At 44.4% G+C, this 248654-nt stretch overlaps 4 protein-coding genes and 1 long non-coding RNA gene across 19 annotated transcripts; 4 read left to right on the forward strand and 1 right to left on the reverse strand.

Annotated features, from left to right (window-relative positions):
* Positions 1–46772: 46772 nt before the first annotated feature.
* On the forward strand, positions 46773–61904 carry LOC134478603 (uncharacterized). Of its 2 annotated transcripts, none has more exons than XR_010051354.1 (5): positions 46773–46866; positions 47082–47179; positions 52724–52795; positions 53573–53675; positions 59004–61904. It is a non-coding gene; the product is annotated as an uncharacterized LOC134478603 (long non-coding RNA). The 2 variants fall into 2 exon arrangements; XR_010051355.1 differs by lacking the exon at positions 59004–61904 and adding an exon at positions 54669–54785.
* Positions 61905–64233: 2329 nt separating this feature from the next.
* On the reverse strand, positions 64234–78371 carry Tigd4 (tigger transposable element derived 4). The gene is made up of 2 exons (XM_013160350.3): positions 70359–78371; positions 64234–70203 (listed from the first exon to the last, which is right to left on the reverse strand). Exon 2 carries the CDS (start codon positions 69711–69713, stop codon positions 68133–68135), a length of 1581 nt encoding a protein of 526 aa, XP_013015804.1. The 5' UTR covers positions 69714–70203; positions 70359–78371; the 3' UTR covers positions 64234–68132.
* A 224-nt stretch (positions 78372–78595) lies between these two features.
* On the forward strand, positions 78596–182160 carry Arfip1 (ADP ribosylation factor interacting protein 1). Of its 11 annotated transcripts, XM_063260853.1 has the most exons (11): positions 78597–78825; positions 98941–99062; positions 99603–99679; positions 123459–123557; positions 141427–141535; positions 145285–145380; positions 147222–147334; positions 151888–152109; positions 157338–157495; positions 164169–164343; positions 180241–182160. In XM_063260853.1, the coding sequence occupies exons 3-11, from the start codon at positions 99605–99607 to the stop codon at positions 180394–180396; spliced, it is 1203 nt and encodes a 400-aa protein (XP_063116923.1). In that variant the 5' UTR covers positions 78597–78825; positions 98941–99062; positions 99603–99604; the 3' UTR covers positions 180397–182160. The 11 variants fall into 11 exon arrangements, with proteins under 11 accessions (XP_013015809.1, XP_063116923.1, XP_063116925.1 ...); XM_063260855.1 differs by lacking the exon at positions 98941–99062 and having other exon boundaries at positions 123456–123557; XM_013160352.3 differs by lacking the exon at positions 98941–99062.
* A 9064-nt stretch (positions 182161–191224) lies between these two features.
* Fhdc1 (FH2 domain containing 1) lies at positions 191225–232674 on the forward strand. 4 transcript variants are annotated; one of them, XM_063260849.1, is made up of 12 exons: positions 191225–193412; positions 199609–200220; positions 207895–207956; positions 208524–208626; positions 215277–215362; positions 215447–215547; positions 217745–217815; positions 217915–218022; positions 219930–220000; positions 222324–222441; positions 226336–226500; positions 228730–232674. In XM_063260849.1, exons 2-12 carry the CDS (start codon positions 199747–199749, stop codon positions 230536–230538), a joined length of 3168 nt encoding a protein of 1055 aa, XP_063116919.1. In that variant the 5' UTR covers positions 191225–193412; positions 199609–199746; the 3' UTR covers positions 230539–232674. The 4 variants fall into 4 exon arrangements, with proteins under 4 accessions (XP_063116919.1, XP_063116920.1, XP_063116921.1 ...); XM_063260850.1 differs by lacking the exon at positions 191225–193412 and adding an exon at positions 193892–194009; XM_063260851.1 differs by lacking the exon at positions 191225–193412 and adding an exon at positions 194150–194285.
* Positions 232675–243041: 10367 nt separating this feature from the next.
* On the forward strand, positions 243042–243936 carry LOC100714429 (ubiquitin-like protein FUBI). The gene is made up of 2 exons (XM_003476944.3): positions 243042–243668; positions 243710–243936. Exons 1-2 carry the CDS (start codon positions 243376–243378, stop codon positions 243837–243839), a joined length of 423 nt encoding a protein of 140 aa, XP_003476992.1. The 5' UTR covers positions 243042–243375; the 3' UTR covers positions 243840–243936.
* Positions 243937–248654: the final 4718 nt, after the last annotated feature.

Raw genomic sequence — 248654 nt, forward strand, 5'->3', positions numbered from 1 at the left:
GTCTGAGCCCCAGGCATGGCCAAACAGCTCCCCAAAGTTTCACCAAGTGGGCTCCACATTGCTTTTGGGCAGCTTGACGGTAAATCAGAGCCACATACTAACTACAGCGAGGGAAGCTGCAAAGAAACCTCGCACAAACATGTTATTTTCTTTCAACCCAGGTGCTTAAAGGTCTTTTCTTAAGAGCCTGATCATGATACACTTTATCTGAAGGGGAAGAAAACGACCATCATTGATGAGAAAATGGTGACAGCACAGAGATCCATCCCCTGCAGCTCAAATCACAGGGAGATGGTGTGGGAGAGAAAGGGCTGTTTACCCCATGGGTTTTAATGTCAGTAACTATTAACTGCAGCAAGTGGCAACCTGGGCTCAAATTAAACCTGATAGGCTCCAGTCAGGGCCCCAGGGCTGATCTTGAGACGCAGGAGCCTCCAAATGAATGGCAAGGCCGTGTATCGCCACCTTGGTGGCTGCAGATGGCTTTCCACGACAGGAAAGGAACTTGGTGCCCAGAAGGGCCCTGTGGCCTCCTCACACTACAGAAGTGACCCTCCAGCAATTCCTTCTCTTGCCCCCACCCCAGTCCATGGGCCATGAAAGAGGAGAGGCCCTGAGAACGCACATTCAGAAGCGAGTTTCTTTTTCTTCTGCATTAATAGGGATTGAACCTAGGGCCTCAGACAGGCTGGGCAAATGCACTACCAGTGACCCACAACCCCAGCCTTTTTCATTTTGAGACAAGGTCTTGTGAAATTGCTCTGGGCAGCGTCAAACCTGCAATTCTCCTGCCTCAGTCTCTCAGGCAGCTGGGTTTAGGGTCTGTACCATGTTACCTGGCACAGAAGTGAGATCTTAGGAGCACAAGCTCCCTTCCCACTGTTCCCTTTTCTGCCCTGACCTTGCCATTGCCACATACACACACGCACTCAGACACACATGCAGATGTACCCTGCCCCTCTCTCCCACGCCTTTGTGCATACCAGGGGAATAAAGGCAGATGGGAACGAGCCGGGTATTAATCCAGAGCAAGGAGTTGCCTCCCTCACATTATTTTTGGCAGAGACCCAAGAGCAGGGGGGGACCCGAAGGATAGCTTTCGGTGCCCGACGGTGACTGTGGGCAGAGAGAACTAGCTGCAAGTTCTGGTTGTTGGTGGCAGTGTGCCCCATATTTGGCCTCTCCCAAACTGGAAGTAGGATGAGGGAAGCCCACAGACAGAGATCTGACTTCCTGCTGGGCTTCCAGGAGAGGCTTTCGAAGCTGGCTGCTGCAGATCGGGGGTTCGAGTCCTGGTTTTTCTGTCTGACCACTCTCCGTGTCCGCATACACAGTCACACACTCACAAACCATGTAGGTGTACTCTACACTCAAACTCCCGCCCTGCCCTTCACAGGAACTTTCTGGGGCTCTTTTCCTGTCTAAGTGGTAGCTGGTGATTGCTGACTGCTCCTCAGTGTTTGATCTATGAGGCCAGGCCCTCAGATGGTGGTGGGCTCCTCGGAAGGGGCGGTCAGCTGTGCTTGGGGAGGCTAGGAAACCACAGGAAGAAGGTGGTGAAGGCCTGGAGAGAGACTGGGCGGGGCAGGGCAGGGCAGGGCAGGATAAGCTGGGGAGAAGGTGGAAGGAACCAGGATGTGCTGGGCGCTGCCACTGGGTGAAGCGCTGGCCACAATGTCACTGCCTGAGGTGGACATCAGAGGCCTGGTGCGGGACCCCAGGTCGCCCACCCCATATCCTGCGACCTCCCTTGGGCGAGGCCTTCTCTTTCTCTCCAGCATCTAGCAGAGGGCTTAGTGCTTTTTGAATGAACAAACAAGCAAGTAAGTGAAAAAAATTCCTACAATATTTTAAAGCTGTTTTGAGGCAGCACCGAGCTCTGGGTTCTTTGGGGAGCACATTAAACTGCAGTCCTGGGGCCACCTGCAAATGCCGAGCCAGAATCTGAGCAGAGGTCCGCAGTGTTGCATATTTTTATTTTTTCATGGTTTTTTACTTTTATTTTTGCCAGCATCAGATTTATTTAAATTTTTAACAAGTTAAATATTGTTAACCCAGAGTAACAGCCAGACCAACAGATCAAAATATAAGCACATAAAACTACAGCAAGGTGGAGTTTTAGATACATTGGCTGTCCTGGATTACAATACTTCTTTTCTCTACTTTTTTTATTGCCTGTTTTTTATTTTGCATTCTTATAATACATTTGGTTTCTCTGTAAAATAACCATGCAATATTTAAGTTAACATTATGATTTCAAGGTGCATCCATTTTCCTACAAATAACTTGATTATTCTTCCTCATGGCAGAGTAGTACTCTATTATGTGTAAATACTACATTTTCTTTATCCAATCATCTGCTGAGGGACGTATAAGCTGCTTTCAAGCAGCTTATAGGAATCGTGCTGCTATGAACATGGATGTGCATAGACCACTGTGATTTATCTTTAACTCTTACAGAAAGATACCTAGAAAGGGAAGCTGAATTAAATGCAATGTCTACTTTTAGTTTTCTGAGGAATCTCCACACTGATTTCCATAGTGGTTTTACCAGTTTACATTCCTGACAGAAATGAAGAAAGTTCCTTCCCCTATCGAACTCACAAACTCACGACCTCCCACTTGCCAAGCAGGCACTTATGCCTTATGCCACTGAGCTAAATCCCCAGCCCCCTTGATCTGATTTCTTGACATGAGCCATTCTTTCTGGAGTAAGATGAAATCTAAGTGTTCCTTTAATTTGCATTTCTCAAATGGCCAAAGGATGTTGGACATTTTTTTCATGTATTTATTGGCCATTCGTACTTCATTTGAGAACTGTCTTTCCCGGAATATTGCATTTTAAATGAAGTTTGAAGAGGTTTTTTTGTTTGTTGTAGTGCCAGGGACAGAGTCTAAGACCTGTACTGAGCTACATCTTCCATGCTTTTTTATTTTGAAAGGGAGACTTGCTGAGTCACCAAGTTGCCCAGGCTGGGCTCCAATTTGCCATCTTCTTGCCCCAGCTCCCCAGATTGCTAGCATTGTAGGAATGCACCACCATGCCTGGCTTTGATGAGATTTTTATACACGATAAAACTTGAGAACCACTGTTTTAGAGTTTTATTTTTTAGTTTCTAGGACAGTCTGTCCTTTTTATCGAACAGTAAAAATGAATGAAGGAATGGCTAGTGTGCTGCATTTTCCTTTTTTGCCTTGACTCCCAGGAAGCTTGGAACTGAAAGGTAAGGCTGGATCGGGGGACATCTGTTTGCTCAGATATCTCCACCACTCTGGGGGACATTTCTTTGCCTGGCCAATGCTAACTCATCTTTCAAGACTAAATCAGGAGAATAGCCAGGCATGGTGGTGGCACTCCTATAATCCCAGCACTCGGGAGGCTAAAGCAGGAGGATCATTGCAAGTTCAAGACCAGCCTGGGCTACAAGGTGAGCAGAAGGCCAGCCTGAACTGCATAGAGAGACCCTGTCTCAAAAAGAAAAAAGAAAGAAAAAACAGTAAGTCAGGCGACCTTATGAGAAGCCTACACAGTCACCTCTGGCCACTCACTCCTGCCCTTCCAGGCTGTGCCCTTCCTCCACCGTTGCCCTGGTAACGCCCATTGAAGCAGATCTGGTTGTAGTTCTCTCTTCCTCCAGCATCTGGGCTCCCTCCTCCGTGGCCACCCACACCTGTTATAAGCACTCCACTTCCTCCCGTTGCTGTTCCGGTTTTGATTAGGCCTTTGCCCTCCTAAGTTTCTGCAAAAATTTTTGCAAGTGAGACACACAGTCCTAGGTCCACACCTTCTCTCTGCACCAGTGTCCACTCTGGAACGGTGGGTGCAGGCCAGTGACCTCACTGGCTCTTCTGCCTCATTACATATCTCTCAGTCATGGCTGATGCTGCCCTGCTCCAACAAACCCTCCACGCTGATGAATTCAGGCCACGTGGAGGAGGAAGGCTGGGGTATGGACAATCATAGAACAAACAGGGAAGATGGTGGTTGGAGCGGCTCCAGGGCCCGGGTACCTGCGTAGCCAGTGCCCTGGCTAAGTGACGTTTGAGAGGATGTTGGGTTGGGTAAGAAAGCACAGGAGAGTAAGGGGAGATTGGGTTTGTTTTTCTGATTGTTTGTTTTAAGTAAAACAGCACTGGGGAGGTAGCTCTCTAGCAGCATCTGCCTAACATTCACGAAGTCTAAGGACTGCAAAACGGAATAAAGTGACCTGTGTATTTTTTTTCTTAGCACAAACACAAGACAGAGTTGTAATGTAAAAATTAAAAGCTCATAAAAGCAAACCTAAATCACCTAATTAGCTGGCAGTGTCACTTCCCCTCTCACATCTGGTGACCCAGTCCTGCCAGCAGACCAGTCACAAACTCCGGCATGGGGTGAGTGGTGATTTTCCCTATTTTCCTATCACAGCATGGGCTTTGGTTTTCGGAGCTTGCTGTACTAGTAAACAGAACACAGTCACTTATGGATAGACTTAGTTTAGTGCCAGCCCACATTTTCAAGACGAATCTCAGCTACTGAGGGTCCTCTCTACACACCTGCCCCCCTTGCCCCTCAGTCGACTTCCTGCAGGCTGCCTCGGGAATGCTAGAACCTGCATTGGAGATGTGGGAGTGTCTCTCAAGGGCACCTCTGGCTCCCCAGCACTTGGAAGATCAAAGCACAGATTTATTCTGTGTCTTAGCTGCGCCCTCCTTCTCCTCGACCAAATGTTCTCCTCTGCTCACAGACGTGGATTTAGGGAGCTGTCTGTGTAAACAGAGTCTAGGTCCCCAAACACATACCATGTTTGCATGGGTTTGCGACTATTCTGCCTCTTGTGCCCTTGATAATTTCAGTGACAACATAGTGCAGGGAGGGAACGGGCCAGAGGAGAGACTGGGCCTCCACTGGGTTGAGTCAGAAACTCTGGGTCTCAGGTTCTTTTATGACAGCTTCTCTCTGTCTTAAACAGTGGGGCCCCCAAGAGACTCTCCTAAGTCCTAGTGCATGCGTGCTACGGTCCATCAGATACTCTTGGCAGTAGGTTCACTGAAGATTTTCAGCAGAGCAAATAGGTGCTAGTAAACATTTTATTAAAAAAGAAAAGAAAGAAAAACAGTCTTTTCAGAACAGAGGTAGACCTCAGTTTCTGGAGACAGAGCTGTGGGTCTCGAGCCCTCCCATGGTCCCCAAGCTGACATTCACAGCAGCACTGCAGCCTGCAGGAAGCCACAGGCACCTGGGACCTGCTGAGTGCGACTGGAACCAGGCTTGAGACTCAGTGGCCGAGAGGGCTTCCCATGCATAAGACCCTGTGTTTGATCCCAAGGGAAGGAGGGAGGGAGGGAAAGAAGGAAGGGAGAAGGGGAGGGAGAGGAGAAGAGAGGCTATATAAACACGGTAGGTTAGTGAAGCAATGCAGTTGGGCAACAGGGCGGGAGGAAGGAAATAAATAGGCAGATATAGCAGAGGAAGTATGAAGCAGTTACTTTTCTGGCCATGAAGCTGCATGCAAGTGCAAAGCTTTTGTGACACCACAAGCAGAAGTCTCATGTCTGCAGCATTGATCACTCAGCTGCTGCCACACAGGGAGGCCGAGCTTTGCCTAAGGTTCAGCACCCCAGGTCCCAGGCAGCTCTGCGGCCAGGTAAGGGGTCACTTGCTCAAACACATCATTGCCATGTTCTGTCTTGAAAAGCACTGAACCTTTGAGGACACGGATCATCATTCCCGGGTCTGCACGCCCTCTGTGAGATACTGGCACCCACCCACGCCCTTGTGACATGGTAGTTCCTTCCGTTAGATTAGGAAGAGTTTATTTCTGTGTGTTATTGATGTAGGGCTAAGCAATGTAAGACTTACTCTGACCAAAGAAATACAGATGGAAGAAACAAGGTGGCCGGTGTGGGCAGAGGGTGTTAAGAGTCTTTCTAAATGATCACCTGCTTTATTGGGTCCCTCTGCTCCTGCATTTCTGTGACCTGCAAATGTGAGCCCTGTAATGTGGAGCAGCAGACTCCAACAAATCAGGAACCTGGATGGCAAACTACGGAAGTTCATAGGGTTATTTGTTACACAGCACTAATGCAGCAAAAGCAGGTCAGCATAACTCAGGAGTCTCCATTCAGGAGTTGCAAAACTGAGTAGAGAAAGTCAGAGGAGAAAACTGAGAACTGTAAGCAGAATAATCTTAAGAAATTCGACAGTCAGGGTTCCCTGCTGCAAAGGGCTGTCTATTCCTTGAAAGGGCCGCTTCTCTCACCTCCTGCAGGGACACTCAGTTTAGGGCTCACAGACAGGTACAGCTGAGTCTGCCTCCCCAATCGTTGGAAATTTATACTAGAACCTGTGCTCTCAGAAGGGCTCAGTAGACAGAAAGGATTTTGAGAGCACCTGGTCTCTGTATGCTCCACTCGGGCCACTGGCACCTTGTATTCTGATACCTAACGAGATGGTCTCTCTCTGCACTAACTGACCATTTGCTTCTAGAAAGTGGGATCCAGAAAGAAAGAGAGCAAGAGGGGATGAGAAAGCAAGCAAGCAAGCAAGATTTGCATCTGAGTTAACTTGGTAGCTTCCTTCTGCTCAAAGCCCCAGCCTACTAGAGAGAGCCCAGGGCCAATTAACATGTGTGGACTGAACAGAAGAATGAAAGAAAGAATCTAAAAATGCCCTTTATTTAATTGAGATTCTTAAAAATCTCTTCTTTGTGCATGGGACCTGTGTTTATAAACAGCCATCAGTCACAAAGTCAGAAACCGAAAATAGTTCCCACCATTTCCCTGCCAAGGATTTTTTTTTTTTTTTTTGTACTGGGGATCAAACTCATGATCTCACGCTTGCCGGCCAGGCAGGTGCTTATACTGCTGAGCTAAATCCCCAGCCCAAGGATTAATTCCTGAACATAAGAGAAAATGTTCAGCTCATTGAGACCCGATACAATCCTGCCTGCATTTAACACTCTTCCCTTGGAGTTCCTTCTTCCCATTGCTTCTTTTTTTTTTGGGGGGGGGGGACCACTCTTAGAATAGAGGCTTGAATGTTTGGGGTTTTGTGGGTGAATACCCAGTAGGGCTTGGCTGGAGGAAGCGCCTCCTTTAGACGCTTGCTGAGCATGAATGGAGCCTTCTTGGGGACCCTTTCAGGATGGACAGTTTTCCTGGCTGGCAGTTGGAATAAGAGAAAAAGCCTTGTGCCTGCACGCACACATTGGCACCAAACTGTGCCTGCCTGTGCATAGAAAATTGGAAGGATGGGGGCCCCCAGGAATGAAAGCGCCCCTCGGGAGGGGGAGACGGGAAGGTAGGGTGGGAAAGAGGCAGGGAGAAGGAGAGGAAATAAAGGACACATTGCCCTTAGTAAACTCAGATACCACTTGAAACAAATGATACCTTCTTTACCTTTCCTTACCGCTCTGCCACTGAGCTGTACCCACAGCCACCACTTGCTAAGTATGAAGAACCAGCAACAACAACAGAAAGACGCATGGAGAGAAACAGGAGCCACAGTCACGGGTGGCCTGCCAGTCCGCGCGTGGGCTGGAGGTGGCAGCTGGAAGAAGAGGAGAAGGAGCTCAGGGAAAACCACTCAGACCAAAAGAAACCACGCATCAGAATCACACACTGTGGGTCAAAAGTAGTGTAGTTTGGTCAGCTGGGGAGGGATGAGTTGAAGAAGAGGGCATATTTTTGATTTCAATATTTTAAAAATGAGCTTTGTTCCAGGAGATTCTGTGGCCAGAATCCAGAGAAGCTTTGGAGTCTGTATAGGGCTAACTGCAAACACTGCTTTATCAAGGGCTGGCGGGGCTGCAGGGTACAACAGGGTGGGATCAAATGAAAGGATAGTGCAGGGGGCCAGGGAACAGATGGAAGGGCGTGCTAGGGACAGCTCAAAACCCATATGCACAAATGAGCCATGTTACCAATGTCTGGAAACAGTTCTGAGCCCCAGAACTTGGCGGTGCTATTGGCACCCAGGGACAGACATCCTGCAACACAGAGGCCTGCCCTGGACTACCAAGAATGACCCAGCCTGAATATCAGTCATGCCAAGGTCGGGACACCTGTGCTGAGTAAGAGAAAGCAAAGATTTCCGAGAGGTGAGCCCTGCAGCCTGTGTGCTCTTTACAGTGTCCACGTGTTTCCACGGCCACTGGCTCCTCATACGCAAACCTTGCAGCTGGCCTAGCAGGTGCCCTGCCCCACCCTCGCCTCCCTCTCCCTTCCTTTCTCTCTTTCCCCAGCCTCTTCCTCCTCCTCCTCCTCTCTTCACCCGCCTTTTTGCTCTTTTCCTTCCTCTCTCTGTCTCTCTCCTCACCACCCCTCCAGGGATGGAACCCAGAGCTCACACATACTAGCTAAGAACCCTACCATTGAGACACCCCAGGCCTCCAGCACCTTTATTTCCCTGAAAGTCCAGGGAAGAAGCCCAGAAACAGCCCAAAGGCATCCAGATCCAGGCCCCAGCCCTGCCTCCGTGTTCCACCACCTCCACTGGATACCCCTGGGGTCCCTGGCTGTCTTTGAGCTACACAGATGGCTGGGTGAGTGTGTGCCGTGCTCTAGACCCTGACTTAGTGACAGCAGAAGTGGAAGCAGCACAGTTTGAAGGCTCAGTGATTGGAAGAAGCTGATAGAGAATTATTCACGCATTAGTAAAGGGGCCACAGTATTTCACCTTTCCTGGGTGGCTTTGGTCACACACACTCAGGAGGAGTTTTGGACACACAGAGGTCTAGAGAGTCCCGCCTTGCAAAGGGAAGGTCAAAGTCAGGTGGTTAGAAAGTGGGGTGCAGAAGATCAGGTGGGAAATGAGGGTGGAGAGGAAGCAGGCTGAGGCCCAGATATGGAGGGGGAGGTGGAACTGAGCCCTGTAGAGATGGGTAGACCCATTTCTAAGGATGGGAGCCACACGGCTTGACCAGCGTTTTGGGAAATCCACTCCACAAAGAACGTTCTCTTTTAAATAACTTGTATTTCATCTACTCATGTAATAAGATAGATTGCTTTAAAAGACTCACGTTTGACATTGGTGGGTTTTCACTGAGGACTAAGCACTTTGCTATAATTTAGAGGTGACAACCTAGTTGGAAACAGGGAGCAGGGAGAAATAGCACCTTGAAAGGCTGTCTTTGGGGGCCCCTCTAAGTTCTAAGAAGTCAGTGAGTGAAGTTATAGCACAAATACTCAGATAAGTAGTTGTCATCTGACATGAATCCAAATAGACTTATTACTATAGTTTCACAATGGAATAGACCACAATAGGCTACAGTGTGTGCGTGGCATATCCAATGTCACCCGATTTGCCAGCGCTGAATGGAGAGCACCACTCTAAAAGAGAAGGCCTGAGAAGGGAGAGCGTCTAATCACTCACACTATTACATGAGTGCCTGTATTATCCTTCAAAATACTCACAATGCATGTGTGTTCCTGCGTGTGCACGTGTGTTACCAAGGGTGGAACCCAGGCCTTGCACATGCCAGACAAGCGCTCCATCAGTGAGCCACATCCCCAGCCCAATTCATATTCCAATACATGTTAGTGTTTTTCAGGTACTGCGTGAACCTAGAGGAAAAATTGTAAAACTCAGGTAAATAAAAGTACCAGCCACCGTCCTACCACGATGTATTTTCCTTTCAGAGTCATTTTCTAAATCACCCTTGTCTTATGCAGGTAAAGATGCCTTGCACTCCCAGCTTCTTACAGTTTCAGGGAAGATGCATTGTGAGGAGAGGATGCTTGGGCCCAATGAGGAGGGACAAAGAGAGTCCCGACGCCAGGCAGAGGCCATGTGTGGATGGACGGATCCCTCCCATGGAGCCCCTCCGCTCAAGGTGGTCACATGCCCTGTTTTTTTTCAGACAGACAAAAGTGTTACATTCTCAGTTTCTTTCTAATATCCCCAGCCCTTAGCAGAAACCTGATGCAAAGCAAATAGTAATCGTTAGAGAACTAATACATTTCTTCTCTCAAACAATGTGATATTCAAGCTCTTGGGAAAACTCCAGATAAAAATGTCATGACTCCTGAGCTCCAGGAACTTATTATAAGATATATACCCAAAACTATTCATCAGCAAATAAAACCATACTTTAAGAAAGCGAGAATGCACGTATCACTCAGCAGGCTCTTGGAGTCAGGTAGCCGTAGACTTAACTTTAAATGTTTAAACAACAGAGAAGCTCACGTAGCAGGAATCTGGAGGGATGGTGGCTCCTACCACCTGTCTGTCCTGCTGTCTCCAGGATGACCCTGGCCCTTGGGCTCAATTCCTCATAGATGCCCAGTGGACAGACAACTTCAGAGGGCCAAAGCCTCACACCATGATATCTGAATTCTGGAAAAGGCCTGCCCCAATCCTGTTATAAGAAAGACTTCCCCCAGATATCCCTGGCATCTCTTTGCGTTTTACAACCATTTTTAAGCCAATCTCTGGTTTAGTTTATTCAAGAATCACCTCCTCTCCCTGCTGGCATAGTGGTTCCCTCATTGTCCCAGCCATGAGGGAGGCTGAGGCAGGAGGATCAGCTGAGCCCAGGAATCTGATCTCAGATGGGGCAACATAAGAGATACCCTTTCTCGAAACAAGGCTGCCCCCGAGACTTGAGGGGCTCGGAGGCATAAGACTACTTAGTACCTCAACAAAAGAGGTTACTAGGAAAGAGGGGGTGCAAAATGATGTTTCATTGTGCAAGTAAGAATGTCTGTCACACAGTTAAATAAATTACTGGTGGGGCACTGAGGAGATGTTGGTAACAGAATAGAAAATTTTAGTCATGAAAGAGAAGAAGAGAGCCTGTTAGACAGGAGCAAGGGGCCTGGGAGGGAGCGGAGGAAAGTGAAGGGGAGTAGGATTAACCTATGTTATCTGCATGCATGAGAATGGCACCATGCAGCCCGATAATCTGCATAATTAATATAAAATTGTTTCAGTTAGGAGAAATTCAAGAGCTGTATTGCATAACACAGTGACTACTATTAATAAAGTGTATTGCATTCTTTACCATCTGTTTTATAAAAAGGAGGAGGAAACAGACAAAATACAGATTAAGAAAAATACTGAATGTTAGTATTGTTTCATGAGAAGAGAACAAAAGCTGAGAAAAGCAGGGATCTACCAGAAACATTAAATCCAGAAAACTGAAACCCTGAGAGAATGAATTCATGGACTGAGCTGAGTCTGGGGATTCTCAGGAAGGGATCTCAGGGGAGCAGCACCAGTGTGACTGGAAACCCAGACACTGATGCAAGGACAGAGCTGCTAACCCAGCAACCTGAGAGCACAGCCCAGGTCTCTGTTTTACAACAAGTTCTCCTGGAGATTCCAATGCAGCTCACAAGAGACACTACTTACGAGAATATAGATATCTGAAATTACTAAAAAGCGTAAAACTAAAAAAGAAAAAAAGTCAGTTGCCAAAAAGGGGAGGACAGTCAGCCCCCAGGCCCATCCCAGAGTTAGCATCATTTCCTGGCCAAACAAGATCCTCCAGCCCCCTTCCTGCAGTCCTGACCCAGCTGCTTGGTTATCCCAAGAAGCCAAAGCAATGCCCTCATTCAGGGGCGCTTTCAGACCACTCCAGGATGGTGTGGACCCCCCAGGCCCCACCTCACACAGGCTCGGCCTACATCCAGTGCTGGGGCATCTGGATTTGTAGCAAGCGTCCAGGGCACATGGTGGAGTCGCCGAGGTGCTTCTTACAGGTGTTCTCCCTTCTTGGACATCCTGATTGAAGTGGCCTAGGGCAGGACTCTACATTTGAAGAGTTTCTTGAGGGACTTGCCTGACCAGCCGTTCACTGTGTAGTAGTTTGCTTTCTCTTAGAGAAATTCGAGCAGTTGGAAAAATGGAAAAGATCATGAAGCACAAAGAAAGGTCGGTCCCCAAGGGAAAGGAACAGGAAAACCCTATCGAGGAGGGAAGTTGGTGTAAAACTGAAAAACTCCTGGGCATTCCCAGGGGCCACAGCTTTGACAGAAGATGGTAGAAAGGGCTTGGGGGAGTGAAGCATTTGTGGGTGCTGGGGCCACCCTCAGTCTCCCCACACCTACTCTCATCTATGCCAGGACCAGAGCTCCATGGATGGGGCTGTGCCCCGGTGCCCAGGGCCTGGATGTCAGAAGAGGCCAACACAAGAGTCTAGAAGGTGCTCAGAAAAGAGAACCAAGTGGGCTAAAGGGAAAGACAATGAGGCCTTCAAGTGGAGGTGAAAGAAAGTAGAATTAATGGCCCATCCTGCGATGAGGGGTAGGGGAATAGCCCTGCTGTCCTGTTTCCCTAGGGACTGAGAAAGGAGGGCAAATAATAAATGTGACTGCTCCTTACTTCCCCAGAAACTTTTATTCCCATCAGTTGGTTCCATCTTCATGCCCTTGACCAATATACTTATGGTGCTTGCATTTTTTTTTTTTTTTTTTTTTTTTTTAAGCTGGATTTGAACTCACTATGTAGCCCAGGCTGGCCTCAAACTCCTGGCAGTTCTCCTGCCTCAGACTCCTGAGTGCCAGGCTTATCATGTGCCACCTTACCTGGGTACAGTGCTTTCTGCTTGTTTGTCCCCTCTCCCCGCAAAGCCTCATGTGCTCAGAGGCAGAGGTTTTCCAAATGGCTGGATCTAAGTGTATGAATATGGTTTAGCATTGTGCTATGTGGAGGCAATGGGAAGCCCCACTCTGAGTGTGGGTGGCACCACGAATAGGCTATAGCCTGGATGCAATATAAAAGCAAAGATGGAAGGCAGGCTGCTGGCTCTTTTCCTGCCTGCCCTGCCCTGGACTGTTTCTCCTCTTTGGTGCCACCCTGCCTTGGAGCCAGTGGACTATGGACTGGAACCTTTGCAAGCTGTGAGCTAAAATAAACCTTTCCTCCTTAAACTTGTTGGTGTCAGGAATTTTGTCCCAGCAATGAGAAATTACTGACAAGTGGCTTTTAGGGAGTTAGAATATTCAGCTTGAAAAGTATAGTTTTTTAGGGGGGCATACCTCAGTATTAGAGTGCTTGCTGAGCAGGTGTCAGGTCCAGCACCACACATACATACACATGATGTTTTTCTTTGACATCATAGATGTAGCTATTTTAAATCTATTACCTGATTTCCATCATATACTAATTTCTGTTAAGCCCTTGGCATATAATCCTATTCACTAGGACTTCTATTTATATAATTTGTTATTTGAGTCTCTTCTGCCTTCTTAAGCTTATTTGGTCTATAAAACAATCATCTGAAGTTGAAGCGAGGAGTTACCTGCCCATTTTCCAGATGAGAAGATGTTTGGATAAAGGCAGTGCCCTGGCCCAGGTCCCCCAGTGAGCAGTGGAGTGGGCATGTTCCAGCACGCTTGGTCACAGGTCATTCTCAGCCTGAGTGGAGACCAGAGTCACCACTCCCAGCGCTTCTGATTCAGCAGATCATGGGCAGGGCCTAAGAGCCTGCATTTCTTTTTTTTATTATTATTTTATTTAAAGAAAGACTAAACAAAACAGAAAATAGATAGAAATAATACATACGTTTAGAGAAAAAAATAAACAATAAGCAATCACTAGTTGATGTTTACATATTGTCGTTTTACAAATAGTCGTTCAAGATATAAAAATGGAACTTGTAAAGTGGGAATTCAAACAGTGAGACCGCAAACAATTCTGTTCAACTGTCCAACAAAAACTTAGTAACATGGTTGTCAATCCTATACACTTAAACACACATGCAGTTATCCATATCTTCATTTATGTTTAGATTAAACAAACTAAAGCAGGTTAAAATCATTCTCAACAAAGAATAATAGTATTGCTGGATGTCACATCATGACACTCTGTGATCAGCACTGGGTACTGTAATGTCTTTTTATTTATTTATTTAATTTAAAGACTAAACAAAACAGAAAACAGGTAGAATACATAATTTCAAAGAAAAAAGTAAACAGTAAGAAATCACTATTTGATGATTACAGATTGTCTTCTTACAAATAGTTATTCGAGATACTAAAGTGGAGCTTATAAATTGGAGAGTCAAACAGTGAGATTGCAACCAGTTCTGCTCAACTATCCAACAAAAACTTAGAAATATGCTTATCAATCCTATACACTTAAACATACATGCAGTTATCCATATCTTCAATTATGTTGAGATTGAATAAGCACAAGCAGGCTAATATCACTCTGAACAAAGCATAATACTATTGCTGGGTTTCACATTATGACACTCCAGGATCAGCACTGGGTATTTTAGTGTCTCTTTTTTTTCAAAGTATCTGTTCATTTCATTTTGTGTCATATGATCAGTTCTTATAAACAGTTTATAGATTCTACACATGCATGAGTATTAACATGTATTTCTATCCTTTCTATGTTAAAGGGAGAAACAAAACAAAGCAAGACAAAACAAAACAAAACATATTCCTGTAAACACATGAAATGAAATAAACACATAAGACCATTGTACAAAGAGTTCTACCATGGTTCCTGTGTTGTCTCTTGTTATCTCCAACAGAACTGGCTATATCATCAGACATAGTATAATTGAATATGTCAGTACATAACAGTATTAATAAAAACACAACTTTATATATAGTATAGAACTTCAAAAACCAGCAGTTATCAAACCAGAACGTGTATCGTAGAGTCTTGTCATCTTCAGTGTAATTGCCTATACTCTCAGACTTGATACTATCAATCATATCAGTTTTGAATAAAATCTTCTCTGCCTCATTTCTGTTATGCACTTTTTTTGCCATCAGTTGTCTGCTTATCTTCTTCATTCGGTTTTCTGCTCCATTCATTGAGGCCTCTCTGCCACTGTTCCTGGAATCCTAGTATTTTTCTCTTTCTCTAGAATGCCCTGCAGTATTTTCTGTAGAGTTGGATTGGTGGTTGCAAATTTCCCAAATTCCTCTTTGTCTTGGAAGCATCTTGTTTCTCCATTAATTTCTAGAGACAGTTTATCAGGGTGTATCAATCTGGGATGGAGGTTATCTTCTTTCAGGGCTTGGAATATTTTGCTCCAGGCTCTTCTTGACTTGATGGTTTGTGTCAAGAAGTCTGCCGTTATTCTGATGGGCCTTCCTCTGTCGGTTCTCTGTTTCTTGTCTCTAAAAGCTTTTAATATTCTGTTCTTATATTGAATTTCTGGGATCTTGATTATTATATGCCTGGGTATAGCTCTGTTTTGGTTGTAGGTGGCTGAAATTCTGTATGCCTCATATATCAGAATATCCTTTTCTTATGTTTGGGGAGTTTTCCTTAATTATTTCTGTGAATAACCTTTGTAGTTCCTTTGTTTGTATCCCAGCTTCTTCATTTACATTCTTTATTCTCAAGTTATAGATCCTTTTGTCATCTTCTAGCCTGTGTATTGTTACTGCTTATTTCCTTGTTATTTTTAAAAGTTTTCCCTTTCATACTCCCACCTTGCAAAATTGTCCTCCAGTTTGGATAATCTATGCTTAGTTTATTTCAAACTGATTTGCCATCTTTCCATAGTTTTTAATTTCCTGGTGATATCTTTGAATCTGCTTCATGTATTCTATATATTTTTTTATATTCTTCACCAAATAGTTCTCTCCTTTGAGTTCCTCCCTTCTTCTGTCTGTGTCTGCTTGAGGAGTGCTTAGTATCTCTTTAATTTTCTTATATCTTGCTTTATTTGGCTAAATATTTCACTTTTGAACTTGTCTGTGAGGTCCCGAATATACCTCTTTATGTCCACTGGTGCTGTGTCTGATATTGCATATTTACTGTTCTCATTCTCCTTTGTCTTTACCTGTCCTGGATCAGTGTTCTCAGGGTTGGGACTTGGGGACTTTTTGTTGTTGCTTCCTCTTCCCATCTTTTTTGCTTCTTCCAGGAGACCCCAGTTTCTTTCTTTGTTGGTTACAATTCTTCTGAAGTGTGCTGGCTAGGTGACCCTTCACACTGCAGTTTGTTAGTGAGTTATAGACAGGGGCAGTGTATGCTGGCCCCTCCCCTCCAGATCAGTCAAGCTGCTGTGGCCTGCACTACTGTATTACTTTGTGCCACCTCCCTCCGGACCAGCCAAACCTCCAAGGCCCCACACCCCGGCAAGGACTTGACCTCAAATAACCTATTGGGTTTCAGCCAGGTCACATGACCGAGGTCTAGCTCACTCCACCAATCCCGTTTGGGTGGGAACAATGGACTGAAGTCACTGCTGCCTCTTGTACTTGCCAGTCCTGCCCGGTCCCAGAATGTCATCTGCCGGAGGCCCCCCAAATGGAATGGCTCCACTCCAATCACTCACCACAGGTTGATGCAGGCTCCCCACCAACTCAGCTCTCTGTTCTGCTTGCTGACTCTCGAACTCAATGTAACTGCACCTCCAGTGAGTTGAAGCAGTAGAACCTTGGAGGGGACCTCAGGGGGCTTGGCAAGTTGTGGCAGGACCCCGGCAAGTCACAGCGTGGGCCTGTTGCAGCGGGGCCTCAGATGGTCAGCAAGTCACCTTAATTTCTTCTTGGGATGAGAGAATTCATCTCCCTCTGTTTGTGGCTCCCCACTCTGTATTATGTTGAATTCTAAGTTGACTATCTCAGGGAGCCTCTGTAGCCAGCTGTTATCTATCCGCCATGTTTGCTCCTCCCCCTGAGGCTGCATTTCTAACAAGCTTCTGGGTCAACCTGGGGAAAGCTTCCTAAGGGCCTTAGACCCTCAGAAATGTCATTTCAGTAGGAAAATCATCCCCGTGAAACTCATTCTCTCCAAATCACCTGACAAACAATGGGTCCCTGTATTACCAGTGCAAAACAGCACAGATCTACTCCCAGAGTGGGGTCCACCTCCCCCTTCTAAATGCTCTTGCTGCCCAGCTCAGCACAAAGTGAAGCAGGGAAACTAAGTCCTGCACCTATTCCATGGCAGGCACATCTCATGTTTGCAGTCATGCATGTGTGGTATGTATGTGTGGTGTGTGTGTGCCTGTGTGTGTGTTACTGGGGATTGAACCAAGGGCCTTGGCACTGAGCTACACTCCAGCCCCCTTTTGTTTTTGTTTTAATTTTGAGACTGCCTTGCTAAGCCACTAAGTTGCCCAGGCTGTGAGGCAACTTGCAACCCTCCTGTTTCAGCCCCTCAGAGTGCTGGGATTAGAGGTGTCCCCCACCATGACTGGCTTATGGTCACCCTTATAGATATTATTCTCCTTTTATAGATAAGAAACTGAGGCTCCAAAAGATTTCACAAATGGCTAAAGAAAAAAATTAGAATGCCCAGGTTCAAAAATTATATTGTTTGTTGACATCACAGAGTCAACTATTCTTGCTCCATTACCAGTACCATTCTTTCCACCTCATTTCTGTGAGGCCCACTGCACGTGAGTCACCACTGCTCCCCATTCTTGGTAGTCACCCCTCCCCCAGCCTGCGGTAGTCTAACACAAGCTACTTCTTTCTCATTCATGCCACTCCTTTCTGAACGCGGGTGCCAGAACCACTCAGGCCTTGTTAGTTATCTGATGAGGTTGACACAAAGACCCAGCCAGAGGAAATGAGGGCAATAAATCAGGCTAGGGCGGTACAGATTCACAGCAAGGAAGTCAGGAGAGCTCTGAATTCCAAAAACGCAAGTTACAAATATTCACACCTTTTTTTGGTTTTAAAACCATGTGTAAACACACACAAATGCACCCACACACAATGCAGCGCATGCGCTGTCAGGCATCCAGGAAGGTCAGGGGGCAATGATCATCTCGGGGCAGCGATTCTGAGCGAGTTCAGTGTTGCATGCCGGCCTTTACACATTCCTGGATTTATCCTCTTAATTAACGAGGGCTACATGCTCTCTATGCAAAAGACCAGGGTTCTTTGGGAACAGGAAGGAAAAACCAGCCCTTTGCTACATCTACTTCAAGAACACAGGCCCTCTACCACGCTCCCCTGGGGCCCACATTTTGTATGCCCAGGGGAGCAGTGGCAAGGACATCTAAGAACCGAATGGAGTTTCTTCAGGATACTTGGGCTCTGCTGAGCACACATAAGAATAGAATACACCAACTCATAAATCCCTATGATTTATAACAACAGCACCCATAGCACAGTAAATACTTAAAGGAATCAATGAACAACACCCCAATGTTACTGCAGTGCCTCAACAACATTCAAAAATTAATGGCTGCAGTTTGAAGCCCTGGGTAGGGCAATAAATCATCCTGCTATTATTCTCCACCCAGTAAGTCTGCAGTGGGGACCTGAGCTGCACCCGATGGGGCAGGAAGGTTCTGCAGCCTCAAGCCAGGGTCCCCCAGGATGAAGCCTCAGGTCCAGGACTTGGCACTGAGCTCTGTCTCCAGGGAGACACAGCCATCGGGTGACGCACCGGGTTGGGGTGAACTCCCTCCATCACACTGGAGGTTCCTTGCCAAACCAGGCACCCAGTTCAAGCAGTGGGTGGTTTTTCCTGTATCTCCAAGAACACAGCCGCCCGTGACCTTGTCACTGGAGCCAAGCAGGGAGGAAACGTCTTCTTTCAGATGAACATCTTGAAAGGAGAAGGAAAAAGGAATCTGTTCACTGAGCAAGAATTGCTTGAAACTAGAATATTTCTAAGTCTGCACACAAAATCCTGTAAGTCTTCAGAATGGGCCCATCGGGATGAAAGAAATCTCTGGCCCAGGGCCCAACCCTTAAGTGCTCACCCAGACAGTCATGGGAGGGAGAGGCCCTTGCCTGGGCCTGCTGTCTCTGCCTGGATTGTTTTCTAAAGAGCTCTCAGCCACAGCAGAAGCAATGAAACCGTTTCTCATTGTTCTCTGCTCACAGCATCAGCCCAACCTCCAGCCTTCGGAGTGCTTCTGCCCCAGTCTGACCTGTCGTGGGCAGAGTGTCCTGTGGGAGGAAGGTGCACACAGAGGGGTCAGAGGTGTGGCCTGTGATGCAGCTGGGCACCTGGTGCCCCAGAGCTGTCTCCCTTGGGCCTTGCTGGAGACGCTTCTCCTGCATTGCATCGGACCTGACTGTCCCAGGCTTGCATCGTCTTCCAGACAGATCTGTTGAGATATGCAAGTGTGTGGAAGGTGTGAGTTCTCTGCCTCAGCCCTCCCTCCCACTGGGAATGAAATCTATATTTAGTCTCAGGCCTTCAGCAGTGGAGCAGGATTTCCACAGCGTACTGTAAATATTTAATATTTTTCCTGTGTGCTATGATGCTTTGACGTCTTAATTTTGTTGACCGAGGAGAAAACACCCCTCCAGGGGGCCAGCTGATTCTTAGACATAGCACAGGATCCCACTGGACATGGCTGGCTCACCAGTCTACAGCCTGCCCCCTTCTCCTGCAGATTGCAAGAGACCATGTCCACTGCTTTTCCGCCCAAGGCCTGGGCAGAGGCACCCAAGAGTCCCTGCCTCTAATTCACAATCCACTCTGACCATTCCAGCCTGACATCCCTAACCTGAGCACCCATCTGCCTTTTCCCAAGTGGCTCTGGCCTAATGCTTGTCTGGGCTCCCACTTTCTGTCTCCTGTCCTCCCAGGTGTCCTTCCCATGTGGCCCATGTGGTGCACCTGGCTCAATGAATAAATCAACTTTTTTGGGTCTGTCTCCTCTCATGGAGGCCCCTTTCTGACCAAGCATGGAAAGGGGCATAAATCATGTGGTTTTTTTCTTCCACCCTTGCACAGAGGAGCCATGGGACCAAGGCCAGGGAAGGAGGACAGGAGAGAGGACAGTGGTGAGGTGCTGCAGGAGGCACCGCACCTACCGAGCCCTCGGCACAGCCTAACATTTCCTACCAACACTACCAAGACTGCAAGAGCAGTCTGAGGTGCCAGATAAGTGTGCAAAGCTGTGGACCACCCCGAATCTGCAGAAAGAAATGAGCCATCGTCTCACGTCACAGAGGGGACAGGGACGCAGAGGTAGGAGGCACTACCTCCTTCAGGCACCTGACAAGATGCTGAGCGCAGGAAGGTGTGACACCATTTGCTGGCCATGGCCTAACATTTTCACAGTTCTGTAGCTTTGGTTGTGACGCCTCGCTGGTTTTTTTGTCACTTTTCCTCTGCTTCTCTTCCAGAAAAGCCCAAGGACATAGCAGGCTCTTCTAGACCAGGAGAATGTGTTTCATCTCCTGCATGGTGAGCGGGGTGCACCTCCTTTCCTCCTGAACCTTCCTCCCCTCTGCCTGCGCTGACGGATCTTGTGGGTTCACCTGGAGAAACAGTCACGTTGCCCTGCTGCATGGCAATTATACCTCCCTCCTCCCTCCTCAGCGGACAGTCTCTGTGGCCTGCCTTCCACCTCCCCTCGGATTTCTGTGCACATTGCTTCACTGCGGGGTCCAGGCAGCTGGTGTTGCAGGTGTCGGAGGAACAGTCCTACTTGGTGGGGAATTGCACCCTCGGCCCCCAAATTCATCATGCAAACAAGCGGATGGAAAGATGTGTACATCGCTTACCACGGAGCAGTGAGAATAAATACAGTGAGGAGATACCTCCACATTCCTATTACAGTGACTTCTTAAAAACTAACCAGCTAACTAGCTAACTACTAACTAGCAATAATTACCAAGTGTTAGTCAGAATGTAAAGCAACTGCAACTCTGTTATCCCACTGATGGACACAAACATGTAACAATCACTTTGGGAAAGAGCTTGACACTTTCTTACACAGTTAAATATGTACTTACCATGCAATTTAATAATCCCATTCCCAATGGGAATAAAAAAACCTAGGTTCATGTAGCAACTTTATAGAAATGTCACTGGTGGCTGGATGTCTCAGTTACCTTTCTCTCCTTGCTGAGACAAAATACCTAGCACCCAAAATTAAAGGGGGAAAGGTTTATTTAGCTCATAGTCAGTAGAGGTTTAGTCCATAATCAGCTGGCTCCAAGGCAGGGCACATGGCAGAGGGGCAACGGTTCAGGGTGGCAGAAAGACAGCAAAAGAAACACGAGAACAAAGCAAACCTCTTTCTGTCCCCATACTGCACCCAGTCTACTGGGATTAGGGTGGTGTCAATCCAATCAGTGGATTGATCCAGCAATCACCCACCCGTGGTCCAGGCCCCCTTAATCCCAGCACTGCACTACAAATCAATCGCAAGCTCTAGACCCAGCCACCTCCGAAAAAAATCCTATGATCTCATCAGGCTTTGGGAGACATCCAGACACCACAAACCATAACACTGGGTCAGTCAGCTTTCTGCCCGTGTAACAAATACCTGAGACAGTCAACGTGTAAAGAGAAAAGGGCTGTCGAGGCTCAGGACTGTCGAGGCTCAGGAGTGTCGAGGAGAGATCTCAGTGCGTGACCAGGTTGCCCACTGCAGCGGGCAAGATACCACATCATGACAGAAGTGCATGGTAGAGCAAAACTGTTTGGGTCTGTACCTAGACCCTCAACCCCCAAATGGGTGCACAGCAAAGGCACGAAGGAATGAGACAAGTGGCATGGTCTTTAGGGCTGCAGAAGGAGTGAAATCCTCAGTAGAGCTCATAACCCTGCTAGCCAGTGGCACACTGACACTGGGCAGCCTGTATTTAATCGGAATAAGCAAGGAGTTTAGAAGAAAATGCAGAAAACCTGAGCAGGATTTTGGGAGGGGTTCAAGGACCCCTCAGAGCAACAGACGATGCTAATTAAGCAAAACTATGCAGAAAGTCTCCAGGTGGCCACAGCCGTGGCCTGTCTTGCCCCCTGAGGTGTCTCCTGGTTCTCAGTTCAGTCATGCCTGGGCCACGCCACAGCCCTGCACGTGTATTCAGCTTCAACAGCTTAACACAAAACTACTCACCTCATAGTGGAAAATGAAAAAAAGAAGAAATCTTCCCTTAACAATGGATAAACTGTGGTGCATCTATACAATCAACTATTACACAGAAATACAAAGAAACTAAGTACTAAACAGGGACAGACCTTGAAAACATTAAGAGAAAGAAGCCAGGTTTAAAAATCTACATACTATTGGTTTACATTCAACTGATATTCTCAACATGAACCTTTTACAGACAGAAAAAAAAAAATCAGTGGCCACCAGGAACCAAGGGTGAGAATATGGGCTGACCACAGAGAAATCCTAAAGTGATATAGATATTCTGAATCTTAATTATGATGGTGGTTACGCTACTGTTCACATAGTTTGCCATCAGGCGGGCGGTGTCAGTTCCTGCGATGCTGCGTCTCTGGCTCCCTGACCCTGGCAGACCTCCTCATCTCTCCCTACTGTCCCTAAACTGCTTTCCCACAGGAGGAAATTGCTACCGCTGCTTAGCTAACAAAGGTGACACTGAAACGAAATGCAGGCTGTGTGATCAAACCAAGCCAGGAAGGGCTGTGCTGGGGCTGCCTGTTAACACACCAGGGTGTATTATCAGCCTCCTGATGGAAAGCGTGGTCACAGGTTTTGAGCGTGGTCTACTTTTCTCATCAATGATAGACCCAAGGGTAAAAGTCATTTGTCTCTGTCTACCATGTGGTTCTGTACCCGACCAGCTTTGGAAGGTCCCCGAACTCAGGTTATCCTGCATTCTTCACTCTATCTGCCCCACACCATGAGGCCACTATCCCTGTGAGCAATGGTCCAATCTTCAACCAAAGCCATCTGACTTTGGCTTGCAGCAGAGCGAGCCAGGCCCAGTCAGAACAGATAGGCCCTGGCTGTGGCCCTGCCCCATCGTGGAGTTTGGGTATTCCTGGGAGCCTGCTGGCTCTGCTGCTGGACTGAGTCCTTGGAGCCAAAGAGGAACTCAGGTCCAGGTGGCTCCCCCACGTGGATTTCTCTCTGCTCAGCTGTACCCAGCATGGGGTCCTACCAAGGCAGCCTACCTTCCCGCAAAACAGGTCAAAGCTGGCTAGAGTGTTTCTCTTACCTTTGATTTCTCCTCACTCGGGCTTCATTATCCCTTTTTTTGGGAGGGGACAGAGTCTCACTATGTAGTTCAGGGTGGTCTTGATTATGAGAGATGAGCCTCCTGCCTCATCCCTCTGAGTGCTGGGATTACGGGTGTGCACCACTGCTCCTGGTTTCCATTATTCTTTTTTTTTTTGAGACAGGGTCTTGTTTTGTAGCCCAGGCTGACCTTGAATGACTATGTAGCCTAGGTTGCCTCAAATTCACAGCATTCCTCCTGCCTCAGCCTCCCGAGCGCTGGGATTATAGGTATGTGCCACCATACCAGACTTCCATTTTTTAAATTGCATTTTTATTGCCTCTTGGTTGTTCTGGCCAGCAATTTTCTCTTCTTCTCTGTACAAATTGATAAATTTTGACTTGCATATACATCAGAAAACCACCACCTCCAGAATCAAGAGAGAGCAGCCCAGCACCTTCCAAAGTCTCCTTGTGCCCCTTGGCAGTCTGACCCTCCTGTCTTTACCTATCTGCTGCCCTGCATTCTTAACACCCTCAATCCTTCACTACAGATTCGATTGTATTTTCTAGAGGTTCATACAGATGGAATCCCACGGTGAGTAATTTCCGTCCATCTGCTTTTACTCGGAAAAGTATGTTTCGCTCTATCTCTGTTGTTGAACATGTCAACAATTCCTTCCTTTTTACTGCTGAGCAGTATTCCATCACAAGTATATTCACATGTTAGTGGACGTTTCAGTCGCTCCAAGCTGGGGGCAGCCTTTCCCTTAAACCAGGCAGGCCGGGGCCTTAGAAAACACCCGCTGCCCCTGCTAGGGTGGCAGGGGTCACACAGGGCCCACCGTCTGCCCACAACTCCTCCACACCGCCTGCTTCCCAGTGGCTTCTCAGGTCACAGCTCCCCCTTGAGCAAAGCCAGGAAGAGAGGGGACCAGACAGGACTGGGAAGGAAAAGTTCAATCGTGATGCCTTCCATTTCCTCGCTGTCTCACACCAGTGCTGTTAGGATGAAGTTTTTATAGCTTGCGCTCGTGGCAATGTATGTTTCAGAAGCCAGCGCAAGATGTTTATGACAGCCGCCTTCACCTTTGATGTGGGTTCACACCATTAGAGGACCCTGCTCTGGTTGGGCGCCCTGGGGAGGCCAGGCCCACGCCCCCTGCTGTGGTCTTTAGACCACGTTCTTGCCAGGGGCCAACCCCAGGTGTTTAATCATTTAATAATTGCTTTCTAACAGGTGTTTAATCACTGCCTATGAAACTCCAGGAAGTGCAGGCTAAAGTAAACCTCCCCCTTTCCCTCGGTCCCTGCAGCTATTCTGGACTAGTGGGCCTCCCACACAGCACCTCAGTGTTTCCCTGAAGCTCCGCTGACACTCGATTTGGTTGGCAGCAGATTTTAGGGTATCAAGAGCACCACCTCCAGCAGGCAAACATAGCCCCTGCTTTTCTTGGATTTTCTTGTTTTTTGCCTTCTACCCTGATCCCTGAGAAACAAGTAAATTGTGGAGCCAATATTCTGCAGAAACAAATCATGGGATTGACCCCGGAGCTCAATAAAAGAAGGGGAAACAAGCGAGCAAGTGCCGCTAAGAAAGGGAGGAGGGGTTCCTAACTGTCGTAATTCCCAACTGTGCTCTTACAGCAACCCAGGGAATTAATAGTGACGTTGAGTCCGTCTACAAGTTTAAAACCTAGACTCTGAGCTGTCTCCCAAGAGGTCCCCCTTGGTCTGCAGTTTCCACTAATGCTCTCCCTTCCTTACTCTGGCCTCCCATTGCTCCTGGGTTTGAGGAACATGCTTTAGGCTGTTCGCTTTGAGCATAACTCTAAAAGAATCCTTTTTTCTTAGGGACCAACTGTCACAGACATATCTGGGGTGGAAAGGAGTTGGTAATGGCCTCTGTGGAAATCACAGGTTTCTGGACACAAAGTATGGATAAAACAATTCAGGCAGACTCTACTATGATTTGCAAGACGCTGTGGATGTAAGTCGCTCCAGGGGAACAAGACAAAGCTGATGCACACACTCCTTCATCCTGGGAGATGCTGACTGTTTTAGGGTTGGGGAAGAGAAGGGTCTCTGGTAGCCATGGTGTATAAGAAGGTAGATGGCTGCAGCTGGTTTTTTGTTTTTGTTTTTGTTTTTTTGTTTTTTGTTTTTTTTTTGGTCTTTTTCCTTTTTATCAGTACCGAGGATCGAACTCACAACTGCCTGCTTGCAAGGCAGGTGCTTATGCTGCTGAGCTAAATCCCCAGCCCCAGCAGCTGGTTCTTAAGACATCTAAATGACAGGAGCTTCTAGGGCAGAAGTTCAGGTGAAGGGCTGACTGGAGCCCAGGCACAAGGTGAGAATGCCCACAGGGTCTTTAGGAAAAGAAGTCAGTGTCCCTTCTGGAGAAGTGAATAGAAAGATGTGAAGGGAGGCCAGAGGGCTGCTTTTACCCCATTACAGGTGAGCTCTATTTGAGGCAAACTGGGGGCATGGAAGTGATGGACCAAGATGGCACTTGAGGTTTTCACCATGTTTTGCTGGAACAATGCAAATGAGCCAGGAGATAAACTCAACTAGGGGGACCCAAGGGAGATTTTCACGGATGAGGTTCTCGGGTTATACAACATACATGTGCAAGATATCAGCAAGAGGAGGCGGCGTGGAGCAGAGCAAGAATGCCAGCACAGCCTGCGTCTTTGTTGTATGATTCTCACACAGGTTGTTGTCTCATATTTGCATTCTTACATACAGGCCTCATTGGCACATGTGTAGTTGTCTACAGCCAAATCAAGGTTACCTAGCTGTATCCCACTGTGCATTTGCACAGGACAGCTGGTTACATCCCCAGGTGTCCTTAGACGCTCCTGAGCTTTGAAGCAGTCTGAGTGGTTCCATGCTAGGCCACTGTGTTTGATCATGGCGGTGCCTCAGCCAGGTCAGGGTTGCAGGTACAGAAAACAGTTTGGATTGAGGGAGTTGGGAAGGGGGCTCCCAGGACTGGGTGGCTTTGCGTCAAGATAATGGGGACAAAGCAGTGCTTGTGCGGCAAGGTGGAGACTTCCTGAGAGAACACAGGTCCCATCTTTGAGTTTGGTTTTAGTTCAACTGAGGCAGTTCTGTGACAGTGTCCTGTGTGCTGTTTGAAACATCGCTCACAGCTCTGAACACAGAGCCTCACGGGATCGGGGTAGAGACTGTCCACAGGGAGTCCTGAGTTTGTTCCACAAGCAAAAAAATGCAAGACTTCCCAAGACTCCACACTGTGCCAGTCCCTAGGTCCCTCAGCTGAGTTCTCCAGGCTCCTCCTGCACCAGCACACCCTGCGGCTGCGCTTGGGGTGGCTGTGGATGGTGTTGCTGGTGTTAAGATTGAAAACCCCTTAGGCCAGTCATCTCAATATCGTTTATTTAGACAAAGAAATAAAAACAACTGGTTCCTTAAGTTGGTAGCTCACAGAACCAGAAAAGTTCTGAGAACTCCAAGCAACAATATGACTGTTTATAGAAAAATGGAAGTGAAGCGTAGAAAATCACTTACCCTACTGCAGTTTAGTCAAGCAAGCAGTAAATTGGGTACAGCTTAGTTAACTGGCTAATGGGGACACTGCAGCCAACCAAGGCTCATTAGTTTGGTTAAACTACATTGATTTGATTTGTTGGGCTCAGAGCAGGTGCTAAGCCCAAATCCATGGCTTCCCCCCAGATTTTATTTAAAGTGGGGTGACCCTCCAGTAGATGACAGGACTGAGCAGGGCAGGGCACTGAGGCATGGACAAGCATTTCCTAAAGGCTCGTGATGTGCCAAGCACCCCAGAGAGCCAGGCACAGTGGAAACCAGTGAGCCCTTATGTGCCGCCCCACTCAGAAATGTCTGCGGTCAGCACCAGGAGGAAGGAGTTAGAGAAGGAAGGGAGAACAAATGCAGGGCACCTGTGCCCGGGAGACTCTCGCTTTCAAAGGCCCTAGTGTAGGTTCCTAACTTTCTGCTGGACATGTTCACAAAACTGGCTCTGTTGAACTTGATTCCAGGAGGTAGGAAATCAAGACATGAGGAGGAGAAGCCCTTGAGGTCACAAAGAACAATGTCAAGTGATAGCCCCAACCACCCGGACCTCATGGTACCACAGAGTCAAGAAGGAAAAGAACTGAGGGGAGACAAGGATTGGGGAACTTAACACGATGGTGGAATCCAGCAGCAAGGCCGGGTGAGAAGCATCAGATACAGTCATATTTCAGGGGATGAAGGGACGGCAGGGTTGTGGGTGGAAGAAGACTGAGCAGAGATGTTTTTGGGGAAATTTTGATAGTAAAGGGAAAATAAGGGCTGGTGATTAAAGGTGAGAGTGATTTAGGATGTGTTTAAAGAGACCGTGAGCTCAAGAAAGGGGTTTCCCTAGCTCTGACCACTAGAATAGCCAGTGAGGGCTCCTCCACATCCTGTCCACTAACCTCAGCTTGGTCAACGCTGATGCTCAGGGTTTGGGATTTGCCTGGGAAATTTTGCTACTTGTTTTTTTCCCCAACGATGGTGCCAGTTGTCTTCATATGGAAAACACCTGTTTAATCCCCCACTGTAAACACACACACACACACACACACACAACTGAACTAAGCTATCCCTTATTACTATGGATCCTCCTGACTCAGGGGCTCCTTTGCCACTATAAACACACATACACACACCCTCTGCTTATTGGTCCCCAGCCTGGTATCTTCTGCAGATGTCTCAGCTTCAGTTTGAGAGCAGCAGTGTGACGAAGAGTGTGGATGGAGGACTTGCACTCCTTCCCCTGGGAAGTGTAGAACAGGGGAAAGAATAGGAAACTCAAGCAAGGTAACCCGAGCTCCTCCTTCTCCAGCCAATCCACCATCCACTCACTTATTCGTCCTCTTAATTATTCACTCAGCCAGTCAAGATTTGTGGAGAACACACAGAGCACCAACTCCAGAATCAAAAGACAGAAACACCAATAAAGCCACAGAAAAGACTGAAACCCGCCTGGCAGTGACTCAGCAGCCTGGACATGCCTAAGTTTCAGTGGAAAACCTGTTTTATTCCCTCTGCTCACTGCTCAGGTTTCTTTCATCTACTAGAATCTTAGGCTTCTGTCTCCTTTTCTACACTAATACAAGCCATCCTTTAGCTATTCTGTGTGATAAAGTGGGCAGAGGATACCAATTCACTTAAAGGCTTTACCTGAATTGCCAAATCTAAAGGTGAAAATGAACCAAACATGCATGATAATTCTTTCTATCCATCATGGCAAGGAGAAAAGGCTGATTGCATAACATTAAAACCTGAAGCCTGTTCTACCAGGCCCTGTTCTACTAGGAGCTCACTGCCAGAAATTTTGCAACCTTCACTGCTTAGCTGTGAGAGCTCAGGTCTCCAGGCCACCACTCCTCCCAGTTCTACCTTGGGGGCGCCCTCCCCAGGGCTAAGTCCTTGCATGGAATTGTCACAGGACCCAGAATCCTGTCACCTTTATCTGCTCCTCGGAAGCTGAGTGAAACCTGGCCTTGGGCCAGGGAAAGCAACAATCAGGACCATAACTACAACAGGAGCAAAATGAAAGATTTTAACAAATGAGCAGGAAAAACCATCCTGCCTCACTGAAACAATGGCAGGCAAGGAAACCTATGACTGGCTTATAACTAAATGATGCCCATCAAAAATATTCATAATTTTAATATTTCTTATTGAAAGCAAAAACGTCATGGAGGAAGACTTGTAAAACATTGAAAAGCATCAAGAAGAAATAATAACCATCCAACAGTCCACCACTGAGATGAACACTTTTAACAATGGATCCATTGCCAGTCTTTTTACGTTGCTTATATTTTTTATGTGTGTATAACATCATTATCAGTATTGTAGATACTCTTTTGTAGTCAACTTTTAATGAAGAAGATTATATAAAATTGTCCTTATCTTTAAAATGACAAAAAAGCATAAAGAAGCACACAGCTATGAAGTTGAGAGTCAGGCTTTGAACCTGGGCAATGTTGGTGTCACCTGTTAACCACGAGCTCACGCTGTGATACAACTGAACTAAGCTATCCCTTATTACTATGGATCCTCCTGACTCAGGGGCTCCTTTGCCACTATAAACAACATCAGACTGAGCATCCTTGAATATACACATCGATGATCATGTTTAGTGATTTCCTACCTTTAAGGCTTTTGATGCATATTGCCAAATTTTGGAAGCATGAGGTGTAGCCCTATAATCCCAGCATCTGGGAGACTGAGGCAGGAGGATTGCAAGTCCAAGCCCAACCTAGGCAACTGACTTAGGCAGAACCTGTCTCAAAAATTTTAAAAATGGTGATCTAGCTCAGTATAAAGGCCCTGGGTTCAATCTCCAGTACTGGAGGAAAACATCAGAACAGTATCATATTCTGTATATATGAAAGTACTGATTTTTAATAAATTCTTACAATTCTGGTTATTGTTTTCTTTGTAATTTATTTGGTGAAAATGATTCCTTGTGACTGTTCTTTATTAGTTTTACATAAAATTTATTTTCATTAGATTGGTTATTTACATTTTTATTTTGTAAATCACAAATGATCTTATTTTCATATTTTCTATTAGGAGTTTAACTTTGTTTGTAAATGTCCTTTGTAAAAGATTATTAATCTCGCATCTGCTGTCTAGATGATGTGATTTAAAAAATATGATGAATGCCACTTTAAGCCATCCTACAGAAAAGTGGGATCCCCAGCGTAAGAAGGAGTGCAGCAAACCTTCCATGGGGTGTGTCAGACAGTACATGGCGAGCTTCAACTTGCATGATACAGTCATCTGGTTGTGAGCTACACTTGAGAGAAGGTGTGTTTTAAAATTGCCAAGTCAGCAGTCTCCAACTATTTGGCACCAGGCACTGGTTTCATGACAGACAATTTTTCCAGACAGGGAGGATGGTTTCAGGATGATTCAAGTGCATCACATTTATTGTGTACTTCATTTCTATTATCATTGCATTACAATATATAATGAAATGATTATACAACTCACCAAAAGGCAGAATCAGTGGGAACCTTGAGCTTGTTTCCAGCAAGTAGATATCTCCCATCACCTGGGGGTGATGGGAGATAATGACACCTGAAGTGTGTTGCTTACATCCGGTCTACCCTGTAGTGTTGCTTTGGCCTGCCACCAGATGCAGTGGATCACTTGCCACTCACTGAGTCTGAAAGCAATTGATTTATCATGGTCCTTCTGCAGTCAAACCTCTCTTCTAATGTTAATCTGCATTTGCAGCTGCTGCCCAGTGCTCATATCACTGCCTCAGCTCCACCTCAGGTTATCAGATATTAGGTTGTTTACATAAGGAAGAGACAACCTAGATCCCTCACAGCTGAATTCCCAATAGAATTTATGCTCCTAAGAGGATAACACGCTGCTGCCGACCTGACAGAATGTGGAGCTCAGGCAGTCATTTGAATGATGGGGAGCAGTCTTCAACACAAAAGAAGCAAACTTGTTCCCATCCATGACTGGAGGCTTGGAAATCCCTGCCATAAATCATGGATTATGAATGCGTTAACCTGAAATTTTGTTTTGAAATGCAAAAAAAAGTGCTTTAGACACATGAAATGTCAAAATCAGTTTAAGGTAATGATACTGTGACTCAGAAAAGGTGTGCAGAGTTTGCAAGTGGTTTAAATGCTTTTTAAGTGGTTGTAAATTGGTTGGAGACAAGTAGAGATGGAGACATCCTTAACATCAAAAACCCAAGAGAATGTCGCAAGAGTAAGGGACATGATTCAGTTAAACAGGTGATTGACTTAGAGAAATTTCTGATGCTCCAAACATCTTTTGTGGTTTCATTCAAAGCATTTTTTGAACATGAGGTGAAAGAGGAAATTCCTTCCATGCATTTTGACTTTTAAACCAAAAGCTATATGTTTATAAATTCCATTGGAGCTGCCATGCTACTTCAGATTTCCGGTTTTTAAGAAATTAAAATTAATTACTGGGATGAAACATGAGTCTCCGTGTATGGTTATGATTTTAAGATCAGCATTCAGTTCGCCATGAAAACCATGCAGCTCACATCCAGCTTGAAAACAGCAAAGTCAATCAAGATCCAACATCCAGGTGATTTTGAGTTTTAACCTTGATGGGACTGTGAGAGTTGAGTTTTCATGGCGTGCTCTAAATCACATAAGGGCTTATTTAGGAGTCTGAGAGCCAATGGAAAACAAGCTGAGAAATGGGCGAGCAATTTCACCCTCCATCAGGACAAAACTTGGGATTACACATCACTTCTGGTATAGAAATTTCTGTCAAACAAAAACATTACAAGGTGTCCTCACCACCTTCTTCACCAGATTTGGCACTGTGAAATTTTGGCTCTTCCCGAAAGTCAAAATGACCATGAAAGGTAAACATTATTAATTTGATTCAGGAGATTGAAGTGGCTTGAGACAGTGTAACTAAAGATACTCATGAGAGAGGACTTCAAAACGGCTCCAGAAAATAGCAAGAAAGGTGGGATAAGCACGTTCAAAGTGAGGGAGGGTTTTGGGGGAGATTAATTTCAATGTGTCTTTTACTATAACTTTTTAAAAAAAAAAACATATTTTGCTCATCCTGTCTAGCTAAGAAACATTATACAAGGTTATCATTTGCCTTTTAGTATTGTTTTTTTGTAGTGGTTTTTAAAACCTACTAGTACTTTTTATTTTGTCAAATTCACTGATCTTTCCCCTTCTGTTTTGTTTTCAATGCCAAACTAGAAAGGCTTTGCCTACTGTAAAAGAAAGTAAATATTCACTCATGTTCTTTGAGTTCTGTCCAAACACTGTCATGTACTGGCTTTCTGACCCAGGGAAGCTGTAGGAAATCAGAACCCCATATATCTGATGTCTTGATTGATTGGCCCACTCAATATCTTACCCTGCTGCCACTAAAAAATGTGCCCCTCGGGGGAGCCAGGACCTGACCCCAGGCTTCTGGTCCTGTCTCAGAGGCTGTTGCTCTAGGCAAGGGATTCCTTTGCTGCAGATGGTGAACGCTGGCTTTACAACCTGTGTGCTCTGAGGCTGCTTTTCTTTTGCCTTCTGCCTCTCCAAAGGATACACTCAGGAGAAACTCACACCTGGAGCTTCCAAGCACACTGAAAACTTGGTTCCCACTTTTTTTTTTTTTTTTTTTTTTTTTTGATAACCACCTTTACATAAGTGTGCTGAACCATGTCCCTGCAGGCGGAACCCACCTCGGGGACCACTGCTAACCATAGGAACCCTAAGGCAGTGAAGCCATTTCCCAAACCCAAACCCACCCAGGATTCTTGCTGAGGGACAGGGAGCCAGGATGTCAGAATGTGCCTTTCAGCAAGGATACAAAGCCGATCACACACTCCCAGCACAGAGGACCTTTCCACGCAAACATCACCAAGAGGCAGCAATGGGACTACTTCATGGACACCTGAGAAGAAGCTGGACTTAAGCACAGGAGCCCCTGCAGCCGTGTTGTAGTCAGCAGGATTTTCAAGGAAAACAACTTAATACAGGACACATAATTTGCAGGATTGTTTTATAATAATCACCAAGAGAGTCAAACACAAAAGAGATCAGGAAATCTGTCTATACACTAAAGACCCTAAAGAATCCAGCTGAGGGCCTGAATCCCACAGCAACGGCCTACATCCTACATCCAACGTTCAACTGAGGACATAGAGCCCACGGCAATGACTTGTGCAAGTCTGCTTCACATATTTGTGCTGGGAAGGTAGAAAGTCTGTGTCAGCAGGCTGAGGGTTCTGCACAGAAACAACAAAGTGATGCTCAAAGTAAGAACCAGGGCTCCCCTGAAAAGTACCACAGGCATCCTCAGCAACAGCAAGGTCCTGAGCTCTTCCAACCATGAGAACAGCCTAGTTCATATCAGGCAGCCAGACTGACAAGCTTCTCCTTGGACGTTAAATAGCACACAATGTTCCTCTCTGAGCCAGGAAGTGGAAAAGACCAGAGCTCCCCCAAAGTGAGCCACAGCCATTCTCACTGACAACAAGGTCCTGAGCTCCTGTGACAATGAGAACAGCTGAGTTCATATCAGGAAAGAAGCTCCACAAGCTCCTCCAGGAGAACCCACAGCAACTGGAGAACCAACAACCGCTCCAGGTCTCCCTTTTATGCCGGCAACGATCCTCAGGTGGGCCGTATACACTCAGCACCATCCTGACTCAGTTCAGCCGTTCTTACACGTTGGCTCCCAGCTGTCAGTCCAGCACAACCAGACAGCCTAGGAATTCACCATACTTGCCATGTTTCTTCCTTTCTCTTTCGTGGAAAGTTAAAAAAAAAAAATGTTTTCTTTACATAATTATTTTCCTTCCTTCACTTCAAAGAATTTCCACGAGGGTGTTTTCTCTTCACATGGACAGAGACGAAAGGACAGAGCTTCCAGTGAGGCAGGGACACAGGCCCAGGTCCAGCAGGATTGCCCAGTAGCTCGGGTTTCCCTGGCCAGCTCCCCCAGTCCCACCATCGGGAGGAAGCAGACTGGCAGCTTCCCCCTGCCTCGGGAGGGAGATGAGAGGACCACCTAACCCTTCCTTCTCCCTAACATGGGGCTTCCAACTTAGCCTGTTTCAGCTTGGTGAATTTCTTCCCCTTTTAGTCTTTTTCACCCAAACATGCCTCAAATACTCTTAAGCTAAAGTAACCAGAATGGCGGGGTCTGCATCTACCATATGGGTTCTGAGTCCAGACAGGTTTTCCCTACAGCACAGCAGCTTCCTCTTCCTCTTCCTCTGGCCACAGTGTTCTACCTCACCTCAAGCCCGCAGCAGAGGAGCCATCCAATCACAGGCTGGGACCATGAGCCAAAACACATCTTTCCTCCTCTAGATTGACCCTCTCAGGCCCTTCATTGCAGCATTGGAAAACTGATTGACACAGAAGGGAAAGAGAGAGGAAAACCCTGTCACCCGGATGCCATGCATCTGTGGAAGGGATGCCTGGTTTGGGTGGCAGAGGACGAAAAAGGGAGCCTTTTCTGTGTCTCAAATCACCTTCATAACAAGGTTTTGGTCCCCACTTTTGGTGCCTCCTACGTGTTTGCATGAAGATTGGGTATATTTGCTCTTTGCTCAGAGCTTCCCTCAAAAATAGGAAATCAAAAATTTAAGGGTTAAAACTCAACTGAGACTTCTCACCGACTCTTCTGGAGGATTGACAGCCTGTCAGAACCCAGCTCCTGATATGCAAGCATAACCCCTGTATTGATTTTATTATTATTATTATTATTTTTTATTATTATTCAACCTGGAAATCGAGACCAGCAGGCCTGATTTACAGGGAGATTTACATGGACCTGCTTAGACTGTTGATTATCTGACAGATCCCAGTGGCATTTGGGGCCTTTAATTTTTCTCATCATTTGCAGCAGACAGGCCTTTCCACTAAAGGAAAAAAAGAAAAGAAAACAACTGGGTGTATGATCAAATGAAACGATCATTCTGGACTTTAAAAATCACAGTTGCATATGTGCCAGAGGGCTCGGCAGTCCTGTCACACAGCTTCAAGCACAGCAGGTTCCTTAAGCGCCTCCCTGCATGGCACTGGCAAACCTGAGCCGGCACCTCCCCGCCTGCTGAAAACGTGTGCCTTTGATTCATCGAGGAACACACCTTGAGACTGTCAAATATTAAACGGTAGAAATACGACTTGTTGTGCCACATAAATGGGATTCGTGCACCAGAAACGACTTGTCTGACAGAGAACAAACATTAGAAGCATCAAAGGAGCTGGACGCCTCAAAATGTAATGACTTTAATAAAAAGTACTCTTCCCTAAAGCCAAGAAAAGAAGTTAAAAATGATGCCAAATTATCCCAATGTGTGTCTCTACTGGCAAGGTTAAAATATTTCTAAGGAATGATCCATCTGTTGAGGCAAAAGAACTTAAGCAATGTGGCCTCAGATAAAAGCTAGACACCCCAAGACCACAGCCCTATCAAGGGTGGAGGTGACCCCCTGCCAGGGCCGAATATCAATCCAGCCATTTGTCAAATGCTGTTGCTAGGGGCAAAAACTGAGACAAACAGCTGCAAACATCTGTAGGGCTGGGGGTACCACTCAGGGGTGAGGATTTGCCAAGCACATGGGAAGCCTTGGGTTCCATCCCAGCACAGCAAAACAAAAACAAACACTAAAACCCCAAAGAAACAAAAAAAGAAACGAAAGCAAGTTTCTGTTGCTTCTCTTGCAATTCAAGAAACAGAGAGTTAGTTACACCCACCCTCCAAGTAAGGACTGGAAAACAGGTGTCAAGTATCAAAACATGGCAGATTTGTGTCATACAAAGGACAGATCCAACCCATCCAAACGCACTTACCGTTAATAAACATCTGTCTCAGAACAGTTATCTCTGTGTCTTCATCATGAGTTTCATGGGCCATTTCTTTTCTTTATTTTTGAGACAGCATCTCACATAGTTCAGATCAGTCTTGAACTCAATATATAGACCAAGCTGATCTCAAACTCTGGGGATCCTACTGCCTCAACCTCCCAAGTGCACCACTTCTGGCTCGTCACAAGTCTTAAAAACAAACTTGAATTTCTTAGTTTGCTAAAAAAAAAAAAAAAAAAAAAAAGGTCTAAAGAGGAGCTTTAAAAATTGTCTTTGAGCCAGGTATGGTGGCACACACCTGTAATCCCAGCATTTTAGGAGGCTGGGATAGGAGGATTGCAAGTTTGAGGTCAGAGTAGGCAACTTATGACTTAGTGAGACTCTGTCTCAAAATAAAAATAAATAGAAAGGGCTGAAGATATAGCTCCGTGTGAAAGTCCTGGGTTTAATTTCCAGGGCTGGGGTATGGGTAAACATTTTTTTTAATTTTTAAAATTTCATTTTAAAGAGTATAATACCTAACAAAACAAGACAGAATAAAGCAAATCAAAACCAAACAGTGAAAGTGCTATAGAACTTCAGCACAGGATAACAGAAAATCAGCAATGACTACCATAATATACCTTGCTGTCTTCGTAACAGTTGCCCATACCATCACACAGCAAAATCAAACAAAACAAAACAGAATAAAACCAGAACATTGAATAAAACAAAACAATCAATTGGAACAAAACAAAACAGTTGCGAACAATACTGCACATTGTTATTTTCAAAATAGTTGCTCAGGCTACCAAACATAGGGATAAAACAAAAAATTAAAATGGAACAAAATATTGGATTTCAAAAACAAGACAGGAGGAAATCCCCCACAGTTGACACAGTGCACACTGCCATCCTCCAGCCCAGGCCTGCAGTGTCAACCAAACAATACAGCATCAAGCTGTTCCCTTCCCCTCAGTTGCTATCATCTCACTTTGAGGCCTCTGAATCAGTGTGGGGAGGCTGGGGATGTTCCTCTGGTTTTTCAGGGGCAGGTTCACAGGGAGGCCTGGCTTCTCTTCTGGTTGATGCTCTTATCCCCATTAGTATAGTGGGGCTTTCTTCAGGGAAAGGCATCGTTTCTCTTCTGGCTGAGGCTCTTACCCATCAGCAGAGCAGAGCCTGCTTCATGGGAAGGCCCAGGTAAACATTTTTGAGTGTGTTGTCTTTGGATGTTTTAAGACCAGGCCTCATTGATGGAGGTGCTCACTCCACACCACTGAGCCACACTCCCAGTCCTTTCTCGTTGGGTTTTTGAGTCTTTTGCTTCCAGGATGCAGCAAGTCCTTGCTTAGTGGAACTCAGCTGTTTTAGGAACTAAACAATGGGTCAGAACAGACATAGGGACATTTGCAAAACACTAAGGTGCCTTCCAAACCTACAATTTAAAGAATAGCATTAAAAAACTCGACATTTGAAACTCTTTGCAGAGGCCTAAATATTACAGTCAGATGAATTCCTAAAATGCCAGGGTTTCATGAATTCACTTGGAAAAAAAAAATTTTGTTGCATGTGTAGGTTGGAACCAGAACAACATGTTTAATTTTTAATTGCCTTTTCTTTATTCATGCATCAAAGTAATTATTACTGTCTTGTTGCTGCTTTATAGGAAAAATGGCCTGTACTAAACTCCTCAGCCAAGAGGGCTGATCCAATATACAGTTTTGGTCATATACTGCCCCCACCAAACACCCTCCATCCTCCATATTCACTGAAACCTAATATATTCAGGGAACGGAGCCAGAAGTCTTGGTGCACACAGAGATAGCTGAGGTGCCTATGGTGACAGCTCCGGTGTGGATCGCTTTGCAAGGAGTCTGGGATAAGCCACATGCAAGGTTACAAATCGGGAGCCTGAGTTCTAGCCCTCACTCTGCCTTTCACTATGTGACTCTTGGGGAATCACTGGACCCTGAAAACCTCACCATCTTCACCAGTAAATCAAGGAAGAAACTAGATCAGTAGTTCACCTGGGTTCAAGGACCCCCCAAATAGTCAAGGATTGTACTAAGAGACTATGAACTTGTATGGGGAAAAATGTATTTTATCTTTACTAAAATCTAACTGAAAATGAACATTTCCTCCAACTGTGGAGTGTTAGATTATGAATCACAGCAGGATGGGCAAATACTTCCTGTACCAGGTTACTAAGAGAAATCACAGGTGCTTTGTATTTGTTATGACTTAGACCTCAAATGTCCACGGAAAGTCTCATGTGGGTGGTAGGTGGCTGGACCATGGGGGTAATGGACTGGAACTGAAGGAAGAGGTGGATGAGACCATCTGTTACTCTGATGGTCTCATGGGTGGTACTCTGATGGTCTCATGGGATGGTACCATGGGTGCTCTGGACCAGGTTCCAAATTGTAAATCTGGTCTCTAGCTCATAACCAGTATGACCTTGGGCAAAACCTTCAACCCTTTGGGGCTTATTTTTTCACCTGCACAATGTGGATAATGCATTTCTGATTGCATCATTCTGAGAATTAAATACAGTGTGTAAAACCTTAGCATAGTGCTTGCCTCGCTAAATGGTTGTTGAATGTTATGTCTTAGTTACTTTTCTTGTTGCTAAAACAAAATACCCGACACCTAGAGTTAAAAGAGGAAAGGTTTATTGTCACAGTTTGTAGAGGTTTTTGATCATAGCTGGCCAGCTCACAGGTAGGGTGGCACTGAGAAATTATTCACAGAAGGCAGAAGGCAGAAAGGAGGCAAACAGAGAAACAGCGGAGAGCAAATGACTACAGCCGCAGGCTTTCTGTTCCTTTTCTTCTAGGCAGGCTGCACACCCTTGGGGCAGGCAGCACTCACGTACAGGCTGGGCCTTCTCATTATCCACCCCCAGAACTATGCCAAGCCAATGGGGGACTGACTCAGCAATCACACACTCTGCCCAGCCAATGGGGGATTGACTCAGTGATCACACACTCTGCCCAGCCAATGGGGAACTGACTCAGCAATCACACACTCTGCCCAGCCAATGGGGGACTGACTCAGCAATCACACACTCTTGAGCCTAGCAGCCCACACTCTCTGAAAAGCCCCACCTACCACTGCATCAGGCTTGGTGGGGACAACTAGACACAAGCAGTAACAATCTGAATAAGAAACACAGAGGAGGAGCCAGTCATGGAGGCCCACACCTGTGACCCCAGAACTCTGGGAGGTTGAGGCAGGAGGATAAAATATTTGAGCCCAGCCTTGGCAACTTAATGACTTAGTAAAGATCCAGTGTCAAAGTTAAAAGTGGGGTGGAGGTGGGGATGTAGTCCAGTGTGAAAGCCCTGGACCACAAAAGAAGAAAAATAAGAAAATTTAAAAAACAGATACAGGAATATTTAGTATTTATACTTTGTGTGTATACAAAGGCAGAGAAATTGAGTTGGGACAGTTAAGCAGGAAGTACTCTTGCTGGTGGCTCAAAGACCAGACACAAGGCAGGGTGCACTGGGTCAAGAAACCAGACAGGAGCCTAAGGCAGCTGGAAACTGCAGCCTAACCCAGGTTGCCATGAGCTGGTCCTACCCTCCGGAGACTCAGGCAGTGGGGACAGCCAGGAGGAAGCGGGTTAAGACACTGGCTGGTGCTCGATTAGTGAGTGTCTATTACAATGGCTTCGTGTTTTAAGGAGTGGAAATAGATTGCATGGGCTTAGGCTTGGTGAGTGAAAGAGCAGAAAGGCCCTTCATGGGCACAGGTGTTTGAGGGTTTAGGCATGGCGACAGGTGTAGCGACAGGTGGTTCCCTGCAGCAGTTTAGGCTGCAGCCAGAGAGCAGGAAACAGGCAGCCTGAGAGACGAAAGAGGTGGCCAAGGGACCTGCCACAAACTCTGAATTTCTTTGACATGCCCTGTTCAGCCATTAAAGTTCTTATGCATTTAAAATTCATGTCTGTATATTTGTTTTGATAAGCAGTATAATTTAGGCTGTATCATACTCTTTAATAGTTTCCCCTCAAATCTTCAAAGAAAATGGATGTTATGGGGCTGAAAATATAGCTCAGTGGTAAGGAGCTTGCCTAGCATGTGCGAGGCCCTGGGTTCTATCCCCAGCACTGTGGAAGAGAGAGAGGAAGGGAAGAAGGAAAAAAGAAACATATAGGGAATTATACTTCTCATGCCTTCACCTAAATTAGGCCACACCCTCTGGGCCAAGGGTGCAAGCCTTTAACGGAGCTCCCACTGTGAGCCAGCTGCTAGGTGGACAGAGGAATAGCTTGCAAGCACCCCTCCCAGCTTGGTGAGAGGTGGTTCCCAGTGGCAGTGGGGAACTTGTCTGGCACACATGCCATAGCACATAATTTGTTTCATGGAAGTCTCTGAAAGGTTCACCATCCTTGGGCCATAGCCCGGTCTAGGGAGCACAGCCATGAGAAAATAGGACTGGAGAAACAGGGTCGACACAGATCACAGAGTCAGCCTGAGAAAAGAGCTGACACCAAGTAGGAGAAGGGGAGGGGAAGAGGAGAATCCCACCTTCACATGGAGACAGGCAGAGCGGTGGCAGCACCACAGAGGCACACTCAGTAAAGGAAGAGGCAGGGGACAGCTCTGAGCCTGCGTGAGGGTGACTGGGGGGTGGGAGGCACTCAGCAGGGCATCTTGGCTGAGGCAGCACTGGGAAAGGGCTTGGGGCGTCGCAGGGAAAGAAAGGAGGAGAGAAGAGGAGAAAAGAGGAGGAGACAGGAGGAGGAGAGTCGGTTTCTGAAGCTGCGTCCGTCTGTCACTCTGGCGCAGGGACTTTCATCTGGAGGCAGTAGGGATGGGAAAGAGTCAGATCTGTTTATATGAAACACAACCTAGGAAGCAGTGGGTAAATCCTAAGGTGGTTGGAAGCCTATTTTTGAGAGTTCTAGATAATCTGGGCAAGAGATACCAAGAGCCCAAATGTGGGCAACCTGCCATCTTGAGAAAGAGAGAGCCAGTGGTATAGAAACAAAAATAACAGTTAAGATTAATCAAAATATTACTATGTGCTAGGCACTGTTACAGGGACACACAATAAATTAGTTTCTGATAAATATGACAGACACTGAACCGGGCAATAGAATATAGCAGTAAATAAAAGCAACCCAAATTCTTGCTCTGACAGCTTACATTCTACTGGGGGAAACAGACAATAAGCAAACTAAACAAGCAAAATCTAGTGGCATGGTAAATATGGCAAAGGCTCAGAAAACATAATTTAGGCAAGGGGAAATGCAGTGTAAAAATAGGCACAAAGGTTCTCTGTAGCAGAACCACACAAAGCCTTGATAAAAGATGCCGTCTGAATAGACCCAAAGGAAACGAGAGGACTGAGCAAAACAACCCGGGCAAAGGCCATTCCAAGCAGACAGACCGCACCGCAAAGGTCCGAAGCATCGCACCTCTGAGAAGTAACAGTGGAAAGGCCAGACTTAACTATAAAGGGGACCTTGGAGATGAGTAAAGAGGTGACCGAGTCACCATCTCAGCGGACTTTGAAGGTCCAGCTCCCACCCCAGGTGAGCAGGAGCCAGTGTAGCCATGAGTAGGAACGTGACACAGTGAGAGGTAAATTTCAGGAGCTCGCTCTAGCTGGCTTTCCAGAATAGACCGTAGGAAGGGCAGGATTGGGAAACTGCTGCCCCAGACACAGAGGATAGTGAGGCGCCACTGTGGTAACGGAATGCCGTGGAAGAGGTGGGGAGTGATCAGCTTCAGGTTAGAATCTGAACATAGAGTTAGAAAACTTCACTGATCGATCAGATGCAGTGCATGAGAGAAGGAGGATGGGGAGAGAGAGGGAGAACAAGGATAGAGGCAAAATCTAAGGGGGGTGGCTGAGCAGCAGGAAAAATGGGATCACCCCGCTTCAGAGGTCGAGGCCGATCTGAGAGATACAAACTCTCACATTGTGAAGGGCTAACACCCACACAGCAACTTCGGCAGGGTGAACTGAGATGTGACGCTGTTGGGGGAGCAAGTTGTCCATTTAGGATGGTGGGGTATCAGGAACTCAATTTAGGGTCACTCAGATTTGAGGTACCCAGTTGCTGGGTAGGTATATTGACCTGGACTTCAAGTGGGCAGCCTGCCTTGGAGATGAAAATATAGGAAGATCTTTAAAGCTCTAAGTGAGATCAGCCAGGAAGTAAATACAGCAAAACAAAGATCTGAGTGAGGGGATGTGTCCCTGTTATTTTAACACTAAGAAGGCTAAGGCAGGAGGATTGTACGTTCAAGGCCAGCCCATGCAGTTTAGTGAGATCATTCCACAACAAACCAAAAAGAAAGAGAAAGGGAGAGGAGAGGAGAGGAGAGGACAGGACAGGACAGAACAGGAGAAGAAGAGAGGGAAAGGGAGGGGACTGAGGGGGATGGGAAGGGGAGGCAAGGGAGCAAGAAACGAGGAGAGAAAGGGAGAGGACAAGGAAGGAAGGAAGGAAAAAAGGAAAGGAAGGAGCTAGGAGACTAAGGCCAACATTTGGACATTGAGGAGTAGAGGGCAACACAATTACAAGGGACAGAAAGGTGGCAGAATATGCAGACGAGTGTGCTGACCTGGAAGCCACGTAAAGAAGGAATTTTGAAAAGGAGAGTTTGATCATGCAACTGTAAAACGCTGCCTTTGGGTCAAGCCAGAAGAGGATCAGCCTGCTAAACTGCTGCCCTGTTAACAGCAGTTTCCCAGTACAGGTTCCTGAAGCAATCTGAGGAGAGAAATGGGCGTCTGTGAGTGTAGATTGTGTGTGTGTGTGCGCGCACACACACACCCACACTCGCCTACCTGAGACTGAACCTTTGTACTCAGTCCCTGGTACTACAGTTACTGAATATCCCCAACTCTTTTATGTTTTACTTTGCCATAGGGACCCACTAAGTCTCTAAGTTGCCTAAGGGGAAATAGTAGAAGCCAGATGGGGAACCGGAGCTGAGAGGATTCTGGTTAAGATGGGAGAATCAGCAGCAGGTCTGTACACTGGGTGCTGTTAGGAACTTAGCTAAGAGCTAGCTAATGTCATCTGCAGAAACGGGAGAACAAAGAGAATACAGCACAGGTAGATGTTTTGAATTTAAATCAGTTAAACATTGAATAGAATTGAAAATTCAGCTTCTCACACATATTAGGCACATTTCAAGTTATATTAATTACTTTTCCATCCCTAGGAGAAAATACTTAGTACCTGCAACTTAAAGGAAGCGAGGTTTATTTTGGCCCCCGGTTTCAGAGGGTTCAGTTGTGGTTTGTTGACTTCAAGGCAGAAACTGCAAGGTGAAAGCTCACTGATGGGGAAAACGTGCTCAGCTCAGGTCAGCAGAAAGCAAAGAGAGAAGGGAGGCCAGAGGCAAGAATTTACACTCCGAGGCCACACCCCCAGCCACCTTGTTTACTGACCAGGCCACCTCCTGACAGCACATTCAGCTATGAATTCACCAGTGGGTTAATCCACTGATGGGGGAAGTTCCCCATGACCCAATCACCTTCCAAAGGCTCAGTCTCTGAACATATAGACTTGGGGGCATTTTAAATCTAAGCCATAACAGAAGCACTCATTATGTTTGTGTGGTGCAGACTACCCTTGGAGACAGAAAGTTCTTTTGAACTGTGCTGGTCCAGAGTATGAAGAACAAGATCATTAGAGATGCCAGGGCATTGTAAAGATCATGAGTCTGACCTTAAATTTGCTGGCTCAAGACAGTTTAGAGCTAAAGATGTAGCTCATTAGTACAGTATTTGCCTAATATATATGAAGCTCCACGTTTGGTGACCACACACACACATGAGTTAATACTAGAAAGAGTAAAGATGACACAGGTTTTTAAAATAATCATAAAGTGACTTTAAAAAGCACAAGAAGCCAGGTATGGTGGTATAGCTCTGCAAACCCAGCACTCGAGAGGCTGAGGCAGTAGGATTGCTGCAAGTCAAGGTCAGCCTAGGCTGCATAGTGAGTTTATGACCAGCCTGAATGGTGCAATGAGACCCTGTCTTAAAAATAAATAAATAACACAAGAGACCAAGTGATGTGATCTAATGAAATAATCAAAGCTGAGTGTTAGGGAAGGCGTGGGTCCGTGGTTTATTTCAGTCCCAATGACTCTATGTAGTGAGTCCGACTGTTGTTTCAATTTTATAGAACAAAATTTATTCGGAAACACATCAGGAAGTAAAATGACAGGAACAAAACCTTTGCAAATGAAGGTCTTTGCAAATGGACTCTTAATCACCAGTAAGAAAGTGAAGAAGGGGGGTCTATTTGGGTGTGAAAGGAGAGGCAAAGAAGGACCTGGGAGGGAGCCGCTCGTTTATCAGATTTGAGGGTGGGGTGGGAGCCTGCCAGGAGCTGGCTTTGAGCATAGCATTAGGCTGGGCATCAGAGCAGAGCTGCTGTCCAAACCAGGGCAGGCTTCTCAGCTCCAGACATCCCAGAGTAGAGGTCTTACCACCTTGGAGAGGGGTGGGATTGTTTTCTAGAACCCAGAAGCAAGAAGAGATTAGAAGTGAATTTCAAGTTAGGAATTTGACAAAATCCTAGCCGTTGCCTTCACACTACCCAGACCACATCTGCACTCGTGTCTGAAGGACTCTTCCATTTTATTGCGGGTTAAGAGCGTCTACCTTTGAAACATTGTTTTAGCAGTGCCCTCTAGCGTCATAAACAGGTCTCTGCTCACGGACGGTGCAATCTGCAAAGAGAAAATCCCTTCACCTGAGTCATGGCAGAGTCATCTTGCCGGAAGGCGCCCTAATGCATTATTCAGGCTGTCTCTCTCTGCCTGCAGGGAGGATCACACTTGGACATTTCCAGGTCACTGCTCTTCAAGGAAGATGTAATGGAGCTGGAGAGAGTTCAGAGAATAGCACCCAGCATAAACAAGATGTGCTTTCCAGTAAGGACTGCTCTCAAAAGAAGAGCAGAGAGAAGAGTTGGAAGAGGAAGGGAGAGAAACTACAGGCTGGAAGCTGATGTACACAAAACACTGAAAAAATAGAGCAAACAAATCTCAAAGTACCAGATCAAAAGGGTGCTTCTTTGAAACCATGCTGAGGTCCCTCTAGCATAATAATATCATTTTTTGAGCCCTTGTTCCATGGCAGGCAAATTTAAAACTACCCATGAGGTTTTAGATTAATTTTGAGCATCTATCCTCAGTCCGACAGCCCTTTAATAAATGGGAATGCTAACTTGGGCATAGAATGCACATGCCATAACTTGGCAAGGGCTAAAAATGTAAATTTGTTTGAGAAGAGTGGCAGTTTGCAGATGTCCTCAGTGTTTTCAGGCAAGTCCAATAACCTGACCCCAGGAGCTCATTCTCACGTCCTTGTTATGTATCAAATCTGTGAGCCGTCACACATGAAACCCCTAACAGGCCTCCTGAGGGGCAAGGTTGTAGTTCAGTGGCAGAGTGCTGGCTTAGTATGTACAAAGTCCTGGCTTCCATTGCTAGCACTGCAAATAAATAAATAAATAAACAGCCCACTAGCATAACATTTCTTCATGTTTAACAAACTCTCTCCCATTGACACCCAATTTCTTTATCCTGTCACCAGTAAAGATGGAAAAAATTACACATAGTCTTCTTTATCTTTTTGTATGTATGAATACTAGCAAGTCTCTCCAGCTTTTTGGTCTACTTATAACACACATACACACACAGAGGGAGAGAGGGGGCAAGGGGAGGGGAGGGAGAAGGGAGAGGAGGAGGGAGGGGAAAGAGGGGAAGGGAGGGGGGATGGGGAAGGGGAGAGTCTTCTATCCTTGGTTTGGTTTGGTGTGGTGACTTTAATGCACTTTATGGAAGTTTTTCAAATCTTAAAGACAAGCTATCCTCCTATAGTTAACAAATTATAACAATGCCTTCTTCTATAATGGTTACACAATGTTTCCAATTTGTAAAGAACTTTCCTATACCTTATCTTCCATGACTCTCTCATGTTTGACCCTGTTTGACATGGAAGAGTGTAAAGCTCAATTAAGTGATTTGCCAAAGCATATAAGGAAGCAGTATGAAAAAGTACGTAGATAGATGATAGAGCAATAAGATCGTCAAGAAAAGAAGGGGCAAGGTATGTGATGACTCAGAAAATTCAGAAGGAACTTGTTAGAGGCCAGGGGAAAGTTGACAGTGAGTCATTACAGTGCTGTAAAGTATGCAGGGCAAAGATTATTCCTAGAAGGCACGGGGAAATTGGATCTCAAGAGGTCAAGGCATTCGTGCTGATCACAGTGAGGCCGAGATGGCAGCGTCCATCAACACAGCTGTACCAACTGTAAAAAGGTTCAATATTTCTATACAAGCTGGTAACAGCTATTGGCCCAACCAACCTCTCCTAGACCCTGCACCACCTTGATGAGCTGTCTGGATCTTCGAATTGCCTGGCAAATCCGGGGTCCCTGCTCCAGCGATGCTTGCAGTCAGCCCTAGCTGGCTCCCTTTGGGAACACCTGTGGCCACCTAGAGTGGGATGAGACAAAGCTGGGCTAGGACTGGGGGAAGAGAGGCCCATGCAGGCTGAAGGCTTTGGGTGGTGTCTGCTACGTCGCTGATTTCACTATTCCCCTCTGAATTATTACCCAAAAGGCAACTGGTTTTGGGAACAGCAGATAATATATTTTCTCCTTTGTTTTCACATTAGCCAGAGAAACTCCAGTTATCTGAGCAAAGAAACAACTCTGTCTGGAGTGCAGCGGTGCCCTGGGGCAACTTAGAGGAGAAAGGACCCACATTTTGGGAGCCAGCTGGCAGATTCAAATGAAGTCTCAGGAATTTCTCTCCTTTCTGTTTGGTGTATATGTGATGATACATCACATGAAACCCATTATTTAAAGGCTTGGGCCCTTACCTGATACTCAATAAGCTATAAATTGAGCTGTTTACCAAAGAGGGCAACTTTTGGTTGAAACTTGTGTTTCTGAAATTTTTTACTGAATATATTTTAAATGCTAGTGATTTACTTCTGTCTTTTACAGAGTACAGAATATTTATGGAAATAAATTTCTGAATATGGATGTGTTTCACTATAAGAAAACCTGTCATTTAAGAGTCAAGATTACAGGGCACACTGTTTAAAATATGATTGTATTATTTTTGCTTTAAAGTAACGAGGTTTTCACTGCAGAGAAGGTGCACCTGGATTTCCTTTACACGCCACTGGCGTGTATATGGCATGATTCTGTTTCATACTACAGTCCAGAATTTCAAGAGTACAGACACTTTTCAATTGAAGTTACATCGCCTCCTATTTTTGCCTGAGGCAGCTGTCACTAGGTGAGATGTTCCCTCTGCTGCCCTCCTTTTTTCCACCAGCAACTTTGAGATCAAGCAGGTGGAAAGACTGCAACAGGGACAATAAATACCTGGACAAATAGAAGCTGCACCAGGCTCAACACAGTCATTCTGCCCAGAATGATTCTTTCTTTTCTCTGGGCCTCTGATCACCATCTGACAAAAGCTGGCAGTAGAGCGGAATTACCAGATGGTTACGACAAACACTTTCAAGTGTTAAGGCCTTGGTCTTCCTTCAGGTGGAAGCTGCCACTCCTCTCATTTAAAGCAATTGAGAGGGCCAGGGGTAGCTCAGTGATAGGGTGCTTGCCTAGCAGCTCAAGGGCCTGGGTTCTGCCCCGGTATAAACACACACAAGGGGGCGCCTACTCTGTCCAAGGTGCTCAAGGAGAATGGCTTCCACTTCAGGTGAAAGTTTGTCTTCATCACTGCCTTGATTTTATTTTTATGCAGTTGCTTCTGGGCTTCCTTCTCTGTATGTTTAGAGAGAAAAGGTGAAAGTTTCAGACACCTTCATGGAGTTGTGTTGTCAGCTGCTTAAGATTAGAAAAGCGCCTAGGTTGTCTTTTCATCTTCCTAAATATTTCAAGGCTTTTTGGCACACTTTTGCTTTGTTTTTTCAGATAAGGTCTCAAAACTTGAAGTCACTAGTCAAGGCCCATGCTGGCCTTGAATTTGAGATAATCCTACTGCCTCAGCCATCTGAATACTGGGATTACAGGTGTGTACCACAATGGTTGGCTTCTATTTGCATTTTAAATGTTGAGGTGTCCTTTTATCTTTGTTTTCTTTTTGTCTTTATGAGACAAGATTTCGCTACGTGGTTCAGGCCAGCCTTGAGCTCATTTTGTAGTCCAGGCTGGCTTTGACCTCACAGAGATCCTCCTGCCTCAACCTCCCAAGTGCTGGGATTACAAATGTGCCCCCCCACACACGCACCTGGCTAAAAGTTACAACCAGAGTTGTTTGAGTTATAACCAGAAGTCTTACTCACCAATATCCAGTATAAAGTCTTTTTTTAAGAGAAATGTACATAATATAGTTGGCTTCTGACTGACTCAAAAAGTTAACTATGTGCTAAACATGTTAAAATATATGTTATACTTATACCTTATATATGTTAACTAAACATACGTTGCACCTCTGGCTAACTACAAATGAAATTTTCATACATTTACATGGAGATACTGTGGTGGTTAGGGTGGAACTTCCATTTAACTGGCCTCAGGCTCTGCCTCAAGAATTGGTAGAATACACTTCTAGGTTTCTCATTTCATCAACCTAGTGTCACTAGTGTCTCTAGGTGTGTCACAAAGACACGGCCTTGTAGTCTGCATCTGGTGCCTCATCCCTTCCTTTCTGGCAGGCACTCCTCCTCTGCTCTGCTTTCCATAAATAAGCAGCTTTGCTCTGCCACCCCCTTCCACCACGAGAGCTTTAGAGCCAGCTGATAATACACTGAAATCATGAGTAAATTAAACCTCTCCTCCTTTAAATTGTAGGTGTCTGATGTTGTGTTTCAGTGACGAGAAAGTTAATACAGAAAATTGGTACTAGAGAAGTGGGGCTGTTGCTATGACTGTACCTGACAATGAGAGCAGAAGGCTTTGGGGTTGGTTAATAGGGGAGTTTGGAAAGCTTTAAAAATGCCAGCTAGAGAAGCTCTAGAATGCTGAAAGTAGAAGCTGTTGAATGATTTTGGTTGGAGCTCAGAAGATCAGAATGCTGATAGAAAAGCAGGTAGTAAACGTTAGGCTCAAGAATTTTCAGATGAGAATGAAAGTTCTTTTGGAAACTGGATGAAAGGCCACATATGTTTCATTCTGGCAAAGAAGATACTTATGTTTTGTCCATGTCTTAAGACTTTGTGTGTGGCTGAATTTAAAGGTGGTAGACTAATCTGGTGGAGGAAATTTCAAGACAGTGTAATTTTGAAGCTGCTGGATGGGTATTGGTGGCTGCTTTTAGCCAAACCTAGAGTGAGAAGCAAGAGGAAAAATGAGTGCTAAATTACTTGAACATTTTTCAGTTTCATAATAAAGAAAATGTCTATAAAATTTGGGCCATGAAAAGCAGGTTGCTCAAAAATTAGCATTGAAAACAAGACAAGTAGTTTATGTCAGAGAAATAAAAAAGATGCCTTGAAGGCATCTCAGGAACTGGTCAGACTCCACCTTTTTCCTTCCCAGGGGTGGAAAAGGATAAACAACTTTGAAAGATGTTATACAGAGTAGAAAGCCTCGGAGAGCCCAGCTCACTTAGGATAGCCTAGGAAAGTGTTGCCCAGAAGCCAGTCATCCAGTCAGAGGTGACTGCAGCCACGATCCAAGAGTGCCTGGCTACTGCTCCCATGGATGGTATCATTCAGGCAATCCTGGTTTTTCAGCCATGCAGAATGCAAATGTCAGAGGTGCTTCTACCCAGACTTCAGAGAAAGGCCTAGGTAGCCTGGCAAGGGCTCCTTGAGAGGGCACTGCATGAAGTGATGGGAATAAAATCAAAGGAGCAGTGAAGGACCCAGGAAGTCAGAAATTTCATGTGAAGTGTTTGATGAAGAAAGCTGTGGGGCATGAACTGAGCCAACCCAAGTGAAAGGCTATGTGGGCTGCAATCAGCAAGGTCATGAGTGGGGTCTCCCCAACCCATCATGTGCTCCATATGCAACTACATACAAGATATGCTTGCCCTCATAGGTTTTGGTCTTGCACTGATTCAAATCTTTTTTTAATCCCCATTCCTGCTCTTTGAAATAGGAATGTTTATGCTTGCAAGTGTATCTCAGGAATATGTAACTTAGTTTTGTTTTTTTATTCTAACCGTTTCACAGCTAAGAGTTTGTCTCAAGTCTCAGAAGGCACTTAGGTTTGGACTTCTGAAATAGGCTGGAGCTGTTGAAACTTTAGGAAAGGATCACTGCATTTCTAGTTGCACTCAAGGGAGCTATATTATGTCAGGCAAAATTATAAGCTTACCATTTTCTTTACCTGGGAGACTAAGTATGGTTTAAAAAGACTTATTTGGGAAGCAAACTGAGAAGTGGTGGGATGTGACAGATTGGGTGGAACTTCAGTTGACTTCTAGATATGTCTGGGAGGGTTGTGGGGCTTTGGTGTCTAGGTCTGGACCTTCAACTCCTCTGTACCATTGCCTCTCCCTTGCTCTGTTTTCCAGCCACCAGGAACTAACACCAGGGTGTTGATCCACCCTGCTTTTCTGCCATAACACCTCTGCTTTGAAGCCAGTTAACCATAGACTTAAACTGAGCGAATTAAACCTCTCGTCTTTTAAGTTGTGGGTGTTGAGTATTGTGTCCTAGCATCAGAAAAGCTGATTTATACAGATGTACAGTTGAACTTGTCATCTAAACTGTGTGGGCCCTCCTCTCAGAGGAGGAGCTGGCATATCAGGGTGGCAGAGTCTGAAAAAGATAAAACCATTTGTCCGTTTCTTTCTTTCTTTCTTTCTTTCTTTCTTTCTTTCTTTGTCTTTCTTGTGCTTCTACATAAGTGATTGTACATAAAATATATTACATCCTTAGAAATAGTCCTTTTTACCTCTTGCCCCTTCCCTTGGGTCAGAATCTGATACATCAGTGTAAGCCAGACACAGGCATCCTTTTGGGCCAAGCGGGCTGCTAAATTAACTTATGCTAAAGAGCTGTCTGCCTGTGGCTGTCAACTCCATCGTCCTCGTCTGGCTCCTTTTCCCTTTCCCAGACATTTCATTTCACTGTGAATGACATTTCTTTTCATTCTTAATGTCATTTCATCTCCTTGCAATGGACGAAATTTTTTAGTGAAGAGGATACTCACTGACCCTTCTGAAAGTGACAAGGATGTCTGTGTGCCCTGAACAATTTCAGTAACGCAACTCTCTGTGGCTTCTCTTCTAGTCTCTTCCGTGCTAGTCCACTTCAAGGAGGCAGAATTCTGAAAAGCAACTGTTGGTCCCATTTGTGCTCAGACCCCGAAACCGAGTTTAAGCCTCGTTGTGGACATACTATCCAGAACAGCCAGTTACATGAAAGTCCTTAAGGGAGAGTGAGCAAAAGTTATTTAGAAATTGGAAACCAACAAATAGTTTCTGAGTATTTGCAGTACAAACTTGGGTGCCACCTTGATCTCACAGTCACCTTGGGAATATGTGTTGGCAATACTAGAGCAGGAGTATCTGGTAACGACAAGAGATAAATATTCTAGAGCATCTTTATGGAAAGCTCTATAAATACACTAGAGTTACAAGTTTATGCATCTTCAGTCCAGATATTCCTCCCAGCTACTTACTGGGGTCCTAGTAAAAGCCAGTTTATCAGTTAAATGCCAGGGTTTCTGGGTCTAACATGTGAACTGCTTCTTTCCTGAGCTCACGGTCTGTCTGAGGAGCTAGGCAATAACACTACTAGTAAAAAAGAACCGGAAGACTGGAGCACTGTGGGGCTCACAGAAGGAATCCTTGTGTGGGTTTGAGAATAGAAGGCCTCCCAGAGGCAAAGATAGCTGAGACCTGCAGTACTGGTATATAGAATTCAACAAGGGAATAACGAGGGGATCACATCAAAATTCTCCTGGGGAAAAAGCATTATATATACAACTACACACACACACACACACTCATTGTAAAGTAACTGTACCGATGTCTACTAATCCATGCTCTTCTGAACTTGAACTCTCTGGCCCAGTCTCTATAGTTCAGATTTGTCCCCAGCAACTACAATCACAGGATGGCAGTTCCTAGGAGGAAAAAGCCTCAATCTTTGGTAGAGCAATGATTATCAAAAGGGTATAATAACTACTACTTATTATTACTTCCAAAGCATTAGCATGTGATTTATTTCATGTGATTGTTGCTATTTGTGAGATTTTATTATCTCATAACAGATAATGGATAAAGAAATGAAGGCTCAGGGAAGTTGTCAGATTAGATCATAATCAGACAACTTATAGAATGGCAAATCAAGACTTAAATTGAGACCTAAGAGAGGAATTTTGAAGTGCTTTAAACAGTGTCTGGCACATAGTAAGTGATATAGGGGTATTGGTTGAGTAAGTAATCAAAATGTCACTAAAAACAAGCTCTTTGATTCCAACAGAGTTTTGCCCTCAACAAAGACTTCCTCTGTGTCCTGGAGCACAGTAGAGTCTTTGGGGGTTCACTAGAGGTCACCCTGGAAACTCTAAAAGAAGCAGAACTCAAGATCCATCTATCGCCTCACCCCAATCCCACCCCAAACAGATCCATATTCCCCTGAGTAATTTGTTAACTGTAAGGATTTGTGCAGGAGGGGAAAGAGGCTCATCAGTGGCACATGAGGTGTGATCAAAATATACATGTATGTTTAAATTTGAATACTTTACTATGGTAAGAGACACACTGTCATTAATCACCTTCAGAGTACTCTCCCTTGCTCCCAATACCCATTCCATCCTTCGTCCCATTTTCTGAAACAGTTTTAGAAGTCCTCTTCTGCAAGGATCTCTACAAGGTGTGACCAACACTGCTGCCAAGTAAAACATGCCAAGAAAACATGACAGTGTGTCCTTACCCACCTGATTCACTGAATCTGGTACTGTACCACTTCTGGCTCTTCCCCAAAGCCAAAATGACCATAAAAGGTAAATTTGTTTGAAGCAAGTCATAAATGTAATCACGACAGTGCAACAAAAGCCACAAATAAGGACTTTCAGAACTGCTTCAGGATCTGAGCAGAATGATAGAATAAGTGGGGAGGGGGATTCTGAGAGAACTAATGACATTTTTTTACTGCAATAAAATTTTAAAATTTAATCATTAACCATATTTTTTTCAATCATACTTCTTTTTTCTATAAATACTGTCTGGAAATGATGGGAATATCACTGAGAAAGTGTAACCCAAATATAAGAAAAAGAAGCAACAGCTTCCTAATTTCCAAAGATACTATGTCCCATTGGGGAGAACGGGTTATATCAGGGGATCATAGGCAGAAGTGTTATTATCTCTTCTGAGGGAAAGACTCAGTAGTTCTAAGTTTGAAAGATTTATATTTAAATCCCAATCCTTCAACTAGCTAGCTGTGTGAACCTCAGTTTTATCCTCTGTAATGACCGAGCTAAGGAACCCCTGTACAGGATTATTGCTTTATTTTAATTCTGTGTCCCCAACGCACATGGTGGGTTCTTCATAAATATTTGTTGAGTGGGTGAATGAGATGACAATTGTAGTACTGTCAAACCCAGCATTTGGCTCACTGAAAGTCTTTCATTTACCCCCCCCCCCCCCCGGTCAGATGGAACAACTAGATGGAGACAGAGAATGTTTTTGGAGAAGAGTGGAAAGAATTCCTAGGAACAGCTAACACGTGAGTATCCCATGTGCCACACAGTCACTCCTTTAATCCTCAAACCCTAGAATCTTCACAAACTTGAGAAGGACTCCTGACCTTTCCCCTGCTGTGAGGATGGGGTCTCGTAAGTAGGGGGAGGTAGGGCAAATGCCTAATTGAGCTTTATTAATACTTAGCAGTGGTCTTTGACCTCTGCAGCCAGACTTGAAGGGCAAAGGCAGCTAGACTTGAGCAATCAGGCTGACAGAGGCAAAGAAACTAGGTCTGGGAAGTCCCAAGCCGCCCAACTAACATAAAAGTCATAAACTTTCCTTTTTTTTAATCTTTAAACCTTAGTGACCTGTCCTTAAGTCTACAATCTTACCCTCCACCACAGGACAGGGAAAAGTCACATGACCAGAAGAAATCCAAGGTTAGGAGGAAAGACAACCCAGGGAGCCAATCAAATTCCAACACACCAAACACACACACACACACAGAGAGAGAGAGAGAGAGAGAGAGAGAGAGAGAGAGACAGAGAGAGAGAGAGAGAGAGAGAGAGAGAGAGAGAGAAGAGAAGAAACCTTATAAGAAGAGCTGGTGGCCAGAACCCCCAGCAAGTCCCTTTCAGATTCTCCCTATTCAGTCTGTGAAGCTGTCTTCTCTTTTTCCTCCATTCCCACCTTCAAATAAATTGTCTTTACTTTTTTTTTCTTGGTACCAGGGATCAAACCCACCATATGGTGCTTGCCAGGCAGGAGCTTGTGCCGCTGAGCTAAATCCCTGCCCTGTGTTCTTTTCCTTTAAATACAGCCTCTCAGATTCTTTCCAGACACTGTGCTTAGGAATGCCGGGACTTGCGTTTTTCAGCAGAGCATTGTCCTGCAGTCCACACCTGGATGTTACCCTAGGAAAGGTATTGAACTTTTCTCTGCCTCAGTTTTCACAATTATGCAATGGTAATAATGATCACGGTACTGACCTCAATGTTTAGGAGAATCAAATCAGCTGATCTGCATATAAAATTTTAAGAATGATTCCTTGTATTATGTTTTAACTCTGGTTAGGCTGTAAAATCCCCATCAACCCATCAGTTACTAATATGATGCTGTTCTGAGTTTCATGTTCTAAAGCCATGCTTAGCTGTCATAAGCATAGAATAAATAAGTAGATGCTTTCAGAGTTCTGAGAGAAATCGGTGGAGGCAGTAGGAGGACTTTTTGGAAAATATAAATGTCTGGGCCTTCGCTGAATACAGATGGCAGAGGAGCAGGAAGGAAAGTTATCCTTTGAATTCTGCCTTGACTCTTCACTCACTTCCTCACCTGTAAAGTCAAGATAATACCTGCCTGGATCATTACACGATATACAGAATTCATGTATTGAACCATCACGTTGTACCCCACAAACACGTACAATCATTACACGAGTTTAGATAGCTTTTAAAAAGACAATACCTGCCCCAGAGGGTTACTGCTACTAGGGTTTTCTTATGTGAAACAATGAGCACAAAATGCTTAGCACAGTGCCAGGAATGTTATAAACACTCAAGATGGGTAGCTAGTCATGCTGCTATAAAGAGAAACAGAAGTTTATGAAATAATGTGAAAGTTAGCCCATTCCATCTGAGAATCAGGCTAGCTTTAAAACAGTAATTTTTTACCCACATTGAACATTAACAATTTAAATGTTTTAAATGAGGCCTCAAGATTCACTTTGGATTTAGGGAGGGGGGCAGGACTGAGTTTTGGGTATACTGCTTAAAGTAACTTTTATAGTTATAGTGAAGCTCATTAATATCAAAGACACTGTGAACTGAATTATTGGAAAGTAAGCCAAATGGCTTTGGGGAGAGGTGTCTTGTACTTTCTTTGAGTTCTCCCATGCAGACAAAGCTCTGCTCCTCTAGGTCAAGCTGCCACTGCTGCTTAGCAAGAAACAAGAAGTAACATGAGCCGCATCCCTTCCCGGCTACTGCTTAAAATGCTTTAGATAAACGTCTAACTCCTAAAATAATTTTCTGAATCTCGGTGCTCTTTTGGCCTGTGGTATTTGCCCCCTAATCCTTTCGTCCAACCCCACCCCAGCTATATTAAAAGAGTATGAACTCAAGCTTCAATTTTCCTTCCATACTTAACAGCAGCCGTTGTGAATCTGATCATTTTTAAAGGTTTCTTCATGAGGATTGCACACACACTTAGGGGAACGTTGCTGCTTCGTACAATCCAGATGAAGTTGTACAGACTTAGTTACAACACACACACAGGCTGCAGGTGAAGCCATAGATGCCTTTTCTACAACCTACATTTGGAAATATAAACCTACACTCTTTCTGCTCTATGTATAGGACAGAAAATAAGAATCAAAAACTTCTAGAAGTTCTTCTGAAGTACCTTGGTTTGTCCTGTCCTCCGGTCTTTGCCCAGTGTTCCTGACGTGGACTTACTACCCTACACCTGCCTGTCCAGACCTAATGCCTTCTACATGAAGCTCTCTAATAGCTCCTATTAAGCTGTTCTCTCCACTCTTGGAATTTTGTGACACTGATCTGAAATGCAGCATGTAGTAGATGGCTTTTGTCACTAAGTAGTCCATCCTGTCTTCCCAGCTAGAACTCCAAAGTGGATGTTGAGGCAGGTCATTCTCTCTTGTCTGCCTGGTCATCACCCAACACAGCCCTCAGGAGAGAAGGCCATCAAGAGACTTCTCTCCTTAGTAGCTATTAATTGAATTGATTGTTTGCTTTGCTTTGTAAACAGAAAATGCAGCATTCCCAGGGAGTTAATTTAGCATCTGGTAATCTGCAAGTTATCAAATGCTGTATTTCTGAGGTTTCACCAAATAGTAGGAAGACGTCCTGCCTGACTCCTGACTAATTCTGGACTCTGTGTTGGGCATGGAGGGAACCCAGGGCCTCTGAGAGTTCTATTAATTGGATTTGGCAAGGAGAGTAAATTCCTTGTAAAAATACACAAGCAAACTATTAAAAATGACTGTCAAAAATAGCCTTCAAAGGAGAAAGTTAAAAGTAACGTGGAAAAGAAAGCCAAATGGCTTAATTTTAAGTTTAAGAGAATAATTCCATTAACATTTTCATCAGTATTTTTTGGTAACATTCACATGCTTAAAAAAGATGTCAGAACCAAGCACACCTGTAATCCTAGTACCCAGGAAGCTGAGGTGGGAGGGTCATGGCCTTTGCTTCTCTATCAAAGCAACTCTATTTGGGGTTTAAATGACCAGGGCATCTACTAACTCTCCACCCCCAACTCCCTTAATATCCTAAGCTTCAAGAAATGGTGACTGTACATTTCCCTGGAACACAGCTAGTTTCAAAGTTCCGTGCATTCCAAGTCACACATCTCTCTCTAACCATTCCCTCTGCCAGGGTAAGGGCCAAGAACTTTGCCTTCCAAACCGCACACCCAACCCCGACTCACTCAGCAACACACCAAACCCCCACCCCACTCTGCACCACGCCAGGTAGTCAACCTAGACTGTAAGACTTTGAATTCAGCCAGTGAATTTAAAAATCAGCTACTTCTGCTTTAGGGATAAAGAGAGCAACCAACCGTCCTGTGTCCTCCAAGCCTGTTGTCTCATGCTTGGCCCTTCTGCAGAAGTAAAATGCCTTGCTGAGATTCCCTGGTGGCTAAGTGCATATTATCTATACTGACAATCTGAGTCTGGGGGCTTATTCTAACAATAGTGAGTCTGAGGCCAGCCTGGGCTACATAGTAAGTCCCTGTCTCACAAAAACAAAACAAAATAATAATAAAGAAGCCAGAGAGGATGTTAGCTCAACTGCCTTAGCAACAGGATTTTAATTTTAAAAAATACTTTGTATATCTTTTAAAATAATGATGACTTTGTAAGTGGTTAAACAGTAGCTTCTGAACAGTGAATTCCCAGTCACAGAGCACTTGCCAAGCATTCACGAAGCCATGGGAGCTATCCCCAGTGCTGGCGGAAAATACCAATCTCCTGTGTCTTTATGTATATGGCCATTTTTGGAATAAAATCCAAAGTTTCACACACATTTCCAAAGGAGACAGCTGATCAATAGAGATATGGAAACATCACATTCTTCCAACCAGCTAGTGTTGAGTTTAGTGGAAAAGAGAATTGTAAATGCTTCCAAGTTCTCTTCTAAATAGATCTCATTTCAATGTATTTTGTCCTTACTTCAAAGTAACTAAAGCAAAACAAAAACCTCTCTATCTTTAACAGTTTCGAAGGTACAAAAAAAGAAAAAAAGAAAGGAAGAAAAGAAAAGAGCCACAGGTAGTAATTAAAGGCCAAACTTACATAACCATTTCTTGGGCCCATGGAAGTTGACAAGGATTTCCAGAATTGCTCTTGAGAGCTTTGAACATCTGCATCTGCAGTCCTCACAGGAATGAGGCTGCCAACTCATTAAAAATTGTTAGCTTTTTAGTCTGCCTGATTAAGAACGTAGTATCATCTCCCTCAGGTCCCACAAAAACCACCAAAAGGACTTAACTGGCTTTCCACACAGTGAAACTGTTCTCCAGGCAGCTAATTAGGAACTATGCCCTTCCCAGGCTCAGGAAGTTCTTAAGTGCTCCGTGGAGTGTGTGTCTGCTACACAAATTAGGGGAGGAAGAAGCCGCCTGAGCTTGGGTGAGTTCTCACAGCAAATTAAAATGGAAAGAACTCTTCTCCCCACGGGCACGATGGGAAGCAAGTCAGCTTCCAGGAAGCCTGGTTTCTTATTAGGGGGGTAGGGTAGGGGGATGACAGGGCGAGGAGAGAAACAGGCTTTCAGTATCATCTCAAAGATCCCTGTCCCTGTCGAAAGTGCTCTTCATTAAGCAGGGGACTGTGCTCTGGCCAAGCACAGTGGTTGCTCCCAGGATGACAGAATCTGAACAGGAAAATGAATATATCTAAAAACACTTAATTTTTTTAATTCTAAAAATAGCTGCACAATGATTTATATGCCCAATATCAAAAAAGGAAAATCATAGAATTCCTTTTATCCTCCACGTGCCCTAAAATATACTTTAATTTTATTCTTCCTTTTTGATACCCAAGCCTAAGCCTGACGTACAGAGCATCACATCACTATTAAGCGAGACAATAAGAAAAAGGGAGTTCTCTAAATAAATAAAATTTGTTTTGCTTCAGGTCATCTTTTTTCTCCAGTGTTTTCAAATCTTTCCTTTGAGGCTCAAACGTTAAATGCTGCATATAGTTTTCAAGTGATCATACTTCTTTTCCAATAGCATTAGAGATTTTTCTCTTCTCCTTCTCCTCCTCCTCCTTTTTTTTTCTTCTTTTGTGCTTGTTTTTGTTTCTGCATGCAGTGCTGAGGATCAAATTCCAATTTCAAGTGCTGTACCATTATCTATACCCCCAGACCCAGCATAGATAGTTTATCCTCTAAGTAGGCAAACCTCCAGTTAGGCCAATTAGGAGTATTGGTTTAACATAATTCAGGCTGTCTTGTGAAAAATGACATCTCAAAACCATTAGGAGAACTTTGGTTATTATTCATTCAGCTCTTGCTTCCTTATTATATGTAATATTCATGCATATTTATAGAGAAGTGACAGAAATGGTTTGTAAGGCTCAAATCCAACATGACCCTCTCAGCACCCAACCTATTTACCAGCAGAGGCATTGTTCTCAGTGGGGACTCACCTCAGTTCTTCGGAGGCTGTCACCAGCAAACACAGGATGTTATAAAAGAGATAAGACAGGACAAGGAATTTTGCAGGTCCTTGGACATCTGTAGACACCAAAAAACCTACATTGGACACCTCAAAGACTCTGTCTACAGAGGTGCAAGACAAGCAGAGAACTTTGACAACACATGTTCATTACATTCCCACCTACTGTCCCTTGCCCTCTTTCAACCCCTGTGAAAAGAACAACTTGCTTCTCTTTATTACCTACAGACGCCCTTTTTGCCCTCTGTCTGCCTGTACCAGGCACAGTATATTACATGCCATGTTGCATTTATACAAGCCTAGTGGTCTCGGTTGGTCTCTACCTCTCACTATTCCTTACCCACATGGAGAATATTAAAATCACACCATTAAAATGTTTTATTGCTTGTATAAAGATTTATAGCTTTTGAAGTATGATCTTATGTATTTGTATCATATATACGGAATAGTATGAGTATAAAGGAAGTGGTCTCACCAGGAGGGGCAGCTATTGAGTGCAGGGCAGTTACAGGGATCTTAACTGGACTCAGCCCAAGCTCTCTTACCAGGTGCAGCATGGGAGGATTTTCCATCCTCACCTCCACCATCTCATGAGGACTCTAAGGCCCTGCCACCATAGAGACTGACATGGGAGGAAGTGGAAGAAACCTGCCCAGGTCTAAGGGTGCACTCTGGGATCATTTCTGCAAGGTGGTCACCAGACATCTATCAGCTGCCATCATAGGAAGTCTCCCTGGGGATGCCAGAGAGGGTGGAGCATTGACCAGAGCTCCAGCCCCCCGCAGTGAATACTGCTCATTGCTGGGGTGCTGGGCACCAGGGAGATAACTCACCTCGAGTTCTTGACTTTCACATAATGCCTTTTCAGTAACCTTGAGTGGAATCTTCCTCACTGCTGTGTGAAATGCTCATACAGAGTCCTTTAGAAGACTGAGCCTGTGGGCTGGGCGCCTTGATAAAATGAGTGTCAGGTTGGCAACTGTGTAGTGAGGAGCACTGATCTTGCTCTCGGTTACTCTCTCCCCACATGTGAAAGGCACCATTTTTAATATCCCAACCCTAACTACATTTTCCTCAAACTCTCCTTTCTGCTAATGTTTCCAAGATTGCAACAGTCCCACTATTGTTGGAGGCACTGAAGCTGAATACATGTGCAGGGCTGTGGTGTGGCCGGGCATGGTTGAACTGAGAATGAGACACCTCAGGGGGCAAGACAGGCCACAGCGGAGGCCAGCTGGAGACTTTCTGAATGGTTTTCCTTAATTAGCATCATCTGTTGCTCTGCGGGGTCCTTGAACCCCGCCCAAGATCCTGCTCAGGTTTCTTGCATTTTCCACTCAACTCCTTGCTTGTTCTGATTAAATATGGCTGCCCAGGGTCAGTCAGCTGGTCAGCTAGCAGGGTTACGAGCTATGTGGAGGCTTTCAGTCCTCCTGCAGCCCTAAAGATCAGGCTGCTTGTCTCACTGCTTTGAGCCTTTGCTGTGCATCCGTTTGGGAGATTGAGGATCTAAGTATAGACCCCAACACACTATCACAAATACTAATGTCCCAATGTTTTGAAACAACACTAGAAATGCAAGCAAGAGGTTGTATCACTATTTTATTTTTGTATGTGTGTGCTGGAGAATTGAATTCGACCTTGGGCTTACCATGCAAGCACTTGAGCCACTGAGCTAAATTCCTGGCCCTCAAGGGGTTAAAATAGAGCTTTGAAAATTAAGGTTTTTTTAAGAAGTAAAAATCAACGTTCTCCAAGCGTAAACTGCCACCCCCAGGCAGGAGAACTCAACCCCTCCAGCCTTGTGTGGCAATGCTTGACTGAATCTATAAATGGATGTTTCCCGGCTCTTGTTGGTTCCTTTCTATAAATTAAGGTCCTTCTATATTCAGGGTGTGTGTGTGGTGGGGTCCCTCTGCTCCGATATGGCAAATTGGCAAATGAACTCATTTGCCCACTTCCAGGGGGCTTGTAGTTTGGGTTACGAGGAGATAAACCTCAAAACCTAGAGAGCTGGGTTCCGAGTCAGCGATGACTGATCTGCAGCTGGAAACAGAGAGACTTCTTTTCTTCCTACGTTTGCCCCATACACAGCTAGTGTTCCAAGGTAGTCTCTCCCCAGAAGGCCCATGCTCATTTCACACCCTTCCTGCCTTCACTGATTTGGATGCCGGCTGCCCCAGCCCCTCCTAGAGGTCTCCTTTCACACCTGGGAAACTACCTATCATTCAGCTCCCAGGTCTCAGCTCCAGACCCTTCAGTGAACCCCAGTACGACCTTGACACTAGATCGTAGTTCAGATTTCCATATTATACGGTTTCATAGGAGCAGGTATCACTACTTCAGTGTATTTATTGCAGTTGTGATGTTTTATTTGAATTGAATAATATCTGGGTCTGCTTCTCCCCTAGACACAAAGCCATTAGGGAGGTGTCTTAATTTCTTTCCTCCCCTTGGAGACACAACATCCGATGTTATTGTTTGCTTGGTTTTTTGTTCTTCTTGAGACAGGGTCTTGCTATGCAGTTCAGGCCGGGCTTGAGCTCATTTTGTACCCCAGGCTGGTCTCGAATTTGCAACGATCCTCCTGCCTCAGCCTCTGCCTCGCAGTTGGTACAGGTTTCCGTCCACACTCAACAAGACCCCAGGCAGGACAGCCGGCACAGCTGCTGGCCACAAGGTGCCAAGGAGCAGAGCGAGGGGAGGAGCCCTGAAGAGAAACCCTTTCCGGCCACATCCCCGAGACACGCCTCTCCCTGCCTAATCCGACTCTGAGCAGCCCAATCAGCACTACGCCTCGAATCACATCGCCTCCCAGAAGCCCCGCCTACGAGCGAGCCTCTTAGAACCTCTTAGAGCTAGAGTGCTCCATGAGGCTGACTCGCAGGGCCCGCTTTGGCCACTGGGACATAGGTTCGCCACCCCTGCTGCAGGGAGACAGCTAGCTACTAACTATAAACCCTAATAGGAAGGGACTTCTCACTCTCACCAGGAAATTCTCTGCCCTGCCTGAGGAACCTTGTGGAATAATCTTTTTTTTCCTCCCTACAATGAAGTCACTAGGCTTCGATCCACTGTATTTGTGGCTGCAAAGTAACTACATAAATTGGGTAAAATTAACCTGGACTGCCTAAGGATTTAATATGGGTTAACAGAATAATTTAATCTGGAGAATAATAATCAAATTTGGGGAGGTAAAAAAAAGGCTCAGAGGTCGGGGACAGATATAGCTCGGCGGCACAGCGCCTGCCTGGCAAGTGCAAGGTTGTGAGTTTGATTCTCGGTTTCAAAAAAGAAAAAAGAGAAAAAAGGCTCAAAGCTGAAATGCCACAGCCTAAGTACATGCAGATGTACATGGTTGTCCACCTTAGGACCAAGGATCTAACTCAGTTGTGTAAGTGCCTGTCTGGCAAGCACAAGGTCCTGAGTTCAATTCCTAATACAAAAAAAAAAAAAAAATTAAAAACGTTATTGTAGTAGATCTAAATAGCATGTACTACAATTCATCAGTAAAGAAGTATTATTCTTTGAAAACAAACTTTACTTGTTCCCAATTCCCCAATTCCATTTAGTAGAAGAAACATCTTTTCACTTAAAATATAATTGTCTTTTGGTTCAAATCTTAATTTCTTTTTGGCAATCACTCTAACATTGTAGGATTTACACTCTTTCCCAGCCAAGCTGTCTGGGCACAGATGCGGCACTTGCTGTAATTAGAAGGAACAAAACATTAAATTGATCAATATATGGAGTGAGGCAAACAACTCTCTGCAAAGCACTCAGAGTTGAAAGATGCAATTCTGGGTCTTATTTGGCAATGGCTCCTTATTCGGGCACGTAGTTCTGATCTCTGTGCCGTTTCCTATTTCGTAACTTAGAGAATAAGGTGTGGTACCAACCAATAACACCGGCAGTGACTCCACATTAGCAAGAGTTTAGTGGTTTACAAAGAGGAAGGAGGAGGAAAACAAAAGCCATCCTTCTTCCTAATACTGGAAACAAAACTTCCTCTCATTTAGTTCCTCCATTTGAGCACATATTAAATCATACCACCAACCTGCTATGTATTTAATGGGTACTCTTAGGGAGATGTAAAAGGATTATACAACAGCCCCACCACTGAAAAAAGAAGAACAGTCTTGTTGACAACAAAGAAAAAATAAAGATGGTGAAACGAAGTGGGGACTTTATCCTTTTTTCTCCTTGATATACTGGTGAGCCTTTGTCTGATCAAGTGATTCCATTGGACTTTGGGCCGATACATGGAGATGAATGTGTGGTTTTCCGTGCAGCAAACCAGCAGCTTGACTTTTCATCAGCTCAGTATGGTACTATAGTTTCTGTTTTATTGGGTAAAAATTTTTCTAGTCTTATATGGTAAGAGTTTCCTTAAGGTGAATCACAAGAAGAAGAAATTTTAGTACCAGAATTTGCACGTCAAATTTATAGACTATCTGCTTCTGTTCAGGTCAGCAACCTAACCAACATACCTAAGTAAAAGAAATTTTTAAAATACTGATCCTAGGTGCTGGTGGGTGGGGAGTGAGAGCTTAGTAGTTAGATCATGTGCTTACCATACATGAGGCCCTGGTTCAATCCCCAGTGTATACACACACACACACACACACACACAGACACACATACACACACAGAATTTGACATATATATATATATATATATATATATATATATATATATATATAATTTTCTATTAGAAACATAGTTTTTTTTTTTTTTTTTTTTTGAGACACAGTCTTGGTATACATTTCAGGCTGGCCTTGAACTTGCAGTGATCCTCTGCCTTAGCCTCCTAAGTATCAGCATTACAGGAGTGCACCACCATGTATGGCTAGAAACATAAGTGGTTTTTGCTTTATGCTAATACAGCAGTTCTGAAATACGAAAAGCTCTGAAAAAAAATTTTTTGTGGTAAAAACTGACAACATATACTTTTGCCAATAAAACCTATGAAGCTCTTAAGATATTTATAACTTTTATATATTAGATTTTTGTGAATGTTTTTAATGTTTCACTGCAAAACTGTTAATTATGGAATGTTGGCCTAGCACTTCCTGGGAATGTAATATAGAATAGACACATATATTAATTTTTTTCCAGCTCTGGGGATCGAACCCAGGGCCTCCTATGTGTTAAGCAAGTGCTTAACCGCTGAGCTACCTGTTCTGTTCAGTCTGAAAAATTCTGAATGCTGAAACGTATTCTGCTAGGATTTGGGATCTGGGGCTATAGGATGTTATGCACCACATACACATCCTTAACATTCTCGTTTCATTAGGATAAATTTATACCGTGTTTACAGACTAAGTCAGAGTTTCTGGGTTTGAGTCCTAATTCTGTTGCATCTCAGCTGTACACACACCTGAAGCTATTCTCATCAGTTACATGGGCATATCTATTGGGAACTGGATTCTGAAGATTCAGAAAGGAAACTTATGCAAAAACACGCAGTGCAGCGTTTTGCAATTAGTACACTTTTAACACCTTGCCATTATAATTCTCCTGCACACAGGATTGTTTTGGTTTTGAGGACAAATACTACCATTTACAAACTTTTCTGTGGTATTGATACACATTTTTCTACATAAAAATCAGAATTATGCTACAAAGTTTTTAATAAAACTGCACTGGAATTTCGATTGGGATTAGTTTAGAGGAAACCAACATATTTCAATGTTGAGCCCTCTCATTTATTCAAGGACATGAAATAAATGTCCATCCCGCCCCCCCCCCCCCAAGGGGTTTGTTTCCTAAGCTTTAAAGTTCCTGCTGATGGTTATGGCTGATGAACTGGTTCTGAAACATGCATTCCTTCTTAATTTTTTAGCAACTACCAAACTAAATATGTGAATATCTTTACCTGTACTAGGGAGCCCCTCCCCACACTGACTTATCTGTTGAACTCTGAAACCCCAGTGTGAGCAGATTCGGAAGTTCAGAAATGCATAATTGGGTCTTTTGGGGTTTTTCTATCAGCATTCCTACCTTCGCAAGAGGAGACATCAAAAAGACTGTCTTTCTCCACGCTCACGAAGAGGTCATGTGCACAGAGTTAGGACTGAAACCCAAGGGGACAGGCCTCATCCATAACTAAGATGTACCCCCTATCTTCCAGAAAGGCAAGCAAATACACCTCTGCTGTCCAGGTCACTAGGTCTTTAGTATTGTGTAACAGCAGACCGAACAGACTATGACAGCAAAACATTTGCTAGCATGTCCTCATGCTCTGGGTTACCAGGTTTCACAAGAGAATTACAGCAACCAAAACACAAAGAATTTGAATCAGCTAATGTGGCAAAAGAACCACTTTGTGATGAGCTTTGCACAAGATCAGTTCAGGAAAAATAAAAGGTTTCGAGAGTCACCATTTCTTCATTCAAAATGAAACTTTGAACTCTGCGGGTAAATTGCACATAGCTTCACTATTTTATTGCACAGAAGAACAACAATAAAACTATTGCTGGGGCTATGGGCATAGTGGTAGAGCTTTTATGAGGCTCAGGTTTCCATCTTCAACATCCAAAAAAAGTTACTGATATTTAGCAACTACAGCATAACACTGGGGCATATTTTGTAGTAACCTTTCTAGCCATTCTTTATAGCTGTGGAAAACTTCATTTTGCTGTATGCAGTCACATGCCAAATTTTCTTGAATCCTCAAAATAAATACAAAGGAAGTGTCCGTCTCTTTTTCTGAGTGGAGCAAACTGAGAATGACAAGTACATGCCTTCCAATAAGGAAGTACAGAATCAAAGCTAGATTTGATGTAATCGAATGAAATCTTTTCTGAGAACCTACACAAACACCATGGCTTCCAACCTAAGCTTTAAGGTGGTGGGATCATCTCTTAGCAACTGATGGAACCTCCTGACTGATTCACTCCATGCTACGCTTAGCTCAGGTCACTTCCAAAGCCTCGGAGATTCAGCCCAGCCCTGGGTTGGGAAACTGCTGAATGATGTGCCACTGGCCCTTCTGAGGGTCAAACCTCTCACCATCCGTCCCCACAGAACTGGAGACCCTAACCTGGGCCACCAAAGGGACTTCTCCTCCTCCTACCCAATTAATCTGCCTTATGTACAGTCAAAAGGAAGGTTTGAGACTTGAGGACAGGTCTAATGGAGAGGCCAGGTAGACAACAGGAGACCCACGGGCCTAGATTTTACCACTGTCCTATTTTATCCTGAACCAAACCTTTCACTAGTAGTTCCACAGCCAGAGATTGTGAAACAATGTCCTCAGTTTGATGTAAGACTCACTCTCGATGAAATAAAAAGAAGCAGACACCGTTGAAACAGGAGAACTTTATAAGGCAGTAAGGATGAAACTAAGGACACATTTAATTTAAAACAGGTAGACTATAAATCAAGTTATTTTTTGAAATGACAAATGACATTTATTTCTGACTTTGTATTGACTGTATAGAGAAGACAAATTAGGAGGTGCACCGTAGTGATTGTTTATGTACTAAGAATATTAATTTCTACATTCTTTTTCCAAAAATTGTTTAAATCTATATGTCTTATAAACTACACAGGGAAGTGCACAGCATTAACAACTTAAAGTTTATCTTTGAATTTAAATCTCCAGGCACTTTTTTCTTATTCAAATTTTATGCACTTTTGTCTAACTTTATTATGACTCATAGGTATTTACAAGTAAGAAATTGATCCTGTCATTTGGAGAGAAAAAGAATAGGTGCTTTCAACACTTCAGAAATATTAAAGTTATTTTAAATAGTTTCAACAGAAATATAAAGGAACCTCTAGGAGAGTGGAAAACAATTACTAAATCAGAAGGTATCTCGGTATTTCCTTAGTAATTGCTCAGGTAAGACCTTGAGGGATCCACTAAATCCTCAAAGGAAAAGAGTAGAATTTTCTTTTATTCAGGGCAGATGCAAAGCACTGTGGCACATGATGAAGGGGATGCAGGACTACATGATGGGAACTACTGCATTTTAGTTTTGACTCTGAGGTTTTAACCAAATCATTTTACCCTTCCAAGTTTTAATCTCCTCATTTGTAAATATGAAGATAATTCTTATATCATAGAGTATCTGAGATAATCAACAATCAAAAGAACAAAAAGCATTATGTGGAGAAAGAAAAAAATCATGTAAGGCTCATAATATGCGAGGTATTATGGTTACAAGTGAGAGTCTTAAGAGTTCCTTTTAGGTTCATGATTCTATCAAATTAAAATTCTAAATCAAGTCATTATAAATGCTTTTAACTTAAATAATCTATATTTCACTTCAAAAGAGACTCCCTTAATATCATTATAAAAGTCTTACTATTAGTAAATCTCAAAAGCAAGAGTAAATCAACAAAAGAAAATAAAAATGCTTTCTGTAACTATTTCTTTCAAGTGAATGCCATCTGTTTGGTAATTCATACCAAAAATTATCTGTGTATTTTATATTTTTACAAAATACTTTCCAAACTGTCCACTACTTAGCTGTAATAAATAGGGATAGTGTTTAAAATGTAACAGGGACAAGTCTGGTGCATTGCTATAATTGTCTACTGTTTAAACACTAGAGGTTAAATAATTTCACACAGTTGTTTAAAAAGCATTTCACAGATAAAACTTCCTTAAGCAGAATTTTAACCCAAAACATTACTCATTAAATTTTGGAAGGGGAAGATTAAATACATCAAATTATGCTGACAGAACATTTTGTCTTTTCTGAAAATAAAATTCAATAAACCAAGAAAATTATTAATATTTAGATTAAAACCCTAAGATGTTAAAATTAGAAAAATATCTAAGTATCATATATTTTCTTTTTTTAGTAAATGTATTTTTACATTATTTTAGTACATGTATTTGTACATCAATCTTCTAAGAATAATCTTGTTAAAATATAAATATCACAAGAGTTTAATAAATGTTGCAAGAAAGCACTTTTCTGTTAAACACACACACATACATTTAACACATGTATATTTAAGAAGGATCCATATTTTCTGACTATAGATGAAAAAACCCTGATATGGTCATAATCTTTAATTTGACCTTTTGTAAAAATAACCTGAAAGTAACACATATATTTTTAATCATTTTGGTATATAGCTATATCAGAGTTTATTTTCAGTGTACCACTGTGTCTAGTTTTAGTAGCTTTTCCCAGTTTCTTTTTAAGAAATTTAGCTATAAGAAAAATAATTTAAAACTACTTTGATACTTGATACTCTAAAGTCTATCAGGATACATGGCATATATATGTATATATATATCTTTATAAAAATAAATATCTAAGTTATTGATATTTGTTTCTTAGGCACTAGGCAGATAAAGTATTCTAGAATATGATTTGAACTTTATAAAACACAGAGCAGTCACCGATTCCAGTGTGTGTAAAGCAGATAACTGAACAGTCATTTTATATATTTATATACACTACATGTATCAAATACAATGCTTCTGAAACATGCTTCCTGCTCCCCTCAATCTTGCTGTAGAATTTCACCTAATTATATTTAATCATCATTTACTTGGGAGCTTTGCTATTCTGACCAAAGCCTTTTGCATTAAAGCAAAGATTACTAGTTTTTTATTTTTTTTAACCTTTAGGAGGTAATTCCCCTTCACATACCTTTTATAACAAAATACATCAAGAAAAGCAACTCTTCTTCAGATGGACAACGAATAATTATGTAGGTGACAAAGAGTTCATAAAATTTTCAAGGTCTGCTAAAGAATTCTGAAGTTCATCCTTTATCTCGTGGCTTCTCAGAAATTTCTTAAGAGTGTCCAAGGCAATCACCGCTTCATTCTTTGATGGTAAAGGTGGTGGGGTTTCCAGAGCTCCGCCGTCCTCCTCCTCATCGGAACTGTAAAATCCAGGCTCGTCTGCTTTGCTTTCTTCGGTGCCTTCAGAGCTGTCGTCTGCAGCTGCCTCGCAGGTTTCCAGGTCCTCATCCAGGGCCGCGTACTCCTCTATAGACAAACCTTCCGGAAATTCCACTCCTGCCCCTACGGCCTGCGCAACCGGATCCAGACCACCAGCAGTCTGTCCATCCGCTGGGCCACGCTCTTCCTTCTGAGATCTGAATCCTGCTTCTTCATAACTTCTAACAATAGTCTCTGTGGTCACAGTCCTCCAGCAGAGATGCAATGTGTCCACCGCATCTAGCAGTGAAAAGGTGAATTCTTTGCTACTTTCAACGGAGTTTAAAAATTTCTTGATGAGACAGTGTCGATACTTAATTTTAAGACTTTTGATAACTCCTTGCTTCATAGCTATGTATTTGGCAGATAAACACGATGGAAAGAACGCTAACTCAATGGATTTTAGGCTCTTGACCTCTGGATGTGCAGGAAAAGAATCAACAAAAATCACCACTCTTCGTTGCTGGGCTTGAAATATTTCATCAAGCTTCTGCATCCATTGCTCAAAGATATCTGAGGTCATCCACGCCATTCTGTTAGCTTCGTAATACACAGGCAGTGATTTTACACCTCTGAAGCAATGCGGGTTCCTGTTTTTGCCGATGACAAGCAAGGGAAGTTTCTCTGAGCCATCCATGTTTGCACCAACAACCAGAGTTATCCTGTCCTTGCATAACTTTCCGACTGAACATGTTTCTCCTTTAAATGCAAATGTGTTGGTAGGTAACATTCTATAAAGCAGCGCCGTCTCTTTGATGTTAAAAACATTTTTAGGGTGGTAATCATTTAAATAATAAGGAAGCACATTTTGAGACCACACAGTTGAAGGATCTACAGGAATCCCTGAAGCTTCTGCAGGTTGAGCTCTGAATACTAAGCCGTACCTAGATTTAAAACGATCCAGCCAACCGTTACTGCACTTAAAATCATTATGGCCCAGCTTCTGGGCAAAATCATTAGCTTTGAGACGCAGCATTGGGCCATTAACCGGTACATTTAGACACTGAGCGATCCGATACCACCGCATTAATGCCTCTTCCAGGTCGGTATAAAAAGCAGTTCTCAGTCTTTTCCTTTTTGGATCAAATCTCAGAGATTCGAAGGCTTCTAGGACTTTGTCTTTATTTTTCATAATAGAAGACAGTGAATTTTTCTTTATTCCATATTCAGCCGCAATTTCTGCTTTCTTCTTGCCGCTCTCCACGGCATTGATGATGTCAATCTTCTCCTCAATGGACAGGCTCTTCTTTTTCTTCACTGTGGCCGGCAGAGAGGAGGCGGCCCCAGCAGCCTCTGCCACCTCGGCCTGCACAGCTGCAGCGCTTTCTTCGCTTCCTGCCATGCCTCTGTTTCTTTAAACCCGTGTTTCGGTAAAATATAGATTATTGCTTTCTATCGCACTTCATAGATTACAAGTTGGAAATGTCTTACTCCTCCGGAAACTGATGACTAAATATATTTTTCTCAAAAGGATCTGAAGGAGAAGAATGTTATATGCAACTAGAATGTTTTAGAAGAGAAACTTCCTTCTTCGGACTTTGCACAGTTCAGTTTACAGTGTATTCGGTTCCAGAAGTCAAGCTAAAATAGAAATCTCATTGTGTCAAACCTGTCCAGTCTTGCCCATGTATTTTTGGAACTGCAAGCCTTTAAGATGACCCATTTTATCTATGCATGCATTCAACTACCTCCTATTAATTCTCCGCAGAAGGCCTCACAGATAAGGAGAAAATACATTCAAAAATTTCATGTGAAATGTTATCCATTCATTTTCAAGCCTCTTCAAGGGTAAAGAAGGAAATGGTAGAATCCTTCTAGAAGTTGTCTTCTTTCTTAAAAATGTTTTAGAAAATGCAGTTTTAGTAATACGTTAATTAAAAGTTTAAAAATATGGATATATCAATTATTATATTCTTAATAACAATGAAAATAATGGGATAATGTTTCTGAAAATGCAATAACTAAAATTTCTAAGAGAAATGCTTACCACCTGAAGGGCTCTCTGTAAAAGTTCTCTAGCTCTGCTCTGCACCCGAATCCCCACTTGTCTGCAAATGTGTTCTAATATATACTCGAAACAAATCAGACAAATTCAATCTGTTTTTAAAATGTGGGCTCGCCAAAACTAAAGAACTAAAAATGATGTTGGATAGATCCTTGATGGCTATTTTTACACGAGGTCACATACTGCACTCTCTGACTTCTCTAAAAGAAAAACACACAGTCAGACAGTGGTCACAAGGCTCGACTTTTAATAGCACATAGGAGACACTGGCTCTTTATAGGAGTCTGGTAGAAAATGCTTCACTAAGAAAAAATTCAGGACATTAATAATTCAGTTTTAAAAATCTAAATGACCTTCCACCTCAAAGCTTAAAAGTTCAGTAACTTATTTATCAATTGAATACCTGAGTAAAATGTACATGGGCCACAAATACTTGAGAAAATGAATAGGAATAAACAAATAAATAAGAGGATATAATGTAGACAGGGGTTCTAGACTCAGAGTAGGAAGTAGGGTGACTCTGGTTCTTACCCTCGAAGGACTTCTACTTCTCAAGTATTAAAAAAAGGACTTATCATAGTATAAATAAGGTTATAGGACTTTGGTCCTATACAGATCTGAACAGAGAAATAATGTCATTTAGTATTTATGGGATCCTGAGACATTTACTTAACCACTGAAGTTCCAGGTCCCTTACCTGTAAAATGGGGGTAACCATAGGACCTACCTCATAAGGGTTCTTGCATATTCAATGAGATTTAGTAAAAGACTGCAAAGCACTTAGCATGTATAGACAGTGCTTGACAAATGTATAATGATCTCACCAGCATTATCTTTTCCCTTAAATCCTTCAGCTGTATGACTCTACAATTCAGGGATGTTAGGAAATTCCCCTTGCAAATGGAAGCAAGAATCTCTCTCCAAACACACAGTGAAAGCACGGAGTTCTCTTCCATCACTCAACAGAACCATGAGAACAGTCACAGGGCTCCAAATGCTCTCAGTCTTTCAGCTCTGGCCTGACAGGGTCCAAGATAAGATCATTAGAGGACGGCAAGAGAGGGTGGGCACTCCGGGGTTTTTTGCTGATGACTTGAACATCTTTTTTGCACAAAATTTTTTGACAAAATGTTTTATCAAAATACTTCAGTCTCTGTTGTCCAACTCAAAGGAGTTTTTATCAGAGGAATAAAGGAGGAATACTCATACAAAAAAGGTCATATAATAATCCTGGGTTTTGGTTTCCAAATTGCTTTACTATCTGTATTTCAAATAACTGATCAGAAAATTAAAGCTGGATTTCAGTGATCAAACTATTATGTGGTTGGGTGCAGTCCAGAATCCAGGCTTTTAAAACACCAACTCCACATTCTTTTCACTATATTATAGCACCCTTAAATCACACTGGTGGACTTTCTCTGATCACAGTGATACATTTTATGCCCCTCACACCAAGTTAGTATTTCCAACATCTACCTAGACAAAAAACAAAACAAATAAACAACAAAACAGCCATGTCAGGCCTCCTGGAAGTATAGGATTAGGAGTTCTAGCCTTTCTAGGTAAATGAGATATGAGCAGGCAGCTGCGGGAAAAACTCTTCTTCATGTATCTATAAAACTTGAATTTCCTCTTACTGCATCTGGGTTAAAATAATGTCATACAGGTGGAGCATTCCTAACCCAAAAATCTGAAATTCAATGGATTTATAGATTATGGATGTTCATTTGTTAAGTCTATGCAAGTAATCCAAATTTGAATAAACCTCAAACATGAAATATTTCTGGCCCCAAGCATGTCAAATAAGGACTACTAAATTTCTATGTATAATCAGAGATTATAGGTTATCTTGATCAAATTGAAAGGAGTGATAGAAAGATCTTAGCCCCCATTAACAGTATTTTTTCCTTCCAAAACAGCAAAGTTATAATTTTTCATGAAAATTTTTTCACAATATATTCATAAAATAATCAAAATATATAATTCCAAACAAGGCAAAGGGACTTTTTTCCTATAGAAAAGCATAAAGTATCAACACTGGCTAACCAATGAAATGGATGTTCTCAAGCCTCCTACAATACAATATCTGGTATGCTATTTTGCAGGGAAAAATGGCAGTAACTCTTATTTCTATGAAGTATTCATCCTCTCAACTAAGCTCTTTAATCACTTTGCCCTTTGAACGTTTTATGGCAGAGAAACACTATTCTGCGTGTTAGGGAATATTTTCCCAATGTCAACAGTAAAGTTACTGTTGCTTCACTACATAAGACTTAACCACTGAACTCCAAATGAAGAAAATGCTCAATCCTAACAGCAATAAGAAAGGAATACCATGTCAGTCGTGATGGTATGTACTCGTAATACCAACGCTTGGGAGGTTGAGGCAAGAGGATTGCAACTTTGAGGCCAGTCTGAGCAACACAGAGAGACCCTGTCTCATGAAATAAAATGAGATAACCTTTTGTTTTTGCATATCAGAATGGCAGCATCTAGTGTTTGCCAACGTACAGTACATAGGTGCTTAGGAGGCACACAATTGGTACCAAGCTTATGGAGGGCAAATTAGTAACTGAAATCTTAAAAATATACATAACCTTATCCAGATAGACTCTGTCTAGGATTTTTATTCTGAAAGAATAATTTTAGATGTAAAAATAACTTACTAGAAATGTGTTAATTTGTTATTGATAGGTAATAGATTACTCTGTGCTAGTGGCTCAGAACAACTGCCATGGATGCTCTCGCACTTCTGGGGGTGTGAAGTCCGGAGGGTTCCCCTGGCTCCACTGGTTAGGGTTTCAGAAAGCAGAAATCCTGATGTCAGGGGAGGACTGTTAACTGCATACTCTGGGAAACAATTTGTTTCCAAGCTCATTCAGGCCACTTGGAGAATTCATTCTTTGCTGTTGTAGCAATGAGGTCCTTGGCATTTTTGTTGGGTGTTGGCAGAGACCACTCTCAGTTCCCAGAGCATCCCATCAAGTCCCTGTCTATAGCCCTCTTCATCTTACCACAGAGAATTTCTCCCGTGGAATCTCCTAGACATTCTGAATCTGGCTTCCTGCATTGCCACTGGTGTGAGAAAATCCTCTGCATTTAATGAGCCCTTGTGTTGTGTTGGGGTTGTTCATATTACCCCCCTTTGATGAACACAAAGCCAAATGATTAACACTGATTTCATCTGCAGACTTTCCGGGTATGTAGCATAACATAACCAGAGTGTTATCTTATTATGTTCACAGGTCGGGGAATAAAAGGTGAGGGCCACTGGAGGTCATCTTAGAATTCTGCATACCACACGAGAATAGTCCTCATACTGTTGTCATATAATCACAGGCAAAATAGACAATGACCTGAATGTACAACAAAAGGTTCAGTCAAAGAGCATCTACCTATGTGCTAAAATTCTGTTAAGCCACGGAAGGACAGCATTCAATGGCAGGAGGAAAATGATACACTAAGTGAAAATGCAAAATACAAAGCATATGCCAACAAATTCTGAATACATGAGGGTAGAGACTCACATTATTGCTATAGTGTTCAGTCCAAGCCAACAGATTCTCAATAACAAGTAAATGATGATAAGTACTGTGTGTATATGAGTGTGTGTGTGGATGAAACAAACAACAGAAAAGACATCGTTATGCTTTATATCTAGATGTTCCCCCAGGGCCTCAGGCAGAGCTTCTGGAAAGTGATTGGCATTGAGGGTTTCTACCTAACTTGCTGATAGCAGATGAGGTCTCCAAAGAGGAAGGTTCCTGGGGGCATGTCCTAGAAGGGCTCAGGACCCTTCCCCTTCCGCCTTCTCCCAGGACTCTCTCGGCTTGCCACCCAGGACTTTCCACTGTGTGCCTCCTGCCCTGGAGCCAGCCTCCTGCAGATGGAAACCTCTCTTCGTCTATGTTGTGGGTGTCAGGCACTGTGTTCCAGACAGAGATAAGGAAAGTGACTACCACAGATACTGACCAAAATGTTGAATATTCCCTCAAGGTAGGTAAACGATAAACTCAGTTTTTGTTGTTAGCATTCAATCTTTGTCTTTCAAAAATAGCAATTATGTCCACACAATCCTTCCTACACTATTCACATAAGCAGCCTCTGGAACTTCCAGGGGATCATCAGACCATATGTTTCTATAACTCAAGGACAGTGTCCTAGTGCCATGAAAAAATAGAGTCCAAGTTAAGTCTCCCAAAAAATATCCCAGGAGACAGATGTGCAGACAGAAATACAAGGCAAACTTAACATGGGGCCAAAATGAAGGGCCATGGGATCAAAATAGGGATGAAAAGTGAATTCTCACAAGCAGGATAAAGAATGGGTTTGTAACTGAAGCAGGACTTGAGCTCAACTATGAGTGATGGCTAAGTACATGGCAGGTAAGGAGAGGCAGGCAAACACTTCTGCTGATAAGAATATAGAGTAAAACGGGCAGATGCAAGCTTATGAAGTACTGGCAGTTCTATGTAATGACATCTGCCTATCCATAGTGATACCTGTATCTGTTGCCTAATGAGCACTTTTCCTCCAGATATGTAAAAGAGAACACTCACTAGGGGACTGCAGACTAACAGCACCGGAAAGCAAAGCTAGAACCAGACCTTGGTAAGCCTTGGGTGTCAGAAGAAGGAGTTGGAATTCATTCAGTATGCCCTCAATGAATGGCACACAGAATGGGAGGATGAAAGAATCACACAAGAAACTCTCCCAGGTTATAATAAACGCGTAAGAGCACTCTGTCGCTTTTGGAAAGAAGCCATGCTTGGAGTCTTAACATTGGTAAGTTTGTCAGGGACATGCTACAAAACTGTTCTATTTTTTAAATCTGAGAAGGGGTTGAGGACATAACTCAGAGGTTTAAGTGCCTGCCTGGCAAGCACAAGGTCCTGAGTTCAGTTCCCAGTACCAAAAAAAAAAGTATGCAGTTCAAATCTGAGAAGTGCTAGTAACTCACAATGAATGCCTTTACTTTGCACCCCACTTACTTGGGGGCTTCTTAAAATGTTCCATCATTATTCAGCATCTTCTAATACAGTTTGTTTCCAAAGGAATAATCCTGTGGTCAGTTATGCAGACAGCTACTATGAAGAACTAGGGAATTTTGAGATATCACCAGCATTCCCATAGCAAATACCTAAAGGTGGCAACTTTCTTTCTTTTCTTTTTTTTTTAAAACTACAGTATCTTGGGGGCTGGGGATTTAGCTCAGCGGCATAAGCGCCTGCCTTGCAAGCAGGCAGTCGTGAGTTCGATCCCCGGTACTGATAAAAAGTAAAAAGACAAAAAAAAAAAAAAAAAGAATTTAAACTACAGTATCTCATCTGTAGTTTAGGCTAGCCTTGAACTCACTATGTAGCAGAGGGCGGCTTCAAATTTGTGGTGATCCTCCGGCCTCAGCCTCCTGAGTGCTGGGATTACAGACATGCAACACCATGCCTCGCTACCTCTTGAGAAAATATTGATAAGTATTATATAGCATTTAGCATCTAAATCAGAGATAAAGGATTAAAAGCAGTATGTTTTAACCTGTTGTCTCCTTTCCTGCCTGGTGACAAAACAGAAGGCCACTGGAGTTCTCCCCAAATGCAGTGAATACATTGTATCTAATTTTTAAAAAGCTGAATAAAAGAGTGGGTAATCTCTACATGATAAATGTACTTGGAAGGCCCCTTTTCCTTCTTTCTCCAATCATAAATGTCAGCTGGAAGTCATAATCCGTTCTTCCTAAACAGAATAGCAAGGTGAAATTCCTCTAACTTCAGGGAAAAGGAAGAAAAGGAAGAAGAAATTCGGGAGGAAGGAGAGGAAAACAAGTCTCCATCTATACAGGATTAGGATTAAAATAAATTTTGTAATCCTAGCACTCTGGGCAGCTGAGACAGGAGGATTGCAAGCTTGAGATTAGCCTGGGAAACTAAGTGACTTAGTGAGAAACTATTTTAAAATAAAAATAAAGGGCTGGGGATGTAGCTCAGCATGAAGGCCCTATGTTCAATCCCCAGTATCACAAAATTAATTGATTAATTTTAATAAGTCTTTTGATTAGTAGCAAAAAATTTTTCTATTCCCTGGATTTGATTCCCAGCACAATATTTTAAAGTGAAAAATTTCAGGCAGGTGTTTATGCCATTGAGCTATATCCCCAGCCCAGTTTTCAGTCCAAATTCTAACTTCCCTTATGGCAATAGAAGTCATGGACACATTAGTTCTCTGCACAACACAAGATGAGAATAATGAACAGTACCAGAATCTTATCTCACCTGTAGAAAGGTGAGAGTCTATGATGAGTATCTGACAAAATTAATAGTAACATCACCAGGGAAAAACTAAGATTACTTCTGAGTAATTCCACAAGACTATTAAAAACCCACAGCAGCTGCCAAGGAAACTATCCAGCTACGGGCAAATTGCCAAAGTAAGTGTTCACCTTTCTAATATAAGAAACACCTTTAACAGGCTAATAGACTAACTTTAGTAAGGTTAAGAATCTTAAGAGACAGTAAGCAAGACTCCTTAAGGGAATAGCCAGCCAGAGTTAAGTCGTCATGTCTATATCATTCAAGCACAGCTGAGCAGTGTTTGGAAATCCTAGGAGTAACACCTCTACTTAGCTACAAATTCTGTAGCTACTCCGTCCCTCAACAGTAAGAGCAAGAAATACTCTAAATTGAGCAGACCAAAGGGCTCCACAGAGGATGATTTTGAACAAAAATCTGCAGTAATCTGTAGAACTGAAGCTATGATCTGAATGAGTTGGCACATATAATCTTTCTTTCTTTTTAAGAGTAGAATATATTTAGTGAGAAAGAAAGCTTCTGTCCGAGAGAGACCGAATTGGTCCCGAGTAGGTTGCGGAGCTGGTTTCTTTAGTAAAGATAAAATCATTTAAGATAAGGAAGGGCCCTTTATACTAGATTTACGCTTGAGAATTTCAGTACTATTTTTGTAAGAGGTGGAATCCCGGAGATCTCAGACAATATTGTTACTGGCACTTGAAGTATTTGTAGTGTCACAGGTATTTACTACACATGAATCTGGGGAAGATGTCCGTACAGACATTTTGTCACTATACTGAAACTCTCTGGAGTAGTGTAGAGGCAGAATTCTGCCTTGTCTTGTCAGAGAAAGGTAGGTGCTAGTACTGGCTAAAGAGAGATGAATGCCCCTTGGTGGTACTGGGAATTAAACTCAGGACCTTGTGCATGCTAGGCAAGTGCTCTACCACTGAACCATACCCAGCCCTGTCCCACTGAGCACAGCTACCCTTTGCTTTTCTACAAGTGACATGAGAATAAAAGTGAGCGGCCAAGGCTGTCGAAGGAAAAACAGCCTGTCGGTTTAAAGGGAGATGCGTGCGGATGCGTCGACTATATATAGTAAGTACCATATGCGAATAAGCTTCATTTGGGTCTAGTAGAACTGCGCAGTCACTTTCCCTCCTCTCAGTGCAGGGATGCGACAAGCACCCGAAGCGCAGGAGGTGGCCCCTACTTAGGGATCTAAGAAGGGCCGCGAGAAGGGATGGTGCAGTGGTTTCTCCAGACAGGAAAGTGATCTACCTAAAAAGGACTGGAGCGGGCAAAGAAAGCAGAGCTCGGCTATGTGGGAAAACAGGAACAGAAAAGAAAGGAGTGATCTATAGTCGACGCGCGAGCTAGCAGCTACAGATCGCAGGGGAGAGGCGGTGCCATGAGCTGAGGGAGGGGCGTCACAGGCGCGGCCGGGGTGCGGGCGAGGGGAACCCAGTCCCCGCCGCCCCGCCCCACCCCGCCCGCAGCCTGGAGTAACCTTCTGCGTGCTCCCCGGCGGCCGCTCTCCCTTGGTAGTGTGGCGGTGAGCTACGTCCACCTCCACCCAAAGCGTGGGGCCGAAGTGTGTGAGAAAGAAGCGAAGCGCAGGGCCGCAGGCCCGGCCCGCACACCCCGTCGGAAGCTCCCCGCTCCGGCTGCTGCGCCTGGCGAGCCGAGTGTACTAGGCTGCTCCACGCCTCTCCAGCAGCCCGAACGCTACCCGGGCAACCACGCCGGCGAAGCCCCGGATGTGGTTGCTAGGGCCGCAGCAGGATGGGCGGGGCCAGCCTGGGAGGCTCGCTGGCACCACCGAGACGCGGCCGCAGCGGCCCGGTTTAGGGCGAGAGAGGCCGGCCGTCCTGGCCCGGGACCACGCGACTTCCGGTCGCCTCACTTCCGGCTTCGCTGCTCCGGGTGTTGCTTCTAGAGGCCGGGGTGGGAGGTCGTCGGCCTGAGTGTTTTCGCGGGTTGGTCAGTGTGAGGCGGTGACAGCTGCAGCTGCTCCCCGCCCCTGGGCGCCGAGGTTCGTGGGGGAGGCGAAGAGAGCGATCCCGCGTCGCGTTTCCGCTCACTTCTTGCAGGGTGCCGGAGATTCCAGAGCGCCGCGGCGGCGGTAGTCCTCGGTTTGGGAGCTCCGGGTTCCCAGCGGACAGGTGAGGGTGGAGCGGGCCGGGCGCGGGGCGCAGGGACGTGGGTGCTCAGTCCTCGGCGCGCGCCGTGTCTTCCCAAGCCCGGTGCCTGGGGTTTTCGCCCCCTGCATTCCTCCTGGCGGTTGCGGGTGCCCCAGAAACTGCAGGGGAAAGGGTCTGGAGGGGCCCTTTACGGTGGCACCCCCGGCTCTGCGTGGATTCGGTGGGAAGAGATTGCTCGGTGCGGATACCAACCGAGCCTCGGTACCGGCGGGCTTCGGGCTTGGCGTGCAGCCCTCACCCCTCTCCTCCTTGCAGCCCCCCACTTCCTCTCTCCCGTCGTGAGAGGGCGGGAGGCGGTGGTGGTCCCTCCGAGAGGTTCCCTGGCCGCCGTGCAGAAGGAGCCTTGCCCAGGAAATGTCCCAGCCTGCCCGTGCCTGCTGGGACGTCCAAGGCACGCTGGAGTTCGTGGCTGTGACTTGTGGCTCGTTCCTCTTTGCCAAGTCGCTACTGCCTACGTGTCTAGGAAAAGGAAAGAGAGTTGCACTTTTTTTGAAAAAGCAGGTTTTAGACGCTGCATTTTTCCTTCTTTTATTATTGCTTCCTCTGCTTTATTCTTACTTTCCTCTTAAACCTCTTGATCTCAAAAATTTGCTCCTTCCTTTTCCCGTACATCGTGTTGCCACTCTTTTTTAGGAATCCTGTCCCTCTTCCCTCTTTCATTTTCTTCTCCTAGTTCAAAGCGTATTTACTCAGTTCATATTTGATAAGAAAAAAGGGAAGAATTGCAGGAGTTTTCATCAACGTGTTCTTTCACCTGTCAGGGTGTGTTCCCCTTTGCTGCTTAATAAACTGCGTTGACTTAGAAAGGTGCACCCCATTGGCTGCTCGCTCAGGCAACCCTTAGTCCACTGCTGCAGGTATTGGCCGGTTCATCACTGCTCTTTCAGAGGGAGTACTTCGTAGGCTACGTATACTTTTTATACTTTTCTTCCGTTTGTCCTGTTTTTGTTTGCTTTGTTTTGTTTTCCTGGCTCAGTGTGATCAACCACCCCTGCTACAAACACTAATACTTTTTATCTAGGAAAACAGAAAATAGTTTTATTCCTACTTTTATTTTCTGGATTGAAATAGCTACTTAAGTTACTTTGGTTCCTTTTCAAGTTGATAAATTAGTTTTCCTTGGGATTACGATTTGCCTTAATCATGGGCTATGAATTGGGGGGTAGGGGTAAAATTTCAGTGATTTTTAAGGTTCTGTTCATTCCCACCCCTGAAATTATATGCAGAATATTTTCAACTGAGTTTTTTTCCTCAAAGGGAATCCCTTTTTGGATTTTTAAAAAATAAAGTTAGACCGGGGATGTAGCTCAACAGCATAGCACCTGCCTGGCAAGTGCAAGGTCCTGAGTATGATTCCCAGTCAAAAAAAATAAAATTATCAAAAGAGATACACGATGTCCAGTCAGATTAAAAACTACTTAGTGCCTTGTTGAAGTTTATGAAAACTTTTTTGTTGTTGTTTTGGTGGCAGGGTTTAGCTGTTATTTTTTTTCACACTGAATAGCTTGTTTGGGTGCCAAGAACACCAGAATGCAAAGACTATAACTCAATATTGAAATCTTTTAATTACTTCAATATTTAGTATTTCTAAATTCCTTCCTAGAAATACTGAAGGAAGTGACAGTGTCAGCTTAATTAGCTCGTGATTTGTGGTTTTGAGAGTTCTTTCTAGGGTTGGCAGTTTGTGGCTAGTGCCCTGGCAATTGCGTGGATTTGTAAAATGGTGTGTTTATTGCTACTGAATACATATTAAGTATCACGAATCCACTATGTACAGCTCAGAGTAAAAAGTTTAAATTCTGGTTATGCTTGGCTTTCATTTTCCTATGTTTCACTTGAGCCATCTACCTTGCATTTTGGTTTTGCTAGAAATGGCAAGTAAGATGTTTCAGTGATGTGATCCATAAGCTCTATCTCAACATTCTTTTTCTCTCCATTCTATATTATGTGTTTTAATGACTGCTGTCTTGTAAATAAGAGTATTTTCAAACTAAGTTTTAGGGCACATACTCGCTTACTGACTTGGTTGTAAAATGTTTGTTATTTATTTGAAGGCCAAAATTCTAAAGGTTTTAAGTTGTCTCATATAGGTTAGAACTTGAAGAGACCTGTTTACAGTTCATCATAATCTCTCTCAAGTAACTAGTTTTTTCTGATTACAGAATAATTTTTCACTCTGGTAGCATCTTTTCTTGGGGGAAGCAGTCAATATAATGTTGTAAAGAATAAGTTAAGCTAAATTAGTTTTCTTTTAGTTCAGAAGACAGTCCAGCAGACAAGTTTTATCTAACACAATAATGTCAGCCATATTTGTTTATACTATGTACTGTTTGCCAGAAATTATGGTCAGTACTTTACGTAAATATCTATCTCATCTCACCCTCCTAGCAACCTTATATGGTGGCAAAGCCCCACAGTGCTATAGATCAAGAGAATGAAACTTAGTGACTAAGTGAAGCTGAAATATTATGCTCAGACTTAGATGGTGAAGTCAGGATGTGATCCTAGGTGTCTGACTCTGGTTTACTGTATACTGCTTTTATTAGTCTGGTTGCTGGGTCAGAATGTCTGGCACCCACGATGTAAAAGAGGAGTTGATTTTGGGCCTCAGTTTCACTAGTTCAGTCCATGGCAGCAGACTGCAAGACAGAAACAGCATGATAAAAAGACGTGGTAGAGGAAGCTGCTGCTGTTGTCATGGTCAGGAAGCAGAGGGAGAAGGGAAAAGCCAGTGACAAGAGTACACCCTTCATGATCCTGCCCCTAGAGCTAACAGCACAGTCAGCTATGACCTCATCTGTGGACTAATCCATTGATGAGGATGATGTTCCCATGATCCTGGCACCTTGCAGAAGCACCACCTCTGAACTCAACACTGTTGGGGACATTTTAGATGTAAACCCTAGCACCGCTTCTGCTGTGCTTCCATTTTATCTTTTTTTTTTTGGATTAGACATAAGCAGACAGTAAACTATTTTCTATTAGGCATTACTCTTACTCTATTAGGTATTACTCTTAGGTGGATGAGCATCTAGTTGAATGTCATACTGAAAAGTATGATAAAAAGAAGCAAATTTGGAGGAGGCCTGTACAGTAGTAATAAATAGATTTTCCCCATGGACACAGATGTAAGTCAGAGACAGAGACAGAAAGTTAGTTGTGCTATGAGGAGTGGAGAATATGAACATAAATGTTAGAAGAATAATGTTGGCATCAAAAGAACCTGGAAACATAAACATCAGGATGATAAATTTGGGATGGAAAGAGTAAATGTAACAGAGATCTTCAGGTAATGTAACCATGGGTAAAAACTAACAGGATTTGTCAGATTGGAAAGTGAGTTGTTCGAGTATTATAGAAGATAATGACCTATAAAACAAAAAGATCTGACTCATCTTATCAAAAGCTTTTCCATAGCAAGAGAAACCACCAAAACAGTAAGAGATGGCCCATAGTGTAGGAGAAAAAAATTTGCCATCTGTTCCTCAGACAAAGGACTAATATCTAGAATATATAAAGAACTCAAGAAAAAAGAGCAGACCTCTCAAATTTAAAGACCCAATCCAAAAATGGTACCTGGGGGTTGGGGATATAGCTTAGGGGCCCAGTGCCCACCTGGCAAGTGTGAGGTTGTAAGTTTGATCCCCAGTACCCAGAAAAAAAAAATGGGCATCTGGAAGGTACAGATACTTCTTAGAAAAAGTAGAAACAGCAACTAAATATATGAAAAAATGTTCACCATCACTGGTCATTCAAGAGATGCAAATTAAAACAATACTGAGATTCTATCTTACTCCAGAAAGAATGGCTGTTGTCAAAAAATGAACCAATAACAAATGCTGGAAGGGCTGGGGGTGGGGGGGAGGAACCCTTCTCCACTGGTGGTGGGAGTGCAGACTGGTGCAGCCACTGTGGAAATCAGTGAGGAGATTCTCAAAAAACTAAAATGCGAGGTTCTATTTGGCCCAACTATTTCCCTTCTTGGTATCTTCTTGAAAGAATTAAAAGCATCATACCACAGTGATACATTTATTGGTATATGTTAGGTATACATATGATCACATTCATCAGGGAATTCATGTGCACACTCATGTTTATAACAGCACAGTTTATAATAACTATATCTTGGAAACAGACCAAATGCTTATCAACTAATGATTTTTTTTATGGGGTGGAGTACTACTCAGAGCCATAAAGAAGGAGAAGCTTGAGACAATTCTAAGTAAAATAGATTCACCTTGAGACCATCATCTTAAGTGAAATAAATCAGGCCTGTGTAAATATCAAATTGTTTCTCTGGTGTGAGAAACAGAAAGTATAAATAAGGACCAAAGTGTATAATAGATATTGTAAAATAAGAAGATGTTAAATGGAAAGAGGAACAGGGGAGGGAGGAGAGGGAAAGGAAGGAAGGTAAAAGAAAAATATGAGAAGAAAAGGATAAAATGAGCAAAGCTTTGTACAGGAGAGGAACAGGGTTGAAGGGAGGGTAGGGAAAGGGGAAAAAAGAATAAAGATATGTCAGGTACAGGTACAACTTCCCTGTGATGAATGTGATCGTTATATATACCTAAAATGTACCAATAAACAATGTTTTAAAAAACCCTTTTTAAAAAAAGGTCTGAAAGTAATCTTGTTCTTGGTTTCTACCAGTGTTGGGCAGTTACAAAAGCCACTCACTAGCTCTTGCAGATTCTCAGCTATGCACTGTTCTCTCTCCCTCTCTCTGAATGTGTATATGCATTTTCCCTCTTTATTTTTTTGCTATTTTTCTTCCATCTCTCCTCCATATCTTCTAAACCCTTATTTTAAGATGGGTGTAGGTAGCTGTTGCTTGGTTCTGTTAGCAGCTGATTCTTGTAAAACAGTATGTGACCTTTTTGAAATACATTGCCACCCTTAACAGACATACTTAAGTGAATACTGTTCTGAGTAAGTAGTCTGCTTTGGAATCTATGTGGAGATGTACAGACATCTAAAGTTCTTATGTGGCGTTCTCACCTCACCTTAGTTATTAGAATCTAAATCTAAATGTGAGTGGGTTTTGTTTTGTTTTTTCCTTTCTTTGATGGTGGTGCTGCAGATGGGCCTAATACCTTTCACATGCTAAGCAGATATTCTACCATTGAGTTATATCCCAGTGCACAGTAACTGTGTTTGGAAAACATCACACCTTCTCTTAAAAGACAAAGATTGTCACCAAAAAGAATATTTAGAATGTTTTGGGCTCCGAAGGTAGTTGTAAACCTGATCGTTGCACAAACCTTTTTCTTTGCTACTTCTTGCTCACTGTGCTTGATTTTTGTCTGATACCTTTGGACCTGCAGCTCCTTGATTTTCAGACTTGGGGGCAGAATCACAAAAGCAGCCGTTGGGGGAGAGGTGTAGTCGTTCAGAGGAAGGAGTCTGTTGGCCCAGCTCCTTTTCACCTTGCACGAGATGATACTCTAAGGCAGAGTTTCCACACTTACTTGCATCATGGCACACAAGAGTGATTCTGTTTGTGCCACAGACCGTGGCTAGCCCTTGTCTGTTCCCTGAAAGCTGTGGGGTGCAGAGAAGGAGGTTAGAATTTCAGCACATCTCTAGGCCATCCTTGGCATGTTGGTGGGAAGTCTGCCCAAGGGAAGAAAGTATTACCCTTGAACATTTTGTGTTCAGCATGTAATAACTTCTAAAACACTTTTACATATGTTTTTTATTTTTACTCTGGCCATACCATGTAAGTAGAGTAAATAACATTACAATACCGTATGAGAAATGAAGAAATTGAGATTTAGGTACAATGTGTAATTCAGGGTCACCCAAGAGGTGGATGAAGAATTCACACCCTGGTTGTAGGAGTCATTGGGGGGCTGCAGGGCTTTCAATCTCTAAGGTGGCTGGAACCCTTTTTGTTTGAGTCCAGTTTTTGGCGTGTGCCCCAGATATAAAACCTCTAATAGTTGTCATTTATTGATTATTTCTTTTGCTAGGCCATTGTTTTATAGATTAGTATTAGACAGCCCTACTTTTTATTAACAAATGGAGAAACCAGTTCAGAAAATGGCAGAACTTGTTAGTCCAGGGCCGCCCAAGAGTGAAAGAACCACAGGACTCAGAGTCAGGTCGCCTGACTACAGGTCTGACTCTGGCTCACTGCAGTGACTGATTTCACAGCACAGGAGAGCGGAGGTCAGTTTTCGGCTGAGCTGCACAACACTGATGGCCATGAGGGGTGCTGGAGGAGACGGCAAGCGGGCTGTTCCATGTTTATCTTTTGCAGTGTTGAGGTAGGGTTGTAGAGATGATGTTAGTCTAGTAGGATTTCTGGGGTATTTAGAGTAGACTTGAATTAGGGGAGAGGTGTGGTAAAACTGAAAAGGAAGTGTCTTGGGCCATTATTGCACATGTGCTCCTACCCAAAGGGTTAAAAATGGAGCTCTTCCTCACATGCAGCTAAATGGTAGCAGGCCCCCTCCCACCCCCCGCCTTCCTTCCTTCCTTCCTTCCCGCCCTGCTTCCTGCTTCCTTCTTTGTCCAGGATGAACTCAGGACTTTGCGCATGCTTTGAGCAGGGTCTCGCCATGCAGTTCAGGCTGACCTTGAGCTCACCGTGTAGCCCAGGCTGGCCTTGAAACCACGTGGTGATCCTCCTGCCTCAGCATCCCAGGTGCTGAGATTGCAAGCCTGGGCCACCATGCCTGCCTAGGTTATTTCTTCTGGCTGGGTCACTTATAAACGTAAGTGATTTTTTTATTTTCCTTTCTGTATTTCCTAACTTTCCTGTACTATAGTTAATTACTTTTAAACTAAAAGAACTATATTCTTGAAATAAAAATTCAAATAATATAATAGGCAAATGGAATGAAAGTTTCTTCTGCTCCTCAGACCTTCCATCTCCTCCACCCTCTGAAAGTTAATTTGGAAAGTAGTTGTTGAGGATCAAATGAAACACAGGAAACTCAGACCCATTCTCTTACAGGATGACCACTGGCTGCGTGTGGCTGCGTTAGTAGAAATAAAATAGACAGGTTCTTCAGTTGTCCCAGCCCCATGGCAGTGTTCAGGAGCCACTTGGGGCTCATGGCTGCCTTGTGGGGCAGTGCAGACTTAGAACATTTTCAACATTTGCCAGCTGGTCCAAAACTTTAAAATGGTATTTGTTTAGTGACATACTATTGAGCCAAGATTTAAAAAAATCTTTGTGTCTCCCATGCCTAGCAGTTTTTGTGTTAACTGATGAATAATATTACCATGTTTTCCCTCAGCTATTTAACTAAATCCAGATGGTCAGTGTCTAAGTCTAATGTGTTTCTTGGCTACTTGAGAATTATAGCTCGCTGCTTTTTCTAGAACAAACAATACCAGCTTTTCCACGGGCTTGAGTGTTTTCTGTCTCCTGTGCGTATCTTGCTGACTAGTTCACCACCGTCTCTTGGGTATCTCAAATCCAGGATATCTAAAACTAAACTAATTTCTCCTTCTTCCCTTCCAAACCCCTCAAATATTGGTCTACTTTCTTTCTTTCTTTTTTCAGTGAATGATAACATTATGTTTTCATTATAAAATTTTTAAAAGATGAAAGTGAACCTTACAAATGTTTACATCCCTCTCCTTTATCAAATGTGTCAAGTTTTATTAATCTGCTTTATCAGCCTTTCTTGAAACTTTGATTTTCTAATACTGCCACTTTAGTTTTATTACCATCGTCTTGCTAAAATCTTCTACAGTAGCTTCTGTTCTTGTTTGCTTGCCTTTCTTTTGACCCTCCTCTAATCCATTATTCGTCCTGAAGGCCCAGGAATTGGTTTAAAACACTTCCAGTTGGTACTGTCCTCCCTCCTTCCCTGACCCTTTCCTTTCTTCTGGGTGAAAATGAAGGCCCTGGGCAGTGCTGTCCTCTAGCCTCCATTGGGACCTGCTCTGTAGAGCTCTGCACCGAGAGCCTGCAGGCTGCCCGTGGTGCGTCGTGCGTCCTGCGTCCTGCGTCCTGCGTCCTGCGTCCTGCGTCCTGTGTCCTGTGTCCGTCCTGCTGCACGTGCACTTTATCTCTCTGTCTGCACTGCTTTCTTTACTCCGCTTCACTTGTTAGCTCCTACTTAGCCTTAACACCCACCTAAAGTTTACTTCCCTCAGGACTATCTGACCACCCAGATTTAAGGAGTAGCATCATATATTTCCATAGTTGAAATTTATTGATAAGATTGTCTTTCTCTTCTGTGGCCTACAAGCTCCATGAGGTAAGGGCATCTTATTTTCTTCTTCACTTAGCAATCAGTAGAACTTAATACAGTATATGGCACCTGAATGTTGACCCATTAAATTTCTAAACTGATGGGATTTCTAAATTATTGTGAGGACCGTGTGGAGGTTTCTGCATACCCCATACCCAGGTTCCCTTGTCATAAACATTTCATTAGAGTAGTACATGAGTTACAGTTAGTGAACCCATATTGGCATATTATTAATTGCTAACATTTATGTGACTTCCATTGCTTCATTTTTCCCTTCATGCCCTTTTTCCATTCTAGAATCCCACCCAAGGCCATTTTCCCTTTAGTCGTTGAGTGTTCTCTTGGTTTGGCAGTTTCTCAAAGTTTGACAAAGTTGGTAGTCAACACGACCACTGGCCAGGTAATTTATGGACTGCCATCCTGCAAGCAGGATTTAGCTGATGCTTCTGTCATGGTTAGCCTCGGTCAGTGCTTTGGGTGGAAGACATAAATAAAGAACCGTCCTGTGCATCCCACCCGCTGTAGGGCTGAGCAGTGTGGGCGTTCCCCTGTCTGGAGGTGTGTCCGTGTCCACTATGACCTTAGTCCTTCTTCGGCTTCCCATGTGTGCCGTTCTTTACAGACAGGATCTCTGTGGGGCACACAGTGGGGGTGAAGCAGAGAGCCGCGTGGTGTGGGGAGCCGCGCTCCACTTCCGTAAGGGTGGATCTTCTGTTCCGTGGTTTGTCTCTTCTCCCCCACTGACCGATTTATTCAGTCATTGTCTGTGTCCTGCTGACTTGGGAACGTGTACACTCATGTTGTAACCCCAGGGTGTGTCACTGTCTTGCTCAGATTGTTCTAGCTTTGGCCATTGGGAGCTCTCGCAGCTTCTGTGTTCCCTGGATCCCCACATCAGTATGAGATTGTTTTTTGGTTTTGGTTTTTGATCTTTTGAATAATTTTTTTTTTTAACTTTCTGGTACTAGAACATGCAATCCCAGTCCTAGAATGAAGCATTTTTCCAAGGAGCTTTTGTTCCTTTTATTGGAGGATGGTGTTGGAAACTGACATTTGGGACCCTGTGCGCTCATTGCCGCCTGGGCATTATTGCTTCCAGGCCTTTTGGCCGGCTGGGGGGTGGGAAATACAGGTCTGTGCGCACACTCGAGCCAGTGAATGAACGCGCTTCTAGGGGGTTTTGTGATTGGCTCTGTAGCAAGCTGTGCCCTCACCATGAGCTTTCTTCCATTGGAAGAAAACACTACCTGTGGATTTTCAGGAGGTTTATTTGGTAGTTTCAGGGACTTAGAAAGGAAGTAACTGCAGTTACCATTGCCGGGGCAGTGAGCGTTCATATATGTAATACTAAATACAAGGCACTGAAAACAGGTTCTCTTGGTTCTGGGTTGCCTTGACTTCTAGTGTTCTGGAACCCAGCTGGCCATCTGTGAAGAATGAAGCCACAGTACACTGAATAACTTAGACTTTATTTACGGCTAGTTTTCTTTTTAGAGACTAATTCAGTTTTGTTTTTATGGTACAACTTTTTCCCTCCATTCCTGACCCTCCTTTCCACCCCTCCTCCTCTCCCCATTGAGAGTGATTCTAAGTCTTACCATTTTACTCCTCATTAGTTTCTCTGCAGCCAAGTTGGAATGAGGAACATAAAAAGACAGCCAAACAGTTAATTTTGTTACTTCATGAAAAATTGATTTTAGTGGTGAGGATAAGAGTACTTAAGTATTAATAGATTGACTTCTAAGTTGTTCCTGTTCCTACATACAATTAAGAATTAACTGTGTTTGAGGCTGGGGGTTTAGCTCAGTGGCATAAGCACCTGCCTTGCAAACAGGCAGTCGTGAGTTTGATCCCTGGTACCGATAAAAAGTTAAAAAAAAAAAAAAAAAAAGAATTAACTGTGTTTGATCAGGGCTGTTTTTGAATCCTAATGAGCAACTGTTTGTTGTTATTTCTTTGTTTTTTGTGTTTTTGAGACAGGGTATGCTCTGGTATATGAAGACTTTAATTTGAAAAACTCAAATTATAATTTCTATTCAATTACACTAATAGACACTTTATTTTATTTTATTTTATTTATTTATTTATTTATTTATTTATTTATTGTCTTTTTGAGACAGGGTCTCGCTATTTGGTTCAGGCTGGCCTTGGGCTTACTTTGTAGCCTAGGCTGGTCTCGAAGTTGCAGTGATCCGCCTGTCTCAGCCTCCCAAGTGCTAGGATTACAAGAGTGCACCACCACACCTGGTAAAAGGTTATCTTTTAATAGTGAAGTAAAAACAACCCCAGGTGATAATTATATGCATATTTACAATTACTAATTAGTAATTCACACTTTGTAGGATATTGGTTCTTAATGAAAACCTCTGGCTGGTTGTAAAAGTGAACCTAAAAAATGGCTTACAATACAACTGGTCTGTGAGGCCTGAAACATTAGTGGTAGTGGTAGTTTTGTAGCAGTAATTTATCATTCTGTGTTTTTGTTGTTGTTCTTTTCTTTTCTTTTTTTGAGGCAAGATCTCACTATAGTATAGCGCAGGTTGGCCTTGAACTCACTATGTGGCCCAGGCCACTACAAATTTGCTCCAGTCCTCTGCTTCAGCCTTCTGAGTATTGGGGTTACAGGCCACCATTCCTGACTTATATTCTGTTTTAAAGACAATTTTTAAAAGTAACTAAATTTATCTGGAGATCAGAAAACATAGATATATATAGTGTGCTTAGACCTGAACCTAGCATCTTGCTGGTTCTGAGCACATGCCAAATTGCTGAGTTGTACCCTCAGCAGAAAAACAGCACAGATACAAGTCATTAACTTCTTAAATTTGTCATTCCCATTTATGTTAACAAACTTGCTGTTGAAAATAAATGTGAAATGGATCACCATACTTAAAAATATGAACTTAGGGTTAGTACCTATTTCTGCGGTTCTCAGTGGTTTTGTTTTGTTTCCCTGTCCGCCTGGAGTTACTTGGTTTTTTCAAGAGCTGGATGACAATGGTGTATTTTCATGATGGGGACCAGTGCTGAGTATAAGGAAACAGGTGGTAACTGTGACGTTATGGGGATGCTGAAGGCCAGCAACCTGAGAATTGCCTCGTCTTGCTTTCATTCCATTATTCTTTGTCTCTACAGTTTCCTGCTACTTCCCTAGTACGTTCATTCTTACCTCAGTGAAAGAAATTTCCTCTTTCTGTTTAGGGTGATTCCTCTATCTTTGCTCAAAATTTCTTTTTCCTTTCTTTCTTTTTTTTTTGTACTGGGGTTTAAACTCATGATGTTGTGCTTGCCAGGCAGGCGCTTGTGTTGCTGAGCTAAACCTCTGGCCCCCTCCTCTTCCTTTTTTTTTCTCTTTTTTTGGGGGGTACTGGAGATTGAACACACAACCTTGCACTTAGCAGACAAACACTTGAGCCACTGAGCTAAATCCTCAAAATTTCTATTTTAAAAAATTTTTATTTCTATATATTTGCTATACATAATGATCTCATTCATCATAGAGAATTTGCACCATACTTATACTGTTTGAATTCTTTTTTTCTCATGTCCCTTCCCTCCCTTTAACCGTTCTTCCTTTCCCTGCTTACAAAAGCTTTGTCTCCATTTCTTCCCTTTCATTCTCTTTTAAAATCCCCTTTCCTTGCTTTCCTTCCTCCTCCCCTTCTGGTCTTCTCCTTCTCATTTGAATGTTCTTCCTACTTCCTGATATCTGTTCTCCCATCTGCTCCTGAGTTACCTCACACAAGGGAAACAATATGATAGTTAAACTTGTGTGCCTGGTTTATTTCATTTAACATTTTGGTTTTCAAGTACATCTATTTACTTGAAGAAGATGATTCAAATTTATCCTTCTTTATGGCTGAGTAGTACTCCATTGTATACAAATTCCACTTTTTAAATTCATTTGTCTGTTGATGGGAATATGGGCTACTTTCAAGATTTAGCTATTATAAATTGTACTGGTGTAAACATGGGTGTGCATATATCACTGTGGTATGATGCTATTAACTCTTTTGGAAAGATATCTAGTAGGAGCACAGCTGAGTCAAATGAAACCTCTTTTCATTTTTTTGAGGATTCTCCATACTGATTTCCATAAATTGTGTGTAGCAATTTCTACTCCTACCAACAATGGAGAAGGGTTCCTTGCTTTTGTTATTCTAGGTCTGTTCTGGTTCCATATGAATTTTAGGATTATTTTCTTTAGTTCTGTGAGTTGTGCTTTTGGTATTTTGATCAGAATTGCGTTAAATCTGTATTACAGTCTTGGAAGTATGACCATTTTCACTATGCTTGTTTTGCCAATCCAAGACAGGGAATGCCTTTACATTTTCTAATATCCCCTTCAATCTCCTTTTTCATAGTAGTGTAGTTTTCAATATATCTGTCACTAGGTCATTTCTTAAACACTTCATTTTTCTTGATGCTGTGGTGAAAGTTTTATTTCCCTAATTGCTATTGTAGTGCGTTTGTGTTCAGGAATGCTATTGATTTTTGAATGTTGACTTGATGTCCAGCTATGTTATTGATATTGGTTATTAAATTTAGGAACCTTTTAGTGGAGTTTTGAGGTCTTCTGTGTAGAATATCGTGTCATTCACAAACGATATTTAGCTTCTTCCTTTCCCATTGCTGGTCCTTTTCCTTCTTTCTTCCGTCTAATTGCTGTGGCTTATGTTTCCAGAACTGTATTGAATAGGAGTGGTGATAGTGAGCATCCTTATGTTGTTCCTGATTTTAGAGTGAAAGCTTTCCGTTTTTGACCTTTTAGTATGATGTTGGCTATTGGTTTGTCTTAGATGGCTTTTACTGGATTGCGATTTAAAGACCATCAATATCAGTCTTCTATGGAGTTTTCATAGTGAATGGATGTTAAGACTTTGTCAAATGGTTTTCCTGCATCTATTGAGATGATCATGTGGTTTTTGTCCATAGTTCTGTTACTGTGGTGTGTTATTACATTTATTTGTGCATGTTGAACCATCCCTGCATCCCTGGGATGAATTCTACTTGATCATTATCTTCATGACTACTTGGTGTATTATCTTGATAAATTTACTGTGTTCTGTTTGCCAGTATCTTATTGAGGATTTTTGCATTTATATTCATTAAGAAGTTGGCTTGTAGTTCTCTGTTTTTGGTTGTTTACTTCTTGGTATCAGTGTATCAGGGTGATGTTTACCTCTAGGAATCACTTTGTTAATGTTTTTGTTGCTTGCAGGAATAACTTTCAAGTTTGTTAAAGTGTTTGAGGGATAGTGGCATTATAGAATTCGGTGGCGGTTCATCAGGACCTAAGCCTTTTATTGTTTTGTTTTGTTTTTACTACTTCAGTTATAATGACTGGATTATTGTAGTTGATTGAGCTTTGGTAATTCATAGGTATCTATGAATTGGTCCATTTCTTCTGAGTTTTTATCTTATTAGCGTGCAGGTTCTCAAAGTAAGTGCTGATGATTTTTTGGATTTCTGCAGAATCCATTGTGATTTCATGCCTTTCATTCCTAATCGTGTAGATTTGGATCTTTTTGTCTATCTGTCTTACTTTCTTCCTTCCTTTGAAAAGGTTGACTAATGGTTTGTTTATTTACTGTTTCAAAGAAAGAACTCTGATTCATTTATTCTTTGTATTGTTTTCTTAGTCTCAGTTGTACTAATTCCTGCTTTGATCTTTACAATGTACTTCCTCATATGAGTATTAGGTTTAACTTGCTCTGCTTTTTCCAGAACCTTGAGGTTCAGCATTAGATTATTTATTTGAGCTTGTTCTGTTTTTCTAATGTGGGAATACACTACTATAAATCTCATAAAACTGCTTTCGTTGCTTTCTGTAACTTTGGATATGTTATATTGGCATTATTGTTTAATTGTAAACATTCTAATTTCTTCTTTAATTTATTCTATGACTAGTTGATTGTTTAAGAGAGCATTAATGTTTTATGTGTGTCATTTTCGTGGTTTCTTTTGCTATTGATTTCCAATTTCATTGTACTGTGATCTGATAATATTTATGGGCTAATCTCAGATCCTTTGCATGTTTTGTGAGTTAGTAGGTAGACTGTTTTGGAGAAGGTTGCCAGTGCTGCTAAGAAGTGCTACTAAGTCCATTTGTTCAGAGATGTGGTTCAGCTCTGATATTTCTTCATTGATTATTATTGTTTTTTGTCTTGTATAGTTAATCTATTTGTGACTGGAGTTTTGAGGTCTCCCATTACAATTATATTAGTGCTTATCTGATTTTTCACATTCATTAGTATTTGTTTTATATAATTTGGTATGCTGATACTTAGTGTGTATATATGTATTTATGATCGTTATTGCTTTCCCTTGGATTATTCTTTTAACAATTTCCTAGTGACTTTTGTCTTTTCTGATCAGCCTTGGCTTCAAATTCACAAGTGTATAGCTATTCGTGCTTCTTTGGAGGTCCCTGTGTCATGGACTATTGTTTTCCATCCTTTGACTTGGTGTGTGAATTTCTTTTAGAGCTAAATGTGTTTTTTGTGTGCAGCATATTATTGGAGCTTGTTTCTTGATTCATTCTGCCAATCACTTTCTTTTGATTGGTGAATTGACATTTCCACTGATGATTATAACCATAGGTATTGACTTACTCTTGTCATTTTATTATTTTCTTGTTGTTGGTTCTCTTTCTTTCCCTTTTGGTGGATTCATTCTATTGAGATCCTTGGCACTGCCATCTTTAGTGTCTTTTTTCTAGAATATCTTTCAGAACCTTTTGGAGTGGTGGATTGGTGGTCATGAATTTCTTCAGGTGTTCTTTAGCGTGGAAGTATATTATTTCTCCATCAATTTTAAAAGATCATTTTGTGGGGTTCATCGATCTGGCTTGGAAATTGTCTTATTTTAGGGCTTTAAATGCTTTATTCCAATCTCTCCTTAACTTAAGGGTTTGTGTTGGAGTCTGCTGTAGTTCTAATGGGTTTTTCCTTATAGGTAACTTGTTTCTTTTCTCTAACAACTTTTAATAACCTGCTCTTTTGTTGAATCTCTGGAATCTTGATTATTAAATATGCTTTGGTATATTTTTTCTGATCATGGCTATTTAAGGTTCTATATGCCTCACTTATCTATCAAATTCTCTTTTCCATGTTTGAAAATTTTTCTCTTCCATGAACAAGTTTTTATGTCCCTTATTCTATTTTATTTTTTATTGATTCAGTTATTCTTATATTATTCTTTTTTTTTTTTACATCATCTAGCAGATATTGGATTGAAAATTTTTTGTGGTCCCTTGCTATTTTTAAGAAGTCTTGCATTTGATGATCCCCAACCACTATCTTTTAGATCTGTCTTCTAGATTTGATAGTCTGTCTTCACATTGGTTGATTTTTGCTGTGTATACTTTCAGTAGAATTTTTAATCTCCTGGCTATCCATTTGAATCTGTTTTGTGGCATACATTCAGGGTTTCCCTGTCTTTTTTGAGCTTATACTCTCTCTCTCTTTTCTTTTTTAAATCTGTGTATACCGTCCTTTACCATTTCCTTCATTATGGTCATTATTTCTTTAATTGTCTGTGTTAATTATTTCTTTAATTATCTCTGGTTTGGTTTTTTCAAGAGAGTTATGCATCTGTTTTGTTACTTCTGTTACTACCATTTCAGAAATTTCAGCTGAGTGGCTTTTGGTTTCTTCCACTTCTGTGGCCCCTGGATTTACCTTAGGTAACTTGGGCAGTGTTGGGTTGCAGCTTGCTTTTGTGTTTTCTCATTTTCTATGTTGTTGTTTATTTGTTTTTTTGCAACAAAGCTTGTAAATTGCTTTTAGTAGGTAGCTTTATTACTGGTATCGAGAACGCTTAAGTAAATGACTACTTTTTACAGATGCCTCCCAGATGTAGCTGGCTTTTTGCCTTTGAGTCTGTCCCAGGACTCTGCTATTCTGTTTGTAGGGATGAAATGTTGCCATCTGTTTGGCTACCACTCAATTCTTTGATAATGGACTTATTGTTTATGACCCTACCCTCAGACAAGCTAGGTATTGGCATACAAACAAGGACAGTTGATCACAACGACTGTGTCACCTTGGCTGAAATAGTGCAATCAATAATAACAGTAGCATCAAACAGACTGGAAAATGGCAGACTGTGATGACTAATAATTTGCCACCTTTAACCCTGGGTACAGGATTTACAGTTATAATAAAATTATGCCAAATCAGAAAATTACATATAGTAAATATCTGCTCAATAGAGCAGTTTTACTTAATGGGAAAAAGTTTAAAGGAAAAGAGAAATAAAAGAAGAAAAAGATTAGAAACAACACTGCTGGACAAAAGATTTCCCAAGCCCTAGGAAACTGATGAAAAAAACAGGAAGGAAAAAGGAGAAAAATGAACCAAACAGTGTTCATACACACAAAAAACCAAAAACAAGCAATTAAAAAAGAAAAGAAAAAAAAAGGAACAGCCACAACAAAAGAACAACTAACAGCAAAGGGGGAAAAGCAAAGAAAAGAAATTTCTCTGTGATTTCAAGCCTGTGGTTATCTTTTGGCCTCCACAGTTTTGTGGCAGTGAGTGATTCAAGTTGTGACTCTGTTCTCAGTGGTGGACGCGGGAGGCCATCACCTCCCAGCTCCGCCTGGATGATTTCAGCAAGCCGGCTGTAGGATTAGGGCCGTGTGCCAGTTTGAGACCCACAAATCCGCAGGAATTCAGGCTGAACTTGGCCTCTGGTCATGGGGTGGGGTGTAGAGCTCTCGGGGTGTCTCTTTCCGGCCTCACCCCGGCTCCCCAACCCTGGCCAGCTCCCGTGGCTGTTCTTCACTCAGTGGCTGTGGGAGTTTTAACCCTGGAAGCCGACCCAAAGCTCTTGAGTCCAGGTGCGGCTGGCGCCTACCCAGTCACTCTCGCCAGCTTGGTCCCCTGCTGTCACCGTGTCTCTGCAGGTTTGAACTTCCTCCTGCCTGGAGCCAGGGCTGAGAGAAAATGCAGGTAGTCTCTTCCTGTTTCTGTGTGTGGTCTGTCGCCAGTCTCTCTGTGGGCTCCAGTTTCCCTTCACGTCAGCCCTCCTGGGCCCCAGACATCCACTCCTCTATCCTTCTCCAGGTGCTTATTTTCCAGTGTCTGGATTCTGAATCTCCGAGAGGCTGATTTACTACAGTTTACAGCTCTGCCATCTTCCTGGAACTGTTTCTTAATGTTTTTTAAAAAACTTTATTTTGTTCTAATTTTAGACTCGTAGAACAGTCACAAGAGTAATATCCTGTATATATCCTGTATATTTCTTACTGCCATTCCCTGATGCTAACACTTGCCATAGCAATAATTGTCAAGAGTAGGAAATTAGCGTGGAAGTTAATACTGATACAGTGTTACCAAACTACAGATCTTATTAGAATTAAATCAGATTTTCTACTGTTCTTTTTCTGTCCCACATATATTCAGGTCTTGTTTATACTGATACCTCTGATTCTAGCCTTACACCACAGGATTCCTTTTAGCATGTCTAGTTTGTTTTTTATTCCTTCTTTCTCTGTGAGAAACCCAGTTGTGATGTATGTTTTATTTCCTTTTCTTGTCTTCTTTCTAAAATTACTGTATAATAGTCACGTTCTTGTGTTTTTCCCTTTTGAGTCCTCATCATATCCTGGTTGTTTGTAATTGTTTGGTATTTTAAAACCATTTTTTAAAAGGCTATTGAAGAACACCATGGCTCTGAGAGTCTGAATTAGTAAAAATACATTGAGAGGCATTTCACTGTCTCCGTAGGCCTGCTACCCTGCTCTCATTCGCTTCGTCTCCCCCTTTACCTGCCTCTCTTCCCCTTCCAGGTGACGCATTGCTTTTATTTCTGGTTTCCTTTTCTGTGCTGCTTTTCTTTCAGTGAGTGCAACATGTTTTCATAATGTCCCACTTTGTGCTTGCGTAGTGTAGCTGTTTTCTGTACTTTATTTTTGAAAACTAACAGTACAGTTGTCCCCCTCTCTATGGGAAATACATTCCAGATTCCTCAAGATACTACCAAGATACCTGAATCTTGGTAATACTGAACTCTGTATGTACTGTATTTTTTCTTTTTAGTTATAAATTACAGTAACAACTTAATAGTACAGAGTAATTATAACAGTCTACTACAGGGAAAATTTTATGAAGTAGTCTCTTTCTCAAAATTCCTTATGATATTCATCTTTTCACATAAAGGAAGAACTGTGAATTCTTGGTATATTTGAATTGTTAGCCCTACTACTCTTGTGCTTTGCGATCATAACGAAATAAAGTCAGGGTTCTTTTAACATTAGCACTGTGATAGCACAGAAGACAATCTGACAAGAGAGACGCCTACTGAGTGACTAGTGGGTAGGAGATAGCTGCAGAGTGGGCAGCAAATACAGTGTGTATGTGGTGACCAAGGGGATGGTTGGCATCGCTGTAGGACAGAGCAGATGGACCGAAACGTCATCACACTGTTCAGGATGTCATGTAACACTTAGGAATTACGTATATCTGGAACTTTTCATTAAATATTTTCAGACCATAATTGACCACAGGAAGTTAAACTGTGAGTGGAAGAGGGGTGCTGTATGTCCTGAGAGTCGCCCGTATCATAAACATTGCCCTCTTCTCTTTTTCTCCATTTACATTCTCTCTCTTCTCTCTCTCTGTCTCTCTCTCTCTCTGTCTCTCTCTCTGTCTCTCTCTGTCTCTGTCTCTGTCTCTGTTGAGGACTGAACTCACGACTTTGCGCCTGCCAGGAAGGCTCTTGTGCTGTTGCACTATGTCTCCAGCTTATATTCTCTTTTTTTCTTTACACAGTGGCATAGTTTAGCTGTTCTGCTGTTTATTTGGTCACCTTCCTAAATATACACATAGGTTGTTTTTGGTATTTATAATTTTAAAGAACAATGCTGTATGTATGCATTTTTAAATCACCTGATGCTTTCTTAGGGAATGGTATTATTCTAGCCAAGAACAAGGATGACTTTCCATTTGTGCAAATCTTTAATGTCTTTCAGTGATGTTTACAATTTTTCACATGCAGGTTTTACACATGGTTTGTTCCTAAGTATTTATTCTTCCTTGTTGCTGATTGTAAATGGGGTTTTCCTGCTAGTGTGTCCCCGTGACTGTTGTGTTTGTATATGAAGGCTGTCTATTCTTACACCTTTTATTTTTGAATTAGTTTTATCATTTGTTAATTGTGGTTGTTAAATGTACTATATCTGCAAATGTAGATAGTTTTACTTCTTTTGTAGCTTTTATTCCTTTAGTTGATTTCTGTTAACTAGTCAGACTAGTTAATACTTCTAGTACAGTGTTAAATAGTAGGAAAGATCGTTCCCTTGTACCTGATCTTATTGAAATGTATCCTTATTTTCTTTATTAAATAATATAATAGTTGTAGATCTAAAACACACACACATGTTGAGAAAATATCTCTTATATTCCTATTTCCTTGAGTTTAATTTGTAGTAAGTGCTGATGCCAAATACATTCTTATCCCAGTGTGTACAGAGATCTTTTTCCCCTTAGGTGTACAAATATACTATGTATTAATAGATTTCCTTTTTTTTTGTCTTTTTCCTTTTTATCGGTACCGGGGATTGAACTCACAACTGCCTGCTTGCAAGGCAGGCACTTATGCCGCTGAGCTAAGTCCCCAACCCCAATAGATTTCCTATTTGAAAACAATCCTGTAACTTGCAATTAGTCATCTATTAATTTCTTATGTGGTATTATATTCTGTTTGTAAGCACTGTACTTCAAGAGTAAAAATTTGGATTTTTGCTTTATAGCTTTTAATATGGCATTTTATAATTCTTTGTGTGTCTGTCTCTGTGGTAAGATTGAGGGTACCTTTAGACCCTGAACTACATTTTATTTTTCTTTGCCTTTAGTGCCTAACAGTTCTTCATATAGAGTTGATGTTCTCCAAATGATATTGAATGAATCAGTAGCAGAAGTTGGTCATTAAACTGTTACTGAGTGAAATCTGAGTATATCCTGTTTCTCTTTGACAGTGAGTAGCACATTTTTTTTAAAAATAAAATCCATTTTATTTCAAGGATAAAAAAAAGCCCTAAAAATTTCAAAGCACATCATTCAGGGGCAGCAATGATACATACATTGCACATTGTTACCCCCAAACCATTCACCCCGAGCACATTGTTTTCAGTGGTAAAGGCTGCTGCCCACCAAAGTGGAAGAGGTCTGAATTTTGGTTTCAGACTTTGATTTGTGTAGCCACAAATAACTAATATTTTGATTTTTATATGTCTAATCATATGATAGTCTAGTCTTTTTAAATTGCTTCATATCTAAATGATTTTTATCAAATTATTGATTATTCTGTGCAAATGTTTTTTCTGAATTTTTATTTGCTTTTAGAATTCTTTACCTGTTGTGATTAATAGATATTCATAAAGTCTAGATAGCTCTGAAAAGAAAATTCTGACTACAGATAAATTAGTCGCACTGTGGGTAGCGGTAAAACTGTCAGCAGGCCGACCCAGCCCTCTTGACGAGTTACTTAATGTGTGCCCAACACATTCGTTTTTAGGTATGTCTGACTGCGGCAGTGGGACAGCCCTTGGCGCCTCCATTCCAGACACAGAAGAGGTCAAGTCTGCTGCTGAGGTGACTGGTGGCGTTTCTGTCGCTTTAGGAAGCCAGACTGCAGACTGCTTAGTCTGCCTGCACATGTGCTGCTCTGTACATTCTTCTCTTGGTGTAAGGGTCAGAGGCAGAGGGTTAGAGGCGAGGTTCTTCCTAAGGGAGAGGGAGTTAGCATGCCTTAGGCGGCTGAACGTTTAGAGGGTAGCTTACGTGGCACATACAAATGAACGTAAAGACTATGTTTACGGAAGTTGGAAACATGACCAGGCTGAGCTCTCTGCTGAGAGAGGGGCTTCTGCTGAGTGTGCGGCCACGTCCCCGTCCCTGTAAGGTCTGCCAGTCCTGCCCTTCAGGCTTCCCTAGCCTGCTGCGCCCAAGGGGGAGCCTCCTGTCTCATCTTCTCTTGGTTAGAGTTTCCGGGGACTCTGAGCCCCACCAAGTAAGAACCGAAAACAAGCAGGAAGATTTTATACTGATTCAAGTTAATCAGGTGGTTTGGGGAAATGTGACATTTATGCACATGTACGTGTGTGTGTGTATGTAGAAATGTGTGTGTTTCTTAAGGATTTACTGAGGAACCGCCCACCCTCCACCCTTCCATGTTTTGTGCTGGAGACTGGGCTCCGGGCCTTTGCACTGAGCTGCAGCCGGCCCTTTTATTTTCTAGTTGAGCAGGCCCAGACCACATTTGCACCTGCAGAACTACCTCAGCCTCACAGCGTGCTGGGATGACAGCCTGTGCCACCACATCCGGTTTCCAAGTAGTATTTTAGTGTTGTCCTACTCTGAGCTTTAGAATAATTCACTAGAGTTCAGTTAAGTAACTAGAACAACTATTATTTTTTCCATTTTTTTAGTTGAATAAATTTAATTTAGCCTTCAAAGAGGTTTGTGACTGATTTTAGAGGAATTGGTAAAGTCAGAAGACGACAGGGCTAGATCCATTATTCAGTTGAGGCAGGATACTGTGAATCTTTGCAACCAGTTTTAATGTAGGATTTAGAGCTCAACTGTTTTTAGTGTTGGTATAAAAGTCAAACATGAGAGGTGTTTGTAAATACGGATTACATGTGGGGAATTCAGAATTCTTGTGTTTTATGATGACTGTTTATCCTTTGACAAAACAGTGCTATAGTTATGTTGTACTGAGAAACTGGAGAGTTGTGTATATTGTATCGTAGGTCATGGATTTGATTATCTGTGATTAGATGTCTAAATCTGTACCATGAGAGACGATCAGACAGAAGCTGCTGCATGTCAGCTACAGGAAAGATTGGCAGTCAGCCAGGCCTGTAATCCCAGCACTCGGAAGGCTGAGGCAGGAGGATTGGTGCAAGTTTGAGACCAGAATGTGCTAAAGAATGAGCTCAAAGCCAGCCTCAACTGCAGAGCCAGACCCTGTCTCAAAAAGACAAAAAAAAAAAAGAAAGAAAAAGGGCTGGCAGTCTAGCCTGTGTGGGATTCATAATTCATAAATGCAAATATTCTGTTTATAGTTTAACTACTTTGAATTTCATGTTTATGAATGTTACTGTAATAGGTGCTAAGCTAGAAATGTCTGACTAGGAGGGAGTGAAGTACAGTGACTGCTCTGAAGGAAGCCACTGCCAAATAATAGTGTTCAAATTTGTCTGTAAGTTAGCATAAAATTCATGTTGGGCATTCTCTTCATTTTAGACATACCCAAATATGCAGGGACGAGGGGATATAATAGTAATAGTAATAATAATAATAAAGTGCATGAGCATATGCAAAATTATGCCTCTGTTGAAAATCACTGCAGGAGTTTATAGTTAACCAAAGTACAAGTTGGGAGTATCTTTGTGACTATATCTTTGTGACTTTGTGTGTGTGTGTGTGTGTGTGTGTGTGTGTGTGTGTGTGTATTCGTGTGTGTTTATATATTATATAGAATAAACTAGCATTTATTTTACAACATGGGTTGAACTGAAGGTCATTATTGGAGGAGGCCAACCACAGAAAGGTGTGCACCACACGATTTCACTCATGCACAGGGTCAGGCTGATCCCATAAAAGTGGAGAGTGAGATGTGGAATGGGGATGACAGCATGAGTAGAGGGAGACTGAAGGGGAAGGTGGGGGGAGGGGCTTATCAGTGGATGCCAAGATACTTAACGGCAGCCTAGGAGGAGGCATTTGTGTGCCCTTTTTGGAATGCAGAGTAGATATGTATTGCAACATCAAATGCTACCCTATTAATATGTATGATTTTTATTTTTATTTATTGATGAAATAAAAATAAATAAAATTTCTATTATTGATCTGTTTTAAGCCTGTTTTTCATAGTTCACACGTCAGATTCTTCTTACGAGTAGAAACAATAGCCCCATTTGCTGAGAGCCCAGTAGCTGCTGGCATTGCATGAGATTTTATGTATATCTTTAAAAATTCCATTTAATGTTAGAATTACCCTGCTGTCAGCTGAAACTTTTTTCCCGTTTTACCGATGAGGCAGCTGAAACTTGGAAGGGCTAACAGCTACTAAGGAAAACAGCTATGATTTTGAACCCAAGTGAAAATTTGCAAATGAGTAAATTTAAGAAACTAAGAAAAAAATTTTTTTATAATTTTATAAAGCTAAAGAAATTGGGTAAGATTTTAAAAACAAGAAACAAAGAAGTTAAGAATTTATTATGTTGGGATTATAGTTTGAATTCTTTGTTGCATGCCACCTCAACCAATTTCTGATATTTAAGAAAAATACTCAAGTATTTGCCTTTTTTGGTGTAACACAAAAGTCTAAAGAAGCAAACTGTGTACAGATTTTGCATTTAATGCGCATTGATTAGTGGAGGAAATAAATAAATGCAGAATAACAATGCCTTTAAAGCTATAGATTAGTAGTTGGGGCAGTTCGGAGGAGTGTCAGTCCGGAAGTTGTGATTGCAGTGTTAACTGAGCCTTGGGCATGGGTAGACTTGGAGCCTGTGAGTGGGGCTCGCTGAGCAAAGGCACAGAGCAGACAAGCTGAACCTTGTATGAGGAAGTTTGACTTCCTGGGCCGCCTGAGGAAGCATAATGAATGGAAAGAAGAAAGTCCAGGTCCAGGAAACTGGGAGTTGGCTTTTATCATACGTACGTGTTGGGGACAGAGGCAGCTGTGTCGAAGACTCGTGTAGTTTTACAACGTACAATAGCGTTTACTGCTTTGAACATTGTAAGGGGCAAAGAGTGCAGAGAGAGCTGGTTTCCCTGGATTGGTCAAGGAAGGCCCTCCCGGGGAGCTAGTGTAAAGCGAAATGCTGTGGGAGAGTCATCTTTCCGCACAGAGGAACCCGCAAAAGAGAGCAGCAACAGCAGGAGGACTTGAGGGTCAGCTTAGAGGGCAGGGGGCGCGGCAGGGCGGAGTCCGCGGAAGGCGAACTGCAGCCTAGACCGAGACCAGCACGGCATTAGGAGCCAGGTGCTCAGCAGGAGGCGAGAAGGCTGGAAAAGGTTTGAAATGCAGTGTTCGGGTAGCAGTAGATGAAAATAGACAAGTTTGGTGCTGATAGTAATAAAGATATTAAAAACACTTAAATATAAAAAAGGCAAAATAGTAAACAAGTTAACCGAATACTTATCATCCAGGTTCAACAGTTACCTAAATTTACTGCCCTTGTTCTATTCTGCATTTGTAGTAGGCTTGAGTCATCTGCTTATTAAAACCGTAAAACTGCCAGGATACAAAGGGGGAGGGCTAAAATGACACTTAGCCCTGTCCTTTTGTTTGTTTGTTTGGTAGGTTGGTTTTTTGAGACAGGGTCTTGCTATGCTGTTCAGGCTGGCCTTAAACACACTGTGTAACCGGGGCTGACCTTGAGCTCACAGCAATTCTCCTGTTTCAGCCTCCAGAGTGCTGGTTTATTTGGCAATCCTGTCTTGATCATGGTCTGTTATGCAAAGGTATAGGGTGGCCGTAGTATCAGGTACAGATTGTAGTTGTGCTAATAAATACAGGACAAGTTTTCCTGAAAGCTTGGGGCCAGAAGTGTTTTAGATTTCAGAATTTTTTGGATTTTGGAATATTTACATAAGGAAGTCTCTTGGGGTTGGGACCTAAACTAAACACAAAATTCATTTATATTTCATATATACCTTACATAACTGGCCAGAAAGTAATTCTATACAATTTTAGTGTATCTGTGCTTTGACTATAATTCAGACATAGTATCAGCCATAGAACTCTCCATTTGTTTTGTTGCTGTTTTGGTTTTTTGGGGTTTTTTTTTGTTTTTGTTTTTGTTTTTTGTCTTTTTCCTTTTTATCAGTACCAGGGATAGAATTCGTGACTGCCTGCTTGCAAGGCAGGTGCTTATGCCGCTGAACTAAATCCCCAGCCCCTGTTTGTTTTTTTGAGACAGGGTCTTCCTATGCAGTTCAGGCTGGCCTTGAACTTACTTTGTAGCACATGCTGGCCTTGAACTCCCAGCCATACTCCTATCTCAGCCTCCCAAGTGCTGTGATTGATTACCGGTGTGTGCTGCCACCCCTAGCTTTCTGTTGTGGATTTATGACAGCATTCAGAAAGTTTCAGGCTTTTGATCATTTTTTTTAATTTAAAAAAAAGGAAACAAAAAAATACATGGAGATAAAAAGGGTAGAAATAATACAAAATTACAGAAAAATAAACAGTAAGAAATTGCTAGTTGATAAGTTACATATTGTCATCTTAGAAATAGCTGTTAAGGTTACAAAATTAAAGTATGTAAAATGACATTCAAAAAGTGACACTGCAAACAGTTCTCAATGATCAAACAAAAACTCAGTAATATGGTTATCAGTCCTACACACTTGTTTTGTATCTCAAAGAGGGTAAGATTAAACATATCAAAACAGAACAAAACAGTTAAAACAATTTAAAGAAAAGAAATACAGATTTCAAAGCAAGTCCACTGGAGATCTTCACTGTTTATCTAATTGTCTGTAGTTTCTTACAAATAGTTGTCCCCATCTTCACGCACATTAAATACATATTGCATATTATAGAACCAATCAATTTTGAGCAGTTTTGATTGTGGAGTTTTATAAAGACCTCTGCTGGTACTGATGGGTCTTCTCTAGTGTTTGCCCTGTTCATCTGCAACTGAAGTTAATTGCAACATCCTCATGTCTTGCATGACTTTCACTCTTGATTGTCACAATAGCTGTATATCATAAGTGAGCTTAGTAATTTCATTGTATGAGAAGGAAAATGAAAGTTACAGAGTTAAAGTGACTTCTAAAGTTTAAAAAAAATAGAGCTGGAGCTTACATCTGTTTCTTTCTGATACTTGCTAATTCCCCTGAAATTTCATGGCATAGGACTTATTTACCTAATACTTTTCACCCATGTTGAAATAACACTTTGCTATAATTACATTAAGCACTTTTTAAAAGGTCATACCTTTTTATAAAACTGAAGGCAATTTCATAGGCTGTTTGAATTACAAGTTTAATAGAATTGCTCTGTCTTTTTGTAGGCAAACAAAAATCTAAATAATTTCATCCAACACAGAAGGCATTTGTAGCTTTTTCCTAGAATAAAATATGGTCTCTGTTCAGTTGTCTGAAAATATACTAACTAGAACAATTGGAGTGGAATATTTGCAGCTTTCCTTCTCTTTCATTCTGTTTACTTTCTTTATTGCTCTTTATCTACAGTTGACTGAAATTAAAAATTTAGCCTTTTAAATTGGAAGAAAATGTAATAAGTAGCAGGACAAAATAATCTGCTAAACACATGACCCACTGGTCATGTGAGCATCGGAAGCATTTCGTAGCACTTTGAATTGCAATTTTCAATATCCCTTTTGTTTTTAATGTGGCAGATGTAAGAAACTGGGAAAACTTTAAGCTTGTTATTATACCACTTTAATTTTGTTTGCTCAGAGGTAAAGAACAGTTTTAAATACATATTTTAGAAAATACAGTGCTATGATAGTTAACTGATATGTCAATTTGAGTAAGAAACCAGTTGGGATCAGTATAGTTCTCGGTGTGGCTGAAGGGATTCACTGAAGGCAGAAGACCCACCCTGGATGTGAGTGACACCAGCCAGTAGGCCTGTAGCCTGAGTGGAATAAAAGGGAAGTGAAGAAGGAAGGCTGCTTCTGTTCCTTCAGAGGAGCTCCAGGCTTCACCTCGGAAGGCATCTCCTGGCTTCCAGCAGGGACCCCCTCAGCCTTCCTGCTCAGACCCTTTGCCTCCTGATAAGACTCGCACAGGACACTGCAGTGGGCTCCAGGGCTTTGACTGGATCCTTTGGGTCCCCAGCACGCAGGTGGCCCTTTTGCACTCTCCCACACTGACTCTGCAGGTGGCTGCTTCTAACCCATCTTGTATATCTGTGTAGCTTGCATTAAACCTATTTTTGTAGTAAATTCTGACTGCTGCAGATTTTGGTACCAGAGTGGCTGTAGAGAAAGAATTGTAAAGATAAGATTCTTTAATGGCTTTAGTGGTTCTTAGAGTTGCCTAATTTGATGAGAACTGAAGATGCCGTGATTTCTCTTCTGATATGTAGGGAGCACTTTAGGTCCTTGGTATGAACTGTTACAATGCACTGTAGATCCTTTCAGTTATTCTAATTCACCACTTGTGAGATGTAAGGAATTTGTCAAGTTCATATATAATACTTCGGAGTATTTTTACAGAGTGGGAAATATAATGCTTCTGCCTGGTTCTGGACAAGCCGGTGAATGAAGCACAACAGTGAGCTCAAAACACCCGTTGGACAGCTAGGCTTCTAACTGTGAGGCAGATTAATAGAGGAGAATAAGGGGCTCAAAGATTCAGACACCGGGCTCCAGACACACATAAAGAATGTGGGAGTTTCTAAGTATCCTAAAAGAATCTCCTCTTGTTTAGCCAAGATGGCAGGAACCCAGACACAGGCTCTCCTACTTCAGTTGGCTGAAACACAGTGTAAGTTTGATGCTCAGCCTTGAAGGGCATCTGAAATAAAGGTAAAGGCACTGATCAGAGAAGAGTGGGATCCCATAAACTAGGGTGGAAGTGTTTGGGTGCATCTTGACAAGGCTGAGGTTTTGAGCACCTAGACTCTTGAGATTATTTTGCTAGAGGAAGGGATTTCCCCGCCCCCAGCCCTGTAGTGCTGGCCTCTCCTGCTCCACCTGAGGAAGCTTAATGCTGACTCCTAGCATCCACCCTCACACCCACTTTCCACCTCCAGGTATGTAACCAGGCTCCCATCACAGCAGGCTCCTCAGGGTGAGGTGCACAGTGTGACTCATGATGTCTGCTCTACTCCCAAAGAACTTCTTGAGGATTCTAAGTCTTATCAGCCGAGGTCCAATGAGCAGTGTGGGGGTGGATTTTATGGGTGTGGGCTAACAGTGGCAAAAACATACACCTGGATCAGGCTGAGTTTGTCCAATATGGGCTCATTAGCGGACACTCTGAATTTAATGCTATAGCTTATAAAGTGAAAAGTTTACTTGACTGGTTGGGTCTAGGGTGACCCACTGTGAATGAGTTGGAGATGCCTGATGTTCCATGTTTACTGTTTTTGACGGTATCCCGAGGCTTAGGGAAATGAGAATGCTGGAGTGGATTTGTCCTATTAAACCTAACTCAGTACACAGGGGTGATCCAGCAAATGTACCCTTCACCAACACCTCGAGAAATGGTTCATGCGGGGAGCATTGAAGAGCTCTGTTACTGCTCTTCTCTGTATGCCAGACCTTACAGTTACTTAATGGGGAAGCTTAAGGGCAGCAGCTTTAACTGGATCTCAGAACAATTTCAGATGTGCCCACTGTGAGTTGGATGTCAAGGGTCAAGTGGCAGCACTTCGTTGCCAAGGACAAGATCTACGTGCTCCTTATAATGAACACAGAAGCAGAGCAATGATCAGAGTGTTCTCACAATTGACTGATTAGCCATGGTGGCCCCAAAAGTGAATAGATAGGAAACTGACACATTTTTTTACTGCATTTATGTAAGCAAAAAAACTTAAGGGTAAGTGAACAGACCTACTTCAATTCGTAGTAACAGGGAGCCATGGCCCTTCACTCAATTCCTGAGGTTTAGCCAGTTTACAGACCCAGAATCTCTTGAATGAAGGGGAGGTTGGTTCCCTTTGAGGAGCGATATTGGTGCATCACCAAAAATTTATATGGCTCCTTCCCCAAGGAGACCTAAGGCGGCTCTTGTCTTACTTTGGGGGAAGGGAAATGATCAGATACTTGGGGGACTGCTGGACACTGGTTCTGAACTAACACTGCTTCCAGAGGACCCAAATTGTCATTGTGGCCCTCCATTAAGAGTGGGGCCTATGGATGTTAAGTGGTCAGTGGAGTGTCAGCAAAGGTCCAACTCTCATTGGGCCCATTAGGTCTTTAATTTCATGCTGTAGTCATTTCCCCTGTTCCAGAATGCATAATTGGGATGGAAATCTTCACACGGTTACTTGACCTGTAGCGTGAAGGCTATTATGGTTAGAAAAACCAAATGGGAGCCATTAGAGTTGCCTTACCTGGTAAAATAGTATACTGAAAATATCACATCCCCAGAGGGATTGCGGAGATTTGTGCTACTATCAAAGACTTGAAGCATGCAGGGGTGGTGGTTCCCACCATACCTACATTTAATTCTTCCATTTGGCCTGTGTAGAAGATGGGTGGGTCTTAGTGAATGATGGTAAATTACTGTAAACTGAATCAGATGATGGCTCTGATCGTAGCTGCTGTACCAGATGTGGTTTCCTTGTTTGAGCAGATTAACGCATCTCCTGGGATTTGAACTGCAGCTCTTAATTGGACAAATGTGGTCTTCTCCATACCTAGCCATAAAACCCATCAAAAACAGTTTCACAAGATCAGCACCATAGCTCTGCTGAGCCTGAGAGTTATATTGACTTCTAGCCCTGGGTCACAGCAAAGTTTTCAGGGATCTTGATCACCTTTTTCTCCCTCAAGATATTGTACTGTTCCATTATGTTGATATTATGCTGAGTGGATCAATGACCAAGAGGTAATGACCATTCTAGATTTGTTAGGAAAACATTTACTAGCTAGAGGATAGTAAATAAATCCAACTAAAATTCAAGGTCCTTCAATCTCAGTGAAATTTTCTGTCATGTGGCATGTAGAGATACCTCTTCTTCATCTTTGTCTTTGTCTTCTTCATCTTCATCTTCTTCGTTGTCATCATCTTCTCCTTTTTTTAACACAGGATTGAACTCAGGACCTTTTGCTTGCCAGGCAGGTGCTGTGAGATATACCTTCTAAGGTAAAAGATAAGTTGGTGCATCTGGTTTCCCCTGCAACCAAAAAAGAGGCACAATGCCTAGTGAGCCTGTTTGGATTTCCACTGGGCCTGGCAAATCCAGTGGTGCTTGAAGTGTCCGTGGCAGGTAGAGATACTACTTAGAGTCTCTGGCAGGTACTTTTAGGTGAAATGCAGTGGAGGCCTTTAGGATTTTGGAGCACAGGTCTGCCATCTACAGACTACTCACCCTATGAAAAACAGCTCTTGGCTCGGGATTTAGCTCAGCAGCGCAGGCACCTGCTTGGCAAGTGCAAGGTGGTAAGTTTGATCCCTGGCACCAAAAAGAAAAAAAGAAAAATAATTCTGAACCTGCTCTTGGGCCTTGGTGGAAACTGAACACTTGACCATGGGATACCTTTTACCTGTGACCTGAGTTGCCCATTATGAGCTGGGTACTATCTGATATCCTTGAGTCATAAAGTTGGATGTGCATAGCAACGGTCCATCGTGAAGTGGAAATGGTGCATATATGATTGAAACCCTATAGCAGGTCCAGAGGGTGCAAGGAAGTTATGTGAAGAAGTTGCCCAGATACCTATGGTTGCTAAGACTGCTGTATTGCCTTCTGCCTCAGAATGCACCTGTGACCTCATGGGGCGATTTCATGATTAGCTGTCAGAAGAAAGGAAGGCTGAGGCCTGGTTTGTGGATGATTCTGCATGTTATGCAGGAACCACCTGCATGCATAAGGGTCATCCCAAAAGGTCAGTGGAAAAAGAAATCTTCACAGTGGGGAGAACTTTGGGTGGTTGGAAGTGCATTCTGCATGGAAGGAAAAATGGCCAGATGTGCAACTGTTGCCAGTGGTCTGACTGGATGATCAGAAACTTGGAAGGAACATGATTGGAAAATTGGTGACAGACATATTTGTGGAAGAGATTTGTGGGTAGATCTCTCCATATGGGCAGGGGATGTAAAAATATTTCTGTTCCATGTAAATGCTTACCAAAAAGCAACCTCAGCAGAAGGTGATTTTAACAGTCAAGCTGAAAGATGACGTGTTCTGTGGGTAGTGGCCAACCTCTTTTTGAGCCATCCCTGTCATTCCCCAATGGGCTTATGAACAAAGTGGCCATGGTGTCAGGGATTCAGGTTACACACGGGCTCAGCAACATGAATTCCTACTTATCAAGACTGATCTGACTACAGCCACAGCTGAATGTACCATATGCCGGCAACAGAGACCAGCACTGAGTCCCTGAGATGGCACCATTCTGGCAGGTGATTATCCTGGACTGCTTCCACCATGGAAAGGACAATGCTTTCTCCTAACTGGGGCAAACATATATTTTGGATGTGAATTTACCTTCCCTGCACGTCATACTGCTGTCAAAACTACCATCTGTGGACTTCTGGAATGCCTTGTCCACCATCATGGGATTCCAGACAGCATGACGTCTTACCAAGGAGCACATTTGTGGCCAAAGAAGTGAGGCAGTGGGCTCGTGCTCATGGATTCACTGGTCTTACCGTGTTCCCACCATCCAGAGTGCCTGACAGAAAGATGGGATGGCCTTTTGAAGACAGTTATAGTGCCAGCTAGGAGGCAGTAGCTTGAGGGCTGGGGTAAGATTCTTCAAATGCTGCATATGCTTTGACTCAGCATCCACGTATGGCTCTATGTCTCCCATAGCCAAGGTTCCTGGGGGTAGAGGTAGGAATGATACCACTCAGCATACCCACTGTGATCCACTAGCAGAATTCTTTTTTTTTTTTTTTTAATATCGGTACCAGGGATCGAACTCACGACTGCCTGCTCGCAAGGCAGGCACTTACGCCGCTGAGCTAAATCCCCAGCCCCACACTAGCAGAATTTTTGATTCATGTTCCCAGGTTGTTATGCTCTGCTGGCTTAGAAGTCTTAGTTCTGGAGGAGGAAAGGCTTCTACCAGACTGAAGCACAACTGTGCTACCATTGAACTGGAAACTAACACACACACACTGGCCATTTCGGTCTCCTCAAGCCTCGTAGTAAACAAGCTAAAGTGGGAGTCACAGTGTTGTCAGGGGAGAGTGACAGAGACTATAAAGGGAACCTGGACTATTATTCTAGTATGGACAAAAGGAAGACGATGTGGAATACACAGTAGCCCTTAGGGTGCCACCTAGCGTTCCCATCCCTGCCATGAGGGCCAGTGAGAAACTGCAGCCACCAATCCAAGCGAGGTGACAAATAGCCCAGAGCCTCCAAAAATGAAGGGAGGATGAAGACTGCTGAGGTGCCTGCCAAAGGCCCTGGGAATACACAATGGACAGTAGAAGGACCTAAATACCAGCTGTGATTCATGCTCAGTTACGGAAAGAAGGATTATAATTTTAATAGGTCGCTCTTAAAATGCTTCCAGTATAACACATTGATAGACTTACTATTGGCTGGTTAAATACTGTTCAAATTCATGTTAGAATGTTCAGTTTGCTGAGTGTGGTGACCACACCTACAATTGTAGCACTCCAAAGGCTGAGGCAGGAGGATTGCCATAAGTTCCAAGCCAGCCTGGTGACCCTATCTGAAAAACAAAGAAAGAAACGGAAGAAGGGGGGGAGATGAGCTTATAAAATGTTAGGCATAAGCATCATCCAGAGAAAACTTGCCTTCTAGTCTGGGAGGGAGCTCATGTGTTTCTGTTTGTGTGCAGTATAGTTGTAACATAAAGACTTAATTATGAACTTCTGTGTGTGTGTCAGGAGACTGTGATTTAAGGAAATGTGTCTGGTTGTCAAGTTGACAAGAGGTGGATTAGTTAAGGATTGTGTCACCTTGAGTAAGAAAAGCCCAGCTGAAGTGGATAGTGTAGTTCTGGGTGTGGCTGAAGGGATTCACTGAAGGCAGAAGACCCACCCTGGATGTGAGTGACACCAGCCAGTAGACTGATAGCCTGAGTGGAATAAAAGGGAAGTGAAGAAGGAAGGCTGCTTCTGTTCCTTCAGAGGAGCTCCAGGCTTCACCTCGGAAGGCATCTCCTGGCTTCCAGCAGGGACCCCCTCAGCCTTCCTGCTCAGACCCTTTGCCTCCTGATAAAGACTCATGCAGGACACTGCAGTGGGCTCCAGGACTTTAACTGGATTTTTTGAGTCCCCAGCACGCAGGTGGCCTTTTGCACTCTCCCACACCTGACTCTGCAAGTGGCTGTTGTAAACCCACTTTGTACATTCTTGTATATCTGCAGAGCTTGCATTAAACCTATTTCTCTAGTAAGCACTGACTGATACAAATGCCTTATATAGTCCCACAAAGTAAATTCTATCTGAATGTCTGTGTGTGTATTCAATATGTATACTGTGTTGTTTAAGCTGCTAAGTCTTTTGTAACTCAATATGACAGCAAGACAGCTATATGGTCTTGCTGATGAGAGCCTATGGATGTATTTCAGACACCTCTGGGAGCAGCAGTGTAATGCAGAGGTTAACTCAAGCCAGATGGTCAGATTTGAATTCCAGTGCATCACTTGCTAGCTGTGTATCATCAAGCAAATTTCCTAAAATTATTAATGATGATATTAGGCCGGACAGAGTTTATGCAGTTACGGGAGATAATACATACAAAATAAGTAGAATTAAATAAGTTCATGTGTGAAAAACAGAACAGTGCATGATGCATGATAACTGATTGTTAGCTCTTACTGGTAGCTTTGTTTGCAAAAGGATGCATTGTTTAATTTTTAAAAATTCCTTATCTAGGCCTGAATCTACTCACCTGTAAAACTGGAGGAATCATGTTTATGCTACATGGCAATTGTGAGAGTTGAATAATTTGTGTAATGTTCCCTTACAGTCCCTAGTAAGTGCTCAGTAGAGGTCAGTTTTCTTAGTGATTACTGTTAGTTGTAGAGTAGCGAACCATGGAGCTGTCAAACAAGTTTCATAGCACTTGATATTCTGAAAAGGTGCTAGATTGTTTCAAAATTAGCATCTGATAATCAAAATTATTTAGGAAGGTACTGAAAGACTTTGTTAACTTTACCTTTTGATTGTAAGTGTGGTGTCAGACTCTTATGCTGCAGGCCAGAGAAAGCAGCTCTAACTCATTTACTCAGAAAATGTTCCAGCTGGTTTGGGAAAGCAGAACCAAGAACCTTTGCTGCCGTGGCTTAGAACCAGACACAGCAGCTGGCACAGCCAGCACCTCTAGCCCTGGTGAATGGATGCTTCAGTAGTCCAGTGACTTCAGTTTACCTAGGAGTTTCTTCTTGGTATAATTATTGCTGTTAAGTTCCTTGATGTCCTTTTTGCTTCTTAATCCCAGTTTCTGATATACTTTTTTTCCCAACCCCTAAATTTTTTTTTTTTTAAAGGAGAAAAGGTTTATTGTGGCTCTCTCTTTGTAGAGATTTCAGTCCATAGTCAACTGGCTGCAAGACAGGGCAGCATGGTAGAGGAGCATGACAGGAGAAACCGCTCATGACATGGTAGTGAGAAGCAAAAGGCTATCAAGATGGAGAAAAGGAGACAGACCCTGACAGACCACAACTATCTCCTCCAATTAGGCTTCACCTTCCAAGTCACATTTAGCTATAAACCTATCAGTGACCAATCCACCGATAAGTATCATACTCACATGCTCTGATCACCTCCTAGAACCACATCTATGCATGTGTGAGGCTTTAAGGGGACAACTAGATATAAACCATCATATTCTAGCTCCTGATCCCCAAAAGACTCATACCTATCCGTTTATGCAAAATACATTTAGTCCATCTCTAAGAGTTTGCCAAAGTCCAGGGCCTCTTAGATTTAAGGAAAAAACTTAAGCTGTGAGCCCCTATAAAAATGAAAAGAGAGTTAAATACTGCTGACACACAAGGGCCTCAAGGTATACATACATTTCCCTTCCAAAAAGGAGACATGGCAAATAGAAAGGACTGAGATCAAAGCCAGACTGAAACCCACCAGGGCAAACATTACATCTTCTCCTTTCATGTCCAGCACATGGAACAAATTTTGGTGAGTATGAACTTCAAAAGTCTTGAGCAACCCTGCCCCTAGAGCAGGGCAGCTGGTTGTAGTCCTCATGCCTTCTCTCTCGGACTGTCTTCCCTCAATCCTTGCAGCTTTCCTCAGAGGTTCCTCATTCCTGGGTTTTCCAGTATGTGAGGTCTCCTCTGCACTTACAGCTTCACTCTTTTTTTTTTGTCTTTTTGAGACAAGGTCTGTCTATGCAGTTCAGGCTGGCCTTGAGCTCACTTTGTAGCCCAGGCTGGTCTTGAACTTGTAACGATCCTCCTGCCTCAGCCTCCCAAGTGCTAGGATTACAGGTGTGAGCAACCATGCCCACCTTGTTACAGTTTCACTCTTAACAACTTCAGGGGCACACTGCCCAACCTCCCAGGGCTTCTTCTGAACTCTGGGTGGAAGCCTTCCTGACCCTGCAACTCTTGCATTCTACTTGTGTCTAAAGCCAAGCACCATGTAGGTTACAACATGGTCTGCTGTCAGCTGGAGCCAGGCTTCCTCTGTCACATCTGTTGAGCTCTCTGAGTGCCTGGGTAGCTGGGCACCAAAACCTCAGTCTCAAAGAACAAATTCCCGAGGTGACCCACCATTCTAGGGCATGGTACCTTGGGGCTCTCTTAAAGTCTCATTTTCCTGATTTTTGAGCCTTTGAATGGTGGACCTTACTGGTCTTTCACATTCCCTCAAGACATTTTCCCTTTGTCCTATGATGAAATAATTGGCTTCTTTTTAATGCTAATTTTTTCGAGAAGGAAGCTCTGCTGTGCTCTACCTTTGCAGTTCCCAACAGTACAAGAGATTCCTTTCCTTTGAAACTCAAACCTTTTAAAATCACTCAATAGTACATTTTGTGCTTAATTCTCCTGTAGAGCTGGCTGAAGGCCCCCAACGGTGGCAGCTCCTGCCCCAACATTAGACTACCTTGAAATTTCATTTGCCAAATTAATTAGTTCCCTGTCTTTAACCTCATTCTTCCTCAGTCTCTGAGGATAGGAACAAAATGCATATAAATTACCTATCAGAACACAACGCATGTGGCCTGGAGCCCACTGCCAGTGCAGTCCTTGTTTTCACCTGCAGCTTCCTCTGCCAGGTCTTTACCAACTGCATTCTTATCAGCCTTCTGGTCTTCTGAACTCTAAGCAGAGTCTTCTGTCAAGCTTAGCTGACCACATTCTAGGGCTCTTTGTCCTGCAGGCATCTCCAAACCTCTTTCCACAAGCCAGTTCCCAAAGCTTCTGAACCATATGGTCAGCTGGCTCTAACACAGCAGAAGTATAACCTGCTAGATGTCAAATGTGCTGAGTTCATGTTCCCTGAATATCACAGACTGCATTCCAGGGAACAAAGGAAGTTAAGGGTAGGAAAACTTTATTAAGGGAAAGCTCCTGAGAGACCGAAAGGGTCCTGAAAGGTGCTGTCGTTGAGGCTGTTTGCCAGGGATAATTTATACAACAAAACCACAACATGGGTACAGAGTGGCTCAAACTACAATCAGCCTTTAGGAATTACAAGTGTAGCTGGTTAGCTAATATTGATCCAACAGGGAAATGAGTCACAAAGCAAGGGTCTATCAATGAGCAAAGAAATTCTTGGGAGGGGAGTAGGTCCAGGTGTTCTGGTCAACCACATATGTGTCTGGCGCCCCCCTTGGCTCACTGGACCCCAGGTAGTGCTAATTACAATATTATTGCAAGTTGCCTTTTTGTTGCTAGGGAGGCATGCCGGCCTTGCTGTAGTTTCTCCATCCTGGGGCCTGGCTCTCTTCACATTTATCTCCAGCTATAATTCTAATGTCTGTATTTTCTTGTGCTGACTCCTTAAGGGCTCAGTCCCTGTCTGACAGTATATTAATTTCTCTCCAGCTTAGCCATCTATAATAGCATCATAGCAACCACCCCCACATCTCTTGTACCAAAGTCTATCTTAGTTACTTTCTCATTGCTGAGACACAATACCCTATACCCACAACTTGAAGGAAGAGGAATTTATTTTGGCTCACAGTTTATAGAAGTTTCAGTCCATAGTTGGCTGGCTCCAAAGCAGGTTGGCATGGCAAAGAACAAAGCTAGTTTCTGATATTCTAAGTCTGCGGCAAATGCCTTTGCCTGGCAAAGCTAGGTGATATGCCAGCACTCCACATAGCACTTGCTGTATGCCACAACAGTGCTGTGATATAAATACTGTTGTACACTATGGAACAAGAGCTTAGGAACTTGCTTAAGATTTACACTAAGAGGGCCAAAGATTTAGCTCAGCAGTGTAAGTACCTGCCTGGTAAGTGGTGAGGTTGTGAGTTCAATCCCTGGTACCAAAAAAAAAAAAAAAGATTTACACTAAGGAAGTAGAGGAGTCACAAATGGCACCCAAGCATTCTGGCTCCAGACACTTGTCAGTTATTTTCATCTTTAAATAATATGAGACAGGTTGGGAAGAAAAAGTCAGCTTCAAAGACTTATGCAGTTACTGGAAAAACCAAGAAGCCAGAGCCAAGAAAAGCAAGATCATTAAAATTGGTCCCATCGAGACAAGGGAGCAATTTGCCCTGCCCTAAACTTCAATTAGGAATTTTTCCAGTTGATAAGGAGCAAGTTCCAGGTGTTAAGGAGCAGATGCATGCATACAGTAGTCACTAGAACAACTTCTATAATAGCACCTTTATTTTATTAGTGTAGCAGAAATCACACCCTCAGGCAGAGACTCAGGACGCTAATGAGATGTGTCCATGAAGAGGTGTGACGGAAAAGAGCACAGGTGCTGTGAAGACTGCCTCTGCTTGCAGTGACCTAAAGAGGCGAGCTCTCACTTTGCGTGGTGGCACATACCTGTAATCCCAGCACTCTGGGATGCTGAGGTGGGAGGATTGCAAGTTTGAGCCTTGCCTGAGTAACACAGCAGCTTGGTAGAGCACTTTCTCAAAATAAAGAATGTTAAAGGAAGACAAACAAAAAAAGGTCTGTGGATCTTTCTCAGCCTGAGTCCAGTGCTGAGTGAGTGACCTCCAGACTTGTGGAGTTGGTCTGTGGATATATTTGGGGGTTAGAGATGATAAAATTAAGATTTACCTTTTTTCAAAATAAATCAACAGTTCATTGAAATAAAATTTGCATATGTTGAAATGCATCTTTTTTTAAATGTACCGCCCAAGGAAATTTGACAGATGTATGAGTTTGGAAGACCACAGAAACAGTCACAATGCAGTAGATTTCCCTCACTCTGAAGTTTTTTGTGTCCTTTTGCAATTAGCCTTGCCCTTCACTACCCTTCTTGCAGGTGGCCACTCTGTACTGTATATTTTGGAATGCTAGATAAACGTAACCATAAGTTATATATTCTTCTGTGACTGGCTGTTTGGACTCAGCATAGTTTTTGAGGTCACTAGGAGTGGTAGCAAGTTTCAGTGTTCATTCCTTTCTATGGTGAGGAATATTCCATTGTACGGATATACCACAATTTATTATTCAATAAGCTGTCAGCAGACATTTATTCCTCCTGGTTTTGGGCTCTTATGAGTAAGACTGCTCTGAATACTTATATACAAGTCAGGATATTTGCTTTGTCTTTGGTGTTTGCTTAGATGTAGAATGGATAAATGGTATGGTCAGTTGTACATTAACTTGTATAAAAAGTTGCTGAACAGTTTTCCAAAGTGAGGCACTTTTAGCATTCCCTCCAGCAATCTGTTAAAATTCCAGTTGGGCTTCACTTAACACTTGGTGTCTTAATTTGCATTTCCTTGATAGCTAGGGATATTGCATATCTTTTCACTTACTTGCCATTTATAGTTTTATTTTGCAGTGTCTTCAAACTTTGACCACTTTATATTTGAGTTGTTTTCTTACTGAACTGCATGAGGTATTTATATGTTTTGAGTACCAGTCATTTGTTATTCATATATGTATATAATATATATATATATATATATATATATGTTTTCCCTCCAGTCTATAACTTACCTTTCTGTTTTTTAATGATGTTTTTTGGAAGTTTTTGGTTTTGATGAAATGAGTTGCCAGTGTTTTTGTTTTTATTGTTTTTGTTTTTTATGTCCAAGAACCTGACTCAGTCCTCTTCTACCCTTAATCTCCGCAGTTCTGCTTATTGTCCTCACCGCTCGGATTAAGTCCATGTGTTTTGCAGCAGTGCTTTACTTCTATTTCATTGCTTTGTGGTATTCCACTGTATGACAATGTCACAGTTTAATTGGTGGACATTTATTTCAGTTGTTTCCAGTTTTTGGCTGTTATAAATAAAACATTTCTTAATATTTATGTAATATTTGTCTTTTGAGGGACATATGGAATTGCTTATGGGCATATATTTAATCTATTTAATAATACAGCTGCATTAGATTCCAGAGCGATTTTGACTAGCTTTTACTTGGAATGAGTACAGTTTTGTCATACATTTGATAAGACTTGGTTTTGTCGGTGTTAGTTTTTGGTCATTCTAATGCATGTGTAGTGTGTCTGGTTTGTGGTTTTATTCTGCATGAGAATTTGAACCGAACTATTCTGTAGATCCTTCCCAATGCTAAAATTTTCTGTTTGTATGAGTGACAGAGGTTATGATTGAAGATGCAGCAAATAACCCAAGACCTTGAATAATAGCAGGTGTTCTTGGGTTTTTATGTGTGTGTGTGTGTGTGTGTGTGTGTGTGTGTGTGTGTGTGTGTGTATATAAATATATATATGACAGATACTAACCTGTAGGGCTGATTTTGCTGTACTACCTTTTTGACTTGTTTGGGACATGCTTACAGTAGTAGTTCTTGCTGCACATTGGAAACACTTCATTAACTTACAAAAGTAGTTGAAAACCTTACCAGCCATTCATATAGGGGCTTACTGGGACCTGCCACTAAATAATCACCACTATGGAGTGGTTAAAATCTCCCCAGGCAGTTTTGAAACTTAAGGAGGTTGAGAATCATTGACACATATGAATGAAACATTCCACTCCCACTAGAGGCTTTGTCTGCCCTTGGGGGAATGAACCACCACTATAAAGTCTTTATTAAGTGTGTGCCATGTTAACTTATACCCAACTCTGATCTGTTGAAGAGACTCAGAAACTGATTCTTAGCTTGTATAACATGTACATGTATAGCATACTAATTTTCTAGGTCAGTTCCACACTCATATTTTTGATTTTACATACCTCTTCATTGTAGAACTAATTCAGTGTTCAAAGCATCTTCATCCACTAATGAATTGAGACAGTTACCCGCTATGAAAATAAGTGTAATTTTCCTATAGCACATAAAACATTGTAATCAGAGTATCTGATGCACTCTGATCTGATCTGTATATGTGACTGGATTTAGAGTATACTTGGAATTAACAGTATGAAAGAAAAGACATTATTTGATTGTTGCCTTGTAAAATAAAAAGTGAATAGTATGTTCAACATTTTTATCCTCTCTGAACAAGTAACATAATTTAGAATGTGATATCCAGGGGCTGGGGATTTAGCTCAGCAGCATAAGCGCCTGCCTTGCAAGCAGGCAGTTGTGAGTTCGATCCCTGGTACCCATAAAAACGAAAAAGACAAAAAAAAAAAAAATGAGGAAAAAAAAGAATGTCATATCCATGTATTGGGTTTTAAGAGATTTCTCGCAGAAATTTAGGTATACAGTGAGTGCCTAATATTTATATTCTAACAGTGAAATAACTCAGTAGTACCTGCAGCTGGCTTATATTGATTAATCAGTAAAAGCTGATGGTTACACTTTCAAGAATTTGTAAGCCAGCTTTTAAACATTTCTGAATAACCTAAATTATATATATATATATATATATATATATATATATTTTAAACCCTAAGTTACAAACTCATGACTAAGTCCTGTATTAAAAACAAACAAGTTTCTGAATGTCTGTTACCTGTGCCGAGGTTGTCTCCATGTTAACTCGGTGTTAACTCGTTTGGTTAACTCTGTATCTTGGGTACCCCTGGTGCTGCATGCCCCTTCCTGTCTGTGGATTCAGTGAGATTGTGTGGGAAGCTTAAAACTGACCACAGTGAGAGTGTTGACACCACAAAAATAGACAAATACTAAGGCCAAGGCTGTTTGTTCGTTTGTTTGGAGAACCAGTTGTTAAGCACTTACTCGCACACTGGAAGTATCACTCTTTATTCAGTGAAAGTCTACTTGTGCTAAGGGCTTTGAGCACTTCTTTACTTCATTTAAGTATTTGAAACGTGTACATGTTTAATTTTATAGATGAGAATCATAAGATTAAGATCACAAAGCAGTTGCTGTATTATAGACCTGAGATTTTAACCCAAAGCTTATTCCAGAAAGCCCTTTATTACTGCACAGCATGGTCTTAGAGGAGTGAATGATTGAGCCCAGACCTAAGTTAGGGACAGTTTTCGTAGGTGCTAGAGACAGAAGAATATTTCAGAAGCTGAGAACAGTCACAGCACTATTCACGATGGCAAAGTATAGTTCATATTCAAGATTTAGTAGTAGAGGTTCTATAGAAAAGCAGAGCCCAAAGGGTGACTGGGCTTTGTGAAGGACCCCAGGTAGCCTGGACCGCAACACAGATGAGGTTCTGTTTTATCTGATTACACGGAGGGGTGGTTGTTGTCATTGTTCCCTGCTGATTTGAATGCTGGTTATTCCGTATTACAATTAACAGTGTTGCCAAAAGTAGGTCTAGATTGTTCGCTGGGAAAGAAAATGTGTGCCGAGAGTGATGGCTCGCCTTCTGGCCGATGGCTGTCCCTACTATGGCTGTTTCTACTGCAGTAAGCCGTCCACTTGAGTTGAGCGTGAGCTTTCCGAGGTGTGGACGCACCTCGCCGCACAAACGTCTCTAGATGGGAATGAAGCGAGGCCCCAGCTCCCGGTTCAGCAGGGTGCGCGCCGTGCGAGGTGGGGTCGGGAAGCAGGAGGAGCAGCGCGGGGATGCGGGGACCCCCAGGGGCGTGGAGCACAGTGCGCCATGCTTGTGTCCTGGCGGTGCGAGGCTCGCTTTGTTGGGCTTGGGAAGCAACAGTGCGACCTCGAGTGTCCTCTCTGCGCGGAACCGTTCCTGAGTCAGGGACTCACTGTACCTCCTTCCTGGCATCAAGCGACCTGGTTTATCGTTATACTTTCTTTTTCCGAACAGTTATTTCCTATTTAAAGTCATAAACCAGAGCAGCAGTCTCGCTGCTGTCATTTCTCCGCGTGAGTCTTTCAGCAGCGCCTCCACCTTTTGCTTTTCCGTGGGGTGCCTCCCTCAGGCCCCCCTGGCCACTGTGGCCCACACCCGGCAGAGCAGCTGCCGAGCAGCTCTAGACCGCCATCAGCCTGGCGCAGTAGGCCTGCGCTTTGAAACTGCTAACGTGGGGTGGGCTCGTGGACCCACAGACTGTCCTGGGCACCCCGAACCTGCCCAGGAGGGCGCGGCTGCCTGAGAGGAGGGGAGGGGAAGGGAGCACAGCGGAGGGCAGGGGAGGGCAGGGGTCGCACCCCCTTGTCAGACTCCTGGCCTTGCCGCTCCTCCCCACGGCCTGGCGTCCTGCAGGCCCTTTGCGCCACCGCCTCCTTTACTGGAATGCCCAAACAGCCTTAATTCAGATCTTCTTATCTGGACCGTGAAGTGTCCTCCCAAATAGATTTTCTATCTTCAGTCTTTTCTTTCTTGAATTTAACCTCTCACCAAACTGTTCCCTAAAATAAATTGATCAGGCACGTGTGCTTTCTCTTCTTCCAGTTTTTTACTTCGCTTGTTTTTTCTCCCTACGTTTCCTCTTTACCTACATTTGAATGTATTTGATTATTTGAATTCTTTTAGAATTCCATTTGCATTTTCCTGGTAATTTACCTAGTCTTTGTATTCATTTGTTTTTATATTTCACTTCTAATTTTATTAATTTCAACTCCTAAAATGTTGAAATCTGATTCCCTTTTGGGGTCTACTTCTTCTTTCCCACTGCTTATTCTTTGATGTAGTAGTTACAGATATTACATCTAGGTAAAATTTGAGCCTCAGAAGATACCTTTACAATATTTGTTTCCAGCAGTTATTTATGGTTTATCAAGAGGCTGAGAGGAGGCAAGAAGAAGTAGCATTTTGTTTACTCAAGTATTTATTTACCTTTTTAGTTCTTCATTCTTAAGATTTATATATTTCTTGTTTTATTTACCTTCAGTTTGAAGAATTTCCTTTAACATTACTTATAATGTAGATCTGGTGTTGCTGAATTCTCTTAGTTTTAACTGAAAATGTTTTTATTTTTATTTTTGAAGTATGTTTTTCTGAGTGTAGTGTGCTAAGGACACAGTTTTCTTTCATTACTTTCAAGTGGTCTGTTCTCTTCTGGCCTTTATAAATTCTGGGGAGATGTCAGCCATTAACTGGTCTCCCAGTTGGTTCCCTGGAATTAATACTTATTTTTCTTGTGCTGCTTTCCAAGTTAGCTCTTTATTTCTGGGTTTATATATGTATTTTAAATTTTTGAGGCAGTGTCTCACTATATAGTTCAGGCTGGCCTTGAGCTCACTTTTAGCCCAGGCTGGCTGGGAACTCGCAGTGATTCTCCTGCCTCAGCCTCCCAGTCCTGGGGTTACAGGCGTGTGCCGCCGTACCCTGCTGTTTTTGATCAACACCACATAAAGATGTTGTGGTCAGTGACGGTGGTCTCATCAGATTGTGTCACATGCTCACATACCAGTTTTGGTTTCTGTAAGCATACTCCATTGTGCCGAAAGGACAAAACTGCCTGGCTCATTTCTCAGATGCTACTCCGTGGCTGAGAGCAGGCAGCTATGGGGCACACTGTTGAGAGTTTAGGTGTCTGTGTACATGCATGTGGAACACTGTAGCATCTTTAGTGATTAAAAAGCCAGAGGAAAGGAAAGAAGGTTAGTGGTTTTCTGTGAGAAGTGAAATAAACTGCTTAGTTTATTTACTTGGAAATTTTTAAAGTAGTAAGAAATACTTTTTATAATCCTTTAACTATGTGAGATTCTCATTCGTAGTCAAATTTTTAAAAGAATCATGATTGGGAAGTTTTTTAACAACTATTACTGGTGTTCTGTTATTTAATCTCAGAGAAATTTGCATTTTCTTTAGTTATAAAGTTAACAAATATGTTTTTAAATATTATTTTAGGACTCAAGTATAAAACGTGATTCTCCTAATACAGAGGTTTAATTTTTTTTTTTTTAAATGCTGGGTAAACTGTTCCATTAGGCAGATGTTCACTTAAAAGCCCATTAACTACAACAGGAAAAACAGAGCTGCGGTAGATGTGTTAATAGCCAGGCCTGGCTTTCTGTAGTGTATTCCTTCCAGCGGTAAGCAGTGCTCTGTCATAACAGAGGGAAGGATAGCACCCATTGATACCTACAACAAAGAGTTTGTTTTTGATAGATAAATTTAGATTGACTGTAGTGAAAACATCTAGTGGCATTTCTTTTTTGGTATTACCAACATGTTTGTTATGGAAGTATTAGTTAAATTGCATTTCTAAACTGGTGGCTAGGAAATATTAACTGGGGGTGAAGGCTCTTTTGACCATGTGCCTTTTATGATTTGGTACTAGTGTGGATTCTCTCTCTCTCTTTTTTAAGTAGTCTACCATGGCTCAGGAGTCTCCCAAAAGTTCAGCAGCAGAAATTCCAGTGACTAGTAATGGAGAAGTTGATGACACTCACGAACATGGCTTTAACAAGGTAAGAACATTTTTCTTTCTATTAATGCAAAGAATCACAAAAAGCCTTTAAATGTTGAGAGAAAAGTAATAGACAAAATTTAATATAGGAATATTTTCTTTTTTAATTTTTTGACACAGGGTCTCACTGTGTACTCAGGCTGGCCCCTGCCTCAGCCTCCCCAGCAAGCAGGAGATTGCAGAGGTGTGCTACTAAAGCCCAGCTTTCTTAAAGAGGTTTCTTGCGGGAATCTGATGCTACTGCATAGGGATGGCAGAGTAGGTCATGATGGTTGTGTCAAGGTTAAGTTAGACCATGTACTTTTTTTGTTATCTCATGAGTAGACTAGAATAAGAGTGTGTCTGATGATTTGGGCATATAACTTTATAAAACTAAATTTTATTTATATTAGATATAGATCATCCTTTTTAAAAATTGTCACTGTCTAATCTCTTTCCTATGTGTCCATAATTCCTGAGTAGCTGCTCCTGGTTTTGCTGTTTGCTTTTTAAAGTGTCTTACTTCACTCAGGGCAGAAACTTGGGTGCTTTTTAAGGCTGGGGATTGAACATGCCAGATGCACAGAGTCTACCAATGAGTCGCACCTGTACCCTGGCCCAGGACTTTTTTTTATCTTATGCTGAGTTGAAATTTAAATTTAATGTATTTTAATGAGGACACCATGGATGTGGAGATAATTTGGGTTCAGATTTCTACTATGCTATTTCTAGCAAAATAATCTTCAGCTAGTGTTTATTTGATCTCTTCAAGTTTTTGTTTCAGTAATAAGAATCTTACTGTCATGAGGATATTAATATTAAATAAGTAATATTCCTGAGAGAGTCTTATAAATGATAGTTATTATTTCTGGAGATATTTACATTAAATGTCCTGTTCCGTGACATTTGGTATAACTTCATAACATGAAAATGTAGTTTTCATATTATTGAAAAAGTATTATTGAAAGATTCTTAAAATTATTGATAGACTCCTTGCCTCATGTGTTTAAAAATAAAGTCCTTTAGAGTAACAGAAGCGTTGTCTTAATTCAGGCTTTCTCTATCTCAGCACTGTTGGTGTGTGAGGTGGGTCATTCTTTGTTGTGGAGATTGGGTCAGGCATTGTAGGCTGCTTAGCTATCCCTGGCCTGTTCCACCCTCCAGGTGTGGAAAGGAAAAGTGTCTTCAGATGTTGCTAAGAGTAGCCCAGGGTAGGCAGAAGCTCACTTCTGATTGAAGTTTTAGAATAATCAGTTTAATTGGTATTAGAAAAATCGATTTAATTTCTTTTTTTTTTTTTTTTGTCTCAACAGTCTCTTGAAAAGAACTAATGTGTCTTCAAGCTTGAAGTTTATGTCTTAGTCTGTTTCCTGTTGCTACAACAGAATACCTGAGTCTTGGATAATATATAAAGAAAAGAGGTTTATTCACAATTCTGAAGGCAGGGAAGTTCCAGGTCAGGCAGCTACATCTGGCAAGGGCCTCCTGGGACATCAGAATTTGGATGGATGGAATCCTGGGTGGGAATGCTTACATGAGGGCAGGTACGTGTGGAGGAGAAGGAGAGACAGGGAGAGTGGAGAGTGGGGTGCTTTGCAGTAACTGTATGAGAGACCTGATTCAGCCACCCGAGAAACACTTCCCAACACTGCTACCTTAGCAACCAGATTTCCATGAGTTTTGCCAGGGACAGCCCACATCCAAGCTACTGTGTTTTGTTTTGCTTTAATGTACATGTTCTTTAATGTGAGTTTGAGTACCTGTGGCCAAAAACAGAGTGATTCCTAGGAGATTCTTAAATTCTGAGCACACAGAACATTTTTACTTCAGGTTTTAGTTTAAGGCACACCTACACAATAAGGAAACAAATTATCATCATTAGCCTTTACCAGTTACTATATGAATTTCTATTTGTGTTTTCATTAACAAAGATTGTAGTCCCATTTGGGATTTTACTCTGTACTGATATGTGTTATGTACCAGGCAAGGCACTGGGCGTATAGCCACGGGCAAGAGTGCCTGCCGTCAAGGAGCCAGCATACTGAGTGGCAGTCAGCTGAAGACCGAGGGCCTCTACCAAGAAAGGTGGTGCACACAGAGTATCAGGGCCCGCGGTGTAGCTTAGTGATAGCACACATTCTGTTTCTCTCCCAGAAAATCGCAGCCAGTGTTAGGAAAGTCACCTCTCACACTGTCTCTTCTCTTTCTTCTTGTCCTCTAAGAGGAGTTGTCGCACAGTAAAAAGCACAGGATTGAAGTGTGCAGCTCAGCAGAGCCCTCACCCAGAGGAGGACGCAGGAGTGTCCCCAGGCCCTCGGAAGGCTCCCGGGAGCCCTGACCTGGGCAGCACACCTGCCCTCCTGGGTAACCACCCTTAAACTAAACCTGCAGGGACCACTTGTGACAGTTCTTGAGCAGCAGACTGGCAGAGTCATCACTGGTGTTCTGTCTGTCATCTTGCTGTTTGGGGCACTATTTCATTCTTTTTAACTGTGCTGCTTCTACTGGATGTTTCACCCGTGAGTGTGACCGCCTGGTCATGACTGTTGACAATTTTATCAGCACAAAGTGAGAGTTCTAGGCTTTTACCTTTTACTCTGAGCCATCCTGATGACGGTGTGATGGTATCCCTCTGTGGGTATTTTTATCTGTTTTGTTTTTTGAGACAGAATCTCCTGTGCAACTCTATAGGGCAGGATGGCCTCCAACTTCAAATCTTCTTGCCTCAGCCTCTTGAGAGCTGGGATTGTATGTGGACCCTCCCACTTCTGTCTCCATTATAGTTTAGAATTTCCCTTGTGACTAAAGTTGCTGAGCACATCCTATATCTTTGCTGGCCATTATGATACTGTCTCTTATGAGGTAGCTTTTTACATTTACCAAGCATGGGCCTTTTTCTAATTGTCTGGTGGGAATTCTTTATATCTTTTAAGTGTGAATTATTTGTTTGAACATAGCACAAATGTCTTCCTCCAGTCTGTATTTACTATCAGTAACAATTTTAGTGATCAAAAATTGTTAATTTCAATGAAATCCAAATTTGTCATTGTTTCCTTTTTTAGTGACCTTTGTGTCTCATTTATGAGATCTTTGCCTACACAGTATAAGTCAGTTCTCAAGTTTTGCTTCACTTCTCACGCTTAGTTCTGTGGTTACTGCTGAATTCATATTTATGTACTGTGTGAAGAAGGGATCATGATTCTTCTACCTCACACAGGTGACCATCCAGTGCCCACCAGTGTTTATTGAAAAGTCTATGCATTTTGCTGTCATGTAAGAAAATGAAATCTTGGGGCTGGGGGTTTAGCTCAGCGGCATAAGCGCCTGCCTTGCAAGTGTGTGGTCGTGAGTTCGACCCCTGGTACCCATAAAAAGGAAAAAGACCAAAAAAAGAGAGAGAGAGAGAGAGAAAGAAAATGAAATCGAGCATGGCATGGTGGTATAATCCCAGCACCCGGGGAGATCAAGGCAGGAGGATTCCTCCTCCCCCTGCCAAAAGCCTATCCTGGGCAATTTTTTGACTATGTGAACTAAAACTGTTTCAGAAAGCAAAAATAGTAATAATAGTGTATTATATAGTTACAGTTTACTGAGTAAATCTAGGTATTCTCACCATATACACACAAATGGCCACTATGTGAGGTTATATGTTAATTAGCTTGATTGTAGTAATTATTTCACAGTATATTAAAATGTAAAATAAAAATTACAGCTGGGTGTGGTGGCACATGCCTGTAATCTCAGCACTCAGAAGGCTGAGGCAGGAGGATCACAGTGAGTTTGAGGCCAGCCTAAGCTATATAGTGAGTTCAAGGCCTGTCCGAGTTATATAGTGAGACCCTATCTTAAAAGCATTCACATAGTGCACCTTACAGTTACATACAGTTTTATCAGTTGCACCTCCAAGGTTGGAGGAGGAGAGAGACTGTCACTTCTTCACTAGGGGTTTTTGCTGTTAATCAGGTGATTGTGCGTGTGTGTATATATCTTTGTTTCTGGACACTGCTAGTTTCTGGTCTTTTTTCCTAGCCTGGAAACAGTACCACACATTGTATTACTACAATAATTAAAACTGGAGCAATGTCAGCTCCAACCTGGTATTTGGTAACTAATTTCCCTGACTTTGTTCTTAAAGGCTTACTGTATAGCCAAAGCCCAAGCGTGGGTCTTTAACTGTTAACTGTCTTGCCTTTAACTGGCATTGAAAAAGTTCTTTGGGTCCGTACTCAAAACCAGTGTCTACTGCTTTGAAATTTCCTCATTGGTTGATACCAGATTCTCTTGTTGGAAATTGCTCTGCCTTGTTGTTGTTGGGTTTGTATTGGGAAGTAGAGGAGGGAAAGGTGCTATCCTCAAGGCTGTGCTCTCGGGCTGGGCACTGGGGGAGCCAGGAGCAGCAGGAGTGCATTGCACCCCATTTCCAGAGAGGACAATGGGACGTTGGTCAAACGCGTTTGTACTTGCATTAACAACACGCAAAGCACCAGCATCTCCTACACAGTTAACACACTGATGTGAAAATGAAACTTAATCACATGGTTCCTTTCTTCCCCAGGGAAAATAGTATTTTTAAAACCATCTTTTTACTGTTTTGTGTACATTACACTCAAGTTCAATTAAGTATATGTTTACTTAAATATAGTTCATTTTTATACCTTTATTTTCCTGAGCAGTAAACAATAAATTATGTTTAACCTCAGGGCCATATTTCTGTTTCAATAGAGATAGAATTGCAGAGAAAATAAATGTTAGATATATCACTTAGCATTTGACTGTGGACTTTATAGAGAAGTGCAGTGATCTTATATGTAAAACTGGATCATAATTTATGTATCTTCCTTTTATACTATGTTTTTGGTTTAAAATCTTATGTTTTTTATTTAATGCAAATTGTACAACACTTTAAAAAGCATTAAGGGACTTTATTCAAAGTCCAACTGAGAATTAGATACAGTTGCCATAACTTGCCTGGCCAGCTGGTGTCACTGTGACACAGGCAGTGAAACCACTTTTTTCCTTGTTTCCCATCGCAGATATTTGAATTTTTATTTGACTTCCTTTCTCAGCCTGTGAGAGACCCTGCTTAGCCTCAGACTCAACAATCACATTTGTATAGAGATGGCACTGCCTCGTATGTTAATGTTTTAGGTAGGTTGTTGGGTGGTTTGGTTTTGTTTGATTTGGCCTTTAGAGGCAGGGTCTCACTAGGTAGATCAAGAGCCCTAAATTCCTCACTATGTAGCCCAGGCTGGTCTCTACCTCATGAGAGTCCTCCTGCCTCAGCCTCCCTGCAATTATAAGTGCTTGGATTACAGGTGTGCACTACTCTACCCAGCTGTTTCTTGTTTTCTTTTGTTTTTTTTTAAGGCAGAAGCAACTACTACATAAGAGAGGAGAGGTTAATAATCTTGATATTAAGGGGTTGTGTGTGTGTGTGGCATTTCTACTTATAAATAAAAAATAATTCTTATCAGAATTCAGATTACTCTTTGATTTGTAAGCTGCGTATTATTTATAATGAATGCAGTTAGGATTCTTGTTAAAATATTAAACAGAAGCAGATACTAGCTCCACATGGTTGAAATTTCTTGTGATTTTAGTTATTCTTGTCAGGTTCGGAGAACTTACCTCATTAGATATAGCTGAAATGGAACATTTCCTGTGGAAAGCCCAAAACAAAAATCCATGATTTAGGGGTTTTTCCATCTGCAAATCATTTCTGTAGAAAAATGTACACACATACCAAACTACCAAGTTTGCGTTTAAACTTAGGGAGTAGAGGATTCCTGATGGCTTTCATCAGGCTCTAGTTCCTATAGAACCCTCATCTGTTAGCTTGAGTTTGATCAAGGATCCTGGTTCCGCAAGAGTGCCTTGGGTCTGGTGCTGGACGTCCCGAAGGCATTACCCAGCATTCCGTACTGCTCCGGCAGCCTAAGCGGTCTCACCAGGGCAAGAATTCCCTCATTCACTGCCTTATCGCCAGGCTTGCCAAAGGTGCCTGGCAGATGATAGAGGCTTTTAGTAGGTGTTTGTGGGACAAATTACTGTCATTCATGTTAGAGCTAGGACTAGAAGAAAGGTTTCTACTTTATTGTGGAAAAAAGGAAAGAGATATTATAACATTAGGAATTTTGTTTTGTTTGTCCTTCACACTGAGCTACTTCCTCAGCCCTTTTTTTGTGGAGTAGGGGAACAGGGTCTCACTGTTTAATTCAGGGTGGCCTTGAACTCACAGCAGTTCTCTTGCCTCAGCCTCCCCAGTGTTGGGATTGCAGATATGCATGACCAAACCAAGCTATATTTTTATTTTGAGAGAGGGCCTCCCAGACTGGGCTCGAATTTGGGATCCTCATGCCTCAGCCTGGCAGAGTGCTGGGATTACAGATGTGGCCCACTGCACCTAGCTGATTTAGATTGAGTACACTGAATGTCCTTAATTTCTCTTATCAATAGTTGTTTGTTTTGTTTACCGTTTAGCATTCATTTATTGTTTCTTCAGTTTTTACTAAGAGATTGGCACCACTGTGCACATAGCACAGCTTATGGCTCTCAGTGATTGATTTAAAAAGCTGAATCTTCCTAGTGCAGGAGCACACCGCTGTTATCCCAGTTACGTGGGAGACAGAGGCACAAAGTTCAAAATTTTAGCTCAGCCCAAGCAATTGAAAAACACAATGGACGGGTGTGGGTATGTGGTGGAGAGTCCGTGGTACCACAAAGAAAAACATCCCTAGTGCCGCAAGGAAAGAAGAAATTCCAGGGTAAGGACTTAAAATTTGCCATCTCTTCTGTTTCTGTCACTGCACCCCAAATTTGGGTAGCACATGAGGACAGTTTGGTGGCATACTGTACAGAAATCCAGTGTAATGTGTACTTAAAGGTTAAGCAGCTCGCTCCATGGCAGCACCCATTTGATAGTGGTTTTTTCAGAAGGCCGGTTTTTACCAAGTATATACCTCAAACCTTCTAAAATGTAGAGAATGTTTTTCAAGGATTATTTAACTTGCTTAAACCTAGATTGTTTCTTTTTTATATTGACACATTAAAAATTGTATGTGCTCCCAGGGTGCAATGTAATGTTTCAGTCTCTGTATAGACATTGTATGATGTTCAATCAAGATACACATGTCTGTCTCCACTTACCATTTCTTTGTGGTGCAGACATTCCGCATCCTTTCTTCTAGCATGTTTGAGATGCATAGTAAATTATCATGACCCGCGTAGACACTTAGGTGTGCAGTGGCACCCTAAAACTCACTCCCAACTGTGACCTAGGACATGCTGACCGGTCTTTACATCCATTTGAATACTTGCTTTTTAGCCAGGATAGTCTTAGTACTGTTACCACAATGAAAATTTGATCAGGACTAAGGGCTGACAACTGATGAGAGTCCTGCCCCAGTGCAGAGCTGAGAAGTTGCTGACACAGCTCCCAGCAATAGAGTGTGGGCGACGCATCGGCTCTGACTCTGCTGATTGTAGAGAGGAGGAGGGGCCACTCAGTGGTCACTAATCTGGTGAGGTATGTACAGTGGAAAGGGCTATGGAGGCCTCTGGGATAACAACTTTGCTTCTGGCAGGTGTTCCGTACAGAGAGGCAGGGCAGGATGTGTGTGAGTTCAGGGTCAGCTTGGACAGATGGACCTATCTCAAAAAATAAGAAAAGATATTCTTACAGACAGCCAACCGTTAACCCAACAAAGTGGATTCTAAGCTACCAAAAGTCAAAGAACACAACAGTTTCAGTTTGTTTCTTTAAAAGTATACATGAAAGTTGTTTGGTGCTTTTTCCCAAAGTGTTATACTTTATTATAGCCTAACCATTTAAAATTCATTTTTAAGAAGTGTTAGCTACGCCAGCATTACCTTGGGAGCTCCAATAGCAGGTTAACTTCAGGTTTGTTTGTGTCCATACAGTCATGATGCTTAGCCTTCCAAAGTCTTGAGGTTTGAGTGGAGTGTCAGTAACAAATAAATGTAAATTATAGATTTTGTGTTGTTTGTTATAAGTGGGCTAAGTGTCTCTGAAAAACGCCCCTGAGGCTGCAGGCACAAAGGCAGCAGCATATACTTAAATGGCTAAGCTTTGCGCAACTTAATAACTGGAACCCTTTTAAAAATGTTAAGAGTTTGTTCAGAAGAGACATTTCAAACTCTGTGGTGTTAGGCTGCGTCCTGTTATGTGGGGAGTGAGCCATGGAACAGAAGCACTGAGGGGACCTGGAATCCGCAGTGCTGTCTCACAGGTGGCCATGGCCCCAGCTGCCAGGCCACTGCTCCTGGCCATCACTCGCACCATGTTCAGCTTCGTGCCTGTCGCAGCAGCCAGGGGCAGGGAGGCTTCAGTGCTGCCCAGATTCACAGCTGTTTTCCCTAAGGGATGGGAGGTTTGGGTCTGGAAAGACTTATTTGTTAAGTAAAGGAACCTGGCAGCTGCAGGCAGGACGGTGTCCTGGCACTGAGTATCTGTCTGGAGTCCACATGTGGCAGGCAGAAGGTGTCCCTGCAGTCAGTTTTCTCGGATCTGTCATTTAACCTGGGTCAGCGTCCCTCTTCCACAGTACTGCCCTGTAGCATCTTTTTTTTTTTTTTTTTTTTAAGAATTCACAACAGTATTTTGTAACAGAAAAATGATTCAAGTGACTACTGTTCTGTTCAGGTGTCATGAAAAAGCAAAATGAAAGAATATTTCTGTTTTATTCTAAGTACTCCTCAAAACAATACTTGTAAAGGATGTACAGTGACAAGAGGTTGTAAGTGACATTAGGAAATAAGTGAAATAGAACAAAAGATTGTTTTACTTCCCGTATGAAACAACAGGTTGACAATTTATTTCCATTAAGTAGTTTCTGAAATAACTTTTAAAAGGTGTTTCTTTAAAGAAATCTTTTAGCAGACATACTATTAAAGTGAATTCCAAGTCTAATAAATTGCTTGTAGCTGTTTGCATTCTCTGGAGAGCTAATATTGCCTCTTGAAGCTTACTCAGTCCTAATCATACTGCTAGCGGCACAGTAACGTGCTCCTTTGTTCTGGTCTTCTCATCTGTGACGTGGGGCAGCAGTGGCACTTAAAGTGGTACTGCCAAGATCAGACAGCTCACACACACAGTTCGTGCTTTGTGTAGCTACAGGATGCACTATTAAAATACCCAGTCCCCCGGTGGCAGAGCTCACACTGGACCTCCTCAGAGAGCTGTCCCACCCCTCATCTGGAGCAGCAGCCGGGACCGCCACTTTGTGGTCCTCTTTCCTGCTGCTGAGTAAAAACCAAAACCCCCGTTTCCCTGTCAGTTACGGTCAGCACTGCTTATTTCTGCCCGACCTTTGTGCATTACTTGCAGTCCCTGCTTGCTCCCCTCACATCCTCCAGCTGCTGAGTCCGTGAGTGCAGGGCTCTGTGGCCCCCACTGCTGAGTCCTTGGCATCGAGAGCAGTGACTGTTGTGAGTTTGGTTTTCAGAAAGCTTTCTACTCTGGAACTCAGGAGTGCTTTCTCCTTTTTATTTGGTTCTCAAAGACTGAGCCCTCTTTTATTTTATTTAGTTAGTCTTTTTTTTTTGAGACAAGCTCTTGCTATGTAATCCAGGCTGGCCTTGAATTTGAGGTGCTCCTCCTGCCTCAGCCTCCCAACTGCTGGGATAATAGGCATGTGCCACCCTGCCCAGATTTACTCCAGTCTGAATTTCTCTGATACTTATTGTCTCACTGTGACACCAAGTTCAGCTTTTAGGTTAACCTAAGTTTGGTCTCCCCAATGAGATGGCCAGGTCTGTACCATACCTTCTTCTTTGCCTAGAAAGTCAAACATATAGTAAGAATAAACAAACACTCAAATCTAATTTAAAAACCAGTTGCTGTGCAACTTTGTAATCTATATGGTGTTGAATCCTAAATCTAGGAGTTTGTTCTACAAGCCCATTCATTCATTCCTTTATTCATTCAATAAATATTTAATGAGTATCTGCTATTCAGGTTCTGATAGGTAGAAGTAAACAAAATGTGTTACAACCCTGCTCTCATGAAGCTAATGTAATTAGCAACAATGAAAACAAATGTATCCTGTCCATGACTCTGTGGTAACTGCTATGAGAACAGTAAACTAGGCAAGGGGAATGGGAGTTAATGGGAGTTTGGTATGGAGGTCACGGGGCTCGCTGTTTTATTTGTGGTCATCAGAAAGCCTCTTGGTGACTGTGGGGCCCTGGGCGTTTCTGTGAGATGAGTGTTTTTGGTGGAAGAGGCAGCAGTGCAGTGGCCCTGAAACAGAGGTAGCTGTAGTGTCTTTGAAGCAGCAGCCTGGCTGCAGCAGAATCAGCCTGGCTGGGACTAGGCGAAGTGGAAGCCAGATCATGTAATGTTAACAGTTGTACTCGGAGTCATACGTGGTGGGGATAGTGGCGGTGGTGGGGAAATGAAGAGTTTGAATAGAGGATGACTGGATTCGATGGTTTTACAGAGAATAACCTGGGTGTTATGTAGAGGTGGGTGCGTGCGTGCGTGCGTGCGTGCGTGCGTGTGTGCGTGTGTGTGTGTGTGTGTCCTGGAGAGAAGCCAAGACAGCTGGGAAGAATTGGGGCTAATCCAAGTGAAACAGGACGCTCATTTAGACCCGGGTTGTGGCAGTGGAAATGCAGAGTACTGAGTTGCTCCTGGATGTATTTTGAGAGCAGATTTGATAGAATCTATTGATGCCTTGGATATAGGTATGAGAGAAAAAGAAGAGTTATAAATGATTGATTTTTTACTTAAATAGTTAATTGCTGTGAGCACAAAAGAATAAAAACTATTGGTATTTTCATTTCTTTTTTGGGAATTTACTGCAGAATCCATCTGTTCGCAGTAGTTTGCTGAATTTAAGGTTCCTGTTTGATCTCTGTGACAATGACGTATATGTAGTTAGAGGTCCTAGAGTTAGGAGAAAAGCAGGTGAGAAACATCAATGTCAAAGCTGTGAGTGTGGAGATGAATTTTAAGTCCAGAATACTGGACAAGATCACAAGGGAGAAAATATAGGAGAAAAAGTTTCCTTACTGAATTTCGGGGCACTGCAGAGTTTGGAGGTTGGGCGATAGGAGGAATCAGCAAAGAACACCTTGGAACACGAGATGATGTAAGAGGAGAATCAAGGGGCCTCATCAGGCCGGAGGTTGAAAGGCGGGAACAGGCACTTGCTTATATCATAAGTTAGCTGAGACCAAGACTAGATTGATAAGATCCTCGCTGACCTTAATCAAGATCTCATGAGGGGCTGGAGATTTAGCTCAGCGGCATAAGCGCCTGCCTTGCAAGCCGGCAGTCGTGAGTTCGATCCCCCATACTGATAGAAAGAAAAAAGACGACAAAAAAAAAAAAAAGATCTCATGAGTGATTAACTCAGGGCCCATGCAAAGTCAGTAATTATTTGAATGAAATGGGTGAACCCCTCAAGAAAACTACATCTCTGCACTGGGGCGAGAGATTGTACCTGCCAGTTCTGCTTTGCTAACTGCAAGGCTTCAAGTGACAGAACATTCTGGGCTATAAGATTTAACTGTGTTTTATGTGGGGAGGTAGTGTAGGAAAAGATTCACAGATGGAAATGTCTCAATTCATCACTAGTGTGTCATTGTGGAAAATCAGTAGGATCCATTCATAGACTTATAGTAAAAATTAGGAAATACCTCATGCCCATACCACAGCAGACAAAAACTATGGAAAATCTAAGGTTTTAAGAAACTTGTTTAAGAGCCAGGCATGGTGGTGCACACCTGTAATCCCAGCACTTGGGAGGCTGAGGCAGGAGAATTGTTTGCAAGTTTGAGACCCGCCTGAGCTCGTGAGCCAAGGCCAGCCTGAACTGCACAGCAAGACCCTGTCTCAAAAAGACCAAAAAGAAAGAAAGAAACTTAAGACAATGTCTTTCTTCTCCTGTAAGAGACTTATTAGTTTATTTCTTTGAAAGACAGATTTTGTGTTGTTATATAATAGGTAAGGTTCGGATCTTGAATTTTTAGAGCCTGACTTAACTGTATTTAGAGGCCTCTAGGAGTATACCAGTTTCTGGTCTTTTAAGATTTTCAAAAGTATATAAATGACTGAAAGACCAGTCTGTCTTTCAGTTTCTTTTTGTTTATGAAACATCCCTATTACTACTGAGTGAAGAATTTTTAATAAAATTCATGATCTTCTAGCTGGCCTTTTCTTCCCTTTTTTTAATTAAAAAAAATTTTTTTTCTGTATAGTCCTTACATTTGCTGTCAAACTCATTACATTTCCTTTAAAGTATATCTTTTCTACATTTTTGTCTGTCTTTGTCCATAGAGTTTCTGCTAAATTATCTTCTTTATATACCACTTGTGTCCATTTGGTTCTGTTTTACTATTCGTATTTGTTCTGAAGTGAGGTCTTTGTGTTCCCGATTGGCCTTGAACTCCTGGTCTCACGTGCTCTTCCTGTGTGCTTCATGCTCCTGGGAGGGTAGCTGGGACTCTGACCACACACTGTGCACCCAGCGAATGTGTACGTTGTAAAACTCCAATCTCTCAGACTTGTGACCTCTGAGTCGCTGCTCTGCTTGGAGTCGTGGATATCAGAAGTTAATTATGTGGTTGTTTTCAGATAGAGACATGCCCTAATGTAATTAAGGTGGCACCATGAGTGTGATACTAAGTGTGGGAACGCTTCTGGGGTGATGAAGAGGTACACTAATGACTTTGGCATGTATTCTGCTGTATATGTCCCTCAAAAAATAAAAATATTTCAAATGCTATGAAAATACATAAAATGTCCAGTTTTAAGTATAAGAAAGATCTTTCATTGCTGCAATGACTTTGGGTCTCCAAAAAAGTTGTTTATATATTAGTAAGGGGAAAGGTGTTAATATTTGAAGTGCCAGGTGTCTGCTATACTCTTCTCTGTTGCTATGAGGAGAGGGGTTTTGTCCCTTAAACATCCCTATTTACAGTAAAGACACTTCGCAATCTAGAGAACTTGCCTGGGCTCATGCAGCCATTAAGTGACTGAGTCAGGATTCAAACTCAGACTTGACTGACTTGGGCAGGCACTGTACCATGACATCAAGCAGCCTCATCACATGATTACTAGTTGCTTTTTAAAGTAATGGGTGCCTTTGCAATCAGAGCCAGTTCTCCATGGGTATCCAGAGTGCTGACAGTCTTGTTTGTCCTGTGAAGCTCTGCCTTGCATTTGTCAGTCCAGGAAGCACATTGCAGTGCAATTAAAGAGGAAGTGGTAGAGGTTACCTTGGACCTACTCAGTTTAAGTACCTTACACACTGAGGTTGATAAACATTTAACTTTCAACTACTGTTCATAACAAATCACATGACACGCACCTAAGCACCAGTGAAAACACTAGTGTGACGAAATCCCAAGGCTGAGACTGTAGGATTAAGGAGCCATTCCCAGACACAGTCCCCTTCGTTTATCGTTTTTGTAGTAGTCAGTGTCTCAGTAACCAGCAGACACTGTTCTGGCCAGTGAAGGGGAATCAAACTATGAAGCTGGAGATGTAAGGCTGAACATTTTAATCCAAAACATAACAAAAGTGCTTTAAAACTAATGCATGTGATTATTTATAAGGTAAATTTCAGATCTGATACACATACTAGAAATGCTAGAAAGACACACTTTTATTATGTGGATGTTTTCTTAGGAAAGCTTAGAAATCATTTTCAGTTTAACTAAACCAAATTGAGTTTAATACTTCAGTTACTAAAATACCCTAGTAAAATATCTAAGAATAGTTTTAAGCAATATTAAAGCTCAAAGACATCCCAAAGTCGGATTTTAATTCCTGTGTATTTAATTTGAAATCATCTAAATATTTGTGGTTAAACTAAGGAACTTAGTGACAGAGACTGAGTAGGCTGTGGACCTGAGCACCCGATTCCTCCAGATCCCCAGGGCTGCTTCCAAAGCTGAGTTTGAAGCAGAGAAAAGCATCAGACTATATTTAGTCACCTAACAAACCTCTGCCATCCTCAGGGAGTGTACTGTTTCAGTTCTCAAGCCAGGTGGCTGTCTTCCTCTACAGCGTGTATCTTTCCATGTGCTAGGAGGGCAGGGATAAAAGCCTCGTAATCTTCATTATGTTCCTGCCACTTTGTATAAGTTGACAGATTGGCACTAAACCAGTCTTACAGTATTTTAAGTAGCAGAATAGACATTGTTGTTCAGAATAAAATCTTGTCCCATGATTTAAATAAATAACCTCTGTATATATTGTTATATATCTATATATTGATTTATGTTGATGAAAATTAAATTCTGTATGAACCTCTTGTGTCTCTTGAATATATTAACTTTATTGTTATGCTTAATACATGACTTTATCCTAAATTTTCATTAGAAGTCTGTATTTTAGTTACTCATGTACCCCTGAATTTTATCTTTCCCGTCATTCTTTTGGGTACCTTTCTGACCCTAGGCTGCTGTTACTGAATAATTGAGGTGCAATATATGCTTTTGCCTTCAGTTTCTCTTTTTTAAAACTGCTTTTACATATATCCTAAATTAATATTCCTCTCCATTTTTTTTTAATTTTAAAAAGGCTAAAACGAAAAATAACAAAACAGAACAATGCAGATCAGAAGAAAACAATGTAAGATTTCAAAGCAAGACAACAGGAGATCTACATACCTGGCATACCTGGCATTTGCTACCATAATGTCTCCTGTTTTCTTCTAAATAGTTGTCTGTATCTTCACACAATGAATTCATACAAAACAAAATGATATAAAACTGATCAGAACAGAGTAATGAAGGCATTACAGGCCTTCAAAACCAGACAATAGGAAAATTAATGGCTACCACAATCTCTCTTGTTCTCTTCAAAATAGCTGTCCATACTGTCATGTATGGACAGCTATGTATGTTGAAATTAAACAATACAAAACAGGCTGAAACCACTCTGAACAAAGAATAGAAGCCTTACTGGATTCCACAGCCTGATGATACATACCATAATGTCTGTTTTTCTTCAAAATAGCTTCATTTCATCATGCATAATATAATCAATTCTCGTAAACTGTTTAGAAGTTCTAGGCATGTATAAGCCTTTACATGTATACCTGTCCTTTCTGCATTAGAGCGAAAACCAAAACAACAGATTACTAGAAAAATAAGAAACAAAAAAGAAAAATAAACAACAGCAAAGAGCCCAAAACAATGACGATATAGTCTTTCAAAACAAGATGGTAGGGGGCTGGGGATTTAGCTCGGCGGCATAAGCACCTGCCTTGCAAGCAGGCGGTCGTGAGTTCAATCCCCGTTACTGATAAAAATGAGAAAGACAAAAAAAAAAAAAAAACAAGATGGTAGGAACAGAACTAAGGTTGATATTTCACATAGTGATCTTCAAGAGTTCCTCAGGTCACTAGACAAAAGCATGCAAAATTATTCCAAGCCTATGAATGTTAACTGCTTTGTTGTACAAACTTACAGAATTTGTAGCACAATCATCTTAGTATTCTGTGTGCTTATACAAATTTAGATATTTTTTCTTTTCCCTTTTTCTTTTTCCTCCTTTTCCCTGAGATATTATTTTTCCCCCTTTGAGCAGATTCTTACCCTTTCACTGTATTTATTGAGGATTTTGTATCTTATGTACACTTACCATTTCTTATACTAGGGAGGCAATATAGTATTTACATATGTGAGCTTGATTTATTTCACTTAAGAATATGGTCTCAAGTTGCGTCCAGTTATAAATATCTCAGTGTGATCATTCTTTATAGCTGAGTAGAACTCCATTGTATAAAAATACCACATGTTTTTTATCCATTCCTTAGTTGGTGGGCATTTAGGTTGTTTCCAAGATCTGGCTGTTATAAATTGTACTGCCATAAACATGGGTGCATATATATCACTGTGATATAACGTTTTCAGTTCTTCTGGGAATATGCCTAGAAGTAGAATAGCTGGATCAAATGGGACTTCCAATCCCAGCTTTTTGAGGAACCGCCAGACTGACTTCCACAGTGATTGCACCAGTCTGCACTCCCACCAATAGTGCAGAAGAGTTCCTTTTTCTCCGCATCCTCTCCAGCATTTATTGTTGGTAGTTTTCTTTATCCTGGCTATTCTTTTTTTTTTTTTTTTTTTTTTTTTTTTTCTTTTTTCCGGTACCGGGGATTGAACTCACGACCGCCTGCTTGCAAGGCAGGTGCTTATGCCGCTGAGCTAAATTCCCAGCCCCATATCCTGGCTATTCTTTCTGGAGTGAGATGGAATCTCAGTGTGGTTTTATTTTGCATTTCTCTAATGACCAATGATGCTGAATATTTTTTCATGTATTTGCCATTTGTATTTCTTTTCCTTTTGTTTTTTGTTTGTTTGTTTTTGAAGCAGGGTCTTGCTTCAGGCCAGACCTGAGCTCACTATGTAGTCTAGGCTGGCCTCAAACTTAAAGCAATCCTACTGCCTCAGCTTCCCAAGTGTTGAGATTGCAGGCATGCACCACCACACCTGATCTAAATTAATATTCTTAAAGCTGTCTTCTGTATCAAATAAATCTGCTTTTCAAAAGGATACAAATTTCTGATTCAGTCATGATCAGATTTTCTAAGAAATTTATCTAACTTCCTCCTAATTCATTTACCCTATCTATTCAGCATAGACCTTAGCTGTTGTGACTAGGGGAGCCTGGTTGGCGGCCTCCTTGCTAGGCGGTGACAGCCGGGCTTCCTGCCTCTTGCCTACATGTTTCTCTGTTAGATTGGAGTTGCAGCCTTCCTCACCCTCATTCCGTCTCTCCAGTATTCTATATCAGTCACCTTGGTGAGACTTCCTTCCGTCTAACACATAATGATCATTCTCTTTTCTGAGTTCTCAACTACATTATAAATTGTCACACATGCTGGGCATCTACTGTATAGGTGCTCCACCATTGTATTAAAAGAGGTGTGACAGATTGGTAAAAATATATAATTATAGTTAGCATCATCGTTAGTTGTATTATGATTTGTAATGATCCAGAAATTCCTGTGAAAATTCAATAAAAGTGTATAGAAAGTGAATTTATTTAGATTTAATACTTTTGCTTGAGTTAAGCTTCTTTGGTGCTCCAGTCATGGTAGACATGCCAATTTTCAGTCTGTTATTAGTATAGTTTTCTCCCTTTGAGGTAACAAATTGAGGCCCGTGTGTTAGTTTCTGGTCATTCACAATAGTTTTACTGGCCTGTGTGCCTAATCAGTATGAGCCCTGACATTTAATTTACACAGTTCTGGACAAAATACTGTAGAATATGTTTAACCTTGGGTTTGCCTCATAGAGGACACTGTGCTTCTTGGCCTTCTGTTCTTCTTAAACGATAAGACTTCAGATTGAGTGTTACATTTATTACAATTAAAGTCCTATTCTAAGCTAATTTGCACTTATGGTAGTATCAGTGTTTAATATATATCTAAGTAAAGGAAATTTCCCTTACCTCACCTTGATTGAAGTAGGAAAGCCCAGTTTACCTAATCTTAAAATTGAAGGGAGATTAACATGGCAAGTGAATGATGTATATACATTGATTCATTGGCTAATCATGATTATAAATCATGACATTTTAGTGATGTTAATTCTGTTCCTTCCGTATAATAATTTTTCTGACACGTCAGTATCCTAGTTTTTAGTTGAATTTTCATGTCTACCTGCTACCTGCTTCCAGAATAATGATGTGTGTTGTGTTTGACATACACTGTACCACTGTAAATCTTCCTGTATTTGCTGCTGCTTGTAAACCATTTTAGGGTACCATGGTAGCATAGGGGAGTACCACACAGAGGAGAGGCTAAGATGTATAGGATGCGATTAAAGGAACACAGTTATTCTGTACTGTTAAGTGATGTGAGATTTTTTTTTACACATTTTTTTTCTTTTATTCAAATGTTACTAAGGATTTGAAGCGTTCATTGCCATCTGGACTTGGTCTCTCAGAAACTCAGATTACATCTCATGGCTTTGACAGTACCAAAGAGGGGGTTATTGAAGCAGGAGCATATCAAGGTAAGAGCTCATGTTGTTTGTACAGAATGCTGGGGTGGAGCGGGGAGAAGTTCATTGAATCCTGCCTTTATAGTCAAGTGCAAGAAAATTGAGCTCTTTACTTTAGATTACATTTAACCTTGGTTTTGCCTCATAGAGGACACTGTGCTTCTTGGCTTTCTGTTCTTAAAGTATAAGACTTCAGATTGAGTGGTATGTTTATTACAGTTCTGCAAGAAGACACTGATCCTACACATAATTCTTTTTTGTTAATAATCTTTTATAAATAAACATGCATAATTTCAAGTTATTTTTAAATACTGAAATAAAAACTCAAAAATTATATCGTAATACAAATTTAGATGTTTGTAACACAAAATTTGTAACCACAAAATATTGGTAGCAGAGATTATAAATATTGATCTGTATAAATGCATATTTCTTGTTTCAAAACAAATGTGAAAATGAATTATTTTTTTCTCTTATACATGCTGTGTAGACAGTCTCCAAGATTTTCTATAGTGACCAAGCTCAGGTTTAATAATTTTCTGGGAGGACTATACGACTGTTTATTGTCACACTTACAGCCGTGATTACTTGCACTGAGAGAAATCCAAGCATAATCAGTAAAGGCAAAAGATGCAGGAGACAAAGTCTGGGTAAAACTAGGCAAGGCACCTATGGGTCATCTCCCAGTTAAGCCTTACAGGGATTTCTTAATTCCTCCAGCAGTGAGCTGTGACAGCATATAAAATGTTTCTAGGGGCTGGGGATTTAGCTCAGCAGCATAAGCACCTGCCTTGCAAGCAGGCAGTCGTGAGTTCGATCCCTGGTACCGATAAAAAGAAAAAAAAATGTTTCTAAGAAGCTCATTTAGAGACTGATTATGCAGGGATTTTACAGGGCCTGCTCACATTCTGTCTAGCAGAATCAAGATTCCAAAAGCAATGGGTAAACCACAGTGCATAATACACATTTGTATAAATGTTTGAGGCAGAGTGAGCCCATCCTTGCGAGGATGGAGGGAATCCTCCCCAAATTGGAGTTCCAGGCACCAGTTGAGAGCCAGTCTAGCAAGCTCTGGTTTGTAAGTTTTTAAGGAAAGGCAGTTAGACCTGCTTTGTGAACTCTCTCTGCTCATCTTGCGTGTGTATGTGTGCGTGTGTGTGTTTAATAGAAAAGGAAAAATTGCTTCCTTTGTAAATGTTCTTCCCTGTGCTTTTATTTAGACATGAGTAAAAGAAAAACCATGTAAACATTTGAATTTAGGAAAACATTATTTTCTTGACAGGGCTATAGTTTAGTAGCTACAGTTGGTGTTCAGTAAAGTATATTAATTTTGTATTTTTAATTATTGTTTGTTTACTTTTGTCTTTTTGAGACTGGTCTCATATACAATTCAGGTTGGGCTTTAACTCATTGTGTAGCCCAGGCTGGCCTTGAACTCAAGATAATCTTCCTGCCTTAGCCTCCGAAGTGGTGGTATTACAGGCAGGTACCACCACAACTGGCTACTTTAAATACTATATTGTAATTTTATAAAAATGAAATGATCCCAGGGCTGGGGATTTAGCTCAGCGGCATAAGCGCCTGCCTTGCAAGCAGGCAGTCGTGAGTTCGATTCCTGGTACTGATAAAAACGAAAAAGACAAAAAAACAAAAAAAGAAATGATCCCCATACGTCTGCAATACTTGGTCCTCGTGCAGATAATAGTACTCTGTATTTTTAATGAATTTTTTTGGCCATGTCTTTATTCAGAAATACTTTAAATTTGAAATACATGATTTTCTCCTTTCCATTCTTATGTTTAGAAAATACAGTGGTACTTCAGTTCACAAACACTTTTATTTGCAAACAGTTTGGTTCTCAAACAAAAGCATTAGCAAATTTCATTTTTATTTGTAAATTCCTGATTGAATGGCAAACAGGACCGTGGCCACCTTTCCCACCCAAACACAGGCACAAAAGCGGCCATCTTTTCCAGATTCATAGAACAAATGAAGTTCGTGAACCGAGGTACCATGGTAAAGCTATAAAAGGGCTTCTGCCTGTCAGTATCCTAATGTGTACATATAAGCACTCTGGGCTGTATATGTGGACTTCTGAAAACAAAAATCAGAACATGGTCTTTAAAAACCAACCTGTACTCGGGCCGGGGAGTTAGCCAGTGGCACAAGTGCTTTCTTGTTAAGTGCAAGGTCGTGACTTCAACCTCCACTACCAAAAATAAATAAATAAATAAATATCTGTACTTAATTCTAAAATACCAGTATATTTATGTCTTGGGGTCAACTTGGCATTTAGAAAAGTTGGCCAAATGCCTAAAGTTATGAGTGCTTGAAGTATAAGGCTTTTCATAAATTGACACAATTTTTGGGTCATTCACCTATTTCAAAATTCATTTTTATGCATTCATTCATTCATTCTTTGTGCGTGTGTGTTGGTACTGGGACTGCACCCAGGGCCCCATGCGTAGTAGGTAAATGCCTTCAACGTATCTTGTATTGTGCTATGGTGTTATTTCTTATGCAAGATTAATAAGCTGTAATAAGTGAACAGCAGAGTTTTGTTCCTAGGGTCATCAAGACGTGGGACTGTAATAGCCTATAGTAGAAAGCCTGTGCTTTGGAGAGTAGAGATAGTCTTTGAAATGGTGGATTAGGTAACCTAATATACTTTCTCCCAACTTACCAAATAATTTGTGTATTACTGTTTTCTGCATTAAATTTGATAATAGAGATATTGTGGTGTGGGTTCAGATTTTTTAATAGGAAAGTAAGACCTCTGGGCTTCATTTCTCTTACAATTCAATGTGAGAGTGTAGTTAATTTCTACCACCCCCTCTAGTTTTAAGTTGGCTTTTTTGAAATAACAAATGATGCTTGGATCTTGTGTATGTCCCAGTTATGTATTAAAAACTCCAGGCATTCTTGTGATTAGTCTTCATCAGCGCTTCTGAAATGTCAGAGTGCCAGAGATACTTGTCCCAGTGCAGATTCTGACTTGGGGGTCTTGGTCAGCACCTGAAACTTGGGTGTCTTAACAGAGGAGTGACTTCACTGCTGTAAGTGCCCTGCTTCCACACTGTGAATAGCGGTGATATTCACTTTGTGATATTTAATTTATATTTGGAAGTTTTGGCTGCAATTCTTGTGAAGGCAGTAATTCCTATGAAGGTTGTAATTCATTCACATTTCTATAAGTGATACTAAAACATACCCCTTGGGCCAGGGGTTTAGCTCAGTGGCCTAAGTGCCTACTTGGCAAACATGAGGTCGTGAGTTCAATCCCCAGTACCAAAAAACTTTTTAAAAATTAAAAAAATAAAACATATCCCTTAATGTGCCTTAGAATTTTTACTTGGCGTTTCCTTTGTATTAAAGAGTAGCAAATTATCAAATATTTACTTAAAATTTAAATCATTCCAAATATGAATTTTGTTATATTCTAGTAATTGATTTTAGAAATCATAGAATCCAGGTAAAGTCTTGTTTAGATAAGAGCTTGCCAAATTTCTTTGTATATTTAGGTGCTTTGTTTGATTTTGATAATTGATGAAAAGTTTGTAAGAACAGCCTGGTAACATTCATTTATTAGTCCTTGCCTTCAGGAAAGCAAATATATTAATTTTAGTCTTCATTAATCTCAGTGTTAATCTAGCCTCTAACCTTAGTATATTGTAAAAGAAGTGTAAGTAGAATCATATTCACAATGTGTAGTGTGTGGAGGAGGAACAGGATTTTCACAGTTGAATGTCTGCCCTTTTCAGGTTCCCCAGAACCACCTTTGCCATCTGTTATGTCTCCTAGCAGGGTTGCAGCTAGTCAACTGGCTCAACAAGGAAGTGATTTAATTGTTCCTGCAGGTATTTGCTGCACTGACTGGACAAAGCCCTTCTTGCTGCTGCTGAAGCTAAACTAACTCACTCAGTTTCCTAATCACTTGCTTTGTATTCTTAGGTGTGTGTTATTCTGGCTTTTTTGGTGGCTGGCTGCTTTTTGGGATGTTTTGTTTTGTTTAATGAGAAAGGAAGTAAGCTTTCTATCCTGATTTGGGGGGAAATAAGCTTTCTACCTTTCTGGCTTTTCAAAGTAATTAGGCAGTATTTCTTAACCTGTCTTCTTACGGTTAAAACCAATATAGTACCATTTGTTTTAAAGCATCCTTTCTTTTCTTTGGGTAATTCAGGTTCACCTGTTTGATCCTCACCTCCAGCTTTGCATCTCTGCCGTTTTTGGTTTTTAGGTGTCTTTTTTTTTTCTTTTAAAGAAGCTTCAACAGTTGGGAATGGGTGGTTGGAAAAGGTTGTTTCTTGTTATTTATAGCCTCAGTTGATAAGTAGTTTGCAAATTGTGACAAAATATCATGTAATTTACCAGCTTATACCCAGTGAAAAATACTGGGGAAAAAGTAAAGATCTGTGTTTAATTTGCTCTACATTTGAATGTTGATGAAATATAAAAATGGGAAATGTGAATTCCACATTTCTTTTTCATATGGAATATTAGTTTTTATATTTTGTCTTTATGAGAATTTTATAAATTCTTAAATGTTTGGTTTTATATGCAGTTCTCAATTTTAATCTGTGATGGGCTGTGTTAAAGGCTGTAGGAATAAATAAGAAGGAATTTTTACTGACCCTGAGTTTTTAAAACTACTTTTTGTAATTTTTTTCTGTATTTCATTGTTCTTTTTAAATTATCATAGTTTATATCCCAAATCATTGATACTGTGTTTATGAAACATTTCTTATTCTATGGAAAGCACTTTACTATTTGAAACTACATTGTTGTAAAGTTGCTTTTTATACCATAAAACCTCCATTGTTAGAATAGCACCTTTGCCAACACGTTATGCTACCTTGTTTTTCTTGAAGAGCTTTTTTATATTTCTATTTTTTATTTACTTTCTTTTGAGATAGAGTCTCACTATATTGAAAGAGCTCTTGAGAACAATGTACTGTATCGGTCTTATTTCAGTCCTGCCTCATATGCTGGTGGTAACATATTTTTAATTTAAATTTTTAACTGGTTCGTTGTACAATAACAATTGTACATGGTATGGGCACTGTGTGATGTTTCCTTACATTGTACAGTGCTACAATGATTTAAACGTATCTCCATAAACACTCAGCATTTCCTGTGGTAAAAACATTCATTTTCAAGGACTATTTGAATTATTTTTTCCAATTATCTAAGACTATAGCAACATTCTGTCTTTTTTCTGATCAGCGTAAGACAGTTACAGGAGATCAGTGTGGGAATTTTTACTGACCAAAAATAGTTTAGGCAGGGCCAGGGATATAGGATAGCTCAGGGCACAGCACCTGCCTGGCAAGTTTGAGATGATGAGTTTGATCTGTGGTACCAAAAAAAAAAAAAAAAAAAAAACATAGTTCAGGCTTTAAGATTCATTGTAAAACTTATTTTTTCCTGAAATAAGCAGCAGTTAATATAACAAGAATTGATATAAAAATCAATTTTGATACAGTAGCCAAACTATATGGCATTTGTAGATAATGGACAGACATACTGTATTTTTTGAATGATTAGGAAATTATTATCAATGATTCTATGTATTCCAGTCACTCGCTTTGCAGGAATCTTTACTTCCTAAGTGCATAAGTAATTTAGTTTGAACATCATTGTTTTCTTTCCCTACTTGATCTGAATTGTGTGCTTTTTGTCTTTTATTATGATCATGTAGGTGGCCAGAGAACACAAACAAAAAGTGGACCAGTTATTTTGGCAGATGAAATTAAAAATCCTGCAATGGAAAAGTTAGAACTTGTTAGAAAATGGAGTCTGAACACATACAAGGTTTGTAATTTTTTAATGTTTTTATCCTAAGTGGTACTAAGAACTTTTATTTTTCAAATTATTCAAATTACTATATTGTAATTATTTGAACACATAGGTGTTACACCATCTAAATAGGGAAATATAACTAGAAAATAAAATATTTTATTGATATTTGTAAAAATAATACTGCCTTAGAATTACAGAGTTGCTATAGTTATATTTCCCCTTCTGCTTTTAAGAGACAGGGTCTTACTGTATTTCCCAGGCTAGTCTTGAACTCCTGGGCTCAAGTGATCATCCTCCTGCCTCAGCATCCTGAATAGCTGGTGTTTTAGGCATAAGCTACCAGATAGGGCCTCTTTTTAATACTTTATAACAACGTGACCTAGCATCTGAAGGTCGGGAGAGGTATGTTAGTTTTCCAAAGTTTAAAATTCTCTGATCTTATAATAACTAAGTATTAACTGTATAGACAGCACCGGATTATAGATGGATTGAGCTTTTAAAGTTTGTTGACATTGTTAGTTGCTTTGCTTCAGAAAAATTGGTGCTTATTTCATATTTGCCATGAAACAAGCAAATAAATTACTTAGTCTACATGTTACAGACAGCCAGAGTCCCAGATCCATGTGGCCCCCTGAATCCGGACAGGGCTAAGGCAGTAGACTTGTAGAACAGCATACTGGATGGAAGCCCGGCGTCCGTGGTGAGCAGGCCACGGTTCTGGGCAACCCGAGGTGGCCCTGGCTCTGGGCTGGCAAGTGAGGTGCTGCACATGTGCTCAGAGCAGCGCTCAGGTGCATCTTCTCAAGACCTGACTAGCATGGATTTATTCTTTCAGTTAGTACTTTAAAAGATACTGTCTGAAGTCCTTTACCAAGTAAGCTACTTAAAATGGTCCAGGGCCCTGTAGTACGCATCTTTCCCTCAGTTACTTAGCTCATGTCAGCGTAGAACCTGAGAGACACCAGTAGGAATCTTTACCACAGCAATGCTTGCCTAAGCTTTTTTGCTGCTGTGGGGTGTTCTGCTAAGTCTCTGCCTTCTCGTTGGGGACTCCTCCGGTGCCAGTATCATTTCCAGGTGTGGATTCCCCCCCATCACAGTGGTTTCCTCAAGCATTCACAGTTACCTTGCTCTGTCTCCTCACTGACCCCCTCTCAGCCATCAAATCCTGTGCATTCTGCTGTTTTCTTTTGTTTTCCTACTGTTGTAGTCAGGGGTTTGCAAGGAGAACAGTTACATACAGGACACATAGTTTATAGTATTTATGATGGTCACCCAAGCAGTCAAATACAGAGAATGTTCAGGAAAGCTGTCGAGACACTAATCACCCCCAAAATCCAGCAAGGCCTGGATCCCACAGCAGTGTCCAGCATGAGTCCAGCTAAAGACTTAGTGCCCATGACAATGCTCCATGAATCCAACTGGAGACCTAAGCCCACAGCAGTGACTCATTCGTCTGTTTCATGAATCTGCGCTGGGAAGGCCCATAATTCAGTGGTGGAAGCCAGAAAGTCTGCGCTAGTGGAGTGAAGGGTCTGTGCCAGCAGCCTGAGGGTTCTGCACTGGAGCCAAGAAGTGATGCTCAAAGCAAGGACCAGGGCTCCCCCCAAAATTACCACAGCCATCCTTAGCGTCAACGAGGGCCTAAGCTCCTCTGAAATGAGAACAACTGAGTTCATATCAGGAAGCCAGTGTGACAAGCTTCTCCTGGAGATTAAAGAGCATGACATCTTCCTCTCTGGAGCCAGGAAGCAATGCTCAAAATAAGGACCAGGGCCCCCCCAAAGTGAACCGCAGCCATTCTCAGGGACAACAGGATCCTTAGCACCTCCATTGATAACAGCTGAGTTCCTATCAGGGAAGCCAGCATGACAAGCTCTTCCAGGAGAACCACCAGCTCCAAACAATAATACTCACTTAGGAGAAGCCACTTGTCTTCCTCTCCAGGTCTCCTTTTTGCTGGCAGTAGCCCACAGGTGGGCCATCCACACGTAGCACCATGCTGATTCAGTTCAGATGGGGTTAAGTTGACCACCAGTTTTTAATTCCCCACACCTACTTTCTCGGTCCCAGCCTTCACAGCCATAGTTCCTGTCTGTGTCTGTGTCTCTGTCTCTGTCTGTCTCTCCTGCCTGCTCACTGATTCTAGCTTCTGTATAAACTCTTGGATTGCACCTGCCCGATGTAGTCGCTCTTCCATTACGAACTTTCAGCCCATCTCTGTTATCTTTAGAACGACATGGGTTTGACTACTGTCTGCCTTCCCACCTTTGTGTCTTCCTCTTCCTTCTCGCTTCTGCCTGTGGCTCTGATACCAAGTGACCCAGAGATTTCCTCCAGCAAGCTATGCTTCCTCTCATTTCTGTGAATGTATTCACGAGGCAGTATTTGCCAGCTGCTTGGAATTCCCCTCCATTTCACTTACTCATAGCAGACGGAGCTTTGTTCTTTATTAAGTTTATATAACATTCCTTTTGTTCATTGAATTATAAAGTTTGCCTCTGTTAATATTCTTTGTCCACACAACCTGAAGAACACAGACCTTGTTTCTGAACTAAATTCTAATAATCAGTAATTACATGTTTTTAAAGTTAAAGCTTTTGCTCATTTGAGCCTTCTTCTCTTGTGGTGGTAGTTTTTTCCTCATTCCTTTTCCAGTTGTTCCTGTTTGTGTATTATCTGTTCTTTTTCTTCCATTTCTTACCTCACAATAACCTGAGTTCAATCATTAAGCTTTCACATCTGAGTCTGACAGTGCTGACAGCACATTAAGTGTTTTTGTGTTCATGAAAATGACCAGCCTTTGAAGTGTTGAGCTGTGTAAAGAGAAGCACTAAGTCACTACTTTATTTTTTCCATAAAATATTTTTTCATCAAAATTTAGTTTGAATATTCCAGTCTCTATCACAAGAGAAAAGGAAGTTCTCACTTAGGTGAGTTTAGGGAGCTGGCAGCCTTGTGTGGCACTGACATGGGCTTCATCTTAACCACCTCACTAGGTCTACCAGACTGTCTCCTGGCTCGTCAGCCTTTAAGGTCCAAATTATAACCAACGTTGTGTTCATCGTCATTGGGCAATGGTACAAGTGCTTGTTTTGGGTCGGTTAATTTAAGACTGTACTTGTTATCCGTAGCATTCTTTTTTTGTTGTTGTTTTGTTTTGTTTGTTTTTATCGGTATTGGGGATCGAACTCAGGACCACGCGCTTGCAAGGCAGGCGCTTATGCCGCTTAGCTAAATCCCCAGCCCCCGTAGCATTCTTGAGTAACTGAATTCTGGCTCTTCGATCTTCCTCCCTTCTTTGTGATTTCTACCTTTATAATTTCTTCTGTTTTTACTCTCTAGCAAACATTGTCTTCAAAGAAAGTATTACTGTTAAATTTGTTCATTGTCGGTTTTGGCCCCAAGACCAGCCAAGTAATTAAACCCAAATATAACTATGTTAAATTTAGGCCTTGGCGCTTCCTTTTTAAACATCATTTTAATCTGCCTGATTTTATTCACAAAATTTAAATTCAGAATTTATTTTTATCTGTAGAAATAGTTGTGAATATTGAACTCTTTTTTTTCTTTTGAAGAGAAGTCTAGTTTTTTAGGCTACAGAGACTACTTTTTGAAAAAAAATTTAAATCTCAATTTTAGCATTCAAAGTTATTTAACATAGAAAACATATTTACTTTTTGATAACCTTCAATGATGACTGTATTGACACCCTATATAATAACTCTTGAAATGCATTATAGAGTAATACTAACAATTATTACTAGGAAGCTTATGTCCATGTGGAGCTCTGAAATTAGATACACTTCTAAAAATTACAAGTTTCTGGGGCTAGGGACTTGGCTCAGAGGTACAAGCGCCTGCCTGACAAGCGCGAGGTCATGAGTTTGATCCCTAGTGCCCCCCCCCAAAAAAAAAACAATTACAAGTTTCTGTATCATTTCTCTTCTTTATCATTACTTTGAGAGAGTAACATGACACTATGCTATCTGGTCCAAGGTAAAAAGTAAGGAGAATTTAGGAATCTGTAATCAGTCTACATTTCCCCCTCTCTCCCTCCCTCCTTCCCTGCCTCCTCTCTCCTCTTGGTCTCTTTCCCTCCCTCTTTTCCTGCCTTCTCTCTCTTCTCCCTCTCTGCCCCTTCTTTTTCTGCCACCTCCTTCCTCCGTTTTCCTCCCTTTTCTCCCTTTCACTCTACCGTCATACAAACACAGATGCAACTACTGAAGGGGAAGATAGAAAACATTTGAAACAATAAAAGAATTGTGGCTTTTTTATTATTTCTGTTTTAATAGTTTCAAAACAATGCCAAGTTTTTCTGTTTTAAATAATTTATTCAAATGCAGTAAATTTGAAATACTTCAATTATGAGAGAATCCATCCTGTGGTATATAAATTTGCTAGAGAAGTCTTAAAGTGACTTCTGATTAGAGCTTCTAAAGGGGTTGACAATTATCAGTATGCAAAACTGACTCACTTCTGTCAAAGAATGAGACATACTCTAGCATTTGTATTTTGAATGGCTATTACTTTTTTGTTACTGTTTTATTTTTTTCCACTTCTAGTGTACCCGACAAATTATCTCTGAGAAGCTAGGCCGTGGCTCAAGAACTGTGGATCTTGAACTTGAAGCTCAGATTGACATATTAAGAGATAATAAGAAAAAATATGAAAATATCCTCAAACTGGCTCAGACATTGTCCACCCAGCTTTTCCAGATGGTGCACACTCAGAGGCAGCTTGGAGATGCATTTGCTGACCTGAGTTTGAAGTCTCTAGAACTCCATGTAAGGTTATTTTAAGTACTATTAGGGGATGGGGGAAAGGCAATAGAAGTATTTTAAGAAGTAATTTATTACATTTATGTTTTGCTGAACTTTCATGTAGTTGGAATTTTCGCGTTGCTGAATGCTGGGGCTCACGTGTGCTTTGCCACTGGCTATACCTCCAGCTCGATGAGAAATTCCTGTAATTGCAGTTTTGAAGTGTTCTTTTAAGACATTTCATGTACTATTCGAGAAGACCTGGCTGACTTCCGTTGACAGAGTTGACCTATTTGTACTTCAGAATAAATGTCACCTAGAGTTTTTAGGAGAAAGGAATTTGATTAGAATGAAGGAAAAGAGTACTCAGCCTGCCCAGGCCTAGAAAACATTCAGTTATGTATACCTCTGGTCTGAGTAAAAAGTAAAGTAGACACTTATTAAAACTCTCTTACCCATTCCAGGTACATTGAGCAATTTGTGACTTGTTTGAATGAATTTGTGAGATACTTTCACTGCAGTCATTAATATAAATGTGAAGTTTGAGGGCGAGCACGGTTGTAAAGTGCGAGCTTAGCATATGCCACACCTTGGGCTGCATCCTAGCACTGCAAGCCAGCAAATTACATAAATACATGAATAAATCCGGGAAATTATTTTCCAGTATTTATCTCTGTGAGTATTCAGCAAAACATTTTAAGGAATTTGTTTTGCTATCTTTTGACATTTTTTCATGTCTCAGTGTTTTTGCCTTTTTTCTTTTCTTGCCTGGAGCCAGATAGTATAGATACTCTTTGCCTACAAACTTCTTATTTGAAGAATTGGATAGTTTAAAACATTAAGTTAAAAAAAAAAATCACTTTGCCGTGTAACCTTGGGCAAAGAAAGTTTGGTATCAATGGTGATACATGTTGTAACACTGACAAACACAGAAATTCAGTTTTAACTGATCCATTAGACAACAAGAACTACTGTGTGGGAAGCTGAGTATCATAACAGCTGCAGTTACTGAGTACCACATCTTAAATGCAGTGAGCTGGGGTCTTTGTATTCATTTAGTAGCCCCTATCCAGAATGCATGGGAACAGAAGTGTTTGAGATTTCAGAGGTTTGGTTTGGTTTGGTTTGGTTTGGTTTGGCTTTTTCGAAGATTTGCATTGACTTTACTGGCTAAACATTCCTAATCTGAAAAACTGAAATGCTCTAAAACTCAAAACATTTGGAGCATCATATAATTCATGTACCTGGAGGGAATGGGAGAGAGATTGTGTGCAGGGGCAGCAAATTCCTGTTTCACAGATGTGTTCCGATTTTATTTTTTAAGACCATCAGACTCACCCTTGTAAAGAGTGCAATTTAAGCAGCAGACATTCATAAAAACCATTTGTATTCCCTTTAAAAGAAATGCTCTATTTTAATTGCTCAATGTATTCAGAAAGTTGTACGTCAGTCACATCTAATTCCAAAACATTTATCACCCCCAGAAGTCCCATACCAATCTTTTTCTCCCTTCAGCCTTTGACAAACACCAGTGTGCTGTGCTTCTCTGTAGATTTGCATTAACATTTGATATAAAGGGGTGATACACGTATGACCTTTTGTGTCCAGCATACTGGTTTTATTTCCTTTAAATGCATGCCCAGCAGCAGGACTCCTGGGTTATAGTAGTCCTTTTGGTTTTTTAAGGAACCTCCACCCTGTTTCAATAGTGGCTATACCAGTTTCCGTTCTCACCAGCAGCTGGTGAGAGCTCGCCTTTCTCCACACCCTCACTAGCATGTTTTGTTTATGTCTTTTTTTCTCTTCTTTTCTTTTCTTTTAGTGTTTTTGCTTATAGTCTTTGTAACTGGGGTAGGATAATATTTCATGATGATTGTGATTTACATTTCCATGATTAGTGATGCTAAGTATTTTTTCATGTACTTGTTGGTCATTTGTTGTATCCTTTTGAAAAATGTCCGTCCAGGTCATTTGCATAGTGGGCTGGTTTTTCACTGTGTTGAAGGCCTTAAGTGTTCTGGATAGTAATTTCTTGCCAGATGGACAGTTTGCAATGCAGTATTTTCTTCCAGTCTGTGGGTTGTCGCTTTGTTGATTTCCGTGGTTGTGCAAGAGCTGCTTAGTTTGATATAATCCCATTTGTCTAGTTTTGCTTTGGTTTCCTATGCTTCTGAGGTCTTACACATGCTTTTTAGATCTTAAATGAAAAAATCATTGCCTAGTGGTATTTTGAAATGTGTTGCCTATGTTTTCTTCTTGCAGTTTCATACGTTCAGGCCTTTGATATGTTTTGAGTTGATTTTTATGTATGGAGAGGATGGTCTAAGTATCATTCTGCATATGGATATCGAGTTTTTCTGGCACCATTTATTGATAAGACTACTTTTCTCCAGTGTGTGTGTTTGTGCTTTGTTGAAGATTTTACTTGGCTATAAATTCTTGATGATGATCCAAACAGCCTGCCGTAGCATGCATGCCATAGGTTTGCCACCACTGCTGTACATGCGTAGATTTATTTCTGGTTCTCTGTGCTGTGTCTTTGTCTTACGTGCTGCTTTAATGCCACTTTTCATCACTAAATTTTCAGTTCTGGGAATTGTATAAGTCTTCCATCTTAAGTTGCAGTTCAGAAGTACAGCTGTATCCTTGTTGTCAATGATGTTTATGTTTAGTTTACGTTTACTTAGTAAAGCAATTTATGATAATGTGTAACACACCCCTAAACAACTGAGAATACTAAAACAATTGACCTATCATTGACTAAATTAAGTTCAAGTCGCATTTCGTTTTAATACCAAAGTGAATTTATTAATGATGAATATACATATATATTCATTTTGTTCTCATTAGTATTCTAGTTATTTGTGTCATTTATTACTCTATCTCATGTGCCTCATTGTAACTTTATCTGTTTATTGTTCTCTTGGCAACTGAACCCACAGCCAGACGCATGTTAAGCATGTACTTCATCCTTCAACCATGTCACCAGCCATGTTGTTTACTGTTTCTTTTTAAAAAGTGCTTTTTATTATAGCCAGTTGAGTTCTCAGAGTTTTTCCCAGTTTTTTTATTGTGTTGATATACACAACAACATTTAGTATCTTAACCATTTTTTAAAGTAATTTCATTTTTTAGGACTATTTAAGTTGACGGCAAAATTTGGATGTAGAGTACAGAGTTTTCTTATATCCTCTGTCCCAGTCCATCAGTAGCCTTTAATGTGTCAGCATTTCCCTCCAAGTATTCAGATTATACATTCAAAATATTAAGGGGATTGCATTAGGTTGGGTTGGATTGGGTTTTGCTGTCCTAGGAGCTCATCCTGCTGCCCCTACACATGCTAGGCAAGTACCCACCTAGCCCTAAAATCTTTGCTTTATACTTAGCTTCTTCTCAGAATTTTAGGTGAGGTTTAACATTTCTGAAACAAAACAGTGTTGCTTTACTCTTGCCTTGTGCTTTGAATTGAAGCTTACTGTTCTGGTGTAAATTTAGGATGTGAAGTTTTACTAACTTTTCAATTTGCTGAAATTTCACCTTTAGTTTGATTTGTTTATCTTTTCATAGACGCAGTCTTATTAGGTTGTCTGTTCCTTCTGTGGTTAAGACTTTTGGTGTTTTTCAGTTAGTAATGTGGGATTGTGACTCTTGAGAACTTCTGGAATAAATACAGTGTTACCGGATGTGATATAATGACACGTACTTTGTTATGAAGTGTGTAGAAAAGATTTTCTTATTTTATCAACAGTAGTAGTTTTTCCCCCAATAGTATTTATATAAATCTAACTCATATTTTTCTTCCTTGTTTTTTGATTTTGCCTTTTACCTCCTAATGACTATCAAAGGAATAAGTACAGTTGTAATATATTCTGTTAACATTTTCTAAAAGTTCTAAGATTCTAATTTTTACTGATACATGTTCATAATGCATAATGATTACTTTCATACCTTGTACTATCTTATTTCTGGTAATGTTTATTTAGACTACATGTATAATTTGGCTTGTAGAAGCTGGTGCCCAAAATGTTCAGCTGTCCTACCATTTTAGTTTTTACATTCATGATTCATATTTTAATGTAATCATATCTCCAGTATTTGCAATCAGTGTCAGTACAATGTTGATGACTGAGTCCAAAGTAAACAGTTTCATGACTCTGTCTTAAATGGAAAATGCTTTTAGCAAAGTTATTTTCACTGTCTTACAATTTATTGAATAGTATATAACCTAGAAATTGAGTGATAACTGTATCATGGCATTTGTTTTTCACCTTCTATGATTTTACTTTGTAGTACATTTTGTTCAGGTGAAATTGAGACATGTTTTACCTTTTAAAAGTTCTAAGCCTAGCCGGGCATGGTGGCTCACGCCAGCACTCGAGAGGCTGAGGCTGAGGTAGCAAGTTCGAGACCAGCCTGGGCTACAAAGTGAGCTCAAGGCCAGCCTGAACTGCATAGCAAGACCCCGTCTCAAAAAAGACAAAAAAAAAAAAAAAAAGTTCTAAGCCTAAAAGATCCATCCTAATGTGATCGAATTTTTATTTGGCTGGATGTGTTTCTGATTAATTGTTAATTAATGAAACTTACACTGGAAAGATTTTACTGCTGAATATTCAGGACTTTTCCTGCCGCATCTGAAGGAGTGGCATCCACGTGAGCCGAGCCAACACAGAGTGCTGGGGAGACTAAACTAAAGAGGTGCTGGATGATCTTTCCCCAGTGGTGTGCTGAGATGGCCCTGAGCTTACCAGTCAGCCAGTCACTCTGTTTACAGCAAAGTGTGTCTTGCTAATATTTATACATCAAGGGGACTCAGTCAAAACACAAAAAATGGCTATCTATTTTATGTCTGAGAGTTTTAACCAATTGTTACCTAATTTGGTTATAAAAGTTATCATTTCTCTGATTAATAATCTGCTATATTCTTTTTCCTAACAGCTGTGCTTATAGTATAATAAAAACAAAATGTAAAAACTAAAATACTCTTGCTAGTACAGAGTAGTTTAGATTTTAAAAATGATTCAGATTTTGCTGTGCATCTGCACTGATGGCAGTTTTGGCTCACTAAACGTTTTTGGTAATTATCTATAATTTAGATTTAGGTTCTTACCTGTTTAAAGATTGAAATAAAAAGGTAAAGCTTCTGTCACTAGATTTCTAAATCACGCATTTTCCCGTAAGTGATACACTTGAGATTTTTCAGTCATATCTATTAACTTATTACTGGATAAGCTGAGATAACTTCTTTGTTTTAGGAAGAATTTGGCTATAATGCAGATACCCAGAAGCTGCTGGCAAAAAATGGAGAGACTCTTCTTGGGGCCATTAATTTTTTTATTGCCAGTGTGAACACTTTGGTGAATAAAACGATTGAAGATACATTAATGACTGTGAAACAGTATGAAAGTGCCAGGTAGGTACGCATTTTCTCCATGTTGTTTATTTTACAGCATGTACTTCGGTTAAGGTTTCTGTCGCAAACAACAGAAACCAGCTCTGCCCGGTGCTAACAGAGCAGCGATGTCCTGGAATGCCACAGGACAGCCCACAGCACAGACCGGAGCAAGATTCCGGGAGCAAGCAGGAGCAGAGCCGGACAGCACCTCAGAAGTCTCCGGAGAGGACAGTACTGTGTTGCTGATTCTCCATGCTCTTCAGTTCTCCTGGGAATCTCTAGAAGGCCCTGACTGCTTGCTTCATGCCCTGGGAATGTCCCCTTGAACCTCGGTCATGCGCCCAGACCTTGCCTGAGAGGGAGCAGGGCGTGCAGTTGTCCCACTGCTGCTGCCCTGGAGTGCGGAGTCCTGTGTCCTGCCAGCTGGGTCCCCTGCTGTCCCCTGCAGTCGGCCTGTGTTGACCTGCAGGCCTTACCACTGACATCGCCTGCTTCCCGCACCCCGCAGCTGCTGGGCGTGCGCGCTCCGGCCCCAATCCTGGTGTTCACTTACCCAGCTTATGGCTGTCTTCAACTCAGACTCCTTCACATTGCAACTTCCACATACATACTCACCTTGTATCTTGATAGCTGCTTGTTATGCAAATTTTTATATCTTCAACTTCAATGTATATAACTTGTCAGTCTTCTGACCATCTTGTTAGGTGACCAAAAGTACAGGTTAATTCTGAATACCTAGAAATTCTGAAGAGCAGCAAACCCATGATCGCATCTTTCGGCTTTGGATTCCAGGTCCATTGTTTCCCCCATGTACTCTGCCAGCTTTGTTTAAGCATCAGTCCAGTTCCCTTGGCAGTTTTTCTCTCTGAACATTTGAAATTAATGTATTTTAAAATGCTTTTTGTGCATTGTTGAAGTCAGACGCAGACTGTCCTTTAGAAGCATTTTGCATTTCAGCCCGGTGCCCTGATTTAATGATGTGACAGATGGCTGTGTGAATCCTGGCTCATCGCGTCACTTCTCAGGGAAGTGCGCTGCGCCTGAAGCATCCATTGCTTTATGCCTTAAAGAAGTAAAAGCCCAATACCTGGAAAAGTTAACTTTCAGTGTTTTAAAAAGAGATGCCTTTAATCCATGCTGTATTTGTAATTTTCAGTCAATATAAATGTGTAAAATAAAGATCTAGCACCTGTTACCCAAATGCTAGGAGGCTGAGGCAGGAGGCCTGACAGCAGGTTGCAGCCCACCCTGGACCATTAGCAAGATTCTGTCTCAAAAATAAAAAACAAAAAAGGGGTTGAGGATATAGTTTTGTGCCAAGGCCCTGAGGTCAACTGCCTATACCTCCAAAAATAAAAAAATTAAATAAAGAAGAAAACTTTGATTGTCTGGTAGGGGGAGGATAGGGCAAGGGTTTTGTGGCTTATTTAATGGATTTTGGTCTTGGAGGTTTTTTGTTTGTGTTTTGCTTTTCTTTTTTAACTGTTACTACCACGGCGTTCCTTCAAGGAATCTGTCAAATCTGTCAGTAAGATCTCACGAGACTGTCTTCAGTAGTATTACTAGTAGTTGGTCCTCCAGCCTCTGTTTAACACAGTCACGGCAGGGCCATAATTTGTCTTGTATGTGGCGGGCTTTAGCCACCAGTAGTTCAGGCATGATTGTGCCCAGGTGACTTTTTATTAATTTTATTAGTAAAAAGCCAGTGAAGGTGATTAGATCCATTTGTATCACCAATGATACAGGCCACCCGATGGTGCACTGGTGGTTTAAACCCCAGGGACCTGTTAAAATCTATCGTGGACATTATATTTACCAAAGGATTCATTATTTATCTGAATGAAATATTTCATGTATATAAGTTCTGTTTGACTCTTTCCTAAATTTGTTCCATACTCAGAAAGTCTTGATTTGTTTATAGGATGCGTTTACTTTTATCTGAGTTTCTAGTTTTCTAGTCATTTGTATTCTTCCAGTATTTATAACTTTTTTGTTTGTTTGGTTTATGGCTTTTTTTGGGACAAGGTCTCATTGTGTAGTTCAGGCTGGTCTTGAACTCAGTACGTAGCCAGGCTGGTCTCAAACTTGCTGCAGTCCTCCTGCCTCAACCTCCCAAGTGCTGGGATTACAAGTGTGTGCTGCTATGTCTGTCTATATTTGTGACTTTCAGAAATGAAAGTTTGTTTTCTTCCCTGAGTATTGCCACCATCTAACATTGAGCCACAACTCCAAGCCTGGTTAAGAACTGTATAAATCTGTTTTGTCATTACTTTGCTAGCGCCTGCCTACTCTGAAATATGTTTTAGTTACTTAATATATATCCTTCTTTGGGGCATTTATTTCTAATATGTCTTTTAAAATATTAGCCCATATTAAAGAAAGCTAGATGTGTCAGTTAAGTCATTGTTCATGTATTGACTTACAGAGCAGATATTTCACTTACAGAGGAGATAAATCAGGCTCTAGAAGAGGTTAACTTCCTCACCTGTGGTCAGTTTCAAAACCCAAGACCCTTTGGTTCTGTATCTTTTTGGGGTGAGGGTCAGTGTTGGGGCTTGAACCCAGTGATCACTGAGCTATAATACCAGCTCTTTTTGTTTTGAGATAGAATCTTGCTAAATTGCCCAGGCTGGCCTAGCACTTGCAATCCTTCGGCCTTAGCCTCTGAAGCGTGTGGGATTATCAGTGGGCACAACTGCACCTGCTGTGGCTTAATCTTAATCAGTAAACACTAAGTTTGAACTGAATTAACCTAAAAGTTGGGGTTTAGAGTTGTGGCTCAATGGTAACGTGCTTCCCTGGTATTCACAAGATCCTTGGTTCAAGTCCCAGCAGAGCAAAATAATAATAATAATAATTTTAGAATAAAATACAAGTTGGGCATGGTGGCACATGAATATAATCCCAGCACTCAGGAAACTAGGCAGTAGATTGGGCTACGTCAGCAGGTTCAAGACCAGCCTGGATTATAGTGAGACTGTCTCAAAAAAAGAAAAAAATGAAACATTTCATATCTAATTATGAAAAATAATTTTCATATCATTTTCCCCCCAGTACTGAAAATTAAACCCAAGACCTTGTACAGGCAAGACAGCATCCCTTCATCCCACCCTTTTAATTTTTTAAATGTTGACACAGGCCCTCATTGGGCTACCTCAACTCACTTTAACTGGAAGTCCTCCTGCCTAACCTGCCCTGAACTTGAAGTCTTCCTGCTTCAGGCACCCAAGTAGTTGGTAGTTACAGGTGTGCATTCACATGACTGAATTTGCACCTCTGTTGTGAGAAACCCAGCTGCAAGCATAATGTGATATGTAGGTCTCAATTTATACATTTTTACAAGTCTGTTGGGAGCTTTTGAACAAAATCCTAAGTTAGATGCTGTATATCTGGTAGCTGGTTACTTAGTGAAAATGGAGATACTCTCTTCATGTACTTCCCAAGCACTGCTCACCGCAGTTACCCTTTTAGTTCACATTACAACCTGTAATCCAGTTCATTAACGTGAGCTTCAGGTGATTTCTGTATTCATACAGAAGCTGTTTTGACCCTGAAACGCTGGTTGCTGAGGGGCAGGCAGGTCACACTCAGAAAGGAATCCAAGATGAAAGTCTCTCGGAAGCTGAATTTTGTTCTCTGTCAAAACCAGCATTTACTGACTTTCAGAGCAAAGGTCATCCATTTGATCTGCACAAAAGGCAGTCATTTTGCAAGCATGGGGCAGCCGATCATGCACCCCGTTGTGTATGGTGTGTGGCAGCCTAGCCCTGGAGTCACTCGTGGCCAGGACTTTTCAGAGGTGGACACCTGTTCTCCAGAAGTCTTACCTAAGTTGGAAAACAGCCAGCCCTCACCTTGACATGCACCAGTTCAGGCTAGCGGCGTGAAAGGGAGGTGTCACATGTTCCCGTCTCTGCGCCCAGGGACAGTTAAGTGCTCTCAGGAAGTGTTTACTGTCGCTCTGGCTTTAGACCAGTTTCTCACATACCCAAGGTTTTTATTTGGCTTCCTCCTGGCTGCTTCATCTTCTGCTCCAGGCCACCTCGACCCCTCTGTACTGAACCGTCGAAGCTACTGTTCTCATGTGCGTCCCTGTCCTCCTGGGCTACACCTGAACTGTGTGGCCCACTAGGCTGCTGAATTTCACTCCTGCCTGGCTGTCCACTTGAATGCTTCCAATTGCTGTGTTCCAAATTCAGGTTGTAACCCAGTGGATTAACCTCCAGGTCATGTGGTATCCTATTCCTTCACACGTGTTCTGTATTTTTCCTAATGGTCTACTAATTTCCCTGCTCTGGCCGATTCATTAAGCTTTTATCAGCCTCCAGATTTTAATTTTAATGTCTTAATTCTGCTGGAGATGCTTTTACAGATATGTCATTAGTCCTTGATTTTCATTCTTTCTTTCTCCTCTTCGTGGTAGTTTCCAATATGCCATTTTTGTAGTAATCGGTGCAACCTTGTATCACAGATTTCATGAGGGTAAACATAGCTGCTTATAGCTTTACTTTCAGGCACAATGCCTGAAACATAAAAAGTGCCCACTTGATAATTATTCAGTATATCAGTGAATGAATGAATGAATGAATGAATGAATGAATGAATGATCCTACTTTGGCCCTAGAAGATCGAGTTTGTTAAGTTCATTAGGTGTTTAGAGTACATGAGGTGTAGCTGGGTGTGGAGGAACACACCATGAACCCAGCACTCGAGAGACCAAGGCAGGAGGATAGCTGGAAATTTGAGAGTAGCCTAGGCTACGCAGTGAGACCCGGCCTAACCAAACAGACAAAAAGGAATATATTAGGCCCAGTATCATAGACTGATGTAGTCTATAACAAATCATGAATACTATACAGTTTATGTTATTTAAAGTAGGGGATGCAAATCATACTGTAGGTATCTGATAAAGAACTTTAATTTGGAGACATAAGCTTTGTGTTCATATTTTTATCAAAGTAAAGGTCCCTCTTCTGCTTCTTGGCTGGGTACTGAGCTATGGCAGCTGCTGAACAAGTTGCTGTACTTACCTAGCTCTCTGACCGGAGATGTTCGATGCCATGGGATCAGGAGTGATGTTAGGGGACTTGCGGTTAGTGAGCACAGAGTGCTCAGATGATACATTGCACACACAAGTGTCAGGCGCTCTGTGTAGATAGCACCGAGGCATTCTGCGCACTGGTAGTGAAGGAATCTGTCCAGAGCTGTGGTGTCCAGCAGTCTGTGTGCCTGTGGCTACTGGGTGCTTGAAATATGGCCAGCCAGAAATGGGACTGTGACAGATGTGTGAGCTACAAGGTACATTTCCACACTCAGTACCCAGCCCCCAAACATACTGTGGCTCATTACTGATCTTTTATATTGATTATGTGTTCCAGTGATAATATTTTCAACATTTTGAGTAAAGTAAAAAATACTTTAACATACACATATATAACATGTATGTTATGCATCCTATGCATCCTTTCAGATATGTTTCAAAATTATTTTTATGTTCTGCTTAATAGACTGTGTACATCCATTAACATGGTTGAATCTAAGATAATGTTGAGTGGAGAAAGCAAGTCAAACAAGAATATATTCAGTCTGATGCCTTTATATAAAGTTTTCAAAATAAAAACTAAACAGTATTTGCATGAGGATATTCTTATATGAAGTTACATGAAGGAATGAGGGATGATGCCACTAATTCACAATAGTACTTATGTACACAAAAAATTGACCTTGGAGAAGAAAATGAGGGGTCTTTATATGAAATTCTGCTTTCAGGTTGGATTCTTGAGGGTTTTTACAATTATAACTTACAATGTACATATTTGTCATAGATTCTTTCATATCGAAAACCTCATAAGAACAATAATAAAATTTAGTGATAGGGCCAGGGATTTAGCTCAGTGGCACAGCACCTGCATGTGAGGTCCAGAGATTGATTTCTGATACCCCCCCCAATCAGTTATAAACATATACAGTTTAAAAGCAGGCACAGTTGCTATTTTAGTGTCACTTCTAAAAGAATTTTTTTCTAAAAGATTTCAGTCACACGTGTGGTTCATCTTTCCTCCTTGTGCGCCCTGGCGGCTGAGGCTGTAACCTAAGGACCGAAGTCTGCTGTCCTCACCTCCCTTGTCCCATTGGTGTTACCCAGGCCGTACCTCTGCTGTCCATAGTATTATTTTGACATATTTGCTTTTGACATCAGTTTTATAAAACTGATTTTTTTTTTTATTGGTACCAGGGATCAAACTCATGACTGTGTGCTTGCAAGGCAGGCGCTTATGCCGCTGAGCTAAATCCCCAGCCCTTATAAAACTGATTTTTAAATTTTGGAAATTTTATTTGTAGGTTAGTACTGTACTTTGAGAAGAATAGTTAATAGTATTAAAAAGCAACTCTCCCCCTATTTTTATTTATGTTTTTAACTGTGTCCCTTTGTGATACTGAAGAACAAACTATGTCACATGATAGGCAAGTACTTTATTACTGAACTCTACCCCAGATCCTATCCCCACCCCCATTCCATAAGATTTTGTTTTTAAAAGAATAATGATTGCAAAAGCATAAGGTATGGAATAGGTATGAGAAATTTGAATGTTATTGTGTAACATGACAATAGACATTGTGTTTTCCAACCCAGCTTATGGACATAATTCACTCCGTTTTGCCTGTGCATCACTTACTCTGTTCTTTCCAGGATTGAGTATGACGCATATCGCACTGACTTAGAAGAGCTGAACCTTGGTCCCCGTGATGCAAACACTTTGCCAAAAATCGAGCAGTCACAACAGCTGTTCCAAGCACATAAGGAAAAATATGATAAAATGCGCAATGATGTTTCTATCAAATTGAAATTTCTGGAAGAAAATAAGGTAAGCTCAGTCTTTATCTTCTGACATCTTCTGTGGTCTTTAAAATAGAGTCACCCAAAAGAGTTGAAAATGTTTCCTTTCTGTTAACTGACAAGAAAAAAGTCCCATGTTTGAGTTTTTAGAACACAAAATACCTTTGTGCTGTAAAGCTATCAACTGTACTGTCTCGGTCTTTTATAGGTAAAAACTGTCAAAAATGCTTTTCTTTAATCTTTGCTCTTCAGATTGGTGTTGGTAGAAAGTGTTGGGAGTTAAACAGTGGTATATTCTGCTGTGAATATTTTGAAGCCTTTTTATTGGTGGTTGACACAGATTTCAGGGAGAAAACTACAGCATTCTTCTCAGTAATTGCTAAGTTAGGAATGGTTTAGATCCAGGGCTTCGATTACCAGAACCTAGGATTAGACAAGAAGGAGATTAGTATGCCACATTGTTGTCATGTGATGTGAAAATGTGCAGCGGGGCTCGAACAGAGAGGGCAGAGGCGGCTGACTGTGGCTCATACCTGAGGACGGCTCTGTCTAATAGGCCCTGAGCGTTGGTTTAATAAAGGATCGGTTCCCAGGTGTCACCTCCCTTTTCTACATAACATACTTGCTTCTTTGTGCAGGACTGTAGTCCTAGCCTAGCCGTGGGCAAGCCAGCAGTGACCATGGTGTGGAATCCATGTAGCTCAGTCCTGGTTCACGGGTCTCACCCCTGCCCAGCTCAGTGCCTTTTTCTGTGCTCCTCAGATCTTAAGTCCTGGAGGCCTTCAGCCACACTGTCTTCCAGGTAGCCTTCTTAAAACAATTCAGTTCTCCCAATACCAGTAGTGTTCATGCTATACGTTCTCTGTGAGGTCCCAGGACTATAGTAAATTACAGTTTGTTGATATCATCATTTCCCTTAACACTTCTTTTGAAAATTAATGTTTCTTTGGGGTCTACCAAGTCTACCCTTCTCACTGACTCCTTTAGCTATTGGAGATGAAAGTTACTTACCTGAAAACATTACAATGGCAAAAAAGGAAACCTTAGTAGTTATCAGATACCTGGCCCAGCATCATTCCACCAGGAGCACAACACACAACTTTCTGGCATTCATTAGCTAATGTGGTATTTGCATTCAGTTTATTCATGTATGTGTGGGTGTGTAGCAATTACACTGTTCTTTTGTATTTTGATGGATATTCATGTAGCACTAGATATAGGCATTGTGTGTTTTAAATATAAAAATATTGTTCATCCTACCCTATGATCACTGTACTGTACTATACTAAAATAAGTATATTAGAGAAATCCACGTTTGGTAGGGAAATAGACTAACAGAAATGTTAAGATTTACGTGCTTGAATGGAAGGTGGAATCAGGTCACTGGGAGCCAGACTGCACCAAGCCTTGACTACACAGAGATGTGCCACATAGTTCAGGAGGGAGGCACACTGAGCAGGAAGAGGAGGAGGCGCCCTGACAGTCCCCCAGGCCACCTCCGTAAATCTTAAAAGGTCACTCACTGCCAATTTTATCCTGTACACACTGAGGAATGTTTTTTAAATTTAAAAGTGATAGGAAAAAAAGATTTAGAAGGACCAGTCAGCACATTTAAAGCAATAAAGAAAATAGAAGCACACACACCCATAAGAAATCTCTTTAACCAGATAAATGGTTAAGTGCTTACTGGAGGGGCTTAGTAGCACAGTAGAACCGAGAGAATACAGTGATGCTAGACAGCAGGACAGGGCATGGAAAATCCCCAGGAGGCCGGTTTAGCTCGCAGAGGGTGAGGATGAAGGACAGGGACTTTCTGTTTGACCCAGTGTTTAATTTGAGACAACAAAATACTCAAGAGGAAACGGTTGGTAGGAAGTTGATGATGTGTGTGTTGGCGGTTTGGATGAGCAAGGTCAGGGTTCAGAGATAAAAGTTTGAAAGTCATGGCTTTGAGAATAATATCATTATCACCATTTCTCTTTGTGACTGTAAAATAAAAATAGAAAATTGCCTGTTTTCAGGGATCTTACGCTCTTAGATTGTTTCTTGGTCCATACAGATTTCTGTAACAAAATGCTACCAACTGCATAGCTCCTAAATAACAGAAATGTGTTTCTCATGTCTCTGAGGCCTGGGAAGTCAGAGATCAAGGCGCTGGCTGGCTGTTGGGGGAGGGCCGTCACCTGGCTAGTAGATGGCTCTTTCTCAGTGTGACCTTGCACTGGGAAAAGGAAGTAGTCTCTCTAGGCCCAGTGGGACAGCGCTGATTCTGATCACACTGAGGGCCTCGCCTGCTCCTTGGCGGCGCGGTGGGAGGGGAAGGGCTGCACCTTCACGCCACTGGCCACGGGGCTCCTTGCTTTGCCCTCCCACCACAGTCCTCAGGCTGATATCAGTCTGCGCTCAGTACCCACTTGGCAGAGAGCATTTGTATTGGAAGCCATGGCCTTTGTATCTTTTAGTTCTTCGGCACTATAAGGAGATGTTTTCACTGTAATTCAAGCAAGCAGTAACTATAATTTGGATGAGGACTTCGTAAAATTTTTGTTATGATGGAACAGTGTTCACTTTTATTTTTAAGGGCTGAACTGTCATCCCAGTTTGCTTTGTCGGCAGTGTGAAATACTGCAGATCTGGACATTTTTTGTTCTTTTGCTAAACCTCAACTGAATTTGTACCTTAACAGTTCTGCATTAAGTCCTTGAATGTTAACATTTTTCTGTTTTTAAAATATTGTATATTGATTTTTTTAAAAAGCATAAAGAGTGATTGTGTTGTTTTGTAACTTGATGACATCCTGAAGACCTGGTTAACAACTTTTTGACTTTTTTCCTTTGAAGTCTGCTTCCCATTAGTTCCATGTCCTGGGGAACCATTCCCTGGTGAGGCTTCTCCCTAGGCATACGCTTTACCACTGAGCATGTCACCAGCCCGGCTTCTCCTCTGTGGTGAGAAGCTTGGTGACAGCGCAGCTGCAGTAGATAGTGGTTCATGAGGTCAAAGCAAGCAGTCCTTGAGGACAGGGCTGAGAGTCCTGTGCCTGCCGAAGTAAGTTTTAGTGGTTTGTGGTTTCCTTTTTAAATCTTTTTATAAAATTTTGAGGTAGATAAGGAACTAGTTTTGAGCTATATTTTAGCATTGAGGTGTTTATAGTATACTTTTTTTTTATCAGTACCAGGGATCGAACTCACGACCATGTGCTTGCAAAGCAGGTGCTTATGCTGCTGAGCTAAATCCCCAGCCCCTATAGTATACTCTTAGTTCAACCTTTTTTCCTTCAGCAAACTTAAAGAATGGTAAGTATATAATGTTTCCATGTGCCTGTATTAATACCGAGTGATAGATGTACCTATGTGTATTTGTCATGAAACGAGGTATCTTTTTTGTGAATTAAGGCAGTTTGCTTACCAGTTATAGTTCCAAACAATGTATAGACTGACTTACTTAAGAGAAAGCAAGCTGTATTGGTACCTTCTAGACTTTGTATAGTAGGTACCATGCCTTGTTTCCCAGGCCTTGTGACAGGCAGCTGGTAATGTTGCTAAGTGCAGAGTATTCATTCAACAAACTCATGTTCGCATTTTCCAGAATCAGTAGTGCACTGGAGGAGCCTCAAGCAGGTGGGAGTGTGTCAGAGTCCTCTTGGAGGGACAGGAGGGCAGGTCCTGACCCCTCTTTCTTCCCCAGTGGGGGCAAAGCATGCTCTCTTAGAAAGGCTTCTGCATCTGCGGCATTGTCAGTGTAGAAAGAAGCGAAAGTGTTGAAAATGTCCAGATCAACTCATTTCATCCTTTATAAACAACTCATTGTGTTTATTTCTGTAACTGGAGACAGAAACAGCAGTATTTGAGGTAGACAGAGTGAAGTTCAGTCACGGAGGTGAAAGAACCCTCTGTATTTCTAAATAAAAGGTGAATGGGTGGAAGTTTCTGAGTGTATTATGCAGCTAACCCAGGAGAAACAGTCTTGTTCCTTCTCCGTGCAGTTTTGCCACCTGTATATCATCATATAATTCAATAATAATTTCGTGTTGCTTTTGTTCTTTCCTTTTCCTTTGACCCACATTTATCATGTATGTTCTGCGTGCCAGAAAGTCAGCAAGTATTCAGGATATCGATGAAGAGGTAAACACAGTTCAGCCCTCCAAGAACTAATTGCAGTAAGAAAAATAGCCTTAGTCAAATCACGCTTTGTATGCGTGTGCATGCATGTACACATGTGCAGGGGAAGGTCTGGCGGTGACGTGCTCTCGGGACAGGGGCGTGGTCAGTGAGGTGTGATGGGGGCCAGGATCCCAATGACTTAGGAGGCTCAGGCAGGACCATCTGGGCAAAATGAATAGAGGCTGGGGATGTAGAACCCCTTTGAATTACCTCCAGTACCAGGAAAGAAGCCTGTGGTAGGGTGAGTGAGGGGAGGTAATGCTATGAACTGGGTACCTGGGAAACAGTATTCCTGGCAGCAGAAAGCTGGTGTGCCCACCAGCCAGCCCTGCGGCAGTGACCGAATGCAGAGTGGATCAGAAGGCAGGGAGGACCAAACCCGAGGCCTCCCTCACTAAGGGAAAGTCTGCTTTGATGGCAGTAAAGCCCCTGAAAGAGTTCCTGGCTAGTGTTAGGTCTGAAATACAAAGGACAGCCTTCAGTAGGATCTCAGCGTGAACATAGCAGTTTAGAGAAGAGGCGATAGGTAGTGGGGTGGAGGCAGCTTCCTGGAGGAGGTGACCGAGGCTGGACCAAATGCCTGGGAAGCAGCAGACTGAGACTCAGTGTGGGGAGAGTTGTTCTGCTGTACTAAGTTGTCTGGGCCGGGCTTGAACTCTCCTTCATCCTCCTGCCTCAGCCTTCCAGAGTGCTGGGATCACTAGTAGGTGCCACCACACCACCACGAAGAGGATCTGAACTAGAAGGAACAACCCATGCTGCTGCTCAGTGAGACGGGAGACGCCGACAGAGGAGGGAACGGCTGGGAAGCATACGGCCCCCCAGGGTGAAGTGCGCCACACAGGGTCACCCTCTGGTGCCACCCATGACACAAAGCAGTGCCGCACAGCACAGGACTGGGTCCTTACACTGGCTGAGTCTGCCTGGGGTGTTTTGCGCCCGTTAAGATGGTACCGAAGGTTCTGTGGGTGGGAAGGTCCTAGGAACAGGCTGTGGAGTAGGGAGAAACAGCTCAGAGCATGGCGCCTGCTGCAGTGCTTCGTGTGCCAGGAAGCAGCACAGGAAGAAAGCACAGTCACACCCCCCGTCTGCATCGAGGAGGACCGGAAAGTTTAGCCAATCGAACCAGTTACTGTTAGTGGAACCAGCGGATGGAGACAACAGTGAAAAAGAATTTTCATTTAAACCTTTCATATCTTTTTTTTTTTAACTTATTCAAATGTCCCATTGAGGCTGGGTGCTGGGGCACACACCTGTAATCTCAGCTACTCATGAGGCTGAAGCAGGAGGGTTGCAAGTTTGAGACCAACATAGGCAACATAATGAGACCCCATTTCAAAAAGTCCTACCTTGGCCAGGGCTTTAGCTCAGTGGCATAAGTGCTGGCTGCCAAGCGCACAAAAGGGAAAAAAAAGTCCTACGTATTTCAAAAATAAATTTTACTTCAAAAAGGGCAGAAAATGTTTTCTTTCTTTAATAGCATCCTTACTATTTTTCAGAAATGAGGTTCAAGGACATTTCTGTTTTCTAAACAGTAAAACCTATAGTTTCCTGTTTGCTTTAAAATCTAGTAATCATCTGGTGGTACACTGGTGATCTCAGCCCTCTGAGCATGGAGGATTGCAGACTTGGGCCCAGCCTGGGTAATTTAGTAACTCAGTGGGACCCTGTCTCAAAATTTAAAGAAGAAAGGGGTGTGGGCCGGAGGGGGATATATTTTTTGAGACAGGGTCTCACTGTGTAGTTCAGGCTGGTGTTGAGTTCCCTGTGTAGTGAAGGGTGACCTCCAACTCAGGCAGTTCCCCTGCCTCAGCCTCCCGAGTGTGTGTCACGTGTGGCTCACTGAGCATTCAGCGGTCACTTAGACCGTTTGTTTTCTGACTCTCTGGTCGGAAAACCGTGGACCCTATGTGTGTAGGGTGGGCTTGTGGCTGGAGCTTCAGCTTTCTGTGTGGACTGCTGGGGCGAGTGCCCGAACCCTCCGAGGAGCCCTGTCTCAGCTCACGCGTACCCGGTTTGACAAGCAAATCACCCGACAGCAGGCTTTCCTTTGTTCCTCTTGGACTTGATAGCCTTCTGATTTTCCGTTCTTGCTTCTTCCTTTGAATCCTGAGGTGCCCTACGCACTGCCTAGCCTCAGGAGACACCCCAAGGAGCGGGGACGCCGCGGAGCAGCACGGCCTGGCCTGCGCAGGGTGTTAACCAGGTGTGTGGCGCACACGCTGCTGTCGCGTGTGGAAGAGAACACAGGATCTGGTTGATGGGGAAAGTGGACGCCGCCCCAGGGGCCTGCCTGGCCTCAGCTCAGAGAGCTTGGCGAAACTGCAGGACACAGGATGATTGTGTCTGTGAGCTGTCGGGTTTCTCCTCTCTTCTCAAAGCAGCGTGGACCCCTGCTCACAGACTCTGGAAAAGAAAAGTAGTAGATGTGTCCGGAATGCTGATAAAGCATCCCACTTCGATTATAGACCGCCACCCAAAGCATGGATCAGAATTATATGTTAGGGAAGATGAGGTCTCCGTTCCCTGATCTCCATGCGCAGCCTCTGCACGCAGGTGGCGGGCCGCCTGGCCAGCGCAGGGTGGGGGACTCCCAGCCCAGCCCCGCTGTGCCATCAGCACTCAGCATCACACCTGCTAGGGTACTGACACCCCTCCCTGACCCTGCCTGCTGGTGTCTGTCCCGCTTCTCTGCACTCACAGGAAGGAATTGTGACCTAGATGGGCTGTGGTGTGGGTACGGGAAGCCGGGAGGGCTGGAGGAAGTGAGCGGGCACTGGAGGGGTTCCTCACGGTTCCTGGGCCCCGTGCCGCGCCTGGAGTCTCCCGACCCTCATGTGTGGTCCCCCTTTGTGACAGTGCCCCCGGGATCACCAAACGCAGCTCCTTCCCAAAAGTAACATGGCTGTCATGTAACCGAAGGAAAGAAACATCCAACTCCTGAGCCACCGGAGGGCGGAGCACAGGGCAAGCGCCGCGGTGTTGCGCAGTGCAAAGGACCAGGCCTTTGTGGCTGTGGGTGGGAACAGCCCCGGCCTTCAGAGTTCTTCTTTCCGATGTGCACGATCTCCCAGTGATGCCAGGCAGCCCAGTGACCCACTGCCCGCCAGCCGTCAAGGGTTTCCTGCGCGCTCCGCGCTCTTCTGCTTTCTCCTTCCTTACTTTCTCTTTGTCTTTCTCCTTCTCTTTTTTTCCTTTCTGTTTCTCTCTTTCTCTTTCTCTTTCTCTTGTCTTTCCCCCCTTCCCCTCCCCCTCTCTTTCTCCTTCGCCCTTCCCTTTCCTTTCCTTTCCTTTCCTTTCTCCTTTCCCTTTTCCTTTCCTTTCGTTCTCTTCCCATGCTGGATATTGAGCCACATGCAGAATTTTAAGGCACCACAGAGAAGTCTGAAGTTCCCTGACCTGCTCTGACTAGGCTTTACAGATAATGTCACCAGTTTCCTTCTTTCCAGAGTAAAGAACTAGTATTTTGCCCCTCTTGCCTTAGGGGAGTTCCTTAGGACTCCCATTTATTGTTGTTGTTTTGTTTCTAATTTTATTTTCTTACGGTTGCTCTGGGGCTTGAAGCCAGGCCTCTGTGTAGTGGCTGAGCTCTACCACTGAGCCGAGCCTGGTCCTGGTCCTGGCCCTGGCCCTGGCCCTCTTTTTCTTACTTTTTTTTTTTTTTTTACCTTCTCCTTGTCAATGATTTGTTGAAACCTATCCTAATGAGTCAGAAAAATAAAATCTGTTCCTCCTCCCCTGCTTGTAATTAGGATTTGTCTTTCCGTCTCTCCCTCCCTTTCCAATGCCCACACCCATAGTTTTGATAGTGTTTCTTTCTCAATGGTGATTGCTTTGACATGACAGACACTTCTAGAGCTGTTATGAAGTTATACTCTGCAAACCTAGTAAAAGGCAAGACAGCTGCACTTGCTGTTTATTATTCTCCTAGTCTTTTACTTACTACAAAAAGATTGATATTGGGCAAGAAATGGTGATTTTGAAATAGTTGGCCCTAAAGAAGAGTTTACGTGGTAGTGGTTGGGGACTTATTACTGAAGAATGATTTTATTCCACTTTTTCCTCACATGTAAGCCAAGCCACTGTATTTTTGTATACTTGCTAATCTAAACATCTATTTCACTGGTATTCAGAAATCCTGTAACCAGCTGGGGATTTAGCTTAACAGCCTAAGGGCCTGCCTTGCAAGCCTGTAGCCCTGAGTTCCATCCCTGGTAGCAATAAAAGAAAAAAGAAAAAATCTTGTAACCAGTTTGAAGAACTTCACTGTGGTGACTATATAAAGAGTAACAACCTATTTTAACTGGTAAACTCTTGTTTTAAAATTAATTTTATGAATAAGAAGGTAGATAATCTCAGTTTGACTTGAAAAAAAAGTTGATCTGACTAAAAAAAACATACCTAAGCCACGGATGGTAGCACAAGCCTGTAATGCCAGCACTCAGGAGACTGCGGCAGGAGGACTGCTGTGAGTTTGAGGCCAGTCTAGGCTACAGAGTGAGTTCAGTGCTGGTCCAAACTGCATGGTGAGACCTGTCTTAACATTCAGTGTTTTGCTGAGTGTAAATGGTGTCTGTCTGTGTGTTCGTCGTCTGCAGACACCATCTGTGTGTCGCCCTCTTGGTGTCATCTGTTGCTCCTGCTCCTCAGTCCCTCCCACCCTTTCTTCCTGAGGTCCGGTTCCTCTCTGTGCCTTGGGCCGGGTCGAGGCTGCTCTGCCCTGTCGCAGTGACAGCGTTGTGTGGAGGGGATGCGGGGTCGCTCTGCGAATGCAGCCGCCATGTTGGCATCTGTCCATCTGGGCCATTTAGTGCCCGGCAGATCTTTATGACAGTTCTTTGTGAGGTGCTCACAGTGATTTGGGGTATTTTTAAACTGTTGTAGTTGTTTCTGCTGTTAGGTTTTGAAAATTTGTTGTCTTATTTCCACCTATAATTGTTGCCTCTTTTGCTCCTGTTTTAAATTTCTGCTTTTCGTTGTGTTTTAAGCACTGTATTTATTTTTTTCTATTAGGATATAAGTAGTGCAAAGAAGGTATTTCTCCTGCTCATTATTACGGCAGTTTAATTTTGTTTTATTCTTTGTGATTTTAGGCAGAATTGACATTTCTTTCAGCTGCTCCAGGCTGCATGTTGATTCCTTGTTCCAAGGAGATTTAGCTGTGACTTCAGGGCCAGAAACAAAAAATTAGAGAAAAGGTTAACATCTGTCTTTTTTACATTCCTAAGTGCTCTGCTGCCCTTGTTTGTTTTAAACTTCTGATTACAAGTCCTGTGAAACATTTTCTGCCTTATGGGTATTGACAGATCAGTAGAGATGAACGAGTGTAAACCGTTGGAAGACGATGGCCCTGCGGGGGGCGCCCCCCTCCCCGCGCTCGCGGCCTGCCCACCTCTCCTCGCAGTGGTCTAAGCTCCTGCAGCTAAAGTAACTCGCTGAGTTCCAGTGGGTGGGTGGGTGTTTCTTGTTTTGTTTTGTTTTTAACTGCAATGTGGAGATAATAGTCTATGCAGAATACATGGAAAAATAATATATTACCCCATCATACTATTTTGTTTCCCGGAAGTGTTACCTCACCATGCTAAAGTATAGTTCAGCAAAAATAGTTTGTTCCTTCCTTGAATCTGTGTCGCCTTAGTTTTCATAGTGTGATAACTTAAATGTAGAAGTAAATTGAAATAATGTAATGAACTAATGAAATGAATCTGAATATTTCCTGGAACATTTTGGCTTTTTATTCTTTTTCCTTAAAGTAGGCTTTATCTTTCCCCCTCTTCACTTTCTCTGTGTTTCTCAATAATACATAGATCTTTTCCAGATTGACTTTTTCAAGGTCAAGATTCTAAAGTATAATAATACTTTGGTGTGGTGTCAGAACTGCTCATACAGTTCCAATGTAGTCAGTACAAGTTGAGTATCCCGCATTTGAAATGTCTGGGACCCAAGAACATTTTGAATTTCAGAATTCTCAAGTTCCAGAATGTTTTCATACACATAATGAGAGGTGTTGATGATGGGACCAAGTCTGAGCATGAAGTCATTTGTTTCATAGACGTCTTACACACACAGCCTGGAAATGACTGTGTGTGATACTGCAGTGCACCAGTCATGCGATCAGGGATGGAATTCTCTATTTGTAGCATTGTATGAGAGCTCAGTTTTGGATTTGGGAGCATTTTGGATTTGGGATTTTCAGATTAGAGATGGTAAGTCTGTCCTAAGATTATGAAAATAAGTTATTTTTAAAATTATAAAATTGCAATTGCCTTTCTAATGCTATTTAATTATTCTTTTGGGGGGGGGGCACCAGGAATCGAACTCACAACCGCGCGCTTGCCAGGCAGGCGTTTATGCTGCTGAGCTAAGTCCCTAACCCTCATTATTCATTTTAATTGGTAATGATTTCTGTTTAGTTAATAGTCAAAATATCCTGAGAATTATCTGTAGCCTATCAGGCAGACCTTACTGTATGAGTGCATATTATCATGTAAATTAGTTAATCCAAACAGCCAAAAAGCAAGTTGGTCTATTTTTAATTCATTAAATTTAAAAAGTACTTTCATATTGAGAATCGATTTATTCTAATTCTTTCTTACTTTTGATTTAGTAACTTCAATTGGATAAAATAATCAGCTTAATGTTCTTATTAAATTTGTATCTGATAAGCTGGGAATGGTGGCACACTCAAGACAGCAAGGCCCTGTCTCAAAAAAAAAATTTGTATCTGATGGTGAAGGTGTTATTATTAAACCTAAACATGAATAGTAAGTTACAGTAATCAATGCTAATAGAAAAAACAATTTAAATGTTCTGCTTTGGTATAAGACGGAATGAAACAATTAATATGTTAGAATGAGTAGCTTCTGATACTAACGTGGACATGCAAGTTTATTCTTACATTTGTAGTACTTTGGGGTTTTCATTATAATTGCAAAGCTGTGACTCACTATCTACACCAACAGCTGCTCTGAAGTATGTGTATTTTAAGAGGGTTACACATCAGCCTTCTCACAGGAGTAGAGAACAGTTTTGTGAACGTGGGCAGGGAAGGTTTTGTTAGAACCAGACCTCAGTCCTAACCGGCACCCTTCCTGTGATTGCCCCTGGACGGTTTTGCTGCAGGGCTGGGACCACTTTCAGCACAGCCAAAGCACCCAGCTGAGGTTTCTCGGCCTTCATTCTCAGGGCCGCAGAGGAACTGGCTCCCATTGACGTTTGTGGAGTTAGCTAAAGATGTTCTTTCGCCTTTCCCCCCTTCTGACAGTTACTCTTTAGACTGTTGTTACCGTGCACTGCAGGTCCAGTACCTAAAGTAAAGCCTGTGTTTTCCTCCCTGTCCCCCACCCCCATCCCTAATTCTAAAGCATTAGAAATTAAATTCAGGTCAAAAAAGTTTTGTGACCCAAAGAGCAATAAAATACTGATCAGACCCCATTTGTGAAACTGGACGTTCACAGTGAAAATACAAAAAGCCTGTTTGCTAGTAATTGTTCAGTAGGTTACTAGCATGAAGCCCTAAAAGAAGCTGCTTGCATTTTCTAAATTTTACATGAGTGGAATCAGATGGTTCTTGCACTTTGTTTCTGTTTTCTTCAGTGAACACAGTGTCTTTATGGCCTTCCATGTTGGACCTCTCACTCCTCATTTTTCATGGCTGAGTCAGAGTCACTGCATGGGAACAGCCCTGCTTAGTTATCTAATCAGTGTCCATTGACATTTGAGTGGTTACCAATTTTAAGCTATTACAAGTGAAACCACGAACATTCATGTGCAAGTCCTTCTATGGACGTAGACAGATGTCCCTCAGGCAAATGCCTACGAGTGGAGGGTTGGGTCACAGCGTTACATGGCCCGTGTCTTGAGAAACTTGATGAACTTTGCAAAAAACAATTTTATATTCTCACCAAATGTCTGTGAGAGCTGCAGCTTCTGCGTCTATCAAGTTCTTCAATACGTACTTTACAGATGGCTTCTCGTTTTCAGAGGTCTCTTTTGAAGAGAAAATATTTTTATTTTTCATGAAGACCAGTTTACTGATGTTTTTCTTTCTAATTTATGCTTAGTATTTTGTTTGTTTCTTTGTGACTCAAGACTGAACCCAGGGCCTCCTTCCAGAGCTCCGTCCCTACACATTTTGTATTTTGGGACGGGGTCTGGCCAAGTTGCTAAGTTGCTAGGTTAGTCTCAGACTTGTGGTCCTGCCTCTGCTTCCCAGAGTGCCAGGACTGTAGGTGTACAGTGCCAAACCCAAGTGACTAAGATTTTTTTTCTATATTTTAATCCTATAAATTTTATAAATTTAGCCCTGACAGGCCTATGAGTCACTTTGGACTGGATTTTGGATGTTTCAAGGCACAAGGGGCATGGTTCATTTCGCGTAACTTGACCTTTGAATGACTTCTGTCTGCCCACTCCAATGATGAGCTAGGCATGTGGCTTTAAATGTCACCTGGGTGCTGACGACCCCCACATGACAACCCCAGCGCTGGCTGCCGTTGGGAAAGATTCGGTGGCACTCCCGCCGGGAGCTCCTGATCACCTTCCTCCTCTTCCGCACCTTCCCTCTTGCAGCCTTCCAGCGCCATCCTTCCGGCTGCTTTGGCAAAGGCCTTGGATTGTCTCTGTTCTCCTCTGGCACTGTCAGTGAATTCTGCTGTCCACCTTCCCTACACTTAGAAGTGCTCCTTATCCCTCCTCATCGGTCCTCCTCAGCCCTCTTCTTCTCCCTCCTCCTCTCCTTCCTCCCCTCCCTCCTCCTCAGCCCTCCTCTCCCCCCTCCTCTCCTCCTCAGCCTTCCTCCTCTCCTCCTCAGCCCTCCTGCTCTCCCTCCTCCTCTCCTCAGCCCTCCTCCTCTCCTCAGCCCTCCTCCTGTCCTCAATTCTCCTCCTCTCCTTCCTCTCCTTCTCAGCTGTCCTCCCCTCCCGCCTCCCCTCCTTCCTGCTCTCCCTCCTCCTCAGCTGTCTCCAGGCTTCCCCCTCACCTCCTTAAGTCCCCACTCAGCTGTGCCCGGCAGGACCACCCTCAGACCTCCCCAGTGCTGCTGTGTTCTTCTCAACAGGGTCACCATCCTGCATCCTGTGTGCTACACCTTTTCTGCCGTGGTTTCTGAATGTGACAGCTGTAATCCGCCAAGACCGTGCCAAGCATGCCCATCCCCCCGCCCTGGCCTCCTCTCCTCCCGCTGTGGAGCAGAGCAGCCTTCAGCGTGGAGATGGTTCCCTTTTCATTAGTTACTCATGTCCCCAGCCCTGGTGCCCGGCCTGACATGGAGCAGACCCTTGGGAACATGTGCTGGACCAGGGCATGGACCTACCTGTAAACGCAAGCCAAGCTTCGTTTGGCTTCTGGTTGTAGAGTGGGGGTGTCTGCAGGTAGAGCGTGGTCAGCGGCACAGGACCTCCACAGAGTTAGGGTACAGACACACAAACTGTCTCTTTTCATGATTAAAAAAGATGAGTGCCTTTAACAGAATGTTCGGCACAATGTAGCATGTAGGCAAAACAGAAACTGTACCAAAAACAATAAAAGATGGCGCTGTGTTCTCACCACCCAAGTCAGAAGTATTGAAGACCCCTACCCCTCTGTGCTTTGCCCTTACGTCTGACTTATTCTGTGTCTTGTCTATCTGTCTGTCTCTCTCTCTCATCTTTCTGAGGCAAGGCCTCATTATGTAGTAATTAACGCTGGCCTTGAACTCCCTCATGGAGCCCAGGTTAGCCCCGCACTCGGGGGTTCTCCTGTCTCAGCCTCCTGAGTGCTGTGATCACAGGCGTGTGCCACCACACACAGGTCCTGCATCCACATTTGTGTTGGTTCTTCTTACTGGTTCTCTTTCTGGTTTTACCACATGTGAACATGCTCAGCTGTATGTTCCTGAGCAAACGGAGCCCTCCTCAAAGTGCTCTGTACCTTGCTTTGACTTAATCTGCCCAACCTCCCTGAGCCCCGTCTGTGTGGGTGTGCGGAGCCGCAGTTCACATCAGCGTGGTGTAAAAACCAGTTTGCTGATTTGCTGTCCCGTGAGGACACATTTGTAGTGATTCCCTTGGCTGGCTGGCTGGCTGGCTGGCTGGCTGGCTGGCTTGCTGGCTTGCTCGCTTTCTTCTTTTCTTTCTGTTACTGGTGCCGAAAACAGTACTGCTGTGAACATCATTATTCTGTCTTGGAACAGCTGATCAGGTATTTCTCTACAGCAGATTCTCAGGAATTAAATCTCATTATCTGTAAATCTTTTGTTTTGTAGATAATTCTAGATTGTTTTCCGAAGCCATTGTACATATTTACATACCGTCAGTAGGAGAAATGCGGTTTATCTTTCTTTTTGGCGGTGCTGGCAACTGAACCCAGGCCAGAGGCTTGTGTGGACAGAGGCCAAAACTTGGCCACAGGGCCGTGCCCAGCTGGACCCGAGGGCTTCTCGTTTTAAGTCTCCCAATGTAGCGAGTGTAAAGTGGCATCTCCGGTTAGTTCTTGTTTGCATTACCTGCTCCCTAAGGAGGCTAGAGGGCTTTTCAGGTGTAAGTGGCCGTTCCTGTTTCCTCCTTTGAGAACATGGTATCCATGGCCTCTCCTGTGGGGCTGGTTTGCGTCTCCAGGATTTTGTCACATTTTCAAGATACGTATCCTTCATCAATAACATACAGTGCAGGGACACTCTTTTCCCTGAGTTTTAGTGTAATTCTCCTCCTTGTTTATTAAGCCGCTGTCTCCTATTGAGGTCATCCTGGTGCCTTCCCACTCTGTCCCAGCACCTTCCTGTCACCGAGCCACCCTCATGAGTGGCCTTCCCGCCTGCTCAGCAGTCCCAGGGGAGGCCACTGGGAGCAGCTGGGTTCCAGGGTTCACTTTGAGAGACGGAGTGAAAAGAGAACGAACGAATACATACAGAATTTATATCTGGTCTTTACAGAGCATCATAGTTTAGATGTTTTTATATTATTAAAAATCTCATTGATGGGCAGATCAGAATTATTTTATACTTTGTCCAGCATTTGCAGTTATAAACAGTCTGAAAACAACTTGAGCCAAGATTTTGTGATGCTTTGCTTATTTCTTTAAGAAAGTCACAGGGGTGCATTACTTGCTTAAAACAGCAACTGTTAGAAGTAAGGAGCAATTGAAAATAACTAGGGTCAAAAAAAGAAAGAAAGAAAGAAAATAACTGAGGGTCATCGGGATTTTATCAGTTGCCTTACTGGTAAATGCTTGTTGCCACTGCTTAATTCTTTACAAGAGAATGCAGATCTGAATGTGCCCAGAATACACCACCTTTACATAAGCTTAGCCTTCGTGGTCTTCATACCTGGTATATCGTATGTAACGAATGGTAATTGTAAGTCTCCATTTTCAGTAATTTAGGTGTTAGTAGATTTAGTTTGAGGGGAAATTTAAGGCTATTTTTAATTGATGCACTCAGCAATGTGTGCAAATTATTTACCAGGGTTGGGGATTAGCTTAGTGGAGTGCTTACCTAGTCACATGGAGGTCCTGGGTTCAACTCCCAGCACTGAAAAATAGAATTTTTTTTTTTAACCAAAGCATCCATGTAGCATCTTTCAGTGGCCTCTCTCCTTTAGGGTGATTTGAAAGTTGTCATAGGTTCAGTGGCCCTGCCAGGTGGTGTGTGCTTGCTGTGTGTGTAACAGCCGCTATCTTACTAAAATGGCTCTTGTCTCACCAGGAGTACAGAAAGTCGCCTTCTGTTTCACTGTCATTGTCACTGGCGTTAAATGCTCAGTCTTGTCGCTCTGCCCTGTCCACAGGTTAAAGTGCTACACAACCAGCTGGTCCTCTTCCACAACGCCATCGCTGCCTACTTCGCTGGGAACCAGAAGCAGCTGGAGCAGACCCTGAAACAGTTCCACATCAAGTTGAAAACGCCCGGAGTGGATGCCCCTTCCTGGCTTGAAGAACAGTAAAGTCTCACCTGGAAAGGAAAGAAAGCTCTGTCATTGTATTTGTCAGCACACCTGATAAGAGTTAAAGAGAGCTGGGGATGGTGAGGGGTGACAGCCATGTAGTGATTCTCACACAAACAGCTTTAATATTTCATACTTTAACAATTGAACTCCATTTGATAGGAAGGTGGGTGGCTTAAATGTAAACATTATTTCTATAATTTGAACACGATAATTTTCCTTTTTGAGAAATCCTTTTGTATTTTGAGGGTTGATGGCTATTTCTGTAGTTTGAAAATATCTAATATAGATTTGCACTGACAAGATAAAAATTTAAAGTTTTTGGTCCTAGAAATGAGGGCCAGTTGTAACTTTTCCAAAGGGAGGTTTATGTGATTTGTATCAACATCAGATATTTTATATATGAATATATTAAACATCTTTATGGCAGTCATTTTCATGTATTGTTTTAAAGAAAAAAGAAACTATTTTGCAGAGTAAATTATATGTGTTCTCAGCACCCACAGAGATGGCAGTGCTACAGAATCATTGATTGACTCATGGGGTTGTGGCAGATACCATTTTAAAAATGAATCTGTACCATTGTAATTTGTGTATTTTTTTTTAAAGACACAGGAATTACACTGTCATTTCTGTAAAGCTTTTAAGCTTGTGAATTTGTATCACCCAAAGTCATTGGACAATAGCATTAGCAATTCTTTTCTTTTGATTTATAATGAAACCTACTTTAAAGAAAATTTTTTTTAAACAAGTGGACTTGAGAATGGAAATTCTCAGTGGTTTCTGGATTAGGAATCTGTACTGAGAGAGCTAGGTTTTGGATAAATTCCACTTTAATAGAAGTGAATTCCTAAAGAGCTTTCCTTGACCTCCACGTAATAATACCGTTTAAGCCTTAAATCACAGATATGTGCCTTCTCAAATACAGTAATTCTTACTCAACAGATGTACATAGCCCATAGGAAGCCCCTCTCCCATAGTGCTGGGCGTGTCTGTTCTGTGTCATGGAACACTATGTATCAGTGTCGGGCTCTTCATTCTCATTAACCACACTGGCAGTTCATGGTGAAATCAGCTTTGTGTTTGTTGTTTGGTTCCTCAGTTCCTTTTGAAGAAGGAGAAGACAGGATTTTTCATTTGAGCAGAGGAAAGGTACAGCAGTCACGGAGAGGTGCCTGGAAAGGCCAGCATTGGCTTCACTGTGCAAACTCGCTATGTGATGTGGTCCCTCAGTAACAGATCCTTCTGTATGTGTAAAGTCCCTTTGATTTTATCATAGACGTAAATTAATATTTTGAGAGAGATCTGTTTTTCTGTTCATTTCTATTGTGTTGAAATGAAGTACTTAAAATTACTGTAATACATGAACTTCATGGATTGTAAGATTTGTTATATATGTTCAAATGCCTCTTAGCTGGCTTTTTAATTAATAGATGCCTATTCTGAGTGCTTAATATAATGTAATGTGACTGTAAATCATAAACTTATTTTAAATCATTCCCTCTGTACATTTGTACTCTAAAAGAGCCTTATTTTATTCTTCCAGCGGAATAACTCCTTATGATAGTTCATTGACATTCCCCAGATGTGCCTCGGTGTGAATTTTGTATTCTTATTAAAAGTGTTTGCTGCAGTACCAGATTTCTCTGACCTTTGTAGTTTTAAATTAGAAGTAACTATTTGGAAATTCTGAGGACATACGATTTTTTTCCTGTGAAAAAATCAAGGAAAAAACAAGGAAAATAAAAAATGGTGCTTCTGTTACTTACAGTTGTCATGCTCAGTAAGTTATTCTTTTCCCTCCGCCTGAATCTTCTTTGGGAACTGAACAGGTTTGTCTTAGCACATTTCATTAACAGTTACAGCAGTGCAAGAGCTAGTTTTGTGGATGAGTGATAAAAATACCCATGACTGAGTTGTGGGTGCCTGTGCAAAAGAGATCAGTACTAGGCAACGTAGTAAATTAACTTTGTTAGGAAAAGTATTTCATATTCACAACATGGAAGATAATAACAGGCTTCTCAGTGACCAAGGACCTAAGGCTGAAGTTAGGTCTTTCAGTTGCCAGGGTTTTGTGTTATAAACTCAGGTTCTGATGTCCTTTAAGGGGCCTGCGTTCCTCTTTGCGCTCCTGCTTATTTCCTTAGGGTATGTTTATTCCCCAGAAGAGGGGCCCTCCAAGTATGTCTGTAGATTTCGAAGGCCATCTTGTTTGCTTTCAAGAAGTGTGCCCATTCATACCTCCTGGAGCACATCCAGGGCCAGGCCAGCATGTTTTTAAAGCCACTATGCAAAAAAAAGGGGGGGGGGGGTCTCAGCAGGACATCACTTTATAAATGTTTTAGGTGGAAAGGGAAAAACTGTCAGGAAGATAGATAAAAGCTGAACAATCATGAGTTTTTAGATGTGGGTGTGGCAGTAGGAGATGGTGGAAACTGTTGATTTTTCCATTATTTTTTAAAATACCCTGAAGAGCCAGTCTGTGAAATGCAGCTCTCCATCCCAGTGCTTCCAGATCCCAGGGTCCAAGAAAGATCCATGCTACAGACCCAATCGCACTGAGGTCTGAACTCTAAAGTATTCTTTCCGTGTTCCACACACGATGCTGGGATCCCAGAGCATGGAACCTGAAGGTTCCTCAGGTTAGCTAGCCCTCTTTCACAGATGAAGCCCCGACCTAGCCTACACACTTCTAGTACCAGATGAGCATTTGCAACTAAACACATGGATTTCTCCCTTTAAATCCTGTGACTTTAGCTACATAGCTAAACCAGTGTTTCTGGTCAAGGTCCTCCTAAAGGTGTCCTCCAGCTGAAAAAAAAGGAACTCATCTGCTCCCAAATGGATGGCAAAGTATGTAACATGTTCATCCTTTCTATCCATTGATCTTTATAGTGCTTTGCAAAACAAGTCATGTGAGCCTGAAGTGGAATGTATACTGTCAAAGTATCAAGTAAAATATATACTGAAAAAACTTAAGGGCTGGGGATTTAGCTTGGCATAAGCGCCTGCCTTGCTAGTGCAAGGTGGTGAGTTCAATCCCCAGAACCAAAAAAAGAGAAACTTCAAAGAGGTAAATTTCTTTTTATCGTGGGGCTGTTTAATATTTAAAAACAGTATTTTATCCACCTCAAAATGTGCTATTTCCTTTAGTTTTCCCTGGAGGGACCCAAGGTATGGAAAGTACTAGCAGATTTTTATTTGTTCAGTGCGACATTTATGTGTAATTTTTGCTAATATTTATGAAGTGCCACTTAGGATGCCATATTTTGTAATCCTAAATATCAGTTGCGGTAGCTATTTTCCTGACCTGTTCAGTACCTGGGTGAATTGGGACCCTCTAGATGCTTCTTAATTCAATGCTAACCAAATTTAGGCATTGAAACCCTTAGAGATTACAAATTTTTACATTGGCTAAGGTTGTCCAGTTGACAGTGGCTATTTTCTGATCAAAAAACATGCTATATTTTGCATTAATTCAAAGTTTTTCCAAGGCCACAGGTCCTTTACTCTTTATAATACAGCAAGACCTATTAAAATAGAACAATGCAAACGACTTTCCCTTTTTTGAAGACTTTCATTAAATTCTAAATTTCCACTTGAAGGTTTCCTGCTCAACAGGTTTCCTGGCATAAGTGGTTCTTTATAATAAATTGCCAAGAGGTCCTCCCAATGTACAGGAAGCTGAAGTTCAGCTTTATTTGTGTGAAGTAAACGTTGGCTCCTCCAGTAGATGCTTGTTAAATTAGACTGTTCGTTATTCTGGTGTTTGCCCCTTGAAGGGGCATGGAGGCTGCAGAGTGAGGAAGGGAGTTGGGCCGGTCTGAAGGGAGTTGGGCTGGTCTGAAATGTGAGTCCTAAGCTGTTCAGGCATCAGTATGTTGCGGGAGCTGGGAGCTTCAGCTTTGTTACGAATGAGATGTCTCACAAAAACCAAAGCCTTGTTTGTTTTGTTTGGGCCTGGACAAGACTTGGCCATAAGTATACGGTGTAAGATCATGAACTTTGTGCGGCTGTGGTTCAGCTGTGACTTGCTGACTCACAAGGAAGATGTAAGAGGAACAAGATAGCGCTTTGTTGATCCCAAAAGTATTTAAAAGTGAAGTGCGTGAAACCTGCAGCTTACTGTTAAATGTATGAACACATATGTTCATACATTTTATGGAAAGAAAAACTTGGAATTGAGAAAAGGATGGGAAAATATGTGTGGGGGCAGTTTGTTGTTTGTTTTTTAATCAGGAATCGAACTCAGGACCTTGTGCTTGCCAGGCAAGCATTTAAGCCACTGAGGTAGGTCCCTGGTGGGAAAATGTTTTAGATACAGCAGGATGTTAGCAGTTGTTGAAACAAGTGGCCGGCTATGTGGGGTTTCATAGTATTAGTCTTTTAAAACTTTACAGAGTATTTCATAATAAAACATTAAGTATTTTAAAAGTCTGCTTTGCAGAAAAAGAATAGGATTCTGCTAAATCTCCCATGTTCCGCAGAAGTGGAGCCTGGCTCCGACACTTCCAGCACTCTCGTCTGTTCCCGCGAGTACCAGAACCCTCTGCAGATGTGTGAGAGGAACTGGGTTGTGTGTGGAAACAGAACCTCAAGTGAGTATGTATAAATTGGATAGCTTTCTGTTTGTCAGTAAAAGACAGAAGCATGGCAAACAAAGAACCAGAAATAGTTCAGGGTAGGAGACTACAGAATCCATTCCACATAGGAAAGTGGGCATTCAGTGAACCACAGTTTCCCCCTCATTTTTCTCCTCAGTTAATTTCCAGTATTTTCTGTGTGGCTACTTATAAGTGCAAGGGAAATTAAACTCCAAAGTAAAACATTGTTTTGGCTTAATTAAGATAAGTTACTCTGCTATTTTTTGTCTTTTCCCCATAGATTAGCACAAAATATTTTTCTGTACTACAACTCTAGATTCCTTAAAATTTAGCAGTTCATTCATAGCATTATTATGATAATTTAAGTCTGCTTAAAATACATTGGCACACTGGTAGTTTTTAATAACTTTTAATCTAAGAAAAGATTTTATGGGATGGCCAAGTTTACCCTAAATAAGAGGGTGGTTTTTGTTTTGTTTTGTCTTGTTTTGTTTTTTCAGTACTGGAGGTTGAACCCAGGGCCTTCACACTGAGGTAGGCCTGAACCTGTGACCCTATTGCCTCAGCCTCCCGGGGTGCTGGGATTACTGACTTCTTAAACCAGTAAAATAGCTCTCTGAAGTACCCCTCGGGTAAAAATACTAGACATTGTCACATTGTCATCCCTGTCCCCCACCTCTATTGCAGGTTAAAAACCAGGAACATAACCAGGTATTAAATTTTCCTAATTTATATCCATAGGAGAAGCAGTAGAAGCCCAGGCAGTGTTTTGAGCTTAACCATGGTGATGATCACTATATAATCACTGGCTCTCGAGGTTTCCCCTAAGTATGTGAGCTTAAACAGTTGTGAGTATTTGCTGAATGACTGCTCATCTTCCAGTGTTGAATTCATCACCTGATTCTGCTAACTCCCTGAAGTCCATGTGACTCTTAAATCCAGTAGTTCTTCCTGGACTGGAAGCGGCCACCTGAGGACACACCTTTAACTCATCATTTAGACTTCTTGCAGTATAAGTCTTTAAAAGCAATTTAACGGTCCAGGCGCTGTGGCACACACCTGTAATCCCAGCTACTCAGGAGGCTGAGGCAGGCAGATGGAAGGTTCAGGCCACCCTGGGTAACTTAGTAAGACCCTCTCTCAAAATTAAAAACAAAAAAACTGGACGCAACACTTCCTGGGTTCAGTTCCCCGATATAGCAGTCATCACTGTCATCGAAAGAGTTGGGGTTGTGGGTGCCTCAGAGAGAGCATTTGCCTGGCATCTGCAAAGGCCCTGGGTTCAATCCCCAGCACTGCAAAAATAATAATAATCTAAACATCTTTGAATTTTTATCTAAAAAGATTCGTCATTTTCTTCACTATGAAGAAATGGAGCTTCTATAAATGAAATTAGAAATTCCAAATGGCCCCTGGCCTGAGAAAATTTATTTATTTATTTACTTATTTTATTTATGCATTGGAGATCTTGCCTAAACTCACAAGGGAAGGCAAAGTAAAACACAGCGAGCTCTGGTTCCAACTTGCCCTTTTGTCCTTTAAGAAAAATGCAGTGATGTAATAAGAAGCTGCTGTGCTGTCTTTGGATTTCCAGGCTTTTGGAGCCACTGTTTGTGCTCAGGACTGGAGCCCTGAAAACAAGTCCTTTTTCCCTGCAGCACAAGCAGCTTCAGTCCCAGCCACTCCACACTTCCTCGCCAGCGACCTCAGCCTTGACCTTGATTTATTCTAGGAAGAGCTCTGCCTGGCTGGTCTTTTCAGCTCATTTTTACGTAAATTCCTTTTCACTTGTGAATTGGGATGGCTCAGTTAGTTAAGGGAAATATAATTCATGATTAATTTTTCATCTGCTGACTTTTCATTATTATAATACCATTTTTCCCATGCAGTGGCGTCTTTGGAGTCTTGTAGAGTTGCCTAGTGGAAGCACAGGTACCCTGAGAAGTGGCAGCTAGACAGTCATCTTACTGAGGCCATTGGGCTCTTCACTTCCCATCTCTGCAGTGTGACCCTAAAAGAAGTAGAAGATCCAAGCTACATGCTTCATTCTCAGTGTTCTTCATCTGCTCCTTTTCAAGTTTCAGATGAAGAAATTCAACTCCCCTCAGCAGTTTTGCAGCCCCTGATCTGGCCTGTGCAGGTGTGTGTTCTTCAGTTCCCCATAAAATGCAGTGCCTCACACACTTACCTGGAAATCCTACTTGGAAGAGCTTTGGGCTGGTGATTCTCTTCCTGCAGCCATTGGAGGGCAAGAACCACTTTGGACATTCTTTCCCTTCCCAGTCTTTGTGTGTGTGGCGCTCAGGGTGCTCAGCAGTGATGGTTTGCATAGCCAGGGCCATTGGCCCCGAGCAACTGGAAGCCCACCGGTGTCCTTTGCTTGTGCAATAGATCACAAGTTTGAAGGGCGGGCGCTTAGCTACCCGGCCACTGTCAGATTGATTCCTGGGAGTAAATGCTGCTGAGATTTGATGATGAGTAACACAGCCCTGCCCTCATGCTTTGGGTGTAATGGGGAGAGCATCAATATACTCAGACAGTGAGTGACGTGAAGCGGGGACCAGAGTGGAGAACATACTATTAGTGGCTAGGAATGAAAGTAGCCCATCCTGATTCCAGATGGGAAGTCTGGTTTTGTTCTTCTCTGCGTATGTGTGGTGGGTGGGGAGAAAGGATTCACTGGCCATCGCACAATGGCAGCTTGTGTGAAGATGGTGCCAGCCATGCTGCCAAACTAAATCTTAAATATTCAGAGCTTAAGTGGAGGACAGTACTTTCCTTTGTAGGTTTTGCCTCTGAATACATTCCCCAGCTCCCAGTCAATCCAGTGTGAATGCTTGCATGCTTGATTTCTTTCGTACTTAGTGGCATTGGAATGTTTGGACCATCACAGTGGTAGAATTCATGTAAACTTCCGAGATCATCAGGAGAGAGCTGTTGGTCATAGCTGTGGGGCCAGGGGTGGTAGAGCCCTTGCCCAGCATGGGTAAGGTCCTGAGTTCAACTCCCAGCTCCACAAAGGAAACAGATACATATGTGACTTAGTATTGATCTGGAGGCCAGCCCAAGGGCTGCTGTGTTTCAGAAGGAGAAGGTATTACTACTGAGCCACCCAGCTGTTTACGTGTGTGGGTGAAACTACATAGGCTTCCAGGGTCTGGGGCACATGGGTGTTTCAGAGTCACCCAGGGAATACTCAGTAGCTACAGACATGTCTTCCTGGAACTTATCAACAATTCTGGCAGGTAAATCCTTTATCACAGTATTGATTTTGTGGCCTAATGCAGAAGAAGAAATTGACTTACTCTGGCAGAAAAGATGGAAACTAAGGAACTATGTTAGTTGGATTTCTCCAGAGCTTTGACTGCATGGAGGGTAGCATGTAACTTTTGTTAAAAACCTGGATCATCCAGTGTAGGGCGACACTTTCAGAGATGGAGGCAGAGGGGTCACAAGTCCGAGCCCAATCTGGACGATTTAATGACTTGGGGAGACCCTGTCTCAAAATTTAAGAAGCACTAAGGATTTCCTTTTTTAACCCTAATAAATCGTTTTAATTCTAAATTAGGATCAATTTTATTTAATAGTTTTCTGATATTTTCACTATCATGCAGTTCAAAGCTACCCTGCCCTCTCCTGCCATGTGAACCCCAATACCCACAGCAGCACTGCCTGGCATTCGCCCTACAAGAGTGCGACACATCCAAAACCTGGACTTCCGAAATTCCTGTCTTGGCCTTCATCAAGGGATGGAGGGGAGTGGGGAAGGACCTGGGAGACTTCGAAGGATATGCTCTTTTCCCCAACCTTTTCCTGAGGAACTGCAACAGAGTAGCCTGTAAGATGGAATTTTACTCTTACCTAACACACGGCTTTGCAAACCACAAAAACACTAGAAATCTGAGGAACAGAAGTTTTCATCCGTTTTAAACTAGGAATGGTCAAGAATTTAATACTGCCCCTCGCAGGGAACACACAGGACCTGATTTATTTGTTTCCCATAGGAGGTCAGCAAGTTAAGGAGAGAAGATGAAGGGCGGAGTCCCTGGTTTACTCCCAACGGACCCCACTGCCCAGACCCACAGAAGGGTGTGCTTGATGTGGAGGGGTGGATAGGAATTCACTCCGTAGCCACAGCCAGTCAAGACTTGACTAATAGTGTTTTCGACAGAAAGCTCACCCTTTCCTTTCTCAAAAGAGGGTCCATTTTAGTTGCTTCTATAAATCTTCTAGAGGAACATTAAGATACAGTTACCACCTAGCATCTGGGCTCAGGGCCCTGGGTTCAGTTCCCAGCATTGTGGGAAAAAGTCTGATTACCAAGGACTGGCCTCATTAGGTACTATCATACCAAAGTATTTACCTTAGAAACAGAAACTTAGGGTAAAGAAATTGTCCATAGCTCTTACTAAACTAAGTGCTTTCAAAGGACACAAAAAGGTTTTTTCAAGTTCCTCACTCGCCAACAAGGCCTTTCACCCCACCTTTCTATACCCTACAAAGAAAGTCTCATCAGCTCGTGCACTTAGTACCCCACCAAAGACACACACACACTCGCGCACACACACAAATATTGTGGATCCATCAGGTTTGTTTGGGAACTGCTTTAACTGTGTGTGTTGCAGTCTCAGATTACTGTTTGCTCTTTTAACTTCTTAACAAGGATACACAGTGTGGAAACAAAACCAGTAGCAAAAGAAACTGACATCAGACCTGCTGTTTTATAATTCCTCTTCTTCAGACTCACATTTTTCTATGGCAGGCAAAGGGAAAAAGGTAATACACTGTCATGTTCTATTTTTTTTAACACCAGGTACATTTATTTAAAAAAGAAGAAAGGGATGAAATAGCCTCATATCTTTCCTTGAGAAATTAAAAATAAAAGAATAAAACCAAAAATGAATAGAAGAAAATAGTAAAGATCAGAACACACATGCCATGTTCCATTGTAAAGCTATTTTTTTCTGCTTATAGTTTGCATGTTGTAAGCCAGGCCTCCATTTATAACAAACACCAACCAGTTTTCTGAGCACCAAATGGATGAGGAAAAGATCCAGCTGAAGGTTTTCTGGGTAGAAACTCAGTGTTGTATATAGTATTTCTCCTTTATCTCTCTAACTCACAGCTTGAAACACAATACACACAACAGACAACATACACACAACACACATGCACCTTAAAAAGCAGAAAGCGGACAACTTGCTGCAAATACACTCAGACAGGTAGAGACAAAGGCTGTCAGGGATCTACTGCTTCATTCCTTTAGGTTGGGTAAGAGTTGTTTTTCATCTCGCTGGCCTTTGGTCAGATAGGGGACTGCTCGGACGCGGACGGCTACCTGCATATTCTCCACCCTAGGAAGATGTGTTGATGTTGCTATGGATACCAACGTCACACGCAGAAATACTTCCTGCTTAAAACTTTCAGAAATAAGTACTTAGAACCCAGAGGGGAAAACTGCCCTTATAACTGTCAAAGCCTAATTACTCTTTACTCTACATTGAGGGGCAACTTACTCTTAACCTGCAGAAATAAAATAGCATATTGTCAGTTCAAAAGTTGTTTAAAAGATTCCATCCAGGAAGGTGATACTTACATTTTGTCAAGATGTTTGACATAAACTTGAATTCATAATGACGGTAACGATTCTGCTGGTTTTATTAGTTTATTCTTTCCACTCTAGGAATGAGCCACATCCTAACAGCTCTCTCAGGTCTGGCTATTGCCAGAAAGCAGACTGTCATGAGCTGGCTGTCTTTCTACAGTTTCTGATTTTAAGAGGCAAACAACCTATAAACACTGAACTGGTCTCATCACATAGGTTTTAAGGGTAAAGATGAACAATTTTAAGTTAATCTCAGGCTACCTCAAAAAAGAAGGAAAAGCAGAAGGAAAGGAAATCTGAGAGAGAGAGATTTAAAGTCAGTTAGTCACCTCAGCCCTACGCCTAGGGGCCCATGAGGTCAGCCATTGATGAAATGTGCCTTAAATCAGTGACTGTGTGTGTTTCAGAACTGTAATCCTTAGTGTGGACCCTGACATTGGATGCGGTTTGAGAGGAAAGCTTTGTTCAGTGGTTCCTCAGGACAGATTCAAACACAGAATACTTGGAGTACAAGACAAGGAGGCTTCTCAGGGCTGTAGAGGTGGAGAGAAGCAGACAGAACTGGGAGAAGGAACTGGGAGAAGGAACTGGACCCACACAGGCAGGGCAGACGTGTGTCTGGGGCTTGCCTGGCACTGCCTGGGCCACACCAACTACCAGACCAAGCATTGGACCAGCTCAGAGAGGCTTGGCTCACTTGGGAAGCAAGGGCCAGGGGCAGGGGCTCTGCTTCCTGCTCTAGGCCCTGCAGCACCAGTGGAGCCCCCACTGCCTGACATGGGCTGACTTGAGGGCTTCTCTGCTGAGGTCTTCCTGGAGGGCTGTTCAGCACATGTGGGGGCTCTGGATGCTCAGAAGCTTTTTGCAGACAAGCACAAGCTCTGTGAGGGTGAAGAGCCATGTATTAGCACTACAGGAGAGGAATGAATTGTTATCCACATTTACATCCTTTGAGCTAACCCAGCAAGACGTGAGCTCTGAGAATTGTGATCTTTCACTTAAGTGATCCTGCTTAAGTATGACAATTTGAAAAATAAGTCCAAATAGGCAGGGCCTATTCGGGGCAGCACACCCTGCCAGAGAGTGATGGGGAAGGGGGAGGCGGTGCAGTCAGGGGATCAGGCTGTCACCCACATAGCCTACAGAAGGTGGGTGAGGTGATGAGATGGGACTTAAAAGGCAGTAATCTAACAGCACTTTCAGGACAGACTGAGGGAAGAGTCAAAGTACACACGGGTAGAGAACATAGGTGTCCTAATTTAGCTTCTCCAAGGAGTACAGAACAAAGGTTTTCTAGGATTATCCTAAGACTCAAGATGCCGGATACACAACCAGAAGCAAATAGCCATGAATCCATTCCTCCTTCCTCCAACGAGGGCCAGTGTGACTGTGGCTATCAACGCGATGTGACAGATATTTAGGGAGGCCAGCAAATGTGGCTAATTTGTGGACTGGGAATTTAAGGGGGAAACAACCTAAGGAAAAGCTGGGATTCAACTTTAGAAGCCAGCCTTAGGTGACAGAGAGAAGGACGTGTTGAAGCTGACAGAGTGAATTTTGTGACGGGAACGATGTGGACTGGAGGCCCTGGCAGGTGGGACCAGGAATGGATCTGCTCCAGGTTCCACATCCTTCATCCTTCCTGGACCCTTCCTGGGAGAGACACCTGGATCGGATGAGTGTGGATGGAGTTTTGTTCAAAAACTTCCTCACAAATTACAGCTTTCAGCAAACTAGGCTGAAGTTGGAAGGCAATTCCTGCGGGCTTGTAATGGCCAATGGAAGACCAAGAGTTGGAAGAGCTCCGTGGTTGTCTTCAAAGGAAAAGTCAGCAGGCAGGCAGAGAGAAGGCCCTTGGGCCAGGACCCGGATGGGAGCTCAGGGACCAGGGCTGGGGGATGGGCCGCCTAACTTGACCTCTTAAAAATGACCTTTTTGGGGGGGGGGAGATAAGATCTCACTAGATTATCTACACTGACTCCACCTCCAGGGTTCACACCATCCTCCTGTCTCAGCCTCCCTAGTGGACGGGACCAGAGGCATTGCGCCATGCACTGCTCTAGAAAATGGCCCTTTCCGGAGAGCACATGCTCAGTACACGTCCCGGAGGCCAGAGTTCCGAGCAGGCTGCGGTGTGGACCCGCTGTCCGACGACGCTCTGGTAAAGGAAGCTGAGGCACGCCATTCCCCGCCTCGCTTTTAAGCCGCTCTAGCATTTTTTTCCCCTGTGTCATCCATTCGGGATCGCCACTGCTGTGGCCTCCGCTGGGTCTTTTCTTTTCGTGGAAGGCATAACCTGATCAGTGGCTGGGAACGGGTTGGTGGCAGCACCGCTGCGGAGCTCCGTGGCTTGGCTGGCTCGCGCGCGCACCGGGCTCGGGGCTGCGAGGATCGTGGCGGCTTTGAGGCCGGAGGCCGGAGCACAGCCGGCGGAAGGCTTCTGGCTGCAGGGCCGCGGCAGCCTTGCTGGGGCGCGGGACTGAGGCAAAGGTGGCGATGACTTCATCCGCAGAGGCGCCTCCCCGCGCGGCCGGTCTGCCTGGGCTAACTTTGACGATTCGCTTCTCCCCGGCCGGCGTCACGGGTCCCTTTGAAAAAAATAAAAAATAAAGAGATGCGATGCGAGAGATCTGCCTCCTTCGATGAGCAGTGGGAGGAGCCCTCCCCAGCCGGCGTCCGTCCTTCAGCCGGGAACCGGAGCCAGCGTGTGTTTCACTTATTTTTTTTTTTTTTTTTTTTCCTTTACTATACAATCGAAAGGCTCCTGTCACTGTCATCGAAGTTGAAAAAAATAGAGAACGGCACAGGTTGGCAGCCCCGGGGAAGAGCCGGCCCGCGGGGAGCAGGCGCGCAAGGGTCCAGGGCCAGGGACCCGCGTGTGCACCCGGCGTGGGTGGCGCGGGGCACGCGGGCCCGAGTGTGCGGCAGAGCGTGGCCCGGGGCGGCCGCAGAGGCTCCTTTGTGGAGGGCACGCGGCACCGCTCCTTGCCGGGTCCACGCGGACACCACGGGCGCTCGCGGCCGACCGCCCCTTCTCCCGCCGCCCTCGCTCCCCGAGCCCGCGCAGGACTCCGGTGGCCAGGAGCGCCGCGCGCGGCGGCTTCCGAGCCCAGCTCCCGCGCAGGTGGAGGCGGAGGTGGCCGCGGCGGCGGCGGCGGCGGCGGCGCTCGCAGGGTGTATGGGCGCGGAGGAGGCGGCCGGGCAGGAAAGGGCGTGCTGCCCTCGGCGGCGGCGGCGGCGGCGGCGGCGGCGCGGGAGCAGCCGGGGCCGCAGCTTTGTTACCTGAGGCGGCGGCCCCGCCCCGCGCGCCGCCCTGCCCCCTCGCGGTCCCGGGCGCCCGGGCCTGCAGTGGCCGGGCAGAGGCGGCGGCGCCGGAGCGGCGCGGAGCGGGCACGCTGGCTGCGGTGAGCTGGACCCCGGGTTCGGGAGGCGCGGGGAGGCGTCGGCCGGGAGCCGGGGAGCGGCCGGGTGGCTCCGCGCCCCCTCTGCCCAGCCGTGACTCTGGGGCCGCCGGTACCTGGCTGTGGGGGCAGCGCCGGGTGCTGAGGCCGAGACGCGCTTGCTGTACTGCTGGCGCCTGCGCCTTCCCAGGACTCGCGCGCATCCCGCCGTCCGGGACGGTAGGAGTCCGCCCAGGACGCGCCGAGAGGACTTCGGGAGCCGGACTGCTCTCGGCCACAGTAAGCGCGGGGGTCAGGGGGGCCCTGCGGGCCGAGCGCCCGCCGATCCGACTCTTGCACACTTTCCCTAAAAGTTCTTGGCCAGAGCGGTGCCCGGCGCTCGCAGGTGAATGGGGAGGAAGCGGCGACCTAGGAGCCGCCCGGACGCGGTGGTGTGCGGGGCTCCGGCGGCCGCGGTCCCTCGGTGCGGTGCCCTTTTCTCGCCGGCTGTGCCTGCCGCCTGGGCGCCTGGACGCAGACGCAGTGCGCTTTCCCGGCGCTTGCTACCCCGACTGGGACACGGAGGTGTCACCCCGCTGGGGAGGGTGGGTCGTACGTCAGGCGGCGGTTGCAGACCCAGGCCAAGGGACAGGACCCCTTGTTAGTCGCCCGCAGCCGGCTTCTAGGAGCGACATGTGGACAGCGGGGGACGGAGAGGTCTGCACGGTGTGGGATTCGCGGGGACGGGGACTGGCAGAGGGGCGGGCCGAGCGGGTGGCTGCTCCGCGGGCCTCTGCGGAAGGAAGGTAGGGGGGTAGCCCTTCCCTGGCCCGCCGCCCACCTTGTCCCCGCGCGTCCCGGCCTCAGGTGGCTGCGGAGGCCGAGCGGCGCGAGGGGGCGTCTGTCCCCACCGAGACGCGCTCCCAACCCGGGCGCGCCCTCTGCCCGCCTGTGGCCCCCCAGCGCCGCCACCCGGGATCCTGGCGGGCGCAGTCGATAGTGCTGTGGCGAGGAGCCTGGGCTGGGCGCGGAGCTTGGGCCGGAAGAAGGCAATAAACCTACAGCTGGTTAACGGAGACACAGCATCCAGAAATCGTGACTTGCAAGAAATCGTGCCTGGGGCCCCCACGCCGCTTCTTTTAAGAACCAGTGGCCGGGCTCAGACACTGGTTTGCACCCGCCCCCTCTGCTGACCCCCGCCTGTCTTCTTGGAACGAGGAGCGAACGGAAAGCGCTCCCTTCCCTCTCGCGAGCATCCTTTGGCACGAGTGCGTGTGCTTTTCCCTCCCCTTGGCTTTGGGACAGTGAGAGCAGAAACTAAAAAACGTTCGGAAGCGGGCGCTCTCCCTCGCGCAGGGGCGTGTGCTGGCGCAGCTGGAGTGTTTAAGTGATGTGACAATTAAAGCCCCTGCCTGGAGCGCGGTCTTGGGTTCTTTCACAGCAGGCTCGGGAGTGCCAAGTTGGACGCCCCAGCTTGCGTTCCACTGGGTTTTCCGAGATCCTAGCGCAAGAAAAGAATTAGCCGAGTGACAGCAAAAATCCCACTTTTTAGCATTGCCGGAACTTTCTGCTGGCTCTCTTTTGCCCCCAGCTAAAGTGGGGTTCCCGGGGCCTCTGCCTCACCCTCCAGAAGTGGATTGCTCTGCTGCCCGCCCCCTTCATCTTCCACCCCTGCCTCATCTGAGACCTATGTCAGGAATCTGGTTGACTTTGATTATTGCTGATGGGAGCTGAGGCTGAGGGAGCCACCCACCGGCAGAGCTGGCCGACCCACTTTTAGGAAAACCTGAGCTCCAAGCCCACCCTCCGGGGCCTTCGCTTGTAAATAGCTTGTAAATACCCCGGGAAGCAAAGCCTGTGGAACTCTCTGTCATTTGTACAACGCCCTTAGTATTGCTGTCCTGGTCTTTAGAGTCTAAACAAGCAGCTCATGGTGTATAAGAGAGCTGAGCCTGTGTCACCTGCTGTTGGGGGAGGGTGTTAAATACAAGCCCATCTCTCTGTCCTGGGGAGAGTGTCCTGGGGAGTGTCCTTGGGACACTGGACATTTAGGTCCTTACCCAGACAGCTGGGTTGGTCCTGTTGGCCCTGGTGACAGAGCCTAGCTGTGAGCAACAGGCCCTGAGAGTCCTTGGCCAGGGCAGTGCATTGCCTGACATTTCCGGTGCACCTGAGGGCATGCTGGCGCCTCCTTAGTGTGGGCTGCTGTGGAGTAGAGGGGGTGCTCTTTATGTTCCCTCCACTGTAATATCTCACGTGACTGCAGAAAGTTAGAATTCGGTCTGCACTGGCCTCCGCCTGTCACCATTTAACACTGGACATCTTGTTATATTGGCCATCCCATTTACTAGGGACTATTGTCCTTTGTCTTTTGAACTGTTTGTTTTTGTCTTTGGGAGACAGGGTCTCACTATGCAGTTTGGGGTGTCCTCGAACTCATCATGTAGCCCGGGGTAGCCTCGAACTCATCGTGTAGCCCAGGCTGGCCTGGAACTCCTGGTGATCCTCTTTTAATTTTTAGAAACAAGGTTCTTTCTAAAGACGGCGCAGGGATTAGAATCATGCCAGCGCAGTGCTAATGCGCATCCTAGTTTACTTTGGCAAGCTTTTATCTGGTGTAGTATTTCTGTCCAAAGCACAGCGCCCAAAAAGACTTGTACCCTTTTGGACTTTGCTCTTAGAAGATGGCAGCATTTGTTTAACCTCTGACTTTATAGCCTTGCTCTTTGAGGATTTCTGCATTTGCATTGAAAGGTCTCATGGCCTGTTGTGAGGCAACACAGAATGAGTTTTTGCTTCCTAGGAGGAGGAGTTTTAGCTTAGCGCCTTTCGGGAATTGAACCCAGGTCTCATGCAAGTTAGGCAGTGCTCTGCACCTCCAGCTATCAGCATTCTCATTTGGGATGATACATACGTATGTGGGCGGCATATGTGGAGATGAAGGTGAACCGGAAGATTAATACCTCTTCCATACATGAGCTATTTTCTACACAGCAGTATTTTAAAGTATGTGTAGATAAACGGCCAGAGCTACCTGTACTGTCTTGAGAAAGGAGTTCAAATATAACTATAAACTGTAATTGACAGTGAGTCACTTGTGCTAAGGATCCCAGCTCTGAAAAGAGCCTAGTTATGCCCTAATGTAATTACCAAAGCTCTTTCTAAAAGCCAGTTGCATGTCAAAGTAACTGTCAGTTTGGATCCATACTTTGGATTTTACTTATTTATAAATTCTGTAGTGGGGATTGTTGTATCACAGTGTCATGGTACTTACTGCCACTAAATTGCTCTCAGAAGTGTTTACACTGAGGAAAATTATCCAGTTAATAGTTGGAAATGGCATTTGCTATAGGTACATAAGCAGTTTTCAAAACTTACATTTTCAGGGCCTGGGGATGTGACTCAGGTGTAGAATATGTGCTTATCATGTGTGAGGCCCTGAGTTCAACTCCTTACACCAAAAATAAAATTCAAAACCTTGAATATGAAAATGAAATATTTATGAAAATATTTGTTCCTATCTTGTAGAAACAGTGTTCATGTAATCATTGAGTATTGAAAAAGGACAAATCTCACAATCTAAAAACTTTGATAGCAGAAAATAGAAATATTAAAAGTATTTCTAAAGCCACACATGGTGGTTTACTTCTTAATCCCAGCTACTCAGGAGGCTGGTATTGGGGGATCATAATTTGAGGGTCAACCTGTGTTCTTCAATCAGACCTGTAAAAACTAAAATTTTTACAAAGGGCTGGGGTATAGCTGAGTTGTAGAGCATTTGCCTGATATGTTCAAGGTCCTGGGTTCCATCCCTAATATTGAAAAAAAAATATATATATATATAAATACACATACATACATATGAAAGGTCTAGCAGCCAGGGGTAGCTTGGCATTGTATCTCCAAATCCAAACCTATTTTAAAGCAAACAGAGCCTGTTGAAAATAAAGGGAGGGGCTGGGGATTTAGCTCAGTGGCATAAGCGCCTGCCTTGCAAGCAGGCAGTCGTGAGTTCGATCCCTGGTACCGATAAAAGGAAAAAGACAAAAAAAGAAAAAAGGAAATAAAGGGAAATGATTATGTAGGAGCAGTTACTGTTCTTCCTGATAGCTAACTGTATGTCAAGCAGGCTGCAAGAACTGTGCATGTATTAGCTCACTTACTCTTCTAGAAACCAATGAAACTGGTATAGTCTCATTTTCTAAATGTAGAGGCTGAAATGTAGGTTAAATAGCACACAGGCTCCAGTTGCACATCCAGGAAGTAACAGAACTGTTCTGAGGAAGAGCAGTGTGTTTCCAGAGTCTGCAGCCTCACTCCCAGGCCAGTCCTGTCTTTTAATGTGGTTTTATGCAGAGTCTTTCCTACTATTTGAATTAGAAACATCAGGCAGTTTGTGCGCTTGTAGTCTGGTATCCTTTAGCCATGGCATATTTGTAAGACTGGGCCATGAGAGTGATGCTATGAAAGGAGGATTCTACCCTGAAGTCCCGTGTAAAAAGCCTCTGCATATGGCACTTTGCAGTCCAGAGTAAAGCAGGTCCCTTTGCGTATTCCCAGCTAGTAGGGTGCTCCCTTGATACCACACATGGAGTCTCTTCATCCACCGCACCCCCCGACTTGTCCTATCCTGGAAGCAAATGTACTTGTTTTGATGCTGTTTCACATCAGATCAGTAACAACTCAAAGCCAAAAAAAAAAAAACCAACCAGCATTAAAAGATACGAGTTGGCAGCACATGTTTATGGATAAAGGCTGGCCATATGGCAGGTGTGATAGGGGCACCATGTCCTCCTGTGTGCCTCTTCTTTACTAATAGTGTCGCAAAAGCAGAAATGGTACGTGGTAATTTCTGATGGTTTCCAAAAAGTGGCTTGGCTAGACTCCAACATGACACCATCCGAACAGATGACAGAGGCCATTTAACCTAACCGCCCTCTTTTTACAGAAGAGAGAGCCAAAGTCTACTGAGACGAAGTGACTTGTGTTGAATGGTCGTCAGTAGAGCATGGTTTAGACCTGGGATGTGCAATCCTCGTGCCTGGCAGTCTTTCCTCTGTCGGGGTGGGGGTGGGGGGTGTCACCCAGAGAAGCATGGTGGCCATGACTCCAGAGAAATGAGCTGGGCTATTATTTTGTCATCTCCAAAGGCCCCACCTATTCCACACAAGGTGGAAGATGCCTTTTGACCCAGTGATTGGAGCAGACATGTCCAGACTGGCAGAAGGCAGGTCACTAAGTATCTAATGCCTCAGCAATCTGGGCAGTTTCCCTAGGGGTTGGGTCTTCATCACCCAGAGAAATGAACCAGTTGGTGAACAAGTTGTGCATTCATAAGACAAGCAGTGCTTGCTGCTCCTATAGCGGGCTGTCAGGAAATGTGTGCTTTATTGATCCATGGAAGGGTTCGGTTCCGGATTGGGTTTATTCCTGCTGCTTTGACATTGTTTATTTGGGACAGTAAAATTTGGTTCACGTTTAGAAACTCTTCCTTTCTTTCCCCCTCTGGGATATTCTCCTTAATGTTAATGTCCACTGATGGACTCATATTCTGGCATCTGAGGGAAAAGCCAGTAGGAAACCGCTTGCCTGCACTGATTGGAAACTCATTTTATCTTGGCAGGTTTGAAAGAAGACACAGCACAGGAGCCTTTTTTTTTCCTGGGAGCCGACTCGCTGGCGAAGAAGGACGACCCGAGTTTGATGTCTGTGTCTGTCTCCCCAAGGCTGAGGAATCCTCTCCTTAGAAGGCAGCAGTACTATGCGTGTTATGAATTGTGTCTCCCTGGCCAGCGATAAAGGAAATGGGAACATCGCCGCCGCAGCCGGCTTCATGATCGGGCAGACATCACCCTCCTCTCCTCCAACTCCTCCTCCTCCTCCACCCGCTCCCCCTCTGCCATGTCCCCACTCTGGGGGAGCCCTCTCCTCCTGCTCCCCTCCCCCACCCCCTCCACCGCCTCCCGGAGGACCCCCTCTGACTCCGCACTTAGACACCTTCGGCTCCCTGGGGAAGAAGAAGCGGATGAGGAGTTTCTTTTGGAGCACCATTCCAGAGGAGCAAGTTCGTGGCAAGGCCAACATTTGGACCCTGGGTGCCGGGGGGCAGCATCACTTCCAGATAGACACGAAGACCATAGAGGAGCTCTTTGGGCAGCAGGAAGACACGCCCAGGCCGTCCCTGCCCAAGAGAGGGGGGCCTCTGAGCTCATCCTTCAAGGACATGCGAGAGGAGGTGAGACTGATGTGGGGATGCAGGCTGAGTCTGTGTTTGTGTCTCGCATCTTGTGATGGTGTGGGGTTTCCGACAATTGCTAGGCTACGCCGCAGATGAGGGGAATAGGGCTCAGTCGTGCCAGTAGGAGCTGTGCACGCTAAGCCTCCTGTGTCCAGGGGACGGTGACCTCAGGCAGGGAGCATGCTGGTCAGACAGCCTCGGACTCGCGTCTCAGCACCACCCGTCTCTTGCTCATCTGGTGCGGTCTCTGGGTTGGGGAGTTGGACTCAGGTCCAGGACTCTTGGTACCCACTGGCACCGATAGCTTCGCTCTCCTGAACCCTGAGTTCTGGAATGAACTGGAAGTGCCACAGAATTCTGTGGCTTTTGTTCAACAGTAGCTACTGGAGATCTTGAGGATTTTCTTGTTCTATTCTCCCTGTTTTGAGGGTAGCCTTCATTCCTGAGATCTCTGAATGAAATTGTGTCATGGTGGAAACAGAGACTTCCAGAAAGCTAAAGCATAGAGCTACTTTCATATAGGCTTTTGTTTTATGTTTTGGTACTGGAAATCGAACTCAGGACCTCACGCTTGCCAGGCAAGTGCTGCTGTACCACTGAGCTACATTCCTGGCCGCTCAGATTGGATTGGCTTTGTAAGAAGCATATTTCCAGTTAAGACTAAATATTTACTTCACAGGTGGGAAAACCAGCTGTTCAATGACAAAGCATGCACTGAAAGCATGGCCCCAGGGCTCCTGATCAGTGAATATTACAGAACCCAGACTGTGCTGGTCAGTATTCTTAGAGTGGACACATGGTGGTAGTTAAGATGCTTTTACTTGCTAATAGAAATAACTAGGTGATCAGAGATTGGGAGGAAAGAATACGGGAGTGGAAGGAGGGAGGGATGGGGAGAGAGGGAGAGAGAAAAGATGACAAATCCTTTGTTTTTAAATCTGTTGCGAAGGAGCAGAGAAAATAGGTCAGCCAAGGAGCTGGCTAGATAAGGAAGTGGGCAGGGCGCTGTGGTGAAGTCTCTGCCATATGCATTATTGAGCTCTTGAGCCAACGTCATGACCTCTTTTCCGTGTCTGGCTCAGGAACGTGGCAGCTCCGTCTGTTTATGGACTCACTCGAGGCCCTCACTCAGGCTGTTGGATGATTCCTGGTTCCTGAGCCTGTGTTCATTCAGAAACGCAGGGGACACAGGACTGGGATGGTGTCATTGTGAAATAAGCCACGTGAGCAGTCAAATAGGAAGCTGTTAGCAGAGCCGGGCCACCTCCTTTGGTGCTGAGTGCAGGGTTTCCCACCTCTTCCTTCGGTGCCGAGTCCCATCATTCGCCCTGGTATGGATATTGGAAGGAGCAAGAAGTCCTCTCTCCTTAGTACCATGACCTCTGGCCTCGCTCCCAGTGAGCTCAGTATATGGGGGTTATGATGGGACAGGTGCTTGTGTGCCTGGGCCTGGGTGCAAGGGGCCACGTCCCTGGGGAGCCAGTGGTCAGCTAAGGACAGGTGGCAGCGTCCTTTGGGAGCTGGGAGAATTTCTGAGTACTCTGCAGTACTCAGCTTTGTGTGTGTTTGTGCGGCTTTGTGTTTGTGGTCACGGAAGCTGGCGATCTCGAATCCCTGGGAGAGGGAGGACACCCTTTCCCAGTTGCAGCAGGAGCAGAAGCGTCCATCTCCATGCTAGAACTAAAATTTAGAAAAACGTCTTTCTCCTTGCCTTCCTCCACCCTTGCTGCTTAGGTTGATTTTTACTTTTTTCCCTTTAATGTCTGTTTTTAAGACTTGTTCCCCACCCCGCCCCCTCCACACACACACACACACACACACATACCATTTTGGAGATTAGACTCAGGGCTTCATGTGTGCCAGGCAAGTGCTATCCTCTGAGCTCCACCTGCACCCTGACATGTTCTAATTATGAAACATACGTGAAGCTCACCACCTTAGCCACATTCAGGCCTGCAGTTCAGTGGTACTGAGGATGTCCTAGTTAAGCCTCTCTAGCACCTGTTCACTGGGCAGCACTGAAACTCTTTCCTTAAAACGGTAACTGCCCATTCTCCCCTCTCTGTGACCCCTCCATCTCCGTTCTGCTTCCATTTCTATGAATTTGACTCCTCCAGGTGCCTCGTATAAGTGGAATTGCACCATGTCCATCTGTTTGGTGACTGGCTTATTTCATGTAACACAATGTGCTAAAGCTCATGCATGTTGTAGCACATGTCAGAATTTTAAAGCCAGATAATGCTCCGTGATATGTCCGTACCACATTCTGTCTGTCCACTCACCCACTGATGGGCAGCTGGGGTTGCTTTCACCCTCTGAGTAGCGCTGCTGTGAGCACTTCACTTCTGACCCTTGTAGGACTTCCTCTGAGAGACAGCATCCTGGAAGAAGGTTGGCATGATTGAGTATCACAGGACAGCCTCCTTCTGTGGCTCTTCTGTACACGGTTATAAGTAGTTTGGATGGATCCATTCAAGTGTTTTCTACACACACCACCAGAGAACCGAGGTCATTCCGAATTGGTCTCCAGACTTTGTGTTCTCTCCACAGAAGTATTAGATCCTGTATTTTCAGTAAAAGAAGATGGTGCCCGCTGTATTCTTTCTCATAGATTTACCTCTGAAGAGGTCGTAGCTCAGCAGTGGTAGAGTCTGACAAAGATCAATAATAAATCTTCCACCTCCCTCTGCAATCAATGGAGTCCAAGGTTGAAAGTAATAGTCCATACCTGTGCCCAGGTGGCCTGGGGAATAAGCAGCATCAACATGTTAGGACAGATTGCCCCCTCGACAGCAGTATCCTCCCACAGAAGTGAGTTCTGTATGTGTGGTGGGTTCCTACCTAAAAGGGCTTAGAAAGCATTACAGATACATTCCACTGTATTCCAGAAAAAGAATTTGCTAGACGATAGGGAAGATTTTGGTTGGGGAATGGCTGGGTTTAGAACAGCACAAAAGGTAATAAATTTGAACAGTTAGCAGTAGGAATATACCCTCGTGTCTTTGTTACATAAGAATTAACTTGCAGGGAATAGAAGTGTGGCAGTTCAACAGTAGTTAAGCTGTAATAAAGTCACTGGTGACAACACAGGTGCGTGACCAGGGATCGTAATGAAAGGACTCTGCTGATCCCCTCTTCTGAGATTGTGGACTCATCCCGAGAAGTCCTGGAGCTCCGGCTGGCCATGACAGATGTCCCTCAGCCCTCTCGCCAGCATTAGCTTGGTCTGTGACTCCCTGTCTGATATGAGCAGCCCCTAAGGGCAGGTATGCGTTTAGCTATTTGGATTCCTTTAAAAGGAATTAAAAGTGAACGAGCAGGACAGAGCTGAGGTAGGGACAGGGACTGTCTTCCATGTGTGGAGAGATCCAAACTGGGATTCACCAAAAAGATGCGCATGCCGAAGTGTTTGCTGTCGTTGCGTATGACACCCGTGTATCTATCAGTAGGACCAAGGAACAGACGGCAGAGCACATGCCGTGGAACTGCATGCTCCGTGGAACTGACTGCATACATTACTATAGTAGCTCGCTGGCCAAAGAGGACCAGAAGGAGACAGAGGTAGGGGATGAAAGAGAAGGAAGGGTGATTGCTTTTTCCAGATCTATGAGAATCAATGTTTTACTTTCCCACGCTGTAAGGGAGGAATCATTTTCAGCTATTGTTGTGATCCCAGGGCTGTCTTCAGATTCTGGAGCGTGGTCCTGACCGAAACCCATACATCTAGAGAGAGTACTTGATCGACTGATTGATTGATTGATTGATTGATTGATTGATCAGATGATTTTGCAGCACTACGGTCTTTATACTGAGCTATATCCTCAGGCCTTTTTCAATGTTTAAATTTCGAGTTTAGGCTGGACTTGAACTTAGCGTCTTCTTGCCTCGGACTCCCAGAGTGCAGGAAATACAGGCATGCACCACCATGCTTGGTTTGAATTATTACTTTTCTAAATGAGCTTCAACTAGACCCTTATTTTCCCCAAAATTGGGGGAGTACAACTTTCAGTAACCAACCAAAAATAAAAAGAAGGTTAGAAACCAAAAGCTAAATCTGCATCAGCTGATAGAGGAATATATATTCGTGCTTTTCAGAATTAGGACTCAGATCAAAATAACCAGTATTTAGTGTCCCTTTAAGAAGGTAAGAGAGCCCCTTGACATATTGAAGCTGAGTGATTTACAAAGTTGCTCCTACTTGGAAGACATTATGGTAAGTGAAGTAAGCCAGTCACAAAGGGACAAAGTATGCATCCACTTATAAGAGGTACTTTAGTTAATGACATTCAGACCAACAGTGGTGGTCCTGAGCTGGAGATAGGGAGATGCCAGTTGGTGCTTAGTGTGTATAGAGCTCAGTTTTGAAAGGGAAAAGGTTCTAGAGCCAGGCATGGTGGTGCATGTCTGTAATCCCGGCACTTGGGGAGGCTGAGGTAGGAGGATTGCTGTGAGTTCGAAGCCAGCCCGGGCTACATAATGAGTTCAAGTCTACCCGAACTGCATAGTGAGATCCTGTATCAACAAAAAAAAAAAAAAAAAAAAAAAAAAAAAAAAAAAAAAAAAAAAAAAGAAAGAAAGAAAAAGAAAAAGAAAAAAGGAAAAAGTTTTGGAAATGGATGGTGGTGATGGTTACAGGACCAGGGGGATGTGCTTAAAAATGATCACAGCAATAAATGTCCTTTGCAGTTGACCACAACTAAAAATAGCTTCTCCCTCCTGGGGGGCAGATTTTGAGTGAATTGAAGTCCAGTGAAACTGCAAGAAGCATCGCTGTGGATCCTAACTGAGCCATCCCTTTATGCTCATCCTCAGCAGATCAGCAAGGCTCCCGCGGTATCTCAGAGGACATCACAACAGCCCCAGCCACCTGACGACCCTGCTGGGTACCCCTTCCTTACATCCAGGTCCCCTTCACATTTGCAGGAAATCCTTGAGCTGCGTGGAGTGCATGACCCCCCTATAGCCTCCTATTCATGCCTCCCTGTCCCACCCATGTCCTGCCACCAGTAGTGGCATGTGCTCTGCCGTCTGTTCCTTGGTCCTACTGATAGATACAGCCTTGACTGCAGGGACCGCAGGTCCTGCTGCTGGCCAGGAGGGTAGACTGTGGGTTGATGAGAGCTGGTGGAAGAGAGGGGCAGCAGTGCATTCATTCCCTGGCACAGTTGGCTGCTCCCTATTCCCGGCAGCTTAGATCTCCCTCTGTGCCCATGGACCTGGACACAGCTGCTGTCTGGGCGCCTCCACCTGGGCCCAGCTGGATTCACTGCCAAGGTGTTTACAAAATGAGATAAGCAGGCGTAAATGACACCGCAGTGATAACCCTCCTTGCAGGAGTTGGACACAGCTTTTACGGCAGTGCTCAGAAGGGCCAGTTTTAGTAGGATAAGAGTGAGACCAAGACTGCTCAGGGGCTAGGCAGAGCTGAGGGAAGCAGGGAGAGCGTGGGACAGGCCCCGGGTGCCCTCGGCTGTCCCGGTTGCATTGTTTGGGCTCAGCGTGGAGCTCTGTTGCTCTCTAAGGGGTTCAGTTATGGCTGGCTCAGGGCTTTCCCTTAGGGTTGAGTGACCAGGGCGCTGCTGCTGTGTAGACTGTGGTCCCCTGCGGGGGGCTGGGATCTTGGAGAGAAAGCGACTTCCCACTGGCCCGCATGGCTCTGTGGTCACTAGGGGCCTGGGCCAGGCAGTGTGGATGGCTTCTTTCTTTTTTTTCTCTTTTTTTTGGTACCAGGGATTGAATATATGGTCTTGACACCGAACTACTTCCCTAGACCTTTTTAATTTTTTTTAAATTTTGAGATAGCATCTCACCAAATTGCCAAGCTGCTCAGGCAGTTCTCAAACTCATGTGCTGCCTGTCTGAGGCACCCAGAGTGCTGGGATTACAGGAGTGCACCACTCTGCCCAGCTAGGTGGCCACTTTCTACATGTCCGCTTCTGTTTCCCTGGAAACCTCCAGGCTGGGGGAAGACCAGGCCCGGGCAGGGGTAGCCTGAGACTCATAGGAGCTAGGACAACACTTCTGTACTGCTTTAGAGAGGCTATAAAATGATATTTCTAAGGCTCAGTTTCCTCATCTGTCAAATGGGGATAATAAGGGATTTCCATCGCTTTCCCAGCATCAATGGCTATGGACCTAGGCCAAGTCAGAGCACCAGAGCTGGGAGGTCTGCAGTCAGGTGAAATCGGCCATCCGCTCGGAAGAAGAGAACGCAGAAGGAGCTTGTGAGCTGTGTATGTGGCTAGGTGATTCCTGGGCGTGTTTAGACTCGGGGCTCTTTAATTTGTGAATTACAATCTTGAATATAATTTTCTGTTGTGACTAATTGAGATGCCTCTTTTTGGTGTGGCCTTTCCTCTTTAACGAGTGTAGGTTTGCTAGGTTTCCTTTCTCCTTTCTTTCTCCCTCACGCTCACTCCTTCCTTCAGTTGGACTTGAACTGCATCCCCTCAGTAGGAGTCTGCCTTTCCAGCCTGGAGGTTTGTTTTATGGCTGGCAGGTGACTGTGTGGACGTGAACTGAACCCCTAGCTTAGTAAAATAATGCGGTTGTTTAAGATTAGTCCTCAAAAGAAGGCAGCGGTGCTGCTGTAAAAATGTAATCTTAAGGCCAGGAAATGACATTCATGTTGGTTCACAGCCTTGCTGCCTGTAAACTTAGAAGCAAACCAAGAGGTCAGGAATGTCGTCTGCAACCTGATTCCCTTTTGTTCACAATGAATCACGTACATTGGGAAAGGAAGAACATTACAACAACATTCCTATTTTTGCTCCCTTTACCAAAAAACAAGCGGAAAACATTGCAGGAGTTTTAGGTGATCGCCTCTCTGTGCATCTTGAATATTTACTTCTGGAGAAAGAAATGACTTCTGCATGTAACAGCCCAAAAGATTCCTATTTCTAGTCTGATAAAATCCTCCCAAGTGTTAATTTTGAACAGTTAAAGCGTATTGCAGTGCAAATCTAGGTTTTGACCGTAATTCACATAGCTGTACTGTATTTCTTTAAGTTAGAAGATGCTGTATATTGTGAGAAACATCCTGTTCCAGAGATGTTAAATGATGAAATTATGTGTCTTAAACTTGGTGAAATACATACAGCACAGGAATTTTCTTTATAAATCCCAAGTAAAAGGCTAGAGATACAGCTCAGTGATAGAACACTTGGCTGTCATGAGTTCTATCCCAGCCCTGCAGGGAAAAAATTCAGAGTACAAAAAATGTAGGACATTTCCTTCTAAAAGGACCTCTGGACATATAGTAATCTTTTTCAATAAATAAATCTTTTTTTCTTTTAAAAACAAATTGGGAACATTATAATGTTTCGGAAAATAATAAAATTAGCCCTTTGACATCTGCAAATCAGGGTTGGGACCCAATTTGCAGTATGCTTGAATTTGCAATATATGCAACACTTCTCAGTTCAGATTTCCTAAGATTCCTGCTACCGTAGTGTATCTGTTTCAAAATTAGGGAAATGGCAGAAAGTTTGGGGAGATAATTTAATATTCACAAAGCTATATTAGCTATATCTGCAGATCAACAAGTTTACATATTGGTAATTATTTCTCTTGTAAATTAGTATTGTGCATTATTAGGCTCCCATGCTTGTCTTCCCTCCAGCTCTTTTGATTTGTACTTTAATAATCTCATGTGTCTCTATTTCTTTTCAGATTACCATCTTGGATGCAAAGCGGAACATGAACATTGGGATATTTCTTAAACAATTTAAAAAGTAAGATTTTGGCACACATTTGAAACCTTAGTCATATCCAAGGGGTCACCATTGAAAAATCTATGGGTGTGACCCGCCTGAAATTGACCTTCTTCTCGTAGGAGCGAAAGGCATTCCTCCTACCGTCAGGTCCTTCGTAGTCACGGGCTTCATTATCCACGAGTGTCTGTGACTGGCTGCCGTGCAAGTCTGTGTGGGGCTTGAAGTGAGACGCCAGGGTGTCCTCGCAAACCATCAACCCAGGGACATTCTAGACCCATCTTTAGTTACCCCTCACAGGGAGGTTGGACCCAGGCAGCGATAACCGTTAGGTCCTCCAGCAGAGGGAGGCAGGGAATCCTCGGGAGCAAAGGAGGTATCTTTCTTTCCCCAGAGATGCTCTCGGTAGTGGCTGCAGGATACCCAGGGATGGTTTTCTAGTCTTTGGGTGAAGGCAGTGGGACTGCCATGAACCCTAGGGCACCCTGGGAAGAAGGCGAGTTGGAAGGAAGTGTGTGCCTCTGGCACACGTCACTCTTGGTACTCTCCAACGGCTGTGACATGGAATGTGTTCATTGTCTCTTCAAGGTCTCCTCAGTGCATCGTGGAAGATATCCACCAGGGAAAGAGTGAGGAGTATGGGTCGGAGACACTGCGGGAATTTCTGAAGCTTTTGCCCAAATCAGAAGAGGTGAGATGCATACGAGCTCGGGGGTCATGGTGATGGTAAAGCTCTCGTTGTTTTGGGGTGGGGGTGTCACAGCTCCCAGGGAAGGGCACTGTCCTGCCTGGAGATAAGCATTTTCCTGCTTAAAGTGAACGGCAAGCGGACAGAGAGCGCCGAGCTCAGGCAGGCACAGAATCTGGGTTCAGAGAGAGCTACACCTGGACCGAAAAAGTCAGGCAAGGTTCTTAGCTGCTGTGAGCTTGAGTTTCCTCACCTGTGAAATGAAGATTGTTACCCTGAGCTCCCCAGGCTGTCAAGGTGAGCAACACTGGAAATGCTGCTCTTCATTGGCACGTGAGAGCTCAATAAATTTGAGTTTTCTTTTCCATCATCTAGATACGACCTTTGCCTAGGTGAACCCAGGTAATTTTATACTACTCTATGGCATATACTTCAAAGGGAAAAAAGAAAAGGAACAAAGGAAACATTTTTGGATAAAGATGCTGTATAAATTAGAGATAGGTAAATGTTAATACGTGGTATGTGCCTAATGGACTGACAGATGGAAATTGCTGTGGCAGATAAAAAAGCACCATAATATAAAGATGCCTATTTTGTGTGGACTGAACTGAAAGTATTGAATGGTTACGGGTTTGGTAAGGAAAAACAGAAAAAGCTGGGTGTGGTGGCTCATGTCTATAATCCCAGCACTTGGGAGGCTGAGGCAGGAGGATCATTACAAGTTCAAGAGCAGCCTGCACTACAAAGTGAGCTCAAGGCCACCCTGAGCTTCATAGTGAGACCCTGTCTCAAAAGGCAAGAGAAAAAAGAAAAGAAATGAAAAGCAGTATAATGATTGTATACATATTTTTGAGGGAAAATTCAACAAGAAATTACTAAAGTACATGTAGTTATAGAGACTGAAATAAAACAATATAGAATCTTACAAAACTTTGAAGTAAAGTGAAGATTTCCTAAGTAAAAGTGAAGATTTTTATAAATAAAAGGCCAAGACGGCTTGTTGTGTAAATCATCCTCCTCACACATGCTGCTGTCTCCTCACTCCACCGCCCCACTCTTTCCCAGACGTAATTTATGGGATTTCAGTGCCAGTAATAATGAGAGAGTTGTGCTGTTGCTTGGACGCTGACCCATGTTAGATTCGCGCTGCCCAGTGCAGCAGAGGTTGGTAACAGCAGGCTCCCGTTGTGTCTTGGTACAGCTGAGGACCGAGGCTTTCTCCCACCTCGGGTTTTCTGTCTGCAAATTAAGTGTGATTTACCAAGCCCAGATTAGTGCGTGGCATTTATTAATGTTCGTGGAGGGACTTAAAGTGTGAAAGGAAAGATATGTTCGACTGTAATTTACCCTGCGTCTTATACACAGAATGGTCTTTAATCTCGCTTTTTTTTTTCTGGTCAAGAATAGGAGTTTTATGATCTTTGATAGGATGGGTAAGATTTAATTAAGTTAATTGAGTAATAAAAAGATTTATTTGCTTTCAGGTTAGGGATATGGCTCAGGGGTTCATGCTTGCCTGGTGTCTGCAGGGCTGTAGGTTCCGTCTCTAGCACTACAGAATTTTTTTTTTTTCTGCATCCTTTGCTTATGAAGTCTTAATTCCTGCCTGGGCTTTCCCCTGACAAGGACTGCTCTTCATACCCACTCCTAGCTGACCTCATCATTTTGTTAGTGAGGATCCAGTCATAGCACATGGGAAAGTGCTCTGCAAAGCTCTGACTCAGCGCAGCTCAGGCCTGAGGGAGCTGCCGGCTCCATGCTCCCGCGATGGGAGAGTAAATACAATTCTCCCAGTGCCTTCACATCACATTTAAAATTCAGAGGTGACTAGACAAATTGAAGGGGTTTTCAGAGAAGCAGATGAGCTCTCAAACCCTCATGTTTTATAGACACCCTCCCTGATTTTCTTTTCTCTTTTGGAGTTGCACGTAGGGTATTGTTGGAAAGGAAGGCATGTGGAGGGGCCAGATGAGGAGACTCACGAGAGTCCCACTGTGTGTCTCTGAGGCTCTGTCACGCTGTCACTGCCTGAGGTGCAGCCCTGGCTGGGCCCCTCACACTCCTTCTCTGCCACCCACCCAGCCACTGCCACCACTGTTCTCTCCTTGTTTCCCTGTCTGGCCTTGGCTTCAGCCCACCACACCCTCCTCATCCTGGAGCCTCCTGCGGCAGTAACGCCCTGAGCTGTCCCCTATGGCCACCCCTCCCAGAATCAGCTGTGCATCAGGGCTGTGCAGGGAGGAGTCACAGACACAGTGCTGCAAGGACAGGGGCTCAGGGCTGAGCCTCAGTGGCCCGTGGCACTGCCCAGAGTCAGGGCTGCCCTGGAGCCTCCAGATGAGGCTGGAGCCTGAGGGCAGGATGGATGCCGGGCCAGGGAAGAGAGGCTCAAGGACCTGGCAGAAACACGCCAGTGAGTGTGCAAGTGTCCCCAAGCTGTGGGTAACTTTCTGTGCCCCTAGCTAGCACTGGCAAGGACCTAACATTTGTGGAGTGCCGTTCTGTGCCAGGCACCGGGCAGGGCAAAAGAGAGGCAGCGGTAATGCATTGAAGTGCTTAGCCCAGTGCCCGGCAGGCCGTCCCACTGAGATTATTTTGTGTGTTTTTCTCCTTTGCTTCTTACCACGGCCTTGCAAGACACTCCTCATTTCACAGAGAAGAATTGTGGCTCTCACGGGTCGAGGGTGTCACCTGCACGGTGACAGGCGGGGTGGACTTGAACTGGGTGATCTCTGACCCTGGAGCCAGCGGCTCCTTCTGATGTGCTCCACCGACTCCCTGGGAGAAAGGAAGGGCAGAGGTCGTTGGACTGCGCCTTCTCACCTCTGCCGTCACCAGGCACCGGTGTGCCGAGGGCCACCCGGGATCTGGCAGTCTTATCAGCGCACTGCAAATGTGAGCGGAAACTGCGCTTTCTCTCCTGCCTGCCTGGCTAACAAAGCCCGCCAAAGCCAAGGTCAATTTGTTGTCAGGACTTTCTCTGCCCTGCACGGCAGATCTTTTATCTGGCATGTCCGCTCATCCTTCCCCCAGCTTGTGTAGTTAACCTCACAGAGGGCCGCCATGGCCAGGACCGTGAGCCTGAGTGTTTCCTTGTCCTCCCGCCAAGTGGCCTGCACCCAGGGTGGAGGGTGAGGAGGAGCCCCCCAGGCCCCTGCCCTTTCCTGTCCGGTGCTGCTGCGAAACATTTCCTGCTCTCTGTGGGACCTCCCCCGGACTCCGTGTGTGTGCCTGTGTGTGTGTGTGTGTGTGTGTGTGTGTGCATGCACACATGTGTGAACTCAGATGCAGTGCTAGAAATGAACCCAGGGCCTCACACCTGCCAAGGCCATGCTATACCACTAGCACTTTTACATCCTCTTCCTGCCTTCCTCCTTTCCTCTGCCACTGCTGGAGGAAAGCGGTGTGGCCCAGGGCCCCCGCAGGTGGGTGTGTTTGTGGCAGTCCTGCCATTCCAAGGCCAGCCAGGGTTCATATTGGACATCTCCTGGTTCGACCAGCAAAACTATGCCACACAAAGTTTAATAAAGGCTCTTTGGTAACGGGAAACACATACTAATTACAGGGTTAGCTCACCTCTCTCTGCCTGGCCCACCACCGGGAAGGTACACTCGTCCCTCTTAATGAATATAAATCATTTTGAAGTAGAACGGAGGACCGTCTGCATGGTGTTGAAATGAAGTGTTGTCTTTCCATCACCTTCTCCTGCACGCTATAAACACTTCTAGCCTTTCCCATAAGTGAAGAAGATTACGAGTTGCTCGCTTACAGTTTAGGCTGTGTTTAACAGAAACGTTTATGGGTTACTTAGCTCGGCCTGTTCCTGTGCTTCAGGCCAAAGTTGGGCTGTGATCTTCAGAATCTCTGAGAGGTGGCAGAGAGGGCTTTGCAGTGCAGACAGCCTCGTGTGCCCAGCCCATATGTAGCAAATGGTTCTGCTCTGCTCCAGAAGGGGCCAGAATTCATTCCAGGGATTCTCAGCTCAGAAATAAGGCACTGGTTTGCTTTCAGCTCCACCAGAGATGCCAGGTGCCCTTACATTTAGGAACCCAAAGATGGTAAATTCACTCTGGGCCTTTGCACATGGAGCAAATACAATTTTTAATAGTTTTTTTCTTTTTGCCCTTGTTAAAATAAGAGATCGAGAGTGGGACACAGTGAAAAGGTTTTTGCTTTGAATGAGCAAGGCCTTGTGACAACACCGGGGGAAAATATCTTAAGAACCAGACTTAATACTAGGTTGTGATTTTGCACTGTTCTTTGATATTTTCAAATAATTAAAGTAGATATTTCAGTTAGTGGATTTTTGAACATAGAGTTCTTGGGTTCATCCCCCAGTATCACAAAAAGAAAAATTAAAAAATCTTAGGGCTGGGCGTGGTCTTGAACACCTATAATCCCAACACACTCAGGAAGCTGAAGCAGGAGGATTGCTGCAAGTTCGAGACCAGTCTGTGCTATAAATTGAGCTCAAGCCTAGCCTGAACTGCGTAGCAAGACCCCTGTCTTAAAAAAGACACAGAAAATGTGGTGGGTACTGTGCCGGGGGTGTAGCTGAGTGGGAGAGCGCTTACCTGGCATGTGGGAGGCCCTGGGCTCCATCCCCAGCACTGATAAATACAAAGGGTAGCAGGTGAGTGTTTGCTGACCGCAGTCCTGCGAAGGTGGGCCGTGTGCGTCCTCCGCTGACAGCGTGCGGAGGCTGCTCTCTGTAAAGGTGTTGTTGGAAGAGCATCCACTAACAGTGGCCTCAGAACTGGTTTTGCCTTGGCGGGCTGCAATTTTCTGTGTGGGGAATGTGGGATTCGATCTCTACTGTACTCTGAGAACTTTCTCTTTGCCTCCACCTCCTGCTAGCTGCTGGCTGCATACTATGTCAGAACTCCCCCACACACAACTTTTTTTACCTTACTACGGAGGAAGGAATATTTTTGTGTCTAAAAGGGTTTTTTGTTGTTGTTGTTTGTTTGTTTTTGAGACAGGGTCTCCTGATGTAAGGCTGTGAGGTCACTTTGTAGCTCAGGTTGGTCTCAAACTCTCAACAATCCTCCTGCTTCAGCTTCCTGAGTGGCAGAATTATAGGTGTGCACCACCACACTGTTTTTTTTTTTAAAGCCACGCATGTTTGTGACAGGCATTTTGGTAACTATAAATAGCAACAGAAGACAGCAGTGGTCACCTGCAATCCTGTCTCCGGGTGCTTCTGGCCCCTTTTAGTCTTTTTCCTTTGTGTGTAGGCGCGTGTGTGGAAGGGCTGGGAGCTGGACACACCTTTTGTGTTTTAAATTGACAGAAATAGGATGCTGCGGTATGTGCTACTTTTACCTGTTAGGGGGGTGGAAATGGGTTTTTTTGTTACTTTACTTTTGATTAACATTGTATGGAGTAATGGGATTGAGTGTGCTATTTCTTTCTTTTTTTTTTTTTTTTATCGGTACCAGGGATCAAACTTACGACTGCCTGCTTGCAAGGCAGGTGCTTATGCCACTGAGCTAAATCCCGAGCCCCCGAGTGTGCTATTTCAACACATGTACGTGATACACAGTGATCAAATCCAATCTCCCTTGGCAAACACTAGTAATCACTGTTTTACATTCAAGTCCCCCCTCCCCCTTTTTGTAGCCCTTGCATGCTAGCTTCCACATGGGGTTTTGTCTGTGTGGGTCAGGCTTATTTTATATAGCGTAATATCATCCAATTTCCTCCCTGTTTCTTCAGCTGAGGACTTCAGTCTTCTTTATGGCCAAGTAATTTTCTACTGCATGGATGTACCAAGCTTTCTTTGACCATTTATTCACGCACGGATCTCTAGATTGGTTCTGTGTCTCGGCCATTGGGAATGGCGCTGTACATCATAGGGGGGCCCTGATATTGCCCTTTCAGTTGTCTGAATGACTTTTCCTTTTGACCTTCCTGCTGGAGAGCAGGCAGTGCTTACCTCAGGGTACAGTTATCCAGGCGGGGTGTGGCTCGGGGATACAGCGTGTGCTTCCACACAGGGTCCTGAGTTCAGTCTCCAGCACGACAGAGAGCGAGAGAGACAGACAGACAGGCAGGCAGGCAGGCATGACATGACCCATCCTGTAAACTCTCATTTGTGAAGTGGAATTGGAGTACAAACAGCTCTGCGTTAGACCTTCCCCAGGCTGAGTATTTTATATCTAAAACTCTTGTAAGAGGCCTTTTCCTCATGACTCACAGGAGCACGTCGTGGTGACCATTGATTTCTTCCTTCTTCAAACACTGTTTGCGTGCCCGGATTATGATGTAGGGAAACTGTGTCCTCAGAGCCCACCCTTTGGCAGCCCTCCCGAGTGCTTCGGCCCAGGCTGCCTGGTTTGTTTAGGATGCAACATCCTCTCTCTGGTCAGTGCCCCCAGCTCCTCTCCTTCAGGCTGGGTAGGCAGAGGGCGAAGCTGAGCGAAGCAGCCCGGGCCAGGTTCCAGCCTGCCAATACCAAGTCCTGTACCGCAGAACAGTGTTTAAAAAGTGGTGGTGGTAAAGCTCCCCTTTTCAGTCTTTTCTAAAGTCTGCATTTTATTAACCTGAATTTAGCACTGAGATCCTGTGTTCCTAGAAGGAGTCTAAAAAGACATTTAAATAAACTATTTATGAGTAATCTCTTTCTTGACCCTTTCCCCTTTGCCTTTCAGGTAAAGAAGTTAAAGGCCTTCAGTGGCGATGTGGCCAAGCTCTCGCTGGCAGATTCCTTCATGCACCGCCTGATTCAGGTGCCAAAGTAAGGGCAGCTCACGCTTCTTAACCTCTCCAGTCAGATCGTTAGCCCACATCGAACTCTACAGTTTTACCTTTTATTTTCCAGCTATTCACTTCGGATCGAAGCCATGGTGCTAAAGAAGGAATTTTTACATGCTTGTTCTTCTCTATACACCGATATAACAATTTTAAGGAGTGCTACAAAAGGTGAGTAAATACATGGTGCTCCCTTTAGTACATTTCCTTCACTTCGGTAGGAGAAATTTTTTCCAATTCAGCTGAAATCAGGAATGGAAAGCCCCATTTATGATAAACTAAAAAGGGAAGCAAGCTATTACTAGAGTTGCATTTAAAGTGTATTTCCACGTTTTTCTTCTTTTGAGTGTCACTTTGCATTTTATCTTCCCATGAAAGAGAGTCTCTTTCATCTCAGGTGCCAGAGTAAACCTGCTCGTTGCAACTTGCTCTTCTCAGTTAGCTCTCTGTGTGGTACACAGGTGAGGTGTGGCCTGTGTGGTATGTAGCGTGTGTGTGTGTGCACACATGCGTGTATGCATGTCGCGTGTGCCCGAGGTGTTCTGGAGCTGCACAAAGCCTAGACTGCTGCTGGCTGACCCTGGGTTCCCTGGAAGCAGACCTACTCCTCCTCGGGCCTCGCAGGGTGATGGTGTGTCTGTGTGACTCCTGCCTGCCAGGACCCCGAGGCTCCCATTCTGTGCCATCCTCTCCTGTCCTCGCTTCCTCCATAGTCCAACATCTGGGTAGACCAGGCCTTTTGGGCTTGAGAGGATGAGCTGGTCCTTTGCACAGGGCTCCAGGTCACTGAGCAGCCTGGCCACTCTCTGAGCCACTGTCCTGTTGGGATGGGCAGGCTGGGGGCCTTGGTTCCTGGCTGCGTGGCCAGGAACTTGGGTGCCCTCTCCACCCTCCCTGGGCCTGAAACTCTGTTGACACTGCCTGATGCCTCCTATTGTTGGCCAGATTTCCAGCAGTGTTTATAGAGCTCTTTACTTATTAGCCCATTTGTTTGCTCTGGCCAGTACCAAGAGACATGTTCTCTTTTTACCCCACCACGTTCTTCACTGCAATATGGAGGCTGCGTCGCAGTGTCTGGCTGGGCTGACCAGCATTCCAAGGCCATTGCGGCAACTTTGGGAGGATTGTGCTTCCTGTTCAAAGAGTAAGGGAAGAAATATGCGCTCCTGTTGAGCAATGCACATTGTGAGCATGAAGGAAACCATCCTTATCTCCTAACCTTCCCAAGCTGGCCTTCTTAGATAATGAAATGCAGGCAGCCATCCGAAGGCCATTTTTCCCCCATATTGAGGCTTGAACCCAGAGGTGCTCTGCCATTAAGCTACATCCCCAGCCTGTTTTTTAAAATTTTGAGACATAGGCTTTTGCTGAGTTCCCCAAGTTCCCCTTGACCTTGTGATCCTCCTGCTTCAGCCTCCCAAGTAGCTATGGTGGGAGGTGTACACCATCGTGCCTGGTTCACATATTTTTTTGAACATAATAACAAACTTACTGGTGAGTAATAACCTGAAACTATCATTGTTAACACTTTGTTATTTATCTATAGTATAATTTTAATAACCAAACTTTTTTCTTAGTTCTTCAAGTAAATTTAAAAAACTTGAACTGTGTTTCTTTCTTTTTTTTTTTTTTTTCTTTTTTTTTTATTGGTACCGGGGATTGAACTCATGACCGCCTGCTTGCAAGGCAGGTGTTTATGCCGCTGTGCTAAACTCCCAGCCCCTTAAACTGTGTTTCTTTATATAAATGTGCATTAACTAGACGTTAGCAAAGACTCACTTAGCAATGTAGTGTAGTGATAAGTTCCTTTTTAAAGCTGCTAGGCAACCCGAGTGAAACGTGTAGCTTTGAATAAAATGCAAAGAGGTTCCCAATGTCCGCCCCATGGTCTGGGCTGGGCATGTTATTTACGTGTCATTCCAGGCTGTTTATTTTTTATCTCTTCATAACTCATGGGCTAAGCAAAATGTTGCCTGCGAGCCATTTTCCTGTTGCATTGAGGACAGCCTCAGAAAGGAACAGATACATACAGAGAGAGAAGTACAGAAATAATGATCGAGGAGTGAAAAGTACTCCTGGAACACAGAGTGCCGCCTTTCATCAGGCTTTTGTGTTTTTGCTCCCTGAACATTTTCATTATGGAACCAGTATATGTACGATGTTTAACCGTCCTGCGTGTCTGATTCCTGGGTCAACAGCAGAGCCAGACGGCCAGTGTGAGCGACCCACTTCCAACCCTGTAGAATGTCCTGCTTAGCTGGCTTTTCAGTCTCTGTGCACGCACATTGTCCCCCCGTGTCCAGGCAGGATGTGCCACCTGCCTGGGTGTGGCGAGGCTTCTTGAAGGGCAGTATTTTCTCTTTGGCAGAGCTGATGTCCTGTGAGGCGCTGCATTCAATCCTGCACTTGGTGCTCCAGGCTGGGAATATCATGAATGCGGTAAGGAAGACCCAAAACAATTTGTGTTGTCTGCTGTGTTGTCTGCTTTGTCCTTGTCTGAAGGCATCATATATTTCTTTCTTCTGCTGTCTTCCTTAGGGAGGATATGCTGGCAACGCAGTAGGATTTAAACTGTCTTCACTGCTCAAATTGGCAGACACAAAAGCAAACAAACCTGGGATGAACCTGCTGCATTTCGTTGCTCAGGTAGGCGGAGGCGGTTAATGCAGAGGGGATGGTTATGAGTCGCCCAGGTAGGAGCACAGGGCCTGGTGAGCTCCGAGGGAGGTTCTGTTTGCAGCTGGCTTCTTTGAAGATTCCACAGTTGCCTGCCCCCAGGCCCAGGGCTGGGGCAGGGTGGGGAATGGGGCCAGGGAGGCAGAGAGGCAGGGGAACCTGTTGCCTGTCACAGAGATTCAGATGCCAGAGGTGGGGAACATGGTTTTCACGCTTTGGTGATTGGGAACCAGCAGAAGTCTGAGCACCGTGTAAGGACGTGGCTGGGTTTCTCTGTCTGAGGGAGATAAAGTACTGAGGAGGCTGGGTTGGCATGGAGAGAGCATTGGGAGCAGGGAAGGGTCCGGGTGGGAGTGGGCTGTGTGTGGTGAGAGAGGGAAGAGACCCCGAGTGGAGGACTGGGTCTTGACGTATTGTAGATGTGCAGCTGGCCAGTCTGGGACTGGTTTTGTTCAGAGAGATCACAGTTCTTTGTGAACTGTGTAGTAGCATGACTTACTGGTATTACAGCCATTGCAGGCTGTAGGACCTGACCCAACCCATGACGTGTGTGTGTGTGTGTGTGTGTACACACTGTGGATGGAACTGGGGCCTTGCACATTCGGGGGCAGTACTCTACCACTGAGCTACCCTGGCTTCCTATTTCAAAAGGGCTTTTTACAAAATTTATTTAAAGAAAAACAAAACAGTAAAAGGGTATCAAAAGGGCTTTTTAATGCCAGAGTAACTAGATGCTTGGGTGGGGGGGAATCATCAGTTACCTTTTATTTACTGTTGCATGAACCTTCTCAGCACCGGTAGTCATTTCCCTCTCTTGCTTGAATCCCCTTGTTCAGACACCCATGAGAGACCCAGCTCTGGGCTGGGGAGAAAGACACTTATGTGCGTGTGTTGGGTGTGACCTCTGGCATGGGCACAGTAGGGAGAGGACGACTGTCCTGTGTTAGCTGTACTTCCTTAGGCAAGTTATAGAAACCTTAAGACCCTCAGTTTCTTCATGTGAGGGTGGAGGTGGTAGTAACTTAGCTCAGAATCGGGCCATCGAGAGGACTGGAGGAGACAGATGCACAACATGCTGGGTTCTGGGTTGGGCACATAGTAAGTACTCCACAAATAACCCACACGGCTGCTGTTCCCCCAACACAAAGGGCTGTCTCCGGCTCAGTACCAGATTGTTTTCGGCTTTGGTTTGGTTTGATCTGGGGAGCACTGAGATCAAACCCAGGGCCTCCCACATGCTGGGTGGGTGCTCTGCCACTGAGCTATACCCCAGGTCCTCAGTGCGTGACTGAAAATTTCCCAAGCGCTAAGGGGAAGCACAGTGTCCCTCATCCGGCGTGGGTGACAGGTCATGGTTTGACCAAGCTCCTTTGGGTCCATCTGTCCAGTTGCTCTGTATAACTTGGTTCCTGCCCCGTGGGGACATCTGAGTGTCATTGCCCCCCACTAAGCTAACAGAGGAAGAATCCAGACCCCGCCACAACTTGTGTTCCTCCTGGGTAAACTCAGTTTGGAACTGGTTTAACAGCCGATGGTATGTCAGTCGTGTCAAGGCATTCTCAGAGGAATGGGCGGTATCCAGGTGAATGTATTGGATTCTCTTAGAGCTCAGCTGCCCCCTCTTTCCACGGAGTTTCAATGCACTCGAATTATATTTCATTGCCATGATCGCTGCCCTGGAAGTGGAACATGTTTTGGGAGTAAAGGTATTCTGGTAAATCTTACTGAGGATATCAGAATTCATGTCTCATTGAATTACTGTGAATGCAATAAGCCTAAAAATAAGCAACGACCATAAAGGTTCCTTTAAGCCCTAAGAAAATTATTTCCTTCCAGTTTTATCTCTCTGGTGAGAGAAAATTCTGTTTTTGTTTCAGGAAGCCCAGAAGAAAGATTCCATCCTTCTACACTTTTCTGGAAAGTTGTGTCATGTTCAGGAGGCTTCGAGGTAAGCAAAGAAGGCAGAAGTGCGTAGTGAGAATCCCGTGGTCAGCACCTTGCCGTGAAAACTGCTGATCAGTAACAGCCTTTGATTTCAGGTTTGAAATGTAAAAGGTATTGTCATGTCGGACTGCGAGGCTTTCTTTTCACTTGCTGGAACATGGGGGTTTGGAAAAGTTTATTTTTAAAAATAGTACTAAGAACTATTTTAGTCTATCTTAATGAATCTCATCAGTGTAAAAAGAAAAAGATGCAGACTAAGAACTTCAAATCCCTCCACACCCAGAAGATAGAATTCAAACACGACAGCTTATTAGCTCAGTAGTTGGTCTAGATCAGTCAGGCTTCCAGGGCCATCCGTCACTGTTTCCTTGTAGAATCTAACATGGTACATTTATTTTTTATTGCATTAAAAGGGTTGGAACCATACCAAGAGCTGTGTAAGGATTTGATTTTAAATTAGTCACTGCGCTTTACCAAGAAAGTGCCTACCAAACAGAACGCTCTAATTACATCATCCTAATACACTTCTAATCCTCACAGCCATGCATACTTTAATATGGTTACAGCCTGTGCATGTGTACTACTTTGAGTTCTGTTTTTCAGCTTATGACACATACTACACATCTCAAGGTGAATGTTTCAAAGAACCAGTTTTTCTAGAAGAAAAAAAAAGTCCTGATTTATAGCGTTTTCCAGTCTTCATTCCGTAATCACTGTTGCCCAGCTGATCTCAGGCTGCCGAGCTGGACTAGCAAAGGCAGGAAGGGAGAGTGAGACCCCCAGGCTGCCTCTTGCCGTGTGGGTCAGCTCACCATTGTAGCATGAACTTGTTTTTCCATCCAGGGTCCTGCTGTGTTTCCCAGGGTGGTTGCAAACTCCTGGGGTCAGGTCATCTTCCTGCCTCAGCCTCCTAAGTGGTCAGGACTACAGCGGGCAGCACTTTGCCTAGCTCTGTCATGTACTAATTATGTGACTGCTGCCAGCAGTGACAGCTATGAGCCCTGTGTGTGGCCACAGATGAGCCGGAGCTCTGGCCCTGTCACTGGCTGGTGTGTCACTGTTACAGACTTTGTGGACATTAACCACAGACTATGCCTTTTCCAAAGTGGGATTATTAGTGCAAAAGTGGGAGCACTTCCTGACTCATGTTCACAGGTCACTGCATTATTCTCCAGAAAAAACAGCAACTTACATGACACAAACCTCTGTGTTTGAACCACTAAGAGAAATGTGTGGGAATATTTTTATGCTGATATGATAGATACATATCTAAGAGCTCTCTATAAGGAAAAATTAGATCTTAGGGTTGCTACTGAGTTTCCCAGCCCTTTTGTTTGTCTATTTATCAGTCTTTTTGAGATAGGGTTCCACTGTGCAGCTCAGTCTGGCCTCAAATTCACAGCAAATCCTCCCGCCTCAGCCTCCTAAGTGCTGGGATTACAGGGGTGCACCACCATGCCTGGTTTAAAATTTTAGTTTGAGACAGGGTCTCGAAGTTGCCTGGGCTGGGCTCCAACTTGTGGTCCTCCTGCCTCAGCCTCCCAAGCAGGTGGAGTTACAGGTGTACACCACTACTCTGTATCATTACGTTTTTAAACTGGTATTTCCAGTCAGAGTTGCATCAGAAGTTTCGCTAGATACTACCTTGGAAAACTCCTTTTTCAGAAAGGTTTGCTTATTAGACATGGAAAGTAAGATCCACAGTCAGCTCTCAAGGGGCCTGCGGCCCACAGAGGCGGAAACCTTCCTTCCACCGGAAGAATTAGCACCGACAATGGGAGAGTGATGCATCCTGCTGTACGGGTTCCTCCTGGAGTTTGGGCTTCACCTGCTCACTTCATTGGCACTCATGCACCATCTGCGTATCTTGAAACCAAAGCACCACGTAGCACCGTCGTGTGGCGCAGACTCACCTGTGTTTCAGTTCCCCGTGAAGCGCAGTGGGAACCTTGGGAAACCTGCTTGGTGTCCCTGAGTGACCCGAGCCTCCCGGGGTCCGGCGGCTTTGCCTTTCCAATGCTCACTGCATGAAGGTGCGCAGCTCCAGTTTACCAGAAGCTTCCAGAGCCCCGGGCTCTGGTTCTCTCATCTGCAGGAACAGAGACAGCATGTGCCGTGTGCCAGCCTGTGTTTTTAGGAAATACTCTCCTTAAAACAACCAGCACCACCAGATGGAAACCCGCCGTCCACAGGCTGGGCGAGGCAGGCAGGCTGCTCGGCTGCCCCTTTGCTTTCCAGGGCGGGCCAGAGATAGGTTGCGTGTGATATCCCCACAGGAAACCCGGCGTCCTGGTGCCAGCTGCCCACTTGCTTCTTTCTTCTTGTAGATTATCTCTGGATAACACAGAGGCAGAGCTGAAGTCGCTGACGCTCAGGACGAAATCGCTGGAGGAAAACATAAAGCGGGATGGGGAGCTGTATCAGCAGATGGCAGATTTCCTTCAGGTGTGTAGGTGACCGCGGCGGCCCCTCTGATCTTCTTGCCCTGCACCAGCCCCAGCCAGGGCATGCGTTCATGCTCCTCCCCTGCACCAGCGCACGCACCCTCTACACCCGGAGCCCCACTGTGGCTCAGGATATCGCTCATGGTTTAAAGCCAGGGTCTCTGGTTAGGGGGGACTCCTGCCTGTCACTCTTTAAGTTCTGTAGCCGGGCCTTTGTACTGTGACCTTCATCAGCTTAGGGCACTTCCACTTGCCTAAGTTTTGCTTTTAAGGCAGTCAGATTTTTATATGGCAGAACACGGTCTGTAGACATCATCACTGTAGGACCTGGCCTCTTCCTCACTTGTGTGTGGGAGGGTGAGCTGTGTTTGGCTCCATTTCCCATGAGAGCAGAACACACACTCGATCAGCACCCGAGTACATCAGCCCCACGGGCGTGCCAGGAGCCTGGGCAGCAGACAGCAGGGGGCCGAGGTGTTTTCCAGGGCTCATGGTGACTCATTCATGGCAGAGCCTGACAAGCTCTTCTTATCTCCCTTATTTGCAAAAAGGAAAAGTGCCACCGTGGCCCTCTGGGACGCGGGGTGCCACCTGAAATGCAGTCAGCTCTCAGGGTTCCCCGAGATGGAATCTGAGTGACAGGCAGGGCCTGGCACTGGGCAGGAACGCCGTGCTCCTGAGGCAGAGCCACCAAAGCCCGCGCGCCTTAATTGGTCTCCTTTGAAATCTTAGGAGTTCAGCCCACATCAGCAAACACTAGGTTTTGTTTGGTTTTGCTGTGAGCTTAGTTTTATTATTAAACACGTGCTCCATATTTGCTTTCACGTATAACCAAGCTGATTTTCCCTTTCAGATACACACATTTTTTTGTTTGTTGTCTTGCTTGGTTGGTTTTTTGAGACAGGGTCTCTGTGTAGTTCAGACTGACCTTGAACTCACAATAGACCAGGCTGGACTCAAACTCACAGTGATCTTCCTACCTTACCCTCCTGGGTGCTGGGGTTACAGGCATGCTGCACCACACTGGGCCTTCAGGTATATACATTTTTCTTAACGTGCAGTAATAACCATCTCCATCTCACCATCACCAGCACCACAAAAGCATGAAATAGTAGTCAGGCATAATCAGATGTAACAAAACACATTCAGAAATTCATAAATAAGGACCATCCCACATCAGGACTAAGGTTCTCATTGCTAGGCTGGGCGTGTGGGTCTGTGGTAGGGCATATGGTTAGCATGGCTGAGGCCGTAGCTTCCATCACCAGCACCATACATTTTAAAATAAATAAAATGGACAGTCCCAAGTTCTTAAGTATTAATATCCCTCCTCACACATACCAGGTCTTGCACAGGCTAGCCTAGAATTTGCTTGTGTAGCCCAGGCTGGCCTTAAACTCACAGCAATCCTTCTGCCTCAGCTTCCCAAATTCTGGGATTACAGGTATGTGCATCACACCTGGTAGATATCTTACACTATTTTTTTTGTTTGCCTTGGTGGGGATTGAACCTGAGTCCTCTAACATACTAAACACGTGCTCTAAAACCAAGCCACGTCCCCAGCTCTTATTTTCTACTAAATCTTAACACAGAAAGGTTTAGGCTGAAGAAGGATTCTCCTTTTTTATCTCCAGCCTACTCTTCAAAAGTGAGTTTAATCCTTTAACTCTTCTTTCCAGTAGTGTTGTGTTCTGTTTTTGTTTTTTCTTTTAGTATTGGGGATGGAACCTAAAGATAGTTCTGTACCCCCAGCCTGGTAGTCTTTGCTTGTTTTTGAGACAAGATCTTACCATGTAGTCCAGGCTGCCTGGAACTCACAGTGATCCTCCTGCCTCAGCCTCCCGAATGCTGGGATTATAGGTGTACACCACTACACCTGCTGTCTGGTAGTCATTTTTATCTCTGTATCCCCCGCCATGTCTTTTTTTCCTCATGAAGTCAGCCTATTTTCTTCTGCTCCTCTTTCCGCTGTTACTTTTTTCTAGGACCAGAGCCTTTGCACAGAGCTGCGTTCCCAGCCCTTTCTTAGATTTTGAAACAGAGGCTAGGCTAAGTTCCCCAGCTGGGCTGGATCTGTGGTCTTCCTGCCTCTGTCTCCCAGAGGGCTGGGATTACAGGCTTGCACCACTTGGTTTAAACTTGTTAAATAGATGAGATGAAAATGACTTCATTGGGTTAGGGTTTGGCCTTGAGAGCCAGTCCGAGAACCTGGGACTCCTTGCCCACGCAGTGGGGGCCTTTGGAGGGTGTCAGGCAGGGAGATGACAGCGGCCTGTGTTTTGCAGGCCCCTCTGAGCATCTGGAGCTTCCCGTGGTTCTCTCTCAGTGTTTCATTTTCCTGACACTGCTGGCCAGGCTTTCCCTCCCCGGGGTCCATCCACCCCTCCAGTGAGCAGAGGAGGCTCCAAGGTGGGGCCGGGCTCCGCCTGGGTCCTTGCTTGCCTGCAGCTGAGCTGTCCTTGGCTGGAACCCGCCTTCCTGCTGCAGGAAAGTGACTACAGAGCTTCTCCCTGCCCTCCTGGATGTCTTTCTCCACCGAGGACTGGGTGCCCAGGCACATGCTGCCTTGGGCGCCTGACTCAGGGTTGTGCTCCCCAGCATCCAGCTTCCTGAATAGCTTTGTTTCCTGCCCTCTCCAGAATGAGCTGGGCCTTGGGGGAGTGGCTGGGACTGCGGGAGGTGGGGAGTCTTAGAGGAATTTCCCTGGGCCCTGCACTGGCCAGCCAAGCGTGTTCAGACAGCAGCTGGCCACCTCGCAGGGGAATCTGCAGCTTTCCCACACTGCGGGCCCAGCCTCCTCACTCAGGAATAGCTTTGCAAACATGAGCCTTTAAAAAACAAGATGCATGCTCTTCCATAAAGTAACATATTTCCTGCATTCCTGCTTCCTCAGTAAACAAGAACGCAGTGTCAGGCTCCATTGCGACTCCACCCATGCAGTCTCCGGAGGTGGTGAGGTCCTTCCTGCCTGCCTGTCACCAGGCTGCCCCCCTACACACACTGGTATTGATACAGTGTGTTTCTGGGCCTTGGGCAAGCAGATCCCATCCCAGAGGGCCTGGACGCTCATGGGAAAAGCAGGCTACTTCCGTCCCCACCGCTCGCAGAGGCCTCCAAGCCAGGGCTCGGGGAAGCATTAGGAAACACTATGTAGTAGACAGAGAATGTGTATGGGATGGTAATTCCTAACCATAGAGCCCACTGGGCCCTTCTGCAGAGTTTTAGTAAAATATAATTTCAGGGCCCACCCAGTCACCTGAGGGGGTACAGGCATGAGCTTCTGCCACAGCTTCCCAGCTGGCTGGGATAACACCCCAGATCTAGGCTTGAGCGTTTTAATCCTAGGGGAGCCCCAGACCCCAGCAGAGCTTCTTAGAATTAACAGGGCAGCATGGGCAGCTCCTCAGTACAAGTGAACTTCGGAGACCCTAAAAAGAAACCTTCGGCCATGTGAGAGTCAGTTTAAGAGAAAAAAGAACAAATGTTTCTTAGTGAAATCAGCTGTATACCTGGATCATGCTTTCCAGTGACATTGCTGGTGAAAATTTTGTTTGTGGCACAGTGTAAGTTAAAGTTCTTGAATCTTTCATGCTTTTTGAGATAGACTCTTAGTATGTTGCCCAGACTGGCCTCGTTCTTTCTGGAGTCAAGCAATCCTCCTGCCTCAGCTCTGGGGTAGCTGAAACTACAGGTGCTCACCACTACACTCAGCTTCTTGATCTGGTCTGTGGCTCCTGGGTCTCATGCAGTGACCTGGAAGTTTTGTTTGGGGTGACTTTCTACTTGGCACTGTCCTTGCTCAGGCCACGAACCAAACCCAGTAGTGTACCAGGAGAGCTGTGGCCTCACTTCACTAACTTGCTCACGTCCGTGGATCCCTGTTGTTTGTCTGCAGTGTGCCACGGCAAAGCTGGTAGACCTGGAACAGTGGAAAGAGAAGCTCCAGAGTGAGGCCCACACCCTTATCGATTTTTTCTGTGAAGACAAGGAAACCATGACCCTGGATGAATGCTTGCAGATATTTAGAGACTTCTGCACCAAGTTCAACAAAGCAGTGAAGGTAAGGCCGGGCGGCTTCTTAAAGCTTGCAAGTCCTGTGGAGATTTAAGTTTCTCCCGCAGACCCAGTCCCCTGCCTGTGGCTGAAAACCCTCCCGGCCCGCCTTAGCCTGCAGGGACACTGGGAGCCAGGGCTTCATGGGCTACCTCTGTCCCTTCCATGCTGAGCATTACACGCATCGCAATGGCCAGGAAGCATCTTGATGGCAGACTTTGTTCCTGATAAGAGTCACAGTATTAAAAGTCACTTCCAGGGCTTGCCCATTTATCCCCTTTATAGAAGAGGTTTTCCACTTTCGGGGAGACTTTTGTTACAGGGAGATGATTGGAAAAGCCCTTCCGTATCATCTGTTTCCAGTGCCAGGGCACTGCCACAGTGCCAGCATGACCTGGGCAGGCTGCTGCCTCTGAGCTAAGCATGGCCGCCGCACCCCCTGCCTTCCAGCAACTGTGTCAGGGCTCTCTGAGTGGAAAGCTCTCTGGGCTACCTGGCTGAGCAACTCAAAGCTTTGTCAATTAAACACAAGATAGCCGTTTGCACCGCCATTTCAGCAGGCGATGAGGACCCAGGTGCTTCTGAGTCACATCTTGCCTGCTATTTATTTGCTTGTTTACTGCCAGGGCCTTGTACTCTTCCCCTGCATTTTAAACACAGATGAGTCTGAAGCTGAAGTTCTGAGAAGGTCACGTTTCTCCCAAGCCCAGAATTGCTTTCTGTTCCCAGCCCCTCCCTTTTTCCCTTTCTATCCAGCGTTCAATCGCCTCTGTCCAAGCAGTGAGCTCAGCTGTGGGAGGCTATGGGGGTGGCAGGGGCCAATGAGCCCTTTCTGAGGCCCTCAGGCCTCGGAAGCCACCTGTGTGTCATTGCCAGCCCAGCTGTCCAGACAGCCAGGACCTTGCACCTGGCCCCTCCCCCAGACCATGGGCAGCCTTGTTAGGACAAGGCGAGGCAGGAAGGCTCTGGGACCCCTGGGGAAGCTCCGCTGTAGGAGCCAAGAGCCCTGGCCAGAGGCTCACAGAGACTGGAAAGTCCACTGTAGGAGAAAACTGATTTTCACATAAAAACTGCTCACAACAACAAATTTGGGTTATGAGATCCATATAATTACATGATTATATTATCTCACAACCCAAAAGAGATCTGTGATTTGTGACACAAATGCAGCTAGCTCGTAGTATCCATAGTTCCACATCTACAGATTCAACCAGCCACACTGAAAATACATTTGTCAGACTGCATCTGTTCTGGATACGTGCGGACTGTTTCTGTCATATTCCCTGAACAATACAGAGTAGCAGCTATTTACATAGCACTCCCATTACATCGGACCTGTATGCAATCCAGAGATGATTTAAAGTATACGTGAGGCCATGCGTAGGTTATGCAAATAGCTTATCATTTTGCACAAAGGGCTGGAGCATCCTCCGAGTTTGGCATCCAAGGGGGCCCTGGGACCCATTCCCTGCAGATTCTGAGGGACAGCTGCATATTAAATCACACAGGCAGGTGGAGTGAGTTCGTGCTAACTCAGTTTTGTTGCAAAGGGCTGCTTTGTGAAGGCCAAAGTGTTTGTAAAGCACACCTGTTCTTCGTCCGAACCCCCTCCATGGGGTCAGGGCAGGGTACAAGGAACAGAACCTTCTGCTACAAGGTGCGGCTGGCAGGGCCACCAAGGCACCTGTGATGTTTCTTTACCAGAGAGCAGTCAGAGAACAGAATTGAAAGGCATTTCTTCATTTCTTGGGCATACATTTATATATTCGAGGCATTGGGTGTGAATGTGCCTGTGATCACATTCATGTGACACAGACCTGCAGTGGTAGTGGCAGCCTTTGAGTGCCTGTCATTCTTTCCTCCTCTCTGTGTCCCCCTGCCCAGGGCTTCCCAGAGTGTCTTCCCACCATGCTTGTCTGCCTAGGGGCTGAGTTGGCTTCCTTGGTGTGGAGGTCGCAGGCATGTGTGGAATCCGAGCCCTCATGGAAGGGACAGAGGGAGGTGGGTGGAGCCTGGGAGTCGGGCCCAGGATTACATGACAGTTGTGGACAGATTGCTGGGGCCAGGCCAAATGCATCCCTCCTGTCAGATTCCCCCATTGCCTGCGAATTTCAGTGTGGGGACCCCACCCCACCCTCTCTCTCTGCCATGGCCCTGCGGCTCAGGTTGGTCACCCTGTCATTGCACCCCTCTCTCCCATGCTGCATGCATTTTATCTGTCTCCACCTCCTTCCAGGACAACCAGGAGCGGGAGGTGCAGGAGTCCAGGCAGCAGCAGCGGCTGAGAGCCCTGGAAGAGAAGCAGCATTCCTGGGCCGCAGGGGAGCTGGGGGGCTTCATCCGCAGCAGCAGCGAGACTGACATGCAACTGCTGACCCACAAGGGCACTGAGGACCTGGCCCTTTTCTTGCACCCCAGGCCTGACAGCCCCTCTGCCCGGCCCCCCAACACTCGGCGCTCCCGCCACTCGCTGGGCTTCTCCGCAGACCGTGAGCTGCTGTCCTTCCTGGAGAGCGCCACCGGCGGACTGGAAGAGCCCAAGTTCAATACTCTGCCTGGGCGTGGCCGGCGGCTGGCAAGGCCCACGCTTGCCAGTATGCAACCTGGGGGCGCTGGGGACTGCCACCCTACCTCCCCACACAGACCTCCGAAGGCCCCCGACGTGCCCCAGCCCGCAGAGCAGACAGGTGCCGTCCCCCGAGCATGGCACCAGGCCGGCGGCCTCCAAAAGCGGAGCAGTGAGCCAGGTGGCCTGGGGGCTGCTGGGAGCCCCCCGCTCCCGTCACTGGCTCTGGGCGTCAAGGAACACGAACTGGTGACTGGGCTCGCCCGGTTCAGCCTGGGGGATCCCAAGGGCTCACAGGAGACAGCACTGAATACCCCGAACGAAGTCATCCCTGGGCCTGGGAGCCCACGGTCCCCAAGCTACAGCACAACAGCTGCGGACAAGGGTCCCCGGGAGGCTCCTAGCCAGGCCCCAGAGGCGGAGGCCGCAACCCCCCACGAACCAGGAAGCCAGGCCTTGGGACCTGCGGGGAGTGGCGACCTGGAGCATGGGGACCATCTTAGTGTCTCCGACGCCACTGACTGCTCACTGACGCTGGACTGCTCGGAGGAGAGCTCTGAGCCCGGGCGGCTGGAGGATGGGGCCTGGCCGGAGGCGGAGGGGCGCAGCCCGGCCTCCCCCATGCCGGCTTCCAGCGAGGCCTCCGCGACAGACTCGGCGCCCAGTGAGCCCGGCCGCAAGGGCGGCCGCGCCCGGGACAGGCCAGCCCCGGCCAAGGAGGCCCCGGTGCCCAGGCGCGGCTCTGGCCGAGAGGCGCCCCGAGAGCGGCCGGGAGGTGGGCGGCGGGGCCAGGGCACAGAGCCTAGGCCGGTGCGGACGCTGACGGCGTCAGAGAGCCAGGGCCTACGCAAGGTGGTGCCGCTCGCCAAGGGCGGCCGTGGAGCAAGAGCCGGGAAGACTCCGGAGCCGCCTCCGGCGCGGAACCCGCCTCGGGAGGCGGCCCCGGCCCGCAGCGGCTCCCTGAAGGGGACCCAGGACGCGGGCCCCGAGGAGCAGCGGGTGCCCCGGGGCGGCGGCAACGCACGGCCGGGTAAGGAGAGCCCCCTGCAGCCCAAGGGCTCGGTGAGGAAGCCCAGCGCCAAGCCCCTGCGGGCCGTGCCCCGCCCGAAGCCGGAGGAGCCCCTGAGCCCCGAGGACAAGCCCCGCCCGGCCGCCCCCAGCGTCCCCAGCTTCGCCCGGAACACGCTGGCCTCGGCATCGCGCTGCGTGCGCCCCGAGCCCGCACCCCGGGGCCCCGGCCTCATGCGCACGGCCTCCCAGCGGCAGCTGCGCGCCAAGGGCGGCCCCGAGGACACGGACAGCACCCTGCGGCGCACCAGCAGCGCCAGGGTCCCCAGGAGGAGCTCTGAGGCAGGCGAGGGGCCTGGCGCCGGCGCAGAGGCCCCCTCAAAGAGCAGGGCTGGGGAGCGGGGCGCCCCCAGACAGCAAGGCCCAGCACGCACCGCCCTGGGGCGAATCCTCGAGCCCCTGTGGAAGTGAGGGGCCACAGCACAGGCCATCCGTGACAGAAGTGTCGCTGAAGGTCCCGCCACAGAGGCAGTGTGGATGTGCGGGCATCCGAACCCCAGCTCAGCTGCTTCCCGCAGAGCCAAGGTCCACAAGCAACGGCGATGAAGATGACATGAAAAAAAAAATTTTTTTTTTCCTGGCCAGTCTGTATAAATCGAAGACTTTTTGTTTTGTTTTGTCTTGTTTTCTTTTTTTTTTTTTTTTTTTTGAGACAGGGTCTCCTATGTAACCCAGTTCAGGCTGGTCTTGAACTCACTATGTAGCCCAAACTGGCCTTGACCACGTGGTGATCCTCCTGCCACAGCATCCTGAATGCTGGGATTACAGGCATGTACCACCATGCCTGGCCAAAGACTTATTTTTTAATACTGTATTATGAAAATAAAACGTTTTAGTCCGTTCCTGTAGGGAGTTGAAATGGCTCCCGAGCAAAGGGTGTCCTTGTTACAAAGATACTTGTATCTTCCAGAGTTCCCTGGTCTCAGGGGCCCACCTTCGGGCACATCATACCACTGGCCTCGGGCAGGGCCTTTAGGTTGCTGGATTGGCCCCAGGTCCTGGAAGACTGGCTCACTGCGCCTTGAGTGACTGGGTGAGGGTTTGTATGGGAATGGAGGGGCCATCAGACTCAAGTGGACAGAAGGCTGACCCTCCTGTGTATTTAGGGTGCTGAGGGTCTTAGCCCGGAGGTGAGGGGAGCATGTGGCTGTGGGGAGCTCCCCTGCAAATGTTTGCAGGATTCCCCTCCATGTCCAGGTGCTATGGGAGGACATCAAGCGCTCTCAGCAGAGCAGCCTTTCCTGTTCTGCCTCCGCCTTTGCATGTCTGTCCTAAAACCTGATGAAGGCTGCTGTGATGACAGGAGAGCAAACCCTCTGTCTGTGGCCTCCTTTCCCCCGCCTCCCCTCGGCTTCCCATGCTGTCCCTTTCTTGAGGTCACCCAGAGCCCGAAGGAGCTTTCTCTCCCATACAGCATCCACCCCTCCTCTCTATGACACTTCTCAGTGTTCTCATCGCTTCCTTGTTTTCAAATCCCGAGGAAATCCAAACCAGCTTGTTTTGTTTTGTTTTAAGCAGGCCAAACATTGAAATTGATTCCAAAAGAGTTTATCATCAGGAAAGTTTTTTTGAGAAAAAAAAAAAAAATCAGGCTTCATTCAAAAGAGAGCCCAATTTCTACTCAGCTCCTGTTCCACTACCTCTCCCTGAGATGTGGGAAATAAGAGAGATCTTAAACGTTTCTTCTTTTCACAAATTGCCTCCCCCTCCACTTGGGGTGGACAGAGGCGAAGGCAGGCGCTCACAGCAGGTCCCTGTGTCACAGCCTCCCTCCAGAGAACAGTGCCTTTCATCAGAAACACTAGAGCAAGCCTTGGGGTTGAAGAGCAAGGCCCTGCCCACAGCCTCTTGTGAAAAGCAGTTTTGAACGGGCACAAATGTGGGACTCCTGAGCAGATTCTTGTGGTCTCCAAGACACGAATATTTCATACATTTCCGTCCAGGTTGATGGAAAGGTCCTGAACACGGGGCACGAGCTTGGGTAGGGAATGGCTGGGAGGGGTCATGAGCTTGTAGATTGGGGACGGCAAAGGGCTCAGGGCTTCTAGGAGGGACCTGCTGTGACTTGATGCAATGTGGCAGATCCTCCTGTCCCTCGGCATCTGTCTCCCAGTCCACACCTGTGGGCACAGCCTCCTTGCTGGTCTCCAGGGGTCCTTCTAGCCCGAGGCCCTGACTCTGCTAGGGGTGAGCTTCTCCGTGGGGCCAGTATCCACCACCCTAAAGCAGAGGCTGCCCCAGGGCTGCTCAGGAGGAAGCCTCATAGGGTGGCTTGATGCTGTGAGGCCATTGAGGCCGAGTCCCCGAGGCAGTGGTGTCCTGGCCCAGCAATGGCCACATGCATCTGTGCGAGCAGGTGATCATTCATTCTATTACCTTTTATCGGTAGTAAGTGTGGAAAATAATTTAAGTATACAGTGGAGAATTGTAAATATGTTTCTATATAAATTTGTTGAAGATGAACTGAATTATTTAAAGGTCCATTTATATGTGCTTTTATGTAACAGGTAGTTTAATAAAATCCCTGTTTATGGGAGCAGTGTTTTATCTTGGCCTCTTTTATGAATGTGTCCACACTGTCCTGCTCGATGGGTATTTAATTTCCTGCCCAGCAAGAAGGCAAGAAATGAAGTTAAAGGGAGCACAGAAGGGCTGGGATCCAGGAGTTGTGTCCTCCAGAGCCTCAAGAGCCAAAAGGAGGCTGTGTCCCCTTGCTGTTGGTGGCACAGGACATACGCAGGCACAGGGCATGGGAAGTGGGCTTTGCCCCAGACCCATGGGCGCAAGCGCACATCTGCTCCCCGGTCGGCAGTGGTGTCTTTGTGCCTCCCACGGGCTATGGCAGTCCAGGTTGGGCCAGTTTTGTGTAATCTCTGAGGGGCCAGCAAGTCTGGATCTGCTTCTGCACCAGGTCCTGCCTGTCAGCTCGGGAGCCATTGGGAAATCTCACCTCACTGCTGTGGCTGGCTCAGGAATGAGCAGAGGGCGGGCGGCATGGCTGCATCTGAGATGTGGGCGCCTGTGTGCCCAGCAAGGCGTGTCCCACGCAGGATGCACTCCTCAGACCTAAGGTTTCACACCGAAGAGTGGTCCTGTGGCTGCGACATCTGGAAGTGAGGCAGAGGAATATCCTCAGCCAGTACGACATGGGACGGAGCCGTGATGTCCACATTGCTAGCTGCTGCGTAATTCCCAGGCACCCACAGCCAGGTTTTGCCTGTTTTATAAGCAATTTGGGGCACCAGACACCCCAACACCTTCCTCCTGGCTATGCCACAAGTGACTGACATCCCCCCATGCTATGCCACACACACATACACCCCCCACCGCCGAGTTCTTTATTTTCTCAGTGGGTCTCAAGGAAGTCTCATCTTACTCCTTTATTGGCCTTTGCCAATAAAGGGAACTGAATTCCAGTTCTCAAAAACACACACTGAATGTGGGGCACCATTGTGTCCTGTTGTTCATCCAGTGTTTAGCATAGCTGTGCTATAACAGGCAACCCTAAAACAAACGGCTCAATATAGCAATTAGTGCACCTTCTGAAGTGCACAAATTTGTGAACATCTGCCTCCAGATATCCACAACCCCCCTCTACCTCCTCCCATCTGGACATGATGACATTTTGCAGGTGTTGTCAGTGTTTACAAGGGAAGATAAGACAGGACACTTGCTTTATGGAGTTATTTTATAATAGTCATCTAAGAGTCAAATGCAAAAGAGTTCAGATCTTTCCACACACTAGAGACCCAAAGAATCCAGCCGAGGGCCTGGATCCCACGGCAATGTCCTGCACGAGTCCAGCTGAGGGCCTGTGTTACAGATTAAAACCTGGTGGTCAACTTAACACCAGCTGAATTAAATCAGCATGGTGCTGAGTGTAGATGGCCACCTAAGGAAAGTTGCCAGCATAAATAGAGACATAGAGAAGGTGAGTGAGTCATTGTGGCTTCTCTAAGTGTTGCTGATTGAGTCGTCGTTCTCCAGGAGGATCTCATCATGATGAGCTTCCCCAGTGTGAGTTTGACCATTGTCATTGGAGGAGCTCAGAACCTTGTTGGTGGGAGTGGCTGTGGTTCACTTTGAGGGAGCTCTAGTCCTTACACTGAGCCTCACCTACTAGCTCTGGAGGAGAAGATGTGTGCAGCTTAATCTTCAGGAGAAGCTTGTGCTTATCATGCTGGCTTTCTGGCATGTACTCGACTGTTCTTGTTGGAGGAGCTTGGGATCCTTGTGTCACTGAGGATGGGTGCAGTACTTTTCAGGGAAGCCCTGGTCCTTATTTTGAGCATGATTTCTCAGCTCCAGTTTAGAACCCTTAACGTACCAACACAGCTTCTTTACCCCACTGGCATAGACTTTCTAGCTTCCTTTGGGCCTTCCCAGCACAGATCCATAAAACAGACTGGCATGAGTCCTTCTCATGGGCTCTAGACCTCTAGCTGGACTTGTGGGAGGCATTGTCATAGGCTCTAGGTCTTCATCTGGATTCATGCAGGACATTGCTGTGGGATCCAGGTCTTTGGCTAAATATTCTGTGTCTTTAATGCTGTGGATTTCCTGCACTTTTTTGTGTTTAACTCTGGGTGACCATCATAAAATATTATAAATTCTGTGTCCTGATTGTAATTGTTCTCCTCACAACCCCTGACTATAACAGCCTGGATCTCATGGCAATGTCCTCCATGAGTCCAGCTGAATACCTGGTGCCCATGACAATGTCTCATTGTATCAAGGGTCTGCACTGTGAAGGCCCAAAGGTCAGTGGTAGAAGCTAGAAAGTCTGTGTCAGCAGGCTGAGGGATCTGCACTGGAGCCAGGAAGTGACACTCAAAGTAAGGACCAGAGCTCCCCTAAAAAGAGCCCCAGCTTCCTCAGCAACAGCAAGGACCCAAGCTCTTTGATGATGAAAACAGCTGAGTTCATTTCAGGAAGCCATTGTGCCAAGCTTCTCCAGGAGAACCAACAGCACCATCTTCCTCTCCAGGTCTCCCTAGTATACTGGCAATAGTCCTCAGATGGGCCTCACACACCAGAACCATGCTGATTCACTTCAGCTGGATGCTAAAAGTTGACCATTAGTTAATCTATGAGTAAGTTTACAGAATTTTCCATTGCAATTTAATTCATAATATATATATATATATATTATATATATATATATGTATAATTTCTTTTTGCTATGGTGGGCATCAAACCCAGAGCTGTCCATAAGCAAGGTCAATGCTCTCCCACTGAAGTGTATCCCCAGCTCTTTCTTATTACTTTACACTCCAGCTCTGACAAACAAACAAAAATTTTATTTCCTTTTCTTTCCATTTTTTATATGTCCCCAAATAAGGCAAAAAACATGCAAACCAAATTTAGGTAAAGGATCTAACATCCAGTCACTTGGTGCTTCTTAAAATCATTTGGGCTCTGAGCACAGTGTGTCTGCAAAGTCACTGCACTCAGGATCCTTCGACAAACTCCATGTAGCTCAGACGGGGTTGAGATCACAGCCCAGAGCATCCTTTCCCTGGGGCATCTGTGTCTGCCCACATCTCCTGCTGGAATGAGCTATGCCTCACTGATCGCCTATGCAGAGACAAGGATAACATTCTTTCAGTTGATAAGTAGCTTTTCTGTCTTCTGGGGCAGAACTTTGCAATGGTACCTTGGACCTTCTGGTGGGTGGGAAGGACGCCTGGTCTCATAGCCCAGAAGTACTCGGTCTGCCCCTTTGTGCACCCTTCGCCAGCCCTACCCTGCTGCTGGCCTGCGGAGCGGAGCCTCCAATCCCCTATGTGAGGCTGCCCATTTGAAGTCCTCACTGATGGGTTCCTGTTGGGTGCCGGGCATCAAGTCTGGGCTGTGCCCAGCCTCCTCAGGAATATTCGAGGACCAAGTCTCAGAGGTGGTCACTGAGGCACAAGCAGATGATGTTCCCTGAGCTGGTTTGCAACTCTTAAGGAGGTCAGATGCACATTCCCTCAGCCACCGTGCCAAGTCTCCTAGGACGGTTTTCCAGGACAGCCCAACAGAAACCTACCTGACCCTGCGGCAGTGGTCTGAATGCTGGAATCCCTGCAGTGGAATCCTAAGCCCCAGGCCTGCAGAAACACACTTGCCCTTTCCGCCCTGTGAGGACACACGGCAAGAACCAGGAAGCAAGCATTCACCAGACAAGCTTCTGGCACCGTGATCTTAGATTTTCCAGCCCCCAGCCTGAGAAATAAGTTTCTACCCTTTACAAACCACTCAGTCTACAGTATTTCGTTACAACAACCTGAATGAACCAAGACCCCATCTGCTGGGGTACTGTTTCTTTTCCATAAGAGAGAATGCCACTTACAGTAATGTCATGAGGACATGTTGGGCGTGCCAGAAACACTCCCGCCCCCCCCCCCCCTTTTCTGACGTCAGGTAGAGGTGAAGGCACTGTAAGTTGAGGATCCTAGTGAATCAACTCTCCATTCTTGAGGTCTGGCCCTCTGGCCAAATGTAACGGAGGTCCTGCCTCCTTGGTGAACCCTAGGAAAGGCCACTGCCGTGTCTGTGACTTGCATGTCTCTGTCCTTCCCGACAGCACGCCAGCAGCCACACGGATGCCCTCAGCTCTCTATTTTCCTGGAGGGATGCTGGACTCAGCCCCTTGCCTGCTGGGCCACCAGTGAGAAGTGGGCAGAGGCCCAGGTCTCATGAGCCACAGACAGCTGGCGGTTGTGCCAGTAGACACCTTGGGCAGGCAGGAGTGGGCTGCAGACTGCATGCTCTTCTGGGGCCTTCGATGCAGCATCAGGGCACCCAGAGGCACTCACTGTGTGCAGCTCCCCAGGGCAACAGAACCGGCCAGAGTTGGTGACTCCCGGCCTCACCTAAGGCTGAGGAAGTCAGACTCTAATTGGTCCTCAGGCTGGCACTTTAAGAAAGTTCCCAGTGATTTACTTTCATCCGGCGGCAATTTCTTCCATCTCCAGCGCTGGGGAGAGACCAGAGGGCTGTTCCAGGACCCGAACTCTGTCTCCCAGGTCTGCTGTGAGCTGAGCACCTGACCCCCAGCTCAGGCTGCTTAAGGGGAGCTGAGACATTCATTTGGATCTTAAAGCAGAAGATCTCCGGGCTGAGCCTGGCCACTTCTCTGCGTGTGGAACTCCCAGCAGCGCAGCACTTGAGCACCTACAGGATGGCTCCAGGGGACAGAGGAAGCCACACATCGCTGCCACCTTGCAGAAAAACCATGAAGCAGTTTACGGGAAGCAAGCTGGTAGCGAGCACCGGGCCATGCCACGCCTTATCTAAGTGTCCATCGTTGCTCTCTGGACTCCTCTTCCTGGTCTCTTGGGTCCCAAGCTGGACACCACCGGGAGATTGGCCAGTGGCCGCAGCTCCTCCCCTTTTTGGGGTATGCTCCTTTGACACCTCACCACTCAGGGTGGGGATGGGTGCAGCTCTTTGGGGTGCTGACTCCGCACAGCGAGGGAGCTGTGTGCGCATGCGCGGGAGGGACACAGATAACACTCCCCCAGCCCCCAGCCTGTGCTAGAGCAAAGACCTCCCTGGGAGGACCTGGCCGGCTTCTTTCCGCAGCCATCGGCGTAGACTGATTTATCCTTTCAGCATCTTTTTGTTGCACACGGTTTTCCTTCGGACCAAGAAGGTTGTCCAAAGGAGCCAGATGGTCTTGCTACTTTCAGGGACAACCCCCTGGCCAGCGCGGGCAAGTGCGAACAGAGAGTTTGAGCTCAGCAGGACAAAGATGATGGCTCAGCTTTGGAACAGAGGCCCCATTCAGCCTGGGATCGAGGTCAGCTGCGGCTCCTTTCCCAAGGCACCAGTGGTTCCCAGCAGCTGAGTCATTCCGGGGAGGAGAGGGAAGAGGTGGGTTGGCTGCAGGGCAGGCTTCTTCCCACTCTGCACCCCGCAGCGTCTGCTGCTCCCTTGTCCAAGATCGGCTCCAGCACCAGAACCCTCAGAGCCTCTTGTTATGCAGCCCCCAGAGAAGGCGCATAATAGCTCATCGGCCTTTCCCAGGCCCCTGCTTTCCTTAGCCAGCTCATCACGGGTGGACTGTGGCTGGAACTTGCCTCCCAAGCAGCTCACGGCTTTACAGACAGCCACTCAACACTGTCCCACCATCCCAGCCTCCAAGCCGGGAAACGTCCTTCCTGTCCCTGGAGGAAGCCACTCTGAGGGTGAAAGGGCCTTGCGAATTGGTGGTCTCACATGGCTACTGAGAGCACCATTTTGGGCCACCACCACGGAGCCACCTTCCCAGAACGAGTCAGTCCAGGGACCTGATCCTCAGCCTTGGGAGGACTGCCTTTTCGGAAGGTTCTTGGTGAGCCAGAGGCGCACAGCCCAGAGCCTGGCTTCCAAGTTTAAGGCTGAGCCGATAAGGCCACTGAGAACATCTGCACTGGGAAGGGCTGGAAAGAAGCAGCCCTTGGAGGAATTAACCTTGCTCCGTCTCATTTCAAAGCAGGAGGGAGAGCTGACGCCAGTGCTGGGTGCTGCTACCTGTGCTGAGGGCTCCACGTCCTTTCCTCCAGAAGACTCCAGCCCTGTAGAGGGACTGTCCCCAGTTCAGCTGCTGGGTTAAAGGCCACTCTTGCTGCGCGGGGAACATGCCTGGTGAGGCCGACTGTGCCTGACTGTGTCACCAGATATCACCTCTTAAACATCTCTTAGTGTGGAGTCTTCTGTCACCTGCGCCAGCACCCGCTTTTTCCTCTGGGTTTCACCCTTCTTTCAGGGCTCTGGAGCAAAACACTGGTCATCTTATGATGCATTCTTAGTGGAGCTAAGGGAAGTCCATTGGGGCTGCTGAACACTGCTCAGTGCTAGAGCATTTGTCACCATCCAAGGCATGCACAAGGCTTTGGATTCAGTCTCCAGTACAGCAGAACAGTACCTCCAAAGTGTCTGTGATTCTTGGAATCTCTGAGTCTGCAGGGTTTTCAGACAGGGTGTTTAGCTAATCTCTGATGGAGGATTAATATCTAGAAGAGATAAAGAATTCAGAAAATGCCAAAAACATCAAATAGTGTAATCGATAAATGGGCAAAAGAATTGAACAGACGTGTCGCAAAAGTACAAATGGCTAAGAAGTATACGAGAAAAATGTCCAACATCTGTAGCCATTAGGGAAACGCAAATCAAAACTACCTTGAGATTTTAATCTCACCCAGGTCAAAATGGCTATCACCAAGAATATAAAAAGCCATAAATGCTGACATGAATGTGCAGAAAACGGAACCCTTCTATACTGCAGATAGGACCAGAAGCTAATACAACTACTGTGAAAATCAGTATGAAGAGTCTTCAAGAAATTAAAAGTATAGTCACCATTCGATCCAACTGTTCCATCCCTGGGTGTATACCCAAAACAAAGCCACCAGGCATCAGGGAAGCCTGCATAGCCACATTCACTGCTGCGCCATTCACAATAGCCAAGATGTGCAACCGTGCAGGTGCCCTGAGCAGATGGACAGGTAAGGAGAACGCAGTCTGTACACAATGAGGCACTATTCAGCCACAAGGGAGATGGACAAAATTCTGTCATTTGCAGGAAAATGTATAGAGCTAGAGATCGTCATATGGGACAAAACAATCCAGACTCAAAACAGAAAACAAATTTTTTCAGTGTGCTCAGGCCTGCCTTTTCCAGGGCCTCTGCAGAATCCCAACCACCTGGTGAGCTCAGCTGGAATTCTTTCCTGCTCTCACTACCACCACTGTCCCTCCCAGCTTTGGAACTGATCTTTCCCTCCCCCGAGCTCTTACAGTACCTGGGTTGTCACACAAGTCCCACCCACTGGTCCAACCCCTGAGTTGGGCTGTGGTCTTCTACGGGGGGAAGGGGGAGGGAGATGACTCTTCCTCATTGGGGGTCTCCAGGACCCCACGAGGGCCACCACTCTGGGCACTGGTGGATGTAGACGGACAATGGGTGCATGGAGGGATGATTCAGCACCATGTGTCCTAGAGGAAGACCCTCTGCCCGTCTCCCATCCCTGCACTGTCGCTGTGTGGTTTTGGCTCAGACAGGCAGAGCAGCCATCCGCAGGACTCCCACTGAAAGCCCCACAGGAGGAGCACAGGTTTTTGAAAGAGAAGGGACCTCAGGGAATAGAGAAGGGCCAAGGTAAAAGTAGAGCCAGTGCCACTTTGCCTGGAAAGGAATGGGAACTTGGGCTCACAGGGAGGCAGTTCCGGGATATAGGGGCCTCCCTTTCTCTGGACACCCCAAGCCACGCCTCAGGCAGAGAACGGGAAGAAGCAGCCACTGGGAACTGCAAACACAAGCCCTGCACCTCTGATCCACAAAAGGCCCGGGACGTTCACAGGCTGGGTATCTGTCCTTGTACCGCAGCAGGCTCCTGCCAGCTCGGCCACGTATTAGCTGGGCAGATTGTAAGCATCTCTGCTTGTGAACCGCAGCTGTGTGGAGCCTCACAGTGGTGGGGAGGATTGCAAGACCAGATACGAGGAGGTGGCGGCATGAGGTTGGCCCACACCCCTCACCGCTAAGAGCCCAAGGGGGTGGCTTCTCCACGGGAGCAGAAGAAGGTTTGAGGGACTCCTGTGTGACAGGCAGGGTGGCCAGCAGGCTCAACAGCCATGGGCTACTCACCTTGACACCCTCCCTCAGTGGCTTAGTGACCTCAGACAGGTCCCTGAACTGGGCTGTGCTTCCTTCTCCAACAGAAAATTCAAGGCAGGTTTCCATGACACCTGCCACATAATAGTGGGCTGAGTCTATTTTACTGGACCTATAAAATGCATCTGCTTCCAAAGCCCATGAGCTCATCCTCCAGGCCAAAGTTCAGTGGACTCCCTCGAACCAAGGACTCTGGCTGTTCCTCTCGATTCAGTATTTGCCAGTTCCCGAAGAAGGACGGTGCTGTCTGTGTGGCAGCAGGTGCTGCACTCATCAGGGACAGGCCAAGGGAATGAACTGTCCACAGTGCTTTCCCGAAGTTAACAAAGTCCACCAAAGCACAAGGAGTGGTGGGGAGGCCCTATCTTGGGGCCCTGATCACCCACTTCCCAGGGCCATTTGCTGGGATGCATCTTCCACCACCCCAGCTTTAAAGGCAAAACAGACAGCTGAGCTCCAGGGGCAGCTGGGCACAGGCAGGGGGAGGCCTGGGAGCCCTGAGCCCACTTTGTCCTGTCTTGGGCAGACCTGGGCCAGCAGCAGGGACTTTGCAGGCATGTCTCCTCACTGCCTGCAAAGAGGAGGCAGGGCTTGGGGACCGCCAGGACCTTGCTAGGGCTGAGGTTCCTTGACTTTGCTGCTTCATCTTCTATCAGCAGCCTTCTGACTCTTGGAAGGGGCTCTGAAAGCTGTTAGAGCTGGGCTTGGTGGCCGCCCTTGGGGCCTTTCCAATGTCCTGTAAAGACCCTGGGTGAGAACCCGGGCTTTGGAGCTACACATTCCCAGTTCAAATCCTACCTCTGTTATGTGCTAGCCAGGTGCCTTGGGGAGTCTCAGTCTTTCATCTGTACAATAGGAAACTCTAGGCTTCCTCTCAAGGTGCTTGCAGAGTAGAATCTGGACCCTGATGTAGTGACAGTGCTCAGCAAATGCCAATGTGGATTATTAGGGACTGGCTGGGGCTCTGGTCTTGGATGGGGAAACCTATGACAAAAGTGGTCCCAAATGAGACATAATCATGACAAAACTAAGGCTTGTCCTCCAGCTCTCAAGAAGCCAAAGAAGTTCTAGGAGCAATCAGAGCATAGCAGATGTCACTTGTCATGTGACTGCAGTATCCTGATACTCCTAGCACCCCAAAGCCCTGAGGGGACCCTGTGGAGTCCTCTCAGAGGAAACTGCCAGGAATTGATGCCAGGTGCCCACTTTACACCCCGAACCTATGCCCAGGTCACTCAGCAAAGAGCCCCAATTATTGGGAGGTGCCCATGGATGCTAGGCAGTGTCTGGCAGACTGGAGCCAGCCTGGGTCCCTGGCTGGCAGTCCAGGTTCCCCCGGCTCACTGTGGGACTTAGTGACCAAGGGAGTCACTTATTTCTGTGTGTCCAGCTGCTTCCAGGATGGAAATGCGGCTTCTGACACTCTGACTCGCTAGAATGAACCGAAGGAGTTCACTCTGAAAGGCTTTGCATCTGAGGTGATACCGGCTGTCAGAGCTGAGTAGTGGTTTTAATCCATATTATTCTGGGCAGGAGCTGACCTTGAGTGACATTTGTTGTAGATTCAACCTGAAGATAAACACAGCCATCAGAAGAAAACACTGCCAGTTTGCTTCCTCTTTCATTCAGTTTGTCACTAGCTCCTCCTCGTGCAGAGATTTCTCCACCTGTCAGTTACACAGAGCCCAGCACTAGATAGAATTGGTGCCCAGGTAGACCAGCAAGGGATGTCTGGAAGCACTGTAGTCCAAGTCAGTTGGAATCCATGTCAGCTAGCTTTCTGTCACCATAGAAAGTACCTGAGGTGAATCGGCTTTCAAAGAGAAGCAGCATGTTTTTTGGTCCATGGTCCATGGGTGCTGTTGCTTTGAGCTGATGCCAGCATCTTATAGCAGGGGCTGCTAATATCACAGTTTGAAGTGAGAGAAGGAAATACTGGGGTTCCACTGCCCCCAATAACATAAAAACCTCCCCTTAGGTCCTGCCTCTTACAGCTCCACCACCTCCCAAGAGCACCCAGCTGGGGACTTTGCCTTTTAACATGAGGACCTTTGGCAGACAGCTGAGACGCAATCCACAGCAAATCCAAGTCAGCTGGTGCAGTTTTTCTTCTGCCGACATCTACTGACTCAGTGTTGATGGGGTTAATACTGGGCTCTAGACCTCACTTGTGATGTTAGAAGCCAGGAGAGTGGGTATTCTTCAGGGAGGTAGGGGGAATAATCTGAAAGGCCCGTGGCATGGGAAGGGTGTTTCTGGGGTCCAGGAATGCTCTGTGCTGCTTACATGGGTCTTATAATTCATAAAAACTCAGCCTTGTGCTATGTGCAATTTCCCGCCTGTGTATACATCCTGTGCTTAATGATAAGAAACAACTGGACCATGCAGAATGTGAGGGCAGCTGTACTGGAAACCTGTTTGGAAGGCAGCTTCTCTGAGGGGCTCCCTGACCTGTGGTGCTCATACTGTCCCCTGCAAGAAATGACTGCTAGTGTAGTGAGGTGGTGTGTAGTAGTGAGGATAGCTCACTCTCACTTTTCCTTTTTCTGGATTCCACCTTCGTGATAGCAGCATCTGGGTCAGCCTTTAGCCGTTCAGCCATCAACATGCAGCTCTTGGTCCGTGCCCAGGACCTACACACACTCCAGGTGACTGGTCAAAAGATGGTCACCCAGATCAAGGCTCATGTGGCCTCACTGGAGGGCATCATGCCGGAAGATCAAGCCATGCTCCAGGCAGGTAAATGGCTGGAGGATGAGGCCCCCCTGGGTCAGGGTGGGGTGGAAGCCCTGGCCACTCTGGATGTAGCTGGTCGCATGCTTGGAGGTAAAGCCCATGGTCCCCTAGCTTGGACTGGAAAAGTGAGAGGTCAGACTCCAAAGATGGCCAAACAGGAGGAGTGAGGAAGAGGAGATGAGGGAGAGGAGAGGGGGAGGGGAGGAGAGAGGAGGAGGAAGGAGAGGAAGAGAAGATGACAAGCAGGGTCAAGAAGCAGATGCAGTACAAATGGTGCTTTGCCAGTGTGGTGCCCACCTTTGGCAAGAAGAAAGGCCCCAATGCCAGCTCTTGAATCCTATGCAACCCTGGCTTTCTCTAATAAAGTCACTTTGCCCAAGCTAAAAAAAAAAGAACTGACTGCGACACACCTTGACGATTGACCCCTGTTAATACCCCATCCAGTCTTCTCATCAGCAGTTTTATGGGTCTGTGGGTTGCAGCAAAACTGTTGACATCAACACGTTACACCCACATGGAGCAGCGGCTCCCAGCCACACCATGGTCAGAGTGAGTCCTGCGAGGCTGTGGGAAACAGGACCTCCAGGCCACTGCTCCTGCGCCCACACTGCCGATGGGTGACATCATTTCCTCAGCCGGATGCATGCCAGGGAGAGCCCTGGCTGGGTTCTGCCCCTACCTGCCCGGTAGGGCAGTAAGCTCATCAGGGCTTCCAGGTGGCTGTCCTGGAAAGAGGAGAGAACAGGCAGTAGCAGAGAGAAAGTCAGCCTGGACAGGCTTCTTCCCCAGGAGGGCTTCTCCGTGCACTCCACACAAGCAAGGGTCCCTGGTGCTGAGAGAACACAGATGGGCCTTTCAGTAAATGCCGGCCACATGGGCTCACGGGGCTGAAACAGAATGGGGCAAAGAGAGGGACTCGAGCACCCGCTCAAACCTCTTCCTCCTGCTGCTACCAGGGAGCTGCAAAAGGGGCACAACTCATTTTCTGAGCCTTCGATTCCTTAAACATGGAGAATATTCTCAAATAATCCCTGAAATCCCTGAGAAAGAGTCCATGAAACCACCCTCAGTGCCCCCACTAAGTCAGGGTGATTGCAAGTCCGTGGCTTGCTATCACCTTGTTTTGTGCTGGGTCACGAGACCAGGACCCATTCTCTTGAGTTCGTGACTCATGATTATTACCCATCCGTGCAGGAGCCCTCTCGTGCTGGGGGTGGCTGGGTTTTGTCCCCTTCGAGTCTTCTCTAATCTGTACTTCTGTTTTTTCCCCAGGAGGCACCCACTATAATGTATTTGATATATACATGTGTAAATATGCCACGTGTGGGTGCCTACCTCGATCTGTACATCTCTATATGGATTCATCCTTGTAAAACATGTAGCACAGTTTGGGGCACCTTGATTCATTTTTGTTTTACAGACCAAGTCTTGCTCTGTAGTTTAGATTGGTCTTGACCTTACTATGCAGCTCAGGCTGGCCTCCAGATCACAGCGATCCTCCTGCCTCAGCCTGGCTGTGTTTCTGATTACTCGGACAGTATCGTGCCTTGAACCTGGTTCTGTTTCTTTACCCTGCACCCTGCCTGTATTGTCTCTTTGTGTTGCTTGCTGTGTGTGTGTTCCCCTCATTAATCCTTGCTGGGTCACATGGTTCCTTATTAGGTGGCCGTCATGTTGTTCTGATTCGGCCCTGCCCGGGCCACCTGTGCAGCTGTGTGACAGGTCATATTACCTCACGCAGTGCAGTAGTGAACATCTGCACCTCCATCTCCTTAGCAACCTCCCAGAGATTTCCTGGGGCTCTGCCACCTGGTGATGTCACTCTGGCCACTGCCCTGTAGCTCTGGGGTGGGGCAGAACAGAGATGCAGGGACCTGGGCGGCAGGGCAGAGGCCTGCTGAACAAGAGCCATTGTTTGGCTGAGTTGTTTCACTCTGGTTCTAGATTCTTTTATCTTTCATTGGCTCCTGTATTTATAGCCACCTGTCCCTTCTATAGCCAGCACAGTGCTATAAAGGAATGGGACCTGTGTCCTATTTGATCGCCTATCTCTCTTCCGGACAGCAAGTCCTGGGGGCAGGTGCTGTGTCTTCTTACCCACTGTTGTATTATATACAGTGCCGAGGCAGAGCTGGTACAGTGGATGCCTGGCAAACAGCCATGGGGTTTATCTATCAGGCAGGGTGCTTGAGCACAGCAGAAGGAGCTTTGGGAGGGCCTGGCCTGGCCTGCAGCAAGAAAAGAGGTGCCTGGTCACACTGCCTAGGGGTGACCTGCACTCAGGGACCTGAGACAGGGTGGCCCCCTGGCTTACCCCAGCCTGGTCTCACCCTCAGGGGCAACTTGTGTTTCGGAAAAGCGGCTGACCTCAGGTGAGGCCTCTGACCTCACACCTGCCGCCTCCCTCTCTCTCCTGTCTCTGCCGCAGGGCATCAGTGGTGCTCCAGGCCTGCACTGCCACTCCGCTCAGCGGGCTCTCAGGTTCCATCCAATAAGGGAGCCCTGGATAAGTCACGATGTAGAGACTTTGGAAGGGAGAGAAAGGAACAAAGCATTGTGCCAGCCCTGGGGCAGGGAGGAGAGTGGGCGTCTGGCAGCACGGGGAGGAATGGATGGGGGAAGGTGTGGACGGGGGTTCAGAGGAATGGATGGGGCTGATGTTGGCAGGGGGAGGTGAGGAAAGGAAGCAAGATGCCAGGGCATGTAGGTAGGGGTGCTAGGTGGGGGGAAGGAAGGAAGGGAGGAAGGTGTAGGTGGGGCTGTGTGGATGGCGTCCCAAGTGCAGGAAGTCACCAGGGAGCAGCAGCAGAGGCCGGAAGCTGGTCTGCTGGTGTGCAGGGCGGGCTGGATGGTGGCTCTACCCAGTCCCAGCAAGGTGGGCTCTGGTCCTGGCAGCTGAGGGAGGAGGGTGGCCCTGCAGGTGGAGGCCATAGGAGCCAGGGCACCATGAGGACGGAGGTGGAGGTGGGTGGGCGGGGGGCCCCCGGGAGCCAGGCTGGTGGCAGAGCGAGGGAACATTTGGCCCTGGGGTCAGGGGAGAACTGAGGTGCCAGATCAGACTGACAGAGCGGTGACACACAGCACCAGGTCCCTGGTCTACCTAGGCAAACAGCCGGGCACAGAAATCAGACAGAGCCACACCTGTCCCTTGATGGCCGGAGAGGCTCCCTGGCTCTCCTTGCTCAGGACAGAGGGGCTGTGCTCACGTTCCTGGGTCTGCATTTGTCTCTGTCTCTGCCTTTCCTCCTATCTCTTTGCCCCTTAGGGGTCCCCATAAACTGAGCCCTGATGAGAATACTTCTTTCCCGCATCCAGAAGCTGAAATAGGACTTTTTCCCCCTGCAGTGTTGGTGCTTGATCCCAGGGCTTTCACCCTGGGCTACACTGTGAATCCCTTTTTATTTGGCAACAAGGTCTTACTAAGTTGCCCAAGGTGGGCTCCAATTTGCAATCTTCCTGCCTCAGCCTCCCAGAGGGCTGGATTTACAAGTGTCTGCCATCACTCTGGGCTTCACTGGGACAATCTTGATGATGCCACACTGAGGAAGCTCGAAGGAGAAGCAATTATCTTTGTGCTGCTCCAACGTTCACTTGGCCAAAGAGAAATTTCCTCTCCACCCATTCACCAAACTGGCATTTCAGGCTCAGTCGTGGCTGTCCTGGAAGTTTAAGGGGTTATAGTTTGGGGTTCCTAGCACCTCAGGTCTTTATTTTGCTCCTCCCTCACCCCACATATTTCCTTTGAGTCTCTCCTTTGTCCCCTGACCTAAGACTGGTTGCCAGGTGGCCAAGTGGGCAGCACTTTGGCATCTTCTGCTGACTCTGGCCCCAGCCCTGCCCCTTGCAGCAGCAGCAGCAGCAGCAGCAGCAGCCAGAAGCTCACATATGTGGCCCAACTAGGAACATGCAGGGCTCCAGCCGCTGCCTGCAGGAGCATGCTGGCTCCCCTGGGAAACAGTGTCCACGTTGGCCTTTTGTGTCACTTCCGCACTGGCAACACTCTCTTCCCTCTGTAGCTCTCTGACTCCCTGGGCCTTCCTGAAAGCCATCCAAAGCTGCTCGCTGTCTGTGGGAACAGGTGGAGGACCCTTGCAGGCCAGCAGGATCTTGGCCTAGGGTGACGTCACTGCCCGGGGCACCCATGGTTTCAGTAACAAGAGGAGAGGTTTCTTCAGAAGGAGCTTTGACAGGGCACCGCTGACTACTCCCCTCCCTCCTGATCTCTCTTACCCTCCCCTACCTGGCTGCAGGTGCACCCCAGGAGTCTCCAGGACCTGTTAGTCACAGCAAAGGTGGCCCTCGGGAATTCGGAGGCCACCTGATATTTGGGGGAGTCACTATATACTATGTGCTGCTGGGCAAGGACTGTCATTCAGATGCTAAATTGGGGCCTGGGGAAGCAGGTTGTAAAGGGGAGTTATTCATGTCCATGGAACCCAGCAAGCTATGTGGCCCTTCAGCCCATGAAACCTTCAACCTCCTTCCTCAGGGGTCCACAGACATCCAAAGCCAGCAACTTCTGCATCCTCAATTTCAGCCATTGGGCTGCAGCTTTAATCAGGCTTTTTAAAATTCTTGGTCTATTTACGGCCCTGGTGGGTTTGGAAGAAAGAAAGAGAACATGAACAGTGTGAGACAGCACAACTGCTTTGGATTCTCTGGGAGAATTTATTTTAAAAAGATTTATAGCAGGTTTTACTTCAAGCAGGTGTGCTATAAAAAATGTACACTACACAAAAGTAAGAATCCCCTTCCCTGAACACCACGCCCCCAAACCAACCCTTCTCTTGTTACAGGCAGTCAGACAGGGCTGGGCGCTCAAAGGAGCCAGTGCAGAACACCAGATACCTCGCAACTATTGGGAGACAGACACCTCTGCTACAGCCCAAACCTCGAGATAAACATCAAGCAAATACATCCACATTCTAAGGACTGGTACTCTAAATAGGTGTCCATCACCCTGAGAAGGCCAGGAGTCACCATCCCATCCCCCTGCAGGAAGTCACTGCTCTCTAAGCATGCCCGCCTGCTATGTGACTCTCTTCCCCATTTGTCCCAGATTTAATCAATTTTGCCTGAGCAATTAATCTTATTGGTTAACCAGTTCTATCCCACGTCATGCTCACCTTGCAGGTTCCTACATTTTCTG

The sequence above is a fragment of the Cavia porcellus genome, unplaced genomic scaffold (genome assembly GCF_034190915.1).
Source record: "Cavia porcellus strain 051 isolate PalLab524CR breed Dunkin Hartley unplaced genomic scaffold, mCavPor4.1 scaffold_14, whole genome shotgun sequence".
NCBI lineage: Eukaryota > Metazoa > Chordata > Mammalia > Rodentia > Caviidae > Cavia > Cavia porcellus.

Excerpts from the sequence above, each read along its gene's own strand:
- Fhdc1 (XM_063260849.1), top strand. The coding sequence starts at position 199,747 with ATGCGTGTTATGAATTGTGTCTCCCTGGCCAGCGATAAAGGAAATGGG. Across the intron at positions 215,363-215,446 it reads CGCCTGATTCAGGTGCCAAA|CTATTCACTTCGGATCGAAG; the intron begins GTAAGGGCAGCT and ends TTTATTTTCCAG. Across the intron at positions 215,548-217,744 it reads TTTAAGGAGTGCTACAAAAG|AGCTGATGTCCTGTGAGGCG; the intron begins GTGAGTAAATAC and ends TCTCTTTGGCAG.
- Arfip1 (XM_063260853.1), top strand. The coding sequence starts at position 99,605 with ATGTCTGACTGCGGCAGTGGGACAGCCCTTGGCGCCTCCATTCCAGAC. Across the intron at positions 123,558-141,426 it reads ACGAACATGGCTTTAACAAG|GATTTGAAGCGTTCATTGCC; the intron begins GTAAGAACATTT and ends AATGTTACTAAG. Across the intron at positions 157,496-164,168 it reads AAACAGTATGAAAGTGCCAG|GATTGAGTATGACGCATATC; the intron begins GTAGGTACGCAT and ends TGTTCTTTCCAG.
- LOC100714429 (XM_003476944.3), top strand. The coding sequence starts at position 243,376 with ATGCAGCTCTTGGTCCGTGCCCAGGACCTACACACACTCCAGGTGACT. Across the intron at positions 243,669-243,709 it reads AAGATGGCCAAACAGGAGGA|GAGAGAGGAGGAGGAAGGAG; the intron begins GTGAGGAAGAGG and ends GGGGGAGGGGAG.
- Tigd4 (XM_013160350.3), bottom strand. The coding sequence starts at position 69,713 with ATGGCAGGAAGCGAAGAAAGCGCTGCAGCTGTGCAGGCCGAGGTGGCA.